The sequence below is a fragment of the Lates calcarifer genome, linkage group LG23 (assembly GCF_001640805.2).
Source record: "Lates calcarifer isolate ASB-BC8 linkage group LG23, TLL_Latcal_v3, whole genome shotgun sequence".
Classification (NCBI taxonomy): Eukaryota; Metazoa; Chordata; class Actinopteri; family Centropomidae; genus Lates; species Lates calcarifer.
This window is the reverse complement of record NC_066855.1, coordinates 3,516,935-3,805,292: the sequence shown is the minus strand read 5'-3', so window position 1 is coordinate 3,805,292 and position 288,358 is coordinate 3,516,935. Positions and strand designations below refer to the sequence as shown.

Sequence of the window (288,358 nt, the reverse complement as noted above, 5' to 3'; positions counted from 1 at the left end):
TAGCAAATGTTTATTTAAACGGAAACGTGGTACGTTGAACACCCTGTTGTCTTAGGGATGCGTACTGCCTTTCTAATATGGTGGGTTTATTTACACGTCACTGCTGATTGGGTAACACCTCTGACACACCCACCAAACGAGAGGAAACGTACTACAAAGCCTGTTGCTCAATTTTACACCGCTTCGAGGAAACATGTCGCTCATGTGAAACTTCTAGAGGATTATACATGATGATTGAGATGGATTATATTTGTATGAGTCTATACATTTTTAGGAAAATCCTGCATGCTGAACCTTTAGTTATGAAGCTGTCCTATGCATATGGCTGAATGCACCTTTATGATCAATGGCACAAAAAAAGGCTGTAGGTTTGTCTATTTTTCCACAGTAAATCTTGCAAGAAAAAAAAAACAACATAATTCTCCCCCTTTTCTTGCCCTACCTCCCCTCCCTAGTAATTTATGTACAGTCCCTAAAGGTTTGGCGATCGAAACACAAAGGAGAACAGATGATTTTTGCATTTTTTGCAGTCTCTCAGGGTGATTTGACAGGTGTTATTGATTACCAAACTGAACCCAATGTAAAACAGAAACAGCCTGCTTATCAAGCTGTTTGACAGCCTAATGCATCCCACCAAATTCACTGAGGTCATCTGCCAGTGCAGCTGATTTGAATTTGCCGCACCATGCCCATGTGTTATTGGCAGTGGCATCACTATTTCATAACCTGAATTAATTTGAGATCAACTCGTGGCTTGTTTATGCTAGATAGGTGCAGTACCCTGCCCTCAACTGATTCTGAATTCAGCCCACTCACACGAGGTATTATCTACAAACACATCAGGATATCTGAATAAACAGCTACAAGATGCTATTTGTCCGCGTTTGTGCCCTTTATTAGAAGAGAAATCAGACAGAGCTTGTCTTTTTTCTGCATGCCAAACAGCAGAAAGTGAAATATTTCATTTGGGTGACAAATGTAGGTGTGAACTTCCTCTGTACTATAAATGTTACTCCCTACACTACACAGCACGTAAAGGGCCCTGACTCATCTGTAGACATGTAATAGATCATGCCTGTTTATGCTGAGTACTGCGTTGTGCCCCAGAAGCAAGAAAACGTTGTGTAATTACAGTAGCAGTTTATATACCTGCCAGCAAGATGGAAAATAGTCAAACAGATGAATAGTAAAGTGATAAGTGGACACATCATTTTTGATCATAAAGGAAAGCCACCCTATAAAGAACATCAATGAAAATGTTGATTAACACTGTCATCCTGAGTCCTAGACCTGGCATCTTTATTATTTGGTGGTGTATTTTTAGAATTCCCTGATAAGTGGCCAAATATAGACTTCAGAAAAAGGCTAGATATTTTCAGTGCAGCCACAACCGTGTTTGATTGCAGAAAATTGTTCAGTTATCTGAAATGCCAACAGAAGACGCCTCGGTGTCAGTCTCCGAGGATCAAAGAACAAAGGGATTCTTTCCCAGCTCAACATTAACAACCAATATTCAGCAAGGAGAGAAGGAATCCATCATAGGAGAGGCAGAGATGCCAATTTCTCCACTGACAGGAGCTTCAGTAGATCAGAGTGCAGTGCAGCCACAAGACATGCTGCAATTTGAGTAAAGCACGCAACCGCACCGTTTCTCAACTGGAAAACCTCACTCTCTGATGTTAGGCTGCTGCTCTCCTTTCATCTCATTACATATAACACCAACAGATGGACACAGCACATGCTCTGGAGACTGGATATGGCATTTTGGGAAATAGAGGAAATGTTTTACTGTAGGAGAAAAAAGATGGGGCAGGTTGATGGGAAACAGGTGCAAGAGATAGAAAAATTTTAGCGAAATTGCTGGAATTTGTTAATGAATACAAATTGTGAATGTACTATACAGTATCTGTACTCAGCCATATTTTTCTGATCAAAATTACTTGATTATAAATTACTGTGCATCTACTCCTTCACTCTCATTGAAGAATCCCAATCTATGGATATGGAAACATGCAAAGTGCGGCATGCACAAACTGCAGTTTCATTGCAAAGACCTGCTGCTGTACAGTGTTGTGGATAACAATGGGTTTTAACTGTTGTAACAGACACAGTGTCCCCCTCCACTCCAGGACACACATGTCCAACAGCAGAAGTAAATGACACTTGAGTTCAACACTCTCATAAAGACAGAATACTGTAACATGTTTCCACATTAATGCAGTTTATTATTTCAGATGAAAAAGCTGTGTACACCCACAAACTTTTCTTTTGTTTGGTGACCTTCATGAAGACCATCTTGCTACTTAACTGCCTCTTATGTGTCACATTTCATTTCAGTGGACTAGAAACATGAGTGAATGGCACTGGAGTAAGGGCCTGAAACTACCATACCATACATTTCTATTTACAAGAGTCAGATTTGAATTGAGAGTCGATTCTGAAGGGAATAGTGACCCCCACTAACAGTAAGCAAAATTTCTGAATGCAAGGGGAACATTAATATTAGCTATTTAAAATTCAAATTCCACTGCTTTATTGTTCACACAAACAAAGACAGTTTCTTGTTCCCCATAAAAGTCCTGGGTGGCAATCCAACAACAACAAAAATGTTCACTGTGGCTGATTATTATTCTGAGGCTGTGCTAAGATTTTTATAATGTACTGACATGTTCTGAAAGCCGAGTCTGCCTGGAGGGCATAAAATGAGTCTAACATGCTGTGGTATGCTCTGAAAAATGGTTGGAAGTAATCTGAAGTGTACACAATTTCAAGTTAATGGGATAAAAAGTGCAAAAACTACCAGTATGGTTCATTTACAATGAGGCAAATTTGTGTATTTAGGTTTGCTCTGCAAAGAGTGAGTTCAGACAGCGATGTAGAAATTATAATTCAACTTTTTAGCCCACCTGTCAATATTCTTCCTTTCCTCTTCTTCAGCTCCTTTTGAAACCACTTCTTCCCTCTCTGCTCCTTTATATCTAAAATGGCTCTCATCTTCCCTCCACTACCTCTCCTAGACCATTTTCCTTCCTCCCGTTTGCTCTTCTAACCTTTAATGTCTTGACTCGTTTTTCTCTCCCTCATCATTTTACCTAGCTGTTCGTCCCCTTCATTTCCTCTCACCTTTTCTCTACCGCTCCCTCCCTCCCACCTCTCTCCTCTTCCCATCCTCTCTTCCTCCTTCTTTCATATCATCACCTTTATTATTCGCCTCCTGCCCTCTCCTCTGCATTTCCCCTCACCTTTTTCCTTTTGCTCCCCCACCCCCACGCACCGTCTCCTCTTCACCCCCTGACCCCCTCCCCCCTTTCAATCCATCACGCTCCGTATCTCTCCTTAAAGAATCATTGGGCTGCTAATCTCGATCCTCCCTTATAGCCGCTCATATCTGATTCCATTTCTGTAATTGAAGGAAGGCCTCCCCCCCTTGGGCCTCACTTGACTGACAGATTTCCATTCCACAAGTGGTATTCAAAGAGGCACCTATGAAATGATTGGAAACCTGTCCAGAATTATACAGCACATGGAGCCTGGGATTCCAGGAGGCAAACTGCCATTACCACGAGACCAATGATGGGAACGTCACTCACGAGCTGGGAAAAAGGTTTGCGAGAGAGAGAATGAGGGCAGACAGAGGGAGAGGGAATAAATGACAGCAAACAATCCAAAACCGCCAGCGGTGGCTCTGTTTGAAGTCACCTTTGTGTGAGCTCCGTTACTCTAAAGCAACATAAATGGACTTTTTCTTTTCTTTTCTTCTTTTCTGCCACACAGCCTGGTGTTTTCACTGCCTGATGACCCCATAAGAAATAGAACCAAGTCTAAGATCAACACCATTTTCCCATCTGCCTTTATTCCCTTTTCTTTAATTGGCTCAGCCACTTTCCCAATGGTCCACAGTCCAGCTGATAAGCCACACTTCTGTCAATCAATAGCCATCTCCACTGTCCCCCTGTGCATCTATATAAGGTCACTTTATCGAATTCTAACTGCAACTGAGGCAAAAACCAACTAATAAAGGTTCCCAGGATGCAGACCTGTAACTCAGAGGAGGAAGCATTCTCCTACAAGTACAAATGACCAGCTTTGTCTCAGCAAATCTGCTCTGATGCATCTGACAACTGCCACAAACCCTAAAGAGACAGAAGGCATGTTCCTACATGGCTGTTAATAAGTCTGTTTTTCATGGATGCTCTGCAGAGTAGATCTGCAGTAACTGGGGAATGAACTGCACAATTTTCTTTTAATCAGGCTTACTCCTGTCCTGCATCATATCACCTCACAATGGAAGCTGCCCAGTACAACCAGTCTGCTGCTGATGGCTGCTGGGTAGTGAACGCTGCAGTGTTTTGTATGCAGGACTTTAAAAAAAGATCTCTGTTGATATGAAATGATTAAAAATGTAAAGTTTTTGGAGAACATATAAATTATCCTCACACCTCAGCTGTGATTTTATCCTCTATATAATCCTCTTTAAATGCAAATGAGCTTCAAAAATGATACAGAGAGGGTGAAACTTTTTGTGTATTAGTTTGGTGCAATGTAGGGAACAGATTTCAAAAAAGTGCTTTCACATTTACCTTGCTTGGTTCTCACCTTCAGACTTTTCATTTTGGTTCAAACAAAATAGCAAGTGTGAAAGTTGCCACAGCCCAGACCAAAGGAACAAAATTTAGTCTGACCAAAAGAGGTCTGAACCATGGTTCGGTTCATTTACAGTGTGAAAACACAATTACAGGGATTTGAGGCAAGTTCGTCAGGTATCTGACTCTGGTTCAGGCCTCAGTCTACAGCCAGAGACGTTTTTTTTTTTTTTTTTTTTTTTAACTAAAATCTGAAAATGTCGTGGAAAAGTTAAGGGAACACCAGCCAGTAGGATTCATCCTTTGGGAATCTCAAATCTCTGTTTAAAATTTCATGTCAATCCATCCAAACGTTGTTGAGATATTTCAGAGTGGACTGTCAACCCGAGAGACTATCATTGTCATTCTGACCTGCTTCTGTGGCTGAAATGTCACATTCTTCAGCATTTTATAACAGAACTGGATCTCTAATAGCCTATTTTATGTGCTACAATTGCCTATAGTTCAACCACTTTGCCTGATAGCAGCTGATTTATTACAGAGAGAAGGTTCAGATTACATCTCACATCTTGTGCCAGCATCGAATATCTTTATATTAGACCATTTTCCTGCCAAAGAATACTTCTATTCAGTAGTAAGGAGTTTATTTTTCACACTGGAAAAGCATCATCATAAGACAATAAGACTTCAGTGAAACCCAGGCTAATGGATGTTTTACTAAGGGTGGCAGCACTATGACAAGGAGAGCCACCCACACATAGTAAATACTAATTGATTTTGATTTAGCAAAAAGATATCGTAAAATGTAGAAGGGATTTTATTGGACATTTTAAAACTAATAAGCTCACCATCACTTTGGCAGGAGACAACCTTATCCTCTGACAAAAAGCTGATTGACACGCTGGTCTAACCCTAATAAGATCCTTAGGTTATCTGTGCTGAGGGACTTCAGAGAAGCAGTGCTTGACTTTGTCTCCTGATGCATAATGTGTGTTAGTCTCTGTGGGGTGCTGGCCTTTCTCAGGCAGAGCCATGCAGAGCCCATACTGCGTAACAGCGGTGTTTTCCATTTCCACTCACGTACGCTGCTGGATGTGTGCACCGTTGAGCTGACTGCCGCCGGATTGATTCACCTGTCGCTTGAGCAAGTTTGATCCCCAGGGGCGGTCTAGTGGCAACTCTGCGGGTGAGACGCCGCTCTCCCTCCACCCACAGCCCCCACCCCAGCCTCCGCCATCGCTCCGCTCGCCCCTCTCCTCGTTCACAGAGCGATAAACTAGATTTATAGTTACAGCTGCAAAGCAAACTCACTGAGTGTGTTAACTTTATCTTCAACGACGTGGAGGCAACAAGGGCTAAAGAGTAATGACTCGACTTTGAATGTGAATCTGAAGGGAAAAAAAGGTCACATTTCGCAGTGATAGGAGAGGCTGTAGCTTGGTGACAGTGACTGTCAGAGGGAGGAATAAATGTGAGGCATTAAAGCCGACTGCTCCAAGGCTAAAGAAACACACACTCACAGGTGTACAGAAGATATGGGGAGATGCTTAAATCAACACAGACGCCACATTTAAGAAAACAGACTTTGTATGTGTGTACTTGTATGTTTATGCTGTATGTATAGCCTCATACTCTTTACGTGCCACAAAGGAAGGGTGATTGATTTAAATGCATTTGTTACACTGGCACATACAAAGCTAACTTGTTCATACAGGGTGCATTTTGATATGATTTCACCACATTTGTGCAGAGCATATCTTTTATTAACTAGCAAAAACATTTATAAAACACGTTGGCACTGTTAGAGAAAGACAACAATAGACCAGAGGATAATCCAGAGATCCAAACTGTGGTCAATCCTAACCAGACCCTAAGGGAACATCTGGATCCACTTGGATTTTGGACACATGGGATCCAAGACCCACAGCAGCAAAAGTAGACCCTACCTGACCTAATAAGATTGATTAGAATTTGGACTCAGTCCGACTTGGGCACCAGATTGAGATTTGGTTTTTCAGAACTCGAGTCGACCCGTGAACACCTCTATCACAAGTACGCAAAACCTGACTGTATGTTGAAAGGAAAATTAAGTCTTATTACTTGGTGTCTGGACCCACAGACAGTTCAAGTACAAGGGAGAATGACTGCTTTAGTGCATGCTGTAATTTGTTAATTTGCTTTTCTTCAGCTTTTTTGTTTGATCCAAAAATGTCAAATACTGTGCACACAAAACCAGATCTGTAACTTTGTATCAGAACACATTCTGTCTCAGGAGTTGCACTACCCTTTTCCTCTCCAGAAAGAGACAGTAAACAAAGTCTTCTTGAAATATTCTCTTTATTATATGTCAAAAGGAGAAAAAACATGCACCGTGTTGGAAAAATGATCACCGCGGTGCATGTCATAATGGCCTCACATCTTTCTTCCAGATATTCTTCCTCTTTTATCATAGTGATCACCTTCCCACCACACAGAAATGAGATGTTTTCTTGGCTTTATAAGGGAGGAAGAGGCGAGGTGGAGGAGACATTCTGGGCTTTCCTTTTGATTTCACTCCTCCAGTGGCACAACAGGCCTCTATATGCAGGCGTTTACAGTAGCCCTGACACCCTGGTTGGTCAGTTTGATGAGGGGTGGCTGACTAACAAAGTTAAAGTTGTACGGGTTTGTTAGACGACCTTTTCTGATTGTGGGAGTAAAAAGGGATGGGATGTTTTCTATCCAAACTTCTGCCCTTGTGTGTGTGTGTGTGTGTGTGTGTGTGCTCTCACGTGTGCATGTCTTAGTTTGCAGCTGATCTGCAAACTGCTGAAAGTCTTATTTTATGACTCACTCTATATAACAGTTTTATTTTCTTTCTGTTCCACAGTAGCAAAAACAGACGAGCTGAAGATATTGTTTGTTTGTTTTTTTTCACAACTGACAGTCTAAAAAAGAGCAAACGGCCAAATTGGAGGAAGCAAATTGATTTCGATTTCAGCATTTAAACCAAGATTTCAGCTGTGCTCTTTAGCGGCTCTTGAACGTTTTCATTAGCTCTCCGTTTCTCTCTCTCCCTCTTCCATCAGCTGCCAAGTACAATGGCGAAATCTACAACAAGCGTCGGCTGATGGTGGAGCTGCCAGTGAAGGGCGGGCTTCCTCTCCAGCCAATGGGCAACTCCAGACCCTCTATGGGCAACATGTCGTCGATCGCTCCTCCGATGACCACCAATCCCATGGCTTCGAACCCCATGACCTCCAATCCCATGAACCCCACCATCACCCAGATGACTTCAATGACCCCAATGACGTCTATGACACCCATGACCTCAATGACTCCCATGACATCCCTCACCCCGATGACCTCCATGACTCCTATGACTTCTCTGGGTCCACTGACTCCAGAGCCAGTGGCCACCTACGTCACAGAGATGCCCAGCATCTCCTCCGTCTCGACCCTCCCGACAGAACGGCACATAGGTGCTGGAGGCGGAGGTGGGGGACTCAAGCCGAACGGCCAGAAACCCAAAGGCAGCCATGGCCACACTGCCCACAGCTCTCACAGCTCTCACACTCATGCTCACAGCCACAGTAGCAAGCCGCCAGGACTCGGGGCTACCTCCTTGGCACACATGGCAGGGACCATGCCAGGTGGCACGTCCCTGGGCATCTCCAGGGCCGCCGAGACCGCCATTGGCCCTAGCTCGGCTACAATGGGCCGCCCATTGGCGTACAGTTCCAACACAATCGCGGCCGGGCATGGGATGGGGCTGGGGCTGAGGGGCTGGGATGGGACTGAGACGGTGGGCCGGAGGAAGACCTACGGGCACAAGAGGCCTCAGTGTACCGTGCTGGAGCCAAACCAGCTCCACGGCTCCAGAGGCCACAGCCACAGCCAACACTTCCTCCCCACACAGCCCTACTTTGTGACCAACAGCAAGACAGAGGTGACTGTGTGAGAGAGGAAGAACGGGAGAAAAAGAGTGAGGAAAGGATGCATGTGGAGTGGTGGCACAAGTAATCTCTGAGTGGAGACACCAACTCCTGGGGTGGTCAAAGGTGCAGATCTGTGTGTGTGTTTGTGTGAAGTTGAGGCTTGTTGGTGTATTGGTGTGATGAGACAGTGACACTGTGTCTGAGTGGTCCTCGTTTCACAAGCGGAGTTCACAAATCAAAATCACTGAATAGACCTTTGTTGTCAAGAAGATGGCTTCCAAGATGGTGGTGTCTGTGACCATAACAACAAAGAGCCTAGAGAGCAGGGATGTCTGTACACTTGTGGGGATATTAGAGTGTTGTCTCATGGATAATATCTACTCTGTAATGGTGACAATATCTGAGCATTACAGTGCGACTACACACAGATGATAAAGCAGGAAACTGCTGATAATAAAAAGGAGTGGCTTTACTGTATGAACCAAACCTGAGAAGCAATGTAAGGGATCAAGTGTAAGGCACCGAAACATCGTGGGACAGGGGAAATACAACATGTTTACCCACAAACCTCGCAAAAAGAGTCCTGCTCATCTGCCCAACAAAGTGTCGAATGGTTTGGAAGAAATAACATTCCCTTATGATTCACCCCCAGATCTCCTGAGGGGCTTTGAAACAGACACACACGATGAGGGCGCTGGGCTTTGGACTGCAGACATGCAGGCCTTTGTACTGTGGCTATTCAGAAGCGCCTTCATAAGCTGTGCAGCTGAAGGTCGCCCTTTTCCACAAGGCTCCAGCACAGAGAATGGAGGCTGTCACGCTGGCATTGTTCTGTTCTGATCTCGTCTGTGTGGTGACAGCTGGCCGAGAGGAGGGATAAGGAGGCAGGGAGGCAGCATCTGGATGATGCTGGAGCTAGCAGAGGCTCCTCGGAGCATCATTCTCATACACACACACACACACACACACACACACACACACACACACACAAATGCACACGTTCAGAAACGTGCACATGCAGACACACATTTTCACACACAGATATATACTGTAGAAACACCACACACCAGGGTTTGACTGATATGGAGTTTCTAAGGAACGATACCAATCATTTTAGATTAAAGTTAAAGATGGTTGATAATTTATTTATTTTGTGTATGTTTGTTATCTTTACATTTAACTGTTTGCATCCCAAAAATTCTATTCAGTGTTTCCCCAAAATGATATTCTTGTCAGTGAATTTAGACCATTACAGTACTCTGAAACTCCCTCATGAGAAATCAAACTTTTAGAAATGGCAGCTGAGTCAGAACGACCCACTTTATCCATTTAGTGGCAGGGTAATTTACCTTTAAATTGCTATGTAACTATTTACAAAAGAGTTGTACAATTAAAGAAGTGGTTTGACAGTTTGGGAAATATCCTTATTTTCTTTCTTGCAGACTTAGATGAGAAGAATGATACCACTCTCATGTCTGTATGCTAAATTCAGCATGAAGCGACAGCCAGCAGCCAGCTTAGCCAAGCTTAGCACAAAGACTGGAAGCAGGGGGTTGTAGTCAGTCTGGCTCTGTCCAGCGGTACAGCAACAAACTCTGCCTATCAGCCGCTCTAAAGCTCACTGACATGTTATATCTTGTTTACTTAATCCATACAAAAGCCAAAGTGTAAAAAAGACACTGTGCTTTTTTCCAGGAGTCAAAATGTTGAACTATTCCTTTAAAAGAATGAATAAAATGTGAAAATGTAAAGTTGTTTTAATGTAGCTGTGTAGGAAGGGCCTTCATCGTACTGGAAGTGGAAAAAATGACTTATTTGATTGAGATATATGTTTTATGTATTTATCAGTTTAAGGATAACAGACAGCGCACATAAAATATGAGCCAACTGAGCAACTATATGCCTGAAATATTTTCATTAAGTGGACCAAATGTAAGCTTTGGCTTCTCAACATTGTATTTCTGCATCAATTTTTGCATAGAATGTTCTACATGTCTGGTTTTAGACAAATGCAAGAAACTCCTGTGAAAAGTGGATATAATAGTTATGAAAATACCACAAATTTTTGCTTGTAATGGAAGACACTGCCACAAAAAACTAGGCTTGATTAGATCACTCACTGTACTCAAGCTCTGGCTAAAAAAAAACATCACAACCAGCAGGAAAAAAAAGAATATCTGGGTTACATGAGTCACATATGAAAATAAATCCTTAAGTCTCACAAATAGGCCAAATCTTCGAAGGGCGTCTCTCAGCCTATTTAGTAGTTTTGTAATGATGTGATTCTTATTAGCGACTGCAGCTGCCGTTATCATTTTAGCCTTGTTATCTAAAGTGCTGCTTCCACCTCTAAGATCCTCTTTACATTTGCGATTAAGATGCATTTTTAAGTGATCAGATTGTAATCAGACAGAGCTTAGCCACATTAAAAAAAAAAAAAAAAGTGAAAGCGCTAGAGACACGGTGAGGAAGGATTATGATTTGATTGCTTAAACCATCTCTGGAGGTTGTCAGAGAAGCATTTGGCGTAAGTGTAAATGCAGTTCTGTCTTAGAAATTTGAGCGCAGGCGACGAGGCTGCTCAGACAGCATCACACCAACAAAGACAGACTGTCAGGACATCTGTGGATAGAGAACAAGCTAAAAAAAATAGGTGTTAAATGTCCATTTTAAAGCATGTAAATAGAAGAGGAAGAGGTGCACAAGACAATCCGGTGAGAGAACATGACATTGGATTTCAGTGTGACACATTTTATTGCTGGGTCCAGCAGAGCTATACGCTCATTTTGGGTACACTGTGTATCCAGAATGCATGTACTGTAGATGTGAGGTGCAAAAGAAGAGGGAGGGAGGGAGGGTGGCTAATACTACAGCTTCTAAATCAAAAGCAAACTAAGCCAGCTGAGCGCAAGATAAGGGGGTCTACAGGAGGGGATATTTTTGCCTCGTGCTGTGGAACCCCTGCTGCCTTCAGGGTCACATGACTGGAAACCTGAGACCAAATTGAAGCGGCGGAACTGGATTTAGAAGTCATCAGAGCATTAAAATGTGTCACCTATACACCCACACTAACACATGCACACACACACACACACACACACAGAACACATTACAGGGTGGACTCTGCTTCCCTTCTGCTCCCACAGTGCCGAGCGGCGGGCGTCATCACAGCAGAGAGACAAAAGAGTCAGTACTGTTACTGCACCTGTTGTACATGAAAGACTGTGAAACTCCAGACCTTGGCCCTTTGTAGCGATAACTGATAATATGCTTTTTATATAAATATACATAGCCTTTCTCGCTTAATCTCTTTCTTTTCACACTTTCTTCTTCTACACTTCTTTTCACCCCTTTCTTCTTCTTTGCTCCCTCCATGTCTGAAAGGAAGACCTGCAGAGCAGAGATATCTGAGAGAAAAACAAAAAAACCCCAAAAAACTGGGCTGTGATGAATCTTTTCTGTGATAGTGGAGCACAGTCACGATGAGACAGTGAATAATAATAATTCACCCCCACCTTGAAAGGCATGATTGATTTTCCCCTTGTTCTAGCAGGAAATATAAGTGATTGATTCTGTGTGCCAAAAAATGTAATTCAGTTTGCAATTTTGTACCATTGTGAGTCCTTTTGAACACTGCGCACATTTCACTCTTTATAACTTTGTGTACGCCTGTGTGTGTATGTGTGCGTGTGTGTGTATCCAACTTTGGCATATGATTATTGTCTCTGAAGAAGTCAAAACTCAAACAAACAAACCAAACAAAGTGAATCATATATAAATGGAGTTCACAATCCCCATAAACCCGTTTGCTTCCAGTGATAATCCTTTTCAAATTTTGTTGTTTTTTTCCTCCTCCGTGTATTTATTTCCTCCTTTTCATGACAGCTGGTGGTTTCGCTTGTGACAGAGTTGAGAAGCAGGTCAATGTTTGTTCAGGATGTGCATTATCAGACCCAATTGACTTAATCCAGCAAGGTGGAAACGTGGAAATATGAACCCTTCTTGCTGCCCCATACCGCTCCATGCTTAAAGCCCATTCAGCTCTGCAAAAGCAGCCACTGGAACAATTGGTAAGCAGGCAGAGCAGTGGAAACAGCTGGTAAACAACAAAAAAAAGGCCTGCGTCCCCTCGCCATAACAGCCAAAATAAACCTGATAGAAAGTGGGGAATTGGTTGCGCCGGCTGGTTCATGGTTGATAGGGTCAGGGCCACAGATGAGTGGGTTCAGGAGGCAGCCATGTCTGACATTTTTCATCAGACAAGTCAGTCGGACAAAAAAAAAAAAGCCACAGCAGAGACAAAAGGACACAGGTAGTCTACGGGCTCAAAACAGCCAGTTCAGTGACAGAGCCAGGAGGAGCCCTGGAACACTAAGTGTTTCTGTCTGTCACTTACTGAAAAGATAATCTGCATAATAATACTACAATATTAAAGACATTCCAGTACATTCAGATCCAAAGAAAGAGGTCGGTCTGTGTTATTCCTCATTAATCCTTATCATTTGAGAGTGCTTTTCTAATTTGAAGGACAGTTTTATAGCTCAGAGATGGTTGCTTCACTTTCTGCCATGTTTACCCCCTGGTGACTTTGGATTTTCTGTAGTTTTTAACCTACTTTTTCCCATATTATCCTCTGAAAAAAGAGAGGCCCCTATTCAGTTGGATAACAGCCAAACTGTCGTGAATGGGGTATGGAGTGTATCACTATTATATGTTGTCACTTCCAGGTGTGTCCAGGCTTTAACTCAAACTTCAAGTCATTCAAAAATTCAGTCACCCAGCTGGCCACTCCGCAGTAACAGACAGCGATCAGCTCCACCTCTTAGTGTCCATGACCCTGTGCCAAATGAGATCCAAATTTAGGGATGGCCGCTCAGTGTGAACTCATTTCTTCAAACCATCCAGGTCCTGATTGCCCTGTGGGTGCTCGCCCTGCCACAGCTTAAAGCTTTTACCTCACTATATTCCCCCCCCCCTTCCTGGCTGAATGGAAGTCAAATGAAGAGTGGAGGTGCAATTCACCTAATTATAGGGAATCAGACCCAAGTTAAAGGGTGCAGCGGTTCACTGGTACATTGATCAGGAACAGAGGCAGGAGCAAGAATCAGGCCAGTCAAGCATGTAGCCTGAAGTTATGTGGTGTTAACACTTGCTGAATATTCTTTGGCCTTATGACCTGGACTTGATAGGTAATATTGTACAGTGTTGTTTGCGGAGGCAATATTTTCCCTGAGTTTACACCCACATTTTTAATATAAATCATCAAGTTGGGTCAGGACCTGTCTGTTCTGTCACTTAAATATCCGTGTCTGGCGTGAACACTACATTCCAAAATAAGCGATTTACTTTACTGTCACAGCCCAGCTAGCTTGGTTAGCTACACATGCTAACCAGCTGGTGCTATGTACAGTTTGATGTCAAACCTCATGATTTTTTAAAACTCTGTTTTGCCTTTTCTCCCAAATTGACATGGTCCACTCTGCCACACTGCTGCCCCCAAAACAACCAGTGAGAATCTCTCTCCAACAATGATCCCTCACCGGCTTCCCACCCACAAAGCACTGCTTTTTGTGCTCTGTCTGGAATTTGAACCTAAGTCTCTGCAACAGTTCTTTTTAGCCTTGCATCATCTGAGCCGCCACGCTACATGACTCAGCTCTCACAGCGTCGTAGCCACCACTGTGCTCATTTCTGACGTGATCTTACTCTAGTGCTCTGAGTCTTGCTCTTAGAGGTGTAACGTCTGAATAACTGTTGAGCTAATGCCGAGTTGGGGGAGTTAGGGTGGTAGGCTCATACTGTGGCAAAGTCTCCCTTGCCTGTCAAATTAATAAGGGCACTGAGAAAGGCAAACAGCGAGAGAAGCAGATTAAGTAAGAGAGATTTAGATTTTAATGAAATGTCTCAAAACAAGGCAGAGGAAAAGCTGGAAGGCAAACACCTTTAAAACTCACCCACTCACAAAGTACACATCGACAAGTACGAGCAGTGACAAAATCGAGTAATGAAAGAGCTTAGAACACACAGGCTTCACTGAGAGACAGAAAGAGGCAGGTGACAGAGAGGGAGAGGCAGTTAGGGGAGATATGAATGGGATATGAAAATGGGGATTGTGGTCCAGCCTCTCTCTTAGTTTGGCTCAGAGAGAAGCCAAAAAAAAAGTGACCCCATTATACAAATTGTGCTGAAATCAAGCTCTCTCGCCAGCCGCCAGGAGAAAACTGCACAGTGGAATATCTACAAGGAATATTCAGTGAGAGACAGAACAAGAGCTGTACGGGGACCGCTAGCTGGGGGGTGGGGGTTTATGAGTTCTCACTGTGGTCTTTAATCACCGAAACCCGGAGAAATGTGGGGAAGAGCTTTGGTGCTGCGATGGGGACTCAGTCCACAGTGGCACACAAAGACAGAGAAGGGACTCAGTGTCAACACTTGATAGGGAGGAAGCTTTGCATTATTGATACTGCAAAACGTTGGCGTTGATCGGAACGTGAGCGCTAACAGCTCCATTTGGAAAGCTGTGAATCAGAGACTGTTGGCTCACACACACACACACACACACAACACACACGCACACACACGCACACACACACACACACACACACACAAAAACTCCTCTGTCCAGTGATTTCATGTTGCTACAGTATTGTTACCCAGACGTACAGACTCTCAGACTATTGATCATTGATGCAGCAGCTCAGTAGGTTCTAAAATCAATCACAGACTCCTCTAGACAGATCAGCTATCTCTAATATGGACTGGAACACATTTGTGTAGAGCATGTATCTCCCATTGAGTTCAATATTTTTTACACTCTATATCCCATTTTAAGCTGAAGATGAGAAGCATGGATTGTTCTTGATGTCACTCTGAATCAGGACAGCGCAGGTGTCTGTAAATATTCATTTCTTGGTGGGGGAGTTAGTGAAAAGAGTCCGACCCCCCCTCTTAATCACTACAGATAAAATGCAGTATACTCTTTTCATTAAAGAAAAGAAAGAGCAGCGTTATCATGATCAGTGGGATATGTACAGTACATCGGAGATGACACTTAAGGGCTCAAACACAAGTTACATTTTTACCAGATTTTCCTCCACTCTTTTCTTTTCTGTCTTTTGCTGTTGCTGTTTGCTGGACTTGATAGTGTTGTAAGTATTACAGCCTATGAAGAGCAGCGTCTGTATGATCAAAAAAATCAATATATCACTATATTATCAAAGGGTTTCTTGTCAGCTACGTTTACGACTTTGTATAGCATCAGTCTTTATGCGCAATGTTTTCACCAATACAGAGCTGTCTACTTATGCACACAGAGGCAGAGGAGATGTAGTGTTTGTTGTCCAGTAACGCTCAACATCGGTTTTAAAAGGGTTTGCTCCTATGGTGTGCTTTATATGTATGATTTTGATCATGAACCTATATTAAATATACTTGCTGTTAGCATTACCGGAAGGATATCAATCACAGTGGATGTGAAAAATATTCTGGTTATTGACCTCTGCTATGGTTCAGAGCCAAGGGATTTTCCATTACCTTTGACGAATCAATAAGCTATTTGTGATATGACTACTATCCATTAGCAAGCATATCCTTTTATAGAATAACTCATTGATTAACTCATTTTGGTGTTAATCATGCATTACATACAAAGTTATATGAGATCCAATTTTCTATTTTTGATGTCCAGACCAGTTTGTGGTATTTATGCATATGTGTATATGGATACATATGGCCCCAACACTGCATTTATGCGTGACTAGTAAAGCATATTTTCTATGGTAGAGCCCATCTCCCACTATTGTTTGCACAGTAGCTTATAATATGCACCGTGATGCCCCATCGTCCTTTTACTGTTTACTGACTTTATAATTTGTGAGATTACGTTATGAAAAAGCTGTATTTTGGTACTATTCGAATATTGTTAGAAAAAGAGGTATAGCAGACGTTTTGTCCAAGAAATATATTACCATAGTGTTGCTATGAATTAGTCTGTTTTCCTTATTTTGGGGAGGGATGACAGGGATATTTTTGTTCTTCTTTTGTTGTTGATTTGCAATCTGACAGTATATCACCATTGTTCTATATACGACTTTCTTACGTGGCAATAAAAGATGACTTCTGTAAAAACTCTTCTGTTTTTGCCTTCCTTTGGTGTCTCTTTTTATCCTCTTTTGTCTCTTTGTCCTTTTGTCCTCAGGAAAAGATACTTTACAGAGCTTCAGCTCCTCTTTATTCCCTCTCCTTCCTCACTTCATATCTCCCCTCCCACTTTCCTCCTCTCTGTTTCTCTTGGCTTTCTTCCTCCCAGAAAAAAAAACAAAAAAACATCTGAACATCAGATGTTAAATACATGTTGTCACTCTGGCTTGGACCAACTTTGGAAACATGTTTATATATAGCAGCAAAGTAAAAGTTGAAGCAACATTTACACTGAACTGTTTGACACCTGAATGTCTCACAGATGTTAATTCATAACCAAATGTGCATTTCCTAATCCCGTCCATTGATTGCTCATAGATTAGCATAATTTCCTTAATTTTTTACAGCAAGCATATGACAGGTGGCAATGACCACAAGGTCACCAAGGTTTATGTCAAAGCCCTAGTCACTTTTCTTCAGCAATAGCCATTCTTTATATAGAAGTAATGGAACAGCAAGTAGCAGCCACAGTGCATAGCATGACATCAGATCACAGTTGCTCATGGCATAATGGAAAAAAGCCATTAATCGACTTTCTTCCTTATTAAAACAATGTGAGTTTGTTACACCAGCTGCTCTTTTGTTGGATTTTATTATTGTAGTGTTGTATATCCACAGAATTCTGGGACCCATAATATTAAACCACACTAGTTACCACAGATATCGCATCAACCTGGACTAAAATCACTCAACTTATAAATATGCACCAAGTCTAAATTTCCCAAAACAATTCAAGCAACAAAAATATTTCCTCAGGCTTATTTTACTCTTAAATTTACATTAGCTTTGTACTGCATTATTCTGCATGCAGTAGTCTCAATATTACCTCTTGGAGTTTTAGAGACTATTTTTGGCATTTTTCCTTTCATTAATAATAACTTGAGAGATAAAAGGTCCTGCTGTTGATGAGATGTGCCTGAGTCTACAAAGTCCTATATTCAAATCCACATCTATTCACCATAAAAATATTTCCTCTCCTCTCAAGCCTCTTTCCTTTTCCCTACTGTTTCTCTCAACGCATGTGGAGCTGAAGCCAGAGAGTTAATGTGTCCTTGAGCTTCAAACAGAAGATCACTGCCAGACAAAATCAAACTCACTGTTTTGGTTGTAAATATAGTTTTTTTTGTTTTATGTGGGAATTTCTTTTTTTTTTTTCTTTTTTACCTTCAAATGAACCGTGCATGCAAGGTAAAATCTGCACACATCTGAATTCAAATACACACAACAGACGCAGGCATTCACACAATGTGAGTTTACACTAATTACTCAGGCTGCCAGTGCTATTGGCAGTGAGGAAACAGTCCAGGGAATTTAACTCAAAACAAAGCAAACCTGCTTTTCCTCCCGCTCCCCTGCCAATCCCTCTCTACCTTCCCGAATCCTGCTCAGCAGAGCGGAGCTGCACAACAAGAGCTCTGTGTGTGTTTAAAGCCATCTGGCACTGATCTCTACTTCAACCGTCAGCAGCGTCAGCAGCATCAGCAGCATCATCAGCATCAGCATCATCATCATCATCATCATCATCATCATTTTTGGTACTTGTTCTTTGTTTTGCTGTCACTGGTCAACAACATCACCATTATCAAATGGACTGCATGCAGACTGGAAAAACCAGGGATCGAACCACTGACCTTCCAATTACTGGACGACCCGCTCTACCTCCTATGCCTGTCGGTTCAGACCGGGATCCGATCAGGCCATGGACGTTTCACACGTGTGTTTGAGCTGACTGACATGATTCCACCATGTGGCAGATTGTTCATCTGGGTGTTTCAGTGGTCGTGTGCTGTAAATTCTGGGCTCCAGGAGGATCAGACTAGGAGACTCACCATTAATTGAGATCGTTGAACCCTCTCCACTGGATCTTCATACTGGATCTCACTCAAATAAAACACTCGGCCTAAAATCACAGACAGAAAGACAAAGTTTGCTCTTAGTCTTCCCTTGTATTTTATGTTGTACAAAAAACTGATCTTATAAATTGTAAATACTTAACAAGTTGACAATTATTTGTTACTCTCTAGTTTTGAATTCTAGATTCTCAAATCAATATATGAATTAATTTGTTCTGCCAGAAATATGCCTAGTACAAATTCTAATGCCAAACAAAATAAATATGAAAACAGCATTTAACTTTATTACTCTGTTTTTCAGACAGGGAAATGTGGAAATGGTGCAGGAAAACAGGTGGGTGGAAATACACTTAATGATAAAATCCTCTGTTTCTCCAGCATTTAATTTAACAACAGTTGCAGACACCTGATCTTTCATATTGGCTAGACATTACCAGACAAAACAGATTTAACAGATAATTGTGCTTCACAGGGAGAAACATTGGGGTACTGTCCATATAATAAATGTCATGCAACACCCTGATGAATCACTGAGGAGAAGCATATACAGGAAAAACAAGACTGGCCCTAGACTTGAACCCTGGGGCACTCCACATGGTGTCGAGGCTAACAAGGAAATGCTGTCAGCGACTGAAACAACAAACCTATGATCTGACAAGGCTGTATTAGATATGCCAACCCAGTGCGTAAGTCTGTTTATCAGGATGCCATGATGTACTGTATCAAAAGCTGCACTGGTAAAATGAGCATATACCAGTCACCACTATTTGTATTAAAATAGAGGGGTGTTTCTAAAAACATGAGCAAGTTTTTCAGTAACATGATTATCTGACAGAGCCTCCAGAAGCTGTGATCAAACTGTCTTTTCCAATAACCATGATCATTTTTTTGTCTGTACTATCATAAATAACATGATGATTTTTGAATGTCTTTCTCAATGTTCTTTCGGTGATTTTTAATAAGTCCTCTGAAGCGTTAGATTCCACTGCACAGCACATCAATTATATAGTGAAAACAGCACTCAGCTTTTCAGAAATTGCATATGTTATTCTCGTGGCCCGGGGAAGCAAAAAATCAGGATGTGTGAAAATGAACCATTCCCTTCCAAAGATTCAGACCAGGAGGAGTCAGACTCTAATCTGTGAAGAGAAAGTGATGTACAGCCTGGAGGGATACCACTGACAGTGATGACGGGACTCACTTTGTCGTCTTTTACACTGTTTGTTTGAACTTTGGAGCAGCTTCACTTCATAACGTAGAAATTCTGTCTGTTTGAAATTAGAAATGTGCCCATGCTTGATTCAGTTTTTTAATGCATGTTCTGTTAAGCTTATATTTTCCCGTTTGCAAGTTCATCCTTTATCCTGCGCTGCAGATTGGTAGGACTCTAATGAAATTGTGAATGGAGGAAAAAGAGGGAATATTATGAAAAAAGAGGGCTTAAAGAATCCGGAGCTAGAGGGTTGAGGTTCTGCACACTAAAGAGGTAAACTCGAATGTGTGGAGAAAACACAGACAGAAAGACAGATCAGAAACAGACACACAGCGACAAAGACAGAAAAAAGATGAAAGAGGCTTAGACAAAGAAGCATCTTGGACAAAGTAAATTTTTTATGGAGCAGTCCTGCATTCCAGATGCAGAGGCTTCTAAAGCAAATTGTGAATATTATATACACACATATATACATATAAAGGAAAAAGAAATATTATGATAAAAGAGAGGGTTTAAAATCCAAAACAAGACAGTTGAGGTTCTTCAGAAAAAGGGGAAAAAAGAGTGAATACGTATATACATAAATTAATACATATAATGCAACCACTGCTGCTGACACCTTTAACATATTGTTGCTGATAAAAAGACATCATAGTCATACATCAGTGTTAATGTAAAGATGAACTTGAGCAGCGTAACTAAAGTCAGAGCCAGGCCTGTCATGGTGCTCACGCTGCACATCAAAGTGTGTTTTTCTTCTCTCTTGACCCTGCTACAGCAAATTGTCTTATGCAGAAGGCACAGTGTATTACGGGACTACCCTCTACACAAAGTTCAATGAGTCATCTTGTCAAAAGGATTGACCGGTCAATCTCCCTGGAGACTTTATCTCGCCTTCACTCTCTCTCTGTCAAGATAATACAGTATTCAAAGACACACGAGGAGACTGAGTGGGCTCTGGGCTCTCAGGGATAAAATGTACCACAATAAGCTGGGCTCCTCTCTGTGCTCTTTGGAAGGGTATATAATGTGGAGTGGTTGAATAAATAAGTTCTCTTTTTTTTTTACCCTTCTTTGTCAGTCTGCACTTGTTCAGTCAAACGTCTTGCTAGTATAAATGAAAAGCAGCGTACACTGTGTCTGTGAGTGTGTCTTTTGTGAAGCACATCTGTCCTTGTAAGGACATTTTTTTTCTAATTGGTGCAATGTGACATAACACGGCAAGTAACGTAAGACATAAGAGATCACTTAAACTAAGGTAGAGAGAGCATATTGTGCTTTCAAAAACAGCTGCATGACCTGCAAGCAGGTATACTGAGATCTAAGTACAAAGCAAAGCATGGAAATAACCACATAACAACCAGGAGCATCTGGGAGGCCAACACTGAATAGGGTTTAATAAAACTCAGTTAATTCTGGATTTTGATGGAACCAGAAGGAAGGAAACAGTGAAGGGAAAAAAAATGATAATGTTAATTATCACTCACACTGTATCTGCTGAATGTGTATGACAGGTGGGAAGCGCACTCGCAGAGTTGTGGTTTTGACACAGTGGAGAAGATCAAGTGTATGTCACAGATGGTGCTTGGTGAGCTTACAGGATGAGACCTTCAGAGAGTGTTTCAAGTTTGGAAGGAATGCTGGGAGTGGTATATCACTGCACAAGGTGATCATTTTGAGGGAGGATGGCCACAAAATTTAAATCAGGTATGTTTTTTTGCTTGTTATAGGTGTAATCTTGGAATTTTTTGATCACACTTCATATGTTAATGTTTTTACAGCTTGTTTAGCTGCTTCCAAGGGACTAAAATATTACATTAATGCAGGTTTAAGATGCTAGTTTGAGTGATTTCTGTGATGGTGCAGGTTCATATAAAATGCCAGTGGAATCAGACAAAATAGGATTAATAACACACAACACAGCAGTATGTTATTTGACTATGAAATACTTTTTTTTTTTTAAATCACATGGTGTAGACATTGCATTTCTCAGGAAAGGGATCCTAGAAGACATCTGTCAGTATGCCATGGACTAAACATGTAGAACTGATTTCCTGTGGAAAAGAGCACAGCACCACTCGGAAGAACTACAGTGCATACAAAGTGCAACCAACATGTTTCCCTTGTGCTGCATTTAGATCATCCTGTGAACATGAATGTCCTTGTCATTATCATAATCACACACAGAGTTTTATAAATAAACTGTCATGGACATAGCTGTCAGCTTCACATCTACCCCCTCTATTAACAAATTAGCCTGTGAGCTAGAACATTCTGCTTGTTTCCAGCAGATAAAGTACTCTCTGTGGGTACACAGAGGAATGGTGCTATCCAGAACAAAATGGACGGCAACAGCAGTCACACTTTAATCATTCCTGCTGATGAAATCGATTTTACAAAGGAGACAGGAGCGAGTTGCCGTCGGAGGTCAAGCAGCCTCCCAGGGGTGAGAGTGAGCGGGACACACAGACGTTATAAAGAGGACAGAGCTAACAGTGAGAGAGAGATAGCTAGTAATGCACCTGGACAGCAGATGGTTCATCAGCAGGTCTCTCTTTGTCCTCAATGACAGGAAATGGATCGCTGAGGGCCAGACTGTTACCTAATTACTACAGGACCACACACACACACACACACACACACACACAAAATGCAAACAGACACAGACAGATTTACAGTCACACAAACCTGTGCACATGTCTGCACACACGCCTGGGGACCACTGCACCTGAGTCATACCACGCAAACACATGGCGAAAATACATGCTTACAATGCTTGCTGTACACACCTGGATGCACACACTCAAACACACACAGAAACACAGACAGTGCTCTGGCTGTCAAATAGGCCACTCTCTTGCTTTCCTCTTTCCTTTTCCCAGAGTGCATCTCTGCAGTGGAGCTGTCAGATGGCTCTTTATTTCCGACTGTCCCAGTGTGCCCTGCCAGGCCTCCCCACATACACTGTGACAGCACCGTTTACACACACACACACACACACACACACACAGTAAGAGTACACCTGAGGTTTTCATGCCCAAACACACACTCTCTATATACTTTTAAAATATTTTTCTCACACACACACACACACACACACACATTTACACATGCTAATACACATACTGAGATACCAAAACATTCTTTTTCTGAATACTTTACATACATTAACATTAACATCTCTCCTCGCTTTCAGCATTATACTGCCTTCATCCTTTTATTCTCTCCCTCTCTCTCTTTCACACACACACACACACACATACACATATAAACAAACACACACCCAGCATCTCTAAACAGCTCTCACAGCTTTGCTAACATACCTCACCAGTCACCCTGTCAGACGCAGTGTCAGTCACACCAGCCATCTCCATCATCTCTGTAATCAGACAACAGGCTACCTGCCGCTGCTGTGCAAAACAACTTCTCACAGCTGAAAGGTCAGCTGATGGATGGAGAGGAGAGGACCAAGCAATTTTTTTTTTTTTTTTGTGCTGATTTGTATATCTGGTGACTTTATAGCACAGTTCTATTTCACAAGACAACACAGGAAGCAGACTGAGTCAATGTAGGTGACGTTACATGTGACGGTCATTGTTGTAAGTTGCTTTTAAAAGTAGTCACTATGAAATTCTGTAATATTTCTAAATATGTATTTCTTTTCACTTCTTTATAACTGATACCTATCACATTTCTTCACCCATATTTAGAGCAGAACAGTCCACAGGATTAACATAATCCAAAAATAATAGGTATATCAAAATGAATAGAATGACGTGAAGAATTAAACAACACAACATAAATATGCATTGCAACATTTATGTGCATTCCAGTCAAATTCAAAAGAAACTTAAAGATAAGTTGAAATTAAAGCAGCAGAGGCTGAGACTTCTTGACTTTTAAGGTATGGGTCATTTTCCAAAATGCAAGAGTGTCTTTGATTTAACCCTTCCTTCTTTCTGAATGCCCACTTCTTGTGACCCTCACTCCCTTTGAACCGATTAAGTCTTTTAAAAAATCTAAGTCTGATGACCCTGGTGACACCATCAAGGTTATAACTTTGTCTAACTGTCGAAGGAGACATTACGCAGCTATTTTCACAGCCTGAGCAGTGTTCCTTGTAAGTAAACTGAACTTAACGGGCAAAGGAGGTGAAGCACCAATTTATTTCTGCCTTAGACTTGTTTTTTGTTTTCATTCTGTGCCTGAATTTAAATGGTTTTATTGTCAGTGTGTCCTGCCAGTCACCATGACAATGAAGGTGAGGAGGAGACTAATCTGTCTAAGTGATACCAAGAGAAATCTTCTCAATAGACCTTGATATGAAGCAGAGACAGAGTCCTGCTGTATTTTAAAAAAAAAACAACTAAAAACAAAAGCATCAACAACAAAACACTGACACTCTTACACAAGTATAATCAGTTGCTGGAACATTGATGCCAGCTTTTGGCCTGGTAAAAGTGTAAATTCCCAACCCCTGCCAGAGCCATCCTGCCAAAACACAATCCCATTAGCGTGACATCTCTAAAGTGCATTTTACTCGTTGGCACAATACATCCAAAATGTCAAGTCTCCTGTTGCTGTTGTAATAAGCCTCTCGGTTGCCAACTGGCTGCTGCGCCTCGCAAGTGGCGCACAGTTTCAGCACCAGCTGTGCAGCATTAGCGTTTGCAGCAATATCTGTGTTTCACCAGCAGGGGTGTAGCAAGCAATTACGAGCCCAAGCGGAGGACGGTGACTCTCCTCCACTTCTCCCTGTTCAACTCCATTATCATGAATATTTATCCACAAGTCAAACACAAGTTATATCATCGCTCAGTTATGGGAACTAATAGTTTGGGCCAGACTATAAAGTTTTCAGCACACTGCAATCAAACACTGTGAAGATGAATGGATAGAGGAGAGTATCAGCCTCAGAGATGTCAAAAAAAGAAGTACCTTTAATGCTTTTGGGGATGCAAGGTGTAAGGGACTGCTGGTTCTGGAAGTGGTTGTGCCCTTTCCTATTTCAAATGTCTCTTCAGACCATATCCTCAGTGTTACTGAACATAGAAACACAGGACTCTGCTGGACAATGAGAAGATAATAGGTCAATGCTGTGACCATCATTTGGATTATTTCAGCTTTGTTTCTAAACAGTTTGGTCATGTTTTTCTTCCTTACAGTGGCAAATTAGATGGCTCAAAACACAGTACCAGAACCCTGAATTCATATAAAATTAACGCAAACTTAAAAAGTCAATACATTTAAGCTGCAGGTTGTTGCTTTCAGTTGTCATCTTTTGCTGCCACCCATTAGCAGTGATAGTAACAGTTTTTGAAGCTTGATGAGTGAATGTTTCTTGCAGAGAAGGAGCTGGTAGTTCTCCCCTGGTGTTTTTATTCACACAGGCTCACAACTTTGATTTTTTTTTATCAAAGAAACAGATCATTTCTGATGCAGTCATTTAGAATTTGTTCTGATAATTCAACCAGGAGAGTTTCATGCCAATGTAAGCCATAGAAGGCCTTGTGAGTCACTAGACAAAATTGGTTTATGAGAAAAATAAATGCAACTTTTACTTCTGGAACAAGGGGTGCCTGAAGTAGCTCCTTGTCATTTGTTTGCTACACCTTCAGCTAAGTTTTTAGCCTATATCTGTTCACAATTTGGCAAATTCATACTGTAATAAATATGCCAAACTGACTCTTAGCAGTTTCTGTTTGTACTATAACCATAAACGTACAGGCAGTTATTACCAGAACACTCTGAAGACAGAAGAAAACTTCCAATGATCATTGCGAGGCTAGGTGAAGTTAGAAGGAGTCTATTTTCTATGATTTCTAAGCTCATTTGGCTTTTTATTCACTGAGTTAGGATCCTGAGAAGTGATTTTTGATGCAAATGAACCAAAACCAGAGTGAAACAAAACCAGAAAATAATTCTGAGAGACAGCAAATCCCTTCCAGTCCAGACACTTCGATAATCTCTACAGCTCAGACCGACAGTGCTTGAGACAAACCCCAAGTGCTTGCCTTGACACAATCAAAACACTGAATCTCCAGCAGCTTCACAGCCGCAGACCCTCCATGTTGGAGTATCTGCATCTCCTCCAGAGCTCGCTGATCGAGGCATCAGCACTTGTGCGATTTTCAGCCAATGGACCGCCTCGATCTGACAGTGGTCAGCACGAGCCGGCTGGAGTGGACCGGAGGGCGGCGCGCTTCCAACAATGGCCTGGAGGAAAGCCAAGCGTTGCCACGGTGACAGAGCTGCGAAGAAAATCTCTTTGTATTGTTACCAAGGCAACAACTGTGGATAGGTGGAGAGGGAGGGAGGGAAGGATGGACGGATGGAGAGAGTTGGCGAGGAGGGGAGGGAGGGAAAAAAAAAAAGAAAGAAAGGGAGAGACTGGGCAGAAGAGGGAGAGTAAAAATAACAGGGTGAGGTGAAAAGAAAGGAGAGAGGGAGGATGAGTTGTTGTTTTGAGGAACAGAGATACGAGCCCAGGCTTTATTATTCCCTCCATCTCTGCCTTGTTTATGCTGGATGATTCTCGGCTGCGTGGGAGAATTTACAGTTTGCTGTAACCTCATCCCAAACAAAGTTACTCAGCAGATTCTTTTGAGTCAGACGGATCCAGCAATGCTTGTTTGGGGAAGAGGCAGCTCAAACAGGACACAATAAGTCAATGGTTCCTTTACTGTAGCTACAGCAATCTCCCTTTTCTATATCCACCGCTCTCTAGCATTCCTCCTCCTGCTGTTCTTCCTCTCTTCTCTATCTCTTTCACCCCTCTGTCTATGTCTCTTTTTTTCCCTTCACAGCTGAATCCAAGATTTTCATTTATTTATTCATTTATTTTAGAGTTTTAAATTGTAACTTCATAACATTTACTGGAGTCATTCTGATAACTTTTGAACAGCTTTGCTCCGGGGCTTCACTAATTCCCACTGTGTTTGAATTGATTGCATAAATCTAGCAGGGGGAAGGCTAGCACTGTAGAAGTGTTTCTTCTCAGCATATCTGGATTTAGCATATGTGAGTGTGAGAGACAAAAACAACAACAACAACAACAACAAAAAACACACACACATCTAAGTGGCTCCATCTCAGCTCTATCTACACTATAATAAATATAATGAATAATGCAATAATTTTACTTTCTTACAAGGCCAGTGAAGTGTAAGACAGAGGGACTTGACAGAGAGGATGAATGACTTTAGTTCAATATGCTCTTGGTTACATTTGGGTTATGTATGCAGATTTATGAAACCCTCCCGTTTTCAGGCTGCTCGTTACTCAAAAGCAACTGGAAATTTCTCATCAGTTTCTCCCCCCCCCCAAAATTCTCCACTTCACAAGCAGCTCCACACATTCTTAATGTGCGTGAGGGAGCGAGATTAGAGGGAAATTGAATCAAATCAAATCCCCAGAAATTGCACGGAGCTCAGTGGAAAGGTACCTGTTATCTAACGCCAGCATTGCATCTCATCTCTCCCGACTGCCTGGAGACAATCAGCTACTTGGTGAAGTGAGGACTTTAGCAAAAAGACTTGATGCTAAAATCTCCCATGGTGGTACTAATTTGGTCAGCCTCCACCTTGTCCATGTGAAGTTTTTCTCTTGACACAGTCAGGCCGTTGGAGTGACAGGAAATGAACACAGCAGGGAGGCGGAGGAAAGAGAGGAAAAAAAAAGCTGCGCGCTCCGCCTTGGTCTTAATTGATATTCCAGCCGAGGAGTCGGAATATTCAAATGTCAGTAAGCTCTGTTATCTCACTTGGGAGTCGGCAGAGATTAGGGGATAGGTGAACGAGGAACGCCGGGAGGTATCACACTGCTTAAACTCCTCGCATGCAAACACACAAATTTGCACATGTGCACTCATGCATACACTATCACAAAAGTACACACACACACACACACACACACACACACGCCAGACAGGCAGCCCACCTCTCTCCCACAGAGACTTCTCATGTGCACACACTTTCCTGCATCTGTCAGAACATTTACCAAAACTAACACACACAGACACACACAGACACACACACACACACTCATTTGTCACTCAAAGAAACACACACACTTCACCTCTGTATTCTCATTGCATGTTTTGTGCTTGCAGGGAGGTCGGTGAGTGAAGGCTATTAGCTCAGCCGAGTCTCTCCTGCTGTCTGTTCGGGCTCAACTACAAAGACGGATCACTGTTTCAGATCAATATTCCTGTGGCCGGATCCTGGCTGTTACACAGAGAAGAGTGTGTATTAACCCTCAGCTAATACCGAATCATCAATTTCTTCCTCTTCTCTTTCACACATGCACGTTCATCTGACTCTATCTTTCTGATCAACCTCACACACACACACACAAAACTAACTTTGTCACATTACATATAATTCTTGTAACACCTGAACTCTGTATTTTTGCTGTAATGATTTTTCATTACAGGCTCCAAATTACAGTGTAAATATTTTATACATACAGGGTACCAATCAAATATACTTTTTTTTTTTTAAACTAGTCCAGCGTATAATAATTTCTTTGCATAGGTGCAGGTCACCAAAATGCTTATACAGGCCATATGCTTTCACAATCACAATGTATTCCTTTCTCTATGCTTTTTTTTTTTTGCGACATATCGCAGCCAATACTTAGTTAGTAATTTCAGCCTTAAGAGATGTCTGTGCGCCCTGTAGCTACGCTATGATTACAGTGAAAAGGGGGTAAACAACAGCCCACTTCATTTTACAGCCCACATCTCCCAGACTTACACTATAATAAGAAAGCTTTCTCCGAGCGGCAAAAACAGCGGCCTCTGTAGCCACAAGTGGTACGCTGAACGGCTGCAGGTAGCAGCGTACCCCCTAGAAGCTAACGTCTTGTGTACAGAAAATAAAGCCTATCATTTGCTCAGCAGCAATATGTTCAATTGAAGGGTTTGATAAAAGTTACATTGTTCAGGGAGTGAAAGAGGGAATGACAGACGCATCATTCTCCATTTTATGAGTCAGCTGACCAACATAATGATTTTTAATCTGTTATTTTAAGGTGAAATTGTTGCACTGTGCACTGTAAACTGAAAGCGTTACCATTTTCTCCCCTTTTTATTTTGCCGAAATGAGCTATGTTTTGTCAAAATGACCTTGTTCTAGGCACCAGAAACTGAGATTGCTTTCATCAACACTCTCTCTCTCTCTCTCTCTCTCTCTCTCTCCTCTCTCTCCTCTCTCTCTCTCTCTCTCTCTCTCTCTCTCTCTCTCTCTCACACACACACACACACACACACACAGTGGCCATTGGAGGCCCATTTGCTTGTTGAGGCCATGGAGCTGATCCAGAGAACTGGCTGAGATATTTACATGGTTTTCAACTGAGACTAAATGAGGAAACAATTAAGGCACAAATAATCACACGCTCATACATAAGTCTTCATACATGTACACACACACACACACACACACAGACAGACACACACACAGAGTACACACTCCAGACCCCCCACTACCACTGTGCCATAAAGATCAATGGTTAATTTCACAGCTGACATTGTTTCCCCACTTCTTACCTCGACTGCAGGCAAAACAGCACTCACGCAAACAAGCACCACACACACCATTGATATTGTATGTATATGAATGCAAGGATGACACAAGGAATGTATAGGGGGCTCCTTTTATGAAAGCACGCACATTTCCATTCTGCGAGTAGCTATTAAATGCATGCCAGGAGCTATAGCTATAATAATATGGTGCAATTACAATACATGTATGTATAGTGGTATAGGTGGTTTCATCTTTCCCTTCTGCATATTTTAACGTGCAGAAACAGGCACATTTATCAGCCCCAGGGGAGAACTGTATAAACAAAGGAAAGTTATGGGTAAAGTTTTGTGAAGTCATTTTGTTTGAGTGGTGCTCATTTGGGGTTTTCCTGCTTTAGGTTCACCAATATTCATCAAAAGGATCAACAGGAAGGAAAGTGGACACACTGTTTATGTTAGTCTCTGATACTGAAGATAATGTGACCTATAGTGTTCTATGTTAATCTCATCTCTGATAGTAGTTTTGGCAACGAGTTAATTTCAACCCTGTCTTCTGGATATTACTTTTACGCACACTTGTTTTGCCAGTTTAAGGGCAAATGTAATTGCTGCCTGTTTAGGCAACAAAAGCACATTAGTTAAGGCGGGGGAAAGGTCTTTGTTTGGGTTAAATGTTAATAAAGGAAACACCTTGTTTCTCCTGCCTCAAGTCACTGCTGACATTTTCGAACGATGACCTGCATCTTTGCCTGGCCTTAATCAAGAGCTGTGAGTACTTAAACACAACAAAAAACCACTCATTTTATTTTACTTCATAGGGGCAGATATGGAGAATGCAGAATGGATGTTATATACAGTCAGTACACTTTGGTAAATTCTTGCAGAGATGTGTTGTTAAAAATCTGGACAGGAAAAAGAAAAACCTTTCAAACTATGATAATTAACAATTGACAGTGAGGTCTAATTTTAAGTTTGTGACATCTTAATGTTTTGAGTAGAAGTGAAACTCCTCCACTGTATGATGTGGTGTCAGTACCCTGACAAAAAGTGGTGACAGGGGGAACATATGTTCTAAATGATTCAAGCTGAACACTTTCTGTATGAAAGCCTGAATGTTTCCTGTTTGCAACTAGTGGTTAATTTATGGTTTATAGTGAAATGAAAGTGCTGACATTGTTTTAAATGCATCTTAATATAACTCATTATATTGCAATGCGTTTCTCATTAAGATCAAGATATCCCTGGTGCATGGATGCAAAATAGCCACACACCTAAGGTTAAATTAGTTCTTGAGCAAAAACTGAACCAACAAATAAGGGAGTAAAAGTTTAAATAGCTACTTAAAGAGAGGCACTGATCTCTCAGGATCTGTCCTCCGTTATTTTATCTGATTTCACTGGGGATGCAAAATGGCACCAAACAACACCAAGCAAGAGGTGATGACCAGTGTTCCTTGTTAAAAAGTTGTGAAGACTGGACCACTGGTGAGTTACCCAGTGGCAGCTTAAGATTACCTCCTGCCATGACAGCAGCAATGACTTGTTTAAGAATATGGGGGGAATAAAAAAAAAAAACCATGCCAGTGACATTCCACCCGGAGTCTGACAGAGAAATTTCGGAGTTCCTATTTGGTGTGAAGAAGTCAGAATGTGACTCCATTGTTGGCCTGTTTTAATGAGCTTTGCCAGTAGCCCGGGGTAAAAGTGCAGTTGGATCCAGTGATAATGAGAAGCTTAATGCTGCTCCTGCTGCCTCCTCAAGCCCTGTGTTAAAATGGGACCTGATAGTTTGCTTCACTTGAAATTAGAGTTAAAAGAAAGGCCTGGGTTTGCAACAGTTTGGAGAGGCGAAAGACATTAAAAATGCTTTGACGAGTTTCACAACAGCAAGGTTAGATGGTATTTCTTGGTGTTTATGTGGAGCAGCTCATTTTGATAACTTTGTTTCAACCCTCCATGGGCAAACTATCTTCATATTTGTCATCACTGTCATCTTCATGGCCGATTTTTTATCTCTCAACAAAGAATTCAAGCCTACCCTCTTGAGCTTCTGTGGTTTGAATGAAAGGCTTTTGTCGCTCCTGTTACTCACACAGTAGTCATTCAGTCTCTCTATCATCTACTTTCTCACTAACTCTAATTAACAGACTGATGAGTGAGATTTTCCCTGTGTCGTGAGTCTGATTTAAGTATATTTAAACCATGATGCTAGGTGTCAGTCCTGTGCTGTTGTTTGCTGTAAATTTACTTTGTTGGTTTATTCAACATGACAATTCACGTCAATGTACTGGTGAAGGATTTTTACAAATATAACTTACACGTGACTTTACCTCAACCATCAAGTATTAAGCGTACAACACCTTAAACCCTGCATTAACAGATGTCAAGGCCACTTGTGGTTGCCTGTCTATGAATCCAGCGGTTATGTAGCAACCTTAGTATTTATTTGAAACTGTGTTTTTGTTCACCTGGGTAATGTGAGTTCAATATTCACGCTCCTTGTTGCCATGTTAAGGGGTAAGGGACTCAGAAGTGAGAACCAAAATACAGATACTGACCAGGCTCAAACAGTTCAGTGATTTGTTCAGAAACAAAAACAAAAGACTTACTATCAGGTAAGCGAGTCCAAGACCACAAAACCCCAAACCACAATTGGCGGAGGTAAACAAACACGGGGGGACCAAGAAAACAAACTGCTAAACTCCACACAGGAACATAACATGTACAGCACAGCATGGGAACAGAACACAATACTCGGACAACTAAACAGGGGAGAGACAGGCCTATATATGTACTGGGGATAATTACAGATTAGACACAGGTGAGGGCTGAAAAAAGGGAGGGAAAGAGACAAAGACACCGGAGACAAACCAGGAAAAGTAACTACAAAATAAAACAGGAAGTGACCACCAGCTGGTCACTAACTTAGACAGTCTGCTATTTAGTGCTAAGCAGGTAGCGTACAGTGGTTTATCTTTTGTTATTATTGTTAATTTAGAAAAGTAAACTGACACAGCTTTAAAGGCACAAAAGTGACACATTAAAGAAGCAAAATAATAAACTGAAGTGAATAAATAGAACACAAACCACATAACTGAATGTGGTTTGACACTGTCAAACTAAGTGGATCAGGGCTTGTAAACAAACATCTCATGAATACACAGACAGCATATTGTCTGGACAGACATACAGTGACTTGTCATCCTGCCAAATTAGAGATCTGGATGACTTGGGGAAAACTAAGCATAACTGACCGCACTCTGTGCTGCAATTAGACTTTGGGTGTCACCATGCTCATTAGGAATCAGTGGACAATGCAAATGTAGCAGTCTGTGATCGATCAAACGCTAAAATAGGCAAGTTCATTATAGGATCCTTAGAACAAGACAGAGAAGGTTGAAATTCTAAAATAATTTGGTAATATAGATGGTCAGGAAATTTAGAAAGAGTCAATTCATTATATAAACTGAGAATAGATGGTCAGGTGAACGGCAGAGACTGTCCTTCACTAAAAAAAAAAAAAAAAAAAAAAAAAAAAATGAGGGAACCCATCACTGTTAACTAGTGGACAGGTGATGAATGACAGATCTGCAATGACAAGGCAGGTTATTAATGGATAAACTGCACACGTGAGGAAGAAAATTGATGCGGTTGAAGGAGAAAGGAGCAGATTTAACCACAACAGGTGACCCTGCACGAAGAAATAAGTGGATATTAGCATCAGTCCAGACTGTATTTTGTCCTCACTTTATTTTGTTCCACTCAGCTCTCCAATTATGAGACAGAGCTGGCCAACACTTGTCAGCATCTCTCCCCTCATAGCCATAAACTCATGCATTTTGCAGTTATTACTTCTAGATGGTTTGGAATACATTTTCAGCTCACAACAGTGTGTATGGAAGAGGACACTGATTGTCATTTGGTGCCATCTCAGCTCCAAAAGCAAATGCTGTATCATATGAACATACCCTCATTAAATCAACTCACTTACCTGCTTACTAATTTTATAACCCTATTCACTCACTCTCACTTTCCATCTCACACACACACACACACACACACACACATTCAGGGCCCCTAACTGCTCGTCCATCCCCTTCTGGGCGAGGTGCCAGTGTTCGCAGATGGCATTAGTGGAAGATGAAGTGCCCGTCTCCGCAGCCAGTGAAATGTGAATGCCAGTTAGTACCCTAACTGCTATCTGATCCGCCTTGCTGAGCGTCAAAGACTTGTTGAGTCAGAGCAAACAGAGCTACAGGTACAAAGTGTTACTTATGCAAAAGAGTGTTGCCTGTGTGTGTTAGGTGTTTTTTAAAAACCTCAAATCCCTAAATAAGATGCTAATTTCTGACACCACGCCCAGATCATATTAGCACAATCTTTAAATGCTTATTCCAAGTCATATATTATAAATCACTAAGTCAGCTGTTTGCAAACATGTCTTATTAGTTTAACAACATTGCCCGGGTGAGTCGTGAAGCATAATTGGTAATTACTTCACTGCCATATAAAGCCAAAGCCGCAGAGAGGGAAACCTCTCTATGAAGGCTGCAATGCATTTCATTCAGAGATGCAATTACATAGAGTCACAGTCATTATTTCCTCCCGTACATTAGACCTTTTTCAGATCAGGGACCGCAAGATGTCAGAAAAAAACATGTGTTGGCAGTGAGATGCAATCAACAGAAACACTGGTTATCCTCATTATAACGTAGCTTTAAAATATGCAAACGTTTATATTATTCACAACAGAGCCACAACTGTCCAGTCAGAAATATGACCCTTAACTTTGCCTTCAAATAAACCAATGTTGCATGAACAAATATTTGATTCTGACAGTTTCAGAGTCTGACACCTTCATTTGTCTTGCAAAAGTTATTATATCTTATGTTTGAAATGCTAAGGCATGCAGCACTGCAGGTAAAAGAGCTTTCTGATAGACTGGCCATGGACAACCAGCTGACAACATCCTCCTTCTCAGAAAACTGATTTTAAGTAGGCATTACTTTGATACATTGACAACATATTTGAAAACCTAAATGGTCAGTTGTCTCAATTTGGTGACGTAACAGTGGTTGTAGATCTGTGAACCGAGAATAATTCTGCTCATTTTCAGTCTTAACATCATCAAGGATTTTAACATGTTGCTCAAAAGAACAGATGTTTATAACAGGTAACAACATCTATTGTTGTTGTCTGTTTTGTTTTTAAGTTGACATTTCAATGATGGACACACAATTATAATGTTCTCGGTTCACACAGTTCATTTGACTCATTTGTTTTCAGTTGGTGTGTTGTGCAGTGTGAGTTCTGAGGACTAAATTAGGAGGAGGATAATTTTGGATTTTTGTCCATTTGCACATTGTTGTGAAAAGTGAGTCAAGGCAGTTGGAGATGGACCGCGACCGCCAGGCACAACCACTAATCAGTGCTAGGCGATGCTTCTTGCAGGAGAGAAGTGGGCTGTTTGTGGCTCCAGAGCCATGTGATTGGCTACTTGTCTTTTTATTCCCTCCATCTCTGCCTTGTTTATGCCCGATTATGTGAGGCTGCGTGGGTGAAGTTACAGTTTGCTGTAACCTCATGCAAAATAAAGTTACTCAGCAGAATACTGAATCAGAAAGGATGCTGCAGCAGTGCATCTTTGAGGCAGACTCTCAAAAAAATGTGTGAGTGTGTGCTTTTTTCCTCTCTCTGATTCAGCGTATGTTTCCAGGCTGGATTGAAGATTATGCGCAGTGTTTGCTGATGTTTATTATTAGTTGAGAGGCTGAATTTGTTTAGTTTGTTTCTCTGAGGAGGATGTGTGTTTTTAAACAGTGTGAGAAACCCTTAGATAAATTCACCCTTGAGATTTTTATCATTGTAAAAGCTGATCGATTGCCAATAACAGAACCCTGATACAAGAATGCAGCACTTCAAATTACAGCAGAGCACGGCTCCGTTCTGCCTCTGCTCCAACACACACCTGTCACTATGGCAACACGCACACTCACACCTGGATAATTTCAGGTGCTCAACAGCTTGGCAAAAGCCCCCGTAAGATTGGAACAGCATAATATAGTAGTAAGGCAGTTAGGCCACAGAGCCAATCAGAAGGTCAGCGCACACACACACACACACACACACACACACACACTAACTGCATGTACAGACAGTAACTCGTACATATCTAATCATAACTATCTAATCAGACTCTGAATGATACTAAGAAAAGCTAATATTAATCTAAATCTGTTGAGAAGGTACTAAGACCGTGCAGCTTCTCTTTTCTTGTCTTATTTTCCTCTTCTAAGTTGGAATGTTTATTGATCCTTCACAGCACTGTTAGGGTTTAGGGGTGGTGGGTCACCTAACAGTGGGAGAGATAAGTTGGCTTTTCGCTTTTGGAGGAAATGGAGCTGAAATTACTCTTTTGAACTTTGGTCTGACTGCAGTTCTTCTGCTGCTCGGGTCTCACGCTGGCTCCGAACGGCCTCTGTGCCTCAGCACTGATTGAAAACTGAGGTCGTCCAGTCGTACATCATCAGATCCGTGTGTCCTCCAAAATATTCTCTCGGGCGTGCTACAAAAGGATCTCACACATGCCACCTTTTTACCTCTACATGCAGTTTAAATGATGAACACACGCATATTGAGGATTAGGCTTAGAAAATAAGTATGTTAAGTGTGTTGCTCTGAAGCAGTTGATCGGTGTTTTCATGTAATGAGCAAACAATTCAAACTCCTCCTCAGCTTTATCAGCAAGCACTCCCTCATCTTGATGCTCCAAAGTATTCAAACCTATTATGCCTCAGCTGTTTTTTGTTGTGCTACGTTGTTCATTTTAGCCAGAAAACTGAAAATTTGTTGAGCACTCTGGGTGCTATGCAAAGCTCTTTGGTCTGCATAACAAAGAGACACAATTTTGTCTTTTTCAAAAATCTGCCAAGGCTGCCTGAAAAGTCTCTTGGTCCATACAAAAAAAGCACGCGCCCTCCTAGTGGCTCTTTTGCTATTTTTCAATCAGCACTAAACACAAAGTAAAGCTGAGGCAGATGTCATTAGTTTTGCACAGTGTTTGGTCAAAAGCCAAGTGTTGGGAATGTAAAGGTCTTCACCTGAGGAAAGTTAAAGGTGCTACATGATTTTTTTACTCGCCAAGATATTGGCTATGTAGCAATAGCAAAAAACCCTGACATAGTAGCACCTTTAAGGGATCAGCAAAGTTATTACAACTCATCAACGGTGTAAAAAAACTGAATGCTGGTACCAAATTTCATGACAATCCATTCAGTAGTTGCTGAGACTCTACTAAAAAACAAAAATGTCAACCTCATGGTTTCACTGAAGGTAAAGTCAGGCACAGTAAGCAAAGTCACCTCATCCTCTGGGTAACAACAGGCACAAAATCTTCTGGTAAGTCCAGTGTTTTTGGTTATATTAAAAAAAACTGTGTCTGTGTGCAATCTGTAATCTGTTTCTTGCAGATCTCTAAATTTCATACAAGTACCCCTTTAATGGAATACATTTAAATTAATGATAAGGGCTGCATGTATAAAAGCATATTTAGCTTGAAGTGTAAAATCTGAACAGGTCAGTTGCTGGTACCATATACAGTAACAAGATGGGTTTTCAAAAGGGCTTGTTGTTGATTTTACTCATATCACGATCCATTTTAATGACACAATAAGGAACACAACTTTGGAAGAGAGGCAAATGCCCTTGACGAGTCATTAGCCTGTCACAAGGTTTACAGACAACTGCACACATTCACATTTATAATGTCTGAAATTCACTTCAGTGGACGTACGCAAACTGTGGCAGGATTTACTCATTGCATCTTGGAGGAACAGCATGAATGTCCTATAAAGCTTTTGTGTTCAGGCATTATGATACGTTTTATATGCATGTTGTATTAATCATATGCACCTTTTTTGCCACATTATATTAGAGCCTAACAAAGCTGCCTGTGTGCATTTACATTTGCGTCATTCTCCTCATCAGCACAGCTCCAAAGCAATCAACATTTGACACAGAATGCCATCAGTATTAACCAAGTCAACTGCAGAAGATTACTATGCATCTCTTCACACTTTTTCACTCAAATGCCTCAATAAGGACTGGATTTATTCTGAGTAATTAGGGGCAATGTTCCAGCAACACACACACGCCACACACACACACACACACACACACACACTGCCCTAGAAATGCAATGCAAGTCTTCAAAAGCATTACATCTGTTCTACACTGACAGATTATCTCTCTTTTTTCAGAATACAGATTTATGAATTAGAGCCAATAATGCTTTGATCGATGGGAAAAAATAACAGCCCCATTTTCCAGCCGATGAAAAACAGCACCATATGTCAGTGTCATGGTACATTTTGTAATTCCCTGGCTCTGAAAACAGGGAGGAGAAAACATTTGTTTGGTGTTGTCTTATGTGGCCTGTTAAATCACCTATCGAAAGGCTTGTGGAGGAGGTTTCAAATTCATAAAGCTGGAATGTGGAAAAAACTCATCATCTCTGCCAAGTTTGCAGATAAGTAAACGCAGATTGGCAGACACATGCACAGCTGAATGCATGCGTACTCACACAAGATTATTTACATGATTCTGCAGCAGTGGACGACCGTTAGGTTTGACTTTTGATTTGGGTTTAATAGACAATATTATTGGGATAATATAGGCATTGATAAATCCCTAAGCTAATCATTAGTTCAGGCAGGCAACTTATTTAAAACAATCCAAAACAGTCCAAAATAAATCTGCAGAGGAGAGAATTGAATTCTCACAGCCTCTCACACTACAGCCTCTTGAGACAAGTCAATTCACTGATTTATTGTTTCTCACAACAGGTACGGTAAAGTAAGAACTATTGATCCAAATAAATAAATACAAATCTCTAAACTTCCTACTGAGCTCATCTGCAGTTCTGCATTTATCCACACCAGGCAGAAATGATATAAAAAAAGTAGAACTGTAGTGACACCTAGATCTAGATATATACTGGAAAAGTGTATTTAGTTGCATGTGTTACCACCTGCAAGTGAAAGTACTTACTGCCCTGAGATATTACATGTTACAATCATAACTGCAAACAAGATGTAAAACTGTGTCCAAAATAATAGAAACAGACATCAAACCAGAGATAAATACTTAAAGATGAGAGCATGTTTTAAAAGCCTAATTAAATCTTAAAAACCCTAGCATCACTCAAATTTACCTTTGTAGGTACAGGTTAGTCTCTTGTAAATTTGATGAATATTTTACAATCCAGAAAAAGGAGGTGATCCACTTTCAGTTCCAGCTGCACTTTATGAAATTAGGACATGAGCTTGTTTTTCCCACAGCTCTGCAGGCCTGCCAGCAAAGGCCACCAAGCCAAACAGTGTAGTCATCCACACATGGACACTAAACTCATCTCCAGCCACCAGTTATCATGCACGTTTTCAATCTGTACATACAATTGAAAATGTCCTTGTTTGCATAAAAAAACAAGAACAAACTACAATAAAGTATTTGAGGTATCGGGTTTGATGTTGAATATGACTGACAGCAGCATGCAGTGGACTTGTTGCACTAAACTTGAACTTAATTCATTGAGAATGTTTAAATATTGGCAGTGGATTGAACCACTGTCTTTTTTCACCAGCCTTCATCTTTAATGAGGCTTATGTTTCACAATAGTTCAGGCACCGTACTGTTGACTTGCAGTGAATCGCTTTGTTTTTAAACAATACAACAAATGAAAATGGCATGCAAAAATTATTGGGACACTTAACCTAATACTTTGTAGCGTATTCTTTTGAGGTAATTACTCCAATCAAGTGCTTTTGTTGCTCTTAATGAGACTTCTACTTGTCTCAGCTGGTAATCTGGCCAAGCTCTTCTTGAGCAAACTGCTGCAGTTCTCTCAGTTTTGTGTGAGTTTCATCTCTTTCCATCAATGTTCACTTGAATTACGATCAGGGCTCATAGCAGGTCATGTCAGAGGTCCAGTGTTTTCTTCTCATCCATTCTCGGCTGCTTTTAGGTGTATATCCTGGGTCATTCTCTTGTTTCAGGAGTCATGACCTTCAGCTGAGACAGAGCTCTCTAACACTGGACAGTATGTTTCACTCCAGAATGCTTAGATAATCTTCTGATTGTTCCCTGCACAGATTCAAGGCACCCTGTGCCAGACAGCAGCAAATCATCCCCATAAAATAACCAGGCCTCCTCCATGTTTCACACTCAGGATGGTGTTCTTTGAAAGCTTCTTTTTTTTTTTCTTCAGTGAACATAGAACCAAAAAGGTGTAATTTTGGCCCATCTGTCCAAAGGACATTCTCTCACATCATTCTGACTTGTCAAAATGCATTTCAGCAAACTCCAGGCTCTTTCTTCCATGGAGTCCACGCTCCAACACTGGGGGTCAGCTTGTTTGAAGTTTTTTTGAAGTTTTTCTTGGTTCTTTCCCTACCATTTAAACTTCTGTTCACTATGTCTGGGGAGGCTGGCTACAATTCATGGGCCTTTAACTTCTTGATAATATTAGCAACTTGGAGATGGTCTCGTATTTTTTACCTTGCTTGGCCATTATTTTCTTCTCTGTCCCCTCAGATAACACTCCTCTTTTCTCTCTCTTGTCAGTGTTTGGTGTGGTGCAGACAATGCTACCAAACAGCACAGTGACGACTTTTCCCCATTTACACAGGCTGAATGACTGATTATAAAATTGAGAACACCTGTGATACTAATTGAACACAATAGTCTGCTTTCAATATCAGTACAGTCCACTTATTTATCTCTACTTCTATGGAGTACAAAGGCCATTATAGAAGATGTTTACAGAATAAGCTAGCATCCAACTATTGTCACAGCTTCTTTGTTTTATTCTGAGGCAAACAGACAAAGACATGCAGATATGCAAAATAAAAGAGCTTTTCATTTCAACACTTGAAGAAGAACACAGTATTGTTTCAACTTATCCTGTATCCTGACTGTCATTATACCTGTATTATTATAGCTATTATACAGCTAATGGATTGATGTGTGCGTGTGTGGGGGAATTATAATCAAATATATTATGTGTATATATGGTTTGTATGCATGTGTATATATGTATGTGTCCTCTTTGGGACATGAGCCTTGCACTAAAAGACACTAACAATAAACAAACACTAAAAGCAGATACTGCTTGTAATGTTATGGCTGATCAGTGCAGAGTATAAAGTAAAATAGCTGTGAACGCATCCTTAATTTTTCTAAAGATGCTGAAAGCAGTGTGACTTTAACCATTCATTCAACTTCTTAATAGTTCCTATGTAATTCAGAGACATGATTCACTAAGAAAGAGAGCTTCAGCTGATTACAGCTTCACTTATTTGTTGCATCATCTCTGCCCCAGTCAGGTTATTACTTTTTCAGGCCACTTTTCATTATTCTTTGATCAAAAACCTGGCCTACATGTACACTGGGTGCACACACTTTTACAGTTCATTAAAGTTTTAATAGTCTTTTTATTCTAGCTAATATAAAAAGTTACGAGCTTGCTCATGCAGCAGAAGCTACAACACATGAATGAATGAATGAGATTGAAGAGATTTGTGGTGAAGGTTAGAAAGGATTCCTTGTCACCAACCTCATGGTTATATCAACAAGTGGATATCCTTCACTGTCACGGACTATCAAAAGTGCTCCTGATCAGTCTTCCACGCGCAACTCTTTGATACGATAGATGTGACAGGAGAAAGTTGGTTTTCATAAGCCAGTGCAGGTCAAACACACGGCAGAATGATGATGAATCACAATGTGATGAGGACGACACGACCGGCTTCAAAGGCACCAGTGGAAATCACATTAACTTTCTGACAGCATTTTTACACACCGCTGGGATGTGCCTCATGCAGGCCTGGCTGCACACGAAATTAGCACACTAACACACACACAGGGAGACACATTGATATACCCAAAAAGCAAAAAAGACAAGCAAACAGGCACACAAGCGTCCAAACACCCATCAATCTCTTCCTTTTCTGCTCCGTATCCTTTCTCCCCGTCTTGCTTTTTCTCTCTCTCTCTCTTGCGCTTTCACATACAAAACACACAGCCACTCAGGTGGGGTAATTGAATGTGACAGCAAATCCTGAGAGGGTTGCTGGCAGGTTATCAGGTTAACCTGTGAAATGTAACCCACCTGACACCAGCAGGTTGGCTCTGACACCTACAGGAGACACGGTTGAATCATTCCAGAAAAGACTGGAGGCTAAATACAGTAGCTTCCTCTTCCTCAGTAGAGGTATTTTCACTTTTTATGCATGTAGCAGAATAACCGCAGCGGTACAAAATGAATGTAATCACACTTCATCAGGGCTGACATAAGACTGTAGACGACTCCATCTCTTTCGAGAAAAGTGGCAAAAATTGAATCCAGCATATTTTAAAGGCCTTGTCACACCAGAAAGTGGCACAGCGAATTTCATCTGCACATCTTCACAAAATATGTGGCTGAAGAAAGTTAGTGACTGTTAGCAGGGTGAGCTGGCAGACTAGCTAGGGAGCTAACAGCTAACAGACTCGTCAGCTGGGAACACGCTAGATCTAGTTAGGCACAGAGCTTCTTTGTATTTATTCTGTGCTGAGCTGTTAATTCTCCTCTGGCATTTTGTTCTAAAGACTGTACATCATTTCATTCAATAAGGAGCGACTAGCTAGCTTATTAGCTTGACTGCTAACGGAACAAGTTCACACAGCTTATTCAAAAGATGTGTTTATACCATTGTCTTCTGTCTTTATTACTCTGACAGAGGTTGTATAAATGTCTATTATCTCAAAGATCACACCTATCAAGACGGCCTGCCATAGAGAACCAAAGACCTAATGATACACCTTCGCTAGCCTCTCTTCCATTAGCTTCTGTGAGTCAAAGCTATCTCTCACTGAGCACTCCTTTCACTGGTCTTTCTAAAAAACTGAATCGTGCTCCTGGGATTTATGTTCCATATTCTAATATAAAGCACCACCCACTACAACAGCTGCTAATATTGAAGCCTTTATGATTTTAACAAAGCTAAACAATGATTACTTTGTTAGCATATAAAACATCAGCGTAATCTCTACCAAAACATCCACACTGTTAGCTCCTTTCTGTACCACTGTTATCAGTGATAAGTTTGAGCTACAGTAGCCATAACCCCTCAACTCATTCATTGTCTCTTTTATCAAGATATTTAATTAGTGATGGGAAATAAATACCACTTAACAGTAACACTGAATAAACATGTTACAAGACTGTATTTTTTACTTATTTGTATTATTACAAATGTCAGTGGGATTTTGAATGAGGCTTTGAGAAGAAGATAAACAACAACACAACTGTAATATAGCAAGGTGATCTTCAGGATATTAAGTTGCAGCCAATATTGCACAATCTCAGCTGTGTACCATCTTAAAATCCCTCTCATATCTACACTATCTCCTCCTTTGAGATAGATAAAGGTCCATAAGGGATAAGAGCTTTTATACCTGGATTTACAGTATCAAAAACATAAAGAAATGCTGTGTGAAAGAAGATGTGCAGCTCAGTGCAATTGCACTTCTCTACGCTGGCAGCAAAATATTGTAACAGTAAAAATGGAATTGCAGTCACTGTCAATTAATGGAGTGTGATCAGGATCTCCAGCTCAAGGCACCCGTCAGAGACGCCCGTCGCTATGCTCCGTTTATTGACAGCTCAAGAATCAACAACACACCCATGACCAATCAGTCAATGATTCTCATTTCAACTGTTAAAATCTATCTGCAAGTCTACAGCAGTTCAACTGACACCAACAAAGCACATGCATGATGAAATGCAGCGCAATCACTGCGGGGGCTTTGTGTTGTTGCTGTCAGCCACTTCTTCCACACAATGAGGGAGTTTTAATTCAGCAAGGGACACAAACATCAGTCCCTGGTCTTCAGTCACTGATGCCAGCTTTGATCTGCAGGATAAAGGTGACTTTGAGACTATCTGCATCAATCTATCACACGATAACATGATGATGACATAAAAATGTAATGATGAAGACAGAAATCAGTAGGAGGGAGAGATGGAGGTTCAGAAGGAGATAAGTTTGCCGTTGATACTGATGGAGGTGATGAGGAGGATAAAAAGGAGGAGAGTGTTTGATCAGGATTATGATTGTGATGGTGGTGCTGATTGCAATGACAATGAATCCTTAAGATTCCAAAAGAAAAAAAGACATTCTTGGTCCACAGAGGATGAACCCTAATTACACTGGTGATACCAAGACTTTTCATCTACCGCCACCATGAGGTTGACATTTTAGGTCGATAGTGAAATGTGAAACAACTACTGGATGGATTGTCATGAATTGCTGCACAGATATTCCTGCCTCCAACCTAAAGTACAACATTTATCTCTCAGGGAAGTTAAAATCTTGAGGGAAAATGATTAAATTGTAACATTGATGTTGACTCAGAAATGACCAATATTTAAAAGGAGCTTGAGACTTTTTCTGATCTGTTGGGGGAACAGGCATCTTCTCTCACAGATAAACCTCACACCGGTTCTTCAGCTGCACTGTTGTAAACAGTTTCCCTCCTGCACTTAGGATTCTAGCTCCATAACCTCAAAGAGAAACCCTCTATAATCATGTCTTCATGGCTTTTAGATGAACAATGGCTGGGTATAGCCCGGGCATTATATTCAAAAGCTTACTGGGCTTTGATCACATTGATCATGCTATATGTATTGCCCATAATCCATCTTCACAAATCAATATAAGCATTGTGACGCTGTGAAATCATCTCTGCAGCGCCTCACACATGCTCACGTCTGATAGTCATAGCTCTGAGCTGCAAAACTCAAAGAACAGAGTCAAAGTTTTACTGGAATGAATTCTCCTCTGAATTTATTTCAAGCTTCCTCTATGTGCATAAAGGAAGTGGGGGGTATTAGAGAGTGGATCACAGGTGTCTGAGAGATAGATGTGGCTCTTTAACGCATTTATGCACTTCGCACTCTCACACATGCACACAGACATTAATATGTAGCTAAGGGCAACAGCTGGATCCATTCCCAAACCAGGAGCTAGCGGTAGCTTTAGAGAGCCATGTGGCATTTGCACATGCATATGTAAACATGCACAATGCTGGTAAATTGTATCTGCTATCAGCATCAACAGTGGCTTAGAGATATGTAGCCACCGCACATTGAGCTCTGTGTAAATATGCTCACATTCGCCCCATCAGTCTATTCGAAATTGCAGGTCTATTGTTTGTTTTTGATATTGCAATTTGCCGTAACAATGATATCTGAACCGTAGGACAGTTATCACTTTGTGTACATTTGTGGGCCTTTGGTGTGTATGTGTACATATTTGTAATTCGTGACTGTATTGCTTTGAAGCTCTCTCTCTGTTGGAGGTAAATGTCAGAATGATCATGTCTAAAAATATGAATTCTAAAATACATTCTTCTCTCAGTGAAATGTTGTGCAGAATAATATACCTTGCACTTTTAGAGTTAGGTAACACACTCAGCTTCATAACCATTATGAGAGACATTCATGTTAGCCTAAGATCCTCATCAAACTACAACATGCATCTTGTGTCTTGATCAAGAAGCCCCTAATAACACAGGACTCATCAGATTATTGCACAGTGAGGTTTATGCCGTGTAGGGTGCTCACATGGGAGCATCTGGTTGCACATTACTTTCTGCAACAGACACATATAGACAAACACAGCAGCCTGCTTGGATGCCAATCTCTCTATTATGTCTTTGATGTGCGTGCAAGGCAGTACTCCCGCAGGACGCTCTGTGCTCGCTCTGGTGTGGACTGGCATTACTGGCATTATTACACACAGAATTATTATTTAGATTTCCTCAGAGGCAAAGGGAAAAGGGAGAGAGCTGGTGTGTGTGTGTGTTTCCTGCCCAAGTATAAAAGTGTGGGAGCTACAGTTGTGTCGTTGCATATGTCTTTGAACACATTCAGAGACATATGGCAAGATATGTGGAGAAGTAGAAGCACTAGGCTCAGAAAGATCCTCTGTAGGCTGGGGCACCATGAGACACGCCCCCCATACGCATTATTCAAATGACTGCAGGGAACGCACATATGGAGTATTTCATGGTCCACTGGGATCGACACATACACACACAGCCCAATACGCAACATGTCATGGAAAGACTCTGATGCAATGTGCAGCACGAGGAGTAGGAAGATTCAAGACAATTCTTTAGAGTCTCATGAAAGGTAACTTGTAGAGCAACACTTGGAAAACCATCAGTGAGTTTGTTCATCAGCCAAGAAAAGCTTGAACGAGGTCATGCAATGATCACACGGTAGCTCGTGTTTTGGGCTGAAATCAAATGAGAAGGAGATTTCTGGTTTTATCTTTGACACTTTACTGCAGTCTGGCTTTACTGCAGGTGGGTGAATCTGTGGTCACATACAGGAGGATGTATTTTTGAAAAAACACACACTTAGACATCCATGTTCGACAGTGTTACCGTTTCTTTTACTTTCGGTGACCTGCTGATTAGATAGGTGCATAGTAACAGCTAATTGATGTAACAGCACACTTACTTTCCTGCTGTTTCTGTTACAATCGACACTCACAGCCACCCTTTGAAGAAAAACACATCTCGTGCTCACAGCTAAATTATCTATGCTCAAATGTAAGTGTAACAATCCTCTAAACATTTTTATTTTATGAAGTTTTTTTGAAGACGGAGCAAAAGTGCAGCAGTTCACACACAGTGGCAGGCAGTTATCTAGTTTGGTAGAAACAAAGGAAGCACTCATCCTGCGTTTGGTTCAGTGATGAGATCTGTCACAGTGATATATTGCTCTATGAAGAGTGAACTGGTGACGCTGGAAAAGATATCGTTCAAAGATGACCGAGGATAAGCTTCTGGTCTGGAACTCACAGCTCCTTAAGTGATTTAAGCAGATCAGAGGTTCTCTAGAATTACATTTGAGTTGTTCACTAACACCAAATGGATTATTTTGAATTATACGATAAGAATGACCTCACATTTTTATTGCTTCAGTAACTGTGGCTTAAAAACCTGACTGTGTGTTACATCAGCATGACTCATGTTACTGTGACTTTACATGAATATATAAAAAATATTAATAACTATCACATGCTTAAAGTTGTTGTTCTGACCACCTCGGTGAATGGAAATTCAATAGTCACTCTCCTTTTCACTCTGTTTTGGTCTTTACACGGAAACACCTGGATCTTTGGACATTAAATTTTATGTGTCATTTGGCACTGGGCAGGTAGAGTACGGTGGGAGATATCAGAGATTTAAAACCAAAACACTCGCTAAGAGAAGCTAAATCACTGTGGAATTGCAGATTTGGGTGATAATTCTTGTTGGACTCACCACTACAAGCAAATTACACATTATCATTTAATCCTTTGTTAATATGAAAGAAAATATAGATTAGTGCAGCTTTAAAATACTGCCATAAAATACTGAAATAAAATGAGCAGGCTGAGGTAAAGTGGGTAAAACAAAAGAGTTAGTTCTTAGCTCTTCATCAGAAAATAAGCTTTGAAAAAATGATGATAAACAAAAGTGTAGGAGCTGCAGAGTGTATACATACTGTACATACAATCCAAACATACAAGGAGCTTTGTGCACTTTAGAAGTGTGGTGTAAGCAAATTAAATTAATATGGACAGAAGCTCTTAACCCTTAATTAACCTTTGGTTAATTACAGAACATACACAGATATTAAAGCACAGATTAAATTATTTCTTTTACCCAATCAGCATAAAAACAATAAAAGCTATGAGATGATTTGGATGAAATCCAAGGTACTGAGAATAGTTTTGAGAATTACTTCAATTTTGTGTAGTTAAGCCCTATCTCTTAAGGTATTTTAACACTTCTAATGGCAATGGTGATGGGAACTGTCATATAAATATAGATCTCAGTATGGATAAAGATATAGATGAGAACGGGCTTTGTGGCAGTATCCCCTTCACTAATACAGGGTTTTTAATCAGATACTTTAGGATCAGACAACTGATAACTGGCTCAGTCGAAAGAACAGAACATCTTGTCTCCACTGAAGCCGATTACCTTAGTTGACCTTGACTTTATACATCTCAGCAAATGAATGGATTTCTTCTATCTGGCTCACTGTGCCGAAGTGACAGAGAAAAACTAGTATTATGAATCGCACTATGAGTAATTCACATTGCATTAAGAGCATCTGTTTGCAAGGTTTTGTGTGAGTGCAGAGCGGATTGGAGCGAAGTGAATTTATTAGAGCCCTCTGCCACCAGTGATTATGTCTGCATGGACAGAAACCTCTAACCAGCTATCATGAGCTCATCTCCAAACAAGATATCGACACCCTCTGGATCAAAAATTCTCATTCTGGTCGGGTGTTCCCCAGAGCTGTGGCCTGAAAAGGCCAGGAGTTATTTCCATACTTATTGTGCTGCCTCAGTCCCCGATGAATAAATCAAAGGCATAGCTAATGGCCTTCTACAGATTCCTTAATAAATCTCTGCTTTAATGCGCATCATTAAGTACTCGCTTGTGTGTGAGGTGGCTCAAAATGCCACAAGTACTTTGTTTTCATTTACTAAACAGTCATTTCTAACTCCATTGGTGCAGTAAGTCCCACTCTCTCCCTCACGCTCTTTCTATCTTTCTCTCAATGTGCTTTTTTCGCTGTGTCTTAACTTCGTGGAAGTAGTCTTGGGGTCTTAATCGTGGTACTCTCCCTGATTAAAACCAGTGCACTAAGCCAATTAGGATGCCCACAGGTGGGCAATTAGAAGAGTGTATGTGCAGCACAGAGCTGAAGTGGGTCAGACAAGGCTACAGGTCGGGGACACGTTCTCCTTTGATTGTGAGACACTGCTCTGACATCAGCTGCAACTTCTCTGTAACAGTCATTAACAGAGCTCCACTAAAAAAACTGTTTCCTCTCCTCTGTAAAAAAACAAACAAACAGGAAAAAAACAAATAAAAAACAAGGAGCGAGTTTCACAGTTTGTGTAATGACACCTGCAAGTACAGTATGAAGACAGTAAACTAATGAAATCCTCTTCCTCTAAAGTTCACTTGTGTTTCTTGTCCCCCCCCCCCATTATCCATTTAAAATTTAATGGTGCAGTCAGATTGGCATTTGCTTTTTGTAGCTAAAGCACACAAGACAGAGCATAGCGTTGTTAGAATTAGAACTACATGTCAACAAACTGTTGGCAGAAAGGCTACTAATGCACCACTACTGGCAGTTACATCAGAATAAAATCCAATATCAACACTGTTACAATCAATTCAGCTAATTCTATAGGCCCTTCACACTACTTATTTGTATCTGGTTTTACTTGGTGACAATCTGTTAAAATATGTAACAAAAGTAGCTAATTTAGACTGTTTATCTGTGAAGGTTAGCATGTTGTGTGAATGCAGCATTATCACTTTGTCATGAACATAGAATTTAATGAATTGTCTTTGTGTTCTCTGCAACAAAGCAGCACCCGCCCTCCTGTGCTGCTTGTAACATTTTGCTATTCAGTAAATAATCAGGTCTGACCACACCCAAAATCTGCATTTATTAAATTTTTTGGTCCCTTGGGGGTAGTACAACAAGTTGTAAAGACAACACTGACATATTATAACCGACAGAACAACTTTAGCAATCACTTCATCAGGAGTTGTGTTTCCCTGGTTAATGTAACTTGAATTTTCATTCTCCTTTTAGCTTATTCTTCACCGATTCTTGAGAAAAATAATTGCCTTTTTAGCTGCTAAATATAGCACAATGTTCATTCGCTAGTAGCTAACTGTTGTTCGGTGTTGGACAGGTAGGTCTGTTGGTTTGTCAAAACTATTCTCACCCATTACGAGTCTCATCACCACGGTAAAGCATCTATGCTAAAAAAATAAATAAATACACATACACATACATAAATGCTTTATCGATGCTAACTGAACATCTTCCATAGCCCCTGCTTCTTCTTCCATATTGCGTGTGATTTTGCTTTTCCCTCAGACTGTGTTATTTATATAACCACCATGGACAGCAGGACTTGTTTTGCAAATGTTGATGGCTTTCTAAAGGGAAAAAGGCCCAGGAACAAAGGGCTGAATGGTTGGTCATTTGGCTGGCTGAGGAAGACAGCAGCATTGTTGTGCGTGTTGAGATGGGATGCCGGGCTGCGCATTGTTCACACGGCAGAGAATAAGTCTGTGAGTGGTGTTTGAACTGATAGTCGGAGGTCTTGGATTCACACAGCCACCACTCTCCTCATGCTCTCTCCTCCTCCCTAACCTCCTCCTTCTTCTCTTCCCTTTCCCACCAGGGGCTTTATCATTTTCAAACACAGACACTCACACACACACTCCATGCCTCCATCACCATGCCTGTGTGTAGGAGGCTCATAATGGAACATCTGCATGAATAGGACATTTTCAGGATGAGTCGGGGAGAGGAGAGCTACATAAAAGTAGTTGGACTAAATGGGAGCTCTGCTTGGTGAGGCCAAATTAATCATTTTAATATCTTGCAACCTTAATTCTAATGCTAAGCTTTGGGTGCACATACCCAGCTTGTGGCATGGCTAAGAGAAAATCGCACAATCACAGACGCCCGAAACAGCTTCTTCTTCCTCCTCCCCCTCCTGCACTACCAGCAGTGAGAGAAAAAGTTTGAACGTAGAAACAAGAGCCTCAACTTCCCTTTTAAATAATTCAAGAACTGGACCCAAAAAAAAAAAAAAAAAAAAAAAAAAGTTTTTTGGAAACAGAAACTCCTGGCAACATTCTCTCTCAAAAGTCTCCTGCAGGGAGCCATTGAGCAGGTACGAGCAGAGACGATTCTCTGGAGAGTGAAGCTGAGAAGATATTACTACAGTGACCAGGCTAGCATCCGATACTGTGTGATCTATTCAAAAGGATTCAGAGGATATTAATATAAACTCTAACTCACTTCCAACCAGTTCGCAACTTGATTCACCACTTCTCTGGCTGTACGTACCTACTCTGTGCATCTCATGAGTATTTCCTCTGATGTGTTCAGTGTGATTTAATTAAGCAGAATCCTATTCCCATCAAGCTTAAAAGTGGTGGTGTTATTTCTCTGCCAATAAAGTTAGAAGAAAGTTATGTCTTTATCCACTTTAATGAGCAGCTCACCCACTGGGAAGCTGACTAGATGTTCATTTTCATTTTAACACACATCTCATGAAAAATAATTTGTGATTGTGATCATCCTTCAGGTAATCAAAGTGTGACATGTGGAAAGCCTACACCTCATAGAGGTGAAGCAAAGCTTCAGCAGAGCAAGCAGTAGAGGCTTCAAACTGCAGCAGCACCAAGCGTTAATGGCGATTGTAACAAGAACAAAATGACATTGGTATTATTCTATCACCAGAGCATGAGCAGTAGCCGGGTCATTCTGAGCAGCAGACCTGACAGTGTTCATTTGCCTCTATGAAAATAAACAATATCAGTGTTTATGTTAAGTCCTCACCCATCAGAGTTCATTTGAACAGCTGCCTCGGAGCCATATCAGCTCTACGAGTGGACAAACAGCCCACTCCACTGCAAATAATCGCCACCAGGATGACACTAGAAAATTGGTTGCGTTTGTGTGTTCTGGAACGAACCTCACGCAGCCGGCCCACGAGTGTCACTTCGCCCACTGTGGTCAGTCTTGGCTCAGAAGGATTTTGGATGAGGTGAGTAGCGTTGTTTGTGTTGACCATGAATAGCTGTGCCTTTAACTACAACAGACTATTGACAAATGCTCATTGAAAAAAATGAAAATTCTTTCCACCATCAAAAAAATACATGACATTTTAAAAAAATAAAAAAACACTGCACACCGTCTCCAAATTTGTGGTTCTGCAACCTAAACAACTATGTGGATTGTTTGCCCAAAATCTCGATGACTGTTTGTCCCTACGATCCATACAGGACCTTTGTCGTCATGGTAACACTAAGAAACACACAATTAAGGTTGTGGAACGGTCATGCATAAAAGAAACAACGCTGGCTATTGGTTTCACATGGGAAATGAACAGTAGTCTCTGTGTAGAAGTGCACCCCAACCTCCTCCTAACTCAGACTTCGTAGCTCTATGTACTACTTCACCTGACTTCCTTTGAACCATGATAATTATCTAAACATAAAGTCTAACAAGCTGCTTGTACACATGACCTATGGGCTCATTTTTTAAAGGACAGTCTCGCATCCTTTTTGAATGTGATGTGACTGGCCGAGAGTGTATTTATCCATCATCACATCCTGCAATCTATATTCCACTCTCCCCTGCCCTTTTGCATTTCGTGCTGGTTTACTCATAAGAACCAAAATAGCAGGTGCACTTGGAGACGCCCATACTGTCCATGTGCCAAGATCCAACCAGTCTGTGCTTTTTGTGGCATTTGTATGATTATGGTAGGACTCCAGCTTTTCAGATTGGACAAACTTGTCTAGAAATATCAAATATCGCCTTAAAGAGACCTTGAAGTTGTTCACTTATGTGTCATTTTAGACTTACAACACCTAATTTTAGATGCTCATGAGACTAGAATTGAAAAGCTTAAAACCGTTCATAAACCACTCACCACAGTTTGCAGAAAGCTTTCCAAATGCTTGGCTTAGTTCTTTTTCAGACAAACATCTCACAATTAAAAATGGCTTTGGGAACTACCATCAACCCAGTTTTGACATTTATAAGAGGTGACCTGGGAACAGCTATCTGTAACAACCTTAAATGAGATCAGAGCATCTTAAATCTAATCAAGCATATCCAGCAGGGTATTCTCAGGATCTCCTTCCTGCGTCCAGTCAGTGTATCACAGCTAATTCAATTCTATCGATCACCACACATCACAGGCCTGTATGTTCCTGCCTCATACCACTGCAGGTTGCACACAATCAACATGGGAAGGATGAAGGAGAAGCTGACCACACATCCACTTGTTCAACCTCTAACCCTCAGGGGGCTAGTTTCATTCTGAAGTGATAGATATCTGGCTTAGCTGCTGAATGCTCCACTGTGTTGACAAGTTAATCCCCAACTTTGTGTGTCAGCCCTTTATTGCTAAGCACTTAGTATGCAGTGGGTTTATTTTAACTTCTTCATGGAAAATAGCTGCTTCCTGTTAAAAATACAGCAGCGAGAGACTCATAACACTCAAACTGGATGCTGTATAACCAAAACAATGAGCTGAAAAGCAATAAAATGCTCAGTGAAGCTAAAAGGAAACATGTCCTGATAGTTTTCTGTGGCCTCATCACCTCGCATAAAGCATTATCTTATCTTATCTTATATTACACTGTTATTCTCAATCTAAATGCTCAAGTCAATATGCTAACATCTTCACAATGACAATGCTAATACGGTGATATTTATTAGTTTTGCATGTTAGCATGCTAACATTTGCAAATTAGCACTACACACGAGGTATAGCTGAGGTCGAGGAGAACGTCTTTAATGTCGTTTTTCAAGTATCCGGCCATAAACCAGTGAAATCATGAGGGGAACATGAATGTCTCTACAGAATTGCTTCTTAAAAAAAGAAGACTGAGATATTCATAATAATTTTGTTTGAAGGGATGACATGATACATATAGTGCAGTGTTATTTTTTTCAATTATGAATAAAGAGTTAGATGTTAGATCAATGTTAGATTAACAGACATTTTTTTTTACATTTGAGGAACTTTACAGAAAGACAATACAGTAAACATATATTTTGTATTCTGTTTGTGTTCAGTTAAGTTGAATTTTTCTGTATTTAAGATTCAGTTGTGTTAAATTTCAAATTCCCCTGCGACATCAGTTAATTTCTCCTTTTCCTCCTGCATTCTGTCTCTCCTCTGGCTGTGTTTACTACCCATTTAATTTCCCTCCCTTTATTCCACTTGGATCCACTTGTCTTTTTCTCCCCTCCATCATTGCATCTTCCTTCTTAAATTCTCATCACTCCTCACCACTTCCCCTGCTGCTTCTAATTCCTCCCACTTCTGTCTTCTCTCTGTTTCTTATCCCCGTCTTGTTTGCTTCCATCCCCTCCATAACACCCTCCAATCCCTTCATGCCATCTTCCCTCTTCTTTTGCTTCCGCATTTTCCCGCACTAGCTGTTAGAAGTGGCAGCAGGTCACATCAGCTCTGAGCCAAGCTGTGCTGTTCCAGGCTCTACCATGCCCAGCCAACTGTTCTGCTCTGTTTGGCACACCTGACTGGGCTGAGGTTTTACAACAACCCTACCTTCAAATCCCTGCCATCCTCGTCCTGCTTCTCCTCCTCCTCCACAATCCCACAACAATCAAACTCCACGCCAGTCACTGAGCCCATTCCCAACTGTCATTAGCCTAATTGTCACACTGCCTAGCTTCTTTCTTACTGCCAAGTGTAGGACTGGTCCACCTGAATGCCAAATACTTGGGCTCAACCAAAAGAGCTACACCCCACTGCGCCTGGCTAAAGGCAAATGCTGTGCCCAGCCAATACATCCCAATTATCCTAACAACCCTGATTTTCCATCAGGGTTTCAGCACAAAACAGCCCCACATCTCTTCTTCCATTAACCGATAATTATCAGCTAAAGTGGGTCTCACAGATTTAATGTGAGCACCTGTGAATATACCTGTTAAGCTCGTAGGGATTCCTACCTTGTTTTACACACAAGCTGACTGTTCTCGAAATGCCCAGCATGAAATGAGGGTCAGTGGGAATGAGACTTGATTGAAAATGTGACAATCAGCAGGTAGACAGAGACAGCACTCAGAATACAAACACGTTATCCTGCTGCTGGGAGCTTGTTTTCAAGTCTCCTTATGGCTCTCAAGAAAAAAAACATTCAATAGAACTTAAACAATGTCTCAATTGTTTTTATTTTACTCATAAATAACTTGTGAGCAGTGTGAAACTCCAACACAATGAGTTCAGCCGAGTTCAGCCGTTCTTAGGCACAGTGGTGGTTTGAGCAACATGCTAATATAATGCTAAATGCAAACATAAAGACAATATTGCCCAATGCTAACATGCTAACGTAAAACTAACTCAAACTGTGCATTGGCCCACACTGCATGCTAATGTGTCAAGAGCTCTCATGCAGTAATGTGGTGTTGTCATTCACTCCATTAATATGGTTGACATCTGTAGCCCTTTATGAGACAGATTTTATTGCATTTTGACAAGGTTACCATAACTAATAGTAGCACTGCTCTTGTATACAACAGTATGTGTCATTGCATTAGAGGACATTAAATTTGCATTTGACTGTGTGAGTTTCTTTCTCTGACTTTAATGTCAGTCACCAAGGGCAGCAGAGGAGAGGAGGGGGAGGAGACGGTGGGAGGGCTGGCTTTGACAGGTGGAGGGATGACAACGATAGCTACCTGTATCTGAGAGCTTTTCTGCACTTTGATCCGTGGCAGACGACTGATTTATCAACAGACAGACAGATGTTATCATCAACGGGAGATACAGGTGACAAATGACAGTCTGGGATACGGGACGTTGGATGTCAGGGGGGTAGGGGTGGTGGAGGGTTAAGTTGGTGAGGATACAGGCAGAGAGGGAAAGTGACGAGTGAAACAGAGGTAACTTGGGGAGAAAGTATGAGTAAGTTTCAAGGAGAGGGAGGGGCGGGCAGACAGACAGGTTGGATAAATGGCTGAACACATGGAGGGACACATGTACACATACACAGACTGATAAGTAGAAAAAAGTCAGAAAAGGAATAGAAAGAGAGAAGGAGAGGAAGGACAGACAATGAGAGATGCCATGCTCAGTAAACTGTGATAACTGGCAGGATGACAGAGATGTTGTTCTGCTTCCAAATTACTGACTGCAGCGTGTAAACATGACGCCGGGCAGAACAAAGCTGCTGCACTGATCAACGAGGAAAAAATATCATGAGGTGAAAGTAATGTAATAGCCAAGTACATTCACCAGTCAGACTGGCTGTTGGCAGCAATTGCAGGTGTTGTGCATGTCTGTATGCGTACATGAGATGATCACCTGTATATGTAGTCTGCGAGTGCATGCATACTTTGTCAGTACATATGGGAGGGAGGTGTGTGTGATTTTGTGCGAGCTAGCGGTGCAGATTCACTGAAGAGAAACCACAAACCAAATGCAGTGTGTTTCAGCCTGTGCTGCTGTCCTCTGAAGCATGAGGCACAGCTCGGTGCTTGTGAGCATCACAAAATGCAACAAGTCGAGCTGGACACACACATATACACACACGCACGCGCACGCACACACCCAACCCTAGTTGCTATGGAAACAGGGCCCTCAAAAGGGGCAAAGAGTTTTGAAGGATGCAAAAAAAATGTGCTCTGAGAGGTTCTGACTTGAAAATAGCTGTATTAGAAAGGAAAAATGTAGGCACTTTTTCTTTTTTTGATGCCATCAACAAGTCATGAATAAGTTTATTTGATTTATCTGTAAGGTAAGGTGTTTGCTTTGTGACATCTAACAGCATGTATTAGCCTTTGCAGCTTTTTCAGTACACTGAAGATTGCTTGGTATGCAGCATCGGCGGCTTGGCCCATTTCGTTCGTTCAGGCGGCATATAACACATTTGACTCGACAAAAGACATTGAAATAGATGTCTAATCCTTGACTAATTCTAACCAAATCCTTTTGTTCGTGTCCTGTCACATCATAAGCACAGAGAGAGGCATGTTCACACACAGACACACACACACCGAGGAGAGAGAGGTATCTTATTCCAGGCTTTCAGACAGACCATTGTTATTTAGAAAGCCCCCACCACCGGCTGAACCACCCACCCACACACACACTCCAATCACCCCCCCCTCCCACACTGCCGCCCACTGTCCTACCCACACCACCATATGCATGCGCACACACACACACACACATTCTCTGAGAAATTTCACTGTTGGCAGAATGGGAAAGCCTCCAAAACAGCATTTAGACATGAAATTCTCCACTGAAACCCAGACTAGTGAAATTCTTCTATCAGTTAGCAGCTTTTTAAGGAACAGTGATCCACAAAAATCTTCACACACATATACACACAGGCAGATCTGTAGTTTCTCTAAAGCCACCCGTCACGTTCTGCTATTTGACACTTGACGCTGCAGCCTGTTAGTGTTGTGCCGGCCGGACTCCCTCGCTCTCCGGCAGGCAAACAAATTAGCGAAGGAGACTTGACCCCTGTTCAAAGAAAGGGCATCGCCAGGGAAATTGGAATTCGAGACTTGATTAGAGGCTCCAACGGCGCCGTCCATGGATGCGTGTCACCAATACGCCACTTTGCCCCAGTTGCGGTTAGGGCTTGTAATTAACACACACTATTGATGCTCATCAGTGACAAGCATGGACAAGGGTGTGTAGATTCATTTTACCCATGGGTGAATGAATATACAGTATGCGCATGCAAATTGGTCTTTTGTATCCGAGGCATTAATTAGTCCCTCTTTTGGTTTGATAGCTTCCATAAATGTAGCACAAAAGGTACTGAAACTCAGAGTCCCATTTATGTCTCAGCACAGAAATATTTATAATGTTCTGTTCAGCTGTGTGGGAAGTTAAAATCCCCTGTTATTCCACTCGCAAAAATTATCCTCGACACCACCCAAACAATGTTCACAATCCTCATCTATTTACTAGAGAATGCACAATCAAACTCGTTCTTTTAACTTTCCGTAATGGGTTTGTCGATATCCTGTTAACAGCGTCTTGACATACAGCCTGCTCACATTAGCCTGTCGCTTTTTGCCCCTTTCTCTTCATGTCATTATGCCCTATTTTGTCAGTCCGCTGTCTGTTTCATCCGCTCTCATCTATTTTCTTGCCTCTCTCTCCCCAGCCATTTCAGAGTACATAAATGCCAGGCGGGGAGTAAGGGAGCAGGGGTGTTTCTAAACCCAAACAGACAGATAGATTTGGGCTGCTTATTGAATCCATTTGTCTTTGGATTGGCACTAATGAAAGAGCTATTAGCCGAAGAACACATTAGGCTCTGCATATGTGTGTGTGTGTGTGTGTGTGCATCTGTGATTGTGTGTGACAAAAAGAAAGAGACGGAGTGCGAACAATGATGGGTTACCTTTCCATTGCCCGCTAAAGCCCAATAGTCTTTAAAAGAGAATATTAGTCCCTTCTACTGTGGGGGTCTCTTTAGCGGTCCTCTGGGTGCTGTAAGTGTAATGTGTATGGACTGACTACATCACTTTAATGCTTCTTTACACGCTCGGAATGACTCATCTTCACAGATGGGCAGTGAATCTGAGAAGGGGTCAGCTCTGTTTGTGGACCTGTACTAATTACAGTATTTAGATGTTGTAGTATGAGCTGTTTACTCCAGTAAAAAAGAGACTGACGAGCCCAGCTGCTGTCCTGTCAGTTCAGATGAACCTCGCTGTTCTGCTGCTTTACTCCCCATTGACATTTAAGTACAGATGAACCAAGCTTCACTCCCATAAAAAATAGGCTCCTCTGTTACCTCCGTCTGACACTGCAAGTCTTCCTCTCTTTATCTTCATCTGCTCCTCCCACCTCCAAAGCAGCTAATTCAATAAACAAACCATTTGTTTCTCTTCTAATCAGTATTTATCTTCCTGATGGAATAGAGCCTGACTTCAGTGATTGTCTCCCGCTGTTTTTGGGTCTTCTTTTCCCCAAAACCTAATTCACTTAGGTTTAGGCTTGATGATATGCTTGGCAAATTGGAATTTGAATTAGAAATGAAAAGGGTGCCAGCTCAAGGAAAACCCATCACTTCCTACTGATTGCAAAATAACACAGTGTTATCTAAAACAGCTTCACTTTAAAAAAAAAAAAAAAGGTAAGATTAGATTTAATTTAGGCAACTCAAACTTTGGTTAAAGTTTTCGGGTGAGGTTTGGGACACTGAAAAAAGGACTAGGAACTGTTTGTTTACTCACTAACTTACCTCTTTAAAAGAGAGTTGTTCAACATTTTAGGAAATGCACTTAATCAGGTTTCATTGATACCACACATAAAGAGTGGAAAAAGGGGAAAACAGCTAGGCTGGCTTTGTCTCAAGGTGACAAAAGGTCTCTTAAGCAAAACTTTGACCAAGCGAAAACAGTAACCCTCCAGTAATACTCCAACTGAACCGAAAACTTCAACCAACAGAAAACAAGTTAGAGATTAGACTGTCACTGGTTACCATCCCTCACAAAACTTTCCAGCGTTCTTGCTCTTTAAACTGCAGACTTGCAGAGAAACACCCTCACTGAGAACACATGAGCTCTATTGTCAAGGCACTACATGATTTCTCAGTGTCTCACACTTCCCTTTGGCAATCTCCCTTCACCCATCTATTACCACATGTAACATCATGGACGAGCTCTACTCTCTCCTCCCTCCCTCCACTCCCCTTTTCTCCCAAAAATGCCTCATCAAGGTCTGAGTCAATGTGAGCCTGTGAGAAATTAAATTCCCCTAATTAGGCCAGCAGATTTGCCTGCTTTATCCTTCTGCCTCCCAAACCTCCCCTCATCGAGACAAATCTCTAATTAATCGCCGCATGCTGCTGTTGACTATACTTCAGAGGCCGGGCCTCAATGAATGGTGAAGGGATTCTCATGCTTCTTCACTCTAGAAATAGGATTCTAAAAAAAAGGCTATTATAATCAGAGCTCTCCTAGTGTGTGTGTGTGTGTGTGTGTGTTCTCTTAGGGGACATGTTCAGTGTTTACATCAAAAGGAAAACTGCTCCAGGCTGTAAAAGAGGTTGATATAGTCTGTGAATTTAAGTAAGACTTGCACATGTTACATGGACCTTGCTTTCCTGTCTGTGTACAGTAAGGAGCTGTGTAGATGCAGACAGATACAGATATGGACAACCAGGCATAATGAGAGCAGGGAGCAAAGATACAGGATTTCTGCAGATTTCTTCAGCTAATTAAGGATCAAAGTTGCCATTCCAGCCAACTTCAGAAGTTCAGATTGCTAACAACTATGGCATCAGCGTCTCACTCTGCTCCTCCAAATTTACACAAATGAAAGAATTTCCACACAAAAACCGCCACTATCTGAGCTCATGAGTGAGAATTTCTGCATCTCTGCTTTTCCAGACAACCTTTTTCAGAAGGCTTTTTCAAGTTCCCTTGACTTCTTTCCTTGAGTGTTCCAGCAATTTTGGTTCATCTCAGGTGAACTTTTGATGAACTATGAATAATTTGCATTACATATTTAAAAAAAAAAAAAAAAAAAAGGATGTCTCTCTGTAATAAGGCAGCAGGCCTTGAACAAGACAGTCTAAGCAATATAATGTGGCTTTTTGACACAAACCTGATCAACAAGAAAAAAAAGAGCCTTGCCTCTGCAACCCGAAGATAATCACAGATACAAAAAATAATACAAAATACAAGTCATATAATTAGTTAAACTGCTACACCTGTATCTGGAGGCTCTTGTGGGGACCCAAGACATTCCCTGGAGCCAAGTTAAATCATTGGAATGAGTGTGGTACAGCCGTGTATCTACTTAGAGCAGATATAACCTCATGCTGTTGGGACATTTTTCTGCAAAAGGCCTTGAAACACATGTAAAGAGCGTTATAAATACAACTCACCATGACGCAGCAGCAGGCAGCACCAACAGTGAAAAGCGTCTTAGCCTTAGCAACACGGTTAGCAACGAAGCGTTCTCAGTGCAGTGAAGACTTGCTTCTGTCCTTCTTCTTAACGTTTTTTTCTTCAAAGAACTTGGGTTCCGTCTTGTCTTTTAATGCAGGGTGCTTTGTCTCTACGCGTCGAAGCAGTTTTGAAGGCCTCATTGCCTCATTTGATAGCCTGTTGCTACATTACCTAGAGGTGGCTTGGGGCTTTTGAATCACCTGTCGCGATAAAGCAGTATTTTAATTCGACTCCTGCTATTTTTCCCACTAAATGCAGCTTTGTTTTTCTTGACTAGTCTTGGGTTTCTCTGATGTTTCATCATTGAACCTTTTTCTCTTTTCAAAGACGCTCTCCGCGGACATTTTGTTTTTACTAATTTTAGCTAGTTAGCTAGTTAGCTAGTTTCACTTGTCGGGGCGTCACCGCCATGATAGAGACAGGTGTGAGTCAAGTGCTAGCAGGAGGCACAGGCGGATGTGATGGACAGAGTTTCCGGTCAGATTTCAAAATAAAACACCCCGGAGACTACAATGGTAAACAATGAAAACAATTATAAATGATTTATTCTTTCTGTGCGGCCCGGTACCAAACGAGCCAGTGGTTGGGGACCGCTGCTTTAATCTGAATGACACTTAGAAAAAAAAAAAAAAAAAAAAAAATTATAATAAATATATATATATATATATATATATATATATATATATATATATATATATATATATATATATATCATGCTTGATATGTTGTTTTTTTTCCAGATTTGATGATTTATATTGGCATACTTCAGCACAGCAGTCTCTGCAGTTCAGTGGAAAAAAATCTGTCACTTCTACAGCTTCCTCAGGATCTGTATGCAGTATCCTTCTGTGCTAGATAATTTTAAGTTACCTCCTGTAACCTATAATGTTCTCTCCTATAATATGATATAATATGTCTCAGGTCCTCCGATACCACCACACTGACACTGCTGATTTCCAACAAAGATGTGAAGCTCCACTGGATGAAAGACTTTTGACTGTTTGGTAATATTTCTGCAGATAAAATGGAGCTTTTACGGGGTTTAGATTACACCAATGATGAAACCTTGATTCACTACGAGTTGGTGCAGTTAGGAGAGTTTGGTGAGTCTAACTTAGAACACTTATGAGCAAACCTCAGAGAAAAAAGTAGGACAAGTAATAAAGCGCTGTTTACTTTGGGGTCTTTTTCTGTTGATAATACAATATTACATGAAATGGGAGGGTGTGAATCCTCATAGGCGCTGTATTTGGCTTTTTCATTACCAAATATTCCCACTAATGCTCCATAGATTTACTACAGAGCACACCTTGAATACAGTGTACCAGGGAAGCTCTTCTGTGTAGTAATCATCTCCATTCGGTGACCATGAGCATATAGTGGGTGTAATGCATATCAATCACACTCTCCCCAGCCAGTACCCACACCCCACTCACACAGTCACCTGCTGTTTACCCCAGCGCTGCTCCCATCCCACTAAACCTCAGTTAGAGAGCGCAATACAGAGAATCCATCTCAGACTCTCAGCTGGTCTGAAGCAATCAGTATGATGGGATTCCACTAGCTGCTGGCTTTACATATTCAATCTGTCTCTATCCTCTTTAGTATAAACATAGCTTCCCGGGGTCCCCAGCTGCAGTTGCACTGTGGCTTCACTGTAATGAGTTGAGGATGGCTGACAGAGATGAGGAGAGAGAGAGAGAGAAAGGGAGAGAGACTCCATTCATGCTGCTGGGCGGGTTGAGCACAGTGTAGGTGTAGCTGCTCGCTGGACTACATGAAGAGTGTGTGTGTGTTTCTCTGCCTGTCTCTGGTGTGTGTATATGTCTGTGCAAGTCAGTGTCTGTGTGCAGTATGTGAAAGTGTGTCACCGCTGGGACAGTCCGACTGTTGCATGAAGCAGATGAATTACTTCTATAATACACTGTTGACTTTAACCTGCATACACACACACACACACACACAGTTTCTCCCAGCAATGTGCTCACAACATCTGTCAGAAGTTATTATGGGGAGTGTGTGTGCGGGGGGGGGTAAGACATAAGGATGCATCTGCACAGTGTAACACACACACACACACACACACACCGAACATCAGATGTATGGAAATTGATTTTCCCCAAAGGGACGTCTCAGTCGGCTTTTCAGCTGCTTGACCATAATGTCCCTGTGGCTAACTCTGCTCATTCATGTGTATGTGTGTCATGCTGCGGCCACAGCGGTAAAATGGAGCTGGAATCTATGTAAACTCCTCATACAGTATGTAGCTGTCAGTGTCTCGCTCACTGTGTCCCATGTGGAGGAGCACAGGTGCCCATGTGTTTACAAGCAGCACAGATCCAGGGGATTCATCCTAATAAGAAAATTAGCATCCTTGGAGAGTTCAAGGTCCCAAAGCAAAACCTTCACACTGTTTAACCACAAACATGACTTTTTTTTTTACAGGATAACACTGTGGAAGTTAGTTGTTTGCTTAAATATAGAACCCTCTCTCATTTTGTTTTAATATCTTCAAAGAGAGGGTGAAATTTAATGAACATCAGTGTTTCCATGGTGATGTGCAAAGGAATAAAAAAGCCTGGTTGCCATGGGGTTTGAAGCATATATTGAGTTAAAAGCTCCCTAAATACACTGTCAACACACTCAGTGGTCTCCCGGGACGTAACAGGGAGGATCTCTCATACTCATACAGACACACACACACATACAGATGAGGGGATGTCAATCAGCAGAAAAAAAATCATGTAATTATGGATTTCCAAACTTATCAACATCTGATTTGCTTTACTGTCTGGCTTTATGTTTGTGTCTTTAAAGCTGCATGTCATGGTGAAAGGCATCAAGAATGAGGGGAGCTGTTGTGGCCTTTAAAAGCAGTGTGCAGCAGCTGTTCAACAAAATTGGCTATTCTTAAACCTTTATTTAATAAGACAGAGGAACAAATTGCTTCATACAAGGACTTCACGGATGGCAAGAAAGGTTTTACTTAATTTGCCCAGCCAAATGTTGTGAGAAAATCTTTGAAAATGTGCTGAATTTTGACCTTCTGAGAGGATATGCTTTATCTTTTCATGCAACACTGACTAAACTGAAATTTCTCCCTTCTTCTTTTCCCTTATGTTCCTTAGCAATCACCAAAAAAAAAAAAAAAAAAGAATTTATGAAAACACTGAAGGAGCTTCCAACTCTCTAAGGGGCTTTTTTAAATCTTCAACATTCAGCTATTCGTGGGAAACAAAGAAAAAGATAAGAAATAACCATTTATCTCTACCTGTAATTGATAGTCTGACTGCTGATTTTTGTCTCTGGACCTCAAGCATTGCTTCCAGTCAGTGCTTTCCAGGACCTCTTTAAATTCACTTTCAGTCTACCAGCCCTGGTAAAGGCTGCTGTGAGTTTGCTCAAGACATTCCCCACTGTGGCTTCTTGAGCAAACAGCTCACAGTAACTTCCTAAAGGCCAGGTCAACTGCCCTCCATAATCCTTTTTATTTCAGGTGACAAATCCACACACAGACATAGGTTGCCACCCCTCAACACTCTGGAGACAAAGTGTGTGTCCCACACTCACGGTTGCCAGAATCGTGGGAAAAAAAGAAAAAAAAACTAAAACAACTTGTGAAGAGTGTTGAACCAAGACAACAAGCGGCTGAAAGCTACAAAAAGCTGCACAGACAGGTGTTGATTCACAGCAGGACTAGCAACCCTTTAACATCACAGAAAGTCATTTAACTCAGTGGATATCATTTAAAAAGGCCCTGCAGGTCCATAACCTTTGGTACAGCATGATGTTTTTCTGTTTCTCAAAAGGACAGTTTGAGCACATACAAACTCTGCTCCACTGATTTCACCTGGACTTCTTTTCATTCAGACAGGGACAAGTTATACGGCTATGATCAACATCTCTATGTTAACAATAGATCACATAACTACTCGTATGTGACATCCCCTTTGTAATTTACCTGCCAGCACCAAACAGCAGCAACTAGCTGGTGAACACAGTGGAGCATTAATCTGCTAAAACCCTACATTTGTCAGGTGGTGCTGAACAGGTTTACCACTCAAAACTTGATGTTAGTGTTGGATTAGCAGCTTGTTGTGTTGAAGTGGCCATATAGTGGTGGTATATAGGTGACCCAACCACAACCGGAGCAAAGGTCTAATCAGCCAGGATAAGTCAAAAGGTGTGCAGGGCCTTTACTAGAGCTTCAAACAATTGTGCTCAGTCAGGTAAATAATGTCAGGTGTGTCTGTTTCACCCTTCTCAGCAGGTGCTTTCCCTCAACTACCTTCAATCTTCAGTGAAATGACGACCTCCCGAACTGCTGAGCTGCTACAACTCCATCAGTCCCCAATTTGTTTGACCACCAACTTGTTATACGACCAGTCCTTTTTATATTATGCATGCTTCCACACACACACACACACACACACACACACACACACACCACACACACACACACACACACACACACACACACACACACACACACACACACACACACACACACTGTTTCCTCCTCTGGGTTGGAGCCAAATCAGCAGCATTTGTAGAGGTACACAGAGATAGACCTAAATGTTTAATTATGTTTAGGGTTGTTTTTATTTTATTTTATTTTATTTTTTACTGATTATTAGATAGGCTTTTAACAGTGAATTGAACTTGATCTGTTTGATCTGCAGCCATGAAAGCAGAATACAGGTGTGACAGCGCTTGGCCTTAAAAGTAAACTAAACAGAGTGGGCACATGGAGGGAGAATGTAAAAGCAGAGAGGGGGTGAGCAGGCAGGCTGGTGTAAAGCATAAATGATGTGAAAAAAGCAACAGTGGTCAGCTGTCATCAATATATACTGGAGCAACTAATGACTCATGAGAAGCAGCTGGGCAGCCAAGTGACGAGGTCAGGTAATCAGTAGGAGCGAGGGACAGAAGTGAAGGGACAGGCGAAATAACAGGATGGTTACAAAGTGGTGAAACGTAACAAAGAGGGCTTCATCTGTGAACAAGATCTAATTTAATAAATGGAACATACACCAGTTTAATTTCAGAACACACGATTCATGATGTTGGAAGGACAAAAATGAGGAAACTACTTTACTCTCTAATTAATGTGGAAACGTTTTTTTGTTTCTTCTTTGAGAAATCATAATCGTCCCAGCTCGTACTTTGTGTCCCTTTTTGAGTGACTTTATTGGTTTGTCTTATTCTAGTCGAATTAATTGTTCCCAGATTTATTTATTTATTTATTTTAATCTAATGGATAAGTTAATAAAATAGGTGCTTCAGGTGATTAATTTAAAAATTGTCTTCAGCCAGCAGGAGTCATAAAAAAGGACACATTTCTATCCCTGTAGTGCTTACAGAGATTTTGGTGTTGAATGACTAATTTTATAGGGATTCCCTTTGTCCTCCTCATCTGCTCCATGAACTCTTCTTTACATCTGACTTTCAGTAAGCACATCCTTTTTTCTTACAATGTTTTCAATTAAAGGCCACCTTTTTATGACAGATATCTATAAAGGAGTTTGCTTTGACCTCAGTAGCGTCCTCTTGGGAACTGAGCCAAACAAGACGCACGAATAATGAGGCAGTAAAACACCAGACTGTTATTCCACATCTCTAGTGAGCATCAAGGGACTAGTGTCTGACTAGTTTACAACTTTGTCCTGGTTGACACACACACACAGCTACTCTATATGAATTGTTTTAGACCTGCTGTTCCTCTTATCGTCTGTTTAAATCCCCAGCACCATGTTGGAGCACAGATGTCCTGTTCCAGCTGTAGGTGGAGCAGTGGCTGTCTTCCAGATCAGAGGAGGAGACACCCTCTGCCCTGGGCCGCATGTAATTACTCCCACAACAAAAAGCACAAGTGAACAGAGGAGAAGAGGTTGCCAGATTCACTATCTGTTGTTAGAGAGAGAGGAAAATCCCAGAGTTTTGTCTTTTCCCTGTACCGTCTGTACTGCACTGGCTTTCTCTCCTTTTTCTCTCATATACACACACACACACACACATAAATAATGAACCACCACAACACAAGCTCACTCAGCTTCACATGACTCAGTTTGTTCACAAGAGTCCACACACATACATACAGACACAACAAGCTGATTGCCACACATCAACAACAACAACAGCACCGTTGGGAGTCATGGAGCACTGTGGTTCATGGAGAGTGTCTTATGTAATCTGAGAGGCTGGAAAAACAGGGTTAGACGAACAGTCCCAGACAGAGCTGAAGTACTTCCAATGCACCAGTGTGATGTGCACACCCACACTCAGTTTACTGTTAACGCAAGTTACAACTGGAGGTACTGTACTTTCATTTAACATGGCTGAATGCCAACACAAATGACTCAATAATTGCTTCACTAAGCAATGAGATTTCTAACTTTCTGGTCTATAATCTATTTTTGAGTAAAACTTTTTTTGAGCAGCTTCCAATCCCCCAGATTTCCATTCGCATTTTTATCTGCTTAACAAAGGAGGATGAGTAGTTGGTGTTGCAAGAAATGCCAGTTTGGGATAAAAAGTTTCATCATAAACCAACAATCTCTGTTGTTAAGACTTACAAATGGGTGTTTCATGAAATACGTGAGCGCTCGGGGATAGAAACTGAAATCGTTCTGATGTATGGGAGGATGCAAGATGTACTGTCGCCTGTCTCTGTGGAAGTGCCACCTGTTTTACAGAGACAGTCACAGACCTGGTAAAAATGGAACTGAACAGTCAATCGTCAGCTGTTTTAACGCTGTACTGAAATACAGAAAAAAAAAGAAACGTGTAGATAACCTGTGAAAACAAGGCAAACAGCCAAGCCGACCTGAGAGTGTGTGATGTTGCACTTCTCCAAAATAGCTGCAGTCGCCACTGTTGCTGAGGAATAAAGGTAATTAGCAAAAGCAGCAGAATGGTACAGACACACACACTCAAATGTGCACACACGCAAACATGCACATAGCATTTGTGCACATGAGCAAACAACAAAAGCCTCGCCCAGGCTGTCATGCAAGGACAATTGATTTAAAAACAAACACACAACACACACACAGATGCACCTTCTTCCAACAAAGCACCAACACTTGCAGCATGTGAGGGAAGCCTTGTGTGGGCGAGGAGGGAATCTACAGTACTAAGAGTGTGATATTTAACAGCTTAGCGTGCCGTCTTTCACGGCGCTAAATCACGAGGATTCCACTTATGACTCAGTAGTTAGGAAACTTCTGCCATCAGTGTTCTTCCCACAGGAAGATCTGTCAGTTACTTGCATTAAAGAAGCTGTCTGTGCATAAATAGTCCTTTTAATAACACACTTAACATTCAGTGATAGTTGATGTGGCGGTGGTGGGAAAACACTTGTGAAACACGCAGCAGATGTTGGCTGCTTTCAAGATGTTCTCAACCTTAGTTATTTTGTCAGCTACAGACACTTTAACACAACAACAAGTGAGGTTATACTCTCCACTACAGCTCAGAATAATCAGTTCTTTCAAAAGACAAGTGAACTGATGATTTTGGATTTGTTTAAATCCTTATGTCCAAACAGGTACGTCTTTCACAGCTCAGATTTTGCATTTTATCAAATATAGAAATACACATTTTATGCTGTGTCCAAATTCCATACTCCATACCAATCGTATAAAATTCATAGGGTACTGTTTTTATCAGTCAAACCGCAACTTCAGAAACCCACTGCCAATTAAACTCAGCAAACATTTTGGCTTAACAATGGCTCTGTTCTGTTCAAATGTCCTAATGAGCCAAATAGTTCCAAATCCTAATAATACAGCATACTAATACACAGTGTGTCCTCGTGTTTTTACCTTTTTCACAGACGACATTTTGATGCCTCACAGCAGGAAAAGCACAGGTGTATGAATGATGGCTGCGTTCCGCTCAGTGGAGGTCCTGAAATTGTGCATGGGATGGCTTACTGGGACACTTAATGGAACAGAGTCAGTGTTGATGTTATTAACTCCACCTGTGCTTTTCCTGCCGTGAAAAAGGTCTGAGCCCTCAGAATGTGATTGCACAAAGAAAATGGGGGAGCTGCTTACAGCTGGAGGAAATTAACACTAATTTTGGATGGTGGTGAAATCGGCTCCAGGAACACCAGGAAAAAACAAATCTGCATTCATCAGAGCATGTGTCCTAACATTTCCTGTTGACATTAAATATAAGAATTTACTTCTTTACCAACTACAAAAGCTGTGTATTAAGACAGTTTCTATACAGGACACACTGTTTGAGTGAGGCCATTTTAGGCTGCCTTTGTTTTAAGGTTGAGCTCCTCTATTTCATCTCTGTATTGCATCATCTATACATTTTTTAGCACAAGAAGTCTGTGGGTTGTTTAACTTTTTGTGCAGTGATTTGTGGCTGGCTTCATACTGGGATCAAAAAAAATGTGTTAATATTTCTCATTCACCATGAAGTAAAAAAGAATCGAGAAAGAGACCCAACGTGGAACAGCACTGAAGCTGCATTAGGTCAGGAGTTTTGACGCCTCGGCTGTGAATGTGAGCAGAATGAAATGCAAGAAAAGAAAAGAAAAACATTTTTCTCTCATTTTTAATCTCACACGTACTTTGTAAAGCTTCAAAGTCCCCACACCCTTGTCATTTTCTCACCTTGGACACAGTTTTTGGGCTTAAATTATTCAAATTCAAAAGTTCTCACTGTCAGTTTGGCCTCCAGACGCACACAAGTTGTCTTGAAGAGCGACCTGGGGAGAAAGAACCTGTACAAGGTCTTCCCTGAATGCCTTCAAACCACTGTCATTTTCCACTGATGAAGGCCGTCTTTTCATATGCAGCACCACCATTACACATTCATGAGAAGCACCTGTTTGACAGTCAAATGTTATCCCACCCCCCGTCAATAGTGTGTGTGTCTGCTCGCGAAGAGAACACACAAGATGGAATCAGCCTTCATGTTTCCCATCACTGACGGTGTCATCCCTCATCCTTCCTGTGCTCCCCCCTATCTCTCTCTTTCGTCACATGAAGGACCCCTCTTGTCTCTGCGGAGAACAAATGAGGCCGACCTTCGTCCGACACACATGAGATGGATCCGCTGTGGCGTGTTCGGCGGGGGGCTTTGAATTCTGTCTCCTCTGTACGCTCCATTTCCGATTCTGAAGAGGAGGGTAGGCGGGTGCTCTCTCTCTCTCTCTGTCCATTCTCTCCATCTTTTGTCTCAATCTCATGATCTCAATTTTCTCCCTTTCTTTCCGCCCACTCTCCTCCTCTCTGCTCACTTCTCGTTTCCTCTTTGTCTCGATCACCTCTTAACTTCCTCTCATTTCCTTCCCCTCCTCGCATCTTTTCTTTTATACCCACACTCCCCTCCATTTTCCTCTTTTCCTGCGCTCCACATTTGTCATTTTCTACCCTGTCTGCTCGACTGTCTGTGCCCTTCCAGCAACTCTTTGCCCTCTTTTTGCTTTCTGCCCGTGTTCTCTGGCAGAACAGAGAAAGGATAAAGTCTCAGTGGTAATGACAGGGTTCACTGTCCAGGGTCAGCGATTTCTGCCTCAGAGCTAACTACTAAAAATGTCATGTTGTAGCCAGAAAATGTGAGCAGGTGAGACACAGGGGAGGGAGACTCGGAGTATGGGAGGAACAAAAACCTAGCTGTAATTTTCCTTATTTCCTTTTGTATTTCAACTAATATGACCAGTTCCGCTGCATCAGGGTCATCAAAGGCAGTCTTCCTCCTCCACCACTACATCCAGCCCTCACTTCTATCAAGGGTTATCAGTTCTGGCTGTAAAAAACACCACTTCCCGTGATTAAGTGTCCAATTACAATCCCATTCTCCTCCCACGCCTCCTCTTAGTCATTTCATGAAAGGGGATTTCAAATCACGCTGCCTGGATGGGTTTCAGCCTCCGTTATTAATGGAGTCCAATGGGAGGAAAAAACTGGTATAATCCCCGAAATTACAGATCAACTTTACTTCAAGGAGCAGTGAGGTTGTTCAGTGGTCAGTGCTGTCACGTAATGTTAAGAAAGATTCAGGTTTGATGACGTTAGCATGTTCTATCCGCACAACACGGGATTATCAACAGGGAAAATCTGCCCTGGGGTGCGAGACCTCTAGGGAACCTGAAAGCTCCCAGTTTTCTGTGTGTCAGCTGGTTGGTGTAATTTAATTGAAACTTTATTTGGAAAAGTGCACCACGAAAGCTATAAACTGACATGAAAATGGCTTTAAGGTGTTTCTTGAGGGCATTTCTTGACACGCTCCACTGGGTCAAACCTTCATTGTTTCAGTATGTTGCATATTCCTTTCTCTGTTGTTTTCATGCAGTGCTGGAAACAAAAGCCCAGTTTTAGGAAGAGGTAAAGCAAATTTTTTTATTTTATTTTATTCTTCTGTCAGGTCATCAAGCATCATCTATAACTCGCTCTGGATCTCCTCCACTGTGTCCAAAAGGCAACCCTTAAGCTCGAATTTCATTTTGGGGAAGAGCAAGAAGAGTGACGATTGTGTTGGTGCAGCCAATCACACGTTTTCGACTTGCTGTGAGTGGGCGTGTTGTCATACAGCAGCCAATTGCCATCGCACCACACTTGAGGCCATTTGTGCTGAATGTTCTCCCTCAGATGCCTCAGAACGGTGCAGTAGAACTCTGAGTGACAGTGACAGACCCCAGGAATGTCTGAGAAAACGTTGAGTATGCTCTTGATTGCGCCCCTGACCTGATGTGCCTTCTTCGGTCCTGCAGACTGCGGCTCTTCCACTGCTGTTTGGTCTCTGGTGACATCTGTAGATCCAACTCTCATCACTGTTGATCATCCTCGACATGAGAGGACACAGAATTTGATGTCCACGGTGAAATCACGAATGTGTACTTGCATGTGGTCACAAACACGTCACAGGTCCTGATCCACAGTGAGCTACCATGTAGGTGCTCTAGCTCCTGAGCCATTTTCTTTTTGAAAATCAGCATATGTGAGGTCTATAAGGTGTTGTGATCTCAAAACTCTGACCTTACTTCTTGAAATCCCTGTGAGCAGTGAGGGTTGTGTCATGGAACAGATGTAAGAAGTCTTCTAAGCTATCCAGTGCTGACCTTGGAGTCCAGAGGTGTGAATGTAGCCTTTATGGCCCATAGGTATGAATGTGAGTGTGTGCCTCACTCTGTAGCTCTGCAGCGGAGTCATCACCTGCAGGATGTTTCTCTGCTCTCCACACAATGGATGCTGGGACTGGCTCCAGCCCCCGTAACCCTGGAAAGGATTAAGCAGGTAGAGAAAATCCCAAATAAAGGTTTGACTCAAATGCTACAGGATACACACTACACCTCATCACTCATGTCCAGTGCAGTACATACTGGTCTCTCTGGTGTCTCCAGTCATCAAAACACTGAGTCTCCTATCCTGAGTGGAGAGCCAGTCTTGTACATAAACTCCTCTGGTGTCTTAAATCTGCCAGTGCTGCTGGCTGCTCTGCTGTCTGTGGAAATAATAATCTGTTCTATTTCCACAGTCCAGTACATCATAGTCCATCTGCCCAGGATAGAGCAGGCACCCAGTATCCAGCTGAGCAGCTACCAGGCCCAGAGACCACACATCATTGGCCTCATTAAATGGAATATGTAGCATCACCTCTGGTGCCCTGTACCAGGTGATCTGCACACAGACACCAGGACAAAGTCCATAAGTTTGATTCTGAGTGGCTGGGACAACTGATATATACAATCATTCACACCTCTCTTATGGGAAGTCCAAGCATTAAGTAACTCATGATGATGATGCTTACAAATGAATAAAGCAGCAAAATAATTCAACTTAATAATGCAGCAAAACACAAATCTACATTTTGTTGCTATGAGCAACACATTTAACCTCAGACAAAATAAACTTTTTCCATTGTTAATAAAAAAAATACATTGTTTAGAACAACTTTAATTAAATTTAGTATCATGTTTTGACATCTGAGTTCAACTCTATACACTATCTTTGTCATTTTTTTTTTTCCAATAATGTAATTCAAACTTGAATATTATTATTGTGCTTGTTGTGATCATGACATTTTATGGGGAGTTGCTTGTTGAATTGTTTACTTAATTGTTTGTGCATTTATTTGAAAAACAAAATAAAGTTCATATTAAATTTCAACGTAATTTTATATTCAGCTGATTATTTTTTCTGCAGTGTGTCAGTCCTGTCCTTAAGTAAAGGTAACAGTGCAACAATATAAAAATATTTCATTATAAGTAATTCATTCAAAGTCTTACATAAGTAATGCTACAGAGTATCAGAGGAATATTACATGAAGCCAAAAGTACTTACTATGTTGCAGAGTGGTCATTAGCAGAGGTACAATCCATCCATCCATCAGCTACACTGATGATCCTTCAAGGGTTGCAGGGGAGCTGGAGCCAATCCCAGCTGACATTGGGCGAGAGGCGGAGTACACCCTGGACAGATCAGCCGTCTGTCACAGGCCTGACATACAGAGACACACATTCATCCAAGATCACATTCACACTGAAGGGCAATTTAGAGTCACCAATTAACCTGACCTGCATCTCTTCGGACTGCAGGAGGAAGCTGGAGTACCCGGGTAAGTCATTTGTAACAACCCTCCACTGGCTAATTGTTTTAATATTGAAAACCTGCAGTCTATTTAACTGAAGTCATCATTCAGTTTTAGTTCTACTCCTGAGCTGATACAAGTCCCCAGACTTCTTCAGAAGTCCCCGCCGTCGTTGGCAGTCTTGTCGTCTACTCAGCGCCGCTACACCTCACCTCCTCTCACCTCGTGCTTCCTCCCCTGCTGCGGTTTAAGCAGCGCTTCGAGGTGTTCAGATCAAGCTTCTGGGTTGATCAAAAGAACGCCGCAGGCTATTGTGAAAGACTGTGATAGCTTTGAGAGGCAGGGAGAGCACACTTCAGGATCCGATTGCATTGTGAAGGGGGAGGCAGCCTGCAGGTAAAGGAAACAAAGTCAAATGAGAGGACAAGAACAAAGGAGGGCCTTATGAGATCCAAGAAAATGTTGGGTTTTCTACAGAAAGAGCTGAAGCCCAGGCTGCAGCTTTTGTGATGGGAAAACGCAAAAGCTCCAAACAATCTATCTTACCTGTTTACCTATAACACTATCTTCAAATCAACATGGTGTGCCAAATGCTTATTTGTTTCTCTGTTCTTATCTGGGCCCAAACATGGTGATGATCAGCATAACCGTTATCTAATTAAGTTGATGTTAACAGTGCTGCATGTTGCCTTAATGCTAAAGAAGTTTATAAACAGCTTAGGGATAAAGCACACAGTTTATTTCCCATGTTCCCAGAACTGATAGCATATTAATTAACATAATCCATTACAACTTAACTCAGGATTTCATTCAGATAAGATACAAGAGAAATTTATCCTCTGTTCAGAGCCTTAGGTGATCCATTTTCATGATCCACCCCCCACTCCCTGTAACTACAGGTCATGCGAACTTTGTTTGACGTAACAGGCAGGAGTCGACGCTCAATACGGAATAAATTGAAAAAGATGAAAGAGAAAAAATACCCCTGAAACAATCAATTTTCCAACATAGCGTTTTAAGATTCAGCGACAGACAGCAGCAGGGAGAGTAGGGAGGAAAATCCTCTGAAGGGCTGGCTCTCTCTGTCTCTCCTGCCTCATCGCTGAATAGGTAATAAACAGAGGCAGCCAGCGACAGGCTGAGTAAATACAATGTGCCAAGCAGGCTGAGTCTCAAGAGATGGAGAGACTGAGGATGAGGTGGTGATTGGAGGAGGGTGTGAGAGAGATGGAGGGAGAGACAGGAAGGGAAAGGAAGCAGAGTGAGAAGGATGAAGGTAGACACATGATTGGGAGATGAAGACAGGGTAGAAAAGGCTGGAGGAGAACAAGATGAAAGGGGTAACCGATAGAAGAGAAGAGGATGGGGGTAAGAGAGGAGGAAAAATGAAGGAAAGGATGGAAAAGATAGGAAGAAATGGCAGAGAAGATGAAAAAGCACAAGAATATAGTAAAGAGAGGGGAAAAGGCTGAAAGAGAGAAAAGAGGAGGATAAGCAGGATAGAGACAGAGATTGAGAAGATGTTGTGTTTCGTGCTGAAGGCAGCATTTAACCATCTGCAGGGAATACACACTGAACCTTCATTTTAACTCCTGCCAGCTGGAGAACAGGAGCCTGTGAATTCGACAAAAAGTTGCCCATGCTCACAGGTGGGGCTTGTTTTCTGACAAATAATTCAAAACCTGAAAAAATTAAGAAAACAAACAGCAGGGATGAAAAGCAGGCTGCTGGAAACTGACAGCAGAGACAAAGGCAACATCAAAAATATGATTTTCAGCAAAGGATACAACTTCTGCTGTATGGGTAGAGCAAAGCACACATTCTAGTTTTCAGTTGTGGAACATACACTTTACCTCACATGGATACATAGTTAGACTAGGCAGAGGAGGAACATTGCGCTTAAGCAAGACAACAATATCAAAGCTTAAATTAAGTTAATGTTTTACCTGACCTAATGCAATGCTTGGTTTTAGTAACATTAAATTCTCAACTAAGTATTAACACCATCTCATAGACAATAAACAATAAACAATAAACAAAATCAACGATTTGATGCTGCAAAATAAAGAAAACTTTACTTACCTGCTGTATTCATTCATTCATGCCATTGTAAGGAGCTAATTCATGTTCAGTGTACTTTGTATACAGGTAGGAGTACAAGAAAAGGGTTCTGTGTCCAAAAGTTTCCCTCAAAGTTTCTCTTTGTGATGGTTACTACTAAAATTTTGTTAAATACCCACAGGAGGTTTGTACCTTTTGTCCTGATTGAGTCGTTCTTATGGTCATAATGGACATAAGAATAATATCTGTGAATTTCCTGTTGCTACCTGTAAATAAAAGTTCCTGTAATTGCTGTGCACTGAAAGCCGTTTATGTAACACATCACAGACCACACTACTTTTTATCGGGAAACTGGGTATTGAAATGTATCCTCTATGAGCCTGCAAAATGCCTCAGCAAACAAAATCAGCAAAGGCTAAAGTTACTGTAATTACTGACACAGGCATTTCAGATAGATGCAGCTCAGCAGAGCTGATGGAGGCTCCTCACTCTCTGAGGAACATCTGCCGTTGCCCTTCTTGCAAGCATAAACATAAAGCACATGCTAATCTTGGTTTCTATTAGGAAGCTCCTTCCTGAAGGACTTGTTGTCTATAGGGTGCCTGAGAAGACAGCCTGTTCCTTATCATTATAATGAACATGCATCCTGATGCCAAGCCGGCATTGTACGTTATAGAGATAGGAGAACTGCTTATACAATGACCTTGTTTAAACCAGGGTCCCTGTTTCCTTGATGTTCCTCACACAAAGGTAAGAGCTGGGTAATTACATACAGTCCTGTAAAATGAGACAAGAAGGACCTCCATTTATTCAAAGAAAGGCAGGGGAGCGGGACAAAGACAGAGTAGGCAGGGATGAGGGAGTGAAACATGGAAAATGTATTCATACTTTGACTGGTGGAAGTTGTCACAAGGACAGTCTTGGTTCAGGACCAACTCCCTCTCACAGAGGAACCTTCCATTTTGTTTTAATGCCTCTTGTTTGTTCTCTTGGTGCTCAGGAGGTACAACAGGTCGTCCACTGATCTCGGAGTTTGCGGTTCAATTGCCAGCCCCAAGGGATGACTTCTGTTGATCAAACCAGCACCTTACATGATAGTTCACTGGCCCAGATATCAGACAGTCCCTCACAGTAAACACTAAATCATCAGTTACATTTTTATTCTCTATTTACATCCAATTTGTTGTATAAATGGGTGAATAAGTGATGATTAAAGTGCTAAAAAAGGTAACATTCTGTTGAGTATTGAAAATGTAATTCAAATAATGAGTTGAAACTACTGCACCTTATTCTAAATTATTTCTTTTGTCGTTCTACAACATTTTTCAGAAGGTGCTGTTTCTGTGCTGCATTCATCTCAGATCTATGCTCGAGCAACTTGAGAGAGCTCTGGTGATTCTCTCAAAACAAACAGCATTTTCTTGTCATAAGAAATTTGATTTTCTCTTTCTCTTGAATTTGATGGTAGGAGTATAAATTTTTTCTCTTATTTTCCATAAAGTCCAAATTTGTTTTCAGCGGTCTGACAAGACGCTCACTGAAATTAGTCATTAAATATTTAATTAAGGCAACTTCTACCCAATATACCTACAACCCTACAAGCCTAGTCCTGTGTGCTGCAAATTCAAAGTGAGGATTTTTCTGTTGGTGCCTCATGTGTGCAACCTGTTTCACTGGACTGGTGGGAACAGGTTTGACTCACCTGTCTGGTCTGAGTCGACTGTGCAGCACATCATCCTGCTTCGAGGCTGGTGTTGAAGGCTCTGGCCATTACTGCTGGTAGTCCTCTTCCGGTGTTACTAGATAGAAAAAAAAAATCAAATCAAACACTTCACCCATGAACCACTGCTTTTCCTGGTACGTCCCAGGTGTGCTGCATTAGTGCCTGAAAGTCAGACCCATCCCCCCATGTGTAACATTATTTTTGACCCTCCCACCTCCTCACAACAAATCTTCCAAATTATGAGATGTATCCTGTGAGTTATAACCAGGTTGAGCATCTCATGCATTTTGATGCAATGATTTTTCAATCTGGTGAATGTCAAGGCCAAGCCAGGTTATTCCACCCCACACTATTGAAACAGGAGATGTTTGTATCTGTGCTCAGTGTGCTTGGCTTGCATGCAGCCAGTTGTACTATCGAACACTGCCAAAAGCAGCCACCCAGATCCTAAAAGGGCTTGTAACCAATTTTGTGGTCAATGGACAATGAGCATTTAGTACACCCTTACCATTATTCTCTCCAACGATCCGGTACAGCAAAAAAAAAAAAAAAAAAAAATGCTCAGAGTCTGCTTAGTGAAGCAGTAAAAGTTAAATCACCATTCAACAAACAAAACAGATGCACAGAGGGCCACAGATGCTCCAAAGATGGAACTCACAGTATCTACTCATCCATGTATGCAAACAGTTCATATGCAGAATATAATGTGAACGTTGACACATTCATCTCACAGTAAAAACACACGCATTCTTCAGCACACACCTACTGTCTGCAGTTTAAATTACATCATACACACCTACTGTTTGTACTTACACATGCATGATTGCATACATGTACAGTGGCATGTATTCACACACAAAAGCTTACTGTTAAAGCAGAATTGCATAACAGGCTTTGGACTTCATCCATAAATGCAAGCAACAAGATTAAAAATGACTGATACAGAGGCAGTGGCATCGTATGCACTTTACACACTGTACTTTATTGTTCAACCCTCTGCTGTGACACTGATAGATAAGGCCTGACTGCTGACTAAGGCAAGGACAGAAAAATTCACAAGAACAGACATGGCATACTGCAAGAGAACACTTTGACTGCATCCTAATCATGAGCTGATCCCACTTCCTTCACTTGTCATTGCCCTGATGACCGGCCTCCAGGTACAGTAAGATTCAAGTCATCCAGCGTCTGGAGGATGGTGGGGGAGCCATTTTAAAGAATACTGATGTCATGTCCACCAGGAACTTCTTTGTACAGCACCAGCTTCTTCCTTTCTCTTGTTGCCAATGAGAAGCTTGTACTTTTGCATTCTTAACAGCACCTGAGATACTTTTAGCTTTAGGGCATCAAGCCAAAGAGCAAACTTTTTGACTTTTGGCAAAATAAACCCAACTCAAAACAGTTTTGAATAAGTGCTTAACAACTGCAAGAGAAAAGGCCCGCACTTGCTTCAGTTATCTGGGAACCAAAAAAGTCCCTGGTGGGATTAAAAATGTTGGCCAACCATGTTCACAAAGTTAAAGGTTTAAAAGTGCCCTGTGGAGTCTTTCTCTAAACCAACAAAAGTTCATTTTAAATTCAGTGCTCTTCACCGAAACACACTGAGGTTTAACAAATGTGTTGAGTGCATTTCTGTCCACATAAAACATTTGCCAAGCTCAGTTTTTTAATATTTTAAATCGTGCACTTCTTTTGAGTGTCAGTGCCACTGTCCATCAGAACACTGGTGTGAAACAAGCAACAGCACTGAGTATAAACCCAATCAAAATAGCTCTATAGTACTACTAGTGGTCAAAAGCTCCACAGGTTACCTTTAAACTGCCTTCAGGATTTAGCTGGTGGCTCGTGGCTACATTAGCCACTACTTACATAACATACCAAAATCTCTGACCAAAGTGTTGGCGGTCAAGTTGTGTTCTGGGTAATGTAGGCGCAAGGTTTTGCCAAGGAAGAGGAAATGTGTGGGATAACAAAGACGATATTTCTGATTCGTTATAGGAGTGCGACGCTAAATTGAGAGTAGAGTAGAGTAGACTTTTAAAGACAGCTCTCTGTGAATGATCCTGTGCATAATTACTGTACATTACCACAAATACAGTGTGGATATTTGTGCAGAGAGGTGGTCCCAGAGCCAAACTGACCCCAACCTATGCTTTAAAAGACATGTCTATAAAAAGGCTACTTGTTTATTATATTGAAGAGACTATGCGACAATGTTGTTCGTCAGCGGCACAGAGTATAATATGCTGCTGTGGGCTGATTTTTCTAATACATATAAGGCAGTGCTATACCTAAAATATCACCAGTTGTACTGTTTTACTGTATTTCAGCAGAGAATAGTCTTTAATAAAAAGAATAATGATAGAAATTCATGTTTAAGTTACATGTTTTCCATAAGATGCAACACCAGCGCCATTTGACAGAAAAATGTCAATGTTGTGAGATAATTTCTTTAAAAAGTTTTGATCTTCTTTTCTGTCCCATGTTGATGTTTTATTGGCCGGCTCACAGCACTACCCACAGACAGAGTCTCTCTGTAAAAGGTCTCAGTGAAGTCTGATAAAAACATTTATTTGACAGCATCCTTGTGAGAGTTTCCTGACAACGCTGCACAGTGTTTACCAGCAGCTGGATGCTTGTGAGGGTCATTTCTGTGTGAGAATAACAACTTAATTAAAACCCACAAGTCTTGTTTGTTCACCTCCTCTCATCGACGGTGAACAGTGTTTACCATTCCACGAGCCGACCCTTTGATTCAAGTTTTCCGAAACCTTCTAACACAATCACTCCTCGTTTGAACACAGTCTCTGACTACTCTTGGGTAATCCATACATATGCATGAGCTTCTGTTTTACACACACTTGATGCTCAGCAGTCCTCTCCTTGCACTCTAACAAGCAGCTTTTCTTCAAGTGTTTAGTCATCGTTAAAACATTCATTTGCAACATAATGCTGCATTAAATCCTGCTAAGACGCATCAGTTAAACAATCTTTAAGCATTGAATTTTTCAGTACAGCCAGTCGACCTTTGATTGAGGCCCTCATTTATGTGAAGACTTGGAGGGAAAACCCACGGAAACACAGCTTACCCTGTATATTTTAAATAGTAGCTAATAGGTAAAATAGGGTTTCCCTTCCTTTCTAATCAAAAATCTCTATGACATTAATTCATCAGATACATCATAGCAGGTATTTGAAACTGATCTAAGACATGTGGATATGAGGAGAGAGATTTTCTGAGAGGAAAGAGCAAGAATTCATGCTTCCTCATAAACTTTCTCAACAAGGGACTGTGTGAAAATTATTAGTGAGGGCGTGGAAGTAAGAAAAGGGGGGAGGAGCTCCTGTATTATTTTTTCTAGGGGGGGCAGTGGTGTGAATTTAATGAGACAGCATGTGAGAGATTTTTATTTTTATTTTTTACTCACCATTAATTCATATTTCAGCACTTTAGTTAAACATTTTTTTTAGTTTTAAATCAAATGCATCTTGGCCTGAATTATAATTCAAGTCAGGCCCTTTATTCTAAATATTGCTGGGCTGGTATATTCATAATTCTATTGTATTGTATTATTTCAATGCTATGTATTTCTCTGTAAGTCAAGGTTATGGTACAACAACTGATAACACTGGAGAAGGTCTTGCTTTTTTAAAAAGTGAAATATATTCAACCCATCACACCACCTCAATTTTCATACAGTCCCTAAATGATTTTGGTCTTATCTGTGGTGTTGAACCCTAATCTTTTAACACGCTCAGTAAGTGGAACTTAAAATATATTTTTGATAATCACTGCATCCCTGGTGACATTATGAGAAGTTGTAAAATATACACTTTCTGCAGATTATCTGTAATAGCCATAATAATAATATAACAGAAGTAAAAAAAAAGAAAAAAAAAAAAGGAATGCCCATTGCCTGCTGGTCCACACTACAGATTGTGAATCATCCTCCTCTAAAATGTAATGGCACCATAATGCTGACACATTAGCTGAAAAACAACACTCATTCCCCCGAGAGAATACTTTACCCCTCTTCACCTCTCTATATACCCGACCCACCCACCCACCCACCCACCCTTCAGAGCAGGAAAGCAGCTACAAAACACTGTAGGCACTGTGACCATGATACACTTTCACTACAAAACTGAGCAGAGTAAGAAAAAAACAAAACAAACATGTCCCCATCATCTCATTGCGTGTGAGATATGAGAGCAGTCCAGGCTAGTCTGTGTGCAGTTTATGGAGAGTCTTTTGGTCTCTCAGTGAGGTAAGAGGTGCTGTATGATTGGGTCCATTGATAGGCAGCCTCGAGGGAGTCATTAATCCTTTACTCAGCCAGGCAATGCACAGAAAAATTTACACATTCACCTAGAGGGGCATGCGATGTGAACGCACCCATTGCCCCATCCTGGATTGAGGCCTTTTTTTTTTTTATCTCTAAGGCTTCAAAGGTCCGTTAGGTACCCTTAATGTCCTCACACAGTGTGAGCAGGTGTGTCATAGTCCAGACACACAGGAACATTACCGTCCTCTGCCTTTACAGTGAGGGATTATTGTTTCAAAGGTTCTGGGGTTAAAGGTCTCCACTCTGGGGTTCTGGTCTGGCTTCCTGGTTGCGGCTGCGTCCCAGTCTGGGGAAACGGGATGAAGTTTTGGATCGGGGTGTCTTGGCTCCACTGTCGTTGCCCTGGGGTGTATCTCTAGATGAGAGAGAATGGAGGGGAAGGAGAAGAAGAAAAAAAAAAAGCCATGAACTTTAAATGAACATCTGGAAGTTTATTATTCAAACAAACCACTGACGCAGCATCTGGAGGCTTAAATGCATCATTTCCCTTCTGCAAGAGGAGTTTTTCCTGGAAAACCAGACATTAGTCAAAACAGCAAATAAAGAAGCTTTCATCCACCAAATGAACTGAATCACAGTTATTCTACAATTATTGCTAAGAGAAATTGAAATGTATCAAAATGACTGTTTGCCTCCCTTTAGTTAGCGTTTCTACATCTGTCAAGCTTTTTTGTTCTCACACAGCAAATGTGCAGTTAACTGGTGGCAGATTTACCACACAAAAGTCTTTGATTTCAGACAGAGGTAGAGAAAAAGCAGACTGCTCATCTCTACCCAGTGACGTCATTTCGTCGGCTCAACTGAACTGACGAGTGAAACTGGCAAACTTTAGCAGTTAGAATATAGTTAGCTGGCTAATCATGCTAAAGTTGGTAGCAACTGTTGTCTTAAGCTAACTTTTAAATGTTTCCAGCTGACTCATTTGAAATGAGAAACCTGTAAAAGTGGTCTTAAACATGCACCTGATGGCTACATACATACTGTGTTAAAAGACGTCTAAAGTTATGTCTTATGTCTCCCACAGAGGAGGGAAATGCAAAAAAAGAAAAGTATCACTGCTAAGACCTTGAAAATAATACTTGGTTACTGTTGGTAGTAAGGTAGTAACTAGCTAGACATGCTAACGTTTGCTGCTTTTGCTAGTTAAAAAATACATTTTTTACTTTTGCTTTTGCCTAAACAAAACAGGTACCACCCTCCAAACTCTTTACATAATGAGTATTGCTTTTAGTCTCACGAACATCACTTCAGCATATGGAGAAATGTACGTTGACAGGCCGGCCGTGGCGAGTAACATTTACTGAGCTATGATTGGACTATTGCTGTTCCAAGGAGGAATCTCGCAATTTTTTTTGCTTTAATATCGTCATATGGAATTAATTTTCCAGCTTAGCTTCTGCTACGTTTTTTTTTTTCCTCAAAATTAAATCTCGTTATTGTCCTCGCCATCGGAATCCACAAGGAATCACATTATAGTCATTTCTGATCTCATGTTGATGTTTAGGCTTCTCATTCCCTGAGAGGAAATAATCTTGGCCACTTGATGACATCATTGCCCTAGTTACCCTGGCGACCGTCTTCACAACATGAACCCCTGATCCCGGAGTCTTATCTGATGGCGATGAGGATGAATGAGAGGCACTTGTCAAAGGGAGGAAATGAAAAGCAGGGTGAGCGAATGCCTGGAGTTAAATGCTTTCTTGTTGTCTGTAGCACCTTGTGTTCCCCTGCTCTCCCTCTGAAGCATTTCATCCCTAAGACAGTGACCTCTCACCTGCTGCTTGTGATGAAGCAGTGACCCTTTACACGAAGCCGAAATCAAATGCTTCTCTGACAAAGGGATTCTCAATAAATATTCATAACAGTGATGAGGCAAAGTGGATCTCCCACAATAATGTCCAACTGGCCTCTTTATGATGCACCCCAGCTGTGATTAAGGTTATCTGGGACGTCTGGGTGGTCCTGTGACAGGAGTTTTGATTCCCACAACACATGCTAAAAATAAATGCGCTCGTGGTGAGGTGCTTTGGCTAAAGGTGTCACCGCCAGCCATATGCTTTCATATGAGGTGGCTGGGACTAAAAAGAAGCACAGTGAGAGTGCAGCGAGGCTCTGTCGTGTGAAAGCAGGCTGAGACATGGAGAAGACAGTTACAGCACAGCCCTGTGAGCACGAGCTGAGACTCAAACTTAAGTATTAAAAATATATAGCTGCAAAGTGTCTGTGTCACAACCATGAAGATCAAACAGTTTCGGGTGAGAGAGTGCGACCAGCCAATTGCAGAACAGCCTAAACTTTGTTAATATGATGAACATTATTACTTTTCCTCTGGTACAAAACATACATTTAGCAGCGGTTCAAGTGCCACTTATTCGTGTATCTCCACCGCACCGGGCAGGTTCAATCAAGTGCAGTCACACAACTTGAACAAGGTTGGCCAAACAGTGATGCAACTGGGAATTATATCAGCAAAAATCACACTAAATTGGGGGCAGCATGCAGAGTTGAAACTGCAAGCCATCTCATTTATTCATATCAAACTGTGTAAAGGAGCAAAATGCGCTGAAGTAATTAGGCTTATAGATTTCTTTTCTGGCTCTCAGCATGTGCTTGTCCCCCATTTGGACATGATATTGACTTGTGCGGGATAATAACTTTCCCGGGCACTGCTGGAATATTAATAATACGACTGCAGAGGAACATAATTAGAGTAAACAGGTACACAAGCACGAGCATGCATCAAATTGATTGTCTAACAGTAAAAGGTGGGGGTGCAATGAATAGTAAAGTCGGAATAATAAACTTTTCTCCTTTCTCACACACACACACACACATTCGACCTCTTGAGTAAAACCCACACACGTGCACAGGTAGACAGGAATTAACAGTTTCAGGCTAAAGAACAAGGTTTCCTCTGAGGTCAAACTGCCACAAACTGCTCTTGATAGTGTGACAAAAGTTTTTTTTTTTTCCAGAGGCAAAGGGTCAATAAGGCGAGAGCTCAGACTGAGTGTGTGTACTTTGTGTTCTGAGTAAACCATTTAAGTGTTGAGGTCGTGCTGCATACTAAGTGGTGTAAAATCTAAGGAGAGGTGTGACCGTGTCGCTGCTCCAGACAAGTGAGGAAAATTGCGGCATGCAAGTCAAAAGAGGTGAATGTGGAGAGACAAAAAGAGATCTGTGCACATCAGTGTTTTGGCCATCTGGCACAAACAGACACTGCTGTCTGCTCTGTTACTCAAATAGAAATTACATATTAGTGTTAAATAAAGAGGTGGGTGAATGATAACCCACCCAATGATAAGCCCTAAACACAAAGCACAGTGGAAGCTGATGGAACTGTCAGTAGTGTTGTAGGTATTTAGTCATAAACCAAAGTATTTCAGTCTGAAGTCGTAGACCTATCGACTGACATACCATGCTAACGGAGTGACATCCCTACTAGCATGGTTGGTAACAACAAAATGTTGAATATCAGTAATTTAATTTGACAAAACAATCCCAGCTCAAGGGTCTACTTACTAGCTTTTTGCAGGGTTCTCAAATGTATCCTTGCTCATGTTGGATTAATAGTCAAGAGGTCGATGAAACCATATTAGCTCCTTCATCATCCCACTGATGAAAACCATGTTGAAAGGTTCATATTCTAAATGCTTTATTTAGAATCATAGAGGAATGCGTCATAAAAATCAACAGAGAATCTTGCATTAATTATACTGTGTAAGTGAAAGAGGACTGCACACCAGGTGTTTGACTTAGTTCCTGTACATCCCTGTTTATTTCTCCTGGGAGCAGTTATTTGATCCTGTGAAATCACAAGATGTCTTCCACTTTCACCTTTATATCTTGTCTGCAAAAGATCACTGTGATCAAATAGCAACGTATGGTGTCAGTGCTTTTGTCAAACTACTTCTAAGTTAAATCAAAGCAGCGGGAACCCTTCCAAGTAAGTTTCCTGCCAACTTCGCATCAATCTGAGTAGCTAATTATGACAAAATCTAACCAGAGGACCAGCATGTGCTACAGTTTTCAAGCTCATATTTAAAGGAGAAGAGTAACATTTTTGGCTTTGCAACAGGAATACTGCCCCTGAAAATGGCACTGCCCCCCACCCCCACCATCTCCTCCTCAGACCTCAGACCAGCTGTCTTCCACCCCGAACCTCCACCGTCCTCTTCCCTCCAGTCTCCTCACTAAACAGCTTCCTGTCATTTTCTCTCTTCACTGGCTCATAAGTCTCTCAATGCATCAGAACATCTGTCATCTCATATTAGGGTCTCTCCACCCTTCTATAGGCTTTGCCATTGTGTCACAGATCTGCCAGCAACAACATCTGGTGGCATCATGGAGGTCCAGAGGATAATTGGCTGTACATACATTATAAAGAATACATTAATAGCCATGAAGAAATAGAGACAGTCTAAAAATACTGCAGGAACATTGTGTAGGCATGGATTCATTTAGTACTGTTCAGTGGAAAAGTGAACACTCAGAGAGTAGCTCTGTTATTAAGTACATTAATATCCACATATGCAGAGCAGGTGTAAATGTACATTACAGAGTGGAGAGTGACCCTTGAACATCCTTTATGAGAAGCCAGATTTGTTATAAGGTGACATTTCTGAATGGGAACAGTCTTCACATATTTAAGGTTTTATTCATATTCACATGCAGGTCATGCAGGTCTACTATCTTCCATTAGTCAAATGTAAAACTAATGTGGGTGAGTGGTGATGCGAATGACAGTTACGATGTGGTGCACAGTAATTACTGTATATACCTGACAAAATACACTGATGAGGAGGAAAGACCTCTACACATATATTAAAAAAATTAAACAATAAAATTCAATTTAAAAAAGTTGAATGGGAGGTAATCAAATATATGATTTTTAGGAATACCTGGAATATCCATCAATCCATCCATTATCTATATCGCAGGGCTGACATATAGAGACAAACCACTCACACTCAAATTCACACCTACGGGCAATTTAGAGTCACCAGTTAACCTAACCTGCATGTCTTGGATTGTGAGAGGAAGATGGAGTACACAGAGGGAAAACACACAGGCACAGGGAGAACAACAAACCCCATACACAAAAAACCTGGGCAAACCAAATGAAAAAAACATATCATTTCTGACCCACCTATGCATATAAGCATTGACTGGGACGCTGTGTTTCAGATAATCCATTTAGGACCAAGCAATACTCTCCATTGCATCTGCACCATCTCCACCTCCCTGTCCTCCCCCCTCACTAAGTTAATGACCAAACTAATCCCTCACTGAAGATGAGGCAGGTATGGAGTCCAGATAAGACAGAAACATCATGACAACACTGCCAGGCCTCAGAGCAACATTATTATAACATTATGGTATGCTGATCTGAGTTGATCTGAGTTGAGTCACAGAGGTAAAAATTCCAGTGTCACTACCAATTACAACATGTGGACAACAAGTCCTTAACCACCACCTCTCTGTCAGCTGCCACTACTGAATCTCATCAAAGGCAGACGTGTTTGCAGCCTCTCTGCAACATGTTACATGATGCTCAAGATGTTGTTGTGCCATCTTGCTGTTGTTGTTCCTGTTTACATCATCTTAGCTCTGAGGCTAACCCTGTGTTGACCCATAACTCTGACTCAGCTCTTATACCACCAAGTACGACACCATCCTGTTATTTTCTTCTTCAACGTTCCTTCCCTAATGATTTACCTGCTGTTTTCCTGGGATACAACTCATTAGTAAATGGTACGTGAGCAGGCATTCGCAGTCGCAAACACTCGCAGTTACTATGTAAGAATAGATGTACATTCATTCAACGGAGTGAAAGACGACATTAATCTCTGAATAACCAGGGTGCAAAGAACAGCAGAAAGTGAAGACTCAAGCAGACTTTGCCGATGTGACACTGGTAATATTTCATGCCATTCACAGACGCGCAGTAGAAAGGTTTCTATTTCAGCTCGGAGATATGAGAAAGAGAGATATGATTATTAAGCCTCTCAAGGCAGACTAAATAATGAGTAGTCTGTGCTTTGGGGGTTTATACAGGCCTATATGTCTGGTTCTCTTATTCTACTGGACCACTGACTCTGGAGACTTACCTTTCAATTTGAATTTATCTCTACTTGTGCAATATGGAAAATTGATTTTTTTTTTTTTTCCCTTTAATGGCTGCACTTGGTATAGTGCTCCTTGACAAAAAAGGCTTTTAATTTCAGTTAGTTAGAAAACTCCTGTGTGCATGTACAAGGTCTTTAAAGTTCTGCTTCCACTTCTGTTGTTCTTGTCGAGGACAACCGGCCACATGTTCAGTTTGCACTGCACAAGTGTATTCCTGTCACAGAGGAACCGAGACCCGACTCAGGACCCACATGGGGTCTGATCCACATTTCCTACTGTCAAACGGGTCCAGGATGGGTGTGTCGCGTCTGTTTAACACTATGTGTGACAGCCAAGTGGATCTGTGAAGACCACTGTGTATGCCCCTGAGCGATCAGCAGTCAGCTGTGAATTTGATGCAGATCGAGACTGTGTCTCCCGCCCAGGTTCAGGTCTGACATTTCATGGTTCTTCATGGGTCTGGGTCCAGTAACTGCTAGGAACTCAAAGCCATAATGAAAGCCAATACGTTCCTGTTGCTTTCATATTTGTAGTTTGCTGAAGTTTGCCGAGATCAATGAAAAGAAAGTCATTTAGTTTTAGTTTAGTTTCGCTCACTGACAGTAACTTATTTATCTTCTCTCAGGAGCTCATTAAGACTGCGACCTGATGTCTTCTGTCACAAATGATGCAGAACAGGTAGAAACAGGAACAAGAGGTATCTTTGAACTGTAGTAATACTGAGGAGATAGATACAGGACAGAGGAACAGCACACCTCTAATTAACCTCTTTTCCCTCTGATGTATCTGGGAAAATCCCTGCAATCACATACTGATGGGCATATGTGTTACCATGGTTACCAACTGATCTTGGATTACTGTGTAGATACTTAAAGAGATTGCTTCTTTGGCAGTTCCCACGATCAGCAGATAGACTGAGTAGATTATCCAGGCTTTGAATTTGTTGTAAAATTACATATCTGTTGACACTGAGATGAATGAGAGCAACACATAAACTGCACCTGTCTTCACCAGGGACTGTCTTATACCACAAACATGATTTGAAAGAGGCTATAATTACAAGGAAATTTGACACATAGTGACTTTAAACACAGAGCGAAGAAGCTGCATTTATGTTGACTGTTTTGTTGTTGTTGATGTTTTTGGTGTAGCCCAATGACTCAGATGTCTCCAGAGAGGAAATGACATTCCAGTCAGACGGTGTGACAGGTCACGCTCGCTGACTGATTGCAGTGAGTGGAAACTGATGTGACTGAATATTGACAGGAAATGACTGGAACATCTCATTTTCAGATGTAGCCTGGTAGGTAGGTGGGGAGCCGAGGCATCATGCTCTTTCACACTTACTAGTCTGAGTGTGTGTGAGAGAACATACAGTATACGCTGTATGTGTGAATATGGGTGTAAAACACAGGGAAAAGTTTGTTTACAAGGGATTTGGCATTTCCAGTGACATTAATCCTCCCTGTTTGTATCCTCTAACAACTACTGCCACAACAGCTGTGGCAGCTAATTCTTTCTGAAATGTTGTAGATTAAATTGGTATAATACATACATGCTATTGCCAAAAACTGACAGGCATTTTGTTCTCATTAGATGTTGTGTGAGCATACAGTTTTAAAATGCAGTTCTACATTTTCTAAAGAGGTAAAAAATGTAGATGCTGCCAGATCTGAGTTTGCTGTGGACAAAAAACTAATAATAAATATACTAATAAACTAATAACCACCATCTAATGATGTTTATATACAGAGAAAGTTACAAAAATATCTATATTCCCTGGTTTCTTTCCTTTTATCACATATCCTGGCTGTTCCTGTTTGGATCGGACTACTCACATTCCAGTAACACCGCGGCAGTCTTTCACAGCTTCTTTTTCCTGAACCTCTTTCTTACCCATCCACACACATGGAGGCTAAGATCCTGTGTTGAACATGCCTGTGTGTGTCCACTTACAGGCAGAAAGGCAGGAGAGACAGCAGGGTCTCCTTGGTGGGGCGGGCTGTGAACTCCGGCAGCGTCTGGATCAGTTTGTTCATCACCATGCGAAGGTAGCCCTGCAGCTGCTTCCTCCTCTCCTCCACAAACTTGGCATCCTGCAGAGAGAGAGAGAGAGAGAGAGAGAGAGAGAGAGAGAGAGAGAAACAGCGAGGAGAGACAGAGAAGAACCAGTTAGTTTAGAGATAAAATGATTCTTGGAAAAGCTGAGGTTAAAGCTGCAACATTCAACATATGTCTATGACATTAAAATAAATCAACAAACATAAAGCAGCTGTAATAATTTATTTTCATATGACAAATGGATCACATGACATATATATGAACACAAACTCTCTGTGGAGCTTTAATGTGTCTTTCAGTTCACTGCTTTGGCTTTAAAAGTCCCATGTACACTGTCTTAGCAAGAACCAAACAGGAGACAGACAAGGTTAGTGACTTGCTGGTGAACCCCAGTGGAGCATTTTGCAGCTTAAGGGCCAGATATTATTTGATGGAAGCCAAAATGAGAGCTGAAAGAAGAGTGAGTATTAGATATTCATCATGTGAACTGAATGCTGGTGTGTAAATACAAAGATTTGGTTACCTAAAATATGTCAGTGTTGTGTTCACAGCTTGTTTCTGTTTACTGGTTTATTGGATCAGTCCAGTTTATAACAACTTGGGTTTTGTTTTTGTATCTTTGGTTTTGGTTTTACAGGTAGAAATAACATGAGCTCACACACATGCAGAAACACCAATAAAGTAACTCAAAATCAGCAAATAATGCCTGTTCCAAAAGTGATAATCATTGCTGTATTAGAAACAGTCTGGTTGTGTTCACTCTCAGTTTCTTCAGTGTTGTTGGCTGCAGCAGTGTTGCCTCTCTCGGCCTCCCAACACGCCAAATGTTTTAAGTCAGAGAGCTCATCAACATGACTGACATGTATCAGGGTTTGAGCAGCCCAGCTCCAGGGGAGGGAGGTGGGTCTAACAAACACACACTGCCTCCAGGCAAACAGCTGCATACTGTGAGTGAAAGACCTGTGACTCAGGAGTGATGTTACCATGCAAGAGTCAAATCTTGCATGATGTGCCTCTCTGAGTTTTCCTATTGTCACTACAAATACTGTGGTTGCGGTTAAAACCAGCGATATCACACTGCCAGTGACCAGGCCTCCAAATCCTCATGACAAGCCATGCTCCCCATTTAATAAAAAGCCTACATTTCTGAGGATTAACACAGCCTAACATTCATGTTTGTTTTGTCATTTGGTTCCTGATGTTGAAGAAAAATCAGCCACAGCCATTTGAACATTCAGACCCCCTTTCACTGAGGGACTCTGAAGGCAGAGGCACAGGGCCACATGGCCAGCGTTAGCATGGCTAATCGGTGTCCAGCAAGGCTCAGAACAAAGCCTGGGCAAAGCTCTGTTTTGCTCTCTGGTGCTTGGGACTGGAACAAACTGCCATTGTGGGAGGCCAACATTTTCCTGTTTTTGAAACTACTGCTTCTCTTTTGATCTAAAACCCAAATGACTTTGTCTTAAAATACACATTTGTTTCTTCTGTACGAGAACAATGAACTCTTTGTGGCACCAGGGCTGAATAGATGCAGAGCACGCAACAATGGGAAATGTGAAAAATAAAGGGACACTTTATTAAAAAATACTGACTGTAGCAACCACTGTGTCAAAAACCAATTCACAGTAAAAGCACTGATAACACAAAAGCAAATTACTCCTGGTTAATAGATTTTTAACACCTGCAGCCATGAGGATTAGTGGATGTTACATTGAGCAGCTTCAAATCTGTGATTTAACTCAAACCTACAAGATGAGGGAAGAAGCTCTCTGTAGCTAACCAAACCAACCAGTAGGAGTCACTAGTGCAACAACAAGGAAATGATCCCTCACTGGCTTCCCATCTGCAAATATGGCCAAAAACCCAGAGGTAATGCTGCACCCAGGACTCTGCAGTGGTGGCATTATGACTCATAGTTTTGGTAAACTTGGATAAGTGTGATCAAGAAACATTTAATTAATGTATATTCAGTTTACTGGGGAATGTCTGCTGCCTTTTGCTGCATACTTATGGTGCAGCATATTCCAATTTCAGTCTGAACCAACCAAACACAGGGTAGATGACATGTGGTACAGTGGCCAGAGAGAACTTTAAAAACAGGGGAGCAGATAAGAGGTTCACTGTCGCCCCAAGAAGTGGATAAGTGTGTACATTTAGGAGTGGATAAGAAAACTCTACTTCATGCAGGGTAAAACAGACACGGTAGGAACGGGGAAATCTGATGTGTCAGATTAGGCTGTGTATGTCAGTGTGGGTTTTATGCTATGTCAACACAATAAGGGACACCCTGACTGTTTTCATGGATGTCAGAGCAGTAATAACACTAATGGACATCATGACAGATTCATCCTCTTGTGGAGACAGGGAGGAGGGCTGAAGAGGCCAGGTGCTGTCTCTTGTTTGCAGAGAGGAATGAGAGGGCAGAGTAAAACTACTGTGGCATACTGATGCAGGTACAAGGCTGATTCTGTCCTCTTATATCTGTCTGCTTACATGCAGCTATCTCAACACTGCTCTCTCCTAGTTTCATCTCCCTCTCTCCCCTTCCACACTGCTACACTGATATACTGACACGAAGCCTAAATCAGTCTATTATATATTATTATGTATATTATTACATAAATCATGAAGGTGGGCAAGGCTTTGTTTGAGTATCTTAAGGCCTATTTCTGTCTTCTGCACACATCCGTGCATACAGGAAGCTATACTGCCCTATCACAGCAGTAATTACATTTGGTCCCAACTGAGTTCAAACCTAAATTTGCATCAGCTACAAAACTGAGCTAAAAACGAAGCTAAACTACAGCATTTAAGTTTCAGGTTAGGAGTTAACTAACCTGACCCTAACTGCCATGTATTTATCAATACACAGCACAGTTAGGCTGCTGATATTTCAGAGTCATGGTCGGGGCCACCTGATCCCGACTCGCACAAACTTCAGTCAATGAGTCAGACAGACTTTGATATTCAACTAAACAACCCCTCTGCCCCTTCACTCACTCTGCTACTAGGGGGGTAGTGAGGGGGGGTGGCAGGTTATCTTGGTTCTTTCAGTTAGCTGTTCCATAAAACTAAATGAAGGAGAAACATGGCTGAATTCAGTCACAAACCCAGCTGAACCTGCTGCAGAACTAGATGTCAGTAGCTGCTATTATGCAATATGGTGAGGTTTAGCTGATTCAAAACCACATTTTCAAATATGTTAGTTTATATTTTATTGGTAGATATTACATTTGTCACATTCTGTGGCGATTATCCAAAGGGCATTATGTAGGTTTTATGGCAAAACTTAAAACCCTTTTTTCTTCACTGCTTCTGTCGTGAATATTCAGCCTCTGTAGGCCAGTATAGATGGTTTATGGACACCTTCTTCCATAAATTCTTTATCCTGTCACCTATCATGTCATAAATGTCATGGATACTGGCTGTAAGATAAGCCACATTTCTATATGCATGTTTATCAGCAGTATATGTTTACTGGTGGCTATGTGCACAAAATGTACCATGATATGGGATCATGAAATGGTCATGTAACGGGAGAAAGAAAAACTACACAGTACATGCACAACGCACAACACACACACACACACACACACACACACAGAGCAGCTAAATGTCACTCTCCAGTGAAAGCAGATAAGCAGGAGAGGGGAGCTGTCAATGGAAGAGAAGCGTAAAGTAGTCACATATGCGTCGGGGTCTCCACAACTGCTCAGTGAATTTGCTGCCAGCTGTACGCCATTCAACTCTATGGGAGGAAAAAAAAACCTCCAAAAAGCAAGTCTGAAGAACTAAAATGTTGTCTGGCAATAAAAAACAGTTTCAGAAGAGAAAAGTAACTACACCTTACAGTATCAACCACTGTTTTCTCCAACAGAAAATCAATACTTCCGACCAAGACCTCAATCCTGCATGAAAATCTAGAATTACTGTGTGTTTACAGTGAAATAGATTCCTGTTATGGGTTTTTCTGTTTCATGTCTCTGCAGCAGAAAGAGATGAAGGAAGGCTGTGAAGACGTCATGTGATGGAAGTCCCAGGCAAACCCACTGACTGCATAATAAGTTGTTATCTTGGCTATTCAGATACTTTACAGAGGTGGTCTGGTTTCTCAGAGTCACACATGTGATCGAAATAAAACACAATCTCTCAGGTCACCACTCTAAACAGGACAATCAACCTCACTTCTGATTTGAACCTGTAGTCCACTTCAACTAAATGAGAGCGGACAGCGTTGGTACACGCCAGATAGAAAACAAGGTCAACACTTTCCACCAAGTCAGCCCACACTGGACCACAGCGGGGCTGAACAGCCTGTTCTCTCAACGTTTAAACCCACACCAAAACGTGGGTCCAGGCCATGCATAAAACATTACAGGCAATTCAGGAACGCTCATACAAGACCTCCACAATGTCTCCTTGTCATAATTAAAAGCGTAAAACATGTATATTGCATAATATGTGAACACAACATGCTAAGACTGGTTAATAATTCACTTTGTAGTTTCTGATTAATTAATCAACTCAGCCTTGGCACTCTCTCTCTCTCATTCTCTATGTAAAGATAGGGCAACTGCACAGGGCAAATGGTGGCTATGTAAGTGCCATTTTACTGCTGTGATTACCTTTCGGAGCCCTTATATAATGTTAATCAAAATGATGCAAATTCCATTTAAACAGACATCTGGTATTTAAGCATCAATAAATGATTTTAATTATTGTTCTCATCTTCCCTCCACTCCCTTGTGTAAATGGCATCCTGTTTAATTGTGTTTCTGTGCAGTTTTAAATATTATATCACTGTTGAATGAAGCACATGAGAGTGATCACTGCTGCACGGCCCCCACCTTCAATAAAATGGACGAGGAGAACCACATATGTTGTCAGTGATGGCACACAGCAGAAAACGAGTGTGTTGGTCCACTGTCAAATGGAGGACATCAGGGTAGTGTGTGGTTGTGGTTACTGAGACACGTTTCAGGACATTTGCTAATCTTACTTCACTATGTTTTCAGTGACAAAACTAAAAAATGTTAGTCATCACACAGGCTACATGTAGGTTACCTCTGAACATCCCAGATAAGTTATAATGCTGGAATCAGACCCTAAATTCAACAGAAGAGATGTTTGATGACAGATTCGGTGGCCTGAGGGGTTCGGACGTGATGATGAAAATGTCCGGTTTGCCTGAGCAGTGACCGAACCCAGAGAAAGCAATTGGTAAACAGTAAAATGAGGCTGACATCTGAAGGGCAGGCAGGTACACCAAAGTAAAACCAAACTCTGCACTACACAGATTCAGTTAGAGGCTACAAAAGTACTGAGAGCTGAACACAGACAGACTTTTAAAAACAGAGCTTTCTCTCTGGACACCAGCACAAAGACAGAAATCATGGGTCAGCCGTGGTCGGCCCCGATACCAAGCACAACAACACAGCTCGGTGGGTTTTCTTCTACACGTCCTTATCTGACTGGTTACTGAACATGGGTATACTGACTCTCAGCGGTCAGTGGCCATCCCAAATATCTTCTGTCTTTTTTGTTTTGTTTTTTCACTCTGTTGCTCCCGGGAGAAAGAAACCACAAAGTCTTCATTTGTGGCCTTGAAAGAAAAGAGAGAGAGAGATAAAAGCAGTGCCAAAAGTGCAGTGATTTTTATCAAAGCCTTAGGTTGGTGAGTGACTTGAGTGAGCAGGAGGAGCGACAGTGATACAAGTGGGCAAATGAGAGAAATTGATATTGAGGGCGGAGAACAGAAAAGAAAGGCAAACGCCTTTGGACATAAGCCATAAAATCTAAATGAGGTGCGACCAGTTAGAAAACCTGACAGCTGGACTCTGGGGTCTGACAACAACATGGTTTTGATGTCATCATTCTGGCCCCTCTCTGTGTCAGCGCTCGCATCAGGGGGAATTTGACAGGCGCGACTTCGGGAACATTTAGCCTGTATGCCTGGCCAGGCCCCTGACAAATCAGCTGGTTAAGAGCTGTCACAGGCGGTGTGTGTGTGTGTGAGAGTGCATCTGCACCAGCGTATGTGTGTGTAACATCATCTGCATTGTTAGGTTACGCAGCTGGACAGTCTCGCCTTAAGCACTCGGAAACATACAGAGGGAGACTCTCATTGGCTCATTAGCAGGACTAGAGAGACAGAGACGCACAAATGAGCCAAAGAGGCAAAGTCTTGATGATGACGAGGCCTCGCGGGGCCACGGCTACCACTGTCAGGGGTCAACGCTGCCACTGGCTGTTTTGACATGAGCCAACTTTTTTTTTCCTGAATGAAATGAATCCAAATGCTGATTCCCTCAACAGTATTTACATGAGTGCTAATTATAATGATAGCTTAAGGTGTCCTGTTTACAAGCTACACAGTCAGACACACACAGCTCTCACCATGATCTACAATCTCTGTGTAGAGACTACTACACATCACATGGATGAGAATGCTAAAAATACACAGTGATCAAATGCTATTTTCAAGATAACTTCTGTTGTGATTTGGTGCTATATAAATAAAACTGACTTTTTGACTCTATTTATCAGGTGTTCAGGTGGTTTTAATTGTATAACACATCATAAAACCAGATGGACAGGTTCTTAAAGTGCTGAGAATATGGAATTTTGAACATATCTCTCAACTCTCAACCCCACAATTATACAATTTCACTTCACTAACCTGGATATCAAAAATGTAATTAATGAGTCTGTCTTCTTCCAATGTAATCACAATTTCACTTTTCAAGGTGAACTTGAGGTAATATCAACCCTGAAAGCTGTGTGTCAGTCTGACCTCATAAAAGCAGAGATATGAGGTTACAGTCTGATCCTGAACCTTGAGTCTTTATTTAAGCACTTCAAATGTTTTAAAAGAGCCAACTCTGAAATACAAAAGTTATTTATTAAAAGTGGAAATGACACATTTATTAAGCAACTCACTTCTCTTTAAATTGAGAGGTAAGCTATGATCATGTGATAAAGAGTTTCCCTGTCGCTCTCAGTCACATGATCAATGACATGTAGGCTTGAAGAGGAATAGCCAATCAGTAATTAGGAGAAGGAGGTGATAGAAAGTGAATCCAGTATTGTGCAAAAAACTATTTTGGCAACTTGTGATATTTGGCTGATTCCAAACTGGCTAAAATAAGGTGTCAGTGTAAACTCAAATGGTAGCAGGATAAACCTGGATGAATGTTTTACTCTCCCCTTCATCAGCATGTTAGTTTTTAAAACATCTTTAGTTATGTATCACATGCCACTGTAGCTTGACCTGGAAACTGTAGGCAGGTAGAGGCTCACTGCCTACAAGTAACTAAAATATCAAAGCAATATCATCTGTAGTCTTGGCATGCATCAGCACAAGCTCACCACATTATGTGCAGGGTTTAGAACGATTTGCAGCCAAGTGCAGTGATGGAAAAGTACTGCAATACAAGTCCTGACCTTTTTTTTCTTCTGCTTCTCCATCTAAAAAAATATTAATTACTATGCAAAAGGTCACTAAATGACTGGAAAGGAAGGTATGATATTCACTAAGGGTTTAAAAAGGTCTCCGTCTGAAATACAATTGAGAACTTTGTGCTGAAAATACACTGATTGGAGCACATGTCTGTTTCTTGTTAGTTAAACCCCCTGCCTTGTCAGGTGTAACATGATCCACGTGGAGAGGGCTGGTAACAATTCTGGGATTCACCTTTCCTGCGAGTTCCTCTGTAGCAGCAGTGATGAGTCCTGACACCACACAAGGCAGAAGATTAGTTAAACAGTCCAATCCCAGGGCACAAGTCAGTCAAGTGTTAGCATATTATCTCACAAAAGTAAGTGTGTGCGTGTGTGTTTGTGTGTGCAGGTTAGCTGTAACATGCGATAGGTACGTGTAAGACGTTTTTCCCATAAGTTTCCCTGCGACGTAAATCCACAGCATAGCAGATGCTCTTTGACAACTTTAGCTGTGTTTCTCTCCTGAGCTGTCAATCATTTCCAGGAGTGTGTGTGTCTGTGTGTGCGTGTTAACGGGCAGCATGAAAGTGAGAAGAGTCCTTGGCATGTAATACAGTCAGTAAGGGGAGTGTGTGTGCACCCCCCCCCCCCCCCATCTCCGCTGACAGTTTGTGTGTTTCATGCCTTCCTTACCAGAGCAGGGATTCACGGTGCAGTTAAAAGGCTTTTGAAGGTCTCTCCCTCTCACATCACACCAAGTCACACGTTCCTAACATTAACATTACTCCATCATCAGCCGTACATAACAGTGAGAGGCCGTGCGTGTGTGTTTTTATATCCCAGTGGGGACTTTAACCTTATTGCACACTAACCTATGGGGACTTTTGTTGCCATGGGGACAAAAATTGACATCCCCATGGGTAGAGTGTTTTTTGAGGGTCAAGACTTAGTTTTAGGGTTCAGCTTACAATTATGTCAAGGTTAGTGTAAGGGGGCTTATGCCAATGAGTGTCCCCACGGAGATAGTGGAGCAAAACTGTGTGTGCGTATATATGTATATATTCAAAGTCAGCTTCGGATTTACAAGACGCGGTGGTTTAAGTGTCACTTTGTCATGGATGAAAGACAGCAGCAAAAACACAGAGACAGAGATGAGAAAACTATAGAAATGAAAGAACAAAACAGAAACAGATGGACGGGGAAAGTTGTCCAACACAGGTATTGTCATTAACTAAATGTTCTGAGAAGCCATCAGCCAAGGATGGTGGTAAATAAATTCATTACAATAATATATCATCAGGCATTCTCTGTGCTTTATGGGAATGCATACTGTATGTTTTGTTCTTTAATTTGATATTCATTCAAAAAAGAACAAATTGTGCAGCATAAAAACCTGCACAAGCCTTACCCACAGCAGTTTTTTAGTAGTCGTAGCACTGATTTTAAAAGTAGGTTCAGATTTTGTTTCCCCTTCACAGGGAACCTTTAAATCCAGCACTGACCAAGAAGCCGCCGGTTCCATCTGTGCTAGGCTGCTGTATGTCTAGGTTGTTAACCTCAGTGGCTGGTTGAAAGCAGTGCAGATGTAAGAAAACAACACATTTTCCATTGTTACTGAAGTGCACTGGATTGAGGTAAAACTCGAACTATAGTTAAAGTACTTTTATTATAGCTTTAAGGTGTTTAATGCAAAACAATACAATTACAATTTTAGGAAAATTCAGGACAGGGACTCAGAGCATAGAGACAAAGGCAAATGAGGAGTTTCTTTATGGCCAAACCTCACTTTTCTTTGACTTCTGTACATTCGTATACCACTAATTTCAGCTTCACTTCCACCTATTTTAAATGCCAGTACTCCATAAGTAAATTGTCCATGCACACTCTTGCTCTCTAACAGCTGCGCTGCTCTCCATTTCATCTGAAGAAGGTCTTCACCGCTGCCAACACTACAAAATACTCCTAGAGAGCCAGAAGCAAACACTGACTGGATTGAAATAACAGGGAACCTCAGCACGGCAGGCCTGCTGATTACTAAGAAAACCACAAACACACACACAAATACACACACACACACATATATATATTTATATAAACACGCTCCATGCTACAAAGACTCACTTCAGAGGCATAAAAACAAAGTAACACACACACACACCTTTTGAGAAAGAGTAGCAGTGTTTTACACACATACACACACACACCCTGGGATACATACACAGCCTGTACAACCTTTCTCTCTCAAACACACACACACTTACACAAAGTACAAGTGCTTTTTTATGCTGCGCTGCTTCAACTTTCATGGAGAAATTCATGATTTGCACACACACACACACCACACACACATTAGACACACACACACATACTGTATACCCAAACCTCACCAGTCTGGTAGATATCAAATCTTTAAGCTATAAAGCCCTCCAGCTGCTCCTTCATTTCATTTCAGTCTGGCCCTAAGGCCTTGAGCTCTGTTTTGTGTTGGAAAGTTTCCCCAAAACTTCTGTTGCTGGAGCAGCTCATTTTAGAAATGTGAACAAATCACTAGATTTAATTAATTTCACCACTTGCAGGACTTCATAATATCCACTAGTTTGTGGTGTATGAAAAAAAATCTTTTCAACTGAGGCTTTACTTTGCTGAAAGTTTATATGCAGTTGCATGTAGCTCATGTTTAATTACATTTTTTAAATGTCTGATCTTTCGATCGTCACTAAACTGTAATCTTCAGGAGAATTTTCTTCCAATTTGAGTACAGGTTCGTCAGTAGACCACACTCCCCCTCTCTGTCCATGGAAAGCGAGTATTACTCAGCGAGCAGACAGAAAATACCAGCCTCATCATAAACCCATTTTCCAATAAAAATATCTCTTCCCATTACCCAAGCATCTCTCTTCTGATTCACCAAATGTTCAACCTCAAATATAACTTTTTGTCATGTCTGGATGTATTCTTGGTATTTTCAGGTTAAAGGGTCTATAAATGTAAAATGTGCAGATGTATGTTAAATGCAAAAGAGAGAGGGATACATTAGAACAGACAAGAAGTGCTTTTCTGTGCAGCTTGTGAGCAGCATCAATTGGAGCGAGATTCACGGTTATAGGTAAGTTCACGTTTTAATATCAACTGTCAGACGGGTTGATCAGAACACACAGCTCTCCACAGTACAGCCTGACTCAAACATCATCACTGTGGGTACAGTATATTTGCGAAGTGACAAAAACTTTTAAAAGAGCGAGCAAAAACAAACTGTGTGGGTGAGTAAAAGAGACCTCAAGAGGGTTATAAAAATGGCTCCACTCGAAATGAAAAGCCGCAAAAAAAAAAAAAAAAAAACATGAAAAGAAAAAACAGAGCTAAAGGTGATTTGGATACAGAGAGAAAATAGCATGAAAACTCAACAAAGAGGGGAACAACACAAAAAAAGAATCTTGCAACATATTGTGAGACATAAATAATGAATGAACGCGAGTGAAATGAAACAACAGAGAGGAAAAGGATTTATGTGTATTATTCAGAATGACTCTGTCACTGTAACCTACACTGAGCCCTGAAAATTAGTCTCACTGAACGTCTCTGGCTGAAATGTTCCAGTTTGTCACATCGCAGTGTACTGACCACACCCTAAATACAGTTGCTCTAAAACTGAAGTGCAAGGCAAGGGTTCAGTGTGTGTTGGTCTTTCTAGCCGCATGTGACATTCCTGCTTTAAAATATGGTGGGAGAGTGACAAAGTCAGGGCCGCTTATTCTGCAGTGACGGGCGACTTCCTGGAAACGGTGAAAACCAATAATTCACACAAAGCTGCAGTGTAATGGGCTTTCAGGGTGCTTTCCAGGGCACAATGACACCAACTGTCCAGGCCTTTGATAGACACTTGCCCCTCCACACGGTTGTGCACACCCACACACACACACTCGACCTCGTCTCACATTTGCAGCCCGCGCAACTCAGCGTTCAGTCCCGTTTCTCGCCGTGAAAGCGCTGTGTCTTTGAAGGTGGGGAGTCAAGATGACAGCTTTTGGCCATGCCAGCGTCAAATCTAACGAGCCAGAGAATCGGGGTCAGAACCAAATTATCTCCCAAAGGTTGGAGGGAGACAGAGGAGAACAGGGGGGGGGAGTGAGAGAGATCTCCTAGTTACTAGTGAGGGAAGTGAGCCATAGAAACCCAGGGCAGGACTGTCCCCCTGTAAATGAAGAGTGAGGTTGGGTGTGTGTCAGCAAAGTAGAAAACACAGGAAAGAGGAGGAGTGATAAACTGCTGGCAGGGAACTGGCAGTCATTAACTCCCATCACCGCTTTACTTGCTTGAATTTAAAGGCTGATATAAATATTTACAGCCTGATGTAAACTTTTATGATAACTGGTTAAAGTGATGTGGTGATTGTATCTTTTATGAGGGGGGGAAAAGGTTCAATCGACCATTCGCTAAACCCGTCCGCTGAAAATCCAGCGACTGTCCAGTCAGAGTTTAGCAAGCTTTGATTTTCTCCACACACCAAACAGATGTACAGAGGTCTGAGGTAAGAGCGATACTCCAACACAAAAAGTACAACAGCAAAAGTCTTAGAAATGGAATCTGCTTTAAGCAAATACTACTGTTGAAAGGAACAGGTTATGATTACTTTGAGCTCACCTTGTTCCCTATGGCTTTCTTGGGTGGGAAGTTGAAGGTGTCCACCTGGGGAAACTGGCTCCTCAGGTGGTTGTGAAGCTCCCTGAACTCTGTGTAACGTCTGTACACATTCCACTCATTGTCCAGGATGCGGATGTACACCTACGGAAAGGTAAGACACATGGTTGATCACCATCAAGTCCTCTAATCACTGAGTAGACCGACATACAGACATTTCCTCCTGTGAGAAGCTACCTTAACCAGAATTCTGTTAGAAAATATGCTATAAGAAAAAAATAAAGAACATGAACAACAATAGCACACTGTATAGTCTTTTTTTGCAGTTCACATATTTGTCATTAAGCGCTTACAATAAATGAATGAGATGGGCGAAAGAATAACTTCCTCTCATGCTTGCAAATGTGTATTTTCACTTACATACTGCAACACATAACAGAGAAAGAGTCTGTCTATAGACGTGACTGTGCTGCCACCATTTCCATGCACCATTAGCTGCTTTATTCAGACTCACGAAAGATAGAGGGAGCGGAGAGAGAAGGAGAGATGAGCCTATTACAAGAAAGAGGGAGAGAAAAAAGCAGGAGATAGGTTGCATTTTCACAGTAAAAAACAGGGAATACACAGAGACAAAAGAGAGAGCAGAGTGGCTTTCAAGAATTCAATTTCAAAATGTCCAACCGAACAAAAAATAGACTTGATTCAGGTACATGAAAACAGGAATTGATTTAAAAATCGACCAAATAGCAAATGTACCCAGGCACAGCTGCCCCCCACCAGGCAAATCAAAAAATAAAGTAAACAAAAGACATGAACGTCAACATTGCGCCATAACGTTGTACTGCATGTTCCCTTCCAAACCCACATAGTCCTTCAAGTGTTCATGATTACTGCTCTGTAATCATCAACAACAAGTTACACACAAAGTCAGGACACAAGAACAGACTGAAAGCTTTTCAGAGGTCCTTTCTAGTTTCTGGTTAAAATGGTTGTCAACAAACCCTGAGTAACATTCACCAAAACACTGTTAGTCATCTTTGATGTAATCTCTCATTTTTTAAACCTTGATGTAGCTTTAGGGTCACATGAAGTTGACTGAGCATGTATACTGTTATTTTCAGTGCTGCCCAGTTACACTGCAGTCTGATCAAATGCTGCGGTGCTCCACTGGAGTCAGGATTGATGTGTATCACCCCAACACACCACAGCAGCTACTGCAGAAGGAAAGGATGACTCTTAAGGCACCTTCACCAAAAGTGCTCGTCAGTGGTCCATAATCTCCTGAACTCCCACACATCTTTACAACATCAGAAAATGGGGTAGCAGTTTCCTGTAGTTGTCCAAAATCTACAATCAGACACGTGTTGAGGGTGAATCTACCCATCAAAGAGTCATCGAGGCATTTGACTCAAAGCCACAAATATCTACCTCATGGTGGCGCCAGACATTTTTCGAGCGATAACCCAAGTGATCTATCGTTTTGGAACCATGAATGTCTAAAAAAAAAGAGGTGCAAACAACAAACTGTCTGAGCTACAGGGACTCATACTTCATTTTGTGTTCACATCAACCTCTGATACATTTTAACGAGCATAGAAGCAAGTAGATAATGACAGAAATTTTTTGTTTTGAGGTGACAGTTCCTCTATTCTGTGATCTTTGTCAGCATGTATGCTTCTGTGCAGTCTAAGTTACACGACAAACACGAGAACTGTGGCATTTTGGACAGCCATTAAGAGGAGACTGACAGCTGAAGCTTTGTTAGCTGTTAAATGTGCTGTTAATATTTCAGCATCAGTGACAGACATGTCTAGACACTGTTAACATTATAAAAAGATATGAGAAAATGACACTCCACAGTGTAGTTGAATTAAATGCTCTCAAGTGTATATCATCATTTAAATGGACATTTACTAAATAAGTGGGAGGTGAGAAAGTATACCAAGATGTTTTCTTTTCTAACCCTATGTTGGCTTTTCTCTGTCTATTTTATCAGCTAACACTCACTTTATCTACAGTATAATCACAGTGACATGAACATATATGTCATATATGTAGAGCAGGGTTAAAGACCAAAGAAATCTATCCTTGACTGTACAGGTAAAGACAGGCATGATGGACACAACAGGGGTGAGGAGGGAGAGACACGAGGCAAAGATAGTGTGTGAGCTGTGCACGTACAACAAGGGAATTTATCATAGTCTGACCCACTCAGTCAGCTGATGTACCGACAAGGTCAGCAGTTGCAGCAGCAGTGGTTGAGACTCACAGCACACTAAGGTATTAAAGCTACTTCGCAGTTAAATCTGAACACACAGACATGATATACACATTTTTAGATTCAATGTGACCTGCACTTTATGAGGATATCATACTCTGTGATGGCCATCATGAGAAACATCAATAAATCTTTATAATAAATCTTTATAATAACCCTTTTCCTTGCCCGAGAATCATCACACTTTAAAGTAACTGAGTATAAATTGTATGTACATCAGTGCCTTTTGCTAACTCAGCATACATATTGGTGCAATTTTGCTAAAATTTGTGCAGTTGTCTTGAATTTGTCTCAGGAGGGTACCACAGTTTTGGGCTACTGCTTTACAGCATCTTGTTGTATTAAGAGCAGCTGCGCTGAAGGAAAGACCAGAAACTGGTAAATGACAGTAGTGGTTGACAAGATGGGAGCAGACAAGGCCACTAATGGACTGAAGACTTGTCAGATCAGCACTTCATGTCTGACCTACAGAAGCACATCTAAGTTTTTACCAACTTCTTTTTTGCAAGTTAAGAAAAGCACTGACTTGTTATGATCTGGTTTTGTGTGTGTGTGTGTGTGTGTGTGTGGTGTGTGTGTGTTGTGGCATCTTCTATCTTGATCAAAATGAGGGATGGAGGCTCAGCTGACTAAACTGGGCCAAAATAAATGCTTCTTCTGGAAGAATCAAAGTCTCCTGTATGAAAATATTTCAGGTATTAAGTAAAAAAAAAAAGACATTCACACCTCGCATTTGATAGATCACAGAAAATTAAGGACAATCAGTCAATGTCACCAAGTGAGTTTGGCATCTAAAGGTAGATTAATTGTTCACACTATAATCTTGATCAACATTTCATAATTCAGAACTTTAGTCTGGCACAAAAGTGTTTAAACTTATGTGCAGGAACATGTTGAAAAATAAGCAGTCGGACTTGACTCTCCTTCATGATTGTCATACATAAGGACAAAACAACATCGGAAAGCTGAATTTCCACACATCCACATCAGCATGCTTCCAGCACAGATCCATCAGCGTAAAAACAGGCATGTCAAAGTCAGAGTGAAGGCCACACTGAGCAATTACTGTAGCATTAAGTGGAGGGCTAGACATTTCATAATGTATTATACATTATTGTTCAGCTGGGAAAAGCAAGGCCTGCACTTTTAAATATTCCATATGGTCCTCTGAAATGCTCTGCTGAACATAAAGCCCTGATAAGCGGGATGAATAACAACCTATGGTGTCTTATAACTAGGAATATTTGATACAATCCACCACACCGACCTAAAAGTAACATTTCAGTGAGTGTGAGTAAAAATAATTAATAAATCACATCTTATTACCATATTTCTACATAATCCACAATGAACATACACTAGCCTGCTTCAAAGACCAGACTACAGTGGATGCATACAGTAAAATGTCCTCATGTACTGCAATGTTATGTTGGGTCTGAGTGCACATTAAGAGCTGCCTTAGCAAAGATGTGACAATAGAAGCAGTCCCATAGTGTCTGTAGTTTCTCAGACATCAAATGGCTCCTCACATATGGCAGTATTAGCACAGCGAGCTTAATCCACTTTACACCGTCTCATTGGCATACTTATTTATGGCAACACATTAGCCTCTGCACACAGCTACCCGCTCCCTCCTCCTGACTAATCACAAATAGTCCTTCATTATCTCTGACAAAAATCTTGGCAACATCCAAACTGCAGCATCCTTGAATATTCCAGCACCGATGCTTAGATATCTCCAATAAAAGCCGTCTTCAAACAGGGACAGGGTCTCTGATCACGATTCAGAGGGACCTCATGGAAAATGGTTGATGGGTTTTGGCTGCTGTTGAAAGCTCGCCTGTGATGGACACAGTCCTATTGTCAGTATTTAAATGGCTTATGAGAATATCTGAGAAAGCATAATAATACATTTGATGAAAATATGACCTCAATGACTCGACATAAGGAGGAAAATCCACCTTTGGTTCCTGAAGTATAAACACTTTATTATGCTAAGAAATTTCTTTTTGGTGGTGAACTGCTGCGATTCACTTCTTTGGTACAGCCACTTCTCTCACAAAATCGACTCAGCTACTTCAGGTGGAAACTCGCTGCATTCAGCTTCAGGCCATTGTAGCAAAATGAAAGGTCAAGAAAAAGCGTACATGCTGCTCCTATATCCTAATACTACATGTCACTAACATCTTTCAGTTTTGTTTCCTGAATCTAATGTAGGAATGTTTGTGTCTGCACACGATGCATTCAGGGACAGTATTGTGTAGGGTGTGGGTTCACCTACTCTTTGGCAGCGTTCAGAGCCCGACACGTAATCCCTGTAGCTGCATGTGTAAAAGTAAAGAAAACAGATGTGAGTAAAGCACGAGTATTATACAGCCTGTGTAGACAGCAGTATTGATTAAAACAGGAGTGAGTCTCTTCCATCAGATGCACGTGAGTTGGACGACTGAAAAATAGTGGATGAATCCAACACTGTGACAAATCATATGTTTTATATTCACGCCAAAAATGAGTCTTACAGACCCCTCAAACTGGTGAATTTGCAATTTCAAAACAAAATATTAAATGTGTAGGAATAGTCTGACATTAGATTGGAAACAGTGACCTCCTGGAGTCTTGTTTTCACCATGAGAGCAGAGACTGGGACTGGACACTAACTCACAACAAGAGAGCAAATAAGTGTATTTGCAAATGTTGAGTGATTCCTTTAGACACTTTTTAAATTCTTTTTAAGTTGGGCATCATTATTTCCTAGCCTCCAAAAACGATCAGAAATCTTTAAGTTGTTATGAATAACTGTTATTTGTTCTCTGTATCATGAAACATTAACACTGAGCTTTTTTTAGATGCTCATTTCTATGAACTAGACTATTCCCATAGCTTACTGTTGACATTTAAGACAGAATGTCACTGGGAAAGAAAGAAAAGAAATCAGTTCCTGCTCTTATGAGAATGTGTGTGTCTGTGTTATCTCTTGTCCTTCCACTGAGTGATAATTCATTTCAACAATCAATGTCAGATGACAGTTATCAAATGATATTAACTATGCCTGGATGCTGACACTTTAACAGAAGCTGCGCCCTGTGCTCAGCCTGCTTAGCTGTAAAATGGCTGGAATGTGCTTTCATTTATTCATTAGGATCCCCATTAGCAGACACCTCAGCGACTGCAAAGCGGTCTGAGGTCTGCATACACACATGCATGATGATGCATGATTCAAAGTTTCTAATTGTATTGTGTGAAATGTGGGGGGAAGTTCCAGCACCTGTTGGAAACCCACATGACGCTGAGGAGAACATGCAAAGTGCAAAACTCAAAGGAAACCAAACACCCATCTCTGTGGCCTTATTCAGGGTAACAGACACAGTACGACAGCTTCCCGAGGAGGAGGAGAGTCTCTGCATACCGTGAAATAACTTCAGAAATAAAGATCTGAAACAGGAAGCCTGTGAACGAATAATTGCAGGTTTTTCTTTGCTTGACATTTAACGGGCTCTTAAGCCTGAGGGCATTCCAACAAGCAGGTGGAACTAGGAGTAGTCATGAGCCACAACTGAGAATTGCAGAAAGTGCAGATGATAACGATGTCTCTCTCCCTGCTGAATCTCTCTGAGAAGACCCTGGTCTGTTGTTCCCCCATCTGACAGCCAGGCTAACTGTATGAGTTCAGACTGTGGTAAAAGAAAAAAAAAAAACTGTGTGAAAACCATTTCCAGCACCACAGGAGGCCCATACAGAGAGCCCTCTTGCTCACTTCACAGTTGGAGGACTACACAACTGCCGAGCACAAGCACAAGATGGCTGATATCACCAAATCGCATCTGAAAGTAGCTAGTGTGTTCTACATAACAGGTAGTAATGAGGGCTGTCACAGATTTAAAAACAACCTGATCAATAAAACTCCCTCTGCTTCTGACCTGTTACAACATGTTCTGCTTGACTTTGGCTGAAATTTAAAACTAGTTGAAGGTGTTATCAAACCAGAGGGAAACGGTATAAAGAAACAGTATAGCAACAAATTCCAAAAAGAAATGAACATGTTTTCATTGCCAGGCTATGATTTAAATCCCTGAAAACAATTAGAAAAGAAGGAAGCAAAAAACAGAGGCTTTGAAACCCCAGAAAGAGGAAACAAATCGTCTTTAAAGGTGGGTGTATGTGTGTTTCGGTGTGAGAGGGAGAAACTGACTGAGCAAAGAAGACGACAGCCAAGTCAAAGCAAAGCAAAGGCAGCAGATCCTCATGTCATCAACCCTCCCTCTTCACAGATCATTGTAGGCCAAAACATTTGCCCAATTAGGCGGAAAATAGATTTGGGGATGTGAAGAGGAGGGGCAGCAGGACCACAGAAAAGGAACGAACTGAATGTATGTGTGCATCCTTGTCACGTCCCTGAAACCCTTCTTGAAGCAAGCAACGTGAAATTAATAAAATAAATTCATAATTAATACAAATAGTAATAGTGAACATGGATAAATTGATAATAGATAAAAAGATCTGTACCTGGGCACAGCAGTGCTTTGAACTAAATGCTAACGTTAGCATGCTAAGATGCTCATGTTAGTTAAGATGCACACTTAGTTGAACATATTAGCATGCTAATACTTGAAAGACAAAGTACAGGTCAAACTGATGGGAACATTATTATTCCTGCAGATGTTTGTACTGGACAAACAGAAATCTTGACCTGATGATTGCATTTGATTGAAAGTTAAGGGGATCACCAAAGTGATTGCAGTTTATCCTGAGGACAGGATGACTGTTGATGAGAGGTCTGAAGAAACTACTGTTTACAAGTGGTAAAGACCCAGAAAAATACAACACATGGAGACCGAAATCAAGAAAAGCTGAGGAAAAGGAAACAGGGATACAGAGACAATGCAAAAAAAGAGAGGGTGATTACTACCTTGAGTGCAGTAAAGGTGTTTATTTTAGTGCTCTGCTGCTCCTGACATCCTACAGAATTAGACACTGTGAGGAGAGGAGCCAGTGGATGTAGATGAGGAAGAGCCAAGGAGGAAGAAGAATGTTGTTGGAACAGAGGAGAGGAGGAGGGGGAGGAGGAGGAACTAAATGCAATCTAGACAAGGGGCAACTACAGTCGAACCTGCAAGGAAAAAGAACAAGAAAATAGATGGAAGGTCGAGGAAAGAAGGAGTGAAGAGGAGGAGAGGCTGGAGGCGTGTGGACGGAAAATAAACTAAGTGTTCCTTTGATGAGTGTGCTTGCTTTTCAAATTATACGAATGAATGAATGATTAAATGGGCAAATTTAGGTCTGATTGAATGACGGAGTCAACAAAGGAATCAACAAGCAAAACAACTAGTGGCATCACTCCATCAACTCCATTGTTGCGTTGCTGAGTAGAAGCTAATGAAAGTGACAGAGCTGCTGCACCACACACCAACAGACTACTGCTTTTAATTAACTTGATATATGGATTCAGTGAAATGGGAATATAATACTCTTTATATGTTGAGCCATACCCTTCTGCTGGGTGAAGCAAGCTCCAGTTTTCATCACACTCCTCCTCCCATGGGTCCCCATCGTGCTCGTAGAATTACTCCCTATCTACCGATAAAGCCTGAGATATTTATTTTAGCAGATAAAATAAAGTCATTCACCTTTTGTGTGTCCTACACACTCTGTCTCTGTTGAGGGAGGTTGCTGGAAGTTTATGAGGTAGAGGTGAGGTCTTCAAACACAGAGGGAAAAAGGCTCTTCCTCAAATCTGCCTCGCCAATTACCTTAGCCTCAACTTTTTCTCTTACAAGAAGAAAAAGTAAGAACAGATCATTTATGTTTAAGGTCTACTCATAGTGATGGCTGTTTCAGTTTGTGTTTTTTGATTTTGAGGTGTGCTTTGGATCATTGTCCTGTCGAACTCAGCCTCTTTTCACGTCCTTAACTGACAGCAGGACATTTACATCCTGAATTTGCTGATATTTAGTGGAATCCATTCTTCCCTCTATTCCTGTGCCACTGGCGGCCACACAACCCCAAAGCAGAATATTTCCACCCTCATGCTTCACAGTTGGCAAAAATGCTCTTTTCATCAAATGCTGCTTCTTTGGTGATTGTGGCTCAATTTTAACTTCCACAGCACTTGTTTCCAAACGTTCCCGGCTTATCCAGATGTTGCTTTGCAGACTTCTGATGAGGTCTAAGGTAATGTTTACTTCGAATGACTCTTGCATGCACTCCTGTGTCAGCTAAAGCTTCCTGCAGCTCCTCTGCAGTCATACAGGGGGCTGTGCTTTACCTTTCTGCCCAGCAGATGAGAGGTTTCATCTGAAAGCTTTCTTGATCTTCCAGATCTTGTATTGACTTCCACAGTTCACCTCAACTCCCATTTCTTAATGACATTTCAGACAGTGAAAATTTCAAGCTGGAAGTGCTTTGATATCTTTTTATAGCTTTGTGGGCATCAGTTCAAATCGACAGTCAGTTGCTTTGAGGAGCCAATGGTTGTTGCACAAGGTGTGAAATCAGAGAATTGATCAAGCCTTGGAAATGTCATCAACAATTCTTAGTGGTAATTTTTCACCTGCCTTACAATTCCTAACAGGAATAATGAAGAGAGTTTAACAAGCAGAAGGGAGCCCAAACTTTTGCACATGCCACAGTTACTGTTTCATGAAATTAAAACAGTGCATTGACCTTTGAAGAGAGTCTCATTTTTAATGTTGGTTACTTCTTTTCAAAAAATCTAACATGTAATTTGAGCAAGGTTGGCCACTTGTGCATACATCTCTATACTGAAAATATTGGAAGACTGGTAATGTGCAGTGCACACATTCATTTTTTGTTTTGCTTGCATTAGTCTCTAAAAGAGAAGTATCTGGTGTTTCAAGGAGGATCATCCTCATTAAAATCTAATAACTGAAGCTAAAAGAGAGTGTGCAGGGAGGGCTTTTCCTCACATTTTACCAACTGACTACCCAAGCCTCTCCCACATCCCTGTCAAAACCAACTCCTAAATGTGAAAGGGACCTATTATTAAAATATTCTGTTTTCTGTTTCACTGTGTGAATTGAGGAAAATGTCACATCACTCTACAAATCTCAGCAAACAACACTCAATGTGCTACCAACCCCTAAGTGCATATTGGTGCTTTTGAAAGAGAATTTTGTTGAAATTGGGATTTGTTGAATAGAGCAGTGGTGGTTAGCAGCCTGCATCTACATCTACAGCCATTTATCATTTAAATAATACAAACATCTAATGACAAATCAGAAGCTAAGTTAATCCAAGCTACAAATACCGACCATAAACAAAGGTCACATTGGACTACATGGATAATTTGCAGCATTTTGTCAATTAGTAGTACTGAGATGGTTTTTAGAGTTTTTTTCTGAAAACAAATGGCTCCTGCTGCCAGAAATGGCAGTGATGAGAGTGGTTAGAGTGAACCAAAAGAGTAAAGCTGTGGGCTGGAAAACAAAGACAATGAGATGAAAGTTGTGAAAAAGCTCTGTAAAGCTGAGCGGGACTGCAGTGTTGGGTGTTAATGCTCTGTAGGTTTATTGTTGCGAGTGATCTCTTTCATACAGCAAGGATCATGTGATCCATTATTAATATTGACATTTTGATTAGGAGCAGCTTTAAAACAATGGACACTGGTGCTCAACTGAATTCCACCAATATGAAATATGGCTTTTGAGGCCCTGAGGAGAAAACAATTCTCTCTATTTTCCAAGCTCTCTTCCTCTCCTCGTCATATGGAACAGCCATCATTACACCGAAACACTGTAAGCTTTTTATCACTTGAGCACTCAGCACAAGTTCTTTAAGACCAGCGGGTGGTAACCAGATATGAGCGCTCAGTGTCTAAGTTGGAGGCTACCTTGGAAAAACTGTCTGACGCCACAGCGGGAGGAAAACAGGACAAGCTGCAGTTCTTATCTCCGTCTTTTATCACAAATGCTTCCTTTATTCTGTTCTCCTCATCTCCCACTCCCTTCTCCTGTCATCTCCCTCCCTCCCACTCCTCCTCTTTGTGCGTCGCTTCCTCAAACATTTTGACTAAAAACTCAGCCGCGGTAGGAGACTCCCTCTCCCTCACCTCTTTCATGTGAATGAATGAGTCAATGACAGGTCCTGAGATCTGGCTTTGAGCGTATTAAGAAAGCCAGGGAGTAAATGATTGAAGGTACAGGCGGAGTGGAGGATGTAGAGCATTGTAGAGCTGAATGGGACAGAAAGAAAGAGGGGAGGGGAAAGTGGAGTGATTGGAAAAATGAAGCATGAGAGGGAGAGGCAGACAATTAGGGGCACAAACAAAATGGGTAAATAAATTGCGAGTAACAAGGGAGAGGGAGCACAGGGAGCCGAGCAGAGAGGGGATGTGAGGCAGACTGACAAATTATGTTCCAGCCCAAGATCTTATCAGATGTCTTGAGGCTAAAGCAGGGATCATCACACTCCCTCGAAGGGACGACACCGTCACCAGCCAAATCCCGATTCCGCCGCCGCTATCCCCACAGGGAGAAAGCGCAAACATAAGTCTCCATCCCAGCTCTCACATCCCATTTGCACCAGCTAACAACACACCTTTGAAGTTTTTATTGGAGGGCAGCTCGCTGATGAAGTGCCACGGCAGGGCTTCACCTCAGCCCTGACTGCTGGGGCGCTCCTTCAAGAGCCTGCACAGCTCAGTGTTCCTTTGCTGAGTTAAATAAGGTTAAATCCTGATGATGTACAGACAGAGATGCCGTCCAAAGGGGGAAAGTGCTGCATAATCAGAAAAAACACTTATAAGCAAATTAACACCCTAACTTAATATACAGGTTAGAGGCACGGTGTATCCACTGAACCTGACATTATTACTCCAAATTATAGGCTGTTGTTAGTTAAAATAATTAAATAGACTTTTACACAGACACAGCTAAAGGATTATCCATGAATTATCCACAACCACTTATTATGTCCAGGAGTGATATATCGCCATCGGATTTTTAATTTCTCATGTATTGTTATTGGTATAGGCTCTATTTGAGCTGCACTGTATTGTACAGGTGTCTTATCATGACGTGCCCCTCTGGCCAAGAGGTCAGACTTTATAAGCCGTGATACTGCCAGTAAACATGTCTGTCAACAGCTATGCATCTTATTTAAGTGCCGTTGAACAAGAAACTGAACCTCAACTTCCCCGTTGTGAATCGCTCTGGATAAGAGCAATGACTTAAGTGCGTGAAATGGAAATGTAATGTAAATTGCGGTGATGCTGAAGTTGAGCGTGCAGCAGTAAAAGCAGCCTCTGTGCCTTCCCGAGGGTGTTTAATCTATGACTGATGGATGTAAGACCAAGACAACGATCGTAATTATCATCATCATCATTGTAAAACATTCATCATTACCATCATCAACATAATAGTTATCTCCCTCTGTCACCAACCAGCCATTATCATAACCATAATCACTCACATGCATGTCCGCACACACTCAGATTCTTGTATGTGCATGACAACACACAGACACGTTTAAAAGATCATCAGCATTACACGCGTTTAAAAACAGAACATCCAACTGTCTTTGAATGCAACACCGGCACGCGCACACGAACTTGCACATGCGCACTCAGAAGTTCACATTAATACATATGGATGTATTATCTCATCTGCATAGCTAAAGCAGCCCATCACCATGCGGTCAGAGCCTCTGGCTAATCAGAGCAACTCAAACTGAGCAGGTCTGGATGTAAAGCTTACCGCCTCGGCAGCCACAAGTCCCCCAAGTTAACCTAGCTATACCCACTTGCTAATATAGAAATTAAAGGTGCTAACACATTTCCCACACTGCATTTCTCTGGGGGATGGCGGTCCACTGCAGGCAAGGGTGCACACATCTGAAAGAGTGTCAGCGAGGACGTCTCAATTATTCATCGAGTGGCTGATTTATGTGGTTTCATATGGTGCATATTAAAAGCTTTGGGAGGCACAGGGAAGCCAGAGATGGTTTATATAACTGCTATTAATTGGGACCCTCTATCCCTCTTTCTCTCTGTACACAAACACAAAGGTTCTGCACTATGCAAGACAATAGAAAGCTACTTAAAAAAATTCAGTTGACACGTGTGCACATGGGCTTTTTACCTACAGTATCTCTTAAATCAGATGCACTTCTATGGAAATAGAACAAAAGTGTGAAGAACAGAATGAGAGTGAGAAAAGTTACAGTAGACATCATCCAGTCACATTAGCATAATTAAAACAGTCAGAAGTTTGCATTCAGCCCCTGACTTTGTGTGGAAATTATAGGCTCAGCTTTTTGCTGATCAAAGAGAATTGCTCATTTGGAATATATGCACATACAGTATAAATGTATATATAAAACAGCCAGGGAGTTGTGGATCAGAGGTGTGAGTTCTCAACACTGACACACGCTATTTCTGTACATACACTCCATTCACACTGCATTATATTTGTGCCTGGTACTTAGATAGTGTTTGTGTTTGTGTGTGTATACATGGATGGATGGACGGACGCACGAGTGCATGAAGATCTGAACAAAATAGGTTTATGCAGAGAGCTGTGCCTCATTTTCCCTGCTGTGGAAGAAACATCTCTAAGAAGTGTTCTTTTTTGTCTCATCTGGGAAGCCTGTGTGAGGTTACGTGTGTGAATCACTGCTGTTGCCAAACTACTGTGGAGGTGGGAGGGTTTTATCCTGGAACTCATCAAACTCATCAAATGATTGGGCGAAGATTGACAAAAGAGTGGGAGAGAGGGCAAAGAAAAAAAAAGAGAGGTGAGGTGAAAAGGGAAAGAAAGGCCTGACTGATAAAAATAGAACAAGAGACACATAATAAAGGAAAACAGTGTACAAGTGGGCGGGGGTGAGGTAGAGAGATGGATGATGATGAGCGACTAAATCCATGAAAGGGGCAGTAAACACAGTGAGTTTGTTGGGCCAAAACTCTTAAATAACACTCAGCCCCGCTGCCAGCTGAAACATTAAGAAGAGAATGATGAAGGTGACTTATCTGTGATTCTATATTGGTTTGGGTGTTCTACAACTTATTAAAAGTTGTGTAAAATGAAACTTTCCCACTTCACGCTGCCCTAACATCACTGGCATGTTAGCAGTGTGTATGTGGGTGCATTTGGAGGGGTTAAGTAGTGACTAATCTAACCTTTTAAAGGTTGGAGATGTCCTTATTCAGCAGAGGAAACAGCATTTATCAGCTCACACTCTGAAGTGAACTGAAATCTTTCTCCAAAAGCCCAGTCAGTGTGCAACTACAGATAAGTCAGCAAGAAGTAATTATTTGTGTCTCTTCTTTGTTAGCAAACAAAACTTTATCAAAGCTCGATGATGTCAGCTGCAATACAAAGAGCATATCCCTCCTACTGCTGCAACACCACAGGTATGACAGCTAGTAATCAACGACCTGAAAGCTCCCATCAGACAGCAGCACAGCAGTGAGTTTCTCAGCAGGACTACTCCAGAGAAAGAAATATGTAAAATACCTTCAGCCAAATAGCATGATTCAGAGCGAAAGGCTTTTATGTTGTGTCATACTCACAACAGCATGTGTCTCAATGCACCCATGTGCAGAACTGGATTGAAACAATGACACGCACCAAAGGTTTATGTTGCTCTTAACAACAACTGACTGAGAAAGATAACTTTTTCATTCAAACACGTAGATCCCACAATAAAGGTAGTATGGAACGTGCCACACACAAAGAAAGAAAGACTTCATTTACTTAGATGAGAAGACTGATACCACTTTCAGCAAACCTGGAGTGCAGTAAGTGAAAGAAGATTCGAGGTATGGGTTAGTGCCATCATAAAGTGCTGATTTGCATAAAGCTGGAAAAGGTCATATCAAAGAGGTTAGGTATTCATCAGTCCACAGTCAGTCAAACTGTCTGTAAACGGAGAGGATTCAGTTCTGTGGCTACCCTCCCTAAAAGTGGATGACCAGCTGACTGAATGATCAATGAGGTAAAAAGAACCACAAGTTAACAACTAAAGGAAGCACTGGAGCTGGTTCACATCTCTGTTCGTCTACCATAGACAAATTATGGCGCATGGTTGCATGGATAATGGCGTTCATGGCAGAACACCACAGAGGATGCTGCTGCTCTCCAAAAAACAACCACTGCTTACCTTGAAGTTAGCCAATGAGTATCTTTCTGTAACTTTCCAAGTCCAACAATCAGACATCAACACCCACTTGGTGCTCTGAGTGGCCAGCTCTGTGGAGGAGAGAGGAGCCACAGATTGATCTTCTCTCTCTACCTCTCTTTTTTTTATACAACTATTTGTTGCACTTTTCATGTGTACAGCCAAGTGTGACACTCTGCAACACCGAATGTCTCCCTGGAGAAGCTATCTGAAAATGTGCACCATAATCCCCATTTTTAAATGATACTGCATCTTCCCTCTCTCTATGACAGTCGTGTTTTCACCTTCCACTATGGCTGTCTTACAAGCTAGTTCAGAGGGAGCATAATCCTGCCCTTATGCTAATGTTGGTGCAAAAGGGAAAGCCATCATCCTCTAGGAACCATCAATGCCTCCATGAATGCCGTGGCAAACTGACTGACAATGCCGTTGCTAGAGCCTAATTCCAGCTCCTCAGCATTCTTTCCCAAAGTCCTCATTTGTTCTGTATATGAATTTTAGCCAACTACCTTATTGCACACGCACAACACACGTTAGATCCTGATAACATACAACTGGCCAGCATCTCATTTCATGTGAAAAGAAAAGAATTCCTCATCAGCTTCTGAATTCTGTTCTTTTCAAACCACAATGCCAGCCTAAAATACACAGGTAATGAAAACACAGACACTCCTGCACACGCCAGATGACTCCTTGTGTTCGTTGACGGCGTGCAAATGATGCTTCCTTCCCTCCTCTCATAATAGCCTCTATTGTCGGTATTGTGTGGGAGGGAGACACTGATTTGACGCGGCCAGTATAATTCTCTCATTATGAGTTCAGAAGGGGAAAGGAAGGCACAGGGAGGGATGGAGGGATGGAGGGATGGAGGGATGGAGGCCCAGAGGCACGGCGTGCCACAGAGAGTAAAACCCGACCGATAATGGAGCAAATCCATCAGTCTCTCGCTCTCCATCTCTGTCTGTCTCTCGTCATCCATCCACAGGCCTTACGGAGCTTTAGATGGAAGTCATTTCAGAGAGCTTGGAGAGAAAAGTGGCTCAGAAGAAATGCAAAAAGAGATAATGGAGTACAAGCAGTCTTGCCCCCCGCTATAATACCATGCAATCTGGCAGAGGGAGGGAGATGAAATAGGAGAAAGAAGGGCAGAGAGAGAGAGGGATGACGCAGGAGGGAAAGAGAAGAAGCAGGAACACACACATTGCCAGAGGTTGTGGTTAGATCAGCCTTTCCTCCTCTCTGGTTGAGTGTAGCAGCAGCATAAAGCTGTTAGTGTGCTTATTTTCAACCACAAGGTTGCTGTGACCTAACTTTAGGCTCCGGCTTCTAAAATCCCATTCACTCTCCGAGCCTCCTAGAACCCTCTCTAGCACCGGCCATGCCTCATTGCTCTCATCATTGGTTCAATTTTGCAAGCATATGCGCATGTGTGCAAGTTTGAGAATGAGAAAAAGACTGAGGGAAAACTCGAGGGTATTTTAAAGAGAACCCTGCCTTCTCTTCATGATACAGGTCCGTTGGCTTGGTGTTCAATCACCACAACCACCTCACCTTAACAACAATGACTCCTAGTAACCTTGGCCATCCATTAGCCTGTCTAAGAACAAAAGCTGTTTCCATAGGGAGCCATTAGACGAATATAGCTCTGGGAAAGGAAGTATCCAATACACCAGATGGGCTGTGCTTTATACCAGCTCCAGGGCTGGACAGCAGTCGCACTGAGTCCGTTATTGAGAGAGAGAAATTAGGCTAAATCAGTGCAACACATGGAAAACGTTCAGGTTTGATGCTGGAGTTGGTCCACTAATCTGAAACTGCAGGTGGACATCCGATTATTGCACAAAGCTTGGCAGATAGCTGCATACTCCAGCATGTTTCACATACTTTAAACCAAACTATTATCATTTCTAATTCAAATGAAAAGTGTGGGGTTTCCTCAGGCAAAAAAACCTCTATCAACTGTCAGGAGGACAGTGATTTCTTTCACTGTTTGCTGGTAGGAATTCACACCTTCAAGACAGTGATTAGCCCCAGTTTGTGCCGATTTGAGTCACAGAGCTAAGCATCTGATTTTCTGGGAAGTGATATTTGAAAACCCAGACGGCCATTTAGCAACACTTACTGCTGCTGTGAAGGTGTTTCCAGAATCCTCAAAAACTCATCTAACCATCTGGATGTAAAAATGTTTTTCCTACTTCCACCACAAGAGAGATTTTAACCTGTTTTTCAAGTTGCAACTGTATTTCCTGCTCCATTTTAGCTAAAACCTTTTGTTGTACAAAGTGAGCAAAAAGATGTGTAATTTCTAGCAACTATCTTTGTCTGAGTCAGGAAAAAGAGTCTTTGGGGATTGTGGAGGCTCTTTCACAACAGGAGTAAGTGTTTTCAAAGTTTTTATTTTTCTGAAAATTTGATGCTTAATTCTATGACTTAAATTTAAGAATAACACATGCGAGATGCGAACCGGGGCTAACTGGAGGTGCACAGTGTCAGTGCATCAGTCTGTAATGGATTCTCCAAAACTGTGCTTTTATGACAGCACCATTATGACCATTATGATGCACCCACCTATAAGTCCTGCTGCATAAATAAGCTGCCAAATTGCAGGGAACAAGTCACTTTCCCCGACACTGTGCTGCGATTTAAATATGAGCTGCTTTCCACTCTGCATTTCACCACCACCAGTGCCACAAAATGCTAATTCTGACGCATTTCCATCCCATGTGTTGATAAACGCCTGGATATTTTTATCAACGAGACTGCAAACACCTCTGAGGCTGGACATGACGGGAACAAGAGGAATTAAAACAATGCGTCTCATCTGCTCGCGTCATGCTTCTGTCCTGTCGAGAGGATGGAGATAATTTTGCACAAAAAAAAGGTGTCAGGCAGCTCTCAGCTCCAGCCCCGAGTTGTGAATTTACATCTATTATGTATAAGTTGAGCCGGGCTGAGCTCGGTAGCCAGCAAGTCCTGACTATCAGTTAGAGCTGAGGATGTGTCACCTGTCTCTTCCTGTCCCATATGGTTTCCCCTGACTAACGTTACAGCTGTACCTCCTGGCTACAGAGCAGATAACAGCACAGTGTGTGTGTGTGTGTATGTGTGTGTGTGTGTGTGTGTGTGTGTGTGCACTTTTCTAGTCTGACAACTGGTTCCACACAGCATGAAGAAGTGTGTCTACTGTACCCTCCCTTGCATGTGTTCTTATGTGTATCTGTGTAATGTGAGTGTGAACCTGCATTTCCACAGGTTTCTGTGAGCAGGTAAGTGTGTGTTTTCTTGTATCAGTGAGCATCTGTATGTGTGTAGTCCCTGCAGTGAACATCATATTTGTGTCCGTACCACAATACACACGTGTGTTTATCCACATGTGTCTGTCTGTCTCAAGAAGCTGAACCAGGGGACTGAGTGTCTGAGTGTGTGTGTGTGTGTGTTTCTGTCTCACAGGGAGGGGAACCGGGGGACGGCAGCGGTGAGAGAGCTGAGGTGTAACACCTTGTTAATGTGACAGACACAGTAAAACAGTCACAGAGGGAATGAGTCCGTTGTCGACTTTGCTCGATAACTTGACAGATACAAGAAGAAGCAGCAGTTTGGTTTGTTAAGGTGCTCTCGAGTCCAGTTCCCAACACACCTCACTTAGATAAGTACCTGGTACAGAGCTCAGGAACCACTACTTTAGTTAAGAGGAGTTGTGCTATTATCATTGGTGTGAATGCAAGAAGTTCTGATAAGACTTGATTACAAACTTAGAAGTGGCACAGACTTTACTGGGTCACTATTTTAGGACTGATTTATGTCTAGAAAAGTTTTGGCAAGGCACCAGTCAATGACAAGGGACACACAGCTATGCCAGAGGAGTGACAACACAAAAAGTGACTTCTTCTGTGATGGAAAATATCAGTGAAAAGGAGGATAAAATGGAGCATTTTCTTTCTTTAAAAATTATTTTCTTTTCTTAATATAGGATAATATTCTACACAGTATTTGGCTGTTCACTTTATTCATGTGACAGACATGTCTTTGAGCCAGTCTTTGGAAAACAAGCCATTCTATCAGCTCCGTGAGGCCGTACATATGCACAGCGTTGCTTTGAGCTAAATGCTAAGATCAAAATACTAAAATGGTTGTGGCTCAGTGTACCTGATAGACGTGGTAGGCGTTGGCAGCTCTGCCCTGCAGGAACACAGAGGGGATCCACACGTTGATGAGAGCGCGATGAGCCCTGAGTGACACAAACAACAAACCATCCTCATTGTCATCATTATCATCATCATCATCATCATCATTATCATTATCATTATCACTGGCAGCAGCAACATCAACAGTGTGTCAGCAATATGCTTGGGCAGTTACAGCAAATTACAGCTCACTGGTAAAACACCTCAAAATCTCATTTGGCCACAAACTGAGAGGAGAACAAATGACTGAATGTATGAAATCAAACAGTGTTTGAGCTTTGCTTACTGATAAATTTAAGAAAGAGTAACTTAGATACAATTATTCTGGGAGAACAGATATTTTACAGGGATGAGATGTAGCTCCTGCAAGATTCAAAACAAGAGAAGCTCCAGGGGTGAGAGTGAATTAATAAAAAAAGAGAGAAGGTTGGAGAAGGAGTGAGAGGAAGGCAGTGAGGGTGAGAGAGTTAAACACAGGAAAAGTAAAAGAGAAATATCTTACGTCTCAAAATCTGACAAGCTGGGGTCGTCTGATGTCTGGCTTAAATCACCTGGGACCTGGAAAATGAGAGTTGGGAGACTGATAGTGAGCAAGAAAGAAACAAAAAGATAGACATTCATTACACATATAGTACAAACTCATGCAAAACCAAAAAAACATATGCACAGAAATACACACAGTGTCCAATATGCTGGTGATTCTGCACCAGAAGGTACTTTTGTAGTTGGCTGGGGTTGCATGGATTGACAGTGGAATAACTCATTTGAAAACTATTTTCCACATATTTGTGGAATATAAAGAGCTAAAAACTGTATTAACATATAAAACAGGTCACTGAAAGTACTACATAAACATTTATATGGCTAAAATAACTAAAGGTGATGAACAAACAAATGAAACAGTTAACTAGTGAAATTTAGCTAAAAGTATTGAACAAATGGTTGAAATAGTTAGCTAAAAGTGATGATTTACTTTAGCTAAAAGTGACAAATGGTTGTAATTCTTCCTGTATCTGAAAGTGATTTGTAAACAGCTAACATAGTGAACTAAACAGTAGAAAAAGTAAGCTAATAGTGGTGTATAAACAGCTGACAAAGATGAAAGTAATGGTAAAATGGTTAGCTGCCACTAAACTGATAAACTGAAACGTGACAGGTGGTGTCATGAGCTCATCTAACAGGACTGTAGAGGGTGCAAAAAAAAGATTGGGGGCAATTTACTGTTTACTCAGCTGTAGTACACATCTGGAATGCCTTGCTATGCACATATGTGTTATGTGTGTGTGATCCCTAATATTGCTGATTAGTGTTAACTGCTGTCGGGTGGCAGTGGTTATCCTAATCTGACACTGTGTGTGTGTGTGTGAGAGAGAGAGAAAGTTCATCAAGCCTGGGATTTGTTTCACTCTTTGCATGCTTCCAGGTCCCCTGAGGAACCACATGACCAGGCCCAGATGTTAGCCTTCTGGATGAATGTGTGTCTGTGTGCGTCCGTCTTCCCTCCATCTCTCTCATCCAGAGCAGGCCTGTCAGCTTCTCAGTTCTCCCAGAGAGACTATCCAAACCTGGGCTAAAAACACTGTCACCAAAAGCCCCTTCAGTGGGTTCTCCAGCCTCCAGGCTTTGATCAAACCCTCCAAGAGTCTCGGACAAACAGACACACAAACAGAAAGGAACAGAGGAGGGAGGCGGAGAGAGACAGAGAAAGCGAGAGAGACACTGAGGTATAGAGGCAGGGAGAAAGTGACCAGGGTTTGGTCATCTGCAGCAGCTCTTGGTAGCTGGAATCATGCAGCAATCAGGAGCCAGAGATGGATGGACACACACACACACACACACACACACACACACACACACACAGAGACGCAGTGAGCGGTCCAGCAGAGCAGGGCTGAAGCTGAGGGATAAGAGGTCCTATCTTCAGCCTGGGGCTCCCATCACTGCCATTGTATCAACTCACACCGTGGACAGCGTGTGTGTGTGTGTGTGTGTGTGTGTGTGTGTGTGTGTGTGTGTCCAGAATGCTTCAAGCTCTCCTGAGCACGACCTGATGTTGGCATACTGTTGTTATTGTGGAGGACAACTTAGAAAGTGCTGAGAAAAAGTAGAAAAAGCCTGAAATACCCTTTAACAGAGGAAACGGATAGTTAGCATTAGCATCAACAGAAAATCAAACTTCATTAACAGAGAGCGAGAGAAATGTGAGCCCACTGTTTGACTGACAGATTATCACTGGGAGCAGCACTGTAGAAGCGTCACAATTAGCTACAAGAAAAATGCAGTTAACCGTTATTGGCAGCCATTGACTGGAGAGACAAAGGAGCAGAGCACCAGTGCAAAAACAAACAGGGTGAAGTGGAGATTAAAATCAAACAAAATCACTGGGAGGAGAGTGGAGAAAATGGCAGGGTGGCAGAGAGGGGAGGCAAAAAAACAAAAAGCCTGCAGAGAAATAAGATGAGAGGGGACATCAGTGTGTGTGTGTGTGTGTGTGTGTGTGTGTGTGTGTGTGTGTCACTCACCGGTCCTCTCAGGTCAATGAGTTCCTGTCTCATCTGGACAATGAGGTGGTCTTTGGCCATTAGGGAACGGTACAGGCGCTCATTAAACTCTATCAGCTCACCGTGCATCTCAGCCACCTGCAGCGTATACACACACACACACACACACACACACACACACACACACACAGAAACAATACACACACGAAAAGCACTTCAGTTTATCATGTTGTAGAAAATTATTATACAAATTATTATACAACAACACACAATTAGGTAAAAAACAGACAATAGAAAATCATGTAAACTCATTATGTATTGTATTAGCGCATTCAAAAATATGATTCTCAGTTTCTGTTTAACACACAAAAGGCAGAAGCACTCCAGGTGAGATGTAATAGATGCTGACAGCAGGACAGATTCTGGGAAACAGTCAAACCCCTGACAGAGATGGCAGAGATGGAGGGAGAGAGTAGAGAGAGACATAGAGAGAGAGAGAGAGAGAAAGACAGAGAGAGCGCGAAGGGGGTGAAACCAGTTCATATCCTAAACAGTCAGACTCCTGCCAGACTGCTAATCAATTGTCTTCAGCTCTAACTAACCTTGACGTGGTGTTATTCACATCTGTGTGTGTGTGTGTGTGTGTATGTGTGTGCTCCTGCGAAATATGGTCAACCTATTCCATGTGTGTGTGTGTGTGTGTGTGCGTGCTGTGTTTGTGTGTTTCCCCAGCCTGTCTGCCTAACCAGGCTGGACAGTGTGGACAGGTCTCTGTCAGGAGACTGACAGCTGTGACACACACTGTGCTGTATGGAGGACACCTGCTGTCACAGCCGCTCCAGCAGAGCGCCGTTGCCGGCTGACAGGTGAGCCGGAGCTGCCGCTGCTGCTCCAACACCGACCTTCAAACATTAACTTATTCACATCCCATTTAAGAGCCCACACGCTGACACAAAGGAGGAGGAGAGGCCTCTTATGTAATAACAACAACAACAATGATAATGATCACAATAAACTTGATGTATCAAACACTTGAAGCAGAGTTCACTGAATACCTTTTTGTGTCAAATAAAATGATACCTGTTTATATCTAAAGTTTAATATTACGACTGCACCAAACTGAAAAAAAGGTCAAGCACCAGAACAGAATGTGCATGGTTTACTTCAAACAAAGGCTGCAGTGAAAGCACAACAACAAAAACCTACTTATCCAATTATACAGTGACACAGCTTTAGCTTTAGAGCGAGTGTGCATGTGATGACGGGGAAGCCAGCACCTGCGCCAACATGACAGATGACCATTTGGGTGACACTGTGACGACACTTGTGTGGCGCTTTTAATCTTTAGCTCTATATTTCTGTTTTTTCTTATGTATCTGTTATTTGACCCTCTGAGGGAGTTCCAGGTCATTTTACCCCTGGTTCCTGTTTATTCACCTTGTTAAAGGCAGGTTCACATTCTTTAAAGTCTGTCTTCATCACTGTTTGTTGTCTGGGAGCCGCAACTCCCACAAGTCTCAGCTGACTACCTGGCAGTTTTTTTTGCTAATGGTCCCTTCCTGATGCAGTTCTAATGTTAAAGCTCTTTGTGTTTCCCTAGACAGCATTTCCTGCAGCTGCAGTGGAGGAATTAACACACTGCGGTGGTAAAAATAATAAAACTAGAGCAGATGACATTTTTTTCACAGTCAATGGACTGTGGATTTTGTCCCCATCATTTACACTGGAATGATAAACAGAGGGGGTCTCTTTGCCAGTATGGAAAGGAGGAAAAATCACAGCTATGAAAAACTGTAATATGGATATATAAACATTGCTGTATTATGAAATAGAAGAAAAAACCATGAACCCATCACTGAAGGTGAACTATAGTCACTGCAGGGAGCAAAATGCAGCTCTGTCCATCAATCCTTGTATGACCCAGCCACACACTGCTGCCCTCTAGAGGTCATGCTGCTGTGGGATTTTAGGGAGACAAACATTTTCAAAATTACAGACAATTAACAGAATTCAGTTTTTGGCAGCGGCATTAAAATAGTTTCAAGCCTTCAGTTGCCATGACAACCCTATTCCAACCCCTATTTCAAAAACACAGAAAGCAAGGCTACAGTCCCCACCTCAGGAGCAGACTGCCTCTGGGTCTCAAATTTGAATGCCTTTGATTGGGTCAAGCAGTGAAATTTTAAAGAGCAATGTGATTCAGAGATCTGAGAACATCATTTGGAAACACAAATAAAAACTGTCAGTAAATATGGACATTTAAACAAGAACAAATGTGACACATAAAAAAACTAAGACAATGCTAAATTAAGCAGCTGAAGCTCCTCAGGCAAGGTATTCAGTATAAAGAGGGCCCTGACAGCAGGAGAGTCTACAGAGAAGTCTGCTCTCAAATGCAGTATTTACCAGCACAAAGGCAAGGCTGCCTATATGTGCATAGATCACACACATCAGGAAATGTGCTGCGTGTTTGGCTTAAAATGTGATCAGGAAAATCACCTGAGATCACGCTGCCAACTTCATCATTAATTTAGGTTGAGATGCTAAGTGTTGCTTGCATGGTCTCTTGGGATGACAATGCTTCACTGCCATTGTCTAGTAAAAGGTGCAGTGCGGTGGACCTTCCTAACGTTGTGTAGGTTTCTGTCGTGCAGGATCAGACTGGGATCTGGGGAGTTTGGAGGCCAGGTCAACACCTTGGACTCTTTGTCATGTTCCTCTGAGCAGTTTTTTGTGGTGTGGTGGGAGCACGGTCCTGCTGGAGGAGGCCCCTGCCATTGGGGAGTGTTGTTGCCCTGGGGGGTGTGTGCTTGGTCTACAACAATGTTTAGGTGGGTGGTACATGTCAAAGTATCATCCAGATGAATGAAGGACTCAAGGTTTCACAGCAGAACATTGTGTTGTGATGTTATTCACTTCTCCTGTGAGTGGTTTTGATGTTGTGGCTGATCAGTGTATTGTGTGTTAATCAGGCAGAATCTGAGCAGCACAATAAAGACTTCACCCGATTTGACAGATTACACAACTATCGTACACAATAAATAAAACTAATCATAGCACAAATAATGATAACAATTCAGTCTTCATTATAAGACTTTTAAATGGATGCTCCTGCAATCAGCTGCTTCAATGAAGAAGTTTCACAGAGGAGACTCTTCTTTGATTTGTGTGTCTTTGTTTCTCAATGCTACTGTTTAACTGCAGTTCCGAAGTTATGAAATGAATAACAACTTGCGTCTCCTCGGGTAGGCTGTTAAATCTCTCTGCTGTCAAACACAACCTGAGCTCTAAAGGCGGTAAATCATCCAAAGTATAAAATAAACTAGTTTTGGAAGGCCGTCAGTCCCTTGCAGCTAATTTGAGCAATAATCATTTTCACAGTTATTGAAAAAAGAGAAGAAAAAAAAAAACCCAGCATCAAGTATCTTTTACTTAAGGGAGAGAAATAATGGAAAACAACAAGACTTTATTTTACTTTGACAACTATGCTTCAGAAATCTGGCTACTGTTCAACTGAGACCATGGGAATCGAACTGCATCCAACCAGTTGGGCTCAGTTGATCCCCAGTCTTTCGACTTTTTATTTTAACTGAATAAAACTGATTTATCGGCAAGCTCAGTCAATACCTGTGTGACTCTAAACAACAGAGACGTGAGAAATCTCTGGATCAGATAGGGCCACAAAGCAATAAAGTACGACTGATGGTAATCTGTGAACATAAAACATGGCCGACTCCAGCTCAAAAATTAATCCCCAGACCTGACGTCTTAATGTTTCTGTCTGCATCCTGGAAGAACCCCGACGTTTGTTTAAAAAAACTGAGAAAGGACACCCGAACACACACTTTTAAGTGGAGTTTTAGGTCCATATTTTAGGCATATCACCTCCTGGCATTCTCCACTCGGGAACAGGAAGTGGTTACACCCTAAAACACTGACTGTCCTCAACGCGCCAGCAATTCATCATTCATTTATTTAGCCGCCACAACTCTTAAATAGGACATTATAAAAGAGGGAATTAATTTTAAGCGTGAAGAGACCCAATTAATTCTCAGTGAGTGGGAGCTAATCAGTTTGTCATTCTCTGGCGGTGCATGTGTGTGTGTCTGCATGTTACAGTATAGTATGTGTATGTGAGTGCACATGTGCGTTTTGCTTTACGTGAAAGTGGCGGTCTATATTAGGTGCCAGCCATGTGGCTACGTGCTAGTGCTGCCAATTTTGTTTAAACGGTGAAGTTAATCCTCTCCGCTGTTATTAACAGGGGGTTGTTAAGATACACAACCAGGTTTCAACGTTCACCTTTCTCATCTGAAGGCCACTCAAATAAAATAAATAAAATAGATATCTGCAGGACGAGGGCTAATTAGTGGCTGCAGAATTCTCTTCGACATAGTAAAATAAATGAGAAATATAGAGATGAGTCCAGAACAAAGTGGCTACAGGGAGGTTTAGAGGGCTAAAGGGTGCAGTCAGAACCAGTTAGGTTTTAGTTTAATTACACAAATAATTTAAACGTCAAAGACAATAAATACACTGCAAACAATGACATAAATGGGATCCAAGGAACATGGCATCCAAACTAAATTAATGAACAAGCTAGGGAGATGATATCGATTCTAAAGGAGAGAAGAGCAGTGCATTGTTTAACATGTGAGTGTGTTACATGCCTGAGCGTACAGGACACTCACAACCTCAACAGTACGGTAACTTCGGACAGTTTCCTTCAAGCCAGTGCAGTTTTCAAGTTGAAAAGCTTGCAGTGTAAAAACCATAAAAACATCAGAATAAACCTGACAGCTCAAACAGTCAGCTGCTGTTGTCTGCTTTAGGCCACAGCCTACCCGCAGCCTTGAAGCCATGGCGGCTGTGTGGCTCAGGCAGGAAGCTTCCCAAGGCCATCCCCACGATCAAAGCTCAGGACAGAAGTGACCAGGATGTGCTGTGATGTTCTGCCTGAGGAGCTGGAGCGAGCAAATTTAGCAACTTGTTTACAAATCACAGCAGTCTCTTTGCAGTCCCGGCAAATTGTGCGTTCTTCCCAGCTCAGTGCTTGGAAACAGAAGTAAAGGACGGTTAAATACTGCCATCTCTTTACAGAGGTACAGTGTCCTTGACATGGGTTTATCATTACATCTTCTCAAGTGTTCTAACTCTAAACCAGCTTAACTCATCAAACCCAGTTTAAGGAATGTCTGTGTATGAAAGGTTTAAAGGCAATTCAATGTTATTCCACTGATGGACAGTTGGTGGCAGTAAGCTAGCTAGCTAACACGATGTAAGCAATGCAGGTCCTAAGATATCTTTTAAAAAAGTCACCTTTCCAAAGGTTTTATGAGGAAGGCAAACAAGGCATTTGTTCATTTACTGGATCCTGTGTGGTGAAAGCCAGATGCTGAAATCAATTTTTTTAAAAAGAGACCCAGCAAAAACTATAAAAGATATCATTACTTCCTTTAATGCTAATTTTGTAATACAACAAATTAAAGTCACTTATCCTGATTTAATTAGCGGAACAAGCCAGAATCACCGTGTAACTCGTGTCAATGTTTTTTCAGGGCTGAACACGTTTCTCTTAGTATATTTCATTTTCTATGGTATGGATATAATTTGTACTCTTCACAGTATTAAACTAAATGAGAGCAAGAGGGCTGAAACTGAACCGTGAAAGGAAAAAAATAACCATGATCTGACCCCATTTTTAACAACATCCTCTCCCAATGTGATTAATAATGACAAATGCACTGTATACTGTGTGCTTGGCAGTAAACATTACCATCTATGTTGGTTATTCTCTATGTAACAAAGATAAATTGGTACCATTTATTTCTTCTAGCACTGCAGAGGGGAACTGCGCAGCTTAAAAAGTAAATAAAAAGTGATGTATACTTTAGTGTATTACAAAAACAGCAGAGTCTGTCAGGACCACTTGAACAAATCTCATATTGTGGAAAAAATCTCAATTTCACCCAAAACAACAACAGCTTCATTGCCTTCTTTTAAGAGTCATTCATGTTTTATGTAGGGCATGAAAAACAAATGTGAGAAATGTAAGAAAGAGGCTCAGCTCTTGCCAGAGTTATGTAATCTGTCACATTTTTAGAGTGAATGTATTTAATATAAGGTGAGGTTTTATGACCTGTTGTGGGTGAAAATGAGACCAACAGAGCAGTGATGCAAATTGTTGTTTGCTATCAGACACTTGTCTCTGCTGCAGGGCTGGTTTAGTGTGATGCAACTGTCGGCGCTGCTGGAGTCATCACAGCTAACTGCCACCCAAGTGATGCTGACCGCACGCTCCCTAACATACACACTCTCTGCCACGCTGTTCAAAAGCACACACAAAGACACACACAATCTCCTCCTTCACAACAAACGCCTTATCATCCTCCTCTGCTCTCCTCGCCCATCTTTGCAGGATCTCTTTGTGCCTTTTCCTCCTCTCTCCCTCAGTGTATGATCTGATCTGAGCCGCACCAAGCTGAGCTGGCCTGAATAAAGAGGCTAAGAAAGCCCTGGCTGAGCTGGAACACCCGCCCCCCACCCCTCCAAAAAAAAAAAAGAGAGAGATAGAGAAAGTAAAAGAGTGAAAGGGAAGCAGTGGTATAGCCTCTCTGAAACCCAATAACCTTAATTCGACTGGACACATAGGATGAGAGGGGTGGAGCAAAATGAGGTCAGGAGGAGGGAAAGAATATCAAACCATGTTAGACGGACAAGGGGCAAGAAAAGGACAGAGACGAGGTCTGAAACCAGCACTTGGGGTCAAATATATCCGCAACCTTTACTTGCACAGTTAAGTCTTTCTGTGATTTAAGCGCTCAAGTTACTCGGTTTTGGCCCGATGTAAGTATATATATATATATATATATATAATATATATATATATATATATATATAAAGAACAGACCAGGTATATTCATACAAGCTTAGGTGAATCTTTGACCTTTAACCAGTAACTCTGATGCATCATTGCTGCCTCCCATTTTAGCATGTAATTGTGTTTTTAATAAATAAATCTGTTTTTATTAGCTGCTATGATCCTAGACTGGGAGACATGCATCATGGGACCCTTGCCTGGACTTGATTTGAAGGGGTTTTCTAGCAGAGTGGAGGGATGTAAAGTTGAGCGGCAACATGAGATGAATGTTTGGTTCATTGAAGAAGATACAGAAGCAGGGACAGCACTGGAAACTAACCCACAGTCTAAAAACAGCTTCTTTTCCTTGGACCTTCTGCCAGCATTTGTATGTTTTTTTTAATTTAGTGCAGTTCAGTTGTAGGAAAATCAGGACTCACATCAGATTTAGTGACTCAACTACAGACACTGGCACACTTCATACTGATTTTATTGTGTCAGTGTTTACAATCTGCATATCAGTATATAAACACTACTAAAGCTAACAGGTCATGAAACGTCTAAATTACAGTCAGACATGAGCACCATCTATTCTGGTTTATACAGTCTATCAGTCCTTAAATCACTTCACATACTCCTCCAGATTTAGTCCAAAAGTCAAATTTAATTCTTTCTAATGAAAATTCTTCTTTGAAAGTATTTTGAGTAACGGTCCCTCAAGTGAAATCTTGGGAGCTTTTCTCATTTCCAATTTAACTGTTAAAATTTCTTTAAAAATTAAATGTTCACCAGGATGTGTTATCACATGCTGTGATGTTACATAAAACTTAATGGCAGGCAGTTTTAGTGTTCATATTACAGCTGCGACCATTCATAGTGGGCAGGGCACCATGACTTGAAAGGAAAATTCTTTCATCTTTTTTTATTCATGGCTGAAGAGACCCCGTCGAGGGGCATCAAAGGTTCATTTAAACATCTTAAACTGGGTGAGATCTCAACCAGAATATGGTCCAATACTGGGCTACTTTGTAAATCTAAATGCAGCTTGTGTCTCTATCTGTGTCTCTGACTCACTTCAGCACAGCTGCTCCTAAACAGGAAGAGACAAGGCTGAGAAACTGGAAAAAAAAAGGAAGAAAAAGAGTGTGAGAGAGGACCGATATAGACATCACAAGCTGTGCTGTCCACTCTGAACTGAGGTGGAAAAGCGATACAAAGAGAGATACAGAATGATGAGTTAAGTGTGAGCACATGAGAGCAGCAGATGGACCAATAGAAAAGGCAGAAATGGGAGTTTATAGAAAAGGCTAAATCTGGCTCATGGTACAGACGTAGCTCTTTGTCACTGTCGCATCACATGGCGAGCTCGGGTTATGTGGTATTATTACTTTCAAACGCTGCAGCGATGACAGTGTTAAAGTAGAGTCTGTCAGCTTTAATTTTGGTGCATTTTCATCACAACGCGAATGAACATTCAGAGAACTAAAACCCTCTCTTAGTGCATGCTCTCCCAGTCTACACATACCAAAAGTATTTGGACAGATTAAGATTAGGTTTACATTCAGGAAGTAGTCACTTTCACTATCAAGAGCCAAATTTTTCATATAGTCTGACAGGACATTCCCAGTGTGAAGGTTGGGGATTAAATGGCATTAAATGGCAAGTGTAAGTATTCACGTGTCCATGAGGCAAAAAGACTGTACTAAGAGTGATACTCTGCATTAAAAGTGAGAAGGTGGTCTTAAAAAGCAAACGTGTAAGGAATGGATTAAACCTATCCCAGCTGCAAGGTGAGGTACATCCTAGACAGATCGCCAGTTCAAGGCAGGGCACGTATATAGTCATAAAAGGAATACCTAAGAAGCCCCTTTTCAGGATTTTCAGAATGGGTTGGATGGACTCTGATAGCAACAACTGTCTGTAGCCAGGTATTAGAAGCTTCTTTTGTCTACCTCTGACTGAAATCAGGGACCTATTGACTCAAAATCACTAGAAGTTCTGAAGAGTAAATCTGCCACCATCATTACTATAAATTGCTTTTGTGCCAACTTAACAGACTTTCACAGAGCTTCAGTAGTAAGATGCTCGATACTGAAAGTAGCAGAGACAAGCTGTATGATTTTAACATAAATGCACATCCTCAAGCTCCATAGCAAGGACATTAAGTTTTAATACTGGTTTGACGATTGCACTGTGCTGTCTGTTTTCAATGATTCATTCAGTGAGGAATAAAATACTCATACATTGTAACTGAAACAATGAAATCATAATAGCATTTTGCTCTTACATCCCAAGGCATGAGAGAAAACGTGTTACCTCCCCAATCTGGATGAAGACATTCTTACATGAAGAGTTACAAAACAAAAAAATCATTTGTGTCAGAGAAATTTTAATAAGGCCCAGGAAGGCTTTTGTGCTCAGAGTATGTGCAAACACTTCAAAGAAGATTCACCTGCATTATTCTGAGAAGAATAGCATGCATTATGCAGGATTTCGCCTTTTCAGGGGTCACATTCACGTGCATTACACAGCAAAGACAAGGGGCATTATACAGGCACATCGGTTCATATTCTCCTGGTTATTACTGCATCTTCTCCCTGAACAGAGGAGACTCTGAGTCGGTGGCTTGTAATTGTTGTTCTTGTTCTTGATGTTGTTTATGGTTAATTAATGAGCTTGTGGATCAAAGGGAGAATCCCTGATCCCACTGGAAGTTTCGACCCATATCTCTTCTCTATCCTTCAAAAGCACTCTCCCTCGACTTATCAATACAACGCAGCAGAAATAAATAAATAAACAAAAATAACACCATGGGAAAACAAAACAACAGCAAAAAAATATGTGCTGGTAAATGCATAGTAACGAGACTCCTAATGTAGTTAGAGTCTGTTTGTTTATTGGATGTGAGTCAGACGTCTGCTGAAGAATTTGGGTTAGGATGATCCAGCCTTTAAGCTACAGACGAGTTCGTTTACAACACTAGTGTATGATGTAATGAGGCCTCAATCTGAAGCACAAAAGCCTCTTTTCTAAATCTGAAATACCGAAATAATTGAGGCACCTTCTAATGATGAAGGAAATTTGCAGGTGCTTTAAGTAGGAGTAGACTGGCAACAGCGTGCTGCATCAGCATGATTAACAAACAGCTTGTTCAGCCTGTATTACATTTAAGCATTGTAACACATTTTGTTCATGGGCCAAATGGACAAATTACAAAACAGTAATAGTTTGCCCAGTGATGTTATCACTTTCAGATAATTCTGTTGAATCGCTTCTCTAATTAGTCTCATTCTATTCAAAGTCTGCCTGTGCTACAGTAATCTAATCTAATCTGTTTAATTTGGTGATCAACAGACATTAATAAAAGTCAGACAAATCACCTCATACATCTTTAAATCCCCTGAGAATCTTAATGCCTCAATAAGCTACATGAGAGCTGAAAAAACATCTTATCTTTATTTTTTATTGAGAGTTTAGATCAAAAACTCCACTATCTGCTCCATCAGGACTGTGTGCTTTGATTTGACTGACAGTCCTCCAACTGTCATCAGACTGAAAGAGCTGGGGATTGAACTGCTGATCCTCTGATTAGTGGGCAACCTGCTCTACCTCCTGAGCCACAGCCACATCTATTTAAATGGAATAATTTGTTTTACAGTGATTTATTTTCATTAATCAGTAAACTTCTACCAAAAGTTTCAAGTTCATTCTTGACCCTGGGAGCAGTAGTTTACAAAATAATCTTTACCCTTTGCTACACAAGTATAGAACTGTGTATCCAGTGTGATAAAAGATCAAATATGAAGTTGTATATTCATAATACATTGAATCAGACATACAGTCGTCTCCTGTTGCCAGCTTTTCTATTCTATTCTATTTCACTGTGGTTGGCAAATTAGCATTCAAACCACTTGTGAGTAACAATAATAATTTCTTAAAAAGATTCAAATCTGGTTTTCTGAAACACAAATACACCCTCGCTTCACTTGAGAGCAGTCCTTGAACGTCTCTTTCACACCGGCCACAAGTGGCTTAAAAGATTCCAGGTGAGTTTGAAAATCTGAAGAGCCTGCAGAGAGGCAGTCTTTACCCCTTCTGTCTGTTTCATCTAAGACCACAACTGAGAAAGCTTCTTTCCTACAGCTCCCTCCTCCACCATCTTCATCATACTCAAAAGTGATTCATTTATTTTAGAAATTCACTGTGTGTACGACAACTGAAAGAAATCAACAGTAACGATACATACAGAATCCTGACATCATTTGGTAACATATAATAAGAAACATCACAGTAATACTAACAGTCAATAGTAATTCAACAACAAAATGACACATCCATGCAACCATCACTTCAGTAAAAATCTAATTAAAAACGAACAGTCACATGCTGGTGAGAGTGAATGATTTGCAGGCCGATAAGTCCAGAGAGGCGGTTGTGTACTAAATACCTTCAGCCCGACCCCGACAGCCTGTGAGCGCTGATAAGAGGACGAGTTACATCACTACCTGCCCACCCTTTCCTTATCACTCCAGCCTCACAGATCAATGTCATGCAGTTTTGCTGTTTCTCAGAAAAATCTCAGTGGACGTGTTAACTGCATTATGTAATTAGTTTTTATTACTCACGCACAATGAAAAGCACCACGCAATATCGATGAAAATTACAATGCTTATGCATCTTTCCCCTTGAGTTGTGCTTTTCTTTCTTCCCCCCTTGACTTCCTCTCTCTGAATCCGTCAGTCTTTTCATTTCATTGTTTCATTGTCTTTTGTGTCTGACAGTCACGGGTCCATTGGGATATGTTGAAGCGCCCTGACAATTTTAAACCCACTTAGATTGAGCATCCATACAGATTTGTGTGAGAGATCCCACTCATCCAGACAGGATTTTACACACCTGGTGAGTGCATGCATGCATACAAGAACACAAACACCTCATATCACTTTGTCGCTGTGACAGCTGAGAAGTGAAGGAGAGGAGCTAAAGGAGTGAGGGGAGAGAGTAAAAGGCACGAAGAAGCGAGTAAGAAGGCGGTAGATAAAATAAACACTTCCTCCGCAAGTCACAGCTGTGTATCAGTTCATCGTTCTTAGTCAGTTTGGTTAAATAATGGTTCACGGGTGGACGAAACTTAAGTAAGAGATGAAAAAAGATCAGGTGACTGTGAACAGTGTGAAAGAGGTCACTTCATAGTTACAAACCCACAGAGGAACTATCATCCAACTCTGCAGTTCCCCTCAGCTTAACTGAGCATTTTAGACTCTTTAAGCTCATCGTTTTGGTTTTCTGGTCGATAAACTCTCCTCTGACCCGCCATGTTTGCAGCTGCAAACCCACTGCACAGCTCCCTGCCCAACAGCAGACACACAAAGTTCGCTACTAGCGGATAATTAATTAGTGAGAAACCCAGATCAGATATTTCCCTCAAGAGCGAGCGAAGAGAGTGAATATTTAATTTCAATTGATTAAGAGGATGGAAACACAACTACAAATGAACGCTAATGCTGCTTCGTAGCTGCTGGATGTGTAAATTACTAATTGTTTCATAATAAGATTGCAATAACAATTTTATAGAGGATTATATGTTGATGTTTTTTGTCAGCTTGTTCCACACGTAGCTAATGCAGCTTCGCCTGCACAATGTCCTACAAGACATAAAACCACTCACCTGCAGAGCTGCACTCTGGCTTTTCACATGACATCCCCACCACTACAAATTCACCAGTTAAAGTTGTGACAGTGGCCAATAGAAAGATTCTGTCCTGTCACCTTAAATACATTTTATTCAAATGATTTATCGTGAGACTTTATCATGGACTCGTGCACGGTGCACAGCCTGACGAACAGATGAGGATGCAGCAGGAAAAGAGCATCCAGCCACTTGAGATCTGGCTCAAATATAAACAAAGTCAAAGTCAATACAATGCATTAGCATCATTAAATTAAAGCTGAAGTAGGTCACAAACACAGGCGTATTTCCCAGGTTAATGAAGGCCGGCCCCGTCCAATATTTATTTGTGTCTGGCAGGCCTGTATGTATCCAACAAGGCCCGATGTGACATTTTCAAAAATCAATAACTTTGTCGGTCAGATTTTGTCTCAGTTGCTGAAGCCAGGCAGCTGAATCAGGAGTATTCACAGCTGCTCATGTAAATCGAACAATTTCTCAACCCTCGCATCAGGACCGAGAGAGTGAACACACACACACAGACCTGTACACACAACAACACACTATTAACTATATAAAAAGCCACACTTTTGTTCCACTGTTCCTCTGAATATTACAGCAGCTCCTGTTACAACAAATTGGTGGTGAACAGTAATGAGAACATCCTGAATCTCCTGTTTGCCGCATGTTTCTCTTGTTCCCTCTGCTCTGGCTCCTCCAGCTGAAAAGCCAGCACTAGCCTCGCCACTGCAGCCACTTTCACATTTTACAATATTTCTGCCGGACAACTTGTTACACATCAGGGACGAGGAAAACAGCTGCGTTCTGCATGACGGGCTTGTTTAAGCAAAGCCATCAGGGCCCAGTTGGCCTGGGAGCAGAGGAGAGCCTGTAGAGTGATTGTGTCCCACCACCGTCCTCCAGACTCTTTGTGAAAGCCCGATCGAGACTGACAGCCAAGCAAATGAACAAATAAATAAGTCAACACCATTAAAAATGCATCACACATACATGTGCATAAATAAGTGAAAACGTAGTTTGGCCAAACACAGGGGGAATTATTTTTTATTAAAGAAATATAAAACCATGGATTAATTATTCATGTAGACGCCCCCACACACCTCACTACCCATTAGAATACACAGACGCAGCCTTTAGTTTCCTCTGCAGATATCACTCTCACTGGGAATGTTGCTTCACTGGTCAATCTAACAGAAAACTGGACACAACTCCCATCAACACTCACGCAGCTGGCAACATTACGCCTCATGTCCAATTATTAGAGAGCTTCACCATGCACTGTAATCAATATATTTAAGAAGAGCCTGCTCAGGGAATAGCTTCTGGAGCTGTTAAGATGCATTTTAAATCAATGCACTTGAAAAATATAATTCTCTACTTTATTTAGATAAAGCAGCTCAGTGAGAGTTTTACATTCTCTACATAACTCTCACAGGCTGAAAAACTTCATCTTATCACTTTTTCTTTAACTTTACTTGCTAGTGCACAAATTCAGGTATTACTAAACACAAAGTTCCAGTGTATGTCAATAAATTATTACCACATATAATTTAAATTACCCTACATTGTTTGTTACATTGTGAAATCTAACGCTTGAGGTTCTGGCTCTGGCAGGTGATACAAGGCGTGAAGTGCAAACGAAAAAAAACATGTCAATCCAAACAAGATAAGGCTTTGATGAATAATCTACTTTGAAATGAGGACATAGTCTTAACTGAGGTTTATTCATTTACAGCAATTACACACAGATGTCACACTGAATTTCTTATAATGTAGTGTAAAGGAACAGAGTCATTTTTTTTCTTGCCGAGGAAAGATACCACCCTCATGCCTGTACTCAACTGTGTATATGAAGGAAGAGGCAGCAGGCAATTAGCTTAGCTTAGCATAAAGACTGGAAACAGGGGGAAACAGCTAGCCTGTCTTTGTCCAGAGTCCAAAGAAACCCATCTCATAAACAATGTTTAACTTGTACACAAACCAAACAGCAGGAGCAACAGTTTGTCTTTTTTTTAAGGTTAGTTATGTGTCAGGCTATTTCTAAACCAGTCCTGGAGTCTAGCTGTCGCCATGAGGTTGCTAGGCAACCAGCAGGGATTCTAGGCTACAGGCTAATGGTTCCCCCCTGCTCCAAGTCTTTATGCTATGCTATGCTAAGATAAGCTAATCGTCTCCTGGTTCTAGCCTCATATTTAGCTTACAGACATGAGAGTGATATTGAACTTCTTATTCTTTTTTTTATATAATGTATTGAATGAATATCAGAACTAATACACAGTAAGAAACAAACAGAGAGAAAGACAGCACTCACCTCTATGAGTTTACGCTCATAGCTGGCAGCCAGCTCTTCTATGTCACCCATGAACTTATTCTGCTGGACAGGGGCTTGCTCTTCACTTGACCGCAACATTGACAGGGCTACAGCAGAGAGAGAGAGAGAGAGGACGCAGGTATGTTTACACACATGTGTACTTTGACATATCAAAAATACACACACTGCGCGGAGAAACCCTTCTCACAACTAATTATAAACTGTGGGTCTCTGCCAATTATGCACATTGTGCTGTTTTCTGTAGTGAGTTGTGACACCTGTGGTTGTTTGATGCTTTTGTTTTAGCAGTGAGAGAACAATACACAGGGAGCAGCAAATCTATATAATATACACATTACCAGCCAGGCAGGAAAGAGTCATGAATCCCCATTTTATTTAATTAATGTCAGACACTGAGGAAGATATGAGTCATGCACACATACACACACACAAAAACATATAATCATGCAGGGAAGGCACAGAAACACACACCCACAGAAAGGCATACAAATCCTCTTGTTCATGCATACGTGCTTGTACATACGATATAAAATGCTATAGCACTCACACGTTTTTCTTTCTGAGGAAACTTCTTTCTGTTCTGTCAAGATGACAAACTCTCCCTCTCTCACCATCGCCTGTTCTACTCTGACTTTCTGCTCAGACAGAGTTTATTGTTTCTTTGCACTACTGTAGCTTGCTAACCAGCTAAAGTCATCATGTCAGAGCCTAAAGCGCTGCTTCTGAGCCCATAAACATCAACTAATCAGGTTCCCCCTGCAAAAAAACAGCAGAGCTTTAGAAGAAGGGGCTCTGTGTCTTTTTGCTGAGGGGTGGGGTGGAAGATGGATTGGTTTTTCACCTCAGCAAAAGCAAATTAACACCGTTATTTCACTGCCAACACACACAGCTAACACCTTGACAAACACACTGAGGCTAGGAGGAGGTAGAGACAGGGAGAGGGAGCAGAAGTTAAGTCCATGGATAGAAACTAAGCGTGTCCACAGGCTGCACAGAGCTCAAATAAACTTGTGGTGATGGCTCTTTGGGGAGGAGTTTTAGAAAATATACAGCTGAACTGTGATTAGATAAAGGGTGAACCCCGAGCAAGTGTCTGAATGTCTAGACAGAGTGAAGCAGATATTGATGAAGGAGGCCGGCTCATTGTGGTTGCCAACAGACAGGACCGTAGGGGGAAAAGCTGCTGAGAATCACAAGGGATACACAAATAAGAGAGCTGATGGACTGAGGGTACCAGCATCAAACCAAGGTGGGTTAATGCTTTATTAAAAGGCAACATGGCAGTACTTGTAGCGGAGAAGAGAAACAGTGCTGAATCAAATCACAGAGGGAAAAAAATCATGCTCAAACCACTTTTCCATCAACTCAATTGGAATCATCATGAGGGGGTGAGAATTATTTTAAGGAGAAATCATACAGGGTAAGGCGCTGAGAGAACTTAAGTCCTGGATCTCAGTGTGAATATGTGAATTATACGTCAATTCTCAAACACTTTAAGTGCCCCCTGTGGCTTAGGAGTCCAGATGGTGACTATGAAGTCTCTCTCATTGAACCTAGATCAATGTTTGCTTCAAAGCAATGTGACATCATCCAGCAAGGCACTGCAGTGGCTAATCTAAACTAGTGTCCAATCTATTCAGTTTGCCACAAGTGGACTCCACTAATGAGAATAATAAATAATAAGTTTGCAAAAATGTCTGAAAACATTTCTCGACTTTGTCATTTGTTGTATCAGTTTAGAATTAAATCTACCACATAGCTGTGTGCAAAAACTGATGGGTTCTCAATACTTTCTGAAGCCACAGGAACCACAGAAACACACTTAATTAAAAAACATATTTTCAACTGTCCAACTTTGAATTCATTTTATCATTCCAGGTCTTAACAAGTTGCCAGTTCTCTGAGTTCCTGTTGCTGCCTCGTGACTGTCAATTGGGGTTTCATTGTTTTATGAAAACATGTTTCAAGGTGTTCAGATTACTTATTTTGTTTGAACAACAATTAAAATGACCAAAGGGATTCAGTTTGTAATGCCATGAGCTGGAGGAAAGCTGCAAATCATTATATCTGGCAGTTTTATTTAACTATTTACTTCAGTTGCTGTTCTTAATGAGTTATCAGCTCGTCAATTTGTTGTTTCAGTGCTAATAATGAAATCAAAGTTCTGTCACTTTAGCCTATTACTGACACAGTAGTTACACACACACACAAACCGGCTCACACACACATTAAGTTGTATGTACACATTAACTCACACTCACACACACACACACACACACACACACACACACATACACACACACAGGCTGACAGAAATGCATTATCATGGCTCCTGCAAAGGCCCCAGTGGCACAGCAATGCTCAAGCTTATCTTTGGCCCACTAATAACACTTTACTATACACCGCAGTCACACACACACACACACACACACACACACACACACAATGAAAATATAAATGTATATATACTGTAAAAAAAAAAAAAAAAAAAAACCTAAGGATTTACGACAGACACACACACACACACACACACACACACAACAAAAATGGGAACAATGGTTTAAAAATAGCAAACAAACACTTGAACACACACACACACACAGAGGAATGCTGACACTTGCTCTTGTGGTACCAATTTGCCTCAGCTCAGAGGTTTTTTTTGTCACATTGTCACATTGATAGGCTCTTAATAATGAAACATACACAGAGGGTGTGTGGGCGAACGAGGAAAGGGGGGGGGCACACACAGATGTTCCTGACTCAAGGAAATTGGGCAGACAGCTGGTCTGTAATAACAAAACTAACTGAGCAACACTCCCCAGCAGATGTGTGTGTGTATGTGTGTGCTATGTAGAAACCCTCCCACATACAGTATGAGCCATGCGCTGTATGACACATGCAACTGCTGCAGAAAGAGTATCAGATCATATAAAACTGTTTATTGGAGTGTGTGTGTTTGTTTGTGTGTGTGTGTGTTGTGTTGTACTGTCCCATTCCCAGAAGTGTGCATCCCGTGGGTTTTCACATGAGCGTGTGCATCTCTAGAGACATCTCTCCAGTGATCACAGTGTGCAAGATAATGAGCTAGTTTAGTGGGGGGGAGTCCACTGAGAGATGACATACACACACACACACACATATACAGGCGAGTGGCTGCGTCTCAACACTGATGGAGAGTTTCCCAAAAACTGGGTTCTGGTTTTGCTTCAGTGGCTCTTGTTAACTGTCAGTTCATTTGGTGACATCATGAAGCTGCCTTTAGATACAAAGCCATGTTTTCCATGTTTACTGGGAACAAGCAGCCATTTGACAAGTTTACTGGGGGCTGAAAGCATGGAAGTTTGTTATATAACTGGGATACAGTACTGTCCACATGAGGACCTACAATTTCAGACCCTATTTACACCCGGCAGGAATGGGCGCTCTGAATCTGGACATCCTTTCTGGATAAGGAAAAACACACCTGATCAGAATTCCACTCAGATCGCCCAGACACCTATCACTAACTATGGCTTAGCTTGCCCCACATTTAAACTGAACATGTGTCTTGCACTTGGCAACATTATATTTTGTACAGAACAGGAAAAAAATGTAAATGTCAGCAAGAGATTTTCCGTTAATAATAGATTCAGGTCATTGCTGATTCCCAAAGTCCAGCTGTTTCAGAGAGTCCTTTGTTTTCCTCAGACTCCCAGGAGCACAGAGCTGAGTGAGCAGCAGCAAGATGACGATCATACGCAGATAATGGTCTACTGTTCACACACAACACACAAGACTTTCAATGAGAGGAAGACAAGACAGGCAGGTGGAGTGAAAGACGTTAAAAGAGATAGAAAAGCAAGGTTCTCGTTGTTTCAGCTGGTCAGGTTTCCATTCAGTGTACTTTCCACATGGTTGTTGTTTTTCCTCGCAGATTAAAATGACTCTAATTCTGAATCACAGAGCAGATGGACATCACAGCTCGTTACAGAGCAGACTGCTGTCGGAAGCAAAGTCTCTCTCATTTCTCTGGCCTGGGGTGTTGAGGGCAAGCTGCAGAAAACTGCCTACTGTCTGGAGGTCAAGAGATCAAGAGAAAGATTCACACCAGAACGGGGGGATGGCACAGGGTGAAACTCGGCCGAGCTGAGACATTTCCTCTCTCTGGTGACCTGCTGTTGCTGCCAGCTGGAAGGATGGGTTAGAGACGAGAGGAGACAGCTTAATTCGGCTTGACCTTAAAAGTATTATCATATTCAACCTGCTCTGTATCATGCTCGACGAGAGCAGAAGGGCAAGAATACAGAAATTTCACCAACAGGTTTGACCTAGCCCTTCTGTGAAATCAAGAAAAGCCTGAAATATCCTCTCAAAAGTAGAAGCTTTCTGATGGGTGATAATAACTTCTCGGTGCCAGCTGTGGAGAAAGCGGGGCAGAGGCTGACACACTTGACTAATGCTGCTCCGTCCATTAGCAGTAAGGAGACGTGGCTCTGCATCGGCGACCCCGAGCACACAGCGGGCTGCAGAGCAAACAAACGTCCATCCCGCTCCAGCCGAGCCCGAGCGAGCCCGCTAAATAAAACATGTGCCGGGCTCCCACCACAATAGGACTAATGCGCAATCAAGTGAAGCGCTCCTTGTAATGTCGGAACAGCACAAAACCCGCGGCACTCACACCACTGTGAAATTGGGGCTCTTGTGAATCTCGTCTTCCATATCTTATCTTCTTATGAAATCACTCCATCCCTCCCAGCTCCTGCTTCCCATCCTTTGTTCTTTCTGTTTTTGTGCCCCTAACTTTCTTTCATCTTCTTTGACTTAAAAACATGTCCTTCTTTTTTTGTTTTTGAGTCCTCTCTATGAAAAACTGATTTAGTTTCCTTTTTTTTCTCGTCTTTGTTGCGTCTTTCTTCCAAGCTCCTGCAACTCCGTGCTTTCTGCTCATTTATGCAACCTTCATTCATCCTTTCTCTTCATACTCACTTTACCTTTGAAATCTTCCTCACTCCTTACCCATTCATCCTCCTCCTCATTGTTTTTCTCTCATCTCTCCTTTAATTCCTTTTTTCCCCCTTATCAATCATTCATCACCATTCAATTTCTCTCTGCACCGTACTGTGCTGTGGTGTGTTAACAGCAGTCCCATACCACTAATCATGCATGTTGTGAAGGCCTGCCACTTTCCATCGTGCATACCAATGAAAAAACATGCATAAGAAGATTTTTTTTTCACACACCAGCACACGAAGGTGAGCGGCGCACACGCTGACAGATGTCAAAGTAAATTGAGGTTTAAAGTTCATCTGTTTTTCCATTATAAAACTACACAATCAAAAAATGTCTTTGTACCTTGCCGCACTAATGATAGCATGCATCCCTCTCACGTGCACACCCCCACACACACAAAGCTGAGTTAATAACACAGTCAGACCATACGTTGTCGATGGGCTGGCTGGGGAGCAGGCAGGCGGCTGGCGGAGTTAATTAACGAGTGCTAATCAAAAGCAATCTTCTTTCATTTTCTAATCATTCATAGTTCATTTCTCGAGTTCCCCTCCTTCAGATAACAAACGCCTCTGTGTATCAGTCTGTGTGTGTGTTGAGGTGGGGGTGTGGGGGTGAGGCAGACCAGCCTGCCCCTGTTACATGGGACAAACAAGACAAGAAGATTTTCATTCACAGACACGAGGCAGAAGGTGCGGAAATCGCTGTTCTCCTTGTTTTTGATGGCTCCAATCAGCTCTGTGCCGGCCCGGCTCGCTCGCTCAGGGAGGCCTGCTGATCATGAGTGGATGCTCATCACACACACGCATATAGATGCACACATTCATGCACACGTCCCTGAGCCGTCTGAGGTGACATGAAAGAGGCCGTCCCAATTATGATGGGAAAAGATGTGTAAAACGAGAGGAGCAGTGTCTTATAGTTTGAGCTTAGTAAGGGATTTGACACAGGCTGAATCTGAGAGCATCAGATTCTCTTCTGAGTAAACTATCAAACAAATTAAATACACAAGATTTGATGTTGTCACTGATTTATCAACTCATATTCACAGCAGAAAGAGCTCTGAGTGTATAAAAATGGACCTACAATGTACAACACACACACACCCTCAAACCTATAATTTCAGAACCATCCAACTGTTTGTGTGTATGCTCTACTTTCATTTCAAGAGTTCTCTTTCAGCTGCTTCTTCTTTTTTTCCCCTCTGTTCTTGAAAGTGTCCAGAATAGCTCCAATCACAGCAAACCACCACCATCTACCCTCTATCACGACCAAACCACAGCCAGTTATGCAGCCCAGAATCACACAAAAGGTGGAAAGTGGTGGAGAGCACTTTCCCTCTGCCCCAGAATATCCATTTTCACACTACACACCGGACATATTATGTCCAAGCCCTTTGAATAGAAATCTGAAAAACATTTTTTCCCCCCAGAAATGATCATGATTTTAGTTGATTGTACTTTTTGACTGTACACGGACCAGCTACCTAAACACAATGTCTTATTAGTGTCGAACCTTGAGCTGAACAACTTCAGATGAAAAACGTGAATGTAAAATCAGGCATCGGCCAGATGGTAAGGAATACTTATGAACAAACATTTCCTATTCAACATCCACTCATAGTAACGAGATGTCGCAGGCCTGGTGACATAACAGCATGAAAAGATGGCCATGACTCATGCAGAACATTTGTAAAGGCAAGAAAACAGCAACAGTGCGTTGGTGAGCTTTTTACATCAGTAATCAGATTTTGTTGTTGATCATGTGGACACAGTCAGTAATACGTCAGCAGAAGCGTGAGATTAAATATTTGAATATTTTGCTATGTAAAGGCCACTACCACTGCTGTATAACCTTCTTTGAAACTGCAACATGTAATTAGACAGGTGTCACTCTAATGATGAACCCACAGGGAATTATACCCGTTGCAGTTTCCCTCAGCTCTGCAGAGTCTTTAGGCCTTTATGCAAATTGTTTCCGCTCTTATTCTCACATCAAAACACAACAGGCACCTTAAAGTAAAAAAAAAACCTAATAAATTGACACTATTTGTCCAACATTATTTAGGAGGAAGACAGAGTCAGTGAGTGCCTGGTGAAGACAGTCAGATATTTCCCTCAGCTGTGGGTGGAGAGTAAAAAAGGGGCTATAAAGGGCTGTCAGGTAGCCAGAAACAAAGTAATGTTAGTGTTGCTCTGGATTTTCTGGATTTGTAACTAGGCAACTGTTTGCTAAAACAGACCACTAATAAATTTATAAAACCATTAATCTTAAGTGAATCTTAAGAAGATTACTGGCTTAGAAAAAGTAATTTTCAAGCTCATCCTCATTACTCATTTTATCCCATTTTTAAGAATGCAGTGAGTACACACTGAAGAAGCAACAAATTTAAGTGAAGAAGAATGCAAACTAAATCCAGCTGCTTGGGAGACACTATTCACTGACACGATTGTCCAACAATGGAAAAATGAAAATAAGTAGTGTAGCAGGATTGTTAAAGTCAACATATGACTGAAGTGTCTATGAAGTGTCGTTTCTATCATTTCATCCATGCACAAAACAAAATTACGTTAATTTCTCACATACTAACTGCAAGAAAAAAATACTATTAAGAATACTAAATGGTGTTAGTATTAAGTATGGAATTGGGTTAAAATTCTCCTCCTACTCATTTTTCAATAAAATATTGGTCACACAAAAACATTCATTTCTTGTTCAGGGATCAACAGAGAATCAGAAAATTAGTTTGTTTTATGTCCTCCGACACACACCCCTAATAGTTGTTACTGTAATGACCCAATTTAGCTGCCAGGATCAATAAAGTTCATCCGACGCCCTTATAAGGACTCAGACGATTAAATTCTGATTATGTTACGCTGAGGTTGTAATGAGAGATTCAGTCTGCAATCAAACTGTTCGTCTACTGCAATACTGATCAAATCAGCGGGCTGATTGTTTGGACAAGCGCATAATCTGAGTAAGCCTGACAGCGTGACCCGAACAAGCTGCAACCTGGTGTGTGCCTTCAGCATTTGTTCATTTTTTGACAAGCTTATTCTGAGGCTTTTCTGCTTTATCACACAGTTCACAGTTCAAATTGGAAGACGCAATTGGATGTGCCTAAATGCGATGACGGGGACGGCGTATGTCTTTGAGCATATGTTCTGAGCATATGTTCCAAGCTCTGTCCAAATGAACATCACGTTTCTAACCTGCTGCCACTGCCAACAGATACGGCCCTATCTTGACCCGTTCTGTGTTTTACCCTCAGCACAGTATGTTCTTTGGTTGTAATTACTTGCATTATCTTCCAGAGTCTCCATTCGCTCTATTCTCGTCTTCTATTCTTCACTCCTGCAATGACCCAGTTTCCCCAAGGGGAATTATTAAAGTTTCATTTTATCATCTGCTCCAATCTGAAGTGCTCAGCCTTTGTTTGGTCCTTCACACCTCTCAGCGTTACATGAGCGTTCGCTGAGGTTACCGAGTGCAGCTGCATGCAAGCAGCGTGCAGCACTGTGCGACTGCTCATGCAGGGGAAAGGCAGGCAATCAATATTCAGGTTATGTGCAGTGGAATGATTTAATAAATATTTATAGGAAATGTAAAGGCATATAATGGGCTTAATCATGGAGGCTCATAATCCAGGTGAGAACAGAAATTGGATTATTGTGCGCATGTGTCACTGTCAGTGTCATGAATGCACGGATGCATCACAAGCACATGCTGCAGATACATATAGAGAGTAACACACATACACAGAATCCAAAACAGCACAGCTCACTTCTCCAACTCGGCCGTGCAAAATCTCATTTCACTTAATGAAACCTGTGGAGGAACTTTCCTCACTCAGTGCATATTTAGCACCTTGATGGCTTAAGTTTCCACAGGGGGGAAACTCAGTTGTGTTAAAACTCTGTCGGCAGCAGAAAAATAAACCCCTTCGCTATGGTGGTCCAAACTTTTTCTTTTCTTATCATATTTTGAGTAACGAACTGTCTTCTCTCTGCTCACGGCTGGTTTGCTTCACCTCTGCATACTGTGGAGCTCCAGGCAAAGACACAGGGGAAAAGGGAAATTATAGGAGTTGCCTAAATGTTATATTTTTCCTTACCAGGGAATTATCATGATTCTATGTTAACAAAAACAAAATAAACTCAAACTTGCCAGATCACTCGATATGATTGTGCCACTAAGATAAAAGACTCAGGAGGAAAGAAACACTGTGGGGGGTGTTGTAATTGAATTTGGGTTTTATAAGTCTCCACCTTGAGCACAGCATGCCCAGCTCCATTCAACAAATATGTTAGTGCTGCAGAGTGACTCTCGCTTCTTATCCTGGCTCTGTAAAGTGATGCCTCTGTTTAAAAGTCACATTATCTGCGTGCATTAAGAAGATTGAGTTTCCTCTAAATCTTTGACCTGACAGTGCTTCACTTGTTTCATAGCTATTTCCAAAAACAACCCTCTCTCTCTCTCTCTCTCTGTCTATCGTCTGTACTCTAAAGGTATGTCACTGGAGGAGGGGAGAGGAATGTGTGTGAACAGGTGCTGGGGTCCGTGAGTGTGTGATTTTTGAGCAGAAGAAAACCTAATTATTCCTTTGATCAAAGCAATTATTAGAAGAAAAAAAAAAAGAAAACGTTCTGACCCAAAAATGTCTCAGCTGGAAAACATCACAGCTCAATCTGCTGCAACCTATTAAAAGAGTTATTAAGCATTCACAGAGCACTCACACACACTCTGTGTGCATGATAAAATTCTCGCACATTCACAGAACCAGTCGCATGCAGGGAACCGGTTTACTTAAAACAATACTCACGTACGCCGTGTTCAGCCATTTACTTACAAAGTGGCTCACAAACACACAATACACACTGATGTGAGTGGCTTACAAAACCACTCTCATAACGCTGCATGCAGGAATTTGAGATTGATTATGCATGAAATACTGTATATGCCTTCATATAAACACATACACATGCATTTTAATGTAGATGACATGTTGTGTTTGTGGTCTAGACAGCACAGGAACAAACAACTTGTACTAAACCAAAACTACTGCGTTTACACCTACATGTACTGTACATCATTTGTTATTCATACAGAAAGTACAGAAAGAAGAAATAAATACAGTCGTGACTCCATGCGTACTCAGGTCTGCAACCCATATTCTGTAGTGCACAGTAAAAACTGTGTAAAGTGCAGTAAAGGTCTTGAACTATTGTTCAAGTTGGACTGATATCAGGCTTTTATTCTGCGGTTAAGTTCATGTTTCTTTGGAAATTTTATTTTGTATTTAAATAGCTCAGTAAAGGTCAGAACTTTACCTGAGGAAGACTGAAACCCACAATTATTTTATTTTAAGTTTTAATGCAGGTTTCAATGCCCCATTATGATCTGAACATTCTGTCAGAGGCTTTTCTCTCCTGTGAACATGATGTTCTGAACATTTACCACTTCAGGCAGTAAAGTGGAAATACCCAGATACTGATAACTGGCATGAAAAGCTTTCTCCCGCTTCGGCCTGATTTTCTGGGGCCATGGCACAGATACCGACTTGAGGTCTTGTTGCAGACCCCAAATCCCTGAAAAGCCCAAAGACCCAAACTCAAACTGGGTTCTAGCTCCTTTTGAAATTCATCTTGCTTCAAGTTGGGTCTTTAGTTGCTGTTTTGACTGCAACAGAACTTAAGATGACCTCAGAAATACATGGGCGGCATTGTTAATAACATGTCTTCTATAAAAGTAAACCTCATATCTTTGGGTTTTGGACTGTTGGTAAGACAACACAAGACATCTGAAAACACCCTCTTGGACTCAAAGGAAACTGTGTAGGACATTTTTCACCATTTGCTCACAAGCAATGAATTGCTTTATTTAGACAGATTAATCAATAATGAGTAACTGATAATGAAAGCATAATGGAAATAAAAACATCAATAAATTAGAAGAAGAAAATTTCCAGCTTCTATAACGCTGAAAGGATCCCAATCCCAATTTGGAGCTGGATAATTTAACAGAAGAGAGTGGTATTTGTTCCTGGTGTGCTGACAAAGTCCTGGCTACTTCTGAATGTGGTTTTTGTGATTAGATCCCAGCTGTATTCAGACATCCACTTATAATCCAATCACCTGTAAGACCCATTAGTGACTAACATGAACAGGGGACTTAAACAGAGACGACCTACGTTCAAAACAGGCATCAACCTTTGATGCCTGGCCAAGGCCAACCAGCCTATTATCTTGTTTATTCCCATGACAACATTAGCTTCTTATTTCCTGTCAAATGTGCTTCCTTTTAGTGACAGACCGCACACTGTGAGGCTTCATCACACGTACAAAAGCACACAATCACACCTGCTGATGTCCTGACAACATTTATTCTTCAGTCACTCTCCAAGTGGGAGAGTGCCCTTACCTCCAAACAGGATGTGACCAACACATCTCAGAGAGTTAATACCTTTAATTTGCGTGGCGAGGAGAGCGGCTTTTCCATCATTTTTTAAAAGCTGTGTACGTCTCCCTTCAATAAAAAATACACTGGGCTCCACACACAGACTGGAACATAGAATAGTTCTTATGGCTAAATATTATCAGTCAACAGGAAAAGCACAAGTAACAAACAAACATCCATGTCTGTCAATCTGGGTCTTTCTTTGTTCTGACGGGAGGCATTAGACTGTGACAGATGGCTGCACAACAACACTTTTAACAAAAGTTGAAACTGTTTAATCCACAAACAAAGAAACTTCATGAGAGCAGGCCTGGTGAAGTTTGCTCGAAAGATTAAAAAAATCTTTGTAGCATCTTACAAAAAGTGCTTTGAGCAGGTTTCTCCTCTGTTCTTCAGTGTGCACTTCTGAAAGAACAAAACCTAATTCTTTTAATGTGTGACTGGACCAAAGAGAGTGTAGCGAAAAAAGGACAATATGCTTCAGTACACCACACAAAACTGTGACAAAAGAATGTAGCAGGTGAGTATAGATAGGCAAATCTCCTTCAGAAGTGTTAACAATGACAGTAAAAGACGGAGAAAGAGGTCTTGTTGCTGTAAATTGGTCAGCAGTGGCCAGTTGCTTTGTTGCGCCTAATTTCTATTATTAACAGAAATAACTGTTTTATCCACCCACTGATTCCAGTTGCTCCTCATTTCTCTGTTTCCCATCTGTGTTAAGCTACTGTCAGTGAAACACACGCTCTCTGTAGCTTGTTCACATTAAAGGTTTACTGATAAGAGGCAGGCTGTGAGAATTTTAATGCGAATGTGTTTTTAGTTGCGCTGACAGTGATCGGGAAAAACAGAGTGAAAGGACTAGAATTGACTGGTGAAAAACAATGATATTTCTGTTAATGAAGAAAAATAAAACAGAACTTATTTTGTACTAGTGGAATTGGTTTTGACATAATACATATTCTATTAAATTTATAAAGAAAACTGGTAAACATGGAGGATGTTTTAGTCTCTTTTATAAGTCTCTTCAAAAGGAAGGCATAATTCTCTTTGCCGCTGAGGTAAATACTCCCGGCCACTATTAGACAACTTAAAGTAAATAAAAATGATGATTTAGTCTAAACTGCATCAAATGACAAGCTGCAATCTGACATTTGTCTCCCTCTGACATCAGAACAGCTAATTCCCTGACAACCTCAAAGGCCGTCCAGGATCCACTCTCCTCTCGTCACAAAAAGCAGAGGCAGCCAGTTAGCACTTTCTGTCTGCCTCTGAGTCTCTCTCTTCTCCTCTCCTCACCTCTCCCACCATGCGGCACAGAAGCTTTGCTAATTGACTGCCATTTTAGAAAGTCAATCTAATTGCTTTTTTGTTGTTGTGTTAATAGTGTCTGTGCTGTTAAAGGGCACCTGCGCTGCTAATATCCAACTTAATCACACAGACCATTCGTTTGGAGACGCCCACTGACTACTACTACCATTTAGCACTGATGACTAATGAGAAAGGTTAAAGAGGTCAATTTTTAACAACCTACATTACGTACACTCTGTGTAGCAAAACCTCAAAACCACAATTAGACAGTAGGTACAGGAAGCAAGTGAGAGACTTGTTAAGTGGCCTTCACCTTTAGACTTAGAGAGTTTAGAACTGGAGGGTTTGAATTCAGGACAAAGTGGAAAAAGACGGCAGTAAAAGCAGGAAAGCTTTAGTGTGTAGCTTATGAAAAAAGAGCCGTCTGCTGGGTCAGCCCTCCCTAGTGAAATAAAGGTTAAAATACTTGTAGGATGGAAAAGAAGCGGAGAGTTCGAATTCTGGTCAGAGCAGTCACTTTGCTCTCACAATAGCAGCATGTGTAATTCTCCCCATCTCAGCCAAACTACGTCGAGAGCAAAGACCGTGTCGATGGAAGAAAATGGATATTAAATGCAATGTGAAAATACATGCCATGCATCACCATGGCAAGACAAAAATGTAGCTACCAGAAAACATCTAGGCCTGACATTTACAGGTGTACAGCGGCTAAGTTCCTTGTGTACTTAAAAGGCAACATGAAGCCTTAGTAACAAATGAGCACGTCTAGCCATCCTGTCTGCCATGGATCGCTGCCCAAACATACATTGAGGTAACAGCATCTACTGTGAATCAAATGACTCCACTGCCAGAGAATACAAGGAAACTACACTTGTAAGACCTGGAAATGTTGCTGGGAAATAATGAATAATGCAAGAGAGAGCAGGCTGTGTTACACTGGTTTAACTGTGAGAACAAAAAAAATCACATTATGTCAGCAATGACAGATACCCATCTAATGAGCTGGTGGTACTGATTAATAGATCAGATGATCAATAGAAAACTGTTTGATTACTGGTTAATCAATCAGTCATGTCATCTATCTGATAACAAAACTGTCTGTTAGGCTGTACTTGAGCTAAATGCTAACAACAGCAAGCTAACATGGTCACAGTAGCAATGGCTACAGGTGTACTGTTTACTATTTTCACCATCTTATTTTAGCATTTAGCTAATGTTAGCGCAGCTGGGGCTGATGGGAATTTGGTCATACACCAAAAAGACAACAAAGGGAAATGTTAGGGTAGCACTGGAGGAAAAGTCAGAGAATCACCAAAGTCATGATTATCCATCATGCAGGGGAACGTCTGCACAAAATTAGCTGTTGAGATTTTTCATTGTGGAACTTACATTTCTATCTACCTCTTCTCTAATGTGAGGATTTGGTAATACTGTGCTTTATGTATTCATGAACTGAAAACCCTAATGTTTGTTCCAGTCTGAAGAGCAGTGTTTCAGTGTCACATCCAGTTCTCATCCCACAAACAGAGTCCACCTCTACATCAATGCAACAATAATTATTTGTTGCAGCAACTCTTTTATTTTCCATCTGCGCAGGACAAACAGTGGCTTTTCATGTTTGTGTCAAAAAACAATCTGTCTCTTTGCCATCATCAGCACATGTAAAATACACTGTAGAGGCCAAAGGAGGCTGCCAATCATCTCAGTGATTGCCTCGTTTGTTGAGAGTAGTTATTCTAATGTCTCAAAATTAATATGTTAATAATCTGTTGATGTGTACGCACTGCATGAGGCGCTTTTAATGAGGAATTCGCCCAGGTGTCTTGGGAGTAAAAGAGAAGATGAGATCTTCTCATAGGTGTTTCAGATGAGAACCTAAGTGTTTGGGAATGGTACCCTGTGCTCTGGTTTTGTGTGCTGGGGGGGTCGTGGAGGGTGAAATTGGGTGGGGGGACAGTGTGGCAGAACGAGCATTAAGAATTGATCCATCTGGAGGAAAAGGAAGAGGATTTGAGAGGATTTTTTTTCCTTCTTTTCCAAAAGCTGATAAGACCAATCCTTTCATTTAGTATCAAATGAAATGTGTTCTGTCCCTAACACTAAATTAAAAAGAAGATGACGGGGGGGGGGGGGGCAGAGAGGAAAAAACAGGGCTGCTGCAACCTATTAGCAAGTGTAATTTAGGCATTTCCTATTTTAGAGCTGAGGGAAAGCCAGAGGGATGGTGACAGAGGGAGGCTACTGGAAATGACAGAGCGAGAGAGAGATGTGAAAAAGAGAGTTGGATGAAAAGAGAGCAATAATGAGAAACAAGGGGACAGAAAGTGAGAGGGAGCAACAGGACAGAGGTTATTATCAGGATCAGCAGAGGTCTTTTGATTCTGATGGTACCAGTGGGATGAGTGTAAAATGATAGCAACACACACACACACAAAAGAAAAAAGGGAAAGATGAGGCAGCACATATAACACGATACAACACATCCATCCCTCCATCACACATGGTATATAATCTGTATCTATTGGAATAACCCACTTCAGTGACCTCCTTCAGTGTGCAGTGAACCAAATGACAACAAAGAGCAAAACATGGTTCATAATTCATTGCTTGCATATACTGTTGTGGAGTGAACAATAAGAAGGGAACCACAGTAACCTGTTGGAAATACACAGCAGTGTTTTTATTTGCCCGAGGAAACTCTATCTGGAGCCTGTCTTTGATGCTCTGTTGACAGTGGAATTAATCTGGTTTACTGTTGTGCAGTTATTTTCCACATCAGCTTTTATTTGTTTGGTTTATATATATATATGGTTAAAATGTAAAATGTAATTGTAACTGTTGATTTTTTTCCAGGAAGCTCTGTTCACTTCTGCTTAGGTGAACAGAGCTGAACAGACTGACACAGTTGCTCGGTCAGCCATGTTTTATAGCTTTATTTTCCCAGGATTCATTGCAAATTAGCCCCACATAAGATAGTCAAGAAACAGGCGGCTTTGCATGGATGAATTTAAATGTTTCTCTGACACCTGACTATAAGTCAAAGTCGATCTATGTGAAAGGTAAATGAGGTAAATAAACAGAATCCATGCATGATCACCTGTGTGTGTGTTTTCTGACATTCAGTCCCGACACCTTCCTTATCAAGTCTATCAGAGACACGAAACTAAGACGTGTCTCTAATAAAACTCCCAGAACTCTGGTCTTACTTCTCTTGCTACTGATCCATAATGGATGAAGAGAATGACACAGACCACTGGCTCCATATGAGCCTCAGGAACAAAAGGCAGCCTTAATTGAAGGACCCAAGTGAAAGGACAAAAGAGGCGGTCACGGAAGAAAGAAGCGGCACATTCACAGCGGTTGTGGAGGCGGCACATGAGCGTGTGTCGATGGCGCTCATTAATCGACGACCCCTCTGTTGCCATGACCTTATCAACAGGTTCAGATCACTTCACCGCACGTCTTGACAAAAGAGCGGAGATAAAAAAGAAAGACAGACGACTGTGGCAGCTTTTTTTCTCCTCTGTCCTCTCTTCCCACTTATTCACTTGTATCATTAGTCAAAGCCTTTGTCAAATCAATGATCTGGTCTGCCGTTTCGCTGGCTCACAGAGCGAGGTCAGGCCACAGCAGAGCGGAGCAAGATGTCTTTCCAAACTATTTAACAGTGTACATCTCATTTCCTTGCAGGCCATTACAGTAAATCTACATTACGGAGGCCTGTCAGTGGCTGTCTGCCTCTCCTCGCACCATTACAAACCAGGAGACACACAGATGCCTAGCTGAAGACTCATGGACACACTGCCATCTATGGGTAAAAGATATAGACCTGGAGAGCTGATGCAGGTGGTGCGTGGTACAAAAGAGCTTGTCCCTCTAATGGAGAGCCATAGGTTCTACTCTCATAAAAGCCGCCATGTTCATCAATGTCCATAACTGAGCTGCTACCTGCACTTTCACTCTGAGTCATGCTGGAAATAAAGTGCAGAGTCTGTGTGTTCAGTGTACAGACTGCGCAGACATACAGCGGATAGTCTGAGGACAGAGTTTGTTTTGTCACTAGTGCTTCCTTAGCTGCTGTGAAGAAACAACAAAATCTGCTGTGAAATGACGTCATTAAACCTCCAGTCAAATCACAACTAAAGGAATAACCCATCTAATAATCCCATTAACCGTGTTAAATCAGTGCTGAAGAACCGACCGCTGTCCATGGTGCTGATTCTGGAGCTGGTGCTCCCTGATATTTGCACCAGTAGGGTTGAAACTCGCTGGTGTCTTAGTTGTTTAGTTCAGTGCCTCATGTCTGTGGCTACTTTAATCTGTTTTCCATGATAATTCAAGCAGCAGATTTTCATGTGTTTGTGTTGATTTGACCAAACAACATCGTCAACACCGTGATTTCACTTTAAATTACGGCATTAAAGAATGCAAAGCGATTTTGACAATAAAGATGTTACATGTTACAGGTAGAAAATATAGTCATCAAATGATGAGCCACCACCCTGTTTATCTGTTGTTAGCTGGTGACTGTGTACATCTTTTGGCTGACATTCAACTTTTACAGTATTAACTGAAAACTTAAAAGTTCAGACAAGTTACAAGACTGTCAAAAACTATTCTGGAAATCAGTTAGCTGCACACAGATGAGGCAGGTGACGGAAAAATTAATAAGCCACAAAAATAAATTACCACTTTATCACAAAATGGCTCCCAGGACGTGTTAGGCATTACAAACTGATGATATCAAACAGCGCAGATAATATCTTAAGTGTTTGCATCTTCCCTTTTATCATACAGCTGCCATTCACGCTGAGCCCCGGCGCAGAGGACGTTCAACACCTCAACCACACAAGTTCAAGAACTTTGACTTCCTGAGTTCCTAAACAAACATTACCGACTGCATACGTTATTTAATCAATACGAGAGCCAATTACGCAGGAGATGAGGGTGCTATTACACACTGAAGTTCAGACATAGCTAATCACTGGAGGTGACAGCAAGTTTCAATCAGCACCACCTGCTCCTCACTCATTGCTCTTGAAAACAACTGCGGCGCATTAGATTTTGTTTGTGTAAACTCCTCAAATTCACCTTGTGTGGGAGCCGGGCGCACGGCTCATTCATAACCACAAACCGGCTCAGGGCGCCGTAGCTAATAAGTTCTGACACCAGAACTTGTCAAAGTTTATTAGGTGGCCTTTAATCATGCTAACTCATCTGCAGACGTCCAAGCTTCTTCTTTGTTGAGTCTAATCCGCAGTGTGGTCTGGAGGCAGGAGGAAGAAACAACAACTGAACAGTGAAATGAGTCCTTGCTGTTGTGTTGTTGTGCTGTATGTGCGAGATCTGTATTGCGCTGATGATTTCAGCAACACAAAGGCACATCAGATCACCTGTCTTGTCCTTGGCATATGCAAAACACACACACACACACATACATACATTCATTAAGCAGTGTACTTCCAGGAAGTAGTCTGCAACTTCTCTGATGTCAACAGCTCTACCCCCACCCAACACATCCTGACACTTCTTTCCATATTCATATTTACACAACGAGAAAAAGCCAAAGGAAGAAAAAAAAAAAACAGCACTTCAGAAGCTTTTCACACATGCAAAGGATGAAAGAGACACGAAGTGCAGCAAAAACACTCTAAAGTGAACTTTTGTGTTTCTTTTTTTCCTCCGACTACCTCCATTATTTTCTCTGTGACAACAGCTCAGTCGCGGCAGCAGCATATTAGCTGCTACAGCTGCTTTCACTGGCTGGTCAAAGGTCCGGAAGATGATCAAATATATATATATATATCTATACACAGCATCTTATTTATATCTTCACATGCACTCTGCATTAGCGTGGATTATTAATGCAACAAGGCTTTGAGGGAGAGAATAAACGTGAGAGAGTAAAGATGAGAGATGGAGGGACAGCAAAGGAGGAAACAGGGGGAACTAAATGTAAAGGAGAGGAAATGCGAGCGAGTGAAGCGAGCAGCAGCATGAGTGTGGAAGAGATTGGATGAGGCTTGGTGCCAGTATTAAATATTTCAATCACAGATTGAGTTGCTATGAAAATGCTTTTGATCTAGACTCCAAAGGACTTTTACAAAACAAGCATTTCTTTGAGTTGGCTGCAGCACAGTGGGATTCACCAAGGGAGAACGTCCAAAAAATGCTCTGAAGGAAAAAAAATAACTTTCTCACTAAGTGGATTCCCACCAAGTGAGTTATCTTCATTATGTTGTAGAAAGTTAGCTTTTCATCTTCAACAGTTTTATTCTCATTCCAAGATAAAAGATGCCATGGGTTTTGCATGTGTATTGAACACTGGGAACATGCTAATTTTGAGGATTCGATTTAATCAGAGCAACAGAACTTTCCAATTTAAGAGGGAATGGGCGGGAGCAGGGGCATGTGGAGGATAACATCATAATGAAGAACTTGGTCTCAGAAATTCAGTCATTTCACATTAATGAACCCAAAGTGTCTACATCCGATGTAGTATTTAACTGTGAAGGTCTGTGACAAATTATATCCAAGGAATTCAAACAAGCTAAAGCAAATGGTCGGAGACTTGTTCATTATAAAGTAAAACTTTTAAACTTTGACAGAGTTTGTTTGTAGAGGGACCTCCTGTGTAGATTACTCTGCCTGGAAGCAAATAAGCATCTAAACCACCAAGGAATAGTTGAGATTGAGTTGAGAAGATTCATATCACTGTCACATGACTGTACAGTAAATATGGAGCTAAAGCTAGCAGCCCGTTAGCGTAGTGTAGCACACAGTTAAGACTAGAAACAAAAGTAAACAGCTAACCTGACTCTGTAATGTAAAATAATCAAATAAGTTTAATGGCAATCCCTGTAAAAATCACAACTTTATCATATTACATTTGAGTTGCTGTTTACTCTTCATGCTAAGCTAAGCTAATCACCTCCTGGAGAGTGGTTTAAAATTTTCTCATTTAACTCTCAGTAAGAAACAGGTATATGTCAAAAAGTCAAACTATTCCTTCCTTTGAATCTGGCACCAATTGGGACTGACATATGCATCGAGCACACAGTTCAAATGTCTGTTTCTATTTATATTTTTAAGAGAGGCTTTTTTTAATTTCGTCTCGGTTATTTTGATCACTACATTCTCTCCGCCATAGCTGGGATGCTATTATAAAGCTGAAAAGGGACTGTTTGCATTTGTATACATGTAAATGTTAACACATATAATTCAAGGTTGCTGAGCAAGATGTGAAATTGTGAATACTAGAACCCGACTATGGACTGAGATGTTAAAAACAAACTGTGAATCAAATTAATCTCAAAAGCCTCCACTTCTAAACCCACTGATCTCAGCCAATATCATGATCAGACAAGCCAAAAACAGAAATTATATTTATCTCAGTCACATCCATCGGCCTTGAGTATATTTGATGCAGGATCTACTTAGATCCATGAATTGATTACAGCAGCTCAGATGAATCATATTTCAGCACTGGCTGTCCAAAATCAACACTTGGTAAAGACAAGTCAAATTAACTGCATCTAACTTTACATCTTCAACACATCCTCGGTGCATTTACGCCTGGATCTTTAGCTCACAAATTAAAATCTGATTACCCTTGACGTATGTTAGTGTCAAAGGAGAACATAAACTACCTGCAAATGACTCCTCTCCTCTGGGTGCGGCTGCAGAATATGCTGCTCAGCAGACAAAACCGTTTCAATTCTTCATCAGTATTCTGAGTCTCATGTGGTACAACTGTTTGGACAGACAGGCACAGCTTGTGTCCCGTCCAAGGAGGAGGATAAAGAAATGAGAGGAAGTGCTGCAAAGGCCCTCAGAGAGCTCTTCTACTCTGCACAGGTATTTGACCAATACAAAAGAGCCATCTGGAGTGAAGACGAGAAGGTTATCAGGAAGTGGTTAGGACAAGAAGCTCTGCAGCATCACTTATCATCTCCTCACTCGCTCCACTCTCCCTCTCTGCTCATTATTCTCCAAGCCTGGACCCTCCTGTGCTGTTACTCTCTGAAAAGTAACATATCAATATAAGTTTAATGCTGTTGCACAATGTTGGATTCAATATTTAAATCCTCACACTTTTGATTCTTTCACCAAATGTTTTCTGCAAGCTGAAATTCAATTTTGGCATCGCAGAGGACAGAAGCTTATAAGTTAAAATGGAAGATGAATTGTTTTTTGTTTTGTTTTTTTTTTTTTTAAAGTACAGTAAAAAAAAAATACAACTCACAGTTACTTATAAAATCCCAAACTCACCAGAACAAGTACAAACACCAAGGATGTGTATACTGACTTCTCAGCAAAAAATAATTCTAATGTCAGCTCGACTTTAAAATCTCCAAGTTGCAAGTGAAGTAAAAGAACTTCACTGCTACTTACATCCCACTCCTCAAACCTTTCTTTACACACCAAGACACACACACACACACACACACACACACACACACACACACATCCCTAACGCCACCCAACCTAACCTGCACCTCTCCTCTTAAGCCTCCAGGTCTTTGAAGGAGCAGAGAGCTCCCAGGCACCTAAGAAGCAGGATTAAGTTGTTTATAGAGCAGGACAGTTATCACATAGCACATTAACAAGCTACACACTCAGACTTTACTCAAACACACACATATACATACATGAAGGGGGGTCTTAGGAGCACAAGCAGTGATTCAGTGCGAGGGGGGTGAAATGTGCTATGAGGCAGCGATAAAGAGATAGAGATTTGCTGGTTTGCTGGTGGCACTTATTCAGGAGAGAGTTGCGGCGGCTTCTCAAAGGCTCCGTGGGGTTTTGAATGAAAAGGCTCCAAACAAGCGTGGATAGTTATCTGTGTAAGACTCTAAATATTCATATCCAAATCCCAGCAGCACTCCAAAAAAAATGAAAAAAGAAAAATAAAACTCGTAATCAAGCCGAGACGTATCACTCAAAACAGATTACTCCCACATGTTTGGAGACTCAATCTGAAACCAGACAAGAAGAATGATCCTTTTGTGTTGTGCGGCATCCTCTGGTTCCTTAAAAGGCACTCCAAGCTAAATTTATTGTTATTATTATCATTATTATTACTACAGGAATGCCAGCGAGCAGAATAAATTTGAGTGTCTCTTATTTTCTGCCATTTTCGTTGCACTCACTCTTCTCTTGGTACACCCACATGAAGCTGCTCTGGTTGCAGTAATTTGTCATAGCATTGTAGCATTGACCTTTGTAGTCCTTGTACTGTCTGCTTGTAATCTCTCTGACTAAAGAACAGAAGCTCATCTGTCTGTACTCACTGAAAATTACTCAGGATAAGACCAGAAGATATTAGTTTTCATACTGGGCATTATGTTCCTTGTTCCTGTCAATTGCAACAATCAGTCCTGATCATGATTCACGTCACTGTGCAATTATCTCCCTTTGAGTTTGCAGGGACTCCAGTAAAATCTAACACAGCAAAGTGGGAACAGTTGAGCCCAAAAGCTTTCATCAAAACCTTCAGGTTTTAGCCATGAAGCCAGTAGACGTCTGTGGATGACAGTGTTGGTTGGTCCACCACTTTGGTCTTTGTTCCACATTGAAATAATAACTGCTCTGATGTTTCACCTCACCATGATGAGGTCAAATTCTTTATTTGTTTTACTTTGTTTTATGACTAAATATGTGCAAAACTATAGACATCAACATATCTGAGGCTTTAGTCATGTTAACTTATGTAGCATTACGACACTTTGATTCAATTTTCCTTTCTGCAGAGTTAATGGATGTGTTTATTGATTTTTTTTCCTCATTAAAAAAAATGAGGACACAGTGAACAACCATTTTATGTTGAGTGGGTTTTGCTTCGTCCCAAAGAACTTTTTAAATTTCATGCAAACAAGCCTTAGCCCTGAGGGTAGGGGTGGGCGCTGATGAACACATCATCATTAGCAGACGGCTACGTGTTAGGGGAAAAGTAAACTCAGTGAGTGACTTGAACAACGAATAATCTAATGAGATGAATGAGCACATGCACTATATCACACAGCAAAAGACATACATGGTTTTTGACAGTCATTGAGTAATTAAGTCGATCATAAGATGAGATATGATACGGGTTGAATGTCAAACTGACAGTGAATGACTGATCACATTGTACATTCGCTTTGTGGTGATTTATCAGAGCGGCGCAACGCAACGTCAGGAAAAACAGAAAACCTTAGTAAAAGCAGAGACATCACAAAGTGGTGGATCTGAGGATGTTTAACTGGTTTTGATATTTTCCACCTGGCATGACAAATTGTGGAAATGAAACAGAAAGAGGCGTTTTGCGTAACAGCGATTCCACTGATGTCAGCTGCCTTAAGTAATGAGCATCAAAATTATCCTCAACGTTCAAATGAATTTATTCAAACTTTACTTTTGGAATTCGGGAAACATCTGCTGCCGTTCCGTTGTGGTCCTTTTTAAATTCATTCATTTTCTGATGCTGCTACTTCAAATAAAACATATGAATCCTTTCAAGCTAAAGCTTCTTCTGATACAGAAGACTACAGCAGTTGTATTGTACTGAAATTACATCCTGTAATCATTTATGACACCCTACAGTGAAGTCAATTAAATTATGGTTGTTAACGAACATGTTGCAAAAACCAAAACAAGGCCAAGGTGGGAAATAATAAGAACTGTGTCATAAATCCTGAACATGTTTACGTCCAACCAAAAATGTTTACTAGCATGAGAAGACAACACTAAGAGGGGAAAGGACAACAGAGACAGATGCTCCAACAATTTCATTATCACCTCTGTGTGTGGGACTCTGCGTAAGTTGGCTGTCGCGGAGCACCGATCAGCTCTGATTAATATCCCCCTCGGTCGACCCGAGCCAATGACATCATGGCGACCAAAGCACGCTTGTAAGCCTCCACCTCCTGCCCAGAGTGCATTGCAAACAACTGTGAGAGGAGGTGGAAATCAGAGGGACTGCCGCAGGTATCTGACACACAGCTGCTGTTGTGATTAAAATCCGCCTTCTTTAAACAAGTGCACAGACACTCCCGCCTTAAACTCTCTCCTTCTGTGATTCAAAACACACACACACACACACTTAACCTCAAACTCTCCTTCTGTACTTTGTGATGCACACACATGCAACTGTCATGCCACGTCACAGCTCCACCACGCGTAGCCACAGCAAAAAAAAAAGAAAAAAAAAGAAAACACATGTCAACGTACAGCGACAGCCGCCCCTCTGCCCCCGACATCTGCTCCACGGCAACCCGGACAGTTCAGCCCTCACTCTGCTGGACAGCGTGCTAAAGTAAGTCTGTGCTGTGTTATCATCAGCGTGGGCAGTCATGCAGTAAATGATGGGCTAGCCTGGCCTCTGCTCATACTGCACCAGTTCCTACACTGGCTGGGAGGCAAGGGGAGGCAAGCAGGGACCAGATGCAATCACTCCCAAGACAGTGGAGGGAGGCAGGTGGAGGATGGGGGGGGGTTAAAAAGAATGATTGTGTGGGTGTGTTTGAGGACACTGGTTTAGAGGTGGTATGCAAAACGCGGTCACACCATTCTCACGTATAAACCAGGGCAGGGTGGCGAGATGTAGCTTGAGGAGACTTGGAGAGGCAGGTATAGTAACAGCCTGGAGGCATATGTTGTGTGTGTGTGTGTGTGTGTGTGTGTGTGTGGACACCCTGAGGCGAGAGTGAAGGTGAAAACTCCAGATGCATCACCCAGAGGCTTCTTGCTCCCTCCCTCTCTCTCTCTCTCTTCAGACTCATAGCTGCTCTCTCTTCGCTTAATCCAGTCTTGGAGACGGATGCCTCACTCCATTACAAAGCTTCAAGAGGATTGAACCAGCACGAATATTAGAACCGTCCTCCTTAAATTGAGTTGCTCTCAAATTTTGCACACAATGCCTCAGTCGCCTGAAAGCTTGAAAAGCCCTCTGCACCTCTGTAAGCTCTTCTCTGATCCTTTTTGAAGATGATTTGATAGTTGAAACAAGTAAAGAATCTCAGCTTTCACTCAGATTAACCTATCTTTGCTGTACCAGGGAACATAGTTTGTATTCGACAACACAGAAAATCATATTTATAAATTGATCTACACAGTGACAGATTCCCCTGACAATCCCCTAGAGCTAAACAAACTTAGTAAAAACTCACATCTTTTAACACTTTCCTGCCTGTTAGTGAGGCTGGAGGGTTTGAACAAAAGAAAAAGAAAAAAAAAGCAAGGACCCAGGACAAGAGGTCGAACGAACTCCAGAAATAGACAACATCAGCTGTTTGTGAACATCCAGACAAAAACCACTCACAGCATCAACTGAGAAGGGGTCAAAGGTCATTGACCGGGAGTCAGTGGACAGCCGGGTGAGAGATCCAGAAGGCCATTCGATCTGATGCCAGAGGCCATCTTCAGACAGACACGATGTGGAATGACACATCTTTTCCACGAGCTGTGACCATTCAAATAAGGGGAACCATATCTCAAAAAACATCCAGACAGATACACATCAAAAACACAGTGTGGCTGGATGTTTCTTATGCTGCACATGTTGCCAATCAAAAACTCATGTAGGTGAAGTTTCTTTAGGTGAGACTTGTCTGGCATCACTCAGCCATCGCAACAGCGACCCATTTAACTCTGCTCATTCCCATAAGCTGCTGCTGTTTCAGACATAATTAACTAACAGTGGAGACTCTGTCACTGCTGTGTTACATCATCTAGTGCAGTGATTTCAAAAGCTGCAAAATTTGTTTACTTCTATTTCTTTATCGTACATTTTTCATAACATTAATATAGATATACATTTTATAACATTTTATGTTACATTCTATATCAAGTATTGTATCAAAACCAGTTTAAATAAGAAGTTATGCAGACAGCAGTTGTTGTCTTGGTAATGCAACACACTTCCTGGCTCGTTTTCTAGGTACACAACAGTCAGAGAAAAACTATCAGAGTGAGCAATGGAAAGATTTGTCACTGTAAACTGAGCTTAAACAATCTCATCTGTTTAAAAAAAATAAATAAATAAAAATAAGTTTTTACACTGGAAGCTAACAGTCAGTAAAAACTGATGTGGTGCCACAGCTAAAGGAAAAACAACACTGATTTAGTGCAGTATTAGTAACGACTTAGATTTCACTCTTATATTAAAAGCTTCTTTATTATATTTTAATGTGTGACATTTTTAACAGCTAACAGTAGAGACACATAAACTTTGCAATATTTGAGTTATCAAATATCACAACAAAATGGCAATAAAGAGCCAAAAGATGCATCAGATGGGAATCTACACTCTGAGTGCTTTCCCTCCTCAGCCGCGATTTTCCATATTTATCTCTGGGAAAGGCGGACGTGATGACACTCAGCAGGCTCTGGCATTCGGCGAGATGATTAAAATGTTCATTAACACCGATCTGTCCAGGTGATGAAATCTGTTACACACCCCTGCAGCGCCCACATGGAAACGCCTGTGAGATATGACGCCCCAGACGCACAAACCGGCGGCCGCACGCAACACACACTACGCTCGGGCGTTGACCACCTGGCCCCACCTGTGACAAACAATATGCGATGTCACCTCTCTCGTGCCAGGAAAATAAACAGTGTCTGTTGGATTAATTGTCGTATATACACACAAACAGACCACCCTCTGCTGAATAAATGAAAAGTCCCTCACACCTTTGAGCTCGTAAACATGCCCAATCTGTTGGATTAAGACCTGAGAGGCTAAACAATGTGAGCCGCTGCCCGGCTTCTCTTGTTATCTTCAGAGGCTGCAGCTCAATGCGTGTGGGCACAATTAAGCTCGATTCACATAGAGAATGACTCATCATTTGCTCTTTTACAGTCGGCCTACTGGGATGTAAATAACTTTATAACATAAACCACTTACACACCAGTTACAACAGTTTCATACCCCACCTACGGTCGCTAATGCACGCTTTAATTTAGGCCACTCACACACTACCATACACACCGTGTCTCACCTACACTCACTCAAGGGGACATGGGACTCAAAAATACAATTAACACAATTACACCATATGAACGTGCACACATATGCACATTGACAAAACACATACCCACACAGATTTGTTTAATAACGACTCCCCTCTCACCACCATGACCTGCTTTTCTCACATTAACCCCCAAACACATATTAACACATACAGCATACACACATACACAACATATAACAGGTCAGCACCTTGAAATAACATAAGTACACACATCCCAAGTTCTTATTAACATGCACCTTTACACCTGTGCACAGGATGCACACACACACACACAGCTGACACCTCGCAGCGGGATGCCTGACCTCCCCGAGGCCGTACAAGGGCAAAGAGTCACAATAAACGCAGATCCGTGTGTGTAATGAATAAGTTACACACTCCTATTAGTGCAGGCAGCGATGACAAATGCCTCTCATTCACTCATTAGAGCCACTGGCTGTCGGAGGAAGCAGGAGAGACCAAGGCAGAGTGAGGGAAAGCTTATTGGGTTTTAAACGGCCATGTAATCCATTTCCTTATTGGAGATGAATAAGCTGCTGTCTGCGGCGGGGTTTATTTATGGACGAATTAAACACGTACGCAGTGACAGGGAAAAAAGCAGAATGAATCAAAGCGCTGGTCTGCCACTGTTCATGTCTAATCCTGGCGAAGTGAAAACACAGGTGAGGAGGAAAAAAGAACAGGGAGGGGTTTAGATTGAGTATATTTAGGCAAAAAGTATGAATCGCAAAAACTGGGCAAACACAAAAAAATACACGGGAGCTGGTGAGAGAAGGAATGGTTAAAACAAACAAAGCCAGTCTTGTAAATCTTAATTGTCCTTTCACATCTTAAGGTCACTTTCCTATTTTTGCTGTTTCAACAAAAAAAGAGTGTATGTATGAATGTAACAGATAAAAACGAGAGGAAATAGAAATATCACAAAGCTCTTAAAAAGAAAATGGAAGAGAGGGAATTCCATCTCACCAGGCTAACTGCCCTCTGACCTGTTATCGAGCTCCTCGAGAGTCCTTGGCGCGCCCAGCCAGCACTTAACAGGTTAATAACTCCTGATCCCTATCCCACCACTGGCAGGCCAATCTTTTTTTTATATACAGCACTGCAGGCCAATTTCAGCTGACCGCATGCAGCAATCAGCCATCTCAGAGGGAGGAGGTGAAAACCGTTTCCTCAGGTTCGTCGACCGTCTCCCTGAGGAATCAATCCCCCGGGGATAAAGCAGTCGGTCAACCAACAGCCAGTCAACCAGCCAGTCATTCTCCTGGGAGAATGAAATGCCTTGAAACATTATCACCTGGGAGACAAAGAGCTTCCACTGAGGGTGTTTTTTATCCAGGCAATGCCTTCATTTTGAATCCTGGCCCTCTATCATTGCACCAATTGACTTCAGACAACAGCACTCTATTCCAAGTCCCACTGTCCTTAACCCCTTTTGTTTTCACACACTCACCTCATTTAAATAAATAGACTCACACACCTTGAACACTTTGTTTTTACATAAATCCCCCAGGTCTCTGTTTTACATCAACATACATCAAATTAACCCTGACTGACAAAAATAAGAAACGTGTAGTCGCAGGCCTAATAATCGTCTTCATTTTTGGGGGGTTTGTGGCAAGATTTCATGAGCTTGTCATCTCTGCTCTGCCATTAATCTTTCCATTAACACTCGTTCCCCCTGGACCACTTCTTTCCTCGTCTCTGCTGCACTTGAGTTTGGCTGACCTGAAGTGAACCACCACTGAAGGTACTGGTGCGTTGTTAAATGATGCTTGTAGCACACATCTGATGCACCATAAAAACAGAGGTAGTAGCCGAGGTAAGGAAGCCTAGATATGTCAATGGGTAATGGGTAAATAATGGATGGATGCATCATAAACATGATGAAGCAAGGTCCTGTATCAAGAGCAACTGCAAGTGTCCATGTTTCCCCAAACTGAACACACCCATGGCACGACACCGGTCAAAATAAACTGTTGCGATATTAAAACAAAAATGCATGTGCGAAACCAAGACCCAACCCAGGACACAAGTGGGGAGAGGTCCAAATTATATTTTAATCAAGTCAGTTTAATAGGGTCAAGCAGTGTGCCTTTGTATTGGCATGGTGTGTGTGTGTGTGTGTGTATATCTAAGCACACTCGCTCTGAGCTCTGATCACATGCTGCGTCATAATCATTATCAATGTTCTCTCTAGTTAGGTCTGTCTTGGTTGACTGCAGTTTGGATCAGGTCTAATTATCTGATTTATTTGGATCCAGTATGACAGTGCTCTGATCTCTGGGTCTCTTATGTTTTTTGAAAATGAATTAAAGCAGGTCAGGCTTGGGCAGGGGGTTTTCACAGGTCCGTTTCAGATCAGATCCCAAGCAGAGAAAGATGCGGAGAGCTGGGACAAAATGATGCAAATGGGTGCTAGAGCACAAACTAACTAAACCATCACATCAAAGTTAACACTACACACTGGCCTCCTACTAGCATTTGTACAAAAGATAATCATTCAGTGCTTTTTCAAGGCCACCGCTTTCTGTAAAAAAAAAAAAAAAAAGGTTTGCACAAACCTTCGAGGATGTTTAAGTCCCACAGGAACTGTTTAAAAACAGTGTGTGATAATTCCACGTGCCACTCGGTGTCACTCCCTGGAGGCTTCCCTTCATCTGACTCTGCCTTACAGTAAACATAACTGTCACTGTTACGCTACAAATCCTCTGGGGTTCGACTAATGGCTTCCCTTAATGACATACACATAGAAACACACACATACATACACACACTTATCTACGGCACTTAAACATTCAACACATTTTGACGCTGCACAGATTGGAGTTACGCTAATGTGACATGTAAAGTATATGTACCTCCTGTCTTCCACTATGGCAACATATGCAGATTTACAGATTTGATTCATGTATGTTACATGAATTGTAATTAACTTTTATATTAAGAACACACAGTAACACAAACATACGATTCTCTCATATGCAAGTATAAGTAGAGAGGGGAAATCCCCGAAACAAACAGAGATAGACGGCATCACACAGGAAACAATAATTATCACTCCTTTGAAAGAGACGGAAAGGAGAACCGTCTTTTGTGGCATGTCAGTGGGGCTGACAGCGCCTGAGGAGCGCTCAAGAGATCACGTCTGCAGCGCCATCATTAGACAGGAGGGGTTTCAGAAAGGCAGAGCACTGATCACGGGGAAGCATGCTGACAGCACATGAAAAAGGGGCGCTTGTGTATCAATTCATCCTCGTCATTTTTTTTTTTTTTTCCTTTCCCTCCACAATTTTTTGCTCCCCCTAAACTGCTCGCACATCATTCCTCCTCCTCTACTCCCAACACACACATATATACCAGCAGATTCTGGTATTCAACATCAAAGTATGATGGAACGAGGCACATCATTAGCAGGAGAAGACAGGGGCGAGGGAGGATGAAATCATTTAGACGCCGCTGTGGAGAGGGAATTACTATGCCTGTCGGGATGAGGGGAACGGGGACGGGAGGAGAGGGAAAGAAAAGAGGGAGGAGGGAGGGGTGAGAAAGGAAGGGAGAAAGGATACAAAGGATGGGAAAAATGAAAAGTCAACATCAGCGAGAAAGATAATGAGTGGTGGTAAAAAAAAGAAGGGCAAAAAAACAAACAAGAGAACGCCGCAAACTCAAAGAGAAAAGCCCAGTGACGAACCACAACAGGTGATGGCTATTTCCTGATGATAACAGATGCGTGTTTTCATGTGGGAGGGAATCACCATCTCTCCCTCCAATCATCTCCCCCTCCTCCCCGCCGTGCTCTCCGGTGTCAGCGGGCCGGGCGGCCGAGTTTGACAGGCTGAACACGGTAATTGCCAGGAACCAGAGAGATGAAACCTGAAGCCGTTGTGATGTTTTAAACATGATGCCGTTGTAGCGCAAAGTTGCACAGGTCTGTGCTTGGATAACAAGAGAGGGGGTTGTCAACTCCTGACAACATTATTTGACTGTTGAACTCTGCTGGATAACTACACCTTCTACATAAAAGATATCTTTAAAGTTTTTTGGGTGATCCAGTTTTTGCATGTGTCTTAAAGCAAAACATGTGCACGATAAAGGGAAATTAGGGCTTCATGAAGCTTGGGTCTTTGACCTACAAGTGATGTGTGGGTGGAGACAACTTAAAGCTGTTTAAAGGCTCTTTTGATGGAGATGGGATAAGTAACCAAAGTTATGTAATGAGTGATCTAATTAGTCGCTGATGCTGTTGAACTTGAACTTTAATGCCTATTACAGCTACACAGTTAGTAACTTGCCTTGTAGCGCTCATAGTGCAGGACAGACATGTCATAAATATAAAAGACAAGCAAGAACAGTGACATGACCTGAATGCAAAAAGGTTAAAATAATTTCAATATGTCTTCAGTTTCAGAAACATACCAGACACTGATGGTATAATTTGTCCACTTATGGAAACACAGGTCGAAATAAACTGGAATATTCCTTAAACTATATAAAATAAATGACACAAACAACACAATCCACGCCTCATTAAAAACAAATAGTGTGTAGCTGGCATTGTGGTGGTTGATTAAAAGGATTACAGCAGCAAATTCTAGTTGTTTGTTCTTAAACAACTAAAAAAAAAAAAAAAACAAGGGCAGCATATTACAAAGTCCTACGTTTCTCTTTACCTCTCTGTCTCACAAAAACATACAAAAAACTCACAAACACATCAACCCCTGGGGGCGTCACAGATAACAGCTCTCCCAAAATGCAATTAGCCATTATGTGGCCCTCCATAATCTGCCATGTTCATTTTATTTGCCTTTGATACAGCAGGGGCTTATCTTGCCAGCCTTTAAACAGAGCACCGCTTACATCCCCCCGGCAACAGGAAAGCAAAGTCAAAGTTATCAAATCTACCCGAAAACTAAAAGAAAAGGATACGTCAGAGTGAGAGAGACAGAGGGTGAAGAGTCTGACAGAGCTTCACACCATAAAAAAGGAAGGTTAGTCATCTGAGTCCCTGAGAAATGCATGAGAACTGATCTGGGATGCGGAGGAAAACTGATGACCTTATTTTTCTGTGTATGCATTTATAAGCGTTTCTGTTTGTGAGCGAAATAGATGGTCTGGGACACAGATATGAGATCTGATGTCAGGTCATAATGATGCAGAGAGTGTGTGAGCGTGTGTGTATGTGTGTGTGTATGCACGAGTGTGTGGTTTACCGTCATTGCCCTGGCTCCCCTCTCTCTTCAGCATCTGCACCGCCCCCACATACTTCTTCAGCTGGACCTTCAGGACCTCATTCTCCCTGCAAGAAAACACACACACACACACAGCTCATAACCAAGGACTAATAAAAAAATAAGGAGGCTTTTATACACTGTATGCAAGCAATTTAGACTTTAATGTCAACTATCGTTACTTTAATTTGTGGGTCAGATGTGTGGCTTTAGACAAAGAGGACACATTTCCTGCGCAAGAACTCTGAGAGCTGCGACAAGCCAGTTACAGGAAGTTGTTAACTCTGTTTTATGACAGCATGCAGTCGAGGGAGACGGTGTGAAACTTGTTGTGACATCTTGTCACCTGAGAAGCAATGAAAATAAAAACACTTGAAATCTAAGCCAGGTGGTCAGGTGGGGGGATATTTACAGAGATGTGACTTGACTCATATTCCGACCCACCTACGGCACAGTCACAGTCCAGTGGCAGGTGGCTCGGACACCGTCTTTACACCTGATATTAGCAAGAATCCTTGATGATCAGACTTAAATCAGATTTTCTGCGCAGAAGTGCAGATGCACTAAAGATGCATTGAATCAGATCCTTTGAACCAGAGACAGATCTGGACATCCGCATTCAAATTACATATATACGAGGTGCAGTCAAAAAGTCCTGAGCCTCTTCCTGTATGCTAATTTGCATGTAGCAGGTGCAAGCGATAACTCTTGAGAGTCAGAATTCCATGTTACGTCAGGCCATCAACACTGGGACCTGTGTTGCACGAGTTTCTGTGACCACTTCCAGGTGCGCATTTGCAATGTCAACATCGAGCTGAAGCAGCACTTTGTCAAAGTCTGTGAGGATGTGCGTCAGCAGTGTCCGCAATGACCCAACCTCCAGATCAAGGATCATCGAGAGCTGGGTTTACAGCTACTATCCTGAGACCAAACAGCAGTCTTCACAGCGGAGGAGCCCGCAGTCTCCAAAACCAAAGAAGCCAGACCAAGAGACCAAGAGTGTGCTTGTAATTTTCTTCAACATTCCTGGGGTTGTGCCCCATGAATTCGTCAGACAGAGTTCTACTGCACCGTTCTGAGGCGTCTGAAGGAGGATATTCAGCAAACTGGGTGTTCCCTGATGACAATGCACCTCTCATAGTGTACCTTTTTTTTTTTTTTGGCTGCACCAACACAACTGTTGCTCCCGACCCGCCCTACTCGCCAGCTTTGGCTCTCTGCGACTTCCTCCTCTTCCCCAAAATAAAATTCAAGCTGAGGGATTGTCATTCTGACACAGTGGAGGAGATCCAGTGTGTGTCGCAGATGGTGCTTGACGCACTTACTGAGCAGGACTTCCAGGGAGCGTTCCAAGTGTGGCTGTGAAGTGCTGGGAGCGATATATCCCTGCACAAGGTGACTACTTTGAAGGGGATGGCAGCCGAATTTATATCAGGTATGGTTTTTGTTTGTTAGAAGCGCAGTCTTGGAACCTTTTGATCACACCTCATAGAAACTGTCAAAACCATATCATTAACTTTTGCATGTGAATCCAAATCCAGGCAGCCTGGGTAGTAACATCTTAAGTTGAATGGCAAAAAGACCTGTACACGTACTTTTGTTTACTTTTGGGTTGGGGTTGTTGTTCCTCATTTGAGTTTGGTCCTTTAGTGAAATCTTGAGGTAACAGTTTGGACATGACCCTTTTCTGTTTCCACATGTCCCCGTCCACAAAGCAAGTTCAGTACAGAAACAGTTTGCTGGGGGCTGTCACTGTCTATAAAAATGAAATGCCATAAAAAGAAATGGTTTTCCTAGCTTGTAGTAGAGGAGTGACTGCCCTGACCAGAGCCACAAAATGTTGTGGAAAGTCATTTTACTACAAGGCTATTATAACAGCATATTAACGTCCATGATCTTTGGTAGGAGACGCTTAACAGTCACACGAGGGTGTGATGTTCAGGTGTCCACAAACTAAATTTTAAATTTCACTTGCTAGACTTTCATCAGGGCAAAGCTTGGACAAAAGCAAAGCCAGTGGTGTAAACCAGTGTTTTCTCATTCAAGTCACTTGCGGTTATTGTTTAGGGAATCAGAGAGCAGTCAGAAACTCAAATCAACAATATAAATTCATATCAGAAGAAATGAAAGGGAGGGAAACACTGCACAAACATCTCTGAAGCTGCAATAAAGTGCAGCACTGACAACACATAAATTAACTTTGTCTGCTGCATAATGCTCAAATCAAAATCCACAGGCTGGAAGTAGCTTTATGTATGCAGAGTATTCAAGAAAGTTTTACATGACAAAAGTCTCAGTCTGAGGTCTGTTCGATGTAACTCTAAATAAGAAATGTGTGTACTCTGACCTTTGTCAAGCAAGAGCAAAACTGCATTTCAGTATTGTTGCAGATGCATTTTAACAGTGTGTGTAAATGTAAATTCAGCCATGTCAGATAAAGAGTCGGGTAGATGATGTAGGTTAATAGCAGGTGTAAATGGGATCAAAGTTACGGCCCAGTTAAGCTACAATCATATATTAACACTGCTCAGAAAAGTGGTGGTGGGGTGTGTGTGTGTGTGTGTGTGTGTGTGTCAGACTGCGGCTGAGGCAGTCTCTTTACAAGCCGTAACCGGTTGAACATCATCGACTTTGGGGAGGAAATCAATCAGAGTTGGAGTGTGGCTTTATGCCCTTGGCAGTTAAATTTAACAGCCTTTGTCTTGCTCCGCCGCCGCCGCCCCCCCCCCAAACCCCTCATTCTCCATGGGTGATTTTTGGTGCCCTGCTTATCAGCCCTCATTCCCCAACAACAAAAGAGGCGCCTGCCGGGAGACCTCCTGAATCCACACGACGAGCTCTCCGAGGAGCCGTCCACATCGTTGTTATCAGAACCACCCGCAGCCCAGACGCTGTTCCAGCCTGATTAAATTATAGCTAATACACACCACTTGCTCTAAGTGTGTGTGTGTGTGTGTTTGTGCCCGGGCTTGGGGAGATACATGGATATTCAGAACCATCTCATTTTACTGCGAATGAATATTGTGTCTGTTGTTATACCAGCAGGTAGATTACAGTAATGTGAGTGAACTGGCTTTGATAGCGAAAGCTCAGGTTAAAATGCTCTTTTAGCAAACACTAAATTATTTTTACTAATACTTTAATCACCTCAGCTCTTTTGTCTTGTTTGTTCCTTTCAGCCTCACACAAACAGAGGTGACACTACTTCATCTTTACAAAGGAGAAAACATCAATCATCAAGTTCACATAAACACATCTGCTTACTTTGCACTCACACTTCTTTCTGAATCTACAATGGAACTGAGATGTTGTTTGGAAAGTTTGTCCCAACACTGTTGCAGAAGTTCCCATGAATGTGTTGTACTTGTAGGTTACTTTGCTTTCACCTTCTGTCCAGCTCATCCCCAAATCATCTCAAAGGGGTTTAAGTTTAGAGACTGTGCTGGTCTTCCATCATTTGAAGCCACTGTCTGGTTCTTTTCCTCTGATGTTTTGGGTCATTATTTTTGCTGTGGGATGAACCCCTGACCAAACAGTCTGTCCACCTTTCTGACAGTAATATAGAATAACACTTCCTGAAGTACAGAATTGTCCTAATAATGCATCAGAAGGTGTAGTTACAGTTTGTTCCAGCACTGCCTTTGTAAAGACAAACGTTGAGGCACCTGGAGGAATTGTTTGCATTAATGTTCAAGGCCTCATTTACTTCCATTGCTCCTGGGAGGCTGTGAGTTCTTAATCGCTGAAAAAGTCCTGCTTTCTGTTTAATTTTTTTGGTGACCTAAACTTTTTTTGTTTTTCTACCTCGGGCAGTTTCCCACTGACCTTTATACCATTTAAAGTTATTCACTGGACTCGAGCTGCTTAAATTTCAATAAAACACGAAAAATGGGGGTGTTCTAAAACTTTTGGCTGGTACAATATAGATAAACAGTAAATATATATGTGGTCTCAGACTTCTGGACCCCACTGTGCACATTTAAATCTTGTAGCAGGTGAACATAGTCGAGCATTTTGCAGCTAAAAAGCCAGATATCTTTCTCAGGGGTTGGTGAATCAGAGCAAAAAGAAGATAAAATAACTGGACTTAACATTCCTCAGGTGTCCAGGAACAAGGCTCCACATGCATGCTAATGTTGCTCCATATTTTCTGGCTGAGTAAATAAGGATTTTTTTGCTAACACATTAGCCATATCAGCTTTTTCCAGTGTGTCTACAGGCTGTTATCCTGCGGCTCTACTCTGAGGTCTAACATGCTCTATCAGTCTGTGTTTTTAAGATGCTTACAATCCATTATGTACCTACATAATGTCAACAGCTCTAACAACTCATCACAAGTTTAGATGCTGTCGAAAGTTATTCAGTTATTCAAGAGCACGACTGTTTGTTCAGTCGTCTTTGTTCAGAGAATCATTTATTCACAGCAAATCTTCATTGCTGTGAATAAATGATTCTCCAAACAAAACAAACTTAAAGTGTTACACCTGTGAATGGACACATTTTGCTGAATTATGGATCGCTCCTGATACAGCTGAAGAAATTCTGCTGATGTAATGTGCTTGTCATTTCAAACACAGCTCGAACTGAAAACAAAAGGAATGTTTAAACAGGGAAAATGTCACTATTTGAAATACACTGTGTCAGCCTCAGTGTTGTTCAATACTAAAAGAGAATTACTGATAATTAGACAGACGAGTATCAGCTATTATTGTAATTAATACAGATTTTTTTTAGAGACTGATTCCAATTACAACTTCAAAGCAAACATAAGTTGTAAGTAAATGTTACTACTGTAATATCAACTGGAGCAGCCAGTCGATGTATGGATACTCGCGTAAAGAGACATGCATGTTCCCAGTGCACCACCTCTGGCATGAAAAGATGTACTGACAAAATAACCAGAAGAAAAAATTCCACATTCAATGACAGGAGCCAAGCACACGTGAAAATAAAACTCCTGACATGGATGTACATCAAGCCAACATCTTGATGTGTGTACACAACATAAGAGGTCTCGAGGGAAATTTGATGCTGCTGTCAGCTGATATTACAGGAGCTGTCGGTGTCACGATGTAAATAAGCAGGTGTCCTGCAGGTTATGATGGAGCATCGCTCTTACAACAGCCTGAGCTGAGCAGTATGTTTTCAAACGCAATTTCAGAGCAGACTGAAAAAACACAACTTGAAGGTGTGTAACGCACCCTCTGTGTCCTGTTTGAATTGAAGTGGCTTCCCCCGGGTCATACAGCAGTTCTAGCCACCATATGTTAAATCAAATGCAGGGTTTCAGCAGAGGAATGTTATGTATTTTCTGTTTTATGTTCTTCTGAATTCTGCTGTGTGTACCTGAATACACAGTGTGTACATTGCATCCATACGCTTAAATGCAATCGTACATTTCGTTAACTTCCTAAAGGCCTCTGGCAAGTCCATCTTTACAAACTCACTTTAGAGGACAAGCATTATTCAGACTCACAGGAGAGAAGACAAATGACTGATACGAAACATAACTAAACTACAAAGCCCCCTGGGAGCTACAGCACTGTGCAATTTTCTGAACCCCAAAACTGTATCAAGAAACTGCAGCTTTGGCTCTCTGCCGATGCTTTCTAACTGAGAGCGATCCATTACGTTGTCTGATGCTTCTGGTGAATGTTGGATCGCTGCAAACATCGAGTGTTTTGAAACTCATCTGAAACTCTGCTCCGCCTTCAGGGATGGCAAAGTTTTAAAAGAGTGCGTCGGAAGTGAAGTACTTCGTCGGCATCTCTGTGTGCGACAACTGCATCCTTTCGTCCGGCTGATGTGGGACCAGCCACAAACCGCTTTCTCATTAAGGGGCGATAGCCTGACCCAGAAATATTGTTAGAATTGAATGTCTGCTCAGAGGATAAGCCTATTAACTATGTTGGTTAATAAAACTGTTGAAGTCATCTCATCTTCTTCCATGTGAGAGGCAAAGGGAGAAAGACATGTGCATGAGAAGAGTTTGTGGCTGTTTTGGTGAGCAAAAGAAACAGTGGGAGAGAGGAAGGCTGTGTGCCTCAGAGACAGATTTAAAGAAACTGCGACTGCTCTGTGAGCGAATGAAGATGGTGAAAGAACAGGAAACTGTGTTTGAGAGATAAAGAAGTCGTTAATATTTTGTGAAAAAGAGGAAAAGTCAGCGACGACTGTAAAGTTTGTGAGTGTGCTTTATAAAAAGCAAATACTGTAACAGACTATTAGAGAGAGAGAGGATGGAGGATTCTCAAAAAAAAAAGAATCTCAGGAGGAAAACTTAAACTTAGACTACACGCAGTAATTACTAAGTTGAGTTGATGCCCTGGGGTGATTTTTTTCTCTCTCTCTCTTTCTTATACCCCGCCCCCTTTCCTTTATTATCCCTGTGCTCGGTAGTCGTCTTAATGTGCAATAAACACAGCTAAATTGGCTGTTCTTCAGGTACGGTCTGGTTTTGTTTGGAAGTAGTAAATGAGAGGTGCAAAGACGCCCTCAGAGACAGACAGCTCCGTCGCTGGGTAATGCTCTTGAGTGCAATTTACTGCTCAGCCTCTCAGAGAGAAAAAAACACTTCAAGCACACACTGTTGTGTCACACTTCCAAAGGCCCGATGCCCAGAGCTGTATGAGCACATACACACAAACATATATATTTATATTTATCCACAAAACTCTGGCAAAACAAGGGTAGGCTGGGGTGCAGGGCTGCGTTGTTAAAACTTCAGCACTGAAGGCAAAAGACCCCCCTGGGCAGAGTGACATAATTGACTTCCCAAAGAAAGAAAACAGCGAGCCTAAACACTCCCAACAAGTAAACTAGGCAAACTTCACAGCCGCGCTTTCTGCCACTTCTTAGATCAGCCGCACCAGACTGCCTGGAGAAAAGACGACAGCTCTGCCAGCTAAGAAAAAGGCATCTGCTCCCGTTTCTTTTGTGTGTGAGTGTATATGCGTGAGTGTGTGTGTTTGAGTATGTGTCCGCCTGTCCAACCACCCCCACTCCTCTGTGACGAGGTACCACTTCCTGGCCCGAGCCCACTCGACTGGCTGCCTTCCCGTCTTCCTGCTGCGAGAGGCCTGCTTTCTGCTCTGCCAACTGACGTCTAAAAAGGGGGACAAGAAATGGTTGTGGGGAAAGAGTTTGTGGATGTGTGTGTGTGTGTGTGTGAGTGTGTGTCTGAACTGCCATCCTTAAGGGAGTGAGCGTGAGGGTTAGACATTCAGAGCAAGGCTACAGTTTTTTTAATGACTCAATGTCTGTTATCATTAGCAGTGGCAGTAACTAAATAAAAGGCGCTGTGCCAGAGATCATGTGGGAGTTTGATTTTCAGAAATGTTTAAATTTCAATCTCAGGGCTGAAAAATTTGAGGGAAATATTTCATCGCGATGGTTTCTGACAAATATTCAACTGTGATCTCAAGCTGCTCGGTGGAGTTTTCTTGTAAATAAAAGGACGTTAACATTCAGCGTTTCTTACCAAAACATATTGTGTGTATGAATTTCCTTATCATAAAAATTCAGTAAACCCATTGTTTACATTTTACATTTATTAAATAACTATTTATCTACTTTTCTATGAATTACAATTCCACTGGGATGTTTCCATTTTATTAAACAAGATATTTTTGTGCCGAGCATAATCACAAACATATTTCAACAAAAAATATCACAGTTGTCTGTTGTTAAGGTTTTCAACATAAAAGGAAACTTCTCCATCAATTTAGCATTTAGACAATAATACACTTAACTAATAGCTATTACATGTGGATGCTACTTTATTAGGTTACTACTAGTTAAAACTAAAGCCCTGCAGTAATTCCTTGTTGCATAACTTTTAGCCAAATGCAATACCACTCAACACATACACACTCAGTACGAGTATACATTTGGATTGTTGCATGTGCGCACAGATTTCTACAGTCTGGAAGAAGCTGGGAGCGAGGATGTGGGCTGCTATGTGTCAACGTGCGAGTAGGGGTCTTACATTTTCATGTTATATTTGGACGGTTGTGTGAGTAAGGGTCCTGCTGTATAACCGAGTTTTGTGTGTGAGTAACTGAGCAAGTGAGCAGGGGCTCGTTTTAGCCCACTCCCCTCTGCCGGAGCCTACGTCAGCAGAAACCTATCTATGGCGACTCGCTCATCCTCTGCCACCCCCATATACAGACGGGCTCAAGACATACACACACATACACATACACAGATGCCACTTCTTCGGGTTTGGGTGCCGCTCTACTATAAAAGTAGTATTACTAGGAGAAGCACTAAAATAAGCAGATGACTGGCGGCATCTTCCTCAAACAGCAAGACCATCTGGTGCTGAAGATAAACATTAAACCTGAACATCTCTGCTAGCAGCAGTGATTCCTGTCAAAGTTAGAGCAGATTAAATAATCTGTCTCAAATAACATCTCAATTAACTCAACAGCTGCAAAGCACTTGAGCGAGCTGTTGGTCAACAAGGAAGCCAACAGTCCATTCATGTGTTAAGATGTTACTGCTCGGTGTCAGATTTTATGTCAGGCTTTCTGGTTCGCAGTTCGCCCTTAGTGCGAGAGAATCACAAAGAATTGTGGGGTACGTAGCAACGGTTGCCAGTAGCCTCTTTCACTGAATGATGCTGACAGCTTCAAACCCTCATTCAGTGGCTAGCTGCTCCTTCAGTGGTATTTATAGCCGCTATTGATCGAGACAGATTTGGCTGAGAAGGAAAAGCAGCACTTGAGATTTAGCGGGCAGACTATAGAATCGGCTTTGTGTGTCTGCATGTGTTTGGTTGTGTGGAGAAGCACACAGTATGTCACAGTCACCCGCAGAGAGAAGTCAGGCAATTGTGAGGCCACCATTTGCTCCTGGTACACTCGTATCCTCCTCTACTCCTCTCTCGCCATTTCCACTCCGTTAAAGTGCTCCATGTGAACATGAAAATCGCCACATATTAAAAAGCCCTCATCATCTGCACCGTCCTCTCCAGACTACAAACCCATCAGCTTTAGCAGTCCCTACACACTTAACTTTGAGTAACTCGATCAATCCTAGCTGGTGGCTACAATCTGAACACAGACTTGCTGGGGCTTTCTGTTTAGACTGCTGGAGGATGACTAATCCTCTATTTAAAGGGCTCAGGGCTCAACTGAAGACTCCTGGCATACAGGCAATCAATTGTAGATGCTGAGGTGACGCAATTCACTTTCAGGGAAACTGTAGGTGGTCACTTATTGGCAAAAGTGCGCATGTTTGATCCAAGGAAGGAAAATGTTACACTCCACAATGCACCCGAAAGGGAAAAAGTCCCTGACATTCATCCTCCAATACTTTTTAATCATGAGCGGTTTGAACTGGATGTGGCGGCTTAACATTGATACTTACACAAATACAGTTCCTTTTCCTGTCTGGGTATAGCAGTAATTACTGTGATTATGTGTAAAACAGTGATGCAGCTACTGTAGGTACGAGGCACAGCCCAGCACAATCAGCAGCAACAAAGCAGCTTTAATCACAGACATGAAGGTCCTCTGGGCTATTAGAGCTTTTACACAATGTTTACTGATGCTGTGCTGACTGGAAAGTTCTCTGTTTAAATTTGTAGATACAGTACAACAAATACACGGAGGGAAACAAAAGTTCACGAACTGGCTCGTCGTCTCTGACCACACAGGTGTAACTACTGATGTTAAAAAACAACTCTACCCCTCACAGCCTTTGTTAATGTTATTAGGGACACTGTGTGTTTCCTGTTACGACAGATCAAACTATCTGCTGTGAGAAAGGTCAGTTTAGATGGGTTGGATGGCCATGGAATTAAATCCACATTATGCAAAATGTATACTGTCAAACAGCACAAAACAGCCATTATACATTTTATCTGCAGGGGGTTGACAGGTTAATGGTCAGTATCAATGACGCAACCATTACAGTGTCAAGTGATAACGTTTTTAAAATGTTTTCCTGAACTCTGCTTTGGAATAATTCCTCTCACTAGCACCGTCCTGCTGCTTACCAGCTCAAGACTGCAGAAACAACATCAGTAAACCTTTCTTCACCAGACAAAAACTCAAAGCTGTGTTTACTGGACATGAGACGTACTACCTCCTCCTCACTAGAGGTTCTTTTTTGTGCAACGTAACTCTCAGTGTTGCATTTTCTTGGTTGCAGATAGTGACAAAAGACAGTAATGACTCTACTGTACAGAACTCTGTTAGGAAACTTCACGCTTTAACTACCACAGGTGCAAACAGAGGATAACTTTGTTTGGAGTTTGGAAAATCTTTTGGCAACGTCTTCAGTCATAAGTGGGTCCATTTTCTGTGCAAGACAATAATGCAGAAAATACTGAAAAATGTCTGTTAGGACAGCACAAGGTGACATCTTCAAATGCTTTTTTCTTTCCTACTAGCAGAAAACCCAAAGTCACTTTGTTTACTTAAAATTAAGACAAAGAAAAGCAGCAATGGCTAAAATTTGAGAAGCTAGAAACTGAATTTTTGGCAGTTTTGTGAGAAAGTGGCTCAGTAAAGTACACTCTATAGACATCCGAGCTGCTGCTTACCTGGCCAGTGCCTGGACCTTGGCTGTGTGTCTCTCCTCCAGCTCTGCCAGCTTCTTCTTCAGCAGATCGGTTTCTTGCCTCAGGCCTGCTGAGTGCTCCATCTCCCCATCCAGCAGGCAGCGAAGAGACCTGTCAACCACAGGAAGTAGATCACATGCATGTAACACGATTGCATAGAAAATAATACAGCTCTCTGTCCCAGTTATATTCAGGTGATGCGCCTTACACAAACCTAATCCTCTCCATTTAGACACACTAAATGTCGACATTCTGGTAATATTTGTATCATAAACACTAGATTACATAAACATTATTAAGCTTCTGTAATTGCTGTAATAACTGAGTAGATGAATCACATTCAGCTCTGATATAAAACACTTAACACACATCTGTGACTGCACCGTTGTTAATTTAATACCACAAGTACAAATCACAGTTTATCATAAAAATCTAAATACTGCTTGGCAGACGACTCACATTAATTACGATTATTCACAAAGATGTCTAAACATAATACTGGGTTTTCTGGTCATTCCAGCTGAATTTTATTGAGCTACGCTTTGCAGTTTGCTCAACGATCCATTTCAGCAGCTGTTAAATGGGTGTAAATCACAGTCTCTGGTGGCTTATTGCGAAAAACAAAACCACAACAAAACTGTCTCCTGCCTCAAGTCAGCACAAAACTGCCTCTCGTCTCAGGATGAAAAGAAAACAAGCTGGCACAATTTATACAGAAAGGTCATCCGATATCTTCTTCCAGTCTGAGTGTGAGTGTCTGTGTGTGTGTAAGTGTGTGTGTTTTGGAGGGTTTGCAAACGGCAGATAAGGAAGGATATATCCCAACGTACGTGTTTTGTTCCTCCAGCTCGTCCTTCCTGTTCATCATGGCTACAATGGCCTGACGCAGCTCCACTGCAGAGGAGAGAGACCAGGGTGAGACTTCTGCACTAAAACTACTTCAAATGCATAAAAAAAACACAGGCACTACACACAGCAATATGCATAAACTAATAACCTTCAGTTTTGAAATGGAGAAATAACAAAATCCCACTTTTCACTCCCCACTTGCTGGATTAATGGTGCACTTTTGTTCCATTCCTCAGATGAACTGCTTTGATAAAATTAGGTTTTACTTTTTTCCACTGAGAGAAGTTACACAGAGCATCTATCTGACTCTCAGAGAACAGCATCTTTATTGCTAAATCATACTTTTATGGTAGCTACTATAAAACACTGAACAAAGAAAGTAATCCAAGACAAATGTAGAGATGGAAAACACTAGATAATGTTTGCATTAGAGCAGCAAGAACAAGTGAAGCCTTTGGAATAATCTGCATTTATGTATAAATGTATCTTAATATATGGTCAAATCTTCATCTAACTTACAATCATGAACAAACACAATCTATTTTAACATATAGCCCATGAATAACTGCATTGTCCTTGTCCATATTGAAAGCATCTCTATTCTTATGTCTACCATACACAAATCATGGAGCATGACGTCCAACGCAGAACACCATGAGGAGAATATAAAATACTGCTGCACGCCTTTACTTTGCCAAAGAGCAGCTTGACACAACACACAACAAGCTCTGTGTTTGGGAAGATCACGCAGCATTACACATGTTGAAAACAGCGCGCAGGATACCAACGTGCTACAGCTACCAGTTATCAGTTAAAGCACACTGTGTTTGTCTGTTCTTGTAACTTTAATGAAGATCAGATCAAATTTTATGACCAATTAATTCCAAAGGGACTAATTTTTTTGCCACTGTATCTATCAAGAAAGAAAAAAAGAAAACTCTGTTTGGCCATTACTGTTAGATTCGGCTACACATTAATATGTCAGACAGCCAGGCTAACACATGCTAAATGTCAACTAAAAAACACAATTACTTGAAAATTATAGTCGGCTGAATGTGTGACGGTCATTTGTATTTTTCAAAACCTGCTGCTGTAGTAATTTGAGCAATTCTGAGCTACTCCACTGATCATTGGGATCTGAAGGAGCTGAAACCTCTTTCATGCTCACTCCAAACCCTCTACACAGCAGAAATCTAGTGTCATCAGGGTTATAATTATCACTATTATTACTGTCACCATGAAAAGAAAACCATTCTTTTCCTCTTGCTGGTCATTTCAACTGATATCTGTTACCGACCAGCTGGGTTTGTAGAACAGTTGCCAGCAACAGAAGGTGGTAAAGAAGGCATAAACCACCATAATGTTCAGGATTTTACTGATATATGCAGGTGATGTTTGTCCTTTAGAAAATACAGCCGGCTATAACTGTCATCTTCCCCTGATATCACTGTAGATTCTCACTGACAGAAAAATAAAACATATATAAAAACATAAAAGAACATCACAGAAACTGTTCTTGTAAAGAGGCTGCAAAGTCATCCAACACAACTCCCAGAGTATTGGTTTCTGATGTTGTTTCAAAGCTGTTATAAATATCAAGATCTTGCAAGCTATTCTGACTTCACCCTGGCAAAGCGAGCTGATGCTGCTTAAAATACTGGAGTGTCAGCACATAATAAATAAGAGCTGTGGTTATACAGTCATCTGGTGATTGAATACTGTCTTCTTATAAATGAACATAACATGCAGCATTCCTGTCTGGATGGAGAATGTGTTTTGCTTAATGTTAAATTACTTGGATGTTTGGCCTTCACTGTGCAGACTGATGTATGCAGAGAGTTTGTTTTCACATCCATCTGCTGAAGAAGTTTCTCTGTGCTCACGTTAAAGTTTTAGAGGTGTACTCACAGTCAGGATTCAATGTGAAACTTGAAGCCTCTGGTGCACTTCACACTGAGAACAGACTTATCTGTGAGGTGGGAAGGTATCATGCATCCAGGTGTAAAACTTTTCAAACGAAAAAGTGTTTGCATATTCATAGATTCTGGATTTTTCAATGAGGGAGATTTAATTATTATTATTTTTAATTTAACCAAGTAATTGAACTTTTTTTGTAGAAAAACCACATCAGAGTATTTCTATATATATCTTAAAACATGTCTGGAGGGGATCATTAAATGAATTTTTCCCACCACAGGTAGAATGAAACTGTGAGTGGGAAGTCTGAGTCCTCAAAATTCTCAGTAAAATAGTGTTGGATTTCTTCTCAATGTGTTACCATCATTATTTAGATCCCATTCATTAGAAACTCTTACAACTGCTGCTGAAATGGGTAGTCAAATAATCAACAACAATAATAATCAATGGAATGCTCAATTTATTCTTTAATTTGCAGGATCCAGCTTCTAAAATGTGAGGATTTTCTTCTTTTCTTTATTTTTTAATGATCAAAAACTAACTTTCTTTGGGTTTGGACTGTTGGTTGAGCAAAAAAGCCAGTTTGACTACGTCCCTACATGACCTCTGGGGGATTGTGATGAGCATTTTTCACTATTTTCTGAGGATTTATGGTCTAAACAATCAATCTTTTAAAAGAAAACAGTGACTGAGATACAAGGTGGTAATAAAAAATGTTAGCTGCAGCCTTACTTTCTTACAAGTGCTCCAAAATATCAGATACCACCAATTTCAGTCTGAAATTTTCAGTATCTTTTTCAGCCTTAACAGCATCTGTCGGTTGAACTGTATCAGCTACAGGCAAAGTCTGCCAGCAGTCAGCTGCTGGCTGATGTTAATCTCCATTCTGATGTTAAGGACAGATTTGGGCCGGGCTGTGTGGTGGTACAGTGACTCATCTTCTTAGTTATGCTTGGAGGTGCACACCAAGGTTTCAAAGCCCCTAACTAGGCTGTTACCACAAATTTCCAAAAATAACAGCCATGAGACAAGGAGTTAATCTACCCTGCACTTTGCATCCTAACATTTACACACACACACACACACACAACTCCATTCTCATAACTAATGTAGGGTGTCAATGTAGCCCCAGACACAAGTAGGTCTCCTCCAGCCGTGAGCAAAGTGCCTGGTTGGGGGAGGGAGGAGGGAGGAGGAGAAGAGAGAGGAGGAGGAGTGTGATGAAGAGCACAACACAGGAGCAGAAAAGAGTAAGTCTATTATCTCCACAGCTCCATTCTCCACATCAGCAGGCCAGAAATAAATGTGACCTTTAGTCCGACCACGCGTTCACAGCGGGTGCCACAGACGATCCATTAGGGACTTCAGTAGAGCCAGGCGCCCCTCTGTCCTCGCAGGGGGACGTGGACAAATTACAGCACAAGTGTGCGTGCGTGTGTGTGTGTGTGTGTGTGTGTGTGTGTGTGCTTGAGAGTGAGGAAACATATGCCTTGTACTCATATATGTAACATCCACCTTTGCTGGGAAAAGTGTGTGTGTGTTTCCACCGGAAGCTACACACTCTTGCTCGGTTGTTCCAATAATAGAGGCATTAGCAGAGAGCTAGGCCATGTAATCAAGGTGCCTTGTGAATTATAGACTCCATACTCTCCAATCAATGGACTGCTTGGCCTCACACGCTGTCAGATCTGGATGGAAATCACTGAGAGAGGGCTCGTGCTACACACTTCTGCCTCTTCCTCTCTAACACCACTTTCCTCTCAGCTTCTCTCTTAGAAATACTCATCTGTGTGTGTGTGTTTCACAAAGCCTTTATCGTGAGAGGAGCTGTCATTAGCTGTCTTCACTATTCTTTATCACTAAGCATACACAGGCTGTGATGATACATTGCTAATTTGTCTCATTACTGGCTTGTGTCAGAATATGAGCCAATCAGCTGCTCATTTTGATTCCTGACTTAATGAACAAGCTCAAGACGTCTATTATTGCACCTCAGTTGGTGAAAGTTAAAAAACGAATGGTAAAAATTGAAGCAGCAGAGGTTTCCATCGAGAAAAAGTCATGGTCTTTAACTCAAAATGCAAAAATCTGTTTTGGCTGCGTTGCATTCTGGTCCGTTGAGCCGACAGTAGGCGTAGAAATTGGTATCTCGACTCTGTGGCGATGGATTCCTCCAAGTGTGATTCCTGGGTGTCAGAGAGTCTGGAGAAAAAGCTTGTTGCTCTTTGATTTCACAGGGGTGACACCAAAACCACACGTTGCGGTGATGTTACGGTGGAGGATTTGTCTTTTAATCAAAACCTAATCCTTAACTGAGGTCTGCTGTTTTCTGTCTTTCTAAGGTCTATCTTGAGAACTACTTTCTCGCTCTGTGACCCCATGACCTCCTCTTACTGAGGGCTAATAGATTGGGCGACGGCTCAATCCCAGCGCTTACAGGCAGCTGCGCTCACCTTTCCTCCCCTGGCTCTCTTTCTCCCTCACACACTCACACACACACAAACACACAGAATCCAAGGAACCAAACAGCACCAGTGTGAGCGGCTAAGGGTCTAAGCTCTGATTAGCTCCAGGGCACCAAGCAGAACACCAGCCACACGCACAAAACGCTCATCAAGTGTTTTTTTCTTTTTCCTTTGAATCTCTAATTTTTATCCACATCTGAAATCTCACAGCTGAAGTAAGCAGGAATTCACACAATCTGACTTTCTCACAAGCAGAAATCCTTTGATGGGAGCAGATGAGCGTGCACAGTAACATCATTCTCTGGACCAACAGTGCCACCTGGTGGATTGTTTACTATGATAAAAAAATAATGGAAAAGAACTGAGCAATCTCTTGGCACAGGGCCTCACTCATTGCAATTAGATCACTTTTAACTGCAAAGAAAAACAAGCAGGTTTGAAAACACTAATCAGCAGGCTTGATTTAATTTGCGACAGGCAACAGCTGTGGTGAAATTTGCAGACAAAGACATGTCAGGACTTCCACAAGATTCATTACCATCACAAACTTCTTGGGAAAACGCTCTGAGATTAGACTGTCTTCTGGTAAAACCTCAAGAGGAAGTGGTGAATCAACTATTGTGATTTTTACTGTCACATCTAATGTGAATCATTTGCATGTCGGATTTGATTTATATTTACTTAGGCTGTGGAGACTTGTTTTGCACCAGGCCGTACACTTAAATATTCAGTTTCCATGGCACTGATGTGACTTGCTGTGGAGCAGAAAAGTACAAAATAAGTGCAGTCCATGGACAAATAATCTAGTTTTACTTATCTTTCATTTGAATTTTGAGATATTTTTGCTTATATGAAGCTAAACAGGCTTCAATTTAAGTCTTTACTTGTTTTGTTGATGTAAAAGCTGTGAAATTGTGTTTTTAGTGGCTAGACTTTAATGCTAATATCAAGAAAGCTTCAGAAGTCATTTATCCTTTTTGGCTTAAAGTCTGCAAATTTAATTAGTTCACAAAAAGCTTGTGTTTTCTCTGTAAGGGGAGATTTGCAGCTCATGACTGATGCTCCAGGTGTTATCAGAAGACGATCCAATCTCGAAGTGCATCCCTAAGAAGTTGGAGTCATGAATTCTTCAGATTGCAACAGTTACGAGTCCTTACGTTTGTAGCCATCATTCCTAGGAAATGAAATCCTTCTTGCTGATTTGCATGTTAAACCTTGTTTTGGCAGTTTAAGTGATTTAACTGCTACAAGTGAAGTCCTGTGAAAAAAAAACGTTCACATGATGCTGATCATCTGAGATGATTCATTCCACAGAACAGGTTTGAGAGCAACCCGAACGAGAGGAGTGAGCGAGTGAGGAACAGTAAGAGACAGATGGGAGAAGCAGAAACACTCACCCACTGTCATGGACTCTGGCAGACCAGATGTTGGCAGCGCGCTGGAGAGTGGAGCGGACTGCGTCGGTGGACTGGACTCCATACTGAAACACATGAAAAGAGGAATCAAGCACTTTTTTGAATTATGCCATAATTTATTGTTGTACACAACGCCAAAAGCTTCAACACAAAAGTCACACTTGACTAGACTTGCCTTGTTTAGTCCTGTGACTACACCTGATAAGTATTTAGTCCTGCACTGCAAGTCATTCCCATGACAACACATCACTCGCGCCTGTGGCTTACTTGAATGTGAGCTCCGATCTGCTGCTCTCGCAGTTTCCCACCGGTCCTGTCGACTCACACTGAGCAGGAAATGCAGCCGTGTCCTCCACAGAGCTCACTGACACAAAATGGAAGTGAAAGTAAAGTTACAGAGTAACAGAGAAAGTCCCTAAATTCCATCTGATAGAAAACTGATCTCTGTACTGAGGCCTGCTGCAGTAAAAACAGTCAGACAAGTTCTGTAAAATATTCACAGTGCAAGTAGGAAATGGGGATCAGTGTAGCACTGAAAAGATTAAAAACTGGTTTGGTTCAGAGTGCATCAGGAAGTGTTTTTTAATATGCTTGTATCTTCCTTGCAGGTGCAGGACTCTGAATACAGCCTGTGTTTTGCTGTGTGTTGTACCTGGCTGAGGGTCTGCAGGGTTCAGGGGGATGAGGATGTCTGAGCTGCTGTGGTTTGTCATCACCTGTAGAGGGCTCCACGTGGATACACTGGACAGACTTCCCACCACCACCCTGAACCAAAGAGAATTATAATCTCAGTCAGTTTCAGTCCGAATCAGTCCACGTCAGCTCCACTCTGCCCTGCAGGTCAGTTCTGGACGTGAACATCAACTGCACAACACAACTGCAGTCTGTTTTCTAGTCTGACACTTCAGGGGACGTAAACAGGAAATATGGACTCACTGAGTTGGGCTGGGGGCTGCAAACTAGCACCATTAAAAGTATGCTGAATTAGCTAATAGCAGTTCCTGTTTGCAGTGTGCTGTAAAGAGAACTATCATCGGATTACTGTGAAACGGAATAAAACATAAAAACACAATGATTCTCAGAAGTTCTGCATGTGACAAGGAGTACCTTCCTTTCTGATTTCTCAGCAGATTTATGGAAGTTTACTCACAATGGACATCAGACATAATAATATCCTCATAAACACTGAACTTTAAAAGATGTGAATCACGTCTGTGTACTCAGATTTGACCGAGTTATGAAGCTGAAGTCCATTAAACAGCAAACAAAACTACTTCTCTTTGTTTTTGGAACACCAACATGCGCCTGTCCTTTTCCTCCCAAGTACCTCTTCCCCCACCCCCACAACCCTTTATTAATATTGATTGATTATCTATTATTTCAGCCTCAGACTGCCTTTGTTTTCTGATTAAAAGACACCTTTATTTTGCCCTGAGCAAACAAGCTCTTAGATTTTATTAATCAGCTGCAGAGAGCTTTTAATTAAAGCAGCATTACTCCTGAATTATAACTGGATTTTTTAATGATGATCCTCCTTTTTAATTTCAGGAGCATTTTATGGACAACCTATATTAACTCCTGTCATTTAAAAAACATGTGAAAGAGGTGAAATATTTCTCTTCATACTGTTTATAACTTGGCATTGAGCTGAAGTCTGTGACTCACTGATCAGAGCTGATCCTCTCCTCCTCCTGGGTTTGTGCTCTGGGTTTGTACATCTCCTCCTCTTCCTCCTCCTCCTCGTTGTCTATACTCTTACTGTCGGGCAGAGGAGGCGTAGCTGTGGGAGGCGTACGAGAGGGATGTGGGGACCCCACCCAGCTGACTATGCCCGGCTCAACCAGGCCGTTCTGGGCCGGTGACTGGGAGAATGCCGGCTCCAAAGGGTCTATCCCTTCCTCTACACTGCTCTGAGCCGGAGCTGTATGACTCTTCCTCATCGTGCCCATCTTCTGCGAGTCCTCCTCCCCCTCCTCCTCATCCTCCGCCCCTCCATCCAGATCATCATCAAAGGAAATAATGTTGGTGATCTTCTTTTTCCTGCGGCGCTCTTTCCTCAGCCCTGAGTCTGGGCAGAACAAAGATGAAGAAACCTCAATCTCAACCCTCAAATGAGTGAAACTTAAATGAATTCAGTACATTTCACCTTTCTCAACTGTCTCTCTCCAAATGTGCACACAAAGTTTAGTAATGGCGACATCAGCATCTTAAGTTTATGGTTCAACTCTCCTCCTTTTCAGAGCCAGAGAGCCTGGCTGTGCATTAGCAAGTCCTCTACCAGCGAATAACCCGAATGGCTCATCCCACCTTAAGGAGCTGGTGCACCAACTTAGAATTTCATTTGCATTCATTCCAGTGGAAAGTTTTACCACCACACAGTTAAAATTTAAAAGCTTGTTCATCTCACTGAGCAGAACACATGGAGAGAAAATGGTGCGAGTTTTCCCCGATGGGAAGGAGCGGGGCAGACAGCTAAACGAGGTCAAATAAGGAGGCAGACATTCTGGAAGTTTATTCATTTCATGGGGGATTTCATCCCAGCTGCAGCTCTGTACTGCAGATGCCCTGTGTTGTATTCACTGGATTTGTTCTACCAGTGCATTCATTATGCATGCTCAACCTGAACCATATGTTGTTTTAGGGTTTGTGCTGGTTCTGGGATGACTTTGTGACATAAACTCAGTTTCGAGGAGTGCATAAAAGTTCTGCATGAATAAAATACAACATGCATGCAGGCTAAAATATTAAGCTGAACACAGCACAGTCTAAGGCTTAGGTATGGTATTGTGGATTACTTTGCTGCTAAGTCATATTAAATGTTGCTGTTTCCTACCAGCAGAGGTGCTGCGTGGAAGGACAGGCAGCGGGTCTGACGCTCCGTCCACTCTGGGGGTGAAGCCGGGCACCACAGCCGTGGCTGTGCTGATCTCTCGCAGCAGGCTGCTGACCCCCTGCGTCGACTCCTTCCACAGGCTGCCGATGCCCTGCGTCGACTCCTTGAGGAGGTGGGAAACCGACGAGCCCCCTCCTCGCGCCACCCCGCCGTTCAGGTCGCTGTTGTCGATGTTGATGGCAAACAGGATGGAGTTCAGGCCTGAGTGCAGCAGAGAGAGAGAGAGAGAGAGAGAGAGAGGCAAAATATAATTCAACACAGATCAGGCCTGTTAAATCATATGAAGCTTTTGAACTTCTGCAAAGTGCTTGGTAAGCAGATCTGGGGAATAGACTGTGAACGTGGGCAAACTAAGATGAACTCAGCCCGTCTGACTGTGTATGAAAAGAGAGGAGAAGCTCTGGCATAAGATCAGTGCTACATATTCTTAATATTTCAGACACTGTGGTTATTTAAGTTGTGCTCATCAATAGTTCTACAGTAAGAGCACAGACATTAACATTAATGAGGTTATGGCTTCAATTCTCAGGAAATCCAGCCATGCTTAACGAGCAAAGTGCAGAGTCAGTGAATTTACTGCTTTTATAGCAGCTGTGTTTGTGTGAAGTATGTTTGAGTTTCAGTGAGACTGAAAGTGAGGCTGTAACGGTCATTATTACACAACAGGAGATCAAATTTTTCATCAGGCTTGGCTCAACATTAATCAGTTTTATCAGCTGTAACTCACCAACTTTATTTACATTGCTTTGTTTTACTTTTACTTTACTTTTATTTACTGCTACCGTTAGCATTCACCATCCATCCAGCCATGAGCTACATGCTTTCCCTGTGTAGGGGCTGGAGCCAATCTGAGCTAACACTAGGCGAGGCAGTCTATCACAGGTGTTAGCATATTAACATGCTAAATGCTACATCATTAACACATTAACTGCACCACTTGATCAAGCTTGCTAAAATCACCACGATATCATGATATGTTTATGCTAATGCTAAACATATGCCATGCCACTTGGATTGTTTAACATTAGTTGGTTTAGGTACAGCACTAGCATGACAAAAAAATTGTTTACCTGCAATTACCAAACGTTACAACACAAACTCACCTGCAGCCATGGTGGGGAGCATACTTGCTCTCTCTTCATCGAGAATAAAAGCCCAGTCTTCATAGTAAGTTCTAGAGAAGAGAGAGAAGGTGAGGTAACATCTGTAATCAAGTCAAAAAGAGGAAATCCCTGCATATAAAAATTTGCAAATGCACTCACACACTGTACTAACCCCAGTCGTGGGCGGTCAGCCAGCAGTGTGTGCAGGTAGCGCTCCAGCGAGTGCTCATTGAGGGCGCAACGCAGCCATGCACGACCCCGGCCCAGCTCGGAGGAAATGTGGCGTAGTGAGTAAAAGCGCTGGAGCTCGTGGCGGTTCAGATGCTCCTTCACATAAAACCAGAAGGTCAACTCTGAGAAGAGAAGAGAAAGGTGAGAAAGAGGAGAGAGACAAAGGAGTGAAAAATGGCGTGGTGGATGCAAGAGTGAAGCAAGGTGAGATAAGGAAGGAGAGAATCACTTCTATCTCCTTCATGGAAAACAACTGTTTTTGAGTTACGCAACAACTTCAAAGGGTCAGTGAGGCAGAGGCAAAAACAGTCCTGAGAGTCAGCACATCTTCACTCTCTCATTAACAAATATCCACAGCTCCATCCTGACCTCCTGCCTGTCACCTCTCTATAGTTTGCACCAACCTGAGAACTCACACACAACTTTATTATTTTCTATAACAAAGAGAAAAAAGATAAAAGACAAAGAAAAACCCATGTGGGTCTGTTTTTGTGTAAAGTTTTCTAAGGTGTGGTTCTCTAATTAATAGGAATGAGAGCTACGCTACTTTTTTTTTTGCATGTAATTAGGATATAACCTCAGAACAATGTGTTAAAATGATGTCTGCTATTTCTGGCTGTGAGGGCTTGGCTTCATTAATGAGCTCCAAATTCACGAGTCCAGCCACAATCCTTTCTTGTAATTGACTGTGAAATACAGGAAACGTCAGATATGCTAATGGTTATGGGGTGGCAGCCATTACAGAAGTCATGCATTTCTCCTCTCCGACGTGGAATTAATGGCCACAAGGTTCTTCAGTATGACACAGTAGAAACAATTAAGTAAAATGTGAGACTAATGTCTCTCAAGCAGCACAATGCTCTCAGTGAGTTATGATGGCTGCACATGAAAGTGAATGTTGAAGCTTTTCATATTATTCATTCCCAGGACTACTTGTTCACCAGGGGGCAGCTGCTGGGGCGTACATGCTGGGAAAGATGGAGTAGCTCAAATAATTAGATAAAATAGAAATTATAATTTAAGTTTAAAAATATATATCGACATATTGGGTCAAGTTTAACACTCGGACACCACAAGTTGTGACTAAAGCCCCTTTTGTACAGCTTGTTCGAGGCGGGAATGTTGCACTGTTACTCTGCCTCGCTGTTCAGCACAGGAAGTCAGACACAATGTGACGGTATTATGCCGCTTTCGTTTGGTTCGGTGTAAACAAGTAAAGATGGTATAATCATGGGTCCTCTTAATGCAAAAATAACAGGATCTCTGCTTAAAAGGGGCTTAAGAGTGTGTGAAAACAGTTACCCAGCAAGCATAGAGGCGGACAGAGACGGTAAGAATGGTCAACATACATGTCTAAAAGAGATGGATCAACAGTTTAAACAGCCCAACTTAACTGTAGTTTGCTAAAAGTAAGATGAATGGTTAAAACAGAGAGCTGAAGTTGAGACAGTTGAAACTGTTAACTAATGGATAAATGATTAAAAAAGATAAAGGATTAACAGCTGAAAGAGTTATCTTAGAGTAATGGATAAATGGATTAAATCCAGCTTAAAGTAATGACTAAATGAATGTTAGCAGAATAAATACACACTTAACCAAACTGACATTAACAGTGACAGGTCAGTTGTATGTAAAAGTAAAAGTAACATCCTGCGTTATACTCACTTAATATCATTAATTGTTAAATAACATTCCAGCTTAAAAATCACATGCTGCAGCATCACATCAACTAGAAATACACCAGATGTCTTTTGCATTTTTGCACCAGCTATCGTTTCATTTTCCTGTAGTCCCTCATGCCATAGTTTGGGATCTTGACTGGAATTCAAAATAAACTTTTGTGAGTTGGAACAACGCTTGGATACATGTCATACATTACGAATGACAGACTAGCTGGCAAAAGTTCAGAGAGCGAGATCACAGCATGTGAGCAGCCCACCACAGACAGAGACAGAGGTTTAAAGACAGACAGTAGAGCACCACTTTGAACTGTAGGTCTTATCTGTAGTCAAACCATCTGCTCTCACAGTCAGGTTGTGTGTGTGTGTGCATGTGGTTATCCTGCAGCACAGAGCTTCCCGCTGACACATCTGCATCCTCTAACCCTTCACGACTTCCAAAATAATAAGCCAGGCTACCCTGCAGAGAGGCTATAGCTTCCTCTGCTCTCCTTTTTCCCCAAGTTTCTGGCGTGATTTTCAACTTTAGACCTGAGTTTAACAGACTGTGTCTCCTCTAACAGCAAACCAAAACAGCCAGTTAAGTTTCCTACCTGCTTCAGTCTTGCTGCTGAAGCCCGCAGCTTGCTTGAGAGCTGCGGCGGTGAGGGCCAGACCTCTGCTTTTCCTCAGGCCGTGCTGCAGCACCGCTTCAAACTGGGCACACAGACAGATCACTCTGCAGAGACAAACACAGGTTACTGTGAGGAGAGGAGGCGGAGTTATCATTGTGAACACTACATGTACAATGTTATGAAGGAGTATGTCCACCTCTGAGTGTTTTTATGCCACTTGAGATCAAATAAGGACGTGAACGTGGCCACCACTAAGTTACAAACAGTCCATACAGCGCTCATGTTTTCTGATTATGATTCTATCCTGCATACAATCATTTTAAAAATGCCTCGGAGAGATCCATTAGCAACTTTTCTTGGCTACAAAGAAGAACTACTTCAATCTTGAGTGGTAATTAATGTGCAAAAGCTAACGTTACAACCTGAATATGAGCTCTAAGAGGCATAGGATATGAAATTTTGATGATGATGAATCACTGTGGTTTGATGAAACAAAGTTGGGAGATCATTTTTCATACATATGCCACTTTTCTCTTTTTGAATTTCATCAACTTTAAAAACTTAACTTTTATTATTGCTTAAAAGTGATAAAATATTTTGTATATTTTTAATTTTAAGATAGTTTTGTTGTGAAGACAGCGATCCTCAAGCTGGGCATGTTGCCAGATGGCTGCACAGAGGAGGCTGGAGTAAGTTAAACACCTACCGGAGCACACTACAGCATCGACTGACCTGGAGCTACACACTTAAAGCCACGCAACCTCTTGGGTGCTGAGCAGACACAGATATAAACAACAAAATTTCTTGATAACAGGCAGCTTCTCTTACCTGCTGTCTGAGTCTGTGGCGATCTCTTTTCTTCCTCCAAAGCGAATTTGGCACTGGAAAAGATATGAGGGGAATGATAATAGCTGCCCAAGAAATACTTTTCTCTCCAGTGTTTGGCTGCTACCCTGCTCCAGCAACACAATGAACACATTTCTAAACAGTTTCAACAGCCAGTGAAGTAGACAGTATTTCTTCATGGTGCTGCACACAAGTTATTTATATAATATCACAAACCCAGCAGGCTGTAATTTGGCTAGTGGCTAAACTTTAGAGTCCTGATAATGACCAGATAAAATAAACTGCAGAGAAGGGATTAAAGACAGAACAAGGACATGGGTCTCACTTTCAGACAACGCAGGGCTGTGGATTCGTTTCACTTACATAACTAAAAGCGACCTCGTGAGCCACCTGTAAAAACCTAAGCAGAGGAATCATCACTTGAGTAATTGCCCCTAATGGTTGTTTGCAGACACACACATCATGAGGAAGAGACTCTGGCTCTTTATGGTTGCAGCACTGATCTTAGTTTCAGTTTTCAGTCTCTGTTCAGACCAACATTTCATACTAATCCAGACTAGCCCTGATGCTGTACGTGCAGTTCCCACTTTGTCCTTTTATCTACCACTGCTTTATTTCTTCCTCAATGGCAAAAGGACACATTTCACAGAATATGACTCAAAATCCACTCTTTTATTTTGCCACATATCTACCAAACATGTAGAAGATGAACATGAAAAAGTGCTCAGTTTTACTTCTTGTTGTGTACTTTGGTGTCCAGTAAATTAGGGAACTAAAAGGTGTTTAGACACCACAAACTTAAACAGGTGTCAAATAATCGCCCATTTCCTTGTTCCAGCAAAATACATCACTACCATCTGACTTTGGAATTCTCATCTTTTCTCTGTTGGTTCATTTCTAAACAGTTATATGAACTGAAAAGAGAAATTCACATATCTGAATTACTGATAAAATCTGTATATATTTCCTTCCTCCTTCCTTCCAATCAAGCTACTGTGCAATATTTGGCCACGAGCCATGTGTCGTTTTAATGGGACTCTGCTGAATAACTGGTGACTCACCTGTTTGACAGCATCCAGCAGCCTCTCCAGGAGGTGTTGTCTCTTGGTATCACTCTGCTGAGTGCCTGCAGAGAGACAACAAAAGCAGGAAACAACCCGCTGTAATACTGACTCAATTTTCTCAGGCTCTGTTTGATTCTGTGTTAATTCAACATGCCTAAGAGGAGAGGAAAGCAATTAACTGCTGGGGGAAGTCCTGAGCTTTCACAGGCAGCATGTTTGGAATAGAGAAATTATTTTATACTACAGATGAAAAACAACCTTTTGGGTATTTTTAAAGTATTTAGAGTTGAGTTTATCTATGTGCACAATCTTTGTTAAATAAACAAACAAAAAAATCGATATTTGGCTGCTACAGCAGCTCGTATTTCTGCAATACTGCTCAAGGGACTTTCTTTTTTTCATATAGTATTTGTATATCATCCCTAAATAATGTGTTAATCACATACTTTGATTAAAGCTGAAACCATTCATCAGTTTGCTGATCACCAATAAAATAATTTATAACTCTTTTGTGCAGAAACCTCTTTTATTAAACTTTATCACATGCGAGAGTTTGTTCCTTCTCTAAATTTAATATCTTTAGCTTCTGGACAGTGGACAGTCATTTAAGTCTCTGAGGAAACAGTGATGAATATTTCTCATGATTTCATGACATTTTATTAACTAAACTAATGATTGATAAACCAAAAACGTAACTGGTAATTAGCGGTTAGCTTTAAACTTTAATGTTTAATGCTCCAGCATTTCTCTGATTTACATCTATGCTGTTAAGTAATGTTATAAATGTTAACCAGGAGTTTTCCTGCTCGTACACACTCTTCTACAGTCTGTCAGTCTGCTCTGGGTTAAGTATCTTGCTCAAAGGCACCTCAGCAGTTGCAGACTAATGAAAGCTGGAGCAGTCACTGTTCTCTAACATGCATGTTAACATGTGCTTCAGGCTGGAAACTTGTCATAACCACAAGACTCAAGAAAACGACCTTTAAGGCCACCAAGTGTTTTGCAGGTTGAACCTGAACAGTGATGCAATGATCAGATGTATATATTTATATAAAGATCGTCCATGGGTGTAACAGTTTAAAACCTCAGGAAGTGGAGAAGCTTTTTTTTTCTCTGGAGCAAAAGCTGAGCATCACTCCATGAATTTAAACCACCAGAAGTGTAATTAGGTGGATGTTGACATTGGGGAACTTGTGTCCTTAGCTGTGAAGAAGTCAGGAGAAATCCTAACTAACTGTCTGAACACAAAGCTAGTTAGTTAAGCAGCTAGTTAGCAGGTTAGTCAGCCTCCTCCTGCATGCATGATTTGACATTTTATGCTTTTATGGCTGAATGACAAACAAAAAGCAATGAAACAACAAAACTCACCGTTCATTCTGACAGCCAAACTGTGGTAGCAGTGACATCCAAGCTCAACAGTTTCCCACCGATGTGATTCATCCCTCTGTGTGGCTTTAATTCACCCAGAACACAGGCTAGCCATGGAGCCTCAGTGGCCGAGTTGGACCCACCCAACACCGGCGTGGGGATTGAAACTCACTCGGTGAACAGAGAGGCCTGCCGGGAAGCAGGAGAGTCTACCACTCTCTGACATGTAAGAGTTGTACAAAGCCGAGTGAGCGGATAAACCGTGCAAAGCGAAAACCGGAATGTAATTTCAAAGCCATGAAAGCACCTGACTGAAGCGTGGTGGGCTGTTCACCAGGGAAATGGAGTGTTTTCAGTTTGGAGCCTGTGACACTGCGAAAAAGGGAAGCTGAGTACCGACTGAGCTGTGTCAAGGTCACATGACAAAACATACCGCCGTCATGTGACATGCAAGCCCGAGCGGGAGTTGTAGTCTTTTGTGGAAGTGTTATGGAACTACAAAAGTATCGTTTTTACACAGAGAGGTGGATGTGTGGGCGATAAAGAACAATTTAACTCTTAAATATGTTGAAGTTTGTGCAATGAATCACAACATACATTATGTTGCTTTTCTGAAAATTAAAAATAAATTAATGACGCTTAAATTGTTTTTATCAGTAGGTTGGTCTGAAATATTTCAACAACTACCGGACAGACTGGGATGAAATTTGTGGTCCCCTGAGAATGAATCTTTATGACTTTGGTGATGCCTTTCCTTCACGTGTAGCGCCACCATGAGGCTGACATTTGTGATCTTAAGTGAAATGACTCAACTAGAAGCATTTTTTTTTTTTTTATCAGTGTGGCTTAACAAACCAGCAGTTCCACAGAAATTTTACAGTAAGGTCAAGTTTATTCACATTTTTCATTTAGGAACATTGAAACATATAAAAGAACCAAAAGAATAAAACTTATATGCTATCTTAAAACACGTAAAACACCTACCAGAATGAATAACGAAGATCAGACTGAATTGAAGTTTTTTTTAAAGTTTATTGTTTATTATTATTTCTCTGAATGTATTTTATTTAAATAAATTATTATACATATAATATTATATATAATTAATATATGATATAATTATATATATGTGTGTGTTACAAATATAATATTTTATTTACATTAAATTAAATTTTAACTGTTAAATATCAATATAAAATATAAATATATATGTCAATATAAAATATATAAACACTCTAAGTATAAACACCATACGCAATATAGTATATAGTGTATAGTATAGTATATAGTATACTATATACTACTATACTATACTACTATATAGTGTATAGTATACTATACTATATACTATATACTATATACAATATAGTATATAGTATATAGAACCAAAAGAATAAAATACTATACTATACTATACACTATATACTATATACAATATAGTATATAGTGTACACTATATACTATATTGCGTATAGTGTTTATACTTAGAGTATATGCAATAAGTATTGTACTATAAATTAAATTATAAATTTTAACTCTTTTTTTTTTTTAAAGTCTTGGAACAATGAAACTGGAAAACAACTAGAACAACAGGGAAAATGAGAAATCATTTTGTCACAAGTTAACTTTTTTTAATTTTGCCCCTGAAATCATCCAATGAACGACAGCCAGGACCCCCGTAAGCTAGCACTGTCCCTTTCTGTCCAGATTTCTCATTTTCCTTGTGTTAACATAAAGTTTTCTGATTTAATTGTTCCAAAACTAAAATTGATTGGTGGTTTTGTACCTGGACCCTCCAAACCCAGCCCAAGCTCTCTAAGAAGACGAGGAAAAACTCCTCAAAAACCTTCGCTTACAAGGAAAAGAGGAGAAACCTCGGGAGAGGCAATTCAAAGAGAGATCCCCTCTCCACAGACGGCTGGGTGTTTGAAGCTGAAGGAGCCCTTACCATCCTGGGGGGAACCGTTGTCTTTCTCGGGGGTCCATCATCATCCTGGGGGTCCATCATCGGCCTGGGGTGTCCGTCATTGTCTTGGGGGTCCATCATCATCCTGGGGTGTCCGTCATTGTCTTGGGGGTCCATCATCGTCCTGGAGGGTCCACTTGTAGTCCAGGTCTGGAGGTCCATGCTGGATCACATCAGCCAGGGGTGGTGCTTAAGTGTCTCCAGCGAGGGTCGGGCCTCCGGGCTCTTGACCAGACAGCTTAATAGAAAACCCTGACAGTCTGAACAGACAAACAGGAGTCATTTTAAAAACATAAAACACTGTAATCTGCATGTGTGTGTGTGTGTGTGTTTGATTGCACATGTATTTATTACTTACCATCTGAAAGATTCTCACTGACTTTAGGGTTTCCATAGATGATCTCAGAGCTGTCTTTGAAGGGGAGATTTTCGTGCAGCATCCCGAACAGAACCACTCCGAGCTGCCACACCGTTGTGGGTTCAGCCGTGTACCAACCCCGCAGGAAACATTCAGGGCCAATGTACAAGTAAGTGCCTGGAATACACACAGACATAGAGAGACAAAGTTCGATGGTGAGTGACAGAAGCACCGGCTTAGTTTAGAGAAAAGAATGATAAGAAAGATAGCCTACCTTGCCGGGTGCTGTAGCTCCCCTCAGACAGATATGTGCTACAGCCAAAGTCAATTAGCCTGACACGCGGGACATCAGAGCCGGTTTCTATGAGGATGTTGTCCAGCTTGATGTCCCTGTGGAACACACCTCTGGAGTGGACCTCTATGATGGCGTCCACCAGCTGTTTCATTATAATCTAAGGGAAAGAGACGTGAAGATTATGGATAGGTGTGGACACATATTTATACAACACAGAAATACAAATGTCATCGGTTACTTACCTTAGCCTCGTGCTCCTGCAGGCTGAACCCTTTAGAGCTGATGTAATCTATCAGGTCCATGCATGGGACTGGTCTCTCCAGAACAAGAATCAGCTCGTAGTCCACGTCATACCAGTCCAGCAGGGTCACGGCCGCACAGGTCTCTGCTGCTGCTCTTGGTCCAAGTTTGAGCAGCATCGCAACTTCTATAGGGACCCAGGTAATCCTTCCATTCAGAAGCTGTAGACAAGACATTTTAAAAACCATTATGCATACACATACATACATGACAAGAACTGTTAAACATACCAAGAATTTAAATTATGATAATATAACGGCATTAGAACAAAGAACAAATCACTTACTATAAATGTACGCTTAACGTCAATCTGGGGGACATGTTTTATGGCCACCTACAGGACAGACACACAGACACTGGGTTAGCATATACTAAAAGCAGAGTGGCTACATGAACCATAGAGGTGTGTGTGTGTTTGTGTGTCTTACCGGAAGACCGTCGTCTCTGCGATGGCCTGCATAAACTGATCCATAGCCTCCTTCACCCAGCAGTTTTTCCTGCTTGTACTTGGCCTCGAAGGCAGCTGCAGAAAACAAATACAGACACAAATAGTTTAATTAAACTAGTTCACAACTTGCACTGATTGCACTAAGGAACTAAACCTTAACACAGCTGAATTTACTGATGGAGTACATGCAACTTACCTCTGCTGCCAGGTTTAGGCGCCTGTTCCGGCAGAGAAGTGCTGGAAGTACTGGGTTTCTCACTGGTGGAGGCCTCAGCGGTGACGGGGGGGCTGTCGCTCTCAGAGCGTCTGCAGGTCTTTCTGCTCCTCTTCCTGGGTTCTTGTGCCTCATCAGATTTCCTCTTTGTGCTAGTCCTCCCCTCAGCTCCATGTGCTGAGGTTGGGAATGGCGGGTGTGGATGTCCTCGCATCCTCTGTGGAGGAAGAGCGGCAGTTGTTCCTCGGTCTCTCTTTCTTCTCATCAGAGGAGGACTTCTCCTTCTTACCACTCCTCCTGAATCTGTTGTGTTTCTGTTTCAGAGTAAAGATACAAGTTGAGGAGCACATTTATCTATATATTGGTGCAGGAATGAGTCCTAAAGCCCAGGAGAAAGTTTACGTCTTATTCTGCAACATAAAATATGTCAGAAAATACCCCACTTGTGATTTTTTAAGCTTTTACATGTCTTAAAAAAGGTGGTTGTCATCCCTGCACCACTCTAAGTACCACTAAGATCTCTAAAGAAATATTTCATTAGACATTAAGTTCAGCACAGTCTATAAGGTTAAGTTCAAGTAAAGTTCAAGCAGTCAGCTTTAGTTGCTGACCCGTAGTATGAGCTTTGATGATTGGCTCAAATTGAAGAAAATACCCTCTCACTGAAGTTTGACTCAATATCCTCTTACAGTTTAGCATTAGTTACTAAAACACAGTTGTAATGTATCTTTCTATCATTTCTGTCTCCTCTTACCTGTGGTGTCAGGTGGGACAGTTTGTACTGACACTGAAGTGGCGGCAGTGTCGCTGGTCGAAGGCCGCCAGAGAGTCTTGCTGCAGCAAGGGGAGGAACTTGTCCTGATCCTCTTGTTTTCCCTTTCAAGACTCTCCTCTGAGTTTCTCTTGGAGGCGTTGCTTCGAAACGATGTGCTGTCGTTTGCAATGTAGATGACGGGATCACTGTAGAATCCTGCAGGTACAAAAAAAGGTTACTTTGTTTGCTGCAGTGAGTAAAAGAGACTGAACATTTGTCAGAGTATTGTCCTTACTACCTACCTAGCTGTCGGGTAGAAGACCGACGCCGCGAAGAATTTGCCATGGGCCACGATTTGGATGCCATGACTCTCGAACACCAGTTTCACCAATGAAATGTCTAAAACTCAAGAAGTAGAATTTGTCGGAGGGTGGTACCTATCTTCTGTGCTCGGAATGTTGTGACATCACAACCAGTAACATCACAATGTTCCACTGTCCGAGAAGTTCTACTCATTAGAATATGGAATGTCAAGTCAAATCTAAACAAACAAACATTTAATCCAAGAGAAATACATGTTGAACAGTGAATTGATATGTGTTGTTACATGCTGGGTCATCTGAGTATGTGGCTGGCTACACCTTCCACCTCCATACTGAGTCAACGTGGAAGGGTTAAGGATGGGGGAACAGGGTTGAATCACACACATACTTAATGTTATTTTCTAGTCAAGTTAATTTTTATTTATATATTGCCATATCACAACAGAAGTTATCTCCAGGCACTATACATAAAGAGCACTACTGTTTATTTTATATATATATATATATATATATTATATATATATATATATGTGTGTGTGTGTGTGTGTGTGTGTGTGTGTGTGTGTGTGTATATATATATATATATAATTATACTATATCAGTTAGATGGTACATTAGAGGTTATGAAATTTACATTTATACATAAAATAAATAACTGTCCCACTCTTTAAAGCCAATGAATGAACTAGACATGACTAAATAGTGACAGATTAGAAAGCTGTGGTCTCTAAATTAGTGTCAGTTATAGTGTGCAAAGTGTACCTCTTATCAGTTAGATAAGAACATGTGGATCTTATCTAGACAAAACTTCAGTGTTGTCTAATGATTACTAGTGCATGTTAGCAGAGCAAACACAGAATTCTTTTCACCAGAATAAACAGACGAGCAGATGAAACAAAAATAAAGATCCAAGTTCAGTGTCTCTTGGTGTCATTTACAGTCTGTGATGGATTAGTTCATATTGACAGTGTCTCTCTCACGAGTTCTTTGGATGAGGAGGCGATGGTGGGGTTGTATATGGTGGAGAGCGACACATCTGTACCAGTGTTTGAAGGTCTGTTGTTGCCCTCTCTCATGGACCTGCCGTTCTTTCTAAAAGAGTTCCTGATCCCACTGGAGAGACGGTCGGACATTCGCCTCACGACCCGGCTGAGCCTGCGGTTCTTAAGCTTGATCATCCCCACGTCATCCTCCAGCTCCTCCGGTGGCACGTCGATGTTGCCGGAGTACCAGAACACCCACCAGATCAGGCTGAGGAAGATGACGATGGCCCCGGCGTAGATGAACAAGTCGTGGATAACCAGCCCTCCAAACACCCCCACCATCATGATGAAGACACCGAGTATGTCGTGAGCCACCGCGAACCAGAATGAGCACTTGCAGCGGCCGACTCCCCCGTACCTCCTCTCCATGACCGGCTCTATCTGTACAGATGTTGACATGGTGGCAGTGGAGATCCTTCAAAGCAGAATCCAGATGTGGAAATGAGTAAGCAACAGGTGCTGGCAGCTCATGTGGCTGCAGGACAGTGAGGGGTAATCCTCACTGACGGACAGAAACACATAAAACAATCTGATGTGACACTGGTCAAAGTGCAATGTACACAAGTGGTTATCAGCACAAACCACACCAGCTTTGTGACTACACTGGATTCAAGGGAAACAGTTGCATCATCTCTGACAAAAATAGCATTCCCACATTCACATTCTGCAGTCGCTTCCATCTTCTGTTCAAGCCCCCTGGCTGTACCGTTTCCTCCTCTGCTTCTCTTTCAATATGGGGATCCACACCAGCCCCATCACCACAAACATCAGCCCAATGGACAGGCAGGCCGAGGCCACAGAGCGGGAGGCCTCGGTCACCCCTGATGACTGGAGCAAGAAGAGGAGTCCGCCCACAGCCGCCATCAGAGATCCCATCACCATCACTATGATGGGTTTGTGGAGGTAGGCCCAGCCTGAGGCCACCGCAGAGCCCGAGCGAGGGTCTGGACACAGGCTCCCAGAGTCGTCTGGAATTGAAGTTTCTCCAGTTACTTCCATGGATGCGTCGCAGAACAGCGCTCGTTACCGCTTTGTTTCTCCCCTCTGACAACCTTCAGCACATGAATAATAGAAACACCAGCCACTAGCTCCCCAACTTTGCCTCGAGTAGTCCTGTTCGATCAACCAGTCCCTGCTGAAATCAGTCGTGAATGCAGCCACCTCCCAACAGGCACACGAAGCAGATATATCATCTGTATGATCAACAAGAGAGTCAGCATGATGCATCTCTTATTCTCCTGCCCAGTAACCCGTGAACACACTGTAATTCCAGATGGCCCACCACACCCACACAGCAGAGGGAGGGCTTGGATGAACAGACAGACCCAGCCCACCTGTTGACAGCAGCAGTATGAGCACCACTCAATGGCTGGCCACTCACTGATCATGTTGTTACATTATACCTCCAACGTACTAATGCAGACAAATTCATATTCTCGTGTCACAGATCAGCCTGTGGACGTACAGCACAGAGAAAACTCAGGTGTCTCACACACAGGATGTTACTGTGCCAACATGGCATTATTGCATGCAAGTAGCAGGTAGCAGCTGTACAAGCCTGAGTATAATCCCATTAACAATAGGCATGTCATCTGATACAGCTCTGATGGCTGCATCCACCATGAGCAAACACCTCTCAAGGCTGATGCACACAAACGATTTATAAACGGTTCATCGTTACTATTTGTGTAACTCCTATAACATTAATGCTGTGATTTTGAGTTGAAGTAGGGCTGCAAATAGTCAGGCAACTATGATGTTGGATTAATCAATTAACCACTTATTCAGTAAATAACAGTGGCAAATGTCTTCTCTCATCCAACCTAAACCCAGTGTTTATAAAATAAAAGTTACATTTATAATGAATAGAGAAAAACAGAAAATCCTTCACACAAGAAACTGCAACCTGACAATTTTGGGCATTTTTGCTTGAAAAACACCTGCAACTACTTGAATGTGAAAACAGTTGCTGACTAATTTGACAAACAGCTGCAGCTCTAAATGAAAAAAAGGACATTAACCAAAATAAACAAAAATAACCTTGCTGGATTTCAATCTGCCGTTCACAAGTAAGTACTATAACTAAACTAGTATATAAATATGAATACTTTTAGACCTTTTCACACTGATATACTGACATGACAAAGCAGGAAAATATGTTTAATTAATAATATTAATAAGTACTTGACTACTGTCAGGACATTGTCATTGTGTTTGATGGCTCACAACATGAGTTCCACCTCCTGCTTTGACGAGTAAAAAAAGTCTGTCTACTTTTAGAAAACACAACATAGACAAAGATCATTTCAGATAACAAAGTTTATATAATGAGAAAAACAGACAAACAGACTGAATATATTGACCATTCTATGAACAATCTGGTCCTGTATACTGTGTCAAATGTCCAGGTTCAGAGGGTGATGTGCAAAAGAAGCTCTGCAGAGACTCATTTCACTTTAGGCACTTTTCTTTTTACTTTGGAGTCGGCCTTGCCAGCTTTCTTTGTCAGTTTGCTCTGAGCTTTTGTTCCTTTCTTCGCTGCAGCAGGTTTGGGTGCTTTCTCCAGCTGCTTCTTTTTCAACGGCTTCTACGAGAAACAGAGGAAATCAGTGTCTGCAAATCCGCCTCATTACAAAACAGAGCTGCCTACATTTTCCCCAAGCTGTCAGTTAAAACGCTGAAAAGTAGTTTGAGTTTTAAAAATCTAGCAGCTGCGAACAGCACTGACCTCCAGTTTAGGCTTTTTGCTTGGTGTTTCTATGGGAACCAGCTGTGGGATTTCTTCCTCCTCTTCTTCTTCCTCCTCCTCCGCTGCCTTCTTTTTCTTCACCTTCTTCTCCACTCCTTTCCCCTCTGCAGCAGTATCTGTTTGTTTTGTGTCGTTCTCTGTCTGTTTTTGCTTTGCTTTCTTTTTGGCTGCTCCTCCCTGAAATTCACAACCTGGTTACTTTACTCATTTCGACAAATCCGGCTCTGAAACACAAGACAAAGACTTGAGGACAAACCTTTTCCTTGGGAGTCTGAGCCTGCTTATCTGCCCCCTTCACCGCGGTGAGGAGGCTGAGGTCTGAGGTGTAGATGGGCAGGGCGACTGACGTCTGACTTTTTAAATGGATGAGCTTCATCACTGGTCCTTTCTGCAAAGAGCAGTGACTGAAGAATTAAAATAAAACGAGCTAAAAGCCAGATTAATGTTAGATTATTAGCTCTACTACATGTATATGAAGAAAAATATGAGTATTCACTTGTTAATGAGCTGGTAAAGACAGAGCAAATCCCTGATACTGATTTTGTCTAACTGACTGAACCAACCCTGATGAAAACTTCTGGTTTTAGACTCACCATGCGTAATTTGGCCACCACTGTTTGGACAGCAGCCTGGATGTTTTCTGTCACCTCATCTGCGGTCATGCCGGAGTGGCCAACACGAGCCATGCTACGACACGAAACCATAACACAAGATAGTACACGGTTACACTGTGAAATTTTACAGGGACAGTGTGGACAGCGCTTGAAACCGGACTATAAACAGAGGAGTCTTTGTCCGTCTGTGGTTCTTGAGAAACATCAGACGACAGCCGGTTAGGGCTGGGGTGCTGGACTGACGCAAAGATGGCTGCACCCAGTCAAGCTGCAGCAACAAAGCCTCATGTGGGATTCACCCTTCACCCCTCTACTGTACAAATATCCATGGTGTCCATGGAGGACCAGCCCCAGACCTTAAACTGACACTTCTCACCCAAGCATGATTTATTAGAATTATTAGCAGGCAGAACAAGTAGTTCAAGCACTGCTGCTGTTAATGTAATGTAACATTACACCATGCGTCTTCTAACTAAGCCACTGTATATTTTCCTTTAATAACCTTGTATGTGGGAGAAAATGGCCTAAACTAAGGTTACAGACTGTAAATCATTTTCCTTGCTGATGTAAATAAGTTTTTCTGCATGTTTTTATCTGCTGAAATAAATCAATGTCATGGCTGTTTTAACTTTTAAGTCAAGGTCTTGGGTAAAAATAGTGATTCTACAGTTCAGGGAAAGGATGGCTGCGACACAGTGATTAAATCAATCCACTCTCACTCACCAATTCATTAAGTACACATAAATAAAAGTAATGCAATATAATACAACAGCCCTGCAATAAATCCTCCCTTAATGGGGATATTAATGTTCAGTTTTTACTGAATCTGTTCGTACACTCACTTGCCAATTAATCAGCATGTGAGTGTATGAGACGTAGCAATCCTTTTGAGTTTGTGGTCCTGTGTTTTCTGATCAGGTATCTGACAAATAGGGTTTATTAGTGTTATTAATAAAACACAGCAGTGAGTAAATTAGATAAAGGTGACGGAATAAAATGTTGAACAACAAGCAGGTTTTGAAGAGGCACTGCACCGGTTAGATAAACACAAGAAGAAGACATGCAGTCAATTTCACACTGGACATTAAGTGTTGTGTATCAAAGTTGTAGAGACAGGCTCCACAGGAAGAGGAGGTCCATCTGGATTTACATTGAGTCTCTATGGCACCAGCGTGACCCATATCAGACACTGAGCAGAATTGACAGGGTTGTTGAAGGTGCTACTGTTTCAACTGCAAGACAACATGTATCCAATCAAACCTCAAACCAAATGTTTTCCTCCTTGTTGAAGCAACACTGAGATTAAAAGGGCAGCAGAGCGAATCTCACCAGCAGCAGCCCTTGTTGGTGACCTTCAGGTTGGTTCCCTGGATGAGCCTCTGGATGTCTCTGGCCAGATGTTTGCTCTGCAGGTTCACAGACAGCGGCTCTCTGGGTACAGACAGAAACAAGGTAAGAATAGAACTGCAGCTACAGAACAACCTAACACAGACAAAACAAGTAAAGGAAGGAATTCACACTTTAATCTGACTTTTATCGCTCCATTTATCTACATGAGGGGTGAATACAATCATCTTTCACTACTTATCAGTCCTAAACAGCTTCACTTTTCTCTGTATATTTCTTTTTTTATATGTACGTGTGTAAGCCATGTCAGACATTTTTCTTCACCTTGTGACAAATAACTCTGATTGTCTTTTCTTCTCCTCATGCAGCACAGTATTGGTTGACATTTTCTCTCTATGCTCACAGAACTGCAGCAGTGCAAGTGCAATTCAAACACCAGAAAACATTTTATATCTCAGATATCCCTCAGTTTTTTTTGGAAACAAAACATAAAACTTTTCTTATGGCGTTAACAAAGCGCCACATCTAAAAAAAAAAAAAAACTCACACGGGCAGGTTCTTACTTTTTCCTCTGGTAGAAATGTTTTCCGAGATGGGACGGCAGCAGGCGGCGGACACGGTCGTCAGAAAGAAACATGTCAAAGTTCCCTAGCAGACGTCGCTTGGCTTCATACGGTTTGTACTCTGTCTTCAGGACCTTGTAGGGGATGATCTGACAAAGACACAGAGACATATCATTGTTATGTTCAGCATGAATATAAGATTTAATGTAGATCAGAACCTTGTTGGTAACTGGCAGGTACCTCAGATATGTTTTTGATGCCCTTTTCCTCCAGTAGCCGCTTATAAAACCTCTGTGTCTGCTCTGAGGTCATGTTGGGCTCATCCCTGGTGAAGAGGCAGACCTCGTCTGTGTCAGGCCGCTGGCCATGGGGCAAGGGACTGAAAGCGGAAAATGAAGCGTCAGTTATCATCGATGATGTGAGGAAATAAAAAGAAGTACAGGTCAGTCATGAAAGCAGCTTTGTGTTCCTGTGTGTGGGACTCACATGCGGATGGTCTGTGCCTGTCTGGGGACCTTCCACAGGGTGAAGAGCAGGCTCATTTGCTGAGCCTCGTCCAGGAACAGAGAGGCGCTGGTGGACTTGGTTTTCAGGAAAGCCTGCAGAGCCTGAACGGCCTTTTTCACCTGACACAGACATTAATACCAGAGTTATAAAAGACGACACAAACTCACAAACTAACTCCAAGTTTCCTTCTACTCTGACAGGGCCACTGTGAATTAGCTTTGTGGCTAAACCAGCCATCACGCAAACAAGCCGGCTAATGCTAACTAGCTTGTGGCTGCTGTGAAATTAAAAACAACCTAAGTCAACATAATCGTCTATTGACCACCTGTGCTATTTAAAAAGAATTTGCACTTCAACAAAAAGACAGTTTTTACCTGAGTCCGGTCTAACACAACTTCTGTTTTATCAGCCATGCTGCCTGCTTCACGTGTGGACCAAAGCTACGCATGCGCGATTCGTGTGCGCTACGTCACGCTATACAAAGCAAACTTTATGTGTACTGAACATCCAGGAAGTGTCGGAAATGGACAAAACGATGACCAGTCGTGATTTGTTTTGAGTTCCCAAAAGTTGTGAGTTCCAGTTACTGAGGCTAAAGATAAAAATCACAAGATGTCAACCGAAAGAACTGGCGATTATGAGAACAAGAAGATAATAGTCTAATGCAGGGCCATTATTTTTTGGAATAAACACAAAGTTTGATAGTTAACCAGCCTGCTACAAGCTAACTTGTATTTTTTTTTGTTTACTTATCTAATGTCATGTTGATTCTTTGTATACAATTAAGGTACTGTGTGTATAATTCAATGGTTTTCAATAATGATTTGGGGAAAAAATATTAAATTCATCAGTCTTAGCAATTATTAAAGTAATTTACAAATGTACAATTTTATTTTAGGCAGTTTATTCAAACATTGATAATGCAAAATCATTGTGAATAAAAAAGAAAAACTTTCTAGTATTGATATTTTTAGAGCAATTACTATTCAAAAAGAAAATGTCAGGTAGATAGAAAAGAAAACAAAGACAGCTTTCCGTTGCAGCTTGATCATTTATTTTCAGTTTAGATTATGTAACAGCTGTGTGTGTCTGTCTGTGTGAGTGTGTTTATCCTTGGTTCATCAGAGTAGTATGTGAGCTCAATCCAATCAAACCATCTCATGTGGAGAGAGACCAAACTAAAAAATTTTGGTACAGCAATCCTTAAAACCAAATAAAATGTCCATTGGATTCTTAATCCCACTGTTAAAAAGGGAGATGTACTTTGCAAATTATAATTACAGGCTAACTCTGCTCTTTTTCCATGACATGACATCATTCTGTAGTTTTTGTTTTTCTTCCCCAAACTCAGTAACACTGCATCCATCTCCATTCTAAAAACAAATGGTGTGGCCAGCCGACAGCGCGGTTAGCCGTGGGAGTACAGAAAGGGGGACATGTAGCTACATTAGTGGCATAGCTGAGCTCTCAATATGAGAAAGCTGACACACTGGACTTGGTCTCTCGTTTCATTATTGTTCATCATAAAAACTGATTCAGTCTTGTTTTCTTCATTTGACGAAATTTAATTCTCCTCCTTCGCTCCTTGTTTGTCGTTGTTCTTCTCTTCAGCATAGTTGTGTGGAAAGAGAGAGTAGCTGTTTGGGTCGGCTCTAGCAGCGTTTCTCCTCTGGTAACGAGTGGAAGAACTCCATGCATGCTGCCACTGTTGCATTTAGTCCTTTTCTGGCACCAGCTTCAGCACTTTGCCAATGGCGATAGTTTTGCCTGGAGGAGTAGTGCATGACCGGGGTGAAAAATAAGTAGAAAGGCTGTTACAATATCTCTGCTGTAGCACACTTTGTTTCCTTATTTTTAAGCGGTTCAAAGATTCAAAGATACTTCAGATAAACACACTCAGACTGGCTTAAAAACACACACACACGCAGTGTCCTCACCTTCATCTCGCAGTGTGAATCGTCCCATCTGAGGGAAGTCTTTGAAGGTCTCTAAGCAGATGATCCCTGCTGCCCGGAGCCTGGCGATACACACCTGGTCCTGTTTAACAAAGCGTGGTCTTGTTTTGCTTTTCTCCCCAGTTTTCTTGTCCACCAGACAGATTAAGGCCTGCGGACAGGATTTGAAGAGTTAAAGCTAGGGCAGGAGAAGATCAAAAAAACTACTGTGTACACCACAAACTTACAAAAAAAATGTTTCAGCAGCAGCTTGGAAAGTAGAGCAGCGACTTACTGTGATTTGCACCTCTTCAATACAGGTGTGGATGTGAAGGACTGCATTGTAACCAGGACAAATGATTGATTTGTGCTCAATGATGACAATCTGAAACAACACGAGCAATTGAGAAGATACAATCAGTTTATCTGACATTCTCCTAAATACATTGCAGAATCTACTGTGAACAAAATCTGATAATCAGAGATTGTCCTCCTGTAAAAAACAACCACACACATTGTTTGTGCCCAGCACCTTATTATGACCCACAGTAATGTTGTCTTGTTAAGCAGCATCTAGTAGCCATAGTAATTATGAGATCTATTAAGTACATGGAGTATAAATGGTGAAAAAGTGCTGGGGTGGATGGATCGACTCACATGGGAGACCTGGGTTTAATTCCTGTTTAAGACCTCACAGTTTTTGTTTCTTTTTAAGCTTTTCATTAAACCTAACCAGGTACTCTGACCAAACAGAGACTGTTACATAACGTTAACTGCATGTTTATTATTGTTAACATGATGACAAAGCTCCACACTGCAATACATCCTGCCACCAGTAGGGGCAGTACTTTAGGAGTCACAGTAACAGTCTTGTTGTATGAGTTGGAGGACCTCTTAAATAATCACTCCCCATATTTTCACATTCTGTATATTCAAACGTAAGCTCCAAAATTAAAACTTAAAGGCCAGTAAAACATGTTTTTTAAGACTGCTACAGTGGCTGTGTGATGTTGAGCCATCCTGCCTACAAAGACCCTGTTTGGACAGAACCTAACCCTAACACCAACCACTTGCGGCTGTTGCTATGCCAACGCACAAAAAGCATGCATTTTTGGAGAGGGTGGAAGGAGATTAAAGGACAGGAGGATGTTTAGTTGAGTTTCATCTGTTGGTATTAAATGGAATAAATGAGAACTAATCAGGCCTATAGCTGCCTGGACCCTCAACCCTCACACTGGTTTTTACCTGTGCGTCAAAGGTGCGACCAGAGTGGCAGAGGTTGTCGGGGCTACAGAGGATAAAACCAGGCAGGATTTCTTCCTCCTCGATGCCCTTCAGCCTCAACTTCAGATTCTCTCCTGGACCTGCATCGTCTGTCTCCACGTCATCGCTCAGCAGGCTCAGTACCTCCACTGTGTGCTGCAACACACACACACACACACACACAGCTATTTATAAATGTTTCAAATAAACACATTATTGCTGCACTGTAACAGGATACATGGCTGGTGATGGAAGTGAAACTGGATCCTTTCGGTCACAGGATCTTGTTTCCGCCCGGGCTGCAGCACACTTAATGTAAGAGAACGAGGCCTTGAAGTTATTTCTAGTAAAAGGTTTATTGGTCCCACGCGAGATGGAGCAAAGTCATACAGAGGAGATCTCACCCTGTTCGGCATCATGACCAGCTGCTGGGCTTTACTGATGGATCCAGACTCCAGCTTCCCGAGGATAACTGTGCCCATATCCTGCAAACACACACACACAATGACAAAAGTCAGAGCAATTCAAATCAACTATCATCTTAACTTCCAGTAACTTGTGATGAGCAAAAGCTCGAGTTAAAAAGTCTAATTTATGAACCCTGGGTCCATTGAGTATATATATATATATATATTTTACACTTGGCACCCCAGAACATTTAGAGTCAGTGAAGACATCCTAGCTCAGAAAACTCCTTCATTATTTCAACAATGATGGCCGATTACATTAGCTCTAACAACAGACATTTGGAAGAGATTCTACTGCAGGCCTCTTCTGAAAAGGAACATTTAAGGAATCCTTTCTAACCGACAGCAGCTAGCTGAGAAAAAATGCCTTAGTGTTATTATAGGCATTATCAACGTAATGCAAAATATGATTCATCTCTGTTGGAAGTGTAAATATAATTTAATGATCATGGCTGACAGTCATGATTTCCAGTGCCCAACAAAATAATGAGGGTAGCTGTTTTATTCACAGCTCTGTGGCCCTGCTCAAAACTTGATGTGCGGTATGGAAGTCTTATTAGTATGCAGTTCCCAGTTAACTGCACCATAATCCCCTTACACCAGGACAACACCAGTTGGGACTACTTAGTCATATAACTGCTACATAAGGCTCTTATGTAATTGCAGCGAGACAGAAAGACAAGATGATGGAGAGAAAAGATGACATGAAGAGAGGACAGAGCCAATGAGACATCTCAAAAATAACTCCATTCCACTGACACTTACAGTATGTGTTGAACTGCTTCCAACATCTAAACAGAGACGAATGCCAAGAAGCTGAATTATCTTAAAGAGAGATGACTATGTAGAAGCTCTGGTTTGTGTGTGTGTGTGTGTGTGTATATAAGCGTGTTTGTGTGTGTGCTCTTGGAAAATTGCCCATGAGGAAGGAAAATGACAAATTGGAGAGGGAGCAGAGAAGATTTTGGCAACGTAAACAAAAACCAGAAGAAATTTTACACCCACTCATCTGCTGGGGACAGCGCAGAGAAGACAAGCTGTCACCGGTTTTTGTTTTTCCTCTCGAGAAAGAGCATCAAAGCCCTGCAGCTGCTCACCTTGTACTTGTCAACGATTGGTAGTCTGACTGGTCCATCGCTGGATCTGGTGAAGTTTGGCAAACTGTCCAGGTGGGAAATAAATGGCAAACCCCTGGTACAGAAAAACAAATGAGACCGCCCATTAACCAGAGTTATAGAAATCCACTTGTTCACATTTTATTCCTCAGAGTACACTTGATTTTTATATTAAACTTTTGATCAAACTGCAGCTGAGTGTAAAGTCAGAAGTAGCAGACAATGTTGCAGTTGTAGGAAGAAATCCACTCTTATGGTATTTATGTATAAATTATCTTTCCGTTCTCTGAGAAAACCAAATATCATTTGGTTTGACTTAAGTGGTACCTTAGTGTATCATAATTTTAATAGTAGTAGTAACATATAACAAAGCATCACTGCTCAGGTCAATGGAGTGTGTTCTACTCTTAGTGGCTCTGATTATCAAACCAAAAAAAATCATTAGGGTAGCTTCAGCCTCCAGTGGAGGAGATCGTTGCCATAATAAACAGCCAGTGTTTGTATCTCACGGTCAGTTAGTCTCCCGTCACACTAAATGAATGTGTGTGTGGATGTAACCTGTAGTGTAAAGCGCTTTGAGTGGTCAACATGACTAGAAAAGCACTTTAAGTGCAGTCCTGACGATACTACATGGTGTGCAACCACTGAAAAGCATTCACTGAGCTGACTTACGTGTACCAGGGGCACTCAGGTACAGGGTCCTTGAGGTTGGCACCAGTGAGTCCAGAGCAAGGCATAAAGTGGATGTCCTTCTTGGGGTTGAAACCCACCTTCTTCAGAAATGGCACCAGCTTCTCCTTACACTCCTCATACCTGTGGGAAGTTAACAAATATATGACAATGACATAAAAAATGCTCCCACTGACACAGCGTTAGAGCCAACATAAACACAAATCTATTTTCATCCAGAACCTGTTCACCTTTCCAGGCTCCAGTTGACAGTGGGGTCATCCATCTTGTTAACCAGGACAATGAGATGCTTGACTCCTGCTGTTTTAGCCAGCATGGCATGTTCCCGTGTCTGTCCACCCTTCTCGAAGCCGGTCTCAAACTCCCCCTTTCTCGCAGAAATCACCTGATACAAACAAATGAGTGACAAACATTTAGAGGAAGTGTTGTCTTCTTTAAATAAATCCTGTGAACATGTTTAATTCACAAGAATCTCTATATGTAAATGTGATTTAATCTGTGTGTCTGAAGTTTATGGTTGGCTCTGTGTCCATGTCCATCTCACCAGGACTGCCAGGTCAGCTTGTGACGCTCCACCAATCATGTTGGGGACAAAGCTCTTGTGTCCAGGGGCATCAAGGATGGTGAAATGTTTTTTCTCAGTCTCAAAGTAAGCTCTCCCAACCTCCACTGTCTTCCCCTTGTCTCTCTCCTCCTGGTTTGTATCCAGAGCCCACGACAGGTACCTGCAGCAACCACATTTATTTATTATGGTTTACAAAACTGCAATATAAGGACTTAAAATGACTGTACAGGTGACTGTAATCACAATCAACCTTTTTCATATTTGCTTGAATAACTCTCATCTAATGTCACGTTGATTAGCTGCTGAACAACTGGGAAAAAAACAAATGATCAAATATGGTGGGTCAAATTTAGAACTTCTAGCCGCTTCATCAACATATTTCAAGCAGTGTGTTGAAATTAATTCACATATATTAAAGATAAACATGGGGAGGAAAAAAATAAAAGAAAGAAAATTAAAGAAAACACACCAGCCACCAGCTGTTATGGAGAACAATTCATTTACTGAATCACAGAAACAACACAAGGCTCTCTCACCATGTCTCCCTGTTCTTTTCTTTCGCTTCTCGTTCATATTTTTCCAGGGTTCGCTTGTCCACCATTCCAGTTAAGTACCTGGCAAGGAGAACATACAACAAAGGGAAACTTGGCAAAACGGGCGTCATGCAAGTGGCATTATATTTATTTTATCCATGGTATTATCAGAGCGAAAGTAAAACTGAAGCTTAACCTGAAAAACACTGCTGTGGAAGCAGCAACCTGTTGCGCTGCAGCCGACAGCTGAATTTTTGTTTTTAGTTTTCTGTGTCTGAACAGTTTTTCTAGGCAGTGGGCTAATTTACCAACACATAATAGCACATTTAAGAAAAATGCAAGTACTTCATACTGCCTTAGAGATTTCTTATTCACTGTGGAGCTCCTAAGCACTGCGATCAGCCAACCATACACTAAAAAATTGATTACTTACATGATCTGTCCTCCAATAGTTGATTTACCAGCATCTAAAAAACAAGTGATGATGGTATTAGATGAATAAAACATCGTATTATCTTCCTCAGATAAAACAAACTCACACATATACATGACACGCACCCACATGACCGATGAAGACCACGTTGACATGCTCTTTCTTGGGGGCATCTGGCGGCGCCGGAGCCACTTTGGGTATGGGCATCTCCTCCTCTTCCTCCTCCATCATCTCCTCATCCTCCTTCCTCGCAGCGCCCTCCTCACACGCTCCTCCTGCCCCCAGGTCCTCCTGTCCTCCGCCTCCTCCGCCTCCCCCCGGCTCCTCCTTCTGCTCCCACGTCTCCTCCTCTGTGGTCATGTCTGCCTCCGTGCCCCCGTTCTCCACTGGAGCTGGAACCATACACATTTACTACACCTACAGACTCACAGCTTGGAGGGAGGAGGAACAGAACATACTTTTTTTTTGTTTGTTTGTTTTTGGCTGGAACGAAAACCTGCAGACAGACCATGAGTGAATGTTGACTGATTCTAAATCCTGGACTTTATTCAAGCTGTGGTATTTCTGCCAGTTTTATCACCACACTTAAATCATCTTACCACATTTGCACAAAAATTTGGAATGAGATCCTCTCATGCACACTTCAAACATGTCCCACACAGAAGTGCGCTGAGTCAAGTCACCTCATTCAACTGCACCTCCTGCACCAATATTCACATGCTTTATCTTAGACATTATGTTTCATTTGTGTGTTATTATTAGCAATCATTACACATTATGCAGGTCTGGATATGCTGTTTATTCTGTTATAATTTTACTTCATTGTAGGGAACCTGTTGTAAAACAGGCTTTCCCACATTTCAGCTCAAGAAAACTAATTAAATGAAATAGACTGTAACCTCAGAGTAACACAACAGCTGCCCATTCCCCTTCAGTTTCCCTCTAGGGTAAACTGTTGATTGTCTTCTAGCAGTGGCATTTAAATTTCAGGTGCACCAACGACCACTGTAGCTGTGCCTTGAATTTATACATGTAAATAACAAATAATCTAAAGAGTTGCAAGACTTCACTGTGTGTTGTCTGATAGTCCTGCTCAGACTGTTCCACCAAGCAAACAAATACTCAAAAAATAAATAAATAATTAACAAAAAAAAAACAGTAACAGGAGTACACTGAAATCTGCTGAGCCCTGCAGAAGAAGCATCTTCTCATGGCAACACACAAATAAGCCTCCCATTTCCGTAACTAAGAAATTATGCAGCCCAGCAGTCATGTACAATGCCTATTTTCTTCTCATGCCTTGTCGTTTATAATCAGCCTGTGAGAAATTGTCACTGGCAAGTCAGAAAAGCCATTTGTGACCCGACTTTGTCGACAGCCTCATCACGCTGTAATTAGGATTTGTCTTTCAGACGTGTTCAGAGAAATCTGAAGGGGCGAGAATTAGAACAAACCTCATCATGAATATGTCTGCAGGAAATGTGAAAAGGAAAAGATTTCTCCAGACCACAATCACTGTCACTTGTGTTCACCATATCTGATCATTTTGTCGTGCTGCAGCTACAGTGCTCAGCCCTCTTTCTGTTAAAGAACAAAAACACCACCAGTTCTCTGTAACTTGAGGAGAGGTGCACAGCATCCTGAGTTAGGCCAAAAAATGTGAATAAATCTGACTCAGGCAATTTAAAACTAGTCAGCACAAAGTCACGGTATTTCTCTGGAGCAACCAAACACAGTCAGATTGCTCTAATGTGCAGTGGGCCAGGGCCTTGGACATGCAGCACTTGACACATATCCCAGCGTGCCAATGGGATGTCTATTTCAGGCATGGACAAGTGAGGTTGCATCATATTGAACGTAGGCCTGTGCACATGGGTTTACCAATGCCAGCAATCTAAATATGGTTCAGTAAGTTAGACAAGTAAAGAATCAAAAGTGAGCGTCCAAATTTCCTAGTCTGCATTAAGTTTGGTGTGAGATTTCAAATCTGGCTGCAGTTAGACACGCACACCAGAGGCTATAACCACACTGTCATGTGGTAAAAATCTGCCTGACAGCCAGATTTGTAATTCAATAACCTGAACATGATGTACACTGTGGATGCATACCAGCTGTTTCAGCCACCTCCATGCTGGCAACTGGATCAGGGGCACCTTTGAGGACAGAAAACAAAGCATGTCAAAACTTTCATAAATATTAATTAGACATGGGTGGTCACGTTTTACGTCTTGGTGTGAGTGTTACTGCGTTATAAATGTGCTACTGCGCTATACATGACTGACACTCAAGCCGACTTGTTGATTAGTTAGTGGAAATGCGATAACTGTGGCACTGGCTGGACTGAGCACAGCGAGTTACAGGCAGGAAGGCTAACTTAGCTGGATTAGCAGGCAAGCTAGCAAGTTAAGCTAACTTCCAGGCAGCTGTCTTGGCATTCACCTACCGTCTGAAGCCGGCATTTCCACGGCGCTGGTTTGAAGGAAGCTCGGTACAAACACCGGAGCGTTAACGTTGGGAACAAACGGCTTGGCGTTGACGTTGAGCGCGGCGAAGGCGCTCGGGAGCCCCGCCGCGGCAGCCGGGGCCTCGGCATCCTCCTCCAGCTCCCACGAATCCGGGGCTGTGTCTCTCGGGTCCATCGCTCCTTTCTCCAGAGTTGACAAGCTTTCCACTACCGGGGAATGCGAACGTTTTTCGTAGTTCCGTTAAAACGCGTTTAGTTGCTGGTGTGTTTTAGACTCTTAGCAGCACGGTTGGTGAAGTCCCCATTGCTTTGTTAAGCCTTGCCCTAGCAAAGCATATGGATCCCGTAGCCGTCGAGAAGTGGTGTAGAGCCGCTGCACGTCCTGCGAACACCGCTAGAGGCCAGCACCGGACCTCTGCTGACTGTAACGTTACAACCATACTCACCACTAACTTTACATTTCTATTTACCTCTGCAGGTAAATTGAGCAATCTCACTTTCATCCCGATAAATTTATACATTAAAAAATTACATAACAAACTGTTGTCTTAACTTGTTTGTTTATATTAACATCTCTGATACACAGAAAATACCACAAGAACTATAAATAAATAGATTAGAGCACCATAGTACAACTGTGATAAGTTATATAAAGCTTTTAAAAATCAATAAATAAATTAATTAGAAATACATTACATAACTTTCAAACTGACTGGAACAGGAAACTGTGCTAACACCAGTGTCTCCTCCTCTCTTCTCACTCTTTGGCATCAGTGACTCCTCCAGCAGAAATGGCAAAAGTGGCCTCATTCTCAGGCATGTCGGGACTAGAGGAAATCACAAAGAGATAAGTGAACAGAGCTGTGAGTTCAGCTTGAGATCAGCGTCACAAATGTTTTCATTTGCTCAAATTAAAGTCCAAGTCTGGGTGACTGAGGTCTGAGGTCACGTCTCGTTTTTTGTTGTTGTTGAGCTTAATATTTCCCACGGCTTCTTTTGTTCCTTTCCGTTGTGTTTTAAGATTAATTTTCATATCTTGTTTGCAGGCTTTTGTTGTTGATATTCTGTGGAATTACGTTAAACCATGATCAATATCCTCTCAGACCTGATGGGTCATGATAGATGTAAGATCGTGCTTTGATATCTCAACATCTATTTCAATGTGAAAAATCACATGTCAATGACTTCATGGCAACAGGAGGTAAAACTGCAGCTGTCTTTTGCAGCTGACACTCAAGTATTTAAGATCACTGATTGCTTTGTCATTAATGTAGATAGTAAATGTTTTTATGACTCACTGAGCTGAAAATTAATAAAAGCCATAACAATATTAATAAATTATTATCAATATTATAAATCACAGCAATTGAAAACAGTGATAAAAGTCAACTCAACCTTCCTTGAATTTAAGCAAAACAGTAAAAAACATTTTAAATGTGGCAGCACGCTATTAAATTTCACTAAATCTGGCAACTACCTGTCAAATATCTTGGCAATTCTCATCTCTCCACGTCCCTTCCTCAAGCTGATCCGTGTGGTGGAGGCGTGAGCCAGGATGTGCCCACCAATTGGCTTCTTGGGATCAGCCTGAAACCTTCAGCAGGGAGGAAATTAAATGTTCCCATCAAAGCTTCAAATGTGGTAGCATATTCCAGCACACAAAGCTTGACCTATGTAGAATTTGCCATCTCTTACGTCATTCCTGCTCCTGGATCAGCTGTCATTTGGTTGGTGACGAACACAGCTACATTGTACTCTAAGGCAAAGAAAAATGAAAGGCATTAAGTTAAATTAGTCATCATTATAAGGAATTGTGTATGCACCTTGCAGGCATTCCCTGTATATGGCTAAATATAAACCATGTATGTGTCTGATACTTGTGGTTTTTACATTTATACAGCATCAGACCTTCAGAGATTTTCTGCAGCCTGGAGAGCATCTGGGCGAGTTTCTGCTGCCGCTCAGCCAGCTCTCCTCGACCAGAAAAGTCTACTCTAAACAGAGCCATGATGGAGTCGATGATCTGGCAACAGGGAGGAGCAGACAAGAAGGAGACTGAAAGGCTGAAAGCCAGGAATGAATCCTACTTTTAGAATTCATGCCTGATGTTTAACACTTGGATTCCAGTGAAAATGAAACCAAAAAATATCTAAATCTCCAACCACTGCACTTAGAGAATGACGTAAGTAGAGAGGGAAGCAAAACCAAAGAAATGATGAATATGTGATAACATGTTTTAGAGTTTTTTTTTTCTTTTAACGCACCAACAGCTTGAACACTCCTCCCTCCTCATGAAATTTGGCTGCAACAAAGTCCAACAGCTCCATCTGGTGTTCACCTGCAGAGACAGCAGAAACATAGTAGACAAACATTTACTATGAGACAGTGTTTCTACAGAAATCGCAGTTTTTACACAACACAAATGTAAGAAGAAACACGATCAATGTTTTGAAGTGTACTGCATGATCGCACTGGTATAGGCCCGAGCGTAAAGCACGTTGTCCAGCACAGCATCATGGTCCACATTAAACCTGTCAGCAATGTCTCTCAGTCTGTCTGGACGACTGAAACCAGACAGGTGCAAGTCAAGGATAATGTCAGATAAACACGTAGAAACACAGTCACGTATATATGAATAGTGATAGTACAATTACATTCTGATACCTACTGAAGAAATATCTCTTATTAATACATTTTCTAAATTAGTTCTCACAAAAGCAATTAAAATAATAATGCTCGTCAAATGTGGTGTGATTGATCCCATTATTGAGAGGATACAAAGTGTTCTCTGTGTCGATGAAGATGACTTTCCCACCTGAGTAACCATCCTCGCCTGGCAGCTGAGCAGTGACTGGACAAAGACACCACAGAGTGTGTTTTATGCCATTTACACATTACTCTTAACACATTAAAAAGGCTCCTTACTCACCACAAAGTGTGTGAGACAGCTGGGTTTTCCCTGTGCGGAACTCTGTGCATGATGAAATTATGAAATAAATTTAAATCAGTCTAATCACACATAGTATATTCGACTATAATGAGACATCTCACCTCCAAATGCCTCTGTGATGGCCATACTCTCTATACCTCCACCCAAAAGTTTACTGCAAAGATAAAAAACAGTATGATGTATTATTTAACAGATTCACAATACCTAAGAGAAACTAACTTTTCTTTTTTATCCACCCAGCCACAGTATCTGCCACTTTACCATTCACTAAATAGATACTTTATCAATCTCACTTTGCTAGAGCAGAGTAGCTGATGAGAAGAAAGGCTCTATATCTGAATGAATGAACTGTTGTGTCACATGCGCTCAACGTTAAAGAGAAAATCTTAACTCGAACTCCTGGCTCCCGGTCGTGATGTGGAACACCTGCTTCCTCTTTGCACTGTACTCGAAGGCGGTCTGGAAACCAACATTCTACAGTGTAAAGAAAATTATGTAACGTAGAAATTGTTCTGTGGGTTATTTTGTTAAACTTATTTCTGAACTAATTCAGTCCTAGGCCAGGTTGAAGAATTCACAGTTCAAAATGCCATCTTACCAGCATTTTCCCTGCAGCTTCCTTGATTTTTTCCACTTTTGCTTCTGACAGGCCCTTGATGTTGCACAGAGCCTTGCGCGTAGTCATCTGGATCCCCTTCACAGTGCAGATTCCCACTGATTTCAGCTTTTTGATGTCTGCCATATTCTGTGGTCACAGGAGGGGAAGAGCAGAGAGATGCTCACACAGAGACAACAGACTTTTGATCTGATGAGTGTGTTTCAGCCCTGCTGTTACTCACAATCCCATGTTTCTGTAGGAGGTCAATGTCTTGGAAGAAAGACTCCTGTTCAGAGAAAAACAACATCTATGTGAGGCAGCTGCTGAGGGAAAGAATACAACTTTACCTTGACTGCTGCTTAAAAAGTAGATTGTCACGGTATTTCGTACCATATAAATGTTGTATATTAACATAGGTCATGTGTAAATTGATACCTGAACGGGATAGCAACTTCTTTACACCTCTTATGCCTGTGAGGGGGTTTGTAGTTGTGGAAAGCCATTGTGAATTAGCAAAAATATGTTAAATGAAAAGATTAGCTAGCTATATCTCACCTCCTCATCCTGGAAACCAGTGTCCTCTTCAACAACTTGATCCTCTGTTACTTTCATTTTCAGTGGAGTATAGGTTAAAGGCTGAGGATAAAAATGCATTTTCTGGTTCAGTTACTGTCAGTCAGCAAGGATATTATTTAGCCATGGCCATGACAGTTAGCTAAACTTGTCTAGGTTAGCTTAACTGCTAACTGCTAGCTAGTTCTGTTCTCCGGACTTTCAGTGGCTCACAAAATAAACACGACTGTCAGTAAAACTAGTAAAACCTGCAAACTAGCTCCTTAGATTATATAAACTAGCAAACGACAACAATATTAAGTTATTGACAGAGAAACAAATACCGTTTAAAGTGAAAAGGCTAGCTGCTCTTTTGTTCTTGTAGCAACTTTCTTGCTACATCGGGCGGGAATTTCTGACTTAAGACGCATTCATGCGCAGTCGGAAAAAATAAATGTACAGGTTGGGCGAACATAAACATGGCTGACCTACACGTTAATAAGTTTTGATTTCAATAGCCGGTGGCAATGTCGCACCTGGTGAGCAAATCCATAAAGGGATTGAATTCACAAAATTGCCAATTAGTTTAAAAAGGACAACATGTTCTCTTTAAATCCCTCAGGACCTGGAGCTGAAAAAGAACAGTGAAGGCAACACTGCACACTGCAAAATATGTGAAAAGATATTCTTAATTGTCTGGACTCTTATAAGTGATTATGATTAGTATTAATTTGTGTGCAGGGTATAATTGTGTTAATGACACAATGATAAAAACTTCATCATCATGTTGACATGTCAAACAGGAAAATCTCATGTGTAAGTAACAACATTAATTAATGCTGCATCACATTTAAGAGCTTGGCTCCAGCTCTCAGTTAATCATAATCACTGAACCAGTTCCTGGTATTATAAAGATATATACTCTGAAAATCATCTTACAATCCCTACAGTTATTTAAAAGTTAAAAACATTAAAAATTAAATTGCTTTCTTGTTAATCTTTTTCACATTTAGTCTTAATGCTTTATGAGCAGTTGCATAACTGACACAATTAACATGCTGAGAGAAAACACAGAGCTTTCCATTTGATTTGGTGTTTTAATTACCACAGTCATCTTGAACATAAAACAGAGACAGATTTGCTTGCTGAACAGAGGTAATACAGATTGATAACTGTCACATGGATGGCAACAGAGAAAAGAACACAACATTCTCTCTCTCTGGGTAAATATAAGACATTTAGTATTGAACCTTTATCAACCACCACAACCACGTTTGTCCAACGACTGATGACGGGTTGACAAAATAATTCTGGATTTCACATGCTATAGATGGAAAAGGATACTCAATCTCTGAATTGTTGAACAGTATGCCTTATACAATCCGTTGCTGAAAACCAGATAAATTTAATAAAACCAGTAACTGTAGCTACTTTGAAGTGAGAGGCATTGCACTTTGACATACATGGTACAGTGGTGAATTGTGACAAATGTACAGTCAGAAATACACCAGAGAGAAGAGTCACTCTGTAGACCACATCCCTATCAATTAATATAGACTACAGTATGCTCCATTTGTCACCATTCATCAGACATGTCATATATTTCATTAAAAATAATTCTCCACATACAAGTGGAACCGACAGGACTGCAGACAAAAGTATATTAACCTTCGTCAGACTGTGAAGATGTAGCAATTAGCATCCTCCAGATTTTTTTCTTTCAGCTTCTCCATCTTTATCTGCTTTCCTCTACAGAACACATTATTTACGCTGATATAAGTGTTTATTTAAAAAAAGAACAAAAAGAAAACAGAAGCAGTGCTTCTGGAAATCAGTCTCTGCATGATGTTGGGAGTAAGGAGAGACAGTGAGAGAGAAGTGTTAGTCACGCTTCATATCCTCCTCCTGCGATCCCATTAGACAACCCAAAACTTAGAGTGAGTCTAATGTTTGTACACAGCTTTACTTTTTTTTTAATTGCTGCAGTTCTTTGCCCTTCTCCATGGTCTCTCTGTCTCTCCTTGTGAGCGGCCCTGCTGTATCGCTGGCAGCAGATCTCAGGCTCATGTTGGCCCTTCCTGTCCCCCTCACATCTTACCAGGTGCAGGAGGCATCATGCCTGGCATCCCACCAGACATTCCAGTATTGGGCCCCAACAGGATCTATGAGGAAAAGAGGTTGTTGACTTGTCACGAGCAGTTTATTTTCAGGAAGTACATCACCAAGTTTCTCTCAGCTGCTGCTGCTGCTTTACACATACGCACATTCATGAACACTCACCTGTCTCTGCTGCTGTAACTGCTGCTGCTCCAGCTGTAGTCTCTCTGTCTCAAACACCACAGGGAGCACCAGGATCATGAAGGAGGTAGTACCCACCCAGAGAGCAGAGCGGGAGAAACTGAAACAAATCAAAAACCTCATTAGTTTCAGTTCAAGATGTCCCATTTCTACAATAGGTTATCACTAATACAAGTAAGCAACCGTGTGTAATCATTTAGAAAATAAGACCCAAGGATGCAAAGACAGGACTAATCTGCAGTTAATCTCTCGATCACCTGAACTAACCTGAAGGCCTGGACACATCAGAGCAATGATAAGGTAAACGCTTCAGAGACATACCTGTAAAACTTCTTGACCAGTGATACTGAGCACTGTGCAGACACCTCAGCAGCTGTGCGCACTGTGTCAGGAAACATTTCTGTCAGGCCCCACAACCTCTCCATCAGTGTCTCGTCCAGCTGATGGAAACAACAAACACGTATATTATTACTACAAGAATACTGTAAATAGGAAATCAACCTATGTGTCCCATTAATAAGAACAAATAAATCCCCATCGCTGATCAACTTGTTGATAAAGTTTGTATATCCTGCTTTGCTACAGGTTGATTTGATTGATACCACAATGGAAAATTCTCATGTTATTGCCTTAACCGTCAATATAGTTGCATGATAGTGAAACAAACTGCTCATTACTTTAAATAATACCAAAAAACAGCTTAATATGTGTGTATGCTTGCAACAGACGGAGTTCTTGGACAGGGAGCACCGAACAGACAGCTAGCTAGCTGATTAGCCTCTGTGCAGCCATGTTAGCTAGCAGTGTTTAGCCAAGATTGGGACAAACTGGACACAAAACAGTAGGACTAGGCTTAATTTTACTCTCTGTCACATTTGCGAAGTACTCCTGAGTTATTAGATACTTACATCTTCGTCCTCATCGTCGTCAATCTCGTCCTCTGGGGGCCGGGTAGACACCGGGCCCGCAGCGGGGGAAAGCTCCTCGATTGTGGCCATGTCTCCTGTTAGCCCCCGCTCCTCTCTGTCTCTCTGTGCTGGATCAGCTGCGCGCGCGGCGAACAAGTCGCGAGAAAAAGGCGACAGTCAGTTTTGTGTATTTCTGATTATTTCCCGCCGGCTTTCTGTAAAGCTAAGGCTAAGAGAAGCGCATCGGTCCAACAGCAGTCCGAGGTCACTGTTAGAAAACGTGAGGCTTGTCAGGGTCGGATGACGAAAGCAGGGCAGGGGTCAGGTTGTACTTCACCAAAAAATAAACAGCGCCCCCTGTCGTAAAGACTGACTAACGGCAGTCTGAGGTGTCAAAAACGTAACTAGCTAAAAATACTAACGTAATATATGTACGTTTTACCTCGTATTGCAACATTGGTAGTAATAAAAGATAATTTAACAATTTGTTCACCATAGAGACAACTGCAGTTGAATATAAATTGTTATATATCACAATTAAGCATTAGTAAAACACCTGTATATCATTAGAGCACTAAATTAGCATTGTTAGATCACTAAAACATAAGTTATCACGCTTATTAAGGATTGGTAGAAAACCAAAACGTTGTATTGTACACTATTACATTTTAAGAACAGTAATGAAGCACAAAAACATTATATATACGGTTATTACCTTTCAGATGTAATGTTTTATATTATATTTTTTGAGTTCCTGACATGACAAAAAAAATCCACTGTTTTGTTATCAAAGGAAATACATTTTGGCAATTCATACTTCAACCGAGTTTATTCTGAAGTGGGCTATTTGAGACAAATACTTTCCCCTTAGTTTTTCAGTTATCATTGCTTTTATGCTTTAATTAATCTTAAATAAGCTGTAAACTGCGAGTGTGTCTATGTTTGTACGGGCTGTGAAGGTTTTAGCTTAAGTTATTTGTTGTTATTGTCGGATTCTGCTGGATTCCCTAACTTTCCCAACAACTCACATGGCTCGAAAGTCAGACAGTGTCAGTGAAGGGTGCCTCTAAATTCTCTCCGACTGTTTTTATCTTTTTTCCTGAGAAGTTGTTGTTGCTGGGAACAGGGAAGGGCGGGTGGTCATGGAAAAGTTCTGGGATGCAGGGATTCCTTGTTTACATCCTCCCGGAGTACGCCGCGGGGGCGGGGTTAGCTCCGCCCTCATTCTTTAGGCCTGACGTCATTGTCGCTTGTGTTTTTTATGAATGAAAGAATCCAACCTCAGAGAGCAGCGGAGTAATTCCGGGAAAAGGCGGACTGACATTTTGTCGCCAGAGTCGCTTCGACCCAGCAGGTAAATGATCATTTTTCTCAAAATATTAACATTTAAAATATCTAGCTGGTGTTTATATGTAACAGGCGAACACTAGGGGACTGGTATCCGCCGGGGGACTCGCCAACCAACCAAGGACAAGTGAGCAGGCAGCTGTTTGCTTTAATCTCCCTTAGCTCGCCAGAAACCGTTGATGCTAGATGCTAACAGTTAACATTACTAGCATGTTTAAGATGATGCGGATATTTTGGCCCCGCTCGTCGCATTTAAGCCTCTATACTCGTAGCATTTGATAGCCAGAGGGTGTTCTCACCTCCCTATTTAACTGTATGCTTTAAAACAATTTAAATTGATAATTTAAAGTCCTACTAAAATGGATGTCGAGGGCACTCGTGATGGCTGTTTACTATAGCAGCAGCGCCTTCACCCCAAGCTGGCCAGCTCCTCTCCCTATAAGGACAAGGGTGGATTCTGGATGTAGTTAGATGAATAAACAGTTTCCAGGAGTGGTGTGTTAGGTATTTGTTATTTAGCTATGTAATATTAAACAGAAAAGACATCAGGCTGTTTTAACTTCACAAACCCTGTTGTAGCTTGCGTTTGGCAGTGCTGCGTTCACTTGTTGCGTTCCGCTTTACTTCAAAAGTACTATGTCCTCTAAAGTGATATTTATAGCAAAGTACAAACGTGGATATCCTGTGCTGTTTGGACAAAAACACACAGACGTGGTCACAGCTGGTTTTCCAGGGTTTGGACTGACTGGCAGTCTTAGCGGAGCTGAGCAAACGGTTTATTGCTGAATCACCCTGACTTTACGAAACGGCGGTCTCATCGGTTTACAGCCGGAGTCCGCCGGCTGGTTGGACAACCACTGTTGCTGCAACCTCCGCTTCCCACGCATTTCGGGAAATGGAGTTTATTGTCAGCACGCTACCGACCACTAATAACAAGTGTTTTATTTACTTTATTTGCATCAACACCTATTGTTCATGAGTTACAGGCCTAATGTGCAGTTAAAGCTCATTTTATTGTGAAGGAGCTCAGCTGGGGTTTAACAGGGGGTTTGCATTTGTAACTGAACTTGAATGCACCCTTAAAAATGAAACACCCTTTTAGAGGAAATGTGACTTTATAACTTAAATGCCTCCCTTTTGCTTGTATGGTTCCTCCTCCTGTCTGCATGGTCAACTCTTTGGGAGTGCAGTTTTGTTTTCTGAAGTATTGCTGGGGTCAGCAGAATAAATCAAATCTTGCCTTTGCATCATCTGGTAATGTAGGTTACTGTGTCTTTCATGTTTAGATTTTATAGCTTTGAAGCCATAAACAAAAGGTCATGAAAGCTTTCATAATAGCAAAGCAAACAAGATTAAAATCGAGGATGAAAATACCTAATTTATAGAGGTGTAATAAGCTTTTATAATTGAGGGTTCAAAAGCAAGCAGGAACCCAACTTACTTTAACTTGTTATTATCTTACATAAATCTTTAAAATTTTATTGTTGAAAGATTTACAGGAGTTAAGATGCCAAAAAAAGATGTCAAAGATCATAAATATACCCTGGAACTTAGCACAGACTGTAATGAAGAAGTGGTGAAATGACCTTGTCTGGATTTGTCTGTTTCTCAAAGAAAAATGATTGAAGCGTGAAGCGTTAGCTCATCAGACGAGCTGCCAAAAGTTCAACAGCAACCACAGGGCTGTATTTTGCCACGCATATGTGGTATCATGCAGTTTTGCTTGTTAACTTTTGTTTTTTAACACCGTTCTGGGCTGTAGTGTAACAAAATGAAAGTGAACTCACGCTAATAAGAAAGTCCAGTGTTACAACAAATAAGAAAGCAAACAGAGTCAGTCTCCCAAAGCTATGTGGGAAAACACCCTGTGGTTTGATGATGTCAAAGTTGAACTTGTTGGTTTAAATTTAATATTAATGAAATAAGATATTCGAGCTATGCAGCCAACAGAGCGCAGCTTCACATCAACACAGTGAGAGGCTTTCACCCATGTGGACTCTGTTCAGGATGGAGGTGAAGCGCGGAGTCATTTTATCAAGATGACAATGATCTTAAACCCCAAAGCCAAATCAACCAAGAAGTGACTTAGGGGAAAAATAACAGTTCAAGTTGGCTCACATAGAGGGTTGGACTTTAATCCCACACAACAACATTAGTGAGTTGACCTTATGAGGAGAGCAGGAAGTCCAAATGTGGTCTGTGTGAACTGTTTGGTGAGAAGAATGGCAGAAAATGTCCAAATACAGTGCGTTAAGGACTTATACAAACACTCTGACTGCTGCTATTACAGCGTGTTACTGGAAGAAGCAACTTAAGGTTGTGCAAACTTTGCCTTGTCGTGGTGTTTTAGCTCCCAACTTATAATAAAAAGTTGGGTTAGTGTGTTAAAATCTCTGCTTTAGTTTCACTTTGGGTCTCGTTTTTACAGTGGTTTTTAATGTTTAACAGAGAGAAAGATATCATGTAAAAATAGCCGCCTGGTCCTCCATTAGACGTTTTCACAATGAAAGCTTTGAACCGTTGGTATTGTGTTGACAAGAGGAAGTGTGGAGGGAATTGGTTAGGACACCTGCTTTGAGCAACCAAAGGGCAGACACATGATAACTTCCTCCTCACTATTCCAGCTAACAGAAAAAGGCATGTCGCTTTCAAAACCTCCTCTTCCTTTCATATCAAGCCGCAGAGTTTAATGAGAGAGCGCTTTTGGAGAAGCATGAACAATCTGCGGGTTCTCCTTTTCTTTATCGTGCATGACTGGCTGTCTTGTGAGCGGATGGTAAATGTCAGGCCAGATATGGACCAAAACAGCACGATGTCCTGAGTCACATGCGATAACTTACCTTTTTTTAATGTGTGTGTGTCCTGTTTCTGTTCTTCCAGAGTGTCTGTATCTGTGTTGACTGGTGCTTGGGGGGGAAAAACCGAAGACAGTTGGATCATGACGACAGAAAGAAACAGCAAAGCCCTGAAGGTAACACACAGCCAGAAATAAAACTGGGTTTTATTATTTCAAGAAGAATGAGTCATGTTTATGGCCCTCAGCTATTTTTACAAGAGGGAAAATGGCAATGTTGAAAAGAGGTTTTACTCTCCTCCCAGTTCAGTTGTTCTTTGATGTCATCTGTCAGTGTCTTTTACTCCTCTTCCTTCCATCTTTCCATCCAACTGCATCTCCCCTCTCCTCATATTATCCTCCTCTTCCCGTCAGGTGAAGCAGGAATGTGGCGAGAACGTGCCCTTCCTGTCGGACAGTGAGCTCATGTCCCTCTCGGTGCGGGAGCTGAACCTGCACCTGCGCGGCCTGTCCCGTGAGGAGATCCAGAAGTTGAAGCAGCGCCGCCGGACCTTGAAGAACCGGGGCTACGCCGCCAGCTGCCGGGTCAAACGGGTCTCCCAGCGCGAGGCCCTGGAGCAGCAGAAAATGGAGCTTCAGAGGGAGGTGGAGCGGCTCGGGGCCGAGAACGCCGGCATGAGGAAGGAGCTGGAGGGGCTCGGCGCGCGCCTGGCTGCTCTCCAGAGATTCGCCAGGGGCCTGGAGGCAGGAGGGGGCAACCTGCTGGCCACGGCCCCGCGCCTCAACACCGCCTCAGTCATCACCATCGTCAAGAGTCCACCACAGCCTCAGCCACAGAGAGAACAGGAGCCGTCCTAGAAGGAGCTGCTGGAACCAGACTCGGGGGGAGGGACGCACAACCTGCAATGCAAACACACACATTCACACACACACACACACCTACAGGCATACACATAATATACACATATACATGCTCAGAACAGGAAGACAATATTAGTAGGAAAATACTAAGCGCTTGTATGCGTCGCGCCTCGTTCACATTATGACATGCAGGAGTCGTTTGGTCCTGTGTGACACAGTGCTGACAGAGCGGTGTGTAATGTCACCAAACAGACAACAGCTGTGCTTAATTTTCCAAAGTAAGAGCCAGGAACGGTTGAAAAATCACGTCGGACCAGTGGAGGAGTCTTCGACTCAATGCTATTTTTATGACACTGCAGCTTAGTCAACTGAATTGCACAAAGTGCGTTTGTTTAGAAACACTCAGAACAATGCAGGAGATGTAAATGCGAACGAGGCGTCGAGCACCAATATATACACACACACACACACACACACACACACTCTCACTCTCACACACATGCACAAAACCCTCACGCTCATCCTCGCCCCGATCCTCACGGGGGCATAGACATAGACTAAAACTGGACTCTTTGACTGAAGCCAGACCAACCCAACCAGAGTTACTGTACATCTCCACTGCTCAGCAAAACCCAAGTCGGCCGACGCCGGCCGGCACTTTCTCTGATTGTGCTACTGGCAAAGAAAAAAAGAAAACAACAAGAGCAGGGCTTCTCCCCGCTTCAGTTTTATGGCACCTGACCAACAGCAAAAAAACACACCAGGGTGGAGCAGACGTACAGTAGGTGCTGCCTACTCCAGCTCTACAAAGTCTGCATTCCTGGTGCAGTTGTTGTCTGAAGTTACTGGGTTTTTCCTCACACCAGCTCCCGGGGTCATGTGTTTCTGCTAAAGGCAAGAAAGTGTCCCAAAGTATGAATCACTTGTCATTACTGCAGCGTTTCTCAACCTTGGTGTCACTTGATATCCAGGCGCGGATCATGGGAGATTTCCTAGACTAATGACATTTTTTTTTTTTTTTTTTTTTTTGGGGGGGGGGGCGCTTTGGTTAAGGATCATTTCTGCACAATAAATCTGGAGCTTCCTTCGTTCTCTTGAAAATAAAATACAGCAGAGGATTTTGGAAGCAAGAGTTATCACACAGTCCTGAAAAAGGTTGAGAAACACTGCATTTGTGAATCATAAATTCCTTCAAACTTGTTTATTTATTAGTTTTGGGATTCACCTGTCACTGCTCTTTACCTGTTCCTCCCCTCCATGTGAGGAGAAAGTAGTTTTGTATCACTAGTGTTCACATTTCTCACATTAATGCAGTGCCTTCAGCGTATGCAGGAGTTACAAGAATGCAAAACCTGAAGAGGGAAAAAGGTTACAAACAGCCTGTAATCGCTCCTTCTTGCCTGTTCATGACCACACATTTCCTTCTGTCTTTATGATTCCTCTCGATTCTCCTACTTTCGGAGCTCTAATCCCACACATTACTCATTTCACAATCCCTACTGTGCAGTAACTTTGCTACAGTCTACTGTGGCTTCCCTTTTTTTTCATGTCTGGTAGACTCCCAACAACAGATGTTGGTCATTTTGCTAAAAACGTGTCAAAGCGGAGTCGCATCTGGTAGGAATTACGCTCGAAATCGATGCAAATCCTCTGCATACATTCCCGTTTTTTTGTGTTCTTATTTGTAATGTTTGTACGTGCCGTTGAGAGACGAAAATGTTGAGTGACATTTATCAGAGATATATTCTATATTTTATTTGTATTTAAAGGTAGATATTATGAAAAGACAAGCTAACGAGTGCTGTGATGTTCTATCTGTTTTCAGAAGTACTTACTTATGACTAGTCTGGGGATATTCTCAAGTCTAATTATTGTGTTGTGGTGGCGACGATGATTACTTTACAAAATGTTAATTATTAGCTATGTAGAAATATGCTCAAAGCCAATGGCCATATTGCTGTATGATGATTTTTGTGTGTATGTTTTTGCCATGTTTGTACTGGCTTGTCATAGTGGATTCTTGGAGGGATATTATTTTTCTATGATGGTTTGTATGTTATTCGTGTGAGAAGCTTAAGGTCACTTATGAGTTGATTGGCTGGGGTCGACGGAAACGCAGGATAGACGAGTGGGGGGGAAACAGCGAGAGGGAGAAAGATGGAGACGAGGAGGAGACAAGAAGGTCGAGGAGTTGTCAGGATGATGATGGAGAAAGAAAGTAGACAAGGCGGACTGGGGAAGAAGGTAGAGAGAGAGAGAGAGAGAGGTGGCGTTTTATTCACTTGAACACCTCCATCGGTCATAGGCCTGTTTACAGGTCTGGATTTCATGGAGTCTAGGCCACTGAATAGTGCTAGCAATATCATTTATAAGCAGGCATTGTAACACATTAGACTGTGTTGACAAATAACTCCCTAAGATATGAGGCATATATTTAGCTATATGAATATCAGTGTGGCAAAGCATTTATTCTCAATATTTTAACGTCTCACATCTGTCAAATTGTGCTGGATGTTTTGTAATAACTTGCAAAACAAAAATGGTCTTTGTATTTATTACATGTATTTTTTCTATTGTGAAAATTTAAGTACATTGTCTATTTTATATATTAATTATAATAAATGTTGTACATATTGTACATAAAATGGTGTGTTTGTGATTATCAGCTAGATTGGAAGAGTAGATGCACACAGTGCGGTAGAGAAAGGAAGTGGATCTGCAGGATGTGATGTGTTGCACAAGTGATCGCTCCAGATCACAAGATAAACTCAGGGTTTAAGTATAAATGGTGAGCTGCTGCTTTTGACCAAGGATAACACTGACAAATCGAGTCGGTGGCATGAGAAAAATAATTATTAGAAAGGCGTAATTGCTCTTAATTCTTTTGCCAAAATCATAACGAATAAATTCTAAGTCATCGCCTCGATATACACCTGCAGTGTGTGCTGCAGCATAATTTGCTGACTCAGGTACATGAGCACAGCACTCATGTTTACTTCAGCTCCTCTGCTGAGTCCCTGATGCTCTCCTGTCAGTGTCAGGGGGATTTCAGCTGCGGCCTCATGCTTGTTTTGTGTTTTTACTTTGTTCAGTACTTGCACAACAAAATAATATGTTTAATTCAATGCAACAGTTTTGTTCTGTGATTTTAACTTTGACCAGTAGCACAGAGTTAACGTTAGTGTTTATTTAGTCATATTATTTTGCTTTGTGTTACTACTATATTTGTATATGGACAACAGACACATGCTGTTTTTCCAGTTCACTCTATTTCGTAATGGCAGGTGAAGAAAATGATGAAGCCTTCAAAATTAGCACATTCTAATTGTGGCAGGAAGTGACAGGGTTATGGGAAATGTGGTTTTAATTTTGAGATATGATACACATCCTACAAATACCACAGAGATTAATTCTCCAATGAAAATATAAAAAAGGCATCTAAATGTAAAAAACAATGTATGCTAGGTACCTTTTGAAATGCAGCATGGGGACAAAGGAGGGAAAACATGGTATCCTACATTTCCCATAATGCAACTCAGCCGTGTCACTAGACCTTCCCTGCCCACGTTTCATAAACGTTTTAAATCTTACTTGAGGAACCACAGAGCACCTCATGTGAATCAGACATCAGATATAAATAGTAAAAATCAAAGGGGTTTAACTTAAATACCAGACTAAATATCATTTATTATTTCTTTTCTGATATTCATCCATTACACATGAAATAGTAGCATCATGAGCAGCTTTAAAATATACAAAGAACTACAAACCAAAAGTCGCTGAAATAAAAAAGAGTCAATTATGAAAGTAAAAATACAAAACTAGGTCTTTGTTTGTCCTGTGCTTTACAGCATATGTGACTATTTAATCAAACACCACTACAACTCCTCCTGTAGACAGCACTTTAAACTATATTTACAACAACAGCCGGCAGCATTTTCTCAGCAATATTCATAAACATCTGATAAGAACATCTCAGCGAGAAAGTGAAAAAGAGTCTTAGCTGAAGAGTGAATTATGGCGTTAAGAGTGCAGACGGACACACTGTCTACTTTGTTTTCAAATAGTGAATTACTGTAATATCAGATGAGGAAACCTGCCTTGCAACAACAACAACAACAAAAAAAGTGCATTGGTTTGGATTTCATCGTCATTTCCACCCTGATAAGAAAGTGCAGAAGAAAACATTCTTCAAATTTTAAGACGCACTATCAGGTTCAACGCATCAACCCCAAAATATCAGCACTCATTGTCAAACATCTGTTGTGTTTGTTCGTGATTCCAACGTGAAGATGCAGTTTTAAAGACAGAAAACTCTAGTTTTTATGAGGGTTAGGGTTAGAGAGTAATTTGTAGCTGAATGAAGCTCAGGCATAGTAAAAAAAATCAAAAATAAAATCTAGTTTGTATCCATGTCAAAATGTAGTAATATAACTACACAGACAGCACTCAGCAGTGTCTAAAAATAGGCTGCGGCTTCTGTGCACAGACGTGGCATCCCTCCTATTTAAAAACTAATATTATGTCAAGCAGAAGTAGAAATAAAAAAAAAGACAGACCACTGTCTGAGGCCTTGGCTTTCTATTTTCTGCTGACACACACACACACACACACACACACACATGCACACACACACGCAGTGATGATCAGACAAAAAAAAAAGAAGAAAGACTGGCTCTCAAACAAAGCATTTTTTCCGTTACATGTGCACCGAGCTTAAAGTGTGTGATAATAACTGCCTGTCTGCTGGCAGATAAGAGTAGTGAATGTGTTCTTGTCATCAACACGCAGCCCCCTGGTGTTCACACAGAGGTACTGCAGCGCAGTGAAAGTAGTTACAGTAAACACGTCGGCAGACTTGCTCTGACTCATCCAAGATGACTCAAGAACTCCAATTATGAGTAAAAAATAACTCGCTCTGACTGCGGTGAAATTAAATCAGACAAAAAAAGGCCTGACTGGAACAGAACGGCATCGAAGTAAAAGAAAAAAACAACAATGTCAAGTTTACGCACTTGTTATTTTTAACTGAGACATAGCTGTAAATGCATAAGATGGAAATGTGGTGCACAGAATATATTTTTACATATTATAGCGCTAATATTCAGGTCTTAACTTTCAGATATACCTCAATATACATCAGATAAGAACTGTATAATGTGCAAACAATGTAGCTAAGCTGCAGACTTAAGTCCTTTCAAGCAAAAAAACTTAAAATACTGAAACCTTACTGGCTGACAAAGAAGTCCCTACAGTGGGCGTGTCAGGGCAAAAGCAGGAAACTCACTTATTTTGGACAAATAAGTACCTGGATCCAATCAGGACCATCATCACCTTTAAATACTAATTTAAAGTCAAACTGATTTATTTTATTTATTTTTTGCTAAGTAATCTTTGTATGCATGTCATTGGTGTTTGTTTTAATTCATGTACTGGTCAAATTTGTAATTATTAGAAAGTAGAAAGTTCGCTGTGATAGCTCCCCCCATGTTAAGTGTCTCCAGGGGGCGTGCTGTTTAAAATTCTGGTACCGACTGACATTATCATTACCGGATAATTTGATTAGTCCAATATCTGTTTGAGCGGGCGTTGAAAACAGCTCGTAATATCGCTTTGCTTCCAACAACCATGCAGGATGTTAGCTAGCTTAGGGCTGACGTTGTTAGCATGTGTACCATCTGTGATTCCAGCACTTCCTGTATGACTCCACTACTCTGTGTGTCACAAGAATAAAAGAGTAACACGTGGCCTGCTGGGGTTACAGGACTACTCCTTTCCATGAGTTCTGACACTTAACAGTCACCTCAGCTGCACTCATAACAGAGACAAACTCAGGCTAATGCTAGCTAGCTAGACCCTCTCCTCTCTATACTGTAGGCTAACAACAACACTGGGAGTTTCTGATTATTAAGAATGAATTAAATCATTTTGGAAAGTTACAAAAAAAGAAAAAAAGAGTTGAATTCATCTTTCAGTTTGACTTTAAATGCCTGCCTTTAACATTTGGAATCATGTATCTATATTAACAGAGGAAAGGTTTAATTCCTAAGAAAGAGCTCTACTGAGGACAATCATCTAAACTTAGCTTTAACCTATATTCCTCCTCTGTTTTTCCCTCAATCCTGTTAACCTACATTGTGGTCTGCTGCCTGAGAGAACCAGCTCGAGTTTTAATCCCAGCCGTTCAAATAACGCCCCAATTACACCAGTGTAATCCTGACCGGCTCTGCTGCTGCAGCCGCCCTTCACTCTTGCTGCCCACTGGAGCAGATGTACTGTATAATCTATAATCTGCTCTGCCTCACTCTTATCTGTTCCATCAATATCAATAACAACATTGATCCATACAACTCGTGCCTCTGACTTGGCTTCCCTCTAAATCCATCCCCTCACTGCAGTGAAGGATGTCCCTTAAAAATCCCACAACACGCCAGGGTTCACTTACACTTAATCTAATATTTTCCATAACATCACACCACATTTGTACCACAAGACTGCCACAACACTGAAAACAGCTTCTGTCTGAAGCACATTTATATGTTTTCAGACCAATTAATTAGTCTATTTTTTGCTAATTAAATTCTAAATATTATTCTCACATTCATAAAATTAAAAGTTTAAAACTTTTATAAAACTTAAATTATATTTTTCATTGCCAGTTATGGAAAAAAATCAATCTACTTCCAATTTTTAAGGATTTTCCTGACTGGGGAAACCTTGATAAACACAGTCAATGAGCATGTGAAAGCAACAGGGCTTTCAAAAACTAAAAACATGAACATCCATTAAGATGATTACACTGCCTCTGAGAAACACATATGAGCGAAGGAAACAGGACTGAGCTGAAATGTGAATTTATGCACCTATCTGAGCCAAAAAACTTTCATTCTTAAGTCAAGTATGATTCAGTATGTGCAAGTGTGACTCACAAACTTTCCAAAAGCTGACACAACCCTGTTTCTGGCCGGCGGTTTTAACACAAAATCAGCTTAGAGTGTTCCCACTGAATAAGACGCCCTGGGAAATGTGGGTGCAGAAATGTTTACGCAGGAAGGTCCTTGCATTCACGAGCGAGTCTTGAAAACAGGAAAAACAAACACGCAGCTCTATAATCAACCACACGTTTAAGAAGGCTGGCTGCACGGGAGGATTCAGGTTCCATCCGCCAGTAAAACATCAGTCTGAATAAGACTCAGCTGTGGTGCGATGAGTGCCTGTCTGTGTCATTTTTCCCACTTTAGAATTCGTCATCGGAGCTGAGGAGGAGGGTCTTTTCAGTGTCGCCACGGGCGCTGACGGCGCTGTGGGTGCGCGAGACGGACGGCGGCGCCCCCTGCTCCAGCGTCGACTGCTGGGTGTACTGCTGGTAGGCCGGGGAGAAGTTGTGGATGGCGTCTTGGACCATGTCGCCCGGGTTCATCGTCTCCTTCAGGCTGCTGGAGATGCTCTTCATGGGGGCGCAGCGGCCTGCAGGAGGCAGACGAGAGCAGAGCGTTAGAGGTTAGGAAATGGAGGTGAGAGAAGGAGAGAGAGTGTGAAGAGGGTTAAAGGAGAGGGTATAAAAGGATAGTAGAGAGAGGGAGAAAAGGGAGGAAGTAGAGGGTTAAAAGAAAAACAGCAGAAGGGGAAAACATTAACATTAATCAAATGAGGGGCGGAAGGAAGGGAATGAGTGAAAGAAGAAAAAAGAAGGTGGATGACAAGAGAGGAGACAAGAATAGAAGAAGAGAGGAGTGATTTAGAGGAGGGAGGAAAGGCTGGGAGAGGAAAAGAAGGGACGAAAAATATAGAGAAGAGAGGAATGGGGCATCAGTGATTTAGAGGATGTTCAACAGAGACAAAAGGAGGGAATGGGTGAAAGAGAAAAGAGGGGGTAAAGGGGGGATTGCACTGGGAGAGAGGATGTGATTTAAAGAGAGGGGACGGAAAGGGGAAAGAGATGGAGATGGATGCACGACAGGAAGGAATAAAAAGAGTAAAAACAGGTGGGAATGATGGAAATGAATAGGAAATGGTTTTGTAAGAGCGAAAAAGAAAGAGCAATGGTTACAGATAAACAGATTCACCCCCAAAAAAAAGAACAAAACAGAAACTAACTCAATACATCATCAGTATTTAACCTACCAAACTCTCCGTATGTGGGAACAGGTCCTTTATGGTGCAGCAGAAAGAGAAAAGAGACCAATGAAGATTGATGTGTAGAAACAGGAAAAAGGACACGACCCATTTGTTGTCAAGAAAATGTGAACAATGTAGGGGTAGGGCGCAAAAAGTAAGATGTTAAAAATAAAGGAAAAGAAAAGAATAAAGAGGAAAAATAAAGGAGCAGGTGGATTTTATTTTTGTTCGTTTTAAAAAGGAGGAAATGAAGCAGAAAGTTCACATTGAAAAAGACGGAAATAAAATGGAGACAAAACATATGAAAGGCTGTTTTTAGATTCTTCTGACAACAAATATTTTCATAAACATGCAACAAACATCATCTTCTCACCTTGCTGAATCGAGACTTTTGTCCATGTAGACTTTGTACGTGAAAGCGTGTCGCAGGGCTAGCGCCGCGAAAAACATCTCGATGCAGATGATGAAGTTCTGGTAACCGGCGGCGACCGTGCCCTCGCCGACAGACACCTCAGAGGAGTTGATCTGAGGGATGGCCCCGCACTTCTCCAGGATGGCCAGCAACATGCCTGAGCGCAAACGACAAGATGGGGACTTAATGAGGATAAATCTGTCCTCGCAGCACAAGATGACATTTTGTCAGTGCTGGTACCAGTTTATCTACCCTGCCAGAAGGAGAGGAAGATGACCGACTTGACCATGAAGAACTTGAGCATGGGGCTGTACGGGCTGAGCAGCTCCCTCGTGGAGAAGTAGAAGAGGAAAAGGGCGTACAGAGACAAACTGACAGAGATGTTGTAGATGATGGTTATGTACAAGTAACCACTGGCAACACTGTGGGAAAGAGAAGTCACAGAGAGTGATGTTAGTGGTGTTAATTCATGTCATTTTAATGTGATTTTGCTCTTATTATCTGCTGTTAGAGGTCATGCTAAAAGCCTAAATTCCCCATTAGAGATTAAAGTCTGAACTGATTAAGGGAGGAGGTGATGATCAGTCTGGGACATTCAATTAATCTAAAAATTAAAAGGAGTAATCCTCAAGTCCACTGTTTGTTTTTGTATCAACCTAAAACTCAGTCCAGGTTCAGCTCCTTCCTGCCTCCTTGGCTGCAGCACTTACTTGAAGTCTCCGTCCTTGTATTTGCCGTAGGCCTGCAGGATGACGGTGATGATGGCCATGAGTGGTTTGACCACACAGAACTGCAGGGTGGCCTGCTTACAGAAGCGCAGGAAGCCGATGGAGTAGGCCTTTCCCCTCAGGCAGCAGGTACCGTACATACAGCTGGACCTGACGGGACAGAGCTCGGTTTACTCTTACTGAAGCACAAGAGTCGGTTCTGATATCTGCGGGGGATTAACAGCAGCAAAACGTGCAGGATACGGCAGGAAAATTCTCATCTCCTTTAATTTGTGCCTGGCTGCAACAACTTGTTGTTAAAAAGGGGTTTTTGGAATCGAATCCTTCTGCGGGAGAAATCTGAGACTTACTCGATGGGTTTCCCTCGGATCTCAGCCATGATGGCGCTCTCTCCTCCGAGGTATTCGTAGCACAGACTCAGGAAGTTGTAAATCACAAACGCTGGAGGGAAAACAAGGAAAGAGAAAGGATTTGTTGTTATTACCTCTGAGCAGACTGTATTTCTAATATCCACGGTAGCCCCAAACAGGCCACTGACACTGACAGTAAATGCTAATGTAACAGCTTCCAACCTAATCTTATGTAATATTTCTCTAGACGTGATAAGAGTTGAATATTAAAGGTACACTTGTCGACATGTAGTAACACTGAGAAAACAGTTCAAACTGTAATGCCACAAACTAAGAAAAAAATAGAGCAGAGTGAATCACCCACAAACCCCCCACAGTCACACAAACACAAAACACTTCCTGTCACACTGGTTTTGACTTCTGCAAGTAAACATGTTGCAGAATCATGAGTTATTTATGTGTTATGTTCTAACCGACGTGCTGACTGTAGTTTAAAAACAGCAGCTGACCACACTTGTTGCAGTGAGGTGTTCAACTTGTATTATTTCAGCAGGACACTAAGGAATGACAACATGAAATATTACATTAAAGATGTCACTAAAAATAAACTAGGGTGTGACTCCAAAGTCTAAAAATGCTTTACACGCTATCAGTTGATTCATTCCACATTTATTTAATCATAATAATCTAAAACTATCAGTATGATCAGAGTCCAGAATTATCCTCCTTTCTCATCTAAAAACTTTGTACCAGTCAAGACAATAACTTAAAAACAACAATGTAAAAACAGTGTGACAATTTATCACCTACATGTGCAGCTGCAGACATATGTTTGGTCACATGTTTACCATATTAACTCCTACAGGGTGATAATGTGTCAGTGTTGTGTTTATAGTTTGCTGTGCTGTCCCCATGAGGCCGAAAAAGAAACAAACTTGTTGCAAATCTCCTGAGAAGAATGTAAAGGCAGCAGTAAATGGCAGGTGTCACAGGGTGGAGGCCTCCTCGACAAGAGCAGTTTCATTTCAATCGTCAGTCAAATAATCCCAGAGTTTAATCTCTAAGTGAAGCACGTTGGTCTGTGTTTGTTGTTTTTAAATATTCTCCTACAAATAAGTTGACTTGACTAACCCCAAACTTTTGCACATGCCACAATTATTATATTTATCATCTATTTTTTTAAAAGTGAAATATAAAGTAACAGTGCATTAACATTTAGTGGAGGTTGTATTTACTTTTTTCACTTCAAAAATCGACAAAAATTCCCTGAATTCCTGATTTTTGCACGCCGCCTCATATCTGTCGTGTCTTGAGTTTCTTAAATTTCATTGTGCAACCTTTATATTGCAACAGACTGGACCAGCACATGTTGGAAACAAATTCTGCTTAATTCTGCAATTCTGGTGAAGTCTTATTTGGGTGTCTTATTAAGAAATAAGACGATATGTAAGTGACACAATAATCCTTTCTGAGAGTAGGGGACCAAAGTAAGGGTATAATGAAGATATATGAACTGTAGTGGGAATGTTAAGAGAGAGAGGGCTGAAATATACTTTCTCATAAACTGTAAGAACCTCTACAGAAGCATGTGTCTTCACGGTGATGTAGTTAAATATACAGGCATGAGAGTAGATGAATTAAAGGGGGAAGGAGTTTCTTAAATATTAAGTCATGATTTTGTTGCTTAAATCTATTAAACCTACATAGATTTCACAGGGTTTATCACTGTTTGTAGGTCACTGTTCAGACAATAACAGTCAGGGAAAGGTCCTCCTAAATACAGTAATCCCAGCAGGTCCATGTATATGTAATTGTGGTCACAGAAATCACAGACTATGAATGAGATAAAGTCGTCTCTGTTGGCATCAACATCAAGCCTTTCCCCCGTGTGACTTATTTTCACCTGACAGTCTCCTGCGAGCGGGGGATCATCTCCCCTCTGTGCCGCTGTGGTGAGAGGCCGATGACGACCAAGACGCTCATAAAAAACACAACCAGGCTAATCCTGTAAACCCCTGAGGAGCTTCCTAACCCTGTGTGTGTGCGTGTGTGTGTGCACATTTGCACATACACACACACGCGTTGTGTTTGTGTGGCTGTGCATGGGAGGTGAAATAGGGTGAGTGTATCAGTTCGCTGTGAAAGTGTGAAAAAGGGTTATATCTTGGGTATGCCGCGGTGTGTGTGTGTGTGTGTGTGTGTGTGAGGGTGGGTGGAAGTTTCAGTGTGTGCTGTAGTGTGTCACCACACACACACACACACACACGTCTCAGCGCAGATCTCAGCTGCACTAATGACGGTGATTCTTGTTATGTCAGCTGAGTATTTTCCTTTTCTACCTCCCTGACAGTACCTCTACTCCACCCATCCACCCACACACACACACACACACACTCACAAAACTTCGTCACTGGTGTCCTGTCTGACGTCAGACACCTGTCAGACAACACTGAGGTAATAAGATGCCACACATGCCTGTTCACTGCCTGACTTGAACACAAAAGCTGGTGCACAGAGCTGAGTGCTGAGAACTGGTCGATGTGCTCCGAGCTGAGCTCTCCGAGTCTCAGCTGTTTACCTTCACCTCTCCCTGAGGACCCCCCCCCCCCCTCCCCTGTCAGCACTGTTCGTTGCCATGGTGATACAGTAGGCCTACATACAATGAGGATAGGAACTTTGCAGCAAGTTTGGTTGAGAGAAACTCATTATCTAATGTGGCCATTCAAGCTGATGAGGACGATTTGTGAGCACAGTTGCCATGCAACAGGTTGGTCATCCCTGCCGAGGAGCAGATCGAGCAGGCTCGCCAAGCATTGTGGGAAGGTGGAGGAGGAGGAGGGAGGGCAAACAGAAGGAGGAGGGGGAGGGAGAGAAGGAGAAGTGAAGAAGGAGGGAGGATGATGCCAAGAGAAGAGGAGGAGAGCCATCTGTGTGAGGGAGTGATATGACGACCACTGATACTGACGCCACTTCCTGCCAAAAGCAGAACCATACACAGAGCAGCGCCCCCACTCCACATCCGAAAGCGTGTGACATCATCGGTTCGCCAACACAGGAAGTGACACCCGAGCCGTTTTGCGTCGCAGTGAGCTGACTATTTCTATCCTGAGCGTCACAATTGACTGTGGAGGCGGTCAACTGCTTTATGCCCATTCAAAATTTGAGCAACAGTCAGACATTCAGAGGCGGCAGGCGGCGTTTTGTGCATTTGCGTCATCCATCAGCTCAGCAAAGCTGCCATATTCATGCCAGACTTTTCTGACATGACACAAATAAATAAAGTCCATATTCTAACGGAGTCAGGCTACAGTGAGCTTCCACTAGATCCCAGGCACATTAACTTTCAAAATAACATAAAAATTACAAAAATATCCAGCATCATAGCAACTGAAAATGAGCTGGGAATGAAAACTAGCTCCTGTCTTAATACATATGGACGTTTAAAACATTCAGAAAACTCTGAACAAGCAGGACAACAATCAGCATGTCTGAGATGTTTAAAATGTTACAGTTAAAGGTCAAAGAGGAGAGTACTGCAGGTACTATAAAAATGACTTGTAAAAGATATAAAGTACAGACTTTGATAGAGAGATGAGATGATCATTAACTTTAATGTAGCCAAATAAACAAGGCTAGGAAAGCTTGCTTCCTCTTTATCTGCTACAAGACCATTAAAACTTTTAGAAAATCTAAATCTAATAAAGGTGAGAGGGCACTCTGTAAAATAAACATTCACTGTGTGGGTGGAATAATTTAACGATGGCTGTTCATCTCCAATCTCATCGGATCACAATGTGTATCAGCAACTCAGCTGGAAAAGTTGCCGACAATGAGGTAGATTTTAATCAGGAAATTCTATCAGAACAGAATGCCATTAAATGTGTGTTTATTGAAGACATCCAAGTTGAGAGACCAGAGTTTTGTTCTTGTCTAATCTAGTGTCAAAACATGACCACGCCCTTACCCTCGTAGCAGTCCCTGACAGTGTCGAAGTACACGTAGTACTGGTCGTTGGTGAAGAAGAGGAGGCTGAGCCAGGAGTCAAAGGCATAGATAGGAACGATGAAGAGGATCCTCACGATGTGGCGCTGTTCCCTGGGTGAGCTGTAAAAACGAAGATGCATGTAGATCTGGAAAAGACAGAAGAGACACGTTTAAATACTGACAGACTTCTTGAAGCAGAATTGACTTTTTATACATAAAGCGTTGAACTAGAAACCGTGGAGAATATAAGTTTAGAACATCAACACTAGGCTACAGTAAAACTCACATAGTCACAAGTATATTAAACTCTTACATAGGAAGATAAGACAGTCTACATGTTAGGCTGGAACAGACCTTTTAAAAACTTTAAAAGATAAAAATAAAATTATTTAGTCACTGTCTGTGTCTGAAATCACTCACTTCATCATTCTGTAGTGCTGTCCAAATGTGTAGTGATATTTAATATACTCTATACAGTGGACTCAAAGTGAAAAGTAGTGTACAACCGATGATCACTAACCAAGCAATATATACCATTATACATTGCATTTGTGCTGTGAGAGAGTGAAAACAGCAGACAGACAGGGGGAGAGCGAGTCAAACGAGTTTACTTGTGTGGCACATTTCAACAACAAGGAAATTCAACACTTCTTATGTGAAACTTACAGTAAGACAATGTGTAACACATAAATGGACATTTAAACACAATTAAATATAGTTATTAAGGAGTTAAGAGATTAGAAAATTTAAAAAAGCTAAAAAAAGAAAAATCAGAATAGACAAATAGGATATAAGAATAAAAGTTACAATGCAGAGCAATAAATTTCTCATAAACATCAATTTGATTTAATATAAGGCAGTGGCAAACTGAAAATATTTATTAAGGATGGTCCACCAGCTGACGTTGATCTGGCTCGTTTTAATTGTGCAACAGCAAAGACGTAATTTACAGCGCAGAGAAAACAACCTGAGACAGACAGACAGTGAGTAGGAGGTTTTGAATGAAAAAATAAATCTTGTATCTATGTGTTTTTCTTTTTCCCCACACTGATTTCATACAGGCTTTTCATCCACCTGGATCAAGTGTCACCTTCGTTTATGTGTGTGTGTTTGTGCGTATTCATGCTCAGTATCACAAACACCTGCTGAGGGATGTTGCCAAGCAACCTCTGCCCTTCTCTGGGCCTGAGCAGATGCGTGTGTTTTCAGGATCACATCACCTGTGCATTAAACAACAAACACACACACACCTGCCGCCACATCAAGTTTACATCTCTGCAAGCACTGACTTCAGAAAACCAAGTCTGCCCAGTCAAACCTCATCACTTCTTTTCATAAATAAATAAAAGCAGTATCGCTCAGTTTAAGTGGAATTAAAAACACGGATGGTTTACAGCCCCTCCCCTCTCCCCCGTGCTGTTTGGGAGTTGTTACCTGGTGACAGGTGAGGATGAGCGCGGTCCAGACGAAGAAGCCAGACACAGCCTGTGCTGCAGGAGTCATGAGGAAGATAGGCTGCTCTGGGCTCAATCGTGGGGCTTCAGGGAGCCAGGAAATGTTGGGGCCCACTGGGGCTGCCGTGGGCGGGGGGCCAGGCGCCGCGGCCAGGGGGGAGTCTTCCCCGAGCCTCTCTGAAAGCGGCACGTCTCGCCTCCACAGCCTCAACATCTGGAAGCGACACAGAGGGTCTCAGATTTAAAAATATGTGACGGTGACCACTGAAACTGAAACTCTGAAACAATCCATAAAGTATGAACATACATTTCTACTGGTAATCATCAACCTGGAGTATAGATCACACACTCTGTTATCAATGCAATGTGTGATCTGAGACAGGAAGCCAGATAGAGGACAAACACAGACACACAACAGGTCAACATTTCACTATGAGTCAAGAATGTGTGCATGACAATTACACAGTAGTGTTAGTATCCCCCTATAGAGAGAAAATCAATCTGTTCCTACGTCTCCCAGAATGCTGTTTGACCCCTGCCAACTAACATGCCCCAACATCATCATCTACTACTCTGCTGTTGTTTTAGGTGGAGCATGCATGGGAGCAAGTTAACAAAGAAGCAATGTGTAATTTAGCTGCAAGGCATTCTGGTATTTTGAGGCTGAAATATGGGGACAAAACTACAAAATCTACTAGGGCTGACAACAAAATCTCACTCTTAAGTCTTGTGTTATTAATCAATGAAATGTGACATTGTCAAATCCAAAACTATCAGAAACACGTATAAGGATGCATCTTCCCACCTCTGCTATCACAGATATTTCCATATCAAACGAGTGAGTCAAACAATAATCAACAGCCTACAGCCCGACCAAATTTAGGTGGAGACGAACGAAAGATGTCATGTATGCTTGCTGCATTCACCGTCCACCGCTCCTGAAGAGGACGGGACTTGGAAGTGGCCAGAAGACATGTTACATAAGCAGCAGCAGCTTGGATGGTACAGTCATGTTCTCAGGGTGCGTTTGTTCCTGTGCTCTGACAGACAGATGTCATGCTAGACTGAGCTTTAGGGGTGGTGGTTGTGGTGGTGGGGGACTGATGGGATCTTGATGTTACTGAGGTGGAGAGTGGGTGTCCACACAAGCACACACAAAATACAAGACACAAGCAGAGATTACAATACTGAAAGAGTGGGTATAAGGACTAAAAATGGCTTCACCCTTCGTTCTGACCTATTATGTCTCGACTGGCAGAGTAGCGTGACAACTGAAAGTCACACAGCACAGAGAACACACAGCAGAGACAATGACAGGCTGACATAATACTATCCCTCACACAAGAGGCGCCATTTAGTTTCTTTAAAACACTAATGACGTTAACATCAAGTGATTGAATTTAGTGGTTCGATAAAAGGAATTAGGCTGCTTTCATGTATTTATATGTGAGACAGAGAGGAGTTATGGTTTTTCTTTGTGTGTGTGTGTGTAAGAGAGAGAGAGAGAGAGAGAGAAAGCGAGGGCAGGTCATTTGTATTGGTTTGCCAGGGCTCAGCAGATCCACATGTCAACAAGAGCAAGTGAAGGCATCACCAACCACACACACACACAATACCAGTGACAGTGAAATGATGCTGTTCATGTTGGAGCAAAAGGACATCTGTGTGTTTCATTTGAAAGTCAAAAAAGGTCACACACACAGAGACACACACAGGGGAAGAATATATCAGAGAGGCAGGGGGGCAGTAATAGAGCACAGCAACAGATGGGAAGGGGTGACGACAGGGAGGGGGGGCAGACAGGGTGTGTTTATAATTCATAATAAGTAATGATATGGGTGACAGCCAGACTGGATTATCATACCGACTGAAACAACAACAACACAGGGATTTATTCAGCAGAAAGCCACTAAAACATGTTGGCACCTCTGTTTTGGCATTACCGCCATAACAGTGATTTTATTGTACTGTGATTTAATGCTGCTGGTAAATATGATTTAACGAGTTTGAGTGACACAGAAATGGCGCTAAAACACAAACAAGTGAGCTACAAACGTGCAGAGATTGAAAAGACTCACCTTTTTCTAATAATAGCAACAATTCACAGACGAACTTAAACCTGTAATTGAGAAAGGAAACACTAATTAGACGGGTTAAGAACGTGTCGGTGTAAAGTTAAAAGCATTTCTCACCTCTTTTAGGAGACTAGACTCACCTTTTAAAATTGGCTACTGATTTAAAAGCCTCCTCAGCTCCGCTAGACAAACTAACGACCAGAAATAACCGACAAACGGCCCTAATTCCTCTTCAGAGTCGCACCGTTGCTCCCCGGACATCCATGTTGAGCCGTGAACGGACTGCTCCGTCAATCTCCGCGTCTCCCCCAGAAGAAAGAAAAAAACTTACCCCTAAAGTTTGTCTCTCATGTTAAACACTTTCTGTATTATCGTTTTAATAGTTCTGTCGGTCCGCTAACATTGTCTAAAGTCAGTGTTTCTGGAGTTAAAACAAAAAACTCCGTCAATCCTCTCCGTTCCTGCTCCTCCACTCCGCTGACTTCAGACCAATCCCTGACGGATTAACGGCAGATCAGACTGACCACGCCCACTCCGCGAGGACGAGCCGGCTCAGCCAATCACACGCTGACTAACGCAGGAAAGGGGGCGGGTTTTGCGCCAATGAGACGCTGAGCATGCGCGGATCTATTCTTGGTTCAGCAGCAGCAGCAGTGGAGCTGTGGGAGATGTTCAGAGGAAGGTGAACACTGCTCCTACACACTCAATGATTAATTATTAGTTTAGGACTTCCTGTCCTAATTGTGTAGTCAGAGTGTGTGGGCAACAAATACTCACCATAATAACAAGTGGTACTTTTGTTATGTCATATTGTCCTTTTTAATTTTGAGTACAAGTAACTTTATGTAAAGCTTTGTTTTGTCTAAGCTTTGTTATTTTTTTTCAAGGACTTTCAAGGCCCCTCTGTGGATCATTTTCACCACCTGTAATAGCAGGAAAAAGACAGGTGTAATGAATAGGGTTAAAAATGTATAGGTGCCATCTTTATGCCTCAGTAAGCTGTGGTTGAAGAGATATTCAGTGTCCATCAAAGCAGCATTACTATGATATAAAAGTATTTTATTGCAGTTTTTGAAGTTAAACTACAGACATATTATGAGCAAAATGTACTTAGAGAGTACCAGTATCATTATGCATCAGAATGGGCCCTGTCAGAGTTATCATTGTGTATTATTTTATAAAATTATTAAATATATTAACATATAAGGACCAAAAATATTTAATACACTGTTTATAGTTAAATCTGCAACAATGCATGATATTCTGTTAAGTGTATTGTGTTTAAAATGTGTTTTCTTTGTTCAATTTTAATCTGCAGAGTAACAAATAACCATATTGTCAGATAAATGGAGTGGAGTTAAAAGTAAAACATCTTACTAAGATTTTGTTTTGTTTTGTTTTTGGTCAAACTAATGCCTCCAGTATCAAGAATTATTGTCCAACTCTCAAAAGAAAAGAAAAAAATGAAAGAAAATCAACTGTATCTATATGAAAGGGATGAATTTAACATTTATCACTTGCTTAAAATAAAAGTTTAAGGGGTTAAAAGATAACATATGAATAAATATTGACATTAAGAATATTAATATCCATCAAATAAAACACACTATGAGAAGTCAGTATAAGTTGTGTATATTTTTATTGATTCAGAAAATATACACAAATATCATAGTAATAAAGTTGAAGCATGGTAAAGAAATGTACAGGACATCAGTCAGCTTCGTCCCCTCTGGTGACGTCTGTCCATCCTGACAGCTCTGGGTCCAAACACTCAGCAAGAACCTTTCTGTCATTGCCTGCCACAGTGGAAACCAAAACACACACTTGTGGCAGACTCTCAAGGTTATAGGTTGATTATTTGCTCTCCCAGGGCTTTCAGGAGGTCAACAGTACTCTTCTCTCCAGCCACATCTTTAAACAATCTGTCACATTCTGGCAAAAGGTATCTACACATTTTACATGTATTATAAAACAAAAAAAAGCATGAACATAAAGAACAAAAATACTAATGTAACACCAGACTTGTTCACCACCAAGATCTTAAAACTTTCTCAAGTCTTCTCATTCCTAGAGTTACAAGCTGGACTAAGGCTTAATCATATCGTACAATCCTCGTGGAGCTCCCTTCATCCTGTCCTCAACTCAAAGCCGTCTTATCCTTCTCTTTTCACACTCAGTGAGCGTTTTACTCCTCGCCAACCTCACCTCGGTTAAGACAAGCTTTTAATTGAAAGGTCATCACATCAGGGACAGATCTTCTGTTATGTATAATTTGTGGATAAATTCGTCAACAGCCGCTTTTCCCTCCTCCTCTTGTCCCTCCCTCTTTTCCTCAAGACTCCCTAAAGCAAAGCTGGAGGCAAAACAAATACTTAAGACAATAACACACAGACAGACACTGACATTTACTGACAAGAAGCAGCCTTGCTCATCCGCAAATTCACTCTCTCAGTCGCCCCCACATCCTTCCCTCCTTCGCATCCTTGGTCCATTTTAAGCATCTTCCTGTCTCATCTATAATAGGCCTTAAATACACTTTTGTTTTGTGTTCGTCTCCATAGTTGTTTACATATTCATTTATAATCAAGAACACCATAAGCAGCGGATGTAGCTCTCAAACATTAGCAGGTTGATAGTTGTTTTTTTTTTTGTTTTTTTTAAACACAGGTGTAAACCACAGAATAATTTAAATTTAGTCCTTTTTGTGCACTTTGATGTTTCTTTCTTTTTTTTCTTCTTTTTTTTTGCAAGTTGAGCCTCTGAGTCGATGGGCAGGTGAATATGAGTGAAGAAGGGGCGGGACCTGTGTGTTGTTTCACCCACTTCCTCCTTCCTTCCCGGCCGCACCCCCAAAAAAGCAGTACCAACCAGTTCCAGCCAAGAGTCTTGTTAGTCCCCCCACTGGTTTTCCATCATCTCAGCGTTTTCTTTTTGACACTGAGCATGCTCACACAGCACTGACAGACACACGGACACCCTCGTCCCCCTTCTGAGGGCCTGCAACGCCTCCTCCTGCTCCTCTTCTCCTCCTCCACTCATTCATGTTTTCATTCACCCATTTGAAAAGTAAGGGGTATTTGATACCCTGCAGCTGCTGAACCGCAAGAGACAAAACAAACAAGAGAAATGTCAGTTTTTGGATTAAATTCAAGGACAAATCTCATGAAATGACCAAAACTAAAAACACGTCAGTCTGACTTCTCTGACTTGCAATTTGTTCCCAGTGAAGAAGTCAGTGTTTTTGAGTGAAAAATGGTTCATGAATACAAACTTTCATTTTTGAAAAAGGGAGCAGGATGGTCTATGTGTGATCAGCTCCAAATAAATTACAGTAGGTGTGTTTCCACTGCAGAAACAGGAACAGCCCTGCTGTGGAAACACAGTTCACAATGCGAACATGTACCCCTGGGAAAGTTCCTGGACATTAGTTCTTGGGGAATTAAAGTTCTTGGAACTTTTGGTGGAAAACATGCTGTGTTTGTGTGTGTGTGTGTGTGTGTGTGTGTGTGTGTGTGTGTGTTTAAGACAGTCATGGGGTCCAAACACTGGAGACCACTGTGGGGTCCATCAGCATTGTGGGGACCAAAATGCTGCATCCCACAGGTTTGAACGGTTGTTTGATGGTTAGCACTTGGTTTTAGGGTTATGGTATTCAGTTGTGATAGTTAAGGTAAGGGAATGCTTTATGTCAATGATGGGTCCCCACAAAGATAGGTGCACAAGGCTGTGTGTGTGTCATGCATGTCCGTACCTGCCACTGACCTGTAGGCCAGCCAGGATGAACTCACTTTGCCAGATGTTCAAATGGCACACTGACCTGAGTGTGGGGGGAAAGATGAGACGCTTGAAGCAGAACAAAGGGAGAAGACAGAAACCTGAAGACACTATATTTAAACACCTTTCTCAGTTCTTGATTTATGACCTGACTTTAGTTCTTTTGTGCTATTTGGTCAGGATGAGACTGGTTAGCAGTTTCACAGAGGTTTTCCTCTTGCAGAGGTTGCTGCTAGCATACAAAAAAAGAACAGATGACAGACCCACAAAGAAACAGAAGCACACAAATTGATTAAAGAAAAAAAATCACTGGTGCAGTCTGCTGAATAGAAGTGAAGTTACGCCACAGTCAGTCTGGACTTTTAGAGCAGCTGCTGTCACTGCTGCAGGATGTAGACATGATCCCTAATAAATGAAGAAGCACTGGAGAGAGTCCAATTACAATTTACAAAGAGGCTGTGGGACACAAGGATCCTGCCTCGGTAGATTAGTCTACTCTGTGTTCATATCGTATCAGACTTAAACTGCACTGTAACAAAAACTCCTCACATCAATATCCTGATGGTAATTATGAGTAGATTATGTTTGAATATTTTCACAGCTCCAGTATTTCCAATTTGGCACCATGAATTACGAATTTGTGTTACGAAACAGTGTCAGCAGTCCAAGGTAATGAAAATCCCTCTGATCCATTTTAGTCAACAAAAAAGCAATTATTGCTACGTAAGAAAAAAAGAACAATCTCTGCTACTTACAGCTATGCTAGCAGCTCTGGGAGGTACCGCTCTGAGATAAATGCTAACATCACCATGCTAACCAAAGTACTGGTCAAATCAATTTTGACTTGATGGTGCTGCTAGATGAAAAGTCAGAAGATCACCAAAGTTGTTACAGTCTATCCTGGTACGCAAAGGAAACCTTATGGCTATCCTTCTGACATTTGTTGAGAAATTTTGAAAAAGCAAAACAAAAGCACAAATGTGACAACAAGACTTCATGGCAATCCATCTGACAGTTACTGAGATATTCCAGTCAGCAGTAAGATGTGATCAGTCTCTCTGAATGTTAGACACATGCAGCATTAAGTCTAAAGGATTTAACCGGTGATGATGAGGAGTGTTTGCTCACACAGTGTTTTATGAGGGTGTGTTTCGGTGCCACGGTTTGATCTGAATGCATTTCTTAATTGAAACACTCTAATGTAAAGCAACTGACGCGCATAAAATTTGTGCCAACTCCCTCTACAGCAAAGTCTTAAAGAGCCTGTCAAGTCACAGTCTTCCTACCTGTGATGCAGTGATGCGTGATTGGTCGAGGCGAGCAGTGAGGTCAGAGGAGGAGACGTTGGCGGGGGCCCCGCGATGAAGCCTCATGGCCACTTTCCTCTCACGCTCGGCTCGCTCTGCTCTCCCCGCCTGAGGAGATCGGTTACCTGCACACACAAAGACACATGCTTAAAATAACAGATTTAATGCTGTGGCTGTTGTATCTCACAGCTACATCCAAAACAAAGCAACGCACTGACCTGACTGCTGGACACCACGCGTGGCCGGATTGGAGGGAGCAGCATCTGCCTCGTTCCTGACTCTGTTGGCTGCTGACGGGTTCGGACCGGGCGGCAAAGCTCGACCTCCAGCTCCTCTTTGGCCCCCTCCTGCTCGCTCCTCCCCCTCTTTTCCCTCCCTCCTCTCCCTCTCTCCATCCTCTGCTGTCCTGCTGGCCCCCTGAAACACAGACAGACAGTACAGGTAAGTGAAAGGACAGAAACAGAGTCAAAGGCTGGAATTAGTTTGCAAAAGCAAGACACTCACAAACTTCAGCATGTTCCAGTCAAAGACGTAGTCGTAGGAGAAGCCCTGCCTGTGGAAAAGGTTCCTGAAGAGCTGTCTCAGATAAGAGTAGTCTGGCTTGTCATCGAATCGCAGGGAGCGACACAAGTTCAGGTAAGTGGAGAACTCAGCTAGGGAGAGATAGAAGGGAGAGAGATGTGGATTTCAAGCAAAGACAGATGAGTTGTTGAGCCTTTTGAGAAAAAATGTGACACAAATATTGCAAAAGCCGGAGAGACAAAACCATAGAACGTGTATAACATGTTTTCTTTCAGACTAGTGTAAAGAAAACCTCCAAAATACACAATTAGGTGTTTATTTTTTCTAAATACAAAATCCCATTGGCTGGTGTCTGACAATGTGATTCGTTCAGACACGTCAGGTGACGTGCCCTGACACTTCCTGGGCCACCGGGACCTTCACCAGGAAGTTCAGCTAAAACCAATTGTTACTCACAAGAAGAATTTGATTACAAATTATGTTAGTAAATAGTTAGGAATGCTACATAGCCAGTGACTATTAAGTTAATACAAATGAGCACATATTTAATTAGATAACGCCTCATTTTTGTATATCTAAACAAAATTTTAAAAAATAATAATGATTGTCTTAATGTAAATAATCAAATCGTGAAACTTCATGGTGACATCTGTTCAATTTTTTACACTATTCACCTGTAGTGTCTCGCCGTAAATTGGCTTTTGTATTGTTCCTATCACATCCTGTTTGTCAAAGTCACATCTTTACTCACAGGGGTATCCCTTGCAGAGCACCTCAATCGGGGTGGACATTTTTTTCTCGCTGATGCGTTCATACTTCTGCCTCTTGGTGGCGGCCTTGAGCCCCTGCCAGGGCAGAGAGCCCAGGTTGAAGTACATGAGAACGTAGCCCAGAGACTCCAGGTCGTCTCGCCTCGACTGCTCTGTGGAGGAGAGAGAAAAGGTTTGTGAGGGGAGAAGGAGAAAAGGGAGATAAGGAGATGAAAGAAAAGAGGCAGAAGCTGTTTTACCGATGCCCAGATGGGTGTTGATGGAGGCGTAGCGAGCGGTGCCAGTGAGGTTCTTATTCTCACGGTAGGGGATGTGCTGGTGCGTTCGGGCATCTCGATACTTCTTGGCCAGGCCAAAGTCGATGATGTAGACTAGGTTGCCCTTCTTGCCGAGCCCCATCAGAAAGTTATCGGGCTTTACGTCTCTGTGGATGAAGTTCTTGGAGTGGATGTATTCAATCCTACTGATCTGCAGGGAGTGAGACAGGGAGTTGGGATTAAAGGAGGGTATCGGTGTTCTTGCACGTTGTACCCTAAAAACAGAAAATCAGAGTCATGGTCAGAGTCACGGTCATGTGAAATAAATAGATAGATATAATAATATAATAAACAGAATCTGTGTTTCTTCAGGTTTCCAGCTTGGTGAGGACTTTGGCCTTAACATCCAACAAACAGTTACTCCTTTTCAAATAATCAATTATCTTTACTGGTGCTGACTGGAAGAGTTGCCACAGTGGGATTCTTTATATTCAGCAGTTATAGAGAGCTTCATCTAAAACTGAGAGGGAGTCTCAAAGGGCACGACTCTCTTTGCCCTGGTGAAATAATAGTCGGGTCACCTGTCTGCAGATATATAGGGGTCATTTTATGTTATGGGACAGTTAAAATCTTAGTTATTGCCCCCTTCAGGAGAGTAGAGGAGAGATTAGGAAAAGAGGTCAAAGTGGCCAAGAGAAAATGGGACGAAAAGAACAAATGTGCCAGCTGTAGACTAAAGAATGACATATGACGGATTAAAGCGGCTCATAAAAGACACCACGGGCTGACCTATGCGACGAGGATTAGGCCGTTTTACGGAGCCTCCGTGTCCTAGATTGGAACTGACTTTTTACAGAGGAGCTGAATGGTTGGAGATAGTGAGGGGATAAGCTTTGTCTCGAGCCAGGAAACAAGTTTGAGAGGTTTAGACGAGAATTATTCTCCGATTTCAAATGATCCATTTAGTCGCAGTCTAAAAATAGAGACACACTTTCATTGAAATATGTATAACTTCACAGCCTGAGGTTGACTTCAACAAAGGTGAAAGGATGGACAGATGTGACCCTTTTAAATATGTTTGAAATTGCATAATCTAACCCTGTGCTCCTCAGGTAATTGAGGACTGAGGAACTGTGTGGTGATCATTGGCTCAGGATCTCAGGAAAAAAAAAACCCTGATGATCTATTATGTTTTATACTGTGGACTGCAGTCAGTCGGTCTGTCTCACCATCTGGTCGGCCAGCAGCAGGACTGTTTTCAGGCTGAACTTGCGGGAGCAGAAGTTGAACAGGTCCTCCAGACTGGGGCCCAGCAGCTCCATTACCATAACGTTGTAGTCGCCTTCTGCTCCGCACCACTTAATGGACGGGATTCCCACTGTTGGGAGGGAGAGGAGGGGGAATCAGAGAGTTAGGAAACAGAACAGTGCGTCAGAACACAGGGTGGAGACATTTATTACAAACAGATTAGAATTAAAGATTTTTGTTTTTACTGCTTCATCTGAACATTATGTTATTTTATGCTGTTTCAACTGTTTATCTAATAGTTTAAGCTAACTGTTTATTCATTACTTTCCATTTCTACCATATAAATATTTCATAGTAGAGTACTGTAACACTGCACATATATGTAACACTACACACTTTGATATATTATTTATTATTCATACTTACAGTACATCTATAGTACATATCATGGCTACTGGACAGAATGACCTTTAATATCTCTCAACAAAACCCTAAACTGACTTAAATGCTCTTTAATTCCAGCCAAAAATGTCTCTCAGTGTCCTGTATGACCCTGAATGACCCTCATATGCCCTTAATGTCCTGAAATGCCTTTCAAGGTACCCCTCAACAGTTGTATCTACCCATCAGCGCTCCTAAATACCCCTGAAACTCTTCCCTGCCTCTCAGTGCCTCCTTGTAAAACTTCTAAAACCCCTGAAAAACTTCTCACCTCCGCCCTGCATCATCTTGTAGAACTTGCTCTCGATGTGGAGCTGTGGATGCTTGGTCTTCACACATTCCAGTTTGATGGCTACTTCTTCTCCTGTAGCGATGTTAGAGCCTGATGGGAGAAACAGCGGAAATGCAGATTTACCACATATCAGCAGCCTCTGAAATTTAAGCATGAGATATAGTATAAAAGAGGTATGAAAAAATTAAATCTCACCGAGGTAAATATCACCAAAGGATCCACTCCCTATCTTCCTCCCAAGGCGATACTTGTTCCCCACCCTCAACTCCATGGCTCTTGAGCTTTTCAGCTCACTGAAAGGGGTAAACACACACACACAGATACAAACACACACAAAGCTGTCATCAATCACTGCTGATCAATAGAGTAAAAGGACACCGTGGTGCAAAGCTGCAGACTTTCAGACTCAAAAGCTATGAGCCCTGGAGGCTGCTGTTTCATGAAAGAAAACGAAACGGGAAGCTTGGGAAAAATCGACCCGGAGAGATGAGAAAGAATGAAAAGTACAAAAATTACAGAGCCAACACAGTGACGTAGCGCCGCCTGAGTTGAATCACTGGGAAGGAAAATGCTGCTCATTTCCCAGCCAGAAAGTGACTAAACCCCATAGTGGAAGCAAAACATTTCACAGTATGCAAGACCTCATTGCAGCAGCCCCTGCTCCTACCAGCCATGTTTTGTTGAGTTAGAGTCATTACACCTTCAGAGGGCATGATAATAAATTCTGGGATCTCAGAGGACAACAATGTAGGCCACTGAAGTGTTTATAAAGTGCATGGGGAAAAGGTGGGAGCAAAGAAGAACAGAGCATGGAGTTGTGTAACATGATTTATTCAGAGCTGGGGGGGTTGGGGGGGGAGCTGGATCAGCATCTCACACACTCTTCCCAAAGCACTTCAAAGGAGTGTGGTCCTGTACACAAGCGATTTGCATGAACTCCTAATTTCTGACTGGCGTCCCCTGACAAAATTCCAATGAGTCATGTTTTCCTCACCCCAGAGCCCCCCCAGTCTGTCTGAACAGCCATGAAATACAGACTTAAAACTGGGAAATCACTCATGGCTCTTTTGACAGAGGTTACACTTTACTAGCCAGTCTGACATTGCACTAAACGCTGACTAAGTTCATTTTTTTTGGCTGCATTGTAGACCTACATACACCCCGTGCACATACACAGTGCAGGGAAAATAAGAGCAGAGCAAGCCACTGCTGCACATTACCAAACCCTTTACCTCAGGTTTCTCCAGCTCTTTTTCCTCTCTCAGCCTCCAAAGCTGCTACAGTCAGTATTACAGAACTGAGACCCACTATTTTTTGCTGCAAAGGACTGCAAAAACAGGCAAGGCGTGATATTTTCAGAGAGAATACTTCATGCAGTTGCCCCAGATACCACAAGAGAGGAAAGGGGGAAGGTGCTGAATGCAAAAAAACCCACACCGTTCATCCCTCACTGACCATCAAATGTGGTAATAATTCCCATAACCGCACCCTCCCTATAGGACCTCTGAGCAAGCGCTACACCCCTCCCGCCCAACACGACCCTATTTGGACTCTATTTATCTAACCCAAACACACACCAGCACACACACACACACACACACAAACCTCCAGACACCTTGACTAGCCAACATATACCCCCCCTTCCCAACCTCCCATCCCACCTCCTCCTCCTCCTCACCGGGTTGTGTCAGGCTCCGTGGTCGCCCCGGCTCTGTCTCACTCAGGACCCTGGACAGCGACGCACCGACGCGGCTTCGGACGGCTCATAACCTCGGAGATCCGTGACCTGAGCTCCCACTCCCGGAGAAAAAAAAGAGTCCTCTTCCCACCGTATATCTAAAAAAAAATACAATCAATCCAAGCGGACCCGATTCCCTGCGACTCTGGAAGATTGTCACTGTCACGATTTTTTTCGGAGGAAAAACGCCGAAACGAGACACTGAGATCCTTCTCTCTCTCTCTCTTCTCTGGCTGCTCTCCTCTCTCTCTCCCCCCTCACACACCCCCACCCAGCCCTCTCTCAGCTTACACCATTGACAATATCAATGATGTCATGCACAGACTTGCAGAGATGCCCGGATTGTCTTAAAGCCGCCGCTGCTGCTGCTGCTGCTGGTTTGTGCAGGCATGAATGAAGCGCACCGATCAGTTACCAGCAGGAACCAAACCGCTCACTTAAAGCTGCTGCATGCGTTCACATCAATACACTACTGTCAAATTAAGTCTGAAATGATAAAAAAAAAAAAAAGACAAAAAAGATAATTATTGTATGGACAGGTCAGTGTCTTGTGTGTGTTTTACTACCTGCCCATATTCAGGATGCAAAATACTCATGGACTGACTTGTGTAACCTGCCCCCTCTGGTGTTCATGACAAAATACATAGTTACAAAATACACAGTTACTTTATACTTGACTTTCTTCATATATATATAAGACTCTAAATAAATGGTTGAGTAAAATATAATTAAGCAGTATCACAGCCAAGAGTATCATTTAATATAACTGAATGGGGAATAAAAGTCTCTTCCACGTATTTTTACACGTTATCACACACACTGTCTCTCTTTGTAAATATTATTATATAAAGGATACGGTTAGATCTGCTCTATATGGTAAGAGCCTTAAGATATCTTCTGTTGTAATTCGGCTCTGAAGAAATAAAACTGCATTCGATTAATAAAGTTTTTTGAATGCCCTGACAAAAACTACCAATAAAGTTTTTTTTTAATCTTTGCAAGGCGCAAAATTAACGGTTAAAAAAAACATAATGAAGCAGTAACACCGCCATGAGTATCATTTAATATCACTGAATAGGGAATAAACATGACAAAATATGTGATAGTGACTTTATTACACTTTTAATGCCAATAATGGAGCGTAAATAAGCTCAAATGAAATTAGCCGTTAGCCTAACAAAAGAAGGCTAACGGCTAATTAATTCAACATCGGTTGGACTAAGAAGTAATTGATAAGAAACAAAAAACACACTAATATTTTATCAGCAATACATATTTATTTTTGGCAAAACTGCTGTTAGCTTACCTTACATGTTGACTGCGACGTGAGAAGGCAAAGAAACGACACCCTCACCTGCTAGGCCAGAAATAAAACAGAACAGCTAGCTTAATTTGTCATGAAAATATTCATAGGGAAAAAGCATTTTCATCGTATCTTTCAACATGTTTCCATCCCCACACACCTAAAAGCCGCTCTCCTTTCCAAAAAGCTACTTTCGCAGGACAAAAAAGGCAAAATTAAGATACATTTTCCCAAAGCAGTAAATCAAAGGGGAAATCTTCAACTTCGAAAGTTTTTTTCTGCTTTGTAATCACTTAAATTACTCATCCTAAAAATACAAGTTAAAACAGAAAAAAACATGGCGGCATTTAAAACAGCAAAAGAAAATATGCTATGACTTTCTGACATCCTCTTAAGTGTGGAAACTTCCATCGCACAGATCAAACAAACAAACCACCACAGACTTCAATTCAACCTTTATTATCTTGTTCTTTTCTGCTTTAAATTAATTTCCTCACCTTTCTGTAACATCTGAAATAAATGAAAACATCCTGAACAGGAGTGATAATAAAGACTGACTTAATTTAAATTGATACATATTACCAAACAAACAGTAAAACATAACATGTAATGTCTTTAACGTGTCTGTAAAACACTGTTCCAGCTCAGCTTGGTATGGTAGGATTTGGCATCTTAACAGAAATGCCTTCAGTTGGTTGCTTCGTCTTAAAAACAAAATATCATTCTCTTATTGCATTTGACAGAAAAAAAAAATACAAACAGGAACAAAATGCTGCTAAAAAACACAACTTAAGAGACATATGCAATAGTGCCAATGTTTTTGAACTTTTTAGCCATCACAATAATCGCACACACGCACACACACACCTTTTCTCTCAAATGCAAGCTGTCAGATTAACGTCTATTCACTTCCCTGACTGGAGCAGATAAGTGTTCAAAAGCAAGCGCACACACACTCACACGCTCACACACAAACATTTTTCATGAATCTCTCATGGACAAGAAAGGAAAAACAAAAAAACATTCAACATTGTAGCAATAACACAGACACTCCCGATCATCATCATCATTATCTTCATCGCATCCTCCTCCATTCGGTCATACTGTCAACACTCCTTTCATGCACACACAGGCAGGCAAGGAGGGCACCTTGTACAGCGAGTAAATAAGTGATCATAGTCATCATTAACATCATGACAATATATAATAACCAACTTGATTTCTCGAGTAAGAAAAAATACAATAGCGAGGTCAGTGTTTGAAGGGCAAAAAAAAAAAAAAAAAAAAAAAAGAGAGAGAGAGAGAGGACATCTCTGGATTTCCACAAAGTTTCATACATTTCTCTTTTCTTTTAAAACACAAATAATAATGATAAACAACTGACGTACATCAACAAGGAGATACAATTTTGCTTGTCAAATATAAGAGCAGTGTATAACTGATGAGAAGGTGTGATGCTGCTGACATGGCGGGCGGGCGGCCGCTGGGTGTTAGCCAAGGCCACTGCTGTTGTAACATTTAGTCGTCCTGTAAGGTCTGTGTAGTTGTTGTGTTGTAGCTCTCTTTCAAAACATGGAGGGATTTGTGGAGGATGTGTCAACAACAACCCCAGAGGCATATAGTGCAAGTTTGGCTAATGTTGTTTTTGTTTAGATTTTTTTGTTTTTTGTTTTTTAATACCCTGGGTCCCATGTTGATGGCATATTTCCACCAAGGTAGAGGTGTCGGTACCTACTAAAAACGCTCTCCTTTTTCCAGATCTCAAAAGTTGCTGATCGTCCGTTTGACTCAGTAGTGTGGCGCCGTCCCAAATTTTCTACAAACTCCATATCCTTCCCCCACTCTCAAGCTTCCAAACGTGAGAACTCAGAAGTACGCCTGCTAGGTCTACGAGGGCTCAGTCTGCAAGTCTGAATTTTTAGATTCGACCATTAAATAGTAATACAAAAGAAAAAGAAAAATTGTGGCACACTAAAAACAGCAATAGCTAAACTTGTTGACATGTACGACTCTGGCTGAGCCTGTCTACAGTGCATGCCTGAGTGATCGGGTCTCTGAATGCAGATGGTGGGATTTGGAGTAAAAAGACAAAGAGCTATCCAGTTGAGTCCTAAAGAGTTTAATGGATTTCACCTTTTTCCCCGGTTCAAGTTTTACTGTTGTCTTCATTTAAAGTTAAGCGGTTTTAATGTGTATGTGTCAAAATAATGTGTGCATGTACTGAATGTAGCCTGTGTGTTGTATTAATGTTGGGTGACCAGTGTAGCTTTAATTCACGTCACCTCTGCATGTAAATGAGTACAGAGTGTGACATATGTATTACAACTTGGGTGTAAAATATATATGTGTGTGTGTGTGTGTGTGTGTGTGTGTGTGTGTGTGTGTGTGTGTTTGTGTCAGTCAAACCCTTAGATGGAGTCGGCCCCCCCGCCCAGCAGGTCCCCTGGCAGCAGCGAGGCGGGGCTGCCCATCTGGTGACGATCCTCCAGCGCCGGGGAACCCCAGAGGCTACTGCTAGGGTAACCCGCCCCGCTCATCCCACCCATTCCCCCCCATAGGCCCTGCCTTCCGGCCTCCACGCCTACAGCCCCGCCCACCCCGGTCCCGTTGCTGCTCCACTGGGCGAAGATGCCCAGCCCGGGCCCCTGGGTGGCGGACTGGTCCGATGAGCTGCCTGTGCTGTCCAGACTCTGCCACCCGGAGCTGGAAGGCCCGGCTCCTCCGGTTCCTGCTCCACCAGCTGTGGATCCTCCTTCTACTCCTCCTCCTCCTCCTCCACTGCTGCTGCCTCCTGCTCCACCTCTCTCACAGCTTCCTCCATTACTGTTAGCCCCCACCGCGGAGGCCGCCGTAGGCCCGGAGCCTGCAGATCCGGCTGTGGTTCCTCCGCTACCTGCTCCTCCGGCCTGGGAATGTGCAATGTAGCGAGCCACATCCTCTTCACTCACAAACTCCGCCAAGATGGTGGTGTTACCCAGAACACACCTGGCATAAGAAAAAAGTTGAACAATAAATTATAATTTAAATGTAATACAAGTTCTTGTTTTTATGAGGTACTGTTTTCCCTGTTTCAGGATTTAATAGTTGTCAAGTATTATTGAATATAGAGAAGATTCCAGCTTATTCTGGCCTCATATTTGAAAGTTTCATCAAATCCAAAGTAAAAACATCAACATTTAATACATTTGATAAACGTTTATTACAGTGCCTCCCACAAAAGTCTGTGAATAGTTTGAGAAATAAAGAAAAATGAAGTTTAGTTTGGCATCAATACTGGAAGCAAAAAAATTCCACCTACCGCCATGTCTAAAGTTCACTTATTAACACGTTACATCTTGTTTGTTTGATCTATACAATCACATTAGTTTAAAAATTACACTTTATTTTCAGCTGGACTTATTTCTCGGTCAAGACCATTAACTTCCTGGAGTCTCTCCTGGCTGCCTGGCAACTAGTCCAGACCAAGACACAGTCTGGCACATCACCCTTTTTGTTCAGATAAAAGAAACAAGATGTGTTTTAATTAGTGAGCTGTGGATAGAGCCAGGCTAGCTGTTTCCCCCCATTTCCAGTCTTTGTGCTAAGCTAAGCTAACTGGCTGCTCACTACAGCTACATATTTACCATCCAGACATGACAGTGACATTACAGAAAGGTTGTAAGAGTCTTACATGTGCAGTGCGCTCTGGGCCTTGGCTGCCTCCTGTTTGGATCCGTAGCGAATCAGGGCTGTTCCTTGGGTCAGGCCAAGGTGAAAGGTCAGCAGGGGGCCGTGCTGCATGCAGATGGTCCTCAGTGTAGAGCCATCAATCTAAAGGAATATACAAGACGGACGACAGTGAGTGATAATGATTTGCAGAATGCAGAGCAGTGTTTCCACGTGGCATTACTTTTTTGTGCCTGTTTATGATACGTGTGCAACAAAACAACCACGACTAAAAACATGTCACTCTGGTTTTTCCTCTCAGTAGTTTCAGTCGTCGTATTTGTAAAAACGTGTGTGTGCGTGTCTACCTGTGGTGTGAGGTTGCTGAGCACCAACCAGCAGCTTTCCCGAGAGCTGCCGTCACTCCAGGTCGAGCCTGTAGAGAGAGAGAGAGGAGAGAGAGAGAGAGAGAGAGGAAAGAAGTGTGAGTTTTCCACATTCCCTGTAAACACAACCCTTTTCTGTTTTTCCCCTCGGCTTCTGAAATGTAATAAATGATGAATAACTTTGACTGCTGCTTTAACCGAGGCTTGGCTGCTCTTCAAATCAAATATAAATGGACTCTTAAGTTCAAAAGAGCACTGTGCTGAATCTCAGCAATCAGAGCGAGGGGTTTTGTTTTGTGTTGTTTGTTTTAAATCTCCAGTGGACATTTAAATCAGCTGAGTGGGGAAAGGGGGACAACCCTGTAACTGAAACAACATGAAAAATGCGTTAGGGCTTTACCAGTGGTGCTGGAGCCACCGCCCCAGCCCCTGCCGGCCAGTCTAGGGGCTCCTCCTGACCAGGGGGAAGGTGATGGCTGCTTCTGACTGGCTAGTCCTGGAGGTGGGCGGGACAGCTGGGACTGGCTGCTGCCACGGCTGGCTTTCCAGGATTTGTGTCCAATGGGCTCTGGGGGCCAGCTGGTCTTGTAGTCTGTGTACTTTGCTGCAGGGGAGGGGGGGACAGAGAAGTGAATGAGGGTGTGGAGGGGTCGTATACAGACAAATGTGAGCTCAACCTGTAACAGCAGCGGTGTTGTAATCAGAGATGTGTCAGTCAACGATTACTAATACGCACTAACATTATGTCTGGCTTACATGGCAGGAATGATGTGTTTTTCCTTGTTTGGCGTGGTGTATGCTCGTGTGTGGTTACCTGAGTTGTGTGCGTTGTTGAGGGGACTGTCTGAGGCACTGTAGGGCCAGGCACCAGGTGAAGGCAGCAAGGTGTTGAGGGGAGGGGTGGAATCTGTAAACAGAGTTAGAAATGATTTTATCACCGAATGACTAAAAACTATTCCAATAAATCAAACTCATACACATTTATGTAGACTTGTTTACTGGCTAAGAAACTTCTATTTGACACAGAGGATGGAGTTTTGTGGTGGGAGGGGCCACTGCTTCAGTGTTTTTATTCCCATTTCATCTTTTTCTTTAAAAGCTACTGAACCAAGAAAAACAGGAAACTCTCTGAATTCATCCAAAACTGAAACCCTGACTTTAAAAAAGTAAATATATTTAAGCTGCAGATTGTTTTATTTAGTTTTATGTTTCCACTCACCATTAGTGGCAAACAGAATTTTACATAAAGTGACTGGATGTTTCTTGCTGAAGGGCATCTTGAGAATCAGAGTAAACATCTACCTTCAAATTGTTATGTACACATACTCGTCTGTACCTTTGACTTTTTACTCAAATCAGATATTTTCAAACAGAGTTCCAGGGTTTTCCCTCTCGATGTCCTGTGTCCACCCAAGAACATCTCGGAGAGACGTCAATTTTTCATGTGAAACTACTTTATTCAGTGTTTTTACCAGTGTTAATTATCAGGTCTGTTTGTTTTGGAGAGGAGGATAATAATGATAATAACACTGAAGGAATCTTAACCTACAAACAACATGACTTGTATGACTTGTTTAAGAATGCAAAAAAAAAACTCCCACAAAATTCAACACCAAATTACACACACAATTTTGGAAACTGAAGAAACATAATAACCCCGGGAAGCTTAGAAAAAACAAATCAGTTAAATGACACAGTAAATCAACTGCTGGATATTGTTCAGTTCAAGCAGTGTCATCACACAAACGCCGTACCTGTATTGTCTTGTAACAACTGGTGCTCAGTATCATTGAGGTTGGGGGACACCGTGTTTCCCATCATGCTCCCCGGGGTCATGTAGGGGTCGGATTCAGGGTCGACGCGGTCAATTCCCTTCCAGGGCACGCCAGGCTGGAACTCTACAGAGGGAACACACATGAGGTCTGTTGGAGCGTTTTGTTATCTTACTTTAAACCTGCGTGGATCTTCTTTAACGCGACACTAACCTGGGGGCCAGCTGGGCGTGGCAGCAGGCTTGGTAACCATCTTGCCAGGGGTGCGATGCCAGTTGTCACTCAGCCCGTCTCCAACCATCATGTCGTACTGAGAGTAGGGCGAGCCCCCCGGCATCTTTATGGGGGTGACGGGACCTGGGAGGTTGTCAGAGGGCGATGGTAATGTGTGTTACATCACTGAACACCAGATGGGTTCACAAATCACCTCAATATGTGACTTCACATCTAATCACATTAACGCTCAATGTGCCTCAACGCTCATTCATCCCAGGTCTTATCAAACACAAGGTTTGTGTAAAGAAACAAACAAAACAAAAAACAAGCTCACCATTTTTATGGAATGCGTTTTCAGGTAAGGATGTGTCTGGAGAAGAGTGGCCCTCCATCATCCATTTGAAGCGGGACTGCTGACCCCCTAGGTCCTTCATGCCACCAGGCCCACCCACCACAGAACCACCAAGGTCCAGACCTGGTAAGTTCACCCCAGAACCAAAACCTGCTCACAGGAAGAGACACAGAGAACAGTGGCAAAAATAGGGAGGATTATTATTTGAAATGTAGTGCAACTCATAAATAAAAAAACAGTGTAGGAAGAATTGCTCACCAGAGTACGGTCCAAGAGTTTTTTGGTGCAGGTCAGCCACAGACCCTGCCAGACCTGGATGGGGCAGGGGGTCAGCCACAGGCAGTCTGGGACCCCCTAACCCACCTCCATGGTGGGAGGGGGAGAGTTTGGAGCTGCCGCCTAAACCCCCAACCTGCTGCTGCTGCCTCTGCTGCTGGAGCACTGCCATGATCCTGGCCAACTGCAGAGACACGACCCAAAAAAAGTCAAAGTCAGCATCTGGAACGTGGAAGTAAAAAGCTAACAAAGGAGTGTGTGATATATGGGGATTACTCTGTATGTGTGTACCTGTTGAGGGTCAGTCTGCTGCCGCACGTTCGGCGTGAATTTCCTCTGGTTTTGCAGCAGCTGCTGTTGCTGCTGTTGTGGCTGCTGCTGCTGCTGGAGGAGGAGCTGACAAGCCTGAACGAACGCAGACAGAACGAAACAGAAAAAGAAACAACAGAGGAGTGAGACGGCAACAGAGACAAAAATGTAATCTGCACGGCGGTTTTCAAGCTTTACACTGACAAACCCATTTGTCGACTGAATGCTATGCAGACCGAGGAAGTGTCATTTTTTCTGGGCTCCTTTAGGAGGTGAACGTCATTATCCAAATATTTGGACAGTGAATCACAGCTTTAACAAAAGTTTTTTTTATGGAAACATCAGCGTTGGAATGATTTTGATAGAAAACAGGAGATACAAGGAGAGTAAAATCCCAACTTTGTCATGTATATATATGTACACACACCATCTATCTGAATAGTACAAACATATGTTTCAGTATTTATTATTGTGAAATCTCCACATCCATGCAGTGGCTTTCAGAGATGTACTGTTGCTGCTTCTCACCAGTTGAAACTGAATGTGAGGTGGGTAGATGCTGCTGAGCATGGCAATATGCTGGGGGGACAGCTGTGGAGGGAACACACCTCCCCCGACTCCTGCCACTCCTCCCACGCCGCCAACACCCCCCACGCTCCCGCTGGGAGGGGGCATCTGCTTCAGCACAGAGCCTGGCACCTGGAGAACAGACACAACGGCAGGCAGGCACACCTGTTACCACAGAAACGCTTTGGTGCTGTAACCAGTGGCAACTGCATTAGCTTAGCGTTTCTTCCAAATCAACAATGATTCTCTTTCATGTTCTCATTAGCTGGTGTTAACAAGTGACTCGACCTGAGAGAGTGGATGTAATTGATTCAATTCCTGGACAAGACATGCATTTCACTTTGTATTCTTAAAGCAGGAAGCATGATCAGTGTTGTCCTGAGGAGTGATTATGCACTGACTAATGGACTCCATGAACACACCCAGCAGAGCCCCTGTTGTACAAGCCCATAGAAAGAAGAATCAGGCAATTACACATCATGTCAGAAAGCCTTTAACGTATGCAAGCGACCTGGCGCGTGACCTGGATATACTGTGCCGATCCCACATTTGAGGCAAAGTGCAAATAAAAGTTGCACCACCGTCACTTCGGTGCAAGTTTTCACCTTAAAATCAACACGTGCTAAGAGAACGGAGGTGCGAATGTCATCGAAAGCAGGTGTCTACATTTTCTTTTCCCACGCAATATAGTTGTGTTTTCTCTCATCTTGGCTTCATAAACAGCACGTGTCAACACATACACTAGTAGCAAATTCTATGTTGGTTTCCGTTGAGTCCTTTGAGTATTTTAAAAAAAGCTTCATCACAACAAGAGGCTCGGACATTGCCCTTACAAGCAAGAATACAGAACTGGATATTTCAAAAAGCTAAACGAATTTCCAACCTGAAGTAACTCTGCTTTTTTAACTGCTTACTTAGTGTCAAACATAAACAGTAAAGATGACTCAGCCTACAATTGACACTCAACCCACATACTTCCTGTGTCAATCCTAAGCGTGAAACATACCAGGTGAAAGAGTACTGATTAGCAGAGTGAAGGCGAAAGCTTAAGTACCTGAGGTGACAGGAACTGATGAGGCACTTGCGCTCGTATCCCTGGGGACTGGTTTATGGGTGCGACACTTGGCTGGTGTCTTGACTGAGCCATCCCTCCACCGCTGCCAAAGATACTGTGACCGCCCTGTGATTACAGATGGAAAGTTAAACCTCAGAAAATCCATAACAGCAGAGAAACAGACACGAAAAGCACACTAATATGGAAGAATGTGACATCAAAGTGGAGAAGGAAAATTTATGGGGGTGTAACTGTATGATTATCTTTTACGAAAACAGACAACTACAAGAATCTAGTGTAAAGATGGTGGGGACAGAAACAAGAGGAGCGGTTATCTTACTTGTCTAAAAGGGATAGTGTGGTTGAAGAGGGAATGGGGCTTGTAGACAGTGGGTGGTGAGTACAGAGAGCAAGGACCCTCCTCCCCAGGGCACCCATCTTGATTGGTCAAAGGCAAGGTCTGTCACAGTGACAGCCAGGGGGGAGACCAATTCGAGTGGTAGTAAACGGAGGGGGTGAGACAAGGAGAAATGGGGCAGACCAGGAAGAAAAGGTAGAAACACAAGAGGATATAGAGAATAGTGATAAAGGACAAAATGTTATCTAGACATGAGAAAGACAAAAAGACTGCTGAGGTGGAAGAGGGGCGTTACCTTGTCGTAGTAGGATCCAGCATCCCCAGGTGCTGCCTCTTTGGAACCAGGTGGACGATAAGCCATCCCCCCTCCTCCTCCTACTCTTCCGCCCTTCCTCATGTCTCCATTGTAATCGTTAATTCCCATGCTTCTTTTCTCCGCCTCCATCTTCTTCTCCTGGAGAGAACCCGGCGCCAGATCGAGGTCTCGGGCCACTGGGATCATCGTTCTGAAAATAACGACCATCATCATCCCCGAGCATTGTTCAACATTTCCTGCTTTGCCCTGCCAAAATAAAACTCTAAAAAAGAGCTAAGACGTTTTCTGTCTTACCAGCAGCCCCATGTTTGAAAACTGTCTGTTGATGGGATTCATCCATGAGTCTCCTCCACCAGCCTTCAGTGGACCCTGAGTGACAAATACAAAGTGAGTTCTTTCAGGGTTTAAACAGAGGAAAACTATGGATAAGGTGGAATTTCTTTTTTTCCCCTCAGCACTTTTTCTTCAGAATAAACCATTATTTTTTAATTTCTTTTATCAACATCCATCTGCCCCCACCAGTAACTCACCTTGTTGCTGGGCTTCTTCCCGGTGTGGCTCTGTCCCCAGGCGCCGCCGTTGCTTCCCTGTCCCCACGACGAGCTGCTTCCCTGGGAGCCGGTGCTGTTCCACATGCCGCCTCCCTCCTCCTCATCCTCCCAGCTCGAGTGACGCGAGGCTGCCACAGAGCCCTCTTTGTCCCCCCAGCCATCTTGCATAGACTTTGAACCTGCGAGAAGAAAAGTTGTGATTCAATTAAAACTCTTTTCCAGCTGTTTTTTTTTTTAAACCACATACAGTTTGCTTTAGTTTTAATTGATTTTCTAACCAGATTTGATGGGGTTGGGAGAAGGGTTTCCCCAGCCTGTTGTCTTCCCTCCAGCACTGTCAGGGTCTCCCCAGCCTGTAGGGGCATCACTAGGTTTCCCCCAAGCTGCTGTGCCATTGTCCACTGTAGGACTAGTTGGAGAAGTACCACCCCAACCTGACGGACCTGCAGACACACATTGACGAAAAACAGGTCAAGATGGAGAAACCTGACTGAGATCCAACCAATTTCCTTCAATTCAAGTCTGGGCTCCATTCTTGCAGATGACACCTGAACTGCTCTGTGTGTTTACAGTTGTTTAAACAATTGAAAACAAAGTATATCCTCTGATTAGTTTTTAGCTTGATGTGGTCTGGCACATTGATCCTGAATCAAAGCATGTCCTCTGAAAATACACACTTACAGAAAATGTATTTATTTAACCTCAGCTGTGCTTAGTTACAGCACGAACTGACGGTGCAGTATTGTGGCAGGCTGGCTGCTGTTGCTGTGGTTTTTGAGATCAAACTGCGGAGATAGCGAGCAGCTGCCTGGCTGGAAAAACAACTGTATTTCTCATGACTCAGTTGTTGCTTTGTTAAACTAAACTTCAACATAAAACAGCTGTGTGAAACTTTCACATACAGCCAGCATATTAATGTTTAAAGCAAAAAAGAAAAAAAAAGAAAGATATCAAGAAACAGGTTTGCTAATCAGATCTTCTCTTTTGTTCCTCCCGTCTTTACAATTTAAGAAAACTCTACTAAAAATAGAGAAACATATGAAGTTTTTTTATAATTCATAACAGCTTAAAAATCACAATATTGTGGCCAAATCCACAGTCTCTTAAGGCTCACCCATAGCTGAAGTTTTCCCAGGTCCATGGCCACTGTTGAAGTCTCTGTTTCCTCCGAGTCCTGCAGTCTGCCTGCTAGGCTGTTGCTGTATTGGAGGTCCCTGCTGCTGCTGTTGCTGCTGCTGCTGTTGTTGTTGTTGCTGCTGCTGCTGCTGTTGCTGTTGCTGGGCCTGACCCTGAACATGCGGCTGCTGGCCAGCAGGGGTGCTGTTCTTATCCCACAAGTTGACCGGCTTGTAGTTGTAATGCGTCGGGTCGCCCCAAGCCGATGTTCCATCATCGATCTCGTTTTTCCTACTAATAGACTGCGGCGAGGGTTCCTCCCAACCGCTCGGTTCAGATCCGCCTCCACTTCCTCCGCCGCCAGGGATGGGTCCCGAGGCCCAGCCTGAGCTTTGGTTCTGATTCTGGGCTTGAGAGATGGGTTTCCTCCCCCCGCCCCCTTGCATAGCCCCTTGGTCCAATGCTTGCTGCAGCTGTGGATGCTGATTGCGGGGCTGTGATTGTTGCTGTTGCAGTTGTGCCTGTGGGCCTGTGATGGAGCCCAACTGGCTGTTTGGCATCTGGTGCATTTTGTTTCCTCCACTCCAGGTTTGATGGGTTTTTGAACCCGTTGCCCCCACGACACCCATCCCGCCTCCTCCGCTCCCTCCTCCCCCTGTGCCCCCTGCTCCCCAGGTCCTCCGGGGAGCACTGTCATCCCAGCTTCCCCAACCGCCCACACCTGAATCCCCACCTGAGTTTCCACTTTTCTTCCTCTCATCCTCCCATCCCCCTCCCCCGCTATTTGATTTGGACTCTTGCTCTCCCCAGTCCCTACCTGCCCCAACTTGTCCCGATCCCCACCCACTTCCTCCTCCATTCCCACCCATTTCTTTCCAACCCCCTGCTGCTTTCTCCTCCTGACTTCCTCCCCAGCCTCCACTCACTGGGTCACCCTGTTGCCCAAGATCACCCCATCCTCCTCCAGTTCCTCCTCTACCACTGTCCCTCCATTCCTCACTACCCCAACCCTTGGCCTCCTGGCTGTCCCCAGCCCCCATCACTTCTCCACCCCAGCCTGTAGCCTTCCCCTGCTGGTTATGTCCTGGTATTACCCCAGGCCCCATACCCGGTCCCGCTGTGGTCGCTGGCCCAGATTGTGAGACGCCAAGATTCCTCATGTTGGAGCCTGAAGGTGGTGGAGCTCTCCCAGACAGAGAGGCTCCACTACTGCTACTGTTGCTGCTGCTCTCCCAGCCCTCTCCAGAGGACCCAGCAGACTGAACCAGGGAGGGATTGAGCCCTGGTCCCATTGAATCACTGATTAGGGTCCTGGGTCCACCAGAATATTGAGAAGAACCACAGAGAGAAGATGGGTGTTTTGATGTAGCTGATGATGATCCACCTTTGCTGTGTCCTCCTTGTTCTTCAACATCCCAGGCTGTGTTTTGTCGGATCTGTGTTTGGCCCCAGCCTGTGTTGGACAGGACCCGTGGGTCCAGATCAGACCGGCTTAGCAGGTTCTGTAAGGCAGTTTCAGCGTTTGGTGCCGGGCGGCGAGGACGACTGTGACTGCTGTTAGGTCCGCTCCCGCTTCTGGAATTTCCGCCACTGGATGAAGATCCTCCCCGGGCCCCCTGTCCTCCTCCTCCTCCACCCCATTCCCCAGTTTCACCCTCTCCCTTCTGATTGTCCCAAGCTCTGGTCAAAGTGGTGGCTGTCGAGGAAGACGAGGAGGTGGCCGGGGGGTTGCCAGCTGTGCTGCCCCCACTACTGCTGCTGTTACTGCTGCAGGCTCCACCCATTCCCTCTCCTCCTGGATTAGCTCCTCCAATACCAGAGGAGCTCCCACCCCAATCACTACCAGAAACTCCTCTCTCCCCTCCTACTCCTGATGACCCCCACCCTCCCTGAGATACCCCAGAGGTTTGACTACTGTTTCCCCCAGTTTCAGCACTGCCCCAAGCATTAACCCCACTAGTGGAACTTGGATACCCCCAACCCGAGGTCCCATTATCCCCTTCAGCAGCTCCGAATCCACCTGTGCCGCCTCCTCCGCCCTCCCATCCATCAGTCCTTGAGGCACCCGTTTTGGAGTTAGCTGCAGGGTAAGAAGGCTGGCCTCTCCATGAGGAGGCAAGGCTGTGGTCTCCCACACTCATCCCGCCGCCTCCAACACCACGGTCCATTCCTCCCCCTATCCCTTCCCCCCCTGCGATTTTTGGTCCCGCTGATTCGCTGTCCCACTTCCCCACTCCCATCTCTCTGTCTCTGGATTGCATTTGGTGAAGTTGGTGCTGATGGGTGCTTGATTGATTCACAGATAAAGGTGGGTGACCCCCCAGCACCCCGACTGCCCCGCCTCCCAGCCCCAGGGAAGCAGAGTTGTTGGCAGACAAAGACCCTCCAGGGCCCTGGTGATGGAAGGAAGACTGACCTCCTTCCCCTGCAGCAGCGGGCCCATCCTGCTGCACCAGGGCAGGCCAGGCCGAAGGGTTGGCATTTGGATTGAAGTTGGCACCTGGAATCCCACTGCTGCCGTCGACGGGGCCACTGGCATCATGGCTCCCTGGCACAGCGGAGGCTTTGGAAAGTGAGGAGGGCTGTTGTAGCAGAGGCCCAGCTGCAGCTACTGCATTCCCTCCTCCAAGATGACCCTGGGAGGCAGCCGTCCCCCATGCCACGCCATTGGACGACTGCATACATTCATTGGGCAAAGAGAACGAGGAAGTGGGTGAGGATTGGTTGCCAGAGGCACTGATGCTGTTCACAGGCATTCCATTGTTGCTGCTGCCCCCTCCAGCCCTGGTGAAAGACGCTCCTCCCCCATCACTGCCAGCGATGCTAGGCCACTCCTCCAGGTCGTTGCCATCGACAATCACCTTCTCCCTGCCCTGAGAGGAGGTCTGGCTGCCTGAGCTCGCCCCCCACATGGAATTTGCATAATTAGAAGTAGTAGTAGAAGCAGCAACTGATGATGAGGTGAGGGCCAATGAGGAGGCAGCCGCACCAGAATCTGTCAAAAGGAAGAAATGTTGAGAGAGATGGTCTTAAAGAATCTTTAAAAAGAACGTACCTCTTCTAAATGTGACCCACAGCATTCCTAAATCTTACCTGAGACAGCAGCCATGTTTGCATTTGGGCCATCCCCTCCTCCTCCCCCTCCCAGCAGCATGGAGGACAGTGGCGGCTGACCCCTCTTCAGTAGCACTTTATGGTCCTGCTGGCAGCGGAATCGCGGCGGCACTTCTCTCGGCATGTAGCGCGGTTGCTGCTGAGGCGCCTGGGCTCCGCCTCCGCTACTTGTGCTGCCGTTCCCAGCAGCACTGGGGCCGCCAGCGGTGGAGGAAGAACTGGTGGTGGAGGTGGGCTGTCCGTTGGCCACCGCCAGGCGCTTGGCATTGTTGCCGCCCTGTGACGGGGTGGCAGCACTGCCAGGGCCCGAGGTGGCTGGGGATGGGGAGGCAGAGGGGGTGGGTCCAGGGCTGGGGGAGGCAGAGCTGCTCTGAGTGGCAGGAGACTGGGTAGACGCCGGCTTGGTCAAGTCTGGCACTGCGGAAAGGGTGAGGAAAACAGAGAGACAGAGGGGAAGAAATTAAGTCTCATTTAACCGAGTGCATCTAAAACAGTATAAAGTTAATTTTCTGTAAATGTTAACATAGTTTGATATAAAAGAGATAAGGAAATAAGGGATAAGGAGAGATAAGGGAAGTTACCACACTGTCACTGTGCCGCTTACCTTTGTTTTTTTGTTCTGTAACCTAAAATGAATAGGAAAAAAGTACATTAGTTGCTAAATCATTCTTCCAAAAGCGTCAAAGTGAGGACAAAAATACACTTCATTTCAAATGTCAAAACTCAACATGTCAAACAACACGATTTGTGAAGGGATGAAAAAGAAAGTATAAGACAGGAGACAGCATGGGGTTCACAAGAATGACACTGGAATTGTGGGTAGATAAAGAAAAAACATTTTCAGAGTCTAGGTGTGCCAGGATAATAACTGGATCATTGCCCACATTCAAGATCATGTAGTTGTTGAGACTTGCCTTGTCTTTAACAGCGTTCTGTCATCACTGATAGACGTAATTTTCTGTCTTCTCCTCACTTCTTACATTTAATATTGCTAACAGCAATAACTTAAAACTGCTTCCAATTCAATTAAGTCTTTCAGAATTGTGCTCATTGCAAACTTTTGTTTTCTTCAAGAAACATATTGATTTATTAAAAAACGATCACTCCATTTAAAATGACAACACTTCATCCTGAAGTACCATCATTCTGCCTTCCCAAAAAACAAATAATTTGAGCTGAACAATAAATATCTAAGTGTTTGGCATCACATTTAATATTACCAAGCTCATATTGCCATGAACCAGCATCTGGCAGGATACAGATGTGAATTAAATCTACCCAACTAGTATAAGACAACAGCATACGACAAAATGATCTGCAACAAGCGCAATCTTTTCATGTCAAGTTAAATTCCCCTTGAAAGTTAAAAACTATCATTCACACATCCAGATTTACCTATGTACAAGTCCTACAGTGGTTTGAGTGATATTTACATCCAAGACAGTAAATAAAACCAGCCTGACAGTACAGGAAAATATGAATACAGTTTAGTCTTAATTCAGAAATACACAACATGAAATAAGACGAAACAACACCTTATCAGAAAATTTAAGGGAAATAATATACGCCAAACAAAATATAACATGATTTGTTCTCAAAGGTTATCAAACTTGCTGCATGTTTGTTCAATGGTGTTGAACACAGATGGAGGAAACTGCAAGTCATTGTGTGAAGCAGATGCAAATCATAAGCCCAACATAACAAAAACTTTAAACCGAATGTGGTTCCCTTGGGAATCAAACCGTTTTTGCTATTTTAAAAGTCAGCAGTGTCTGTTAGTTAATCTGCTGCTGGCTAGTTAATCTGAGGGTATTTCAGTGATGGGAGCACCATTTAATCCAGCATATTGTGTGAACACACATAGTATACAGCTGACCCTGGAGTATTAACGAAGAGCTGACAAAATGAACACACTCACCTTCTGAGAGGCTTCCCTTTTCCTTTTTTCGTCTTTTTTCCTTTTCTTGTCTTCCATGAACTACTGCTCCTGTCCTGATACTCCTTTCTTCTAGAAAGAAACAAAGGAAAATTTAATAACGTGGCCACACGGTCACCATTTTAAATAGTGTCTTGGAGTGTAAAGGAAATTACTGCCTCAAACAAATATACAGTTAATGATGACTGCAACTAAACTCAAGGAGAAAAGCGACTTCACAGCTGCTACATTGCCACATGAGCCTTCATCCATGTGTTTAAACATCAATTGACTACATGGTTGATTGGATGAATCAGCCATCAGGTGCTAGAGCTAAGAATACTGCTGGACATGTGGGCAACAAGTACAGTAATTATCCCTATCGGAAGCATGCAGAATACTGTAAGCCGATCACACTCATAGGCTCAACCAACTTTAGACAGTTTACAATAGGCTCGACTCAGTCAGCCAGTTCATTTTGTCAGCAGACCGACTGAGTCTGCATGTGGCTGAGGAAACCATAACAAGTGAGACCCATGCTCGTGCCTGAATTGTTACTAAGATGGAGTATGAGCAAAAAGTCGGTCAGGGTTAGGCTCTTTAACAGCTGGAAGACAAGAAATATGTGCCATCCAAGAACACCAAATATGCAGTGTCATTTGGATCCCTGATATAAGAACACAGAACAAGCTGGTATGGACTACTGACACTGTATTTTTAATCAGATATGTCTATTTTAGGGTTGAGTTATGAGCTCTGAATGTATTCATAGACAAAAGAGTATTTGCAATGTAGGTAGCCAGGCATTCTCTATTCCTTTAATTCAACTGTAACAGTCCAACAGGCATAGGAAATGTTGTCACTCAACTTAAATGTACTGTTTTAAAACAGCAGCAACAACCAAAATCCAACAGGATATTTCAGCTCACATTCCTATGTCGAAATATAAATCCTCCTTTAATAAACTCATTAGACAACAGAGGGTTTGACTGCATTAACTTAGTGAACTTCTGAGCCCTGGCGGTGTCTGTCTTTATTTGATTTCTTTTTTGCTTTCTGCCATAACACCTCCAAGAGGCAAAGAAAACGAGCCCAACATCCTACCTGAAGCATTTCTGACCTCAAGCCAGAAAGCCAGATAAGATAGACTGATTATTATGAGCTGTCAGGACCGCATTCAGCTCTAGTCCAGCTACCCTTCAAATCACGGATAGAGGCTACACAAGCGAATGTTACCTTACCTGTTGTCCTGTCAACGTTGTGACAAGCTCAGCGGTATTTAGCTAGCTAACGCTGCAGCACAGAAATCACAAAACCGTTCGCGAAAAAGCGAAGACACAGAGGTGGTTAGAGTCCCTTAAACTGAACCGTGTATCAACGGAAATAGCAAACCACCGTCATCCCAGTCCTTACAAGTTCATACAAGCGACAATTTTGAAGGCAGCGCCTGGTAGACTATTTCGTCGATGGCTAACATTAAGGAGTGGTTTCTCCCCATAGATACAGCACAAGCGCGCACATTAACAAGCTAACGAGACCAACCTGCGTAAGTTTAGTAACTGCTCTGTTGTGTTTACACAGCGGTTCTAAACAGCGAATACACCGAGTCACATACCCAGCTCTGCTAATGCACACACACAAATACTGCTACATCAGTGCTAATGCTATCGGACGTTAGCTAGCTGGGTAAGCTAAGTTGCCTACTGACAGAGCCTACAAGTAGCCAGGCTAGCGGCGTTAGCTTAGCTTAGCTACCGAGCGCAGTTACACGGTCTTTCATCAACACAGTTGTTCCTGTCATTTTGCAAGCATACAAATCACGACATGTTAAAAAAGAACCTTAGAAATATCAGCCACAAATTCAGCTACTCACCTCAAGAATCACATATGAAGAAAAGCTAGCGTGCTAGCTAGCTAGCTTAGCTAAAGTGCTTCAGTGCGATTTTTTTTTTAGCTTTTTGAGGCATTCGTCGAGGCTACAAGAACAGCGACGCCTGAGCAGATAGTCAAGTAAGTGGCAGATGATGAAAATACACGCGTAATAAGCTACTGATTTGTAAATAAGTACTAACGTTGTAATAGTGTAAACCCTAATGTGCAGAAGAATTTAAATTTCAAAGCGCTGTGGAGTCAGTCGGTTGACGGGCGGCCATTTTGCTGCTCAGTATGAAGCGTCTCCAATGGCCAGCCTCTGGCAGCTGCGTGGAAGCTCTCTGACTGGTTGGTTCCTACCGAGAGGGATGCATAAAAGACGCTTATTGACCTTCATAAACTTTTGACAGTCAAACTTGGCATTACTATACATGCTTAGCAGTTCAAGTCCTCCCCAATATACCCCTTAAAGTAGCCACTGAGGTCATAAACAGAAAACAGTTTGCTGCTGTTCGCTAATTCATAACTGCTGCTCATAGCTTTCTCTTTCTGAATAGCATGGCTCCGAGGAAGAGAGGAGCAAGGAAAAGGAAAACTGAAGAGGCTTTGGAAGGAGAGAAAGAAGGGGAGGATACCGAGGAGAAGGAGGCTGATGGGAGAGGAGACAGGAGGAGGAAGGAGCGTGGAAATAAGAAATACATTGGAGCTCATGTTGGCATTCAAGGTAAGGTCTAATGCCACCTCCTCCTAAGTAATTCTAAGAGACATCCACTCCCTCACAAGTCTTATGCTGCCTCTTATGTGTCCCCCGCAGGTGGGATTTGGAAAGCAGTGGAGTCCTGCACAGAGATGGGTGGCAGCAGTTTTGCCCTGTTCCTGGGCTCCCAGCGATCATGGAAGAGGCCTGCGCTGGACCAGACAGCTGCAGACAAGTTTCGGGAGCAGGTTTCCATGCAAGGGTTTGACCCAGCTCACATCCTGCCTCATGGATCTTACCTAATGAACTGCGGGTCTCCTAAAGAGGGTTTGTCATGCACTCCTTCAAATTCTGTCCTTGGCTTTTCTCCCTTCTTCTCTCACTCTCAGTTCATCCCTCCAGCTGTGTCTCCTCTTTCTCTTCTGACAACCTCCTCTGGTTTTTCCTGACATGTTGCGCCCAGATGTGTTTGAGAAGAGCCAGGCCCTGCTGGTGGATGAGCTCAGCCGCTGCAGCCTCCTGGGCCTCAACCTCTACAACTTCCACCCCGGCTCCTCGCTGGGCTCCATCACCACTGAGCAGTGTGTGGACAAGATAGCGGGCGCCATCAACCACGCTCACCAGCAAACACCTGCCGTGGTTACAGGTACAGGGAGTGAATTTTCCCCTGTTATGCCACATTTTTTTGCTGTATTTGTGAGGAATTACTGAACAGGTCTATTCCAACAGGTCATATTCAGCTGAATTAGCAGCGTGTTAGCTGTAAGATAGATCGTAATCACTGCTATAAAAAATAAATTTTCAAGAAAGACAGGAACTTAGCAGTAACATGATGCCAGATAATCAGTAGTGCAGATGTGCCAGTTGCAAACACTGCAAAATTATGTCATGTGGCAGGGGAAAAAAAGAGTAATGAGAAATGTTGAACACAGGAAGACTGCATTGGCAAAGAGAAACCTCACAACACTGACTCACAGGCATTTAATGGGATATTTTCTCTGAAACGTTACAAACTGTAACCTCAAAAATAACACCTTTTGCTGATCTTGATTACAGGCAATAGGAAGTTTCCGCTCGACATTGCTTTACTGTGTGTTTTAATCTCAGTGTTGCAGGAGATCTTAGTCAAAGCCAAGCACAGTGCGCACACATTTGATTAATGGGTTAAATCCTTTTGCATGTACTTAATAAAATCAGGCTTTAATATGTTTTGAACCTTTTCAGGAAGATTAATGATTTCACTACCACGAATCAATTATCAGGCAGCAAATGTTAGCAATATTTTACCATCTCTTACAAAAGCGATTTGACCTCAGATTTACCTTTACTGACTGCAGGCTTGTAACCGCTGCTGCATTACTTGTGATTCACGGCACCGAGCGCAGTCTTTTTGACTCGCATACCCTAAATGCCACCGGTGTGACAAGAATACACTGCAGTGCAATGCCTGAAAAAACACTGAAGCAGCAGCAAGAAGCACCCTCAGGCTGTGCATCAGGCACAAACAACAGAAGCCAGATCAATGTAGGGTGTGTGTTTTAAGTGTTGTAGCAGGCTGAGGGACATGTGACTTATTTAAATGGGTGTATCAGACTGATGCGGTGCCTTCTTTTGCGGTCAGTGTTGGAGAACATGAGCGGTCAGGGCAGCACGGTGGGCGGTAAGTTCTCTGAGCTGAAGAGCATCATAGACAAAGTGAGAGACCAGACCAGAGTGGGAGTGTGTCTGGACACCTGCCATGCCTTTGCAGCAGGTAAGTGAAACCGACTGACCTTTTTTTTTGTTCAATAAAATCAGTAAAGGATGGTTAGAATTCCTATCAGCAGTTGGCGTTCAGCACCATTTCCTTCCCAAAGTCAACACAGTCTATGTTTCAATGGGCAGTTAAGTGAACAAGGAAAAAAATGTTTTTCTCTGGTTCAAGTTTGGAAATCTGCATCATAATCAAGCTTAAAACAAGGCTGCTTTTGATTTGGAGGAGACGCATGTGAAGCCATAAAATATTAAAACTGCCTTGGTAGGATATGACCTGGCTGCAGAGGGAGGAGTGAAGGCCATGCTCAACAAGTTTGACCAGGAGGTGGGGCTCCACTATCTCAAAGCCATCCATCTCAACGACTCCAAAGGTGCAGTCAGAAAAAATATTCAGCAACTTCCAGTTACAGTACTTACAATGATCAAACTGAGTCAATAAACTCTGTCGTTGCTGTTTCTATCTTTTGTGATTTGCAGGTAAACTGGGCTGCAACCTCGATCGCCACGAAGACATCGGTAAAGGTCAAATCGGAATCTCTGCTTTCAGAGACATTGTCAATGAGCCCAGACTAGACAACATCCCCCTGATCCTGGAGACGCCTGGACGGTGAGATGCAGACACAATTAGCCTGTCTATATGAGAAAAATACAGTCATAACAGTGGAAGAGTCTGTAGAGGTTTTTCTTTCAGTGTTTAAGTCAGAAAATGTAACCAACATTACAGTGAGCCACTGACTTTTAAAGTCAGAACTGTTGTTATTTGATGTAGTCAATGAAAATTTGGTGACGATAGAATACTGTTCTGTTCTGTTCTGTTCTTCCCCCACAGGCCAGGATTTGAGTACGCTGAGCAGATTGAACTTCTCTATTCACTCTGTGAGAAGAAATAGAAAATGCATCTACTCATGTACTAGCACGGCTAAAATGAACCAGTGTGAAACCACAGCTCACGTCTGTTAAGAAAACTGAAGTGTTTCTCAAGGACCAAAGTGGACGAGTGGTGAGGCTCAAAAGTTGTGTGGTTGTTAATCAGAATGTTAAAAGCTTCGATCTAGAAATGTGTTTTGTCTCTAAGTGTAGTTAACTGTAGTTGAATAAATGTGTTGAAAGATTTTTTACCTTGTGCAGAGTTGTTGTGTTTAGATTGAACCAGTAGAGGGCAGCAACAACACACAAATGAAACAAACATAATGTGAGCCCCTCAGTGGCTGCAGACACAAAAAAAGTATAAAAATCCAATTTGTGAGCACATTTGCATTTCTGACAGTCACATTTTTAATTTTTAATGATTAGCAAAACTATAAAAAATAAAAATATAGTTATTAGTAACTTTTATCTTCTTATCTGATCTGTTCACAAGCCATTATTTGTAAAACACACGATCCTTCTCTTAAGGGTTATGTAAATTTGATTTAGATTTACAATAAACACTATGAGTGCAATCACATTTATACAAAGTCAATTTGTTTAATAGTAAAAGTAGAAATGATGATTGAATGATTTCTGAGAGAGATCAGATAAGTTTGCAAGTAACTTTTCCCACATAGAACATTTACAGAAATGAAAAACACCAAATATAAAGTATCATTCTGAGGTAAAATGCAGTGGCAACAAAATGTCACTTGTATTTAAAATAAGAAAATGTGAAATCTCTCAAACAGGACTCTGGCATCAGCTAGAAAATGGTGCCTATCATGTTTCTAATGACCATCTCATGAACATCCATACCTCTCTAATCTAACACCAGACACACACACACACACACACACACACACACCACCCCTCATCCATAGCAAGCTCTCACATTCCTTTACAAATTGGCCCAGCTGTCAAATACCAACACTTTGGTGCAGCTGTTGACCCCTGGGAGGAGAACGATCGATTGTCACACCTACTCTTAACACCCCATGGTGCATTTAAACATGCATATACACACACACAGGGAAAATAAATCCCCTGACATCGGAGACAAGGAAATATACATTTTTTTAACTTGAGACTGAGGCTGAAAAAGCTATAAGAAAGCAAATATATAGAGAAACAGGGAGGGTAGGGGTTATGAGCTGATGTGATCGATGTGTACAGGTGGTTGAGAGGCATGTAATGAGGTGGGGAGTGGTGTTGGGAGGGGGCACACACTCCTCCATCTTATATCATTACATCAGGTTAACAGTAATGATTTGTTCCCTCCATTTTCTGGGAACTTTAATCTTGCACGTCTGACTCTTTTGTTTACATGCAACGTTAGTAATGTTGGTGTTTGAACTTAATCTGCCGTTGCATTCATTGTGGATAAAGTGTAAAGTAAGAGCAGGTCCAGACAGTATGTCTCTCAGTATGTTAACAGAGACAGGAAGTGGAGGTGCTTGGCCCAAGAATGTCTCTGCTCTCAGGTCCCACCCACAGGAAATGCCTGTCCGGCCTGTTTGAGTCTGCACTGACGAAAAAGAAGTCTCCTTTTAGTGGAGTTTGATTTTCTGACGGAGGAAAGGATGGAGGGAGTTTGAGTGATGAGGAGGCCGGACCTGGTGCTTGTATCCTCCATAGTTTAGACAAGCAGATGTATGATGGTTTTCAGAAGGTGTTATGGTGATCTGGTTGGGTCAGGGAGGTTACAACCCAGGGAAGCTGAAGACTAAACAGTGAACACACATTCCTGAACTCTAAATTAATCATTTGCTAGAGGAGGCATGCAGAGGAAAACACGCCAGTGGGAATATAAAATGCCCCTCCGTTCTCTAATTATTTTAAGATGTGGGGTATTAGCTGGTTCTGGTCTAATGTGTGCCCATGTTTTGTGAGCGCTTGTCCAGCCGTTGCTTCTCCTCTTTCTCTGTCATTACAATATGCTGCGAATATTTTCCACTGCAGCCTTAAGCCACTGATCTAATTATACAACTTTGTAAATACTTCCAGATATCTTCGGTTAGACTAGTTCAGTGTCTTTCCAAACTCATATGCAGAAGGCTTGTGAATTGCTCGCTGATGATCCTCTCACTGGGCTCAGTTTCCATCGGACTGATAGCTGCTGTGGGAAATGGACACAAACTTTTAACGGCCTGCCAAAGCAAAGATGGAAACAAGTCTCAAAAGATAAAATGAAGACATTGTTTCTGTGTTTGTCCTCAGTAGCTCAAAGGAGGGGGGGGGGGATAAGAATTACACTGGTATGCATGCACCACAGTTTGCATTAATTCATCAGACTAAAAGCCTCTGTGGATAAAATTCCACAGCGTCTCCACCAGATCGGATGAAGACCAATATGGAGCATGTACTTGTGCACAAACTAAACCCTTTGCTGTTCGTTTTCAGCTCCTCAATCCCCCTATTTTCTCCTCATTTATTTCTGCTGAGGGTCATGCACTGGAGCTGCTCAGTAAAACCACACTCTTTGACTGAATAGCTCCACTGGGACATTTGCGGGGTTTTGGTCGCAAGCACTTGAGACCAAGCAGTGGGGAGGGTAATGTGTTCACTCCCATACTCTTTCAGTCCATACAGGGAATTTAACTGGCAACTTTCAGGTCATAAACCCGCCACACTTGACCTCTAGGCTGCTGCTAATAAATATACAACTGCTTTCTTTTAGAGGGATATAAGAAATGTCATAGCCATGCTTTCATAACCCACTAAATTGCTTCACAGTCCTCTTACTCATTTCAGACAGATGCCACAGCAAAGCAGCTTGTGTCACTTAGACTGCATTAGAGAGGAGCATTGTCTGCTGGAGATGCTTTTGATTAAAAAATAAAATATGAACATGAACCAAATATAAAAGAACCAGTGATAGATTATAATTTTAAATGAAAAACACATGAGACATCACAACAAAAGATACTTTGAGTATGCTAAAACAGACGATTGCAGATTTTTCTTTTGCTGACATACAAATTTTACCTCTGCAAGATAGAAAATGTTAATTTGTGAGCTTAAGATGTAGTGGGAGGTGAATTTTGTTACATTTGGATGTAGCTAGGCTAGCTGATTCCCCCCATTTCCATTTTTTAATGCTAAGCTAAGCTAACTGGCTGCTGGCACCCCACCAACCCCAACATAAGAATTCAAGATGGCTGCTGCTCACATCGATAGTAGTAAACACTGCTAATTTTACTGTTTATAGCAGTTATGTTGTTGTTTCACATTAAGTCAGTCATACACATAGTACTGTTCAGTTTTTATCTATGGACATGTTGCTATGCTGTTTGTATGCAACTCAACTGGTATTGCTAACAATGGCTAGCAAAGACAACGGCTAATCCTGGATACATTTGAAAGTTTGAAAGTTAACGGTCATGGCTTAATGTTTCTTTTTTTGTCAGGCAGTTAAATTTGAACAGCTTTTTAAGAACATGTTTGCATTAAATCTAACGTTAACTGAGGTGTTCTTCAGGTGGAGTGCAGATTTGTTGTCTATACTGAAACAGCGGCTATAAGGCTCTGTGAGCGTCATATTTAACAAACAGACATGACAGTGGTATTTTTTTCTTCCAGCAAAGTTTGTACTTGTACTACTATCATTTAACAGTAGCAGAATCTAATGTTAATAACATTTATTCTTTATTTTTAGCTTCTCTGTTTGCTTGCTAACTGGTTTTCATGCACTTGCAGGGTGGGAAGTATGCCCTGTGCCAGGTGATGAGTTGTAACTGTGACATATTTTCAGATCCTAATAAAATAAGAGGATATATTTTTCATCAAAAATCATACTCAAAAATGTTTTCCTTTCCAAAAGCTTACCCCATAATCATTTTACGCACCCCTGGGGAGGCAAAGGTGAGGATCAGCAGCCACTCTGGATTGCAGTGCATTTCAAGCTTTGTGTTCTTCCTCAAGCAGCATCCATGACTTTTTAATAAATCTGTAAATTCAAAGTTAATTTTGTTAATTAAGAGTATTAAATGAATAAGATCAGTGTTCATGTGATTAAAACATCAGGTTAGAGTATTATTGAGTTAAACCAGTGAAGAAAACTGCAAAGAGAAAGAGAGAGAGATAATAAAACAGAGAGAGGAGAGAGAGAAATGAAAGAGAGAGGACTGTATGCGTGGCTTCTCTGTTTCAGTGTGGCTTGAGTTGCATCCTGAGCCAAACTTTATCCGTCTCTATACCCACAGTCTGACTGCTCCATCTGCCAGCAGTTCCCAGAGGAGATGCCACACACAAACGCACAAAATCCTCTTGCATTGCCTGTGCTCACATGCTCCTACAAAGCCTCGAAAGTCGCACACAGACACATGCACATGAACCAAAGTGCTCAGAAGAAATAAGAGCTGAAGGGCAGGGTGGAGTCCATTCTGCTTTTTCAGCAAATCCTTTATTTATGCACCTCAGCGGCAGCAGCAGCAGCAGCAGGCATCATAAGTTACCTTTGAGATGTGGCATTTCATTTCCCACTGTGAAAAAACACAGAGAGTGAGGCTGTGTGCATTTGAATGCTATGTGTATTTTAGTAGACCCCTGCGTGGTCAAACTGTGTGGGTATCTTGTGGCCTGGGTGAGAGTGTTGTAACGAGCGAGTGAGTGGATGTGACTATAAACAGAAAAGGTTTACGACCAGCGGGCATTGTGGAAATGCTGGAAACGACAAACAGCTTGGAGAGGGAACAGCTCCTCTCCTCGCCTCCTCAGCGAGGTCACAGATATATAACATCACACTCTATATAAGGAGACCCGCTGTGGTTCTTTTTTTCTCATTCCTTCCATTTGTCCCTCTCCTCTTCTCTCCTCTCTCCCCCCTTATTGGATCCCTCTCTCTTCGCTGGCTCCGGGTGAGGAATGCTACCCAGTGGTGGCTGGGCATTGGGCCACGAGGAGACAGGCAATCACAGCAGCAGAGCAGGGAAAAGATGGGAAAAAGAGAGAGGCCAGGGAAGAAGGAGAATGAAGGAGCAGAAAAAAAGAAAGTTATGATAGAAGAGCATTGAATAAAAGAATCATCTCACTTGTAGCTTTACTGATCTACCTATGTTCCTGCATCTTATACTTTCTAAAAACTGTGATCTCCATGCAACAAGAAGCAAGAAAAACCTGGTTGTTCATGAAAAACCTCAGAAAAAAAAAGATTATCTGAAGGAAAAATCCACTTAAGTACTTTTTAAAAAGAAGGTACTGGTTAAAAACAGAGATCATGTTCTCTACAGCTACAGTGGAAATGAGGATGTGTCAGCAAATTAAAAAAAACACTCATTTTCAAGTTCTTAGCTCCGCCACAGAATCAATGAGAATTGTTGAAAAGGCACAGAGGCAGATTTCTCCTCTGGTAGTTTCCTCAGTAGTCCATAATGCAATATAATCTGGCAGGAGAGGAAACTCAGCGACCTCTTCAGAGGCCTCTTTGTAATTCGCTCAAACCACGGCATTGTTCTGTGTCCAATGTCCACTTTTCTTTGTTTGAAAACTGCACTATGGTACTGCCATCACCCTGTCCACCTCTCTAGTCGTCAATAGCAACCTGGAAAATGCTAATGCTACGCTGAAATGCTACACTGAAAAAAAATTAATCACAACTTATTCTGTGAATAATTCTGATGAACAACATGTTGAAACTGGAGTAAAGGAATTTTGTGAGTTCTTAGTTTTCATTTTTTCTTCTCTACTTTAAGAGCTATTTGGAAGTTTTGCTATCGCTACGTGCCAACGTTAGCATTAGTAGCTGTTTACTCACCAGTCTAGAAGAAACTTCAGAGTTTAGCATCAAACTTAATTTCTTTACCTGCTTGGAAAATATCAGTTACGAGTGTTTTCCTAAAGAGAAATACCGTCTCAGTTAACTTATATGTGATAACAATCACCCAGAGTGTAGCTGTCATTCTCATGCACTGAAAAATACCCGTTTCTTTCTCCTCATTACTGGAATAGAAACTTCAGTCAACTGGCTCTTCACACACACTGGTATTTTCACACTTACAAACCTACCACTGCAGCTAAAAACACTGTTATTTAGATACCGCTGCGCCAAACACACGGAGAACTAATTACAGTGAGGTGAGTGAAATCACACTGAGGCCACCACCACCCCGACACAGACTGGTTCAGATCAGCCTCCACTTGTTGACAAAATGTGTCCAGACACTCGTAGAGCATGTACTGCATCTTTCTGGTTTGCATGATTAGGGGTTTTTTTTGTTCACACTTCAGATAAGAGGCATGTCTGAGGTTTGCTTGTGTGTGAGTGAAGCCAGCTCACACAGGGTCAGTCCCCCAGGTCACTCATCCATACACAAAGAGCACAAAGGTCAGACATTGACATTCCTCATAGCACAAAAACATGCACACACACACACACACACTCCTGCCCTGACCTCACTGCTATTGAGGCCTTGGACGTCGCTGACGACCAGTGGATTAACTAAGTAAACACACAGTACAGTTTATATAAGCGTCTATGTTATCACACCTTCAGATTCACAGGTTTTGACAAGAGAATCCATACTTTTACACACACACACACACACTCTCACACACTCAGAAAACAGCATTGCTCTGCCACATACCTTCAGGTCTGTAAATAGCCTTCCTTCCTCTTCATCTTTCCCTTCCTTTGCGTCTTTTGACAGCCTGTGTGAATCCATACATCATCCTGTCTCAAAGCCCCGACTCTCCTCTCCAACCTGAAAGGTGACGTGGTCGAGGTCACAGGCAAAGACACGGACATGGTGGTCGGGAAGCCATGTTGGGAGGACTCTGTTGGATTATGTGTGTGCATGTAAATGTGCACATGTTGAGGTGGGGTTAGACATTTAGGAAAGGTAGCCGTGTGTGGAAGATCTAGACCAATGAATCGCCATTAGTGTTGGGCAATAAAATGATAATTATTGCGATAAAATATAACAATAGGTTGATATTGTGTTCTTTTAAATTATTTATTACAATGTCTACTTTTTTATTTTTTATTTAAATGTTATTTATTCTGTACGCTGCTGGATCTGGGTAACGAATTTTGTTCCTTCATGTATTTAACATGGTTGAATGACACTAGACTTTGAATTTCCACACTTAGATAGAATGAACCTAAATTACTTGCGAACTCCTAATCATCGCAAGCTACATTTAAGATCAGTTAGATTAGATTTTATCATAATAATTGTTTTTGAACCTCAGAGTTATGAAATGTTCCACTGTTCGTCAAGTGTTTGTCATGTTCTGACCACAATTAACCATCTGTTTTCTTCAAATTTAACTCACACCATCTGTTTTTCTTGACTTCACCGTGTTGCAGTGATGTCGCAGAGTACACCATGATGATGTCAGTGCACTGTGACATCACTGGTGGGCGTGGTCACACGTTAGCCACTCTGCTTGGATTGGGTGGGGTTGTTTTTGTCCTAAATAATTAGTAGCAAGTAATGTATCCGCTGTGGTGGTGTTGGCAGGGGCAGTTAACAAAAGTTGAGGGACAACAATCTGTACAGCTGCATTGATCTCATCCACATGTGACACCATTTTTTGGCCATTTTTTTTTGTTGCCTGGGATAGCCATCTATTTTTAGTTTGGATGTCCCTGCTCGTTATCCCACCTACGAAGCTCTGATTGGTCGACTGTCTCACGAATCACTTTCAGTTGATCACAACATCAGGCCTGTTTGAATTGCTGAAGATGTAGACGGAATAATGATAAAAATGTATGGTCTTTCCACATTTTATTAATTGATTGATTGTTCAGAAACTTAGTTACACCTTAAAAGAGGAAATTACTGGAGTCAGATTTAAAATATCAGCTATTAGGGAGTTTAAAGGAGGGTTAAAGGTTATGGGTTACTTGAAGGTAAGAATATGTGCAGTCAATGAAACATCATCATGTGCGTGATGAAGCGATAGGACAGGGAACACGACGGTCTGTGCTGGGGTCTCGGTGTGTTCGTGCAGGTCAGAGTGTGTGTATGCCACTCGCCCGTCTTAGTGTGTTTTCCTGTTTTAGCCCTCGCATGGACATAAAGCGTGGTCTCACAATAGCCCATTGTCCCGTCTCCTCTCCACACTTCCTGTCGGGTCAGAATTCACGGAAATAAGGACACAGTGCAAACAAACAGCGGCGGCTACAGCTCTCCACCCACTGTCGGGCCCTTCAGGAGGAACCTCCGTCTTCGACTCGGGTGGGGGTGGTATCAGGAAGCTAATCAGCGTCGCATCCCAGTTTGACAAATAATGCAAGACAGCCACATCTACAGTATGCATGCAGAGTGGTGGGAAGTAGAGAGCAGGAGGTGGTGAGGAGTGGAGGGTTGAGTACAGAGGGGCTGGAGTTTGACAAAGGAAACCAGGAATGGTGGGGATTTCCAACAGAGGCCTTTATGGTTTATAGAATATCAAATAGAGTGCGATTACACCTACGGTGTGTTGGTTTTCTTTGGTGGGAAAGTGGACTTTTCACATTTTTAGGTTTGGCACATGGAGCTGAAACATGACTGCTCTCTTTGTCAGCAGCCTGGGTATAAAAACGTTTAATTTTCCTCATAGAATTTTCAGGAAAATCACCACACAAAGAGTTTCAAACCAAGTACCAATGACATAAATCTGACTTTAAAACAACCGACTCACATGACGTAGTTGTTAGTGCCAACAGAATGACTGAATTGTATGACATCCCTCTCACCTTGACAAACTATGTGAACTAGCGTCAGAGTTTGAATAAATTGCTCCAAACATGTTTGGTGTGAACACAAGCCTTTATCTGACAGTCTCCTCTTGACTAATGCTTGTGGACTCCAGGCTGACAAGTCCAGTGCAAACATGTACTCTGGAAAAAGGCGCTGAATTGACATCAGCTCCTGAAACACTGTTTATGAGTCATTGTGGTCTGTAGCTGTTGACATAATGAATGCTGAAATATATTTAATGGTGCCTTTAATCTTCTTAAGTCTGTATTTTGCGTCTGTTGACTTATTAATTTTTTTATTTTTTTGTGAAGCACTTTGTGATGTTCTGCCATTGAATGCTGCATAAATAAACTTAAAGGAGTAGTTTGAAAGTTTGGGAAATATTATTTGCCCTCTTTGCACAGAGAAAGATGAGAAGATTGATACCACACACAGTAGGGTAAATATGAAACCACTGCCACTAGCCTGTTAGCTTAGCTTATATAGCTTAGCATGTAAACTGAATTAAGGGAAAACAGCTAGCATGGCTCTTTCCACAGTAAACAAAATCTGCTGATTAGCACCTCTAAGGCTCACTAACTTTTATATCTGGTATGTTTAATGCATCTCAAACAAGAACCAGTA

The 288,358-nt window shown here is 42.0% G+C and overlaps 13 protein-coding genes and 1 non-coding gene across 24 annotated transcripts in view; 3 read left to right on the top strand and 11 right to left on the bottom strand.

Moving 5' to 3' along the window:
* The window catches only part of shisa9a (shisa family member 9a), a 50,545-nt gene extending 33,912 nt beyond the window's left edge, over positions 1–16,633 (top strand). The window contains exon 4 of the mRNA XM_018685495.2: positions 7,652–16,633. Within this exon, the coding sequence (XP_018541011.1) occupies positions 7,652–8,523 (872 nt within the window). The 3' untranslated portion in view covers positions 8,524–16,633. The remainder of the gene's footprint in view (positions 1–7,651) is intronic.
* A 60,575-nt stretch (positions 16,634–77,208) lies between these two features.
* On the bottom strand, positions 77,209–196,249 carry snx29 (sorting nexin 29). Of its 2 annotated transcripts, XM_018685492.2 has the most exons (21): positions 195,842–196,249; positions 194,471–194,535; positions 193,392–193,444; positions 192,543–192,667; positions 190,212–190,392; positions 190,040–190,110; positions 188,877–189,137; positions 187,709–188,111; positions 186,696–186,808; positions 186,311–186,407; positions 186,026–186,108; positions 180,228–180,291; positions 179,380–179,508; positions 168,810–168,895; positions 136,817–136,923; positions 121,979–122,095; positions 119,959–120,014; positions 119,419–119,500; positions 100,863–101,003; positions 88,677–88,816; positions 77,209–80,946 (listed from the first exon to the last, which is right to left on the bottom strand). In XM_018685492.2, exons 1-21 carry the CDS (start codon positions 195,846–195,848, stop codon positions 80,820–80,822), a joined length of 2,508 nt encoding a protein of 835 aa, XP_018541008.1. In that variant the 5' UTR covers positions 195,849–196,249; the 3' UTR covers positions 77,209–80,819. The 2 variants fall into 2 exon arrangements, with proteins under 2 accessions (XP_018541008.1, XP_018541010.1); XM_018685494.2 differs by lacking the exons at positions 77,209–80,946; positions 88,677–88,816; positions 100,863–101,003; positions 119,419–119,500; positions 119,959–120,014 and adding an exon at positions 120,021–121,898.
* A 1,067-nt stretch (positions 196,250–197,316) lies between these two features.
* LOC108889099 (serine/threonine-protein kinase pim-2) lies at positions 197,317–200,584 on the bottom strand. Its single transcript, XM_018685425.2, has 9 exons — positions 200,479–200,584; positions 200,177–200,392; positions 199,405–199,736; positions 199,189–199,283; positions 199,047–199,094; positions 198,703–198,921; positions 198,440–198,617; positions 198,166–198,342; positions 197,317–198,067 (listed from the first exon to the last, which is right to left on the bottom strand). Exons 3-9 carry the CDS (start codon positions 199,685–199,687, stop codon positions 197,976–197,978), a joined length of 1,092 nt encoding a protein of 363 aa, XP_018540941.1. The 5' UTR covers positions 199,688–199,736; positions 200,177–200,392; positions 200,479–200,584; the 3' UTR covers positions 197,317–197,975.
* A 304-nt stretch (positions 200,585–200,888) lies between these two features.
* LOC108889135 (transmembrane protein 238-like) lies at positions 200,889–202,214 on the bottom strand. The gene has a single exon (XM_018685491.2). The coding sequence runs from the start codon at positions 201,939–201,941 to the stop codon at positions 201,456–201,458; it is 486 nt and encodes a 161-aa protein (XP_018541007.1). The 5' UTR covers positions 201,942–202,214; the 3' UTR covers positions 200,889–201,455.
* A 1,629-nt stretch (positions 202,215–203,843) lies between these two features.
* Positions 203,844–207,785, bottom strand: rsl1d1 (ribosomal L1 domain containing 1). The gene is given in 10 exon segments (XM_018685489.2): positions 203,844–204,129; positions 204,271–204,468; positions 204,548–204,679; positions 204,885–204,978; positions 206,235–206,336; positions 206,816–206,964; positions 207,056–207,194; positions 207,302–207,441; positions 207,697–207,753; positions 207,756–207,785. Coding segments are annotated over 10 exon segments (1,167 nt in total). The 5' UTR covers positions 207,771–207,785; the 3' UTR covers positions 203,844–203,988.
* LOC127139226 (small nucleolar RNA SNORA55) lies at positions 205,997–206,126 on the bottom strand. Its single transcript, XR_007809251.1, has one exon. It is a non-coding gene; the product is annotated as a small nucleolar RNA SNORA55 (small nucleolar RNA).
* Positions 207,786–208,359: 574 nt separating the features above from the next.
* gspt1 (G1 to S phase transition 1) lies at positions 208,360–217,176 on the bottom strand. Its single transcript, XM_018685486.2, has 14 exons — positions 216,766–217,176; positions 216,431–216,475; positions 214,448–214,714; positions 214,323–214,356; positions 213,893–213,970; positions 213,336–213,516; positions 213,022–213,176; positions 212,774–212,914; positions 212,084–212,177; positions 210,924–211,004; positions 210,502–210,675; positions 209,552–209,641; positions 209,260–209,428; positions 208,360–209,089 (listed from the first exon to the last, which is right to left on the bottom strand). The coding sequence occupies exons 1-14, from the start codon at positions 216,959–216,961 to the stop codon at positions 209,037–209,039; spliced, it is 1,758 nt and encodes a 585-aa protein (XP_018541002.1). The 5' UTR covers positions 216,962–217,176; the 3' UTR covers positions 208,360–209,036.
* Positions 217,177–217,329: 153 nt separating this feature from the next.
* dmc1 (DNA meiotic recombinase 1) lies at positions 217,330–221,344 on the bottom strand. 2 transcript variants are annotated; one of them, XM_018685487.2, is made up of 14 exons: positions 221,231–221,344; positions 220,890–220,970; positions 220,576–220,620; positions 220,335–220,481; positions 220,128–220,210; positions 219,838–219,890; positions 219,716–219,757; positions 219,565–219,637; positions 219,259–219,350; positions 219,051–219,124; positions 218,695–218,809; positions 218,482–218,542; positions 218,264–218,380; positions 217,330–217,613 (listed from the first exon to the last, which is right to left on the bottom strand). In XM_018685487.2, the coding sequence occupies exons 2-14, from the start codon at positions 220,944–220,946 to the stop codon at positions 217,544–217,546; spliced, it is 1,029 nt and encodes a 342-aa protein (XP_018541003.1). In that variant the 5' UTR covers positions 220,947–220,970; positions 221,231–221,344; the 3' UTR covers positions 217,330–217,543. The 2 variants fall into 2 exon arrangements, with proteins under 2 accessions (XP_018541003.1, XP_018541004.1); XM_018685488.2 differs by having other exon boundaries at positions 220,128–220,195.
* Positions 221,345–221,963: 619 nt separating this feature from the next.
* tomm22 (translocase of outer mitochondrial membrane 22 homolog (yeast)) lies at positions 221,964–224,381 on the bottom strand. Its single transcript, XM_018685485.2, has 4 exons — positions 224,093–224,381; positions 223,506–223,624; positions 223,167–223,284; positions 221,964–223,048 (listed from the first exon to the last, which is right to left on the bottom strand). Exons 1-4 carry the CDS (start codon positions 224,180–224,182, stop codon positions 222,974–222,976), a joined length of 402 nt encoding a protein of 133 aa, XP_018541001.1. The 5' UTR covers positions 224,183–224,381; the 3' UTR covers positions 221,964–222,973.
* Positions 224,382–225,325: 944 nt separating this feature from the next.
* On the top strand, positions 225,326–231,739 carry maff (v-maf avian musculoaponeurotic fibrosarcoma oncogene homolog F). Of its 2 annotated transcripts, none has more exons than XM_018685484.2 (3): positions 225,326–225,446; positions 228,320–228,410; positions 228,648–231,739. In XM_018685484.2, the coding sequence occupies exons 1-3, from the start codon at positions 225,358–225,360 to the stop codon at positions 229,089–229,091; spliced, it is 624 nt and encodes a 207-aa protein (XP_018541000.1). In that variant the 5' UTR covers positions 225,326–225,357; the 3' UTR covers positions 229,092–231,739. The 2 variants fall into 2 exon arrangements, with proteins under 2 accessions (XP_018541000.1, XP_050922264.1); XM_051066307.1 differs by lacking the exon at positions 225,326–225,446 and adding an exon at positions 225,548–225,566.
* tmem184ba (transmembrane protein 184ba) lies at positions 230,129–246,729 on the bottom strand. Of its 2 annotated transcripts, XM_018685483.2 has the most exons (10): positions 246,356–246,729; positions 246,219–246,259; positions 244,121–244,354; positions 242,667–242,832; positions 238,703–238,793; positions 238,335–238,502; positions 237,877–238,046; positions 237,589–237,781; positions 237,219–237,247; positions 230,129–236,561 (listed from the first exon to the last, which is right to left on the bottom strand). In XM_018685483.2, exons 3-10 carry the CDS (start codon positions 244,352–244,354, stop codon positions 236,332–236,334), a joined length of 1,281 nt encoding a protein of 426 aa, XP_018540999.1. In that variant the 5' UTR covers positions 246,219–246,259; positions 246,356–246,729; the 3' UTR covers positions 230,129–236,331. The 2 variants fall into 2 exon arrangements, with proteins under 2 accessions (XP_018540999.1, XP_018540996.2); XM_018685480.2 differs by lacking the exons at positions 230,129–236,561; positions 237,219–237,247 and having other exon boundaries at positions 237,567–237,781; positions 246,219–246,280.
* A 1,108-nt stretch (positions 246,730–247,837) lies between these two features.
* On the bottom strand, positions 247,838–256,819 carry csnk1e (casein kinase 1, epsilon). 6 transcript variants are annotated; one of them, XM_018685475.2, is made up of 11 exons: positions 256,505–256,818; positions 255,022–255,119; positions 254,806–254,916; positions 254,075–254,223; positions 252,828–253,056; positions 252,570–252,740; positions 251,801–251,949; positions 251,515–251,713; positions 251,276–251,421; positions 249,978–250,032; positions 247,838–249,306 (listed from the first exon to the last, which is right to left on the bottom strand). In XM_018685475.2, exons 2-10 carry the CDS (start codon positions 255,095–255,097, stop codon positions 250,000–250,002), a joined length of 1,263 nt encoding a protein of 420 aa, XP_018540991.1. In that variant the 5' UTR covers positions 255,098–255,119; positions 256,505–256,818; the 3' UTR covers positions 247,838–249,306; positions 249,978–249,999. The 6 variants fall into 6 exon arrangements, with proteins under 6 accessions (XP_018540991.1, XP_018540988.1, XP_018540989.1 ...); XM_018685472.2 differs by having other exon boundaries at positions 247,838–249,309; positions 249,967–250,032; positions 256,505–256,817; XM_018685473.2 differs by having other exon boundaries at positions 249,967–250,032; positions 256,505–256,817.
* A 1,491-nt stretch (positions 256,820–258,310) lies between these two features.
* tnrc6ba (trinucleotide repeat containing adaptor 6Ba) lies at positions 258,311–275,835 on the bottom strand. Its single transcript, XM_018685467.2, is given in 23 exon segments — positions 258,311–260,852; positions 261,538–261,677; positions 261,881–261,948; positions 262,299–262,502; positions 262,713–262,805; positions 263,653–263,796; positions 263,884–264,027; positions 264,221–264,388; positions 264,497–264,698; positions 264,806–264,919; positions 265,352–265,522; positions 266,445–266,570; positions 266,785–266,904; positions 267,098–267,289; positions 267,291–267,308; positions 267,413–267,487; positions 267,649–267,848; positions 267,948–268,112; positions 268,784–271,780; positions 271,879–272,316; positions 272,504–272,525; positions 273,818–273,907; positions 275,688–275,835. Coding segments are annotated over 22 exon segments (6,435 nt in total). The 5' UTR covers positions 273,875–273,907; positions 275,688–275,835; the 3' UTR covers positions 258,311–260,275.
* Positions 275,059–279,254, top strand: si:ch211-141o9.10 (probable endonuclease 4). Of its 2 annotated transcripts, none has more exons than XM_018685478.2 (8): positions 275,059–275,360; positions 276,244–276,410; positions 276,501–276,710; positions 276,847–277,029; positions 278,005–278,136; positions 278,405–278,509; positions 278,616–278,745; positions 278,968–279,254. In XM_018685478.2, the coding sequence occupies exons 2-8, from the start codon at positions 276,245–276,247 to the stop codon at positions 279,026–279,028; spliced, it is 987 nt and encodes a 328-aa protein (XP_018540994.1). In that variant the 5' UTR covers positions 275,059–275,360; position 276,244; the 3' UTR covers positions 279,029–279,254. The 2 variants fall into 2 exon arrangements, with proteins under 2 accessions (XP_018540994.1, XP_018540993.1); XM_018685477.2 differs by lacking the exon at positions 275,059–275,360 and adding an exon at positions 275,677–275,824.
* The last annotated feature ends 9,104 nt before the right edge of the window (positions 279,255–288,358 follow it).

What these genes read in the sequence shown, in the direction of transcription:
- snx29 (XM_018685492.2), bottom strand. An exon ending in AAGGTCCAGGCACTGGCCAG is followed by an intron (nt 168,896 to 179,379) that starts GTAAGCAGCAGC and finishes GTTTTCTTGCAG; the next exon opens with GGAGAATGAGGTCCTGAAGG. An exon ending in AGCTTGTCAGATTTTGAGAC is followed by an intron (nt 119,501 to 119,958) that starts GTAAGATATTTC and finishes TGTGTCACTCAG; the next exon opens with GGCTCATCGCGCTCTCATCA.
- LOC108889099 (XM_018685425.2), bottom strand. Translation starts at nt 199,687, where the DNA reads ATGAGAAGAAAGAGAGACCGAGGAACAACTGCCGCTCTTCCTCCACAG. An exon ending in GCAGAGACGACGGTCTTCCG is followed by an intron (nt 199,095 to 199,188) that starts GTAAGACACACA and finishes TCTGTCCTGTAG; the next exon opens with GTGGCCATAAAACATGTCCC. An exon ending in ACGTTAAGCGTACATTTATA is followed by an intron (nt 198,922 to 199,046) that starts GTAAGTGATTTG and finishes TCTTGTCTACAG; the next exon opens with CTTCTGAATGGAAGGATTAC.
- LOC108889135 (XM_018685491.2), bottom strand. Translation starts at nt 201,941, where the DNA reads ATGTCAACATCTGTACAGATAGAGCCGGTCATGGAGAGGAGGTACGGG.
- gspt1 (XM_018685486.2), bottom strand. Translation starts at nt 216,961, where the DNA reads ATGGACCCGAGAGACACAGCCCCGGATTCGTGGGAGCTGGAGGAGGAT. An exon ending in ACTATTGGAGGACAGATCAT is followed by an intron (nt 213,971 to 214,322) that starts GTAAGTAATCAA and finishes TCTCCTTGCCAG; the next exon opens with GTACTTAACTGGAATGGTGG. An exon ending in TTGAAGAGGTGCAAATCACA is followed by an intron (nt 209,429 to 209,551) that starts GTAAGTCGCTGC and finishes TCCTGTCCGCAG; the next exon opens with GCCTTAATCTGTCTGGTGGA.
- dmc1 (XM_018685487.2), bottom strand. Translation starts at nt 220,946, where the DNA reads ATGAAAGTAACAGAGGATCAAGTTGTTGAAGAGGACACTGGTTTCCAG. An exon ending in GCTGTCTCACACACTTTGTG is followed by an intron (nt 219,638 to 219,715) that starts GTGAGTAAGGAG and finishes GTCTTTGTCCAG; the next exon opens with TCACTGCTCAGCTGCCAGGC. An exon ending in GATCCAGGAGCAGGAATGAC is followed by an intron (nt 218,381 to 218,481) that starts GTAAGAGATGGC and finishes TCCCTGCTGAAG; the next exon opens with GTTTCAGGCTGATCCCAAGA.
- tomm22 (XM_018685485.2), bottom strand. Translation starts at nt 224,182, where the DNA reads ATGGCCACAATCGAGGAGCTTTCCCCCGCTGCGGGCCCGGTGTCTACC. An exon ending in CTGGTCAAGAAGTTTTACAG is followed by an intron (nt 223,285 to 223,505) that starts GTATGTCTCTGA and finishes GATTTGTTTCAG; the next exon opens with TTTCTCCCGCTCTGCTCTCT. An exon ending in AGTTACAGCAGCAGAGACAG is followed by an intron (nt 223,049 to 223,166) that starts GTGAGTGTTCAT and finishes TTTTCCTCATAG; the next exon opens with ATCCTGTTGGGGCCCAATAC.
- maff (XM_018685484.2), top strand. Translation starts at nt 225,358, where the DNA reads ATGAAAGAATCCAACCTCAGAGAGCAGCGGAGTAATTCCGGGAAAAGG. An exon ending in GAGTCGCTTCGACCCAGCAG is followed by an intron (nt 225,447 to 228,319) that starts GTAAATGATCAT and finishes CTGTTCTTCCAG; the next exon opens with AGTGTCTGTATCTGTGTTGA. An exon ending in GAAACAGCAAAGCCCTGAAG is followed by an intron (nt 228,411 to 228,647) that starts GTAACACACAGC and finishes TCTTCCCGTCAG; the next exon opens with GTGAAGCAGGAATGTGGCGA.
- tmem184ba (XM_018685483.2), bottom strand. Translation starts at nt 244,354, where the DNA reads ATGTTGAGGCTGTGGAGGCGAGACGTGCCGCTTTCAGAGAGGCTCGGG. An exon ending in TCATCCTCACCTGTCACCAG is followed by an intron (nt 242,833 to 244,120) that starts GTAACAACTCCC and finishes TGTCTTTTCCAG; the next exon opens with ATCTACATGCATCTTCGTTT. An exon ending in ATCCGAGGGAAACCCATCGA is followed by an intron (nt 238,503 to 238,702) that starts GTAAGTCTCAGA and finishes CTGTCCCGTCAG; the next exon opens with GTCCAGCTGTATGTACGGTA.
- csnk1e (XM_018685468.2), bottom strand. Translation starts at nt 255,097, where the DNA reads ATGGAGTTGAGGGTGGGGAACAAGTATCGCCTTGGGAGGAAGATAGGG. An exon ending in TGCTGCTGGCCGACCAGATG is followed by an intron (nt 253,057 to 254,074) that starts GTGAGACAGACC and finishes CACTCCCTGCAG; the next exon opens with ATCAGTAGGATTGAATACAT. An exon ending in GCTCTGCAAGGGATACCCCT is followed by an intron (nt 251,950 to 252,569) that starts GTGAGTAAAGAT and finishes ATCTCTCCCTAG; the next exon opens with CTGAGTTCTCCACTTACCTG.
- si:ch211-141o9.10 (XM_018685478.2), top strand. Translation starts at nt 276,245, where the DNA reads ATGGCTCCGAGGAAGAGAGGAGCAAGGAAAAGGAAAACTGAAGAGGCT. An exon ending in CTGCCATGCCTTTGCAGCAG is followed by an intron (nt 278,137 to 278,404) that starts GTAAGTGAAACC and finishes CTGCCTTGGTAG; the next exon opens with GATATGACCTGGCTGCAGAG. An exon ending in ATCCTGGAGACGCCTGGACG is followed by an intron (nt 278,746 to 278,967) that starts GTGAGATGCAGA and finishes CTTCCCCCACAG; the next exon opens with GCCAGGATTTGAGTACGCTG.